Source organism: Meleagris gallopavo, chromosome Z, assembly GCF_905368555.1.
Source record: "Meleagris gallopavo chromosome Z, MGAL_WU_HG_1.1, whole genome shotgun sequence".
NCBI lineage: Eukaryota > Metazoa > Chordata > Aves > Galliformes > Phasianidae > Meleagris > Meleagris gallopavo.
This window is the reverse complement of record NC_139435.1, coordinates 54,720,064-54,929,403: the sequence shown is the minus strand read 5'-3', so window position 1 is coordinate 54,929,403 and position 209,340 is coordinate 54,720,064. Positions and strand designations below refer to the sequence as shown.

Below are 209,340 nucleotides of genomic sequence, written 5' to 3'. Positions count from 1 at the left end.
ATTACTCTGACACTGGAGAAGACCTGTGCTGCTATTCAGTAAAAAGATAGCTTGCTAGACTGCTGGCTGCCACATAACCTTGACAGTGTAAGTGAAGAAGGAAAGTCCCTGAGTTTGCAAAGTGTTTGAAACAAAAGCATAAAGGTATAGCTTATCCTGTCCTCAACATAATCACTGACATGCAGATATCTCCTCAGCCCACTCCTGTCTGACTTGTTTTTCTGTTAGAATGGCCTTCAGAACAGATTATACCTTTGGAAATTCTAAGGCCGCTCCAAACCTGGGATTGGGTTTTAGTACCCAGTGTTGTTTCTGGGGATTGCTGACTTTCCCCACAGCAGATGGAGCACTCATATGATACTCTGTACACTATGTATCATCTATTTACATCTCTTTTTACATTTGCAACAGATGGCTTGGCATCATTATTTTTTTTAAATTAAGAGAAAAGTTAGCACATTTTCTGGAGCCTATGGGGTTTACTTTTACAGCACCAGTGCTGAGGTTTTCAGCAAAAGGACCTCCCTCACCTTTCCCCTGACTTACATGAAGAGGTGTCACATTAAAGATGCAGGGACGGGGGATAATAATAAGAAAGCAAAAACTTGCAAGTGAGATAGGAGAAAACAGCGATGAATATGAAAAGACGAAAGTGAGACAGAACAGACCTATGGGCAATAATAGGAGGGCAGGAGAAGATGAGAAGCGGTAGTGCTGACAAATGCTGTGCTCAGAAGCTGGTCTGACTCATGTCCCACGAAAGCATGAGATTACTTTATAAATACAAAATTTAACAAAGCGTGAGTTCAACAGTTGGTTTCTTGTTCCTCTTTCAACATTCAGGGTGATATCATATTTTCTCTGGAAAAATAAGATTTGGGAAGGAGGAGGAGAGTTACTGTAAACCAGGACTTCCACACATTCATGTGACTCCCAGAGTTGGCAGTGTAAGCATGTTGCCAGCTAGGTTTGACCTAGAAGTGCTCTTGCTGTCAGAAGAAAGAAGAGGAGCTATATGTGATATATATATGAGCAGCCACAGTACTGAAATATCCAGCTTACATTTGTCTGGAAAGCAAAAGGGCTTTGAGAAGTTAGAGATGAAAATAATCACCGAAGTTGCCAGATACAAGCATCATCCTTGTGCACAAAGTTAAGCCTTGCACATGGTCATTGTGCAAGGCTGCTGCCATCTGTTGGATGGTGTTTAGGGCTTGGTGTGACTGGGCTGTCAGTGTGGAACATGAGAACTCTGTATGGACACAAGGGATTTAACCTGCATCCTTGCAGCAAAGGACCATGTCTGAGGGAAGGAAACTCTCCATGAGATAGCACACAATCTCATCAGTGTTGTAGTACTATGAGTAGACAAGTATCTGATCTGCCATGTGCCAATAGGCTACCAGAAATGACAACAGAATGCAGTTTTAGGTGAAAATTTTTTTGGTCATGACAATCCTCATGTGATATCTCTCATGCAAGGAGCATGTGGGGAATGCCAAGATGTGCAAGCAGAGCTCTGGGCGAAGGCTGCAAGACCTCTTGGTAGCCAATGGATAAGTGGTGCACTGTATTTATAAATAATTGTCACAGCTTGAGCCTATGCACCTGCTGGGTGAGATGCCTCTCTTTTACTAGACTGTTTTGACCCATGGACTTCATTGCAGTAAATCAGATGATGCTCCTACTGTTTCTTGCTTGGTGTTTCTTAGCAAGCAAACATGGTATGGTGGGTGGATGCAAAGCTGGTTTACATTTTTACGCTAGTTTTACTCCTCTGTAAATCCTACTCAGTAGTGACTAATCCACAAGTTGATTCCCCTTTCCCATTCGGATTATTTTATTTTCACTAGATTTTTGTATTTTAAAAAGTTTAACCATTTAGGATCTACCTATTATGATTTTTCGAGTACTATAAGGCTGGCTCTAAGGCACTACCCCAATGCTACTTGTATGTAAAGCAGTAAGTCCCAAGACTGATGTAGAAGCAAAGGCAATTGAAACAGTAAGACACAAAGCCCTCTGAAAGAAAAGAAAAATACTTGAAGGAGAATGCACAGAAAAAGCAAACTGCAAAAGAAACTATGGCGAATGCCTGCAAGAAGTCAGGCAAGTAACCAGGACTAGAGAAGCCTACCCATCCTGGCTCTGTTTGTGAATGTTCCTGTAATGACAGTGGCTGCTTGGGCCCTGCAGCCTCTGCTTACCAACTGTCATCTTTTCCAGGAAGTGCTACCAGGACTCATCACTCTGGATGGAAGCCAGGAGGACATAAGCAAGCCAAAGCTGTGCTAGTTTGTGAAGAGTTGTGTAACTAATTCCTGCTAGGCGTAGGTCAGTCCACAGCAGCTCAAAGAAAGGCAATAACTCCTCAGCATACTGTAAGCCATGCCCCAGGAACCTCAAAAAAGCCATATGACCTTCAGGAAGGTTGGAGAACTCTGCAGATCCATCGAAGAGCACAGAGTGAGAAGGCTCGCTCACCTAGTGGTAGGTAGATGTTTGGACTAGTGGTCTTAGGAACCTTTTCCAACATTAATGATTCTATGATTCTAACAACCTCACCAGCTCACAGAGATTCTGGGTCAGATCATACAGCTTAGCCCTAGGATCAGCTTGTCTCTCTGTCACAAGGTGAAGTGCCTGTGCAGCACTAAGGGTGCAGTAGGGCTCATCTTGCCTACTTGTAACTTCCCCCCATCTACTCACCAACATTGCTACCCAGGCTGCTGCTGCACGCTATCTTTGTTTCCTGACTGTCTCACTGTACTCTTGGGATCACCTCTGCTATGCTCTGGTCTCCCCAGCCTTTGCAAGGGAGCATACCATACCCAGGGCTATTCTTTCAGCCATTTTCTGGTGGGCTGGTGTTCTTCTGCCTCTTCTCTTCCTCCAAGGGGTAGGAATCTACTTGCCTCCTTCTCCTGCTCCTTGGCAATGAAACTCTTGTTGTGTAATCTCCTGGCTTGTGAGGAAGCATTTCAGCTATTCCCTATGTCCTTCTGCCCCCAAATCTACTGTGGCATCTGCAGTGTGAATCAGTGAGAGGCTCAGTGAGATATAAAGTGGAGCACAAGGCAAAACGGAAAAATGTCTGCTGCTTTGAGGCCCACATGCCTGTTTCTGCTGGTGATCTAACAAATAAACTTACTGATCACCTCTTTCTTCCAAGCAAGATGAAATGAATCAACAGCAAAGATCTGAATCTAGGAAAGGGTTTTCTTAGAAGTCAGAATGGGCAGTTCATGGGATTTCCAAATAAGTAGATTTGATGACACCATGTTGATATTCCTCGTGATTTTTAATCATGTCTTACATATTTTAGGTTTTCATTGTTGTTGTTGTTGATTTTTTTCCTTTTTTTCTGAGCCTCTTCTAGTTGCAATATGATTACTGAGTTCTCCTTCTTTTCTTCTCATACTGAGCTTTTTTTTTTTTTTTTTTTTTTTTTTTTTTTTTCTCCCCTTATGGGAGCTGTGAACAAAACCATGAGAACAAGAACCCTGGGGACTCAAAAAATACCAATGTGTAAATAAAGGTTAACACCGCAGAGATAATTTTCAAAGCAGTGCCTTGCTTTTCTTCAAGAAAAGACTTGCACTTGACAACCTCAATGACAGAGAAAACAAGTCTCTCCAGACACGATTGAAACTGTATGCAGTAGCTCCTCAGTACATGGGTTTTCTCCAGCCTCCCAGGTGCAAATAGAGCACTGGTAACTGCATGTCCACTATACTGCCATGCTTTTTCTGGTATTTTCTTCTCTTGCAGTAATCAAACCAGGGGCAATGCCAAGAAACCTAAACCAGAAACCTGCTGGTGGAAGAACCTGAAAAAGGTTTTTCATTCTTTCTGGTGGAAGACAGCAGATCAAGGATGCCCAGCTTCTTGAGCAAGGAGGATGAGGCTGTCCTGAACTGTCTTCTTCAAGTTGCTACGCTTGACTTTTTAACCAGGCACCTTCCTCACTTTCCTTACTGATGCATAGCCAACGAGTTGAGAGGTAGGCTGGACATTCAGGGGCAAGGTATTAAGGTGTGAGGTAGGAGTGATTAATCAAAACTTGCTTTGTAGTATTTACTGTGCACCAAAATAAAAAAGTGGGATGGGAAAGATGTAAAAACCAAAAGAGAAGAGAGAAGTGAGCCTAGAGCAACTTCAGGTTTGTATGTTGAACTCTGAAGACTGTAGGGGGAATAAAAATATCATCTCGACTTAAACTAGCTCAGCAATGAGGTACGTACTAATAGCTAGTTTGAGTCAGCTTGAATTATACAGGATCCCATGAGCTTCTGAGATGGGCCCAGACATGAAAGTAGCACAGCCCCTGGCAACCAGCTACCACAACGGTGAAAAAGGCAAGAAAGACACAAATGTGACCTTGCACTTTAAGAGAGTAAGATGTTTCCCAAGGGATGACAAGTCTCTCTCACAAAAATATGTTTTATCCATAGATGCTTGTGTTGTATACAATATGGCACAGGTTATTTTCTTGTTTTGCTATTTCCCTGTCTTTATATTAGGAGAAGAAAGTTTCCAGAATGAAGGCAGAAACAGGGAGGAGGGAGAAATATATTTTTGACTGTGAAGCACAACATATGCTAGTGTGAAGCTGAACAGCTTTCCATTTAGCATATTCTAGCCAATTTATTAGTAACACCTGATATACCCATGGTTCCTCATTAGTTACCTGCCAGCAATGAGCAACTGACTTAATACTGTGTTAATATTGTGTTATTGACTTCCCTCCCACCAATTACTCTGTTAGTCATGTATTCCTGGAAAATACTGGACAAACAATGTTTTTGTTTTGTTTTAAATCAAAATTGAATATTATTTTAAATAGTCATTAAGGTGTTTTGAAATAAGGTAAAGTCATATCGTTAACTCAGGGATTTTAAGCAAGACTCCTGGGCTGCACTGGTCAGGTCTGCTGGCTGATGCATATAGGTTAGTTAGAAACCCAAGACAAACTTGGTTAGATCAAGACTCAACTAGTCTCATCTCTAGTAAGGCCCAGCCTTGGAAACAGAGACGTCTTTTCATTCATCTACTCCTTTCCAAGGATGAAGAAACAGTACAGAAGACAGTTCTGCCAGAACTGTCCATTAGAAGCCTCTCATAAAGAGGTTCCACTATTGTCCCAGACATATCCTCGGTTGTCTTTATCAAGTTTTTTCTAATCTAAGCTTCACTTGCTACAATTCAAGCTCACTGTCACTTATCCCAATTATATCAGATGCACAGAGTAGCATTCCTTTCTAATGTATTTAAAGTCAGTTATTGTATCTTTATCAGTCTACATTCTAGACAAAATAGTCCCTCCAATGTTGCATTTTGTAGATTTTTTCATAATCCATGTGCCTTTTTTTCCTAGTATTAGAAGAAAAAAAGAGCTACAAGATATTTAGATGTCCTCATGGATGGCTGTTCAAGTAACAATTATCACAAAAGTAGATATTTTGAGAGCCCTTTTCCACCCAAAAGCGTAGCCTTAATAACCCCAAAGAGGTACAACAGAAATTCCTAAGATAAAATACAAAATTACCTAGGCATGAAGAAAATGCAGCTATGTTTATAGACTTCCAATGTAATACAGAACCGGGGCATACAAATGGTACAAATCCTTCTAAAACAACCATCTACCCGGCAACTTTCACGTCACTTGTGTACACCTAATCTTCCCAGTGCAAATATAGAGGCAGCAGACAAAAGGATGAGTTGTCCACTCCAAACTTTCAACCTTGTTTAATAGCATCATACTGGTATTTTTTTTCCGCCCACAAACCCGTGTTCCATAATCATAGAACTGTGTACCAAAGCAAGCTAAAAAATTTGCTTCAAAGTACACTCTCAGCAACACAGGAGGTTCCCTCTGAACACGAGGAAGCAATTCTGGGCTGCAACGGTGACTCAGCAGTGGTACAAGTTCCCCAGAGAGGCTGTGGAGCCTCCTCCTTGGAGGGACATGGGCCTGGGCAGTCTGCTCTGGGTGTTCAGATGGAGCAGTGGTTGGAACCAATGGACTCAGAGGTCCCTGCCAACCTTACTTTCTGTGATTCTGCAAGTTTAGAAGACCTTGGCCTAACTTGGCCCATCTCTTATCAGAATAGATATCTTCCCAATAGCCAGGAACCAATCATGAAATGAAGGTAAAGTAAAGGATTGCAGCACAGGCCATTCACATCCACTTCTTTGTGTCACACCAGCCTTTAAAATGAAAGAGACTAAGTCCTGCTTTCTTCAGTTAGCTCACTAATGAGACACTCCTCTTCTTACTTCACACTTTTGTTTGTGTGGAGAACTGACATCTGAACATGCTTAATAATTGTCTATACTTAGTTAGCATCCTGAAAGTTTAGGTCCTATGACACTGCCCTACTTATAAGTAGAGACTGAAGGATGAGAGGCTGGAGCAAAACCCATCCAGAGGGGATCAGGAGGACCTGAAGACATCAGCTGGATTGTTCAAGGAAAAAGACATTTAATGCAGCAATATAATTTTGGGACTAAGGCCTCTGAGATTGTAATTCCCATGATGGTAACAATAAAGCTGGAAAGAGTTAGAGCCCGTGGACAGGATGTCCAGACATAATATAATAATCAATCAAGACTGTAGCAGAGCTGTGAACAGGCTGGTGAAGGAGAAAAGGAGGAATAAAGACATTCACAGACAGAAAGCCAGTAAAATAAATCAAGAGAATCTCTTACTTTAATACCAATTTATTATCATTAAAATAACAAGAAGTAGGTTTAAATCTTTTTGTCTTAAAAATCTAGTGTAACACACAGGTCTCTGTTACAGTTCTACAAAACCTATTCCAAAATTGCATCCCCAAATAACACCACTCTGCCCTATCCTCCCAGGCATCAATGGTGCGAGTCACAAACAACATAGAAACGGACTGTGTTATGCAGCGCTTGTGATAAGGGTTAGCATTAGGCCTTGAGATGCTACAAGTTATTCGGTAAGAATTCTGAAACACAGATTTTCCTTTTTGTTAATATTGCTGAAATAATAAAATATTTCACAGATTTTGGTGAAGCCTTAAGAACCTTTGAAGAACTCTGGTTTCCCCCTTATTGCTTCTTTTCTACTAAAGCCTTTCTTCTCCTCCTAAGTGACATTAGCCCCATTCCACACAACAAAACTACAGCGATGTTTGCTCCCCTCAAAGCATCATGTATTTCTTTTCTGAAGCTAGTGCTCAGGTGCAGTGCTTACATTGAACATTACTACCAGAATAACTTGAAGTATATATGTAAGGAATATTAAATGGTTATGTATCTACCTCCAGCTTCTTGGGAGCTCTACAGCTTCAATTAAGCTGAATATGATAACAGCACACAAGACAGTGAACCTAGAACTAGTTCAGATTTGCCTGGAGGAGCAGCAACCATGCTGGTCAGCAGCAGCTTCACACTGCAACTGTTCAAAAAAAGAAAAGCCTGAGCAAGTCATAATACTGTTCACTGGTGTCTTGAAGAACCAGAGAGAAAAAAAAAAAAAAAGCACACATTGGTGAAAAGCCAGGATGATCCTAATTCTGTCAAATGTATACTGTGCTGAATTAAAGCTTACAATGTTACTCAACACTCAAAAGTAAGCAGAGGACTCCAAGTGAAATCATTCAGGCTTGCAGAAAAATGGTGAACAGAATACAGATAAACCTTATGTATCTGTGTGGATGTGGCTTGTACATGCTTTCAGGTACAAAAGGTCTGTTCTTCAGGAACAGATTCCTTAGGTTATTTCTCCATAAACTTCTTCACAGTATCATGTGGAATTAGGGAGCTCAATGAAAACAAATCACTAAGCAGTTTCACATGCATCTCTGTCCACACTAGATCTAGAGAGTCATGACAAAAAGTATAACCACAATCAAAGGATAAACACATGTGGGAGGCACTAGATTGACAGATTCTATGAACAGACTCCAGTTGTCCTACAGAAGCAGTTCACTTGACACTCTAGGTAGACTCACAAGCCAAACTCCAGAGGTGTTAAATTAACTTGATTAAAAATACTTTCTGGAGTTTGCACTCAGCTGGATCTCTTGGGGAAAAAACAACAACAACAAAAATACTGCCTATAGCAAAACTACAAAATCTTGCCTTATCTAACATTCTAAATAATTATCTTGCTTTACCTAAGTTCATGAGTATCCCACACATCTCTCCTCTTATACTTTGAAACCATTTCCTCTGCTGAAGAGTCTGTCCCCTTCTTCCTTACAGACCCTTTAGTTACTGAAAGGCCACTATATGGTCTACCTGGAGCCTTCTTTTCTTCATGTTGAACAGCCCCAGCTCTCTCAGCCTAGGTACTAGAAGCTGTGGAAAGGTGCCTACATGGGCAACACAGAGAAACTGTGAGAAGGTCCCTCTCATTTTAAGTCTCATAGAATAATATGTAAACATGCAAAGAATCACCTGTCTCATCACAGTCTTTCAAGTACTCAGGAAGTTAAAGTAAAATGACAATTATCTTTCCTAACTAATTATCTGTCCTAAGTTTTCTAACTAAAATTTACACAGATACAGAATGTTTTTGACCTTTCTAGTGGCATTCCCTTTCATAAATGAAAATATTTTCAAATGAATTCTGTAGCTCTGATAGCCTATACTGAAATTCAACAGAAAATAAAAAAACAAAACCAAACAAAAAACAGAACACCCTTCCGCCCCCCAAAAAATTAAAGCTAAAAAAACACCACCAACAACACCTCTCTACTACCCCCCTAAAAAAACAAAAAAAAAAAAAAACAAAAAAAAACAAAAAAAAAAAAAACAAAAAAAAAACCCAAACCTTTATGGATTGAATCATCAATAGCCCAGCCATTTTGAAAACATTTTCAGGACTTTTTTTTTTTGGTGGTCCCTACTCAAAGATCTTTTTCAAGTTAATTCAAAATACCCTCTACCCACATCAAAATCAATCAGTCAATCAAACAAGAAAATCCCAAGGGAAAAATTAAACGCCTCATATCTAAGTTGATTAATACTTGTGTTGAAAATATACAGTCTGGTAAAGTTCCATAGTGTAAACATCCAGCTGTGACTTCTATAATCACTGCCTAAAATCTGAGGGTTCTTTCTATTGCCTAAATGCTTAATGCAGCTAAAGGCATGCAAATGTCCTATGAAGATACACTGCACTGACCCAGAGCTGCATTAAAAAAACACCTTCAAGGTACATACCCACTAAATAAACAAGTTTCAGAAGAAAAGAAAAACATGCTCCCATTAAAAAACAGAGCACTAGCCAGTTCGGCATGTATAACATAGGTTTCTCCTTATAGGTGATATGGCGAATGCATTATTATAAAATATAAAAATAAAATTGTACAAATTGCATGTAACTGTACACAGTGCAGCTCAAGCAATACTGAGGTGTTCCCCTTGTTTCTGTGAAGCAAGTGGACAGTAGCAAAATGCAGAATGGTAATGGTACTGCGGTCATTTGATTTCTTCCACAGAGATACACAAAGCTACTTTTATTTAAAAGCCCACAACAGTGAGACATTGAACATATTGATAATTGTCCTGCAAGGAACTTTTCAATTTCTTTATGCATGTCTAAAGTTCCAAACATTTTTTTTTTTCCCTTTCAGTCCTTTACTAGAACCCCTTTTTTCACAAGTCACTTCAAAAGAGGTGTTTCTGCTTTGATCACATACAACTGTTCATCAGATATAAGCAGATGAAGGTAGTTCATTACATTATAAAACTGACCTCATCATTATGAAGCATATGTAATACAAAAGTTAAAGATTCCAGTTAAGCATCATCACACACTAACATTTCATATTTGTATAAGATGATTAACTAGAAGCTATGGAATTATAACTACTGAAACTGTACACAGGCACCTTGCTATCCCATACTCATGGTTCTCTTTTTGAAACATTCCATCTCTGTGTCTAGGTGACTTTCAGCCATTTCATCTATTCAGCCGCTGGGTTACCACTTCTCGGTACATGATGGAAATATATATCAGCAGAAGGAAAATGACAAAGAAATCATCCAAGAACCCCAGAATTCCAAAAAGAGCTTCAGGAAGAAAATCCAGAGGTGATGCCAAGTATAGGAAGGCTCCAAACAAACAGAGGAATATTCTGATGCGAAACATCCAGAAGAGGCCTCCAACAGAGAACATCTCCCTGAATGCATGCCGCAGCAGAGTGGGGAGATCCATAATTCTTTCCATAATCTATGAAGAAACAAACCAAGAATTAACACTTAGTCTTTTTTTTTTTTTTTTCAGTGTGAAGTTTCTATTACTGCATTACAGCTTAGGTATCTGTTCATTTGCAAAAACAATGACCAAGATTTAACTCAAGATTTAGCTCTAGATTTAACTTCGCTGGGTTATAAGTCACTGTTAGAATACTTATGCTTTCAAGCAACAGTCATAAACTATATTGCTCAGAGTAAAACATACATTTCATTTGTCACTAAGTGCACTATCTATTAAGAAGGGAAAGCAGTGGAGGAAAACAAACAACACAGAAACAAGAAATAGCAAACGAAGTTACTGAAGTTTTGATGAGAAGAGACAAAAATTACAGATTCCTAGGGGAAAAAAAAAGTAGTTAAAGTAGAAGAGATTGCATTTCTTCAGAAACATGACAACTTTCCTCATCATATATGGTGATTCTCAAAAGCTACCAGAGGATCAAACTTGCGTAAACTAAAGAACCTTTAAATTAATCCATCCCTGGATCGGTCCATTTTTATTTTTCACTATAGTTCTATCATCTTAAGTGAAAGAGAAAATAGGTATTTTTGCACTGAATCAATTTCTACTGCTATATACAGCTATGATATAAAATGGAGTTATTTCCAACACTGAAAAAGTTCTTAAGAAAGGGATGTTACATGTGGTTAAGGCAACACATCATGCATAATTAGAATCTAACCTGGGTTAGGGCCCCAGTGCAAACTTCCGGGATAACCCAGGACAGTTTATTGACTGGTAGATATACAGCCCCCAGAGAAGTCTGCTGAAGCCTGAAAATTACTTTCTATCTATTCTGGATCAAATGCATAGCTTTAGAACACAAACCAAAAATCACTGGTCTTTTTGGACTGCAATTTTTCCCTTAGCAACGTTACATTATTCCAACAGCTGCATCAAAAGTAATGCCTCCTTTTTATTACATTGACCCATGATGTCAGAGGCAGACATTGACATTATGGCAGCAGAGGGACACTCTGACACAATGTCATCTGACATGGCAGCTTGTATGAAGCAAAGCTGTGTCACTGAATTCCTCCATGCAGAAAAAAGGGCATCCACTGACATTCACCAACACTTGTGAAGGATTATGGAGACCAAATAGTGGGTGTGAGCACAGTGAGGCAGTGAGTGGTGCATTTCAGCAGTGGGTCACCTGAGCTGGTGCAGACTGTTCTGAGCACAGTACGCAGCCTCTTGTTCATTGCTGGTGGAAATGCACAGCTAATGGTGGTGACCGTGTTGAAAAATGCACAGCAATGTTTCATAGCTGAGAACATGCTCTATCAAATAATGTTACTGTGCTCTTTGTACCTACTGCAGTTTCCATGGAAGTAAATAGGAGCAATTACTTCCAGAGTAACTTACGTATATGCTGCCCAAGACAATTTCTCTTTACTCAGTGCAGCCCAGACAAGCCAAAAGGTTGGAAAACCACTACATATGTACATCCAATGAACAGCTGAAGACAAGGAGTATATCAAAGTTATTGGCACCCACATACATGCATTTCATTTCACGAGTCAAGACATGCACAGAGAAGACAGGTTGACTTTCTCGAGTCAAAAGTTGAGTTTCTCAAGTTCATAGAACTTCAACAATGTCTCTTAGCTATCTATTAAAAAAAAAAAAATTCTACTTCTTTCACTCAGAGGTCGAAATACACACTGTAATATAGCCTAGCGGGGAAAAAAAATAAAAATCAAAACAGCATACAGCTTGAAATCTGAAGAAAGGTACAGTAGAACTTCAGATTCTTCTGATCAATTTAAAGAGATTAATCAAGGGAGCATTTTTTCTTACACTCATTTATTTCATTAAGCATTTTTACTAGTTATTAAATCCTTTAAAAGTAAGGACTTAGATTTCAAGAAATAGGTTAACATAGGAAAAGGGAATCCTAGGCTTATTAGCAATTCTTGTTCACAACGGAAATAGAAGTTTCCACAAAGATATTACAAGTAACTATATTTCAAGCTTGTAGGCCTGTCTTAATTTAACTTAATTTATCTAACTTAATCACTCTATCCCTGGAGGCATTCAAGGCCAGGTTGGATGGAGCCCTGGGCAGCCTGATCTGGTGCATGTCCCAAATCAGGGGGACTGGTACTGGATGGACTCTAAGGTCTCTCTCAGTTCAAACTACTTTATGGTTCTGTGATTCTATTAACCATATAAGCATGGATTTCCTAAGGCATGAATGTCCAGCCTTTTGACTTTCCTGCACCACACTGAATGAAGAGGAATTGTCTCGGACCACATATAAAATGTATAATATAGTTATTGCATGTATGTAACAATGTTTTAACATACATTAATTATAATATTTTGAAATATATAGTTTTTATTCTCTTGTACTTTTATCTGTATTTTAGATTTTATCATAAAACACTTAACTTATTGTGTTACTTTCATGAAAAAAAAAAAAAGGTGGCTGCTAAATACATGATTCCATCAATTTACAAATAAGTATATATATGAATACACATATATGTGAATAAATGCAGGTATAATGACTGTCCTCTGTAAACCAGCCTTTAACATGCTTGGATTAGCAAACTGACACAAGGTGATTATTACTTTTACATTGCCCCCACGTGGTAAGAGCAGCAGAAACACTAATCAAATACAAGTTGCAAAACTAATTAAAAAAAAATCACAAGATATTACAAACTTTTTGTGAGTTTTTTGAGATGTTAAAAATTACAAGATTTGTCAGCACTGCATGAGTATTCTGGATATCTCTTCTGCAGTGAAAGTGTTAACATACCAATTTATTTTATGAAATAAAAGCCCAAGTTTAATAATTAAACAAGACAACTTATATGTCAGCTTAATAACAAGAAATGCGTGCCTTCACAGGCACACGTGTTGGTAGGTTGCAACAGTATCATCAGCAATTACTGCTTTTTTCTCCCTAGGCTGCACAATCACATGTAATGCACAATACATGTGGGCTTTAATTCGACTGAGTATGTGGGGCATGCAGGGGAGGCAGTTAACACTGCCCTGTGTCCAGCCCTGCACAGCATTCCGTTGTCACTTATGCAGTCCACACTCAAGCTATGCACAACAGACTCATGAAAAACACTGTCTACAATCACATAATAAATATCAAAATTCTATGATCTTGTGAGGCTGCATTACTAGCTGTCCAGTGTTGTATGCAACCTGCAAGTTGGATATGCCTGTTCTAAGAAAAACCTGCATAGTCTGTATATATCTCAAATAGAAAATTCAGTGGGGAAAAAAAAAGTTATCCAAATGCTGTTTATCATCTCCTGAAATTACTGACCTCCACCCAAATTTACCCCAAACTTACAGATCTGGGTTGTCCTGAGAATCTCCGATTGTAATCATTAACATCTTGTAATACTTGTGTTGCACCCTGCTGATCTTCACTGAAGAGTGGTAAAAACAACGTCACCTAGGCATAGCAGGAAGATTTTGGTACATGTTCAACCATCTCTTAAATGCAGATACTGAGAATTGCAATATATTACAGTATATCTTCAGTTAATTACGCAGAACAAACTTTGTGTTAGCTATTTCGTATCAAACTAAAATGAAGACTACTAATATTTACATGAATACAACTTTTATGTTTTGCCTATAACTCTTTAAAGAATATTAATGCATTTTTAAAAGACCCTTAAGAATGTGCATAAGAACCTTCCCTCTAAGAGTACTTTATTGTAGCATAAGTGGGATGGATGATTCAGAGAATAAAGTTAATTCCACAAATTAACGTAGTTTCATTTTTTTAAGTAAAAAATCAAGTAGAGCATCCACTGAGGCCATTCTCTGTCACCTTTAGAATCACTTTGCATTTCCACAAACAAGCAAAACTTTGTATTTCTCCCTGTGGACAATCGTACCAAAACCAAAGTGAATAACAAAAGACTGTAGTAAAAAGACAACAGCCTTCATATCTCTTGTGAGCACAGAGAATTCACTTTTGTTCTTGGACAAACTATCATGCAAACAAAAATATGAATGTGTTTACATCTCTCTTATTTTTCTGTTTAGGATATGAATATGTGTTTACGTCTCTCTTATTTTTCTGTTTAAGAGCTTCTGAAGAAGTAAGTCTTGTATTTGAAAACATGTTCAGCTGTAAAAACGTAGCTTATCATAGCAAACAGAAAATCTTTATACTTAAAATGATCTTCAAAAGTTCTCTGTACCCATCATTAGAAGTTTTGAAAACCAGCTTATGCTCTAATAACTAATAATTCCCAGCTCTGTGTTAAATCAAAAGGGGGAAAAAAGTAATGTTCAGAAGGAAGGTCTTCTTCCTTGAATCCATTACTTGGTTGTTGAGCATTTATTCATTTCATTACATTTCATGTCCAGATAAGTTTTAAAAAGAATGTTTCTTTAAGTGTTCTGATGTTATATTAAATCATGTATTTCAAAAGATTGGACTCCTAACAGCTTTTGAGAGTGTAATGCAAGGTATGGTCTTGTAGGAGATTTTAAATGCAGCAGTCACATTTGGAAAATAACAGCATAAGCAGAGCTACATTCCAATTCCAGCCCTGCTATAATCCTTCTGTGTGACTCATGTTGTGCATGTATACACTCCTCCATTCCTCATTTTAGTGATGCTTCACTTTTATTACCTTATGAGAGGGGTAAAAACGAATGCATAATCATGAAAGCAATCCCATCCAATGTATTTATTACTCAGAGGATGACTGAGGAGTATCTATCTACAGGGAGACATTAAAGAAAATAAACTCTTCAAAATATCTTAGTTTCAGCTTTTCCATCTTCTATACTTCTCTCTCTCCTCACGGGCTACACTCAAAACTCATTCATCCTCTAGGAATATCTATTTCTCTTTCCTTTATCTGTCTTCTTGTGGTCCTGCTAATACACCAAAACAAAGCAGGATATAATGCATGGGCAGTGCCACAAAGCAGGCTAGTAATTTCTAATGAATTATATAACTGTAGCGTTTCCATTATTAAAACATAAAGGTACTTTTGTTAAAACAGAATGATACTCAAAGATTGAGTGTTAGTGAACGGCAAGGACATATTTCAAACTAACAATGTAAGCAAATTGTGCAGGGAGTAAGTTAACATGTTTCCTCTACAAAGTTAAAACTAACAAAAACTAAAAGTAGGACCAAAATAAGAAATTGACAATTCTGTGTGTGTTTTGTTCGGCAGGGATAATAGGAAGGAAGAGGACACTTTTTAGAAACCAGTCGTATTTTAACTACTGGAAGTCTTTCAGACCAGCCAGGTCTCTCAGATACAAGTTCTGATTTAAGAAGTTGTTTAACATCCCAAACACAAAGCAGAGAAGAATCATAGCTAAAGTCTTATATTTTTCTGTATTTCTACACTCCTTTACAGAAAAATGTCTGGGTAACCAGCGTTGTTCACTGAAATTTGAGTTTTTCTTAGTTTGTATTTTTCTCACACTTCTTTTTTGCAAAAGCAAAAACTTTAAAAAACAATGCCCGCCATCTACAACTCACATATCCAGCAGCTCAAATATAAGTACATAAGTAATGCATTTCTTTGGTAAACTGCACTAGGTTGCTAAACCATAAGGCCCAGTATTACTTAAAATGTTACCGTTTGTCTGCAAATTGGACAACGGATGGCACCGAGCCATGATCCATATCTCCAGTATGCAATAATGCAGGAACCTGACAAACATAAATTACAGATATTGACACTTCTGAGTTAAAACATAACTGCATGAAATGATACATTAAGCATCAGCAAAATAACAAAGATGTATGATTTTCGATAGACTGTTCATTGAAGATACCAAGAATAATGCATTCAAATTCACCATTATTAATCAGAAAAATCCTGAACAGATTCAATATTATCATTAATTTTAACATTATTTTCTGAAAAAAACAGAAAATATCTTAACTATTAATTCAGAAAGCAAATAATTAAAACTGTTAAGAATTGAAAAGTCAGAAATGATAAAAATATCAAGACATATAAAATTCATCCTGAACACCTGGCTTTAATATCAAAGCTTTAATGGGTGAAAAAAAAATATGAAGATCTATTTTCTCTTACTGTTTTCCATATCTGTAATTTTTTTTCCTACAACCAAGCATTATATACACTTATACAATCAATGAATATACAGATGACATAGTATACCCAGGAGTTCAGCTGATGCAATTATCATACTAGAGTAGGAAAAAAGAACACTCACCCTGTCCTGGGCTTGCGAAATAGACTCCAGAGGAGCAGATCTCCAGGGAGATCCTTCCCCACTTGCAGTCAACTCTTAGATGGGTCTAGGAGAGGTGGAGCCAAGCTCCACCCCTTCCTGCAGCACAGGTGAATTGCCTTCACCTGTGCTCCCGTGGCTGATTCATTGCTCACCTCAGGTGATTAATCTGAGGTTCAGGCCCATACAACACTATAAAACTAGACAACTGCAGTGAAATAATTCTACTGGGAGAACTGAGGGAGTGGAAGCAAAATGCTACATAGAGCTTTTATATGTGTATTTCTCAGTTCAAACAATTGGGCATCAAAGACAGGCAAATATTTTAAGCTAGTGGTAATTCTACAGGACTTTTACAAAACAAACAAAATCCTCTGTGATGATAAGACCAAGCAGATTTTTTAAAATTTTTTTCTAAGCTAGTTTTTAAAATAGTACTTTTCCAAGTATATTTCAATCCCTGCTGTTTTTCAGTAGCAGGAAACAAACAATGCTCTTTGTCCACAATGCTTTTAAATGCATTTTCAATTCCAATAGCATAGAAAAAACTCCAGCATATTCTGGAAGTAATTATTTCTTAACATGCATTTTATGAACAACTTATATAAAAATTATTTTTAACACAGACATGAAGATAAGCAGTTAAGATACAGCAAAGCTTTCCTTTGGAGTGACAGTACTACTGCCAGAAGTTTCTGCTTCTCTTCTGGTTTTATCTTTGGGAGTCGGAGGTTTTCCAACTTACCACAGAAAAGATGCCCACAGTTTGTTTCTATGGGAAATGTTGCTTGTTGCAAACAGACTGGACAAGACATGTCTGTATAGAAGCGATGTCTGTCACCATTAGAAGCATTCTGCTGGGACAGAAGAGAAAAAGGAAATGCCAGAGATCCCATTTATTATATAATAATTCCACTGAACTTAAATTAAAAACAAAAAACAAAAACCTGGAAGTTGAATATTCAAATGCAAAACTAAGTAAAACGTTAACTAAATTTAAATAAAAAAATCAAACATGCATAAATGCAAAAACTGTTTCACTAAGCATGTTCTTCTGGTGACAAGCACATTATTTTCCACTTCACGTGTTTCATACATAAGAGCTTCAATCTGGTTAAAGATCAGAAAGGTAGAAGCCTTCAGGTCCTCCACACTAAGTAGAATACATTAGGCAAGGCATGGTGAAGCACTAACATCAACTCAGGTCCATGCTGTTTTTCTAATTAGCTTTGTCCCAAATCAGGCACTTGAATTGCACTGCTCCGCAATTTAGGGCTCTCAAACACTGACACCAGCTTGTGTTCATCACTGCTATGACTCGTTTCTTCCTCCCCAATTTGTTGTATGTTTCCTCTACTTAAATATGTATTCTTGTAAAAAAAATCTGTCACTATTTCAAGAATGATTAAAGTCTCTCCTGAACATTCTCTAATAAGTATGGCTTCTCTCATTCTAGGCTTGGGCCTCAGCATCTGCTAATAATGTGGCTACACATTAGCCTCTCATGTGCATGCCAGAATTGTGTGCAACCCCTGTTGCCTTGCTCTGGCTGCTGTACCATTGTTCTGTTACACAACTTATCCTTTTAAACATCTCAACATTGTCCTGTGGCAGCAAGTTGTTCTCCAGATCTCCTTTTCTTCACCACCAAATTCCCAGGAGCCCCGCAGGAAGCACACAACATAACCTAACATACTCCACCTTGTGGCAAAAGCTGATTTGAAAAAAGAACTAGTTACATCTTGTAATGACTTGACTTACCCATAAAAAAAAACCTACATCATCTCAATGTTTGATCACTTTTAAGGTTTCCTCTGTACAGTAAGTAAGGTTCAAAGAATCTTAAGACTAGCTTTTTCCAGAACCTTGGAGAGAAGCCTACACTACCCCAAACCAGATTGAGAATGATTCCAACGCTCAGCAAAGCACCTGCTCAGTTTGAAGCTGCTGCCGAAGAGCTCGTACTAGCTCTTGATTTTCTGGATGTATGTTCTGGTGTTCATTTCTGTGAAAGGAAATACAAGCAGTAAGAAACACAAACACTGTATACCAACACTGAAAAATGACTGAAAAAAATGACTCGAACAAAAGGGAAAAAAATAATTATTTCCTGCAATAAAGCACTTTAAAGGAAGTACAGAAATAATTAAGGAAAAAGGACAATTACTGTAGATTCCAAAGTAACTCTGGCCAGCAAACTGTACAGCAGCAAACTTTTCCTAATTTTCCATAATCACTAACAAACCCATATTAAAACTCAATTTTGATCTAAAAAATAAAATTATTCTATCAGCCTGCAAAAACAACAACAACAAAACAACAACAAAACAACAACAAAACAACAACAAAACAACAACAAAACAAACAAACAAAAAAACAAACAAGCTGCTTGAAAGATTTAATATTCACCATATAGAAAAAGCGTCTTGATTCCTCATTTTTGTACTGTAGGATTACTTGTAAGTTCCTTCTTTCCCCCTCTGCCCCCCCACTTACTACATAAGTTATCATGGACTGAAAAACCTGAACTACTTCAGGTTTGTCTGCTCCATGAAAAACGAATCCACATTTACCTAAGAAGGGTAGGCAAATTTGCTTTAGAATGTTGACTTTACGTAACTATCAGCAGATTGGATATAAAAAGAAATCTCTGCAGACTCTACTGGCAAGAAAACTACAAGTTAGAAACATCAAGATAAAGAGCAATCTGAGGGAAGACGCTCACTGAAGAAAGAAAGGTGGATATATTAAAATTCAAAAGCACAACAGGAATGGGATTGGAATTAGACATGGTGCTGACAACATTAAGAGGTGTTGAGTTACAATAAATACGAGTCAACAACATTGTTTTATTTATCCACATGGATTTAACTAGTAATACACTCTGCTCAGCACTGCAGAGGTCTCAGATGGGTTGTGTCTTCCATTTTGAGCAAAATGCATAAAAAGATGTAGGAAAGTTAGAGGAAGTTCAGTAGAGAATGATAAGATTGATACTGCTGACATTTGTAAAATGTTAGAGAAAAACAGAAGAAATGCAACCTTGTATGGGAGACTGTTTATGAAGAGAAGGCAAGATAAATCTTTCAATCTAATAGATATGAGTAATTATTTTCCACAGTTTTCTAAAGGTTGGTGGTAAACCATTTCAAACTACTAAGTGTACCAAATCAGACAAGATTACCTCAGGGTACTGTGACCCACGTCTCGCTAGAAGTTAAATTGAAAAATGTGTTATACTGATTCCAGGAGTGACCTAGGCAGCCTGATCCAGTGTCAGAGCTGAAGGTTGAACTGGTTGAATTTTCACAACTTTTTCTGAATCTGTTTATGCAAATTCCTCAGTGGCTCTAGGCCCATCTGCAATATTTCCTTCATTTGATGAAAGAAATCACAACACTGCATTACTGCTGTAACATTTTCTCCTTTATTCTTTCTTCAAAGAGGAATAGAAATAAAACCGTATTTTCAGTCTAGCAGTAATGTGATTATTTGCAGAAATTGTATTTATTTAGCAGTAATGCGAGTGAAAAATGAAAACTATATGAGATGCTTACACTTCACAAATCTGACTTTGTGGAAGTTATCTGTAATGCAAGTTATATGTTTAACAGTATTTTCCTCTTTGGACTCTACAAATTGGCATGTTTTGCACCTTTGTTTTGTCAAAAGTTTGACACATATTGAAATTCAAAGCAAACCACATGTAACTGGATAGTGTGAATTACTAGCCATTTCACCTCAATTCCCTCATAAACAACTAATTGCAAATTTGTTACCAATGTTACCTGAAAAAGACAAACTGAAGTTAACAGGGCATATCTTACATTTCATCTCGGTGCAAATAATTTACATACATGAATTCAGTCTGGTATTATGTACTATCTTCAACATGTGTGACTGTAGAGGCACAGAGGTAGAGCATCTGTTGCTTATGCATCAGATGCTTCAGTGGCAGAACACTGCACAATGTCCAGAAGGGAAGAGGCAGCGTTCAAGACACATCGCAATCATAGCTTCTGTTGTGCTGTTAGTGTAAGAAAATAAATTGGAATAAGACACAGTATGGTGCTATGTAACTACAGACATTTGCCAGCTAAATACAAGTCAGAAAGAAGTAAGATTAGAAGTAAACAATTTTCCTTGCTTCTGAGTTTTAGACCTCATAACTTGAGGAAAGAAATCTCATAACATGGCAAGATTGTACCATGTATTACAAAGGGCCCCACAAAACTATCACTACCAGGAGGAAGGCTGCCTATTTGTTCAGTGTGAGCTGTCATGCAGGGGAAGTGAGGGACAGAACATGTTCAGCTGGCACCATCGTTGTTTTTTTGTCATTATTGTTGTTTTTTCCTCCAAGGAAAAAGACTGTTGAAAGTACTAACCGCATTTTATATCAAACCTTAAGTACTCATTTGCAATGTGATGATCTCCACATATTTAAAAGATGATAGTAAAAATCTTGTTGCATTTCATCTAAATGAACAACTCTAAAACATACAAGGTCAACAAAAGTTCCTTACAGAAACAGACCTAAACATCTGCGACTTGGTATGTATGTTAGTAACTAAGTTTCAAATCCAAAAGCAAAGAGACTTTCAGCTCCTGCCCCAGTGTCATGCTTCCTTGAATTTTCCATTATAAAAAATGAGAGTAGCAATAGCCCCTAAAAATTCTTTCCATATTCAACTTTTGCCTCCCCCTAGATTTACTGGAACAGGCCCTTTTTGCAAGGGCATGTAGTGACAAAACAAAGGTGTAACTGCTTTAAAGTAAAAGAGGGAAGATTTTAGATGAATGTTGGGTAGAATTTCTTCATTCAGAGGGCAGTGAGGCCCTGGCACAGCTGCCCAGAGAAGCTGTGGTGCCCCATTCCTGGAGGCACTCAAGGATGGGGCCCTGGGTAGCTGAGCGGGTGGGGAGCAGCCCTGCCCATGGCAGGGGGTGGAACTGGATCATCTTTAAGGACCTTTCAAATCCAAAATATCCTATGACTCCACGCTGCTTGCTTTCCCTTCTCTAGTATTTTTTATTTAGTTTCTGCAACTATACTCACTCTCCTAAGCCTTCCTTCACATGTCTGTGCTCAGGACCTATTTCTATCCAACTTAACATTGGTAGCAAAGACAATGGGGGCAACGAACACAGAATAGGAAACAGAAAGATAACAGGGACAAATAAGAAAATCCTTCTTCTGTCTTCTGTCTCTCCTCCACTGCCAAATATTATTGTACTGCATGTACTGTTGGGATTTTATAATGCACAGATTTTGATGGAGACAACACAAAGAATTTCAGGGAAAAACACTGCTTAATACAGACAACATTCAAAGGCTACAGAAGGCAAAGCGCATATCTAAGAAGATGCTGACAAGACCTACAGCAGTCAGTTACATCATACAAAAATAAACTGTAGAATATGGGAACTTTTTGTACAAATTTGTTCACTATTCTAGAAAATAAACCAGCAGGTCATATACCGGGATCCACAGACAATCTGATACAGGTAGAAAGTAACAAATCCTCCCCCTCCTCCCTGCATAACCCTCCATCATCAAAGTATGATCTTCCTGAATACTAATCCTAAGTAAACTTCCATTGCTCTTGCCCACTGCTGACCAACCTTCTTTAGCTCACTTTCTTTTTTTATGTTCTTAACTTACCTTCCATTATAAATAGTAAACATTTTGGTTTTAAATATTAACTGAAAACTTCAAATTCAAGTCACGTCTGGTAAGAATAACATAAGGGATAACAACAGCACAAGAGAGGGAGGACTCCTGAGGGAAGAGAAGCATTGTTATGTCATTTAAATAACTGAAACAGCCTCAGCAGGAAAAACACATGGATGTGTGTTAATTTCTCTAAAGTTCCTGGTTGTGAACCGCAGCACTGCTCTGCATTTTAACTAAGCTTTTCAGTTCCTTGTGTCTTTCATGGCACACTCTCAAACATACCCTACCTTACCTATACTTTTCATATGGACAGGTCCTCCTTGGTAAGTTTCATAATGCCAATTTATCAAAATTCAGTTCTCTAAACTGTTAAAATTGCCTTTGTATTCATAACTCTATAGACATGCATTAAAAAAAACAGACTAAAATCAATAAAAAGCCAGTCTGAAGCTCAGATTTATTTTCCCAAAAACACACAGGCTAAAATGTTTGTTAGGTTGTAAGGAAAAACTCTGGAACTACAAGTAAGGTTTGATTACTTGACCTTTAAAGTTCTTTCATTCTGGACTTAGCTTTTTCTTTCACAGAAAGTGTATTAAAGTCCATTGTTTTCCAAATATTCTCATAAATAAATAAATCAGCCTATTTATTTATGAGAACTCAACTAGAATGCGTGTTGAAGGATTATATTCAACCTTAATTGTGGAGTCATAATTAATAAATCTCTACTTAGTAATGAAATACAACATACCAACCAGTTTGTGAATTTAGTTATTTTCAGTAATAAAGAATGATGAATAGAAATGTTAGACTTGAGTTTTGAGAAATTCATTATTTAATTCTAACTTTGAATTAAATTATGAACTCGACCGAGCAACTGGTTAAACAGAGTAAATGATCAAATAATCATTTCCTTCATGTCACAAAATAAGCGTTGTATATTTTTAAATTTGTTGAGGAAGTTAGAATTTGACAAACCCAAGCACGTTGATCAATTCCTATCAACATATTCTCACCTGAAAAGCGTATATATCAGAGCAGCAATGAAAGTGAAACTGAGCACAACTGCCACCAGTACCTGGTCACTTATTCCTTCTATAACTGAATCATTATCTAGCTTCAAACTCTGAACTTCTGCCTGGTGACTGTCCATCACAGCTCTAAAATGCAAAAAGAAATATATATGCATACTGAATATCTAGAGATACACATACGCATACACACGTACATTATTAAAAAGTTACAAGTAATATATATGCATGTATCTATTTCCACACAAATTCTTGAAGAAAATAATCAACTGCTGGTAAAAAACAGTAAAAAAAAAAAAAAAAAAAAAAAAAAAAAAAAAAAAAAGAAAAAAAGAAAAAGATAAAACATGCATTTTACCTAATAGAGCTTGCTGCAAAGGACTACAAAACATTTGTTTTGTACAGCAATAAGCAAGTCTTAATGACTGCATTGCAATCTAAAGACTTTTTTAAAAACATCACTGAAATACCTTACCTGTAAACCTTTACAAAATACATTAAGGACAGGACATCCTACTGCATTTGACATATTCTAACCACAACTTTTTTTATAAAAAATATGATTCTACATTATCAAGAATTTTTGCTATTACATAACACATGACTGCTGCTAAGGTAAGACAATGTAGTACAGTATTAAATGTCCAGCTGTATATGCATAAAATATCTGATGAATTCTGTATTTTATCTACCTCTTCTGCCTTACCTTCTTTCAGAGAGAAATATGGGGAAAGCTTGAAAACAAAAGGGTATTTTCAGTCTTCCCTGATCAGACTTGTTTGTTTTATATTCATTTTGCATATGCAAAAATCAGAATGACTTGCCAGCATTAAAATTCATTAACCTACAGCTGGAGAAACAAGCAACATAGAACAGCAACTTCTAAATCACTCCTGCTGCAACCAGGAATGAACTGCAGCTATGAATACTATGAAATCAGAAGAACGAAGCTAAGTCTGGGAATAGTAACAAAAAAATGTTGTATTTAAGCTGTGTCCTTACATAGTTGGAGTATTCCCATACAGAATTGACATAAAATCTCAGCATCAGTTTATGAGGTCAGGGAAGACTGGTATCATTTACTTCACTTTCTATTCCTGTGTGGGTGCCTTAAGCCTGCAAGCTTTTATTAGAGTATCACACTAGTTCACAGCTCATATGTCACTGTCAAATTTGAACCTTGCTGTCTAACAAATACCAGTACAAAAGACATTACCTAGCTCTGAATTAAGTGCAAAAATGAAAGAGAATACAAGTTATGGGGATTTTAGTGCACAACTGTAATATGCAATCCTGACAAAATTTCAACATGACAGTCTACAGCTAACATAAAATGTCATCTTTTCCGTAAGACGACTGCTTTTGCTCCCCAGATCTATTCTTGTACGAGTCGTGGAGCTTTCTCCGAGCTCTGTTACATTTGTGGGAACTACTCTGCAGCAGTAAGGCAAAGGAAACTAGTATATGCTAACATTACTGTAAAAGGGGTAAGTGGTATAATTAAGTACCATAAGAGCAGAGAGAACGAAGGGTAGATTCCTTTCATTGTTCTTTTATTTTTGGACTTCCACTGTGGAAAACAAAACGAAATAATGAAGCACATATAAAGTGAAATGGTAAGCTACATTTTCCTAACACGTGCCCCAGGCTGATCTGTGACACAGGCAGCTTCTCATACACAACTGTCACAGTGTAGCTACTGAAACACCAATTCACATTTGGAAAGAGTAGGTTTCTTTAAACACAGAATACCACAGACTCATGAAGAGGCATGTCTGAAGTAGGTCAATATTGATACAGATTTCATATATACTAATGAACAAAAGACCAAATATTTGTGGAAAGGTTTTACACAGAAACAACAAACTACACAAAGAGCTACAGCATGGTGCCGTATACTTTGTTACACAATTATATAGCTTTTGTTAAAGCTACAAGGCTAAGCTGCCGTGGAAATCCTCCAAGCCTGAATTCCTGGCATGGGTTTATGCCTCCCCAGCTCGACACTCCCAAACTGTACACTTTTTTCTCATCATCAGCCTTGAAATTTCTCCCTATTACAATACCTCATTCTGGGACATTCATTTTTCACAACTGCATCTCAGGGAGGGTGCTGCTATTTTCAGCTCCTATGTTGTCTCTCCTTAAGCACCACCATCTCTGCACTAACCTTAACTACGTCACGCTGTCATTCCTGGGTTGTCTCCTCCATGCACCTGCAGAAACAAACGGCGAGGAACTGGTCCACAGTCATAAAACAGCTCTGTCAGAACAGACCAGCGTGCTAACAATAACTGCATCCCATTGATTTCTAAGCAATTTTTCATAAATGCACACTGTGGCAGTGAGACACACAGATGCCTTCACAGCCTGGCTTTAATTGCCTGGGTGAGTATGCAAAAAAACAAAACAAAACAAAGACCCAACAATGGTCCCAAAGAGAACACTACTGAAATAAACTATTTGAAAATTGTCTGACTGAAGGAGAAAAGAATTTTCTGATCTCAAGTCCGCTTGTAACATTTTCCAACAAAATATACAGAACTGCAAGCTTGCAGTTTACTTTTCCTCAAGTGCAACCACAATAGCACACAAACAAATTCGTGGTGCTCTGAATGCTAATAGCCCTCCAACTGCTGCTATGGAATCTGGCCTTCCAGTGCAAGAGCCTAGCAGGAGCACGGTCTTTCAGCCAGCACAATAAACAGCTGAACAACCTTAGCTCCTAAGACTTCACATTAAGCGATGTAATGAAGTTGTCCTCAGTGACAACCAGCACTGACAAGGACTAAGTGTATCTCAGGGGAGACTTGTAGAACCAGACACTAGCAAAGATATCTAATCTCTCATAAAATATTATGCAGTAATAATTGGATGTCATACAAGAGAAACCTGATGCTACTTTTATAAAATCATTTCGTTCAACCTGTTTAACTTGATCCATCCAATTTGGATGATTATGCAAAAATAACTGTATTTTCTCAGTTTTTTCAGGTTGGCCTTGGAGACCACAGACATTAAATAATTTTAAAGTTGCTTATTTGTCACTGTAGATTTCTACTAATTTTTGTTTAACTATTACAAAGATGATGTCAAAGTTTTGATGCTGTGCTTCTTTCATACAGAAAATTAATTTTAGTCCATACTAGCTTGTTAAGAAAAGCTCCACAACAACGGAATGACTTCAGTTAAAGAAGCGAGTAGCAAGAAACAGATTAAATTCTAAGAATTAATCTTTGTTTAGATTAATGATTTTTTTTTTCTCTTTTTAACCATTCAGTAGAAAGGTGGCTTTCTGAAAAGAAAGCATAACCTCACCCTGCCTTCCAATTAAAGGAAAAAAAAAAAACGAACTCCCATCTAAATTGGAATTCATACCATCAACTTCAGAATGATAACAGCATAGGTTGCAAAGTTTAAAAAAACAACAAAAACTTCCAAGGTAGAAAAAGACAAGAACAACAAAAACACTTAATTTTCAGCTCATCTTCAAGCACTTGCACAAGGCAAACTAGGTCAACTACCCAGTAAGGAAAAAGGACAAGCAGTTACTCCTCCATTCCTTGGCCTCACTAAATAACAGCTGGACTTTGCAGTGATCAGATTTATGTGACCCAGGATTCTGTATGGCTAGAGAATGTAAATAACCTTAAACAGATTCAGCTGGTCACAGAACACTTCAAAGTAGAAGGGGATGGAATTTATGCTGGTAAGAAACATTTCATACTACTCACCTAAATGTATAACAGCTTTGCTTTTCCTGAGTTTTGCTAAGACAGATTACAGACAGAAAGCAAAACTGTTTTGTTTACACTTCCAATAGCAATCTTCCCACTTTATGGTTAAGTTAAGCAATAGAGACAACTTCATGTGAAAAAAAAAAAAAAAAAAAAGAGGACTGCAAGAGTAACATTACATTTATGGCAATCTTATTCTCATACTGATAATACTGAAATATGAGAGCATGAAGACCCCACACTGCTGTGGATACATCATTGTTTTCTTATGAGATTTTAGAAGTATTATTAAGATTTCTGATGTTCTGCATACAGCATAGTAAGAGCAATAGCCATGCCATAACTTGCATACAAACGAAAACCAACTTTGCCATATGTATTAAGTACTTGCTGCTAGCTACCCAAAGTCAGAATATCCCCACAGCTATCTATAAGATTTGAATTTTCCAAGTTCAGCAAGTATATCACCATATGCTTATATACTCTTGGAAAGATAAAGATCTTAGGATCCACCACCAAAGGAGGACATAAGCCTAGGGAATAAAGAGGCTCTCTTCACCTCAGAGAAGTAAACAGTAAGATAATATAGATGCAGTACTGCTGTGAAATACTGATTAGTAACCAAGAGCGACACAGACTTTGAGAGAAGGCTGCAATTTGCTCAGCATCTGAAAAATATTTTTGATAACAACGTCCTTTCAAGGATGGGCTGAGGGGCAACTGACTAAGAATAACCATTCTACTTCAGTTCAGTGCTACTTCTGTTGCAATACTGACAGCCACCGACAGTGCTCAAAATATGAAAAATTGAAAGATGAAGAGAGGGGAGGGGGCCAAAGCATATGTAGGAAATTATAATACATTTTGCCTGATGTCTTTTACTAGCAGAACCATTACTTCCTTTCCTGAAAGATGTTTCTCACTCTGGAGAGGCTATGAGTTCTCCAGGATAAATGAAATCCTAACCAGGAAAATACTACTGAGAAAGGCAGGCTTACAAAACTGTAGTATTCATAAGTACAGATTACTCTTGCTATTCAATTCTCATTTTTTTAAACAACTGAAAGACTTGTCCTCGAGTCCTAAGTTCTAAACTAAGTCCTCAGAAGCTTCCTCCAAGATAAAAGGAATGAGTATAAATTGGTTTTGTTTGTGACAGCAGGTTTTTCCTAAGTGCCTACTTTAGGTAACAGAAATCAACGTAAGTACACTAAAAAGGGGCACATTTATTCAGTAGCAGTCCCTCTACGGACACATATTCACCTACTTTGAAATACTTAAGACATGATTTGAGAGCTTTTGGTTACACTGAAGAGAACAACACATTCCCCAAAAAAGGGTAAATTATTAAATACTGAGCAATAACTGAGATCCTTCTTGTTGGAAGTTACCTATTTTCTACTTTGTGGTATTAGTGTGTCCTGATCACTTGTGAAGGACCAACAAAAAATACTTACAGGTGGGACCTGACACCACTGTTTGGTCCAGAATGGAAATTTTGCTAATGGATTCTACAGTTACTTCCCTTCACGCAGGATCGAAGGGTATGCCTAGAGTGCATTCAGAGACCTTAACAGTGGCATGCCTTCAGCATGTATGATGAGCAAGAGGGAATGTACAAGCAGCACTGAAGGCAATAACACACTGAAGGGGTGCTAAAGCTGGGCTTTGAGACAGCAGTGCAGGCATATACAACCTTTTAGCAGAGAAATGGGTAATGGCAGCGGTTATACTTAGAAAATGTCTTTTTTGAGAAAGCAGGATTTACTTCATTTTTGTAATTGAATTCTTGCATAAAGCACACAACAACCCCTAGTGCTATGTATCTCTGTCAGTTTTAATATCAGGAGGAAAGAAACCAAAGGGCGTGTGTAATATGGGGAATAAAAAAATAAAATAAAGCAGCATACAAATTGACAAGATACAACTGTGAGAATGTTAAAACAGACTTGGTAATATTTTACTAGGACTTCATGCAATCTGTTCATACAGTTTTATTATGAGTTATCAGCTATTTTGGAGTCAGAAATCAGAACAGCTGACGGAGCAAATTATAGCTGAATACATTCATGTGCACACACATTCACTGCAGAAGAGAAAAATAAAAATGTAAACAGTCATGCTAGATTTACTACGAAGCCATAATAGGGCAGGGCCATTTCAGCAGGGGATAACACTTCTTCGGTATAAAGATCTGCCTCACCAACATGCTTGCCTGACAGAGCAGTTCTCTGCAGGGCTAGAGGTCAGCAGCCTCTACATGACATTTCCCTAACTAAAAAAAAAAACAAAAAGAAAACAGGTACTCTGCTTCTCCTAATTATAGAATAGAATCATAGAATCCTCAGAGTTGGAAGGGACCTCTGAAGGCCATCTAGACCAACTCCCCTGCAATGAATAGGGAGACACCACAATTAGATCGGGTTGCCCAGGGCCTGATCCAACCTTGCCTTGAAAGTCTCCATAGATGAGGCATCAATAATAACACTAGGTAACCTGTTCCAAGTGCCTCATTACCCTCACTGGGAAAGATTTTTTCCTTACACCTAACCTAAATCTATCCTATTTGAGCTTGAAACCATTTCCCCTTGTTCTACCACCACAGACCACAGAAATAGTCTGTCCCCTTCTATCCTGTAGCTCCCCTTTAGATATTTAAAGGCCTCTATCAGGTCACCTCCCAGCCTTCTCTTCTCCAGGCTGAATGGAATCATGCTTTGCAAGTTAGAATCGCAAGATGCGACCTTCAGAAGCACATTCCACAGGGCAAAATACTCCGATGACTAAGTCTCATTTTTTTTGTCAGCCTGCAACTGTTGATGGCTTGAAGAAAAAGATAAAGGCAGTGATACGTGCAGTATTCCTGTTTGGGGTATCTGTCTGGATGGTATGTGGCCTGTGTAGAACAAGACCCAAAGGAGTTCTGAACTCCTCCATAATGCTTGAACAGATGGAGGTTCAAGGCTTATAAAGGAACAGGGCTATATAGACACGGAGTGCAGAATTGAAGTAATGTGCAGACGAAGCACTCCATTAACTTCAAAGTGACAGAGCAGCAGAACAGGCTGTGCATAGAGTCTTCTCTGGAGATATTCAAGACCCATCTGGACACTTTCATGCGCGTTCTGCTGCAGGGAACCTGCTCAAGCAGGGCGTTGGACTGGATGATCTCGAGAGGCCCCATCCACCCCTAAGACTGTGTGTGGGTGGGGCCATGCGAAAGGGCCTGTCAGCGCCTTCAGCTGGGTGACTTCTGGGCAGGCAGGCAGGGAGGTGAAGCAACATCACTTCAGTATAATAATGCTCAGTCAAATAGGGTAATACTCAAACTGAGACCAAAAGGGCTTTCCATTTCTTTACTTTCCAGGGGGAAAAAAAAAAAAAAAAAAAAGCCCAACAACTCCTTACAGTAGAAAGCAGTGCTACCGCACGCAAGCTCACACCTGCAGTGGACAGCAAGGCGAGAAGCCCCGCTGCGTGTCCTTCCACCGGCAAAGCCCGGCGCTTCTCGTTACCCCGACACGAAGAGGGAAGCGAACCGCGAACGCCGCGCGCCGCCGGCCACAGCCCCACCTCAGCCCGCCGCAGGCCGCGGCCCTCCGCCCCCGTCAGCGCCCAGCTGAGGGGCTGGGCTCCGCCGCCGGGTCCCGCTATCCGTTGCCGGGCCCCGCTCGGCCTTTGCCGCGTCCCGCCCGGCTGCGCGCGCCCAACCACCCGCCAGGGCCGGCACCCTCCAGGCGGCGGGGTCGCGCCGGCGGTACCTCAGCTCCGGGAGCGCCGCGCTGCCCGCCGGCCGCCGCCCCGCCCCCCGGCAGCAGCGTCGTGGTGCGACGAGGCGAGGCGAGAAGAGAGGAGAGGGGAGGAGAGGCGGGCGCAGGGCGCAGGCGCGGGCGGGCGGTGCCGCCCGGACGCTCTGACGTGTCCGCGCCGCGGCCCGGCCGGGACGGGACGGCGGGGGACGAGGGGCGGCAGGGAGTGAGCGCCGGCAGCACAGCGCCGGGCAGCGCCCCGATATGTTCAACGTGGAGAGCCTGGAGCGGGCCGAGCTGGGCGAGAGCCTCCTCACTTGGGTGAGTGCCCGACGCGCCCGAGCCTTGGGCCGCGGCTCCGGCCCCGGCCTCGACCGCCGCTTTCCTCCGCCGGCCGCGCCCCGGCCCGAGCGCTGCGGCCCCGCCTCCGTGCTCTGCCCCCGCACCGCGGTAACAAAGGAGCCGGCGCCCCGCAGTGCCGCCACCGGCACGGCGGAGGGAGCGGGGCCTGCGGCTGGCAGGTGCCCGGCTCCGTGCAGAGGAGCTCGGTGCGGAGCCCGACCCGCCCGCCCGGCCTACGGCTTTCTGTCCGCTTTTCTTCCCATATGCCTAAGCGATGCTTTAGCCCTAGTCACAGAAATTTGGGAGGTAACGAAATCCGAATTCTCTATAACGGACTTATCCTAAGGATTACCTTTTTCCGTGTGATTGTAAGGGATGTTGGCAGCTGCACGGAGTGTGGTTGTAGCACACCTACGATGCTGTATTTCTGTGGTTGGGAAGCAGTGGGGTCAGCGGGTTTCCTCCCTACACTGTCATGAGAATACCCTCTGTGTGAAGCTGTTAAAGGCGATGGTTGGAATCTGCCTTCTGTTTAGACTGTGTAGGGTCAGAGCTGAATGTGGCTATGATGGTGACAGGTTACTTGGGAAACAATAGGTTATGTTTCTCTAAAATTAAAGGAGCAGAGCAATGGAAGTACAGCTGTTAGAAGTGAGCAGGTGGCCTGGAAATGGCAGGAGGCTGAGGATTTGAGGAAGGGTGTATATGCAATACCTGGCTGCACCGATTGCTGCGGTCAGAGGTATCTCAGTTTTGGTTTCCTTCCTTTGCATCCTTGCCAGTCTTTGTAGCGGCAAGTTTTTGCAGCGGTTGGTCACGTCCTGCTTTTGGCTCCCCTTGCTCTCTTTCTCAGATGCTGGGAATGGAAGTCGTCTTGCTGGTAGGATTTAAGGAAGTAGACATGTGCGAGTCCCGGCAGAGAAGGACTCAGCACCAGGAGGATGAGGAAGGCCTTTTGGGGTCATGGGGGAAGATCTGTTCACATGTGTTGCCAGCATCTGTTTTCACTTGAGCTGTTGGATACACGCTTCTGGTTCTCTGTGGTCATAAAGCAGCCATGCCTCTGAGAAAAGCATAAGCTTAGATGCACACCTAGCAGGTGCCCACATTCCCAATGCCTTTGTAACTCCCCATACTTCCAGGTAACCAGCAGATGAGATCTTTACTTCTAAGAATGAGGCTGCTGTACCTAAACATGTGAGCTGCTGCAGGATTTTCTGTCAAATAGATTGGATTTTCTCTTGTTGGTCTACTAGGAGTAATGTGGAACGTTGGTCTTTCCCATTACCAAGTCATAGGCTGGCAAAATAGACTTGAGAAAATGCCAGCAAGAGAGAAGACAGAACATAGAGGAATAAGGCATTGGCTGCTTTCCTCCTCCCTACAATAATTCTTTCTACAGTCAAACATGATGTAAACACGTGTTTTTTGAAGGCCTGCCTTGTCAACACTTTCATGGGTTCAGATCCAGTGGAGGCTGGGTTACTCTTGATATAAATTAGAGTTCTTGTCTGCAAAGAGCAGGACAGCTGGGTATTTAACCCATCAGGCCGCTGAGCATCATAGAGATGTGTGTTCACTCCCTGCTAATGTGATGGGAAAGACAATCAGAAAAAAAACAACAATAAAACACAACTCATGAATTGATGTAAAGACCATTAAATGAGATAGAAAAGGAAGGAAAAATAATTTAACTGTGATGGAAGAATATACAGAAGAATGATGCACAATGCAGTTGCTCACCACTTGCCAACCAGGGTCACTCAGCCTGAGCAGTGGCTGCCCCTCAACCAACTCCTCTTGGTTTTATTGTTCAGCACAACACCATGTATTATGGGACATCCCTTTGGCCAGGGTGGGGCAGCTGTTCTGGTGGTGTTCCCTCCCAGCTCCTTGTTGCCCCCCTCCCAACCTCCTCGCTGGAGAGAAGCTGAAGTGTCCTTGACATAGTGTAAGCTCTGCTGTGCAGCAGCTCGAGTGTTGGTTGCTATTGACATTATTCTCATCTTAAATTTGGAGTACACTGTGTCCCAGACAAAGCTGGGACAGAAGTCTGCTGCACATCAGTAAAGCTAATGTTGATTTGTCTTGGATTATTCTAAAAACCAGTAGAACCAGCTAGCAATTTTTTCTTTGCTGTGTTTGAGGTTGCCAGTTAGCAATTCAGTTGTCTCAATCACCAAACTTCATTATTAACATAGAAAATTTTCAATTTCTTTAAAATGTTAAGCCATTTGTGGGGATTAGTAACTGTATAATAGCACTCAGTCATGTGGTCACGACATACTTGAGCAGTAGTTTGCATTTACGATCTTTGGCCATTAAACTGTGTACCTGTCCAGTGGAGTCTGTAGTAATGGTTTGTGCAGATCCCTTTATGTTTCCAACCTTTCCATCCCATTGAGCTAACCAAAAAGTCAGCTACTTATTTTTTGGTGAGCAGAAATATTAGTACATCCTTATGTTAAAAACATTAAAATTAGTGAATTTTCTGACTGAATAAATGCATGGGGTTTTGCATTATTTTTACTATTTCATTATTTCTGTGAGACTCTAGATTTGAAGCTGTCTCAGTTAAAAAAAAAAAAAAAAAAAAAAAACACCAACAACAACATAAAAAAAAAAAGTGAAGAAGAAAGGTGGCCTTAGTTTCTTCCAAAATATGGAACTTAAAAAAAAAAAAAAAAATTGTAGTAAAATTTTTTTTTAGTCCTCAGTGAAACTAGTTGTATGAACAAGTTGTTTGTTTGTTTGTTTGTTTGTTTTGCTTGGCTTTTCTCCCAAGTCCTATGATGATTCTCAGGAAACTGCTCATTTAGAAGGGAAAACAGAGTTGTCTTAATTACAGTTTGTGCATACCTCAGGTAGCCACTCTCTTCCATTGTGCCAGAGAAGGTGGCTGTTGTTAAGAACTGGTTTAACCTCCCCGATTGCTTGCTTCGCATTCATGCAGAGGTACTTGAACAGGTTTGTCTATGTTTTAAGTAGAGCAGATAAGGCTTTCCACAGATCTGAGAACTTGTTCAGCCAACACTACTGTTTGGTGGCTTAGGCACAGGTGAGCTGAAACTGCTCCTCCCTCTGCCAACTCATGATTTTAATAACTGAAAGTGTCCCTCAAGTCTTCCCCCATGCATGGCTGAGGTTCCTTGTCTGGTATCTTTAAGCTAGAACAAACTGCTTACCTGTGAATATGTTTTGTTCTTCACTATTTCACCCCCCCTCCTTTTACCTCTCCAAGAGCTTTGTGGTGCGGGTTCCTGAATAATTTTTGTGTGGGATGTTAAGCTGAGAGAGCTTTTGCTTCCTTTCATTTCAGCAGGTGATCATGATGATCTTCTGAGGCAGCCAGTGTAGAGTACCTAGAGTGAAGATGAGTGAAGGACTGGAGCCCCACTACTGACGTCTCAAAGCTGATATTTATACTTGAGTAGTGTTTGCAGGCTGCTGTAATTGCAGAACTGTTACCCTACCAAAAATCTCCCAGAAGCCTCTCCTGAGACTATTCTAGGCACTGTGGTATAGTTATCCATGCAGTACTACAGCCAACGCTGTTTAGAAAAACATGGCAGCGTGGTAAGCCTGCAATGAGTTTAAGATTGTTTCAGCATATCTAACACAAATTCACAACATTTTTTTTTCTCTTTAAAACTTGTGACTAGTTCACAGATGACTGTGTGGATTGTTTTGCTTTGTATTCAGTGCTAGGAATGCTTTTCACTCAGATGCATCACTGAGTCATGTCTTGAAACATGGAGAGTTGTCAAATATGTGTGTGGCAGTTGCAATGTAATGTGCCAGTATCTGAAATCATTGTGGTGTCTATGGGCTTTCTGGCATGTAATTTGATAAGTTTTCTTTTTTAACGTGGAAATAAGGTCTGATATTGGAAAGACTGCTTAGCTTTGGTGTAAAAACAGCACAGTTCCTCAAAGAGATCATTGCTATGAAGTTTTTTCCTTCATGTTGGTAGGTAACTTATTTTGCCATATGTTGCCTTCACCAAGTTGTCTGCTTGCTGTCTTGCCTGCTTTTGCTTTCTCTTCCAACCCTCGAGACCAAATATAGTTTTCCTGGTAAACATGTTAAAGCCTTATGATAACTGTGAATTTTGTAAATGCTGTACACTGTTCTGGCTTTCTCCAGTTGAAAAACATGTCTGGCCATTTATGTGGTGTCAATTCTCTGATCTTTCTCTGTTTTGGCTGGACAGTCTTCTCAGTACTGTGTATCTGTCTCCTGTGTGGTGCCTTATCTCCAGCTGGAAGCGTTTGCTTGTGCTAGTCTGAAAACTAGAGACTTTGTGAGCAAGTGCTGAAATAGAGATTTTTACTCTTCAAGAAGTCTGCTTGTAAACATTATTTGGGCTCCTCTTACAGAGAGGACCAGTGCTTCCAGAATTTGCTAGTAAAAATGTGTTTTCCATTCCTGTCCAATTGTCTCCTTTTTGAACTACGGTGTTCTTAATCCTTGTTCATTTGTGCTTTTAAGAACTCATCTGATTTCTTGTGGATGCAAAGATTGAAACTAGTTAAGCTTGTTTGAACTCTTTCAATCCTTAATCGCTGACCACAAAGTTTTAGGGTTTCATTTCCTTCTGATGATACTGTTGCATCAGCAATTCTTACCTGTTGAAGCAAAATCATCAAATTTCGGTAGTGACTGCTTGTACAGGTGATGACGGCAGATGAAGAAAGTCATTTGAATATTGTTTGGAGAGAAGAAAACACAGAGCTTGCCAGCATTTATGGAGCATAGGTGAAGGTGTCTGGCTCAGCTGCATCTGCTGCAACAGACCAGTAGATTAAGCCTTTGTTATTTTTAGTGGCCTCTAAGCAGGATGGCAGAGTTTGCTGTTCCACTCTTTTAGGCATAGTTATCTGAAAGGCTGATATTCTGAGCATCTCATGACTGTTTGGAGAGTTGGGGTATCTCATACCATTATTTGACAATAGAGATTTTTAATGTGTTGTTGGAGGATAAAACAGAGGCAGAACTTCTCTTAAAGTCTGTGAACAAGTGATTCAAGAATGATAATATACAAATAGAGTGATTAAAGATAATAAGGTGCATTTTATATGTATTCCTCATCTTTCCCCCTTTTTTATATTACAAATGTGTCGACACTGGGAAAAGGATGAGAACAGGATTTGTTAGTTTGGACAATACTCTTCATGTTTGCTTTTTTATTCTTTGTTAGTTTTTAGTATGTCATGGCCTTGTCCCAAATTTTTCTTTTTTTTTTTTTTTTTTTTTTTTTTTTTCAATTTGCTCCTTTCTGAAGAGGTGGTGAGGAGTGATCTCTGAAGAAAAAAAAGGCATTGCAATGTGATTCAGTACATGCTCTGTCTCAGTTCTGCCCATTCATTTTTCCATGTGGATTATGAGATGCTGCCAGGAGAAGAAGCAGGTTTGTCTGCTGAGAACCATGAACCTTAAGCAGTACGAAGGAAATGAGGAAATAACTGTTAATTTACTCATCTTAAGATGGGAGATGAGGGGACAATATTGTCCCCATCTGTTTGAGATAGTTAAATAGTTAATTGAAAAATATCTGAATTGTATTTTTGGCTCATTTGTCATTATTGTGGGATTTTTTTGAGGCTCTTGAACTGGAATATGAATATTGTGATGCTCTGTTCTTCCTGGACCATCACAAGTCTTTGTTACAATGCATTTGACATCAGTAGAGCAATTGCATGCACTTCTAATTGTGCAGTAGGGGAGGGAGAACAAAAAGGACACAAGACACTGTTTTGCTGCTGTCTACTCTTTTAGGTGAGTTAAGGACTCAGTACTGTGACAGTTCAGAAAGACTTTACTAAGTGAAGTTTTTCTCCTGCTTCAGAGACTTAACTAACTTAGGTTTTCTCCAGCTCCAAAGTTCAGTGTTGCTTAATCAGTTCAATATGCAAGTCCAAGTCTTTAATTGAAAATGAAATTAAAGAAAAGTTTGTTGACTACTAATGTTAGCATAAGGCTAAGGCAGGAACGTATCGCTGGAAGTGTGGAGAAGTGAGTGTCCTTTTTGTAGCCTGTGTTGCCCAGAGCCTGGCGTGTCCTGCCACCCAAGGAAGGGGAGTAGGGGATACCAACTTCCCCAGCCTACTGACAATGCTTCCCGCCTCAGAGTGCGTGCATGCGGTTTTCCCAGCTTACTGCCTTTGCTTGGTAATTTAATCATTCCTGTGACCTCCCCAGTGCTTCTCATTTAGGCTAATGAACAAGAGACAACGTGGAAAGGAAGAGAAGGTTTTGGTGGAAGGAAAAGCTCTCTGATGTCAGAGGGAGTGGTCTAGCCCCCCGACGCATTTGTACTGGCAGATGAAAGCAGTGAATGCAGGGCTGGAGCTGTTTGAATGAACTACCTTGAGACATAAAGGGTTGTGACTTTTCCACAGGGGTGTGCAGGAAATGGTTTTGGAGTGCTGTGTATAGTGGAGCAACTACTGCACAAATAAGTGCATTATAAATGGGGTTATAAAGCCCTGGAAATGGTATGGCTCTTTCAGACCTTTAGCTGCAAGCTTCTGTGCACTGCTTTCTTTTCTCTGTGGAAATGTTGTTGTCTGTTTTGAGCTACATCTCTTAGGATAGCTAAGTTAGGTACCTAAACTAGAGGTCAAGCGCACATCTGTACCATTCATGATGTACACTAGAAGATCTGGGAAATGAGGGTATTTTATTGATTCCAGAGCTGCAAAATGTTAAGTGAGCCTTCCTTCTATTCTGGAGTTGGATAAGACAATCCATTGCATGACCTTGGTTGCCATGGCAGCAAGGTATCCATAGTTTAATTTCAGGGTGGAATAAGTAGAGGTATGTTTTTGTTTAACTGCAGCAGAGGTTATGGATATTTTGTCAATTCTAGTGCCACTTCAGTGACTGGGAGGAAAACAAAAACAAACAGGATTTCTACAGTCCTCTGTGCTTTAGCTGATGTCATCATACAGACAGTACTAAAAGATGGCAGCCTGTTCCATCGTGTCTCTTGCTTTCTAAAATCATTTCTTAACTAGAATCATGAGACTTGGTCATCCTCTGACAAGATATGTTCGGCATAGATGAAGCCCAGAAAAATTCTTACTGAAATAAAATTCCTAGAAGTAGAGGAGGCTTGAACTGCATGATGCGCTAAATTTAGTGGTGTGCTACATCTGTGTTACTTTTTGTAGAAACTGTTAAAGCTGAAGTTTTAGATTGATGAAAACTTACTGCCATCTCCTTCCAAATCCCATTTTTTAGGTGATAAGTCTCTTGTATTTTTGTGGTCTTGTGAAGACAGTTTCTACACTGATCAGAAGATTTGTGCAGGTGATATTTCAGTCCAGCTTGGTGTTGTTGGCTTCATCTTCTGTGCCTCTGGAGGAGAATTCTTTATTCCACTGTCAATAGAGACAGCACTTTTCATCTAAATTATAGTTGCAAGAGGATGGACTTGTTGATTTTAAGTATTTTTTTTCCTGTATTTTGCGAAGCAACAAGGCTGTCGTCTGTGTTCATCAATCTTTTTTTTTTTTTTTTTTTAATTACATTTTTGCTTGGACTAGTAGAATGATAAGGTTTTTCTAACTGCTATCCAAGAAGTTAACAAACTTTGCTTTGCCTTACTTTATCATAGCAGGGATCAATTTGGGCATGTTTGCCTGGTGCTGTTCTGGTCTCTAGTTGTCTAGCAATCTTCATTTAAGGAGTTTTTCTCTTTTGTTCACTGAGCCCTGTTTGGCTTCTTATAGTTGACGTCTGCTTTCAGAGAACAGTTATATTTTCCTTCTCTGGCAAAAATGCACCCCTGTCATATGGTTCATACTGCCATATTGGCTTCCGTAAGTTAAGAGTACTGAAACTAACAAACTTCCTGTGTTTGGTTGGTAATGTTCCACTGCTGAAATCACATTAGTTGATCAACTCAATATACTGTGTAAGTTTTTACACTCTGCTCAGCAGAGGAAATTGTTCATCTACAGGCTGTGCCATTTGTATCTTCTTCCATGAGAAGCTGTTTTTAGTCTTAGGAGATGTTTGGTGCTTAATGGACTGCACGTGCCCTACAAATTAGAATGTGCTAGAGTCTTGCTGTAGCAGTTTTGCACTGACTAATAACTTGTATTTTGAGAAAAATAATATAAAGTATCAGTGGTAAGCATTACTTCTAAATCAAAAACAATTAAGTAGATGAAAACTCAAAAAAACTGTTGGTTTAGGCTTAACTATGTTAGGCCTTCATTTTATGTGTTGAATGTTATGTTTATTAGAATTGCTCTGTGGTATTGTTTTTTCATCACCAAGCTTATCTGTTCATTGTCTTCATCATACGTCCATGGGGAGTGACCCGTGGTGGGGTGGGAGGGCCAGGGGAGCCACTGCTGCACAAAGGGTGGAGGTGCCCCATGGCAGGGAGCTGTGTCGGAGCGCAGAGGGACTGGGCAGGAGTGACGCAGATGGAGCGCTATGAACTGAGCACAGTGCCCATTGCATATTCCATATTCCCATGTGCTGCCTGGGGGAGAAGATAGAAGGGAATGGCTGGGGGGAGGATGGTTTTAATTTGCTTTTAGTTCCCACAGCTCTGTTCTGTTATTAATTGAAAATAAATTATATCAACCTCCCTACACTGAGTGTTTGGCCTGTGATGGTAAATGCATGTCTTCCTGTCTTTATTTCAACCTGTTTGCCTGTACTTCATTGTATTATTTCCCCTGGCTCTTCCGAGCAGTGAGAGAGCATTGTGGTGGAGCTCAGCTTGCAATCTGTGTGAAGCACCACAGCCAGTAATATAAAAGCCTTGTCATTTCCTTATTCAGCTATTGGAGCGCCTAACAAAGTTGCAGAGTAACTCTTGAGATTTTAATGAGGAGAGTCTAGCGACCAAATAAAAACATTCCCAGATCTAAATCCCTGCTTGTTGTCTGAGAGCCTGAATCCTGTTTGTTTGCTGTATGTAGCCTACTGCTGTCTTGGAAAGCATGTAAAATAACTTCTGGCATGGTTATCCAAGGAGAAGATAGCAGTGCTGCCAGCCAGGTGGAGAAAAATGGATTCAGGAAGTGATGAAACCTTACTAAAGGTTCTGCTCTTTCAAGTATTCTTGCAAAAGACCTGTTGCAATTTGCATGCACTCCACTCAGACTAGTTCCTTCCTTTTGTTTTAGCTGCTTTTCTCATCTCAGCTGTGTGCTTTGTTTCATTTGTGATGATTTTACTGATGTTAGCCCTACAGAGCAGCCCGTTGTCATCTTGCTTAGCCAATTTGAAAAGTATAGTTAATGGACAAATAATTCTAAAGCATCATGAAGTCTTGGGAGGTACTCTACCCTTGACAGTAACTGTCTGGAGACTGTTACCTTTTGTTACCTTTATGCATAAGTTAGCCCAGTTACACAGTATTTTTATTACCTGAGATCCTCTAAAGAGTTTTTCGATATTACAAAGAGAAAGTAAATAATATTATGCAGTTGTGCCATGAGTAAAAAAACAAGCTGTGGATATAATCACTGCACAAAGAACAGAGCTTTCATACTTAATGTTGAGAAGGGAGATTTTTTTTGCTGGAGATTGTTTTTTTTGTCCTTTTTGTTTTTTTTGTGCCTGTCTTCCTTCAGCTTCATGGAATGCTAGATACTACGCCACAACCACATCCTAAACTTCAGCTAGTGTCTTTTGAGTACTGAATTTGTCCAGTTCTCATCTTCGTATTATGAATATTTTTTCATGAAGTGTATTTCTTCCTTCTTTCCCTAGTATCTGACAAATCCTCATTATTCATATAATGTAATTTAGAACTGTAATGCTGATTTGCCAAAGTCCTGAGTTCTTGCAGCAATTCAGTTCCCAGTAGTAGAGCCCTTTGCATTGAAACAATCACCTGCAATGCTATTTTTTTCTTAAGTTTCCTATAAAAATCGACTGCGTATGTTTATGGCCTCATATACTGGCGCTCTGAGTTAAAACTTGGACAGATTAATTAACATAAGCTTTTTCTGTGTCTCACGTGGAAATTGATGGAAAGCAGGAAGGGTTAGTGGGGCAGTGGCTGATTTTTTGTATGTTTTTCCCCATTTCCTCAGACTGCCCTGTCAGTTAGTGCATCCAGTTTGTTGTCAAGGTTTCATATAGCAGTTCAAGAAGCAGAAGAAAGGATCAATGAACTTAAACCTTTGGGGAACTGTATAGCAGACACTGAAGAAGCAGGAACACTTCCAGTGGGATGAGGCAGAAATCTTCCAGGCAGGAGATCATGATGCACAGGAAGGGCAGCATATGAGGGCAGGCCTTGCCGAAAAGCATTTCAGAGGCATGCAAAATAAACAAAAAACAAAACAAAACAAACAAACAAACAAAAACCCTGCTGTCTCTACAGTTGGACTGTGCTTCAGTATTGCCACATTCTTACCATTCTTCTCCTTTCTGGAAAATGAATTCTGCTTTTTCTTACTGGCTGTTCGTGGAATGACCTGAGAGTGAACTCACAGTTTAACATTGACATAATTTTTTAAATTTTATGTATTTGGGGTGGGAAGAGGAGAAATATGTTGTTTTCATGTGCCTGAAGGATATGAAAAAGATATCGTACTTTTTTTTGAAGAGCTGAATAAAAGCTGTTAAAAACATCTCAGTTGAAACGTATTTGTCTGCAAAGGAAAGGAACACAACGAACGGTATTTCTTACAAAGTTATGTATGCAAAGGAACAAGCTGTATAACTAATGGTAATTTTTCTCTGATCTGTCTCATCTAATAAAAATCACGGTTGTCTTCAGTGGTGGTCTTGCATGCATGAGCATGGAATAAGTAGTTCGCGTAGGTAATCTGACCCATTCTGGCCCTTACTGGCAGTTTTGATCTTTTCTTGCTTATAAAATATGAACGATGATGAAATTAGTTAGATTGTACCTTGTTTTTCTGTCACTTGAAAATAGCATAAGCAAATTCCCTGCCTGCCTCAATATAGTAGAGTCTGTTACTTACACTTCTATTTAGTCAAGGAGGTGTTTCATATATCAATATGCAAAATGAATTTAAAGACATTGGATTCCTTTGCAGTATGAGTAAAGACCTTAATTGTCAGTATTGTTTATTTGGAAATATCATTTTGCTTTGACTGTACTTGAAAAAAACAGAGGAGAGATTTTAGCTGATTTTTTTGTTTGTTTGGCTGTTGTGCAGCAGACAGCAATTAAAGCTTTGATAATTTAAAGGGATAATATGCAAAATTTGGAAGTTTTCATGTTTGTACTTTAAAATTTTAATGTTGTTACGTCTTGAACTTCAAGCATAAACATTGTTGATGCCATTGCAAACTTTTTTCATGAGAGAGAAATCATTTCATGTCTGAAGTGTTTCTGAATTGTCACAGTATTGCTTGATATTCCTTTGATAGTATTACCATAATACAGAGATTCTAGGTAAATAGAAGTTTCTGACAAAATAGCAATTTATTTTATAATCTGTTATGTGGTTTTCCATGTTTTTCCTTTTTTCTTTTTTTCTTCCCCCCCCCCCTTTTTTTTTTTTTTTTTTTTTGAGTGTCTGTTTCATCTATTATGGTACCCAGGTTCTGTGGTAAGAGAGGAATTTTTTCATAGTGTTTCAGACCCAGCTATAAGAAAATCTATTTTATCTAGGGCACAGAAATCACTTTTGTCTGTTATATACGCCACACAGTCATTTGTTTTGTTTTTGGACCATGTGCATCATAACTTTTCACAGATGGCTGTTTAGTGGCAGAGCTGAGAGCTCATCTTTTTTTGTCCTTTCACAAACACCACTGTTGCCTTTCCTAATCAAGCACTAGGTTTTGTTTCTTCTTGGGCAAATGGGAGAAAGGAACATTCACTTGAGGTGCTTGTTCTCAAAATTTTAAATGGTGGTGATGCTAGGGTGCTTATTTGACGTTACCAAATAACTGAGAATCTGGACATTGATATTTGAGAGCCTTTTCCACCTAAAAAAGAACCGACATGATTTTTTGTTTTGCAAATTGTAAGATACATACCTAGAGGATGTTTACTGGGAAATGGCTTACACTAGCATTAGTATTTTGGATTCCAGTAAAGCAGGAAAATCGTACATTATGTTCAGAAAAAACCAGTTGATATTATCTGATATTTATGTAGCCTGCAGTTGCAAGCTGTCTTGCAGGCTTTCTTATCTCTAGTTCATACACGTAATGATTCCTACTAAGAAAACTAATCTTCTCTGGAAGGAGAATAACAGCAGAGAGAGGTAGGCAAATATTCTCAAAATGTCATGTAGTCAAAAGTATTTTAGGAAAACTCATCCAAATCCCTTAAAACCAATGTTCATTATATTGTAAGTGATTGGATACCTTAGACCAGTTGAAAAGACTTTGCTGAAGCAGAAGGCTCTTTTCCACATCAAAAGAGAAATGAAAAAAGAGCTCTCCCTTGTGTTTTTGTGCTTTGCTGCTGTGTTGGTGGGGGGAGGGTTGCAGATAGCCTGAAGGCTGTAAGCATGAAAATGGAGTAGAAGAATAGAAGCCATACAGAAATTGTATGTATTGAGTGTTTTTTTCTATTTTTTTTTTTATAAGAGAGATTATTTTTACTCCTACATAATTCTTTTCTTCGAAGATGTTACACAGCATCCTCAGAAAATTAGGTTTGTGTCAGTGTTTTCAGAGCACAGTGTACAGAGAGAAAATTGTGACCTACCTCATTTCTTAGGCGTAGTAGTTCTGTCATCGAACTGCTGTGTCACATGGACCTCTTCTACAGTTCTGAGTAACAACACTGATGTATGTTAGTTTCCATCTGAGGACCAGAGTCTTGTCACAGTATAGACTTGTAATTAACATCTGTCACTTTGTTAACTAAGCACACCAAAATAACTAGAACACTGGTACTACATGGATCTGCTAGGGTTTAGCAGCACTATGCTTTGCTCCTATGTCTAATGTTAGAGAACAGTTAAGTCTTAGGATTGTGGGAAACTTGTGAAAGTTTTGTGTAATTAGAGTTAACTTCTAATACCAGAATTTCTTTTGTATGTTCACTGGGAGGGGTGTACCTAAACATACTTGAAGATATGCTCCAGAAATATTGAAGAGAGAAAAATTCCAAATAATATGCCAAAAAAAAATTTTGGCAAATGTGCTGTCGTCATTTGTGGTTAAACTTACAGTGTTTGTACTTCCAAAAACGAAGATACTAAGCTATGACAGTGGTTAATATCTTATTTTGCTATTAAATTTAAGCTTATTTCTTCTTAGCTCCTGCAAGAAACGTGTTAGTTTTATTCTGTTCCATTTGCTAGTAGGTAGCTTGTTTTATGTTAAAAAATTGATTTACATTGAAATGAAAGTATGTAACCTTTTTCATTCTCTCCCAGATCCAGACGTTTAATGTTGAGGCACCATGCCAGACTGTGGAAGATTTAACGAGTGGGGTTGTGATGGCCCAGGTTCTTCAAAAAATGTAAGAAATTATTTAATTATTTACATGCATACAGATTTATTATTTATGAATGTGTTTGATGTAAATGTATTTTGATTCAGACTTGGCTGGTATTCTTTAAAGGCATGACTAATTCTTCGTTTAGACAGTACTTTAACATGGGACATGACAAATATACTTATCCATAGCTTTCAAATAACTATCTTAAAGGCCAAAAAAAGGGAAGTTTTGTTTTAGGAAGTCGTGAAGGCATTTATTCAAGTATAATCTTACTGAAAAGTGAATTGGGTTATAACTGAGGTCCCAAGTTACTGGTAATGTTAAAGTTAGTTTCACATGATAAAATGCAGTGATAAATTGAAGTAAGCTGTTGGTTTGATTGTATCCAGAGATAATACATTCTTGAAAGTAAATGGGGGAATAGTAGATGTTGCACTAGGTAGCGGTTTTGTTTCCTTGAACTCGAAGGTCAAATAGGTTTGAAATGCGTTAATTCAAGCCTCAGTCTAATCGAGATTGGAGACTGCGAATAATCATCTGAAGTGTAGCTGGATGTGTAGTGGTAATCCAGTATTAGCCATTTTCACAGAAACACAACTTCTTCAAACTTGGCATTAGCAGCGAAATCTTGCTAATCTTAATGAAATTGTAATCAAACAGATGTAAGAGGAAAAATACTTAGTTGAGAATCAGGGAATGTTTACCCTTCTCTCTGTATTACCAGTACTGCTTCCCTCTCTGTCACAAGAAAAATTACTACACAGAAGAAGAAAGAGCAAGACAGCCAGTTCACAGAGCTCATTTGGAGAAATCTTGCATTGAAGTTGAATAGAAGCAAACTGGGCCATGTCACTGGAAACAGATGTCATTTTCAGTGAACGCCTGAAAACTTAACCTTCAGTATGAAAATCCCCCATCAAGATAATTGTGAAAAGACAAATTTATTGTCTAGATAATGAGACGCAAACCCTCTTAAACTCTGTCATTCTTACTCATTGAGAGTAGTAGACTACTGTTCTTAAAAAGTGTGTTCCTTGAAGTTTGGCTATCCTTTAGCATGGCTGCCCCTTATTTTAGATTCTTCAGTAATGCATAAAAATAAAGGGAAATAGGGAGAATTTTAACAATTTTAAGTGCTTCTGTAAAAATTAATTCATCCTTAAAAAATGGTTGAGAGTTCCTCCTCAGAGTTATCTGTGAGTGAATCAGAGAATCATAGGATCACCAAGGTTGGAAAAGAGCTCTAGTCCAACTGTTCATCTATTACCAATATTTCCTACTAAGCCATGTCCCTCAGTACAAAATCTAATTGTTTTTTGAACGTCTCCAGGCCTGACCACTCTTTCTGAGAAGTTTTTCCTAGCATTCATCCTTAATCTCCCCTGGTGCAACTTCAGGCCATTCCCTCTTGTCCTATTGCAAGTTACATGGAAGAAGAGGCTGACTTCCACCTCACCACAGCCTCCCTTCAGGCAGTTGTAGAGAGCAGTAATGTCTTCCGAGCCTCCTCCAAACTGAACAATCCCAGCTCCTCAGCTTCTTCTCATAAGGCTTGTGCTCCAGACCTCTCACAGCTTCACTGCCCTTCTCTGAACACACTCCAGCACCTCAATGTCTTTCTTGTAGTGAGAGGCCTAAAATTAAACACAGTATTCAAGGTATGCCATTACCAGAGCTGAGCACAGGGGCTGATCACTTCTATTTTCCTGCTGGCAACACTATTTTTGATACAAACCATGATGCTGTCAGCATTCTTGACCACCCAAGTGCACTCCTGGAGCACTCATGTTCAGCCAAGCGTTGACTGATACTGCCAGGTCTGTTTGCTCTACAGTCTTCCAGCCATCTGCCACAAGCTCATAGCATTGTCTGGGGTTGTTGTTGCCGAAGTGCAGGACCCAGCACTTGGTAAGCAAATGCAGTCATTGATGAACTCAAATTGAATGAGGCGGAGTTCTAATGAAATCCGAAAGGCGTTGGCCTTATCTGGTTGTCTGGATATACTTCCGTAGGAGAGTAAGGATGGCTTTGTTCTTGAAATTTTTAAGATTTACTTGAAAACTTTGAGTGTCTAACCTCTCTATTGGTTTTTTTTTTGTTGTTTGTTTGTTTGTTTAACCTGCACTTTAGTGGAAAGGGTGTCCATCGATACTTACAAGAACAGGCAATGTTCCAACAAGTTGAAGTTGGCACTAGTTTATGTTGAGGATGTTTCAGAGAATTAAAAAAAAAATAACAAACCATACCTTGTATCAGCTGTTGAGAAGGGGGCTTGATTCATGTTTTTCCTCAATACTTTTACCGAGGTAGTAGCCTGTGTTTGTAAGTAGAGACCATTCTGCAGAAATGTCAGCTCATATAGCAGAATTTTCTGCATAAATTTACTCTAAGAGGCTGCATGAAGAAGAGGGAATTACTCAGAGGGAGTAGCTCAGAAGCTATTCAAGAGCATAGTGTGCAGCATCATATGGCAGAACTGTGATTTATGTAAGCAAGCATGAGTGTTTTACTTACAGATTCTGACGTTAATAAACAGGTCTTGGTGAAAACAGTGAAAGACACTTTCTTTGTTTTTATTGTAAAACCTTTATGTTTGAATTTCACGTTAGAGTGTGAATGAAAGGAATTCTCCTGTGCTAATGGAGAAGAATTCATCTGTTTCCTACTGTCCACTGATATCCCCAGAAAAGCAAAATTTTCTTTTTATCCCATTCTGAAAACTGTTCAGTGTTCCTCTTCTTTTAGTATTTTGATTGTAGTCTGTGCGTTGTATGCCTCTTACTGAATTATTCATTTGTGATATTACACATTGCAGCATGCTGTGTATGTTTTGACACATGTGAAATACAAAAACCATGCTTTTATATGCTCTTTCTAGAGGGATCTTTTCAGTAAACAGATACTTCTTAAAGCAGTTTGCCGCACCACTGTTAAAGTGAGTAATAATCAGGTGTTATGCTCAGTGGGCTGGTTTTCTTGTCTTTCAAAGAATATTTCTGTCTCTGACATCTATGATTTCGAGAGATGGTTGCTTAAATAAAGGAAAATTTGCATACAAAATAAGTTGGATGTGGTAGAGCACTGCTACAAGTGGCATCACATGAAGTGGTAACACTATTGGCAACAGCATAAGTATCTTCTGCTCTAAAGAAAAGTCCCAATTACCTGCAGTGCTGTTGAGAGGGTAAGCAGCAATCAGTTGATACACAAATGCTTTTATAAATTTGGTAAGTTATCTAGTGCAGCAGATTCCCCAACTTTGGATATAGGTTCAAGAAACTTCTCTGTTCAAAGTGCTGAATACAAGCACATAATCTCAAAGAAACAGTGGTGCTCCAGTGAGTTTTCAGCTTCCTTGTTTAGTACAGTATATCTTCACACGGAACTGGTAGACTTTCTTATCTTGGCTGCTCAGTTCTCTGCTATAAATTTCTGTATTTGCTTGGGTGATGTTTTTTCAAACATTGTTGTAAGAAATGACAGCATCTTTCCCTATGATGTGACAAAGGGAGCTCGAGAGCTCCGAATATGATTGACTCATGATTACCAAAGTTTCAGCAGAGGAAGACTTGTTTGCAACTAAAGTGGTGAATGAGCTAGCAAAGCTTTGGGAAAAGTGTCTGGAAACCTTTTTATAAAAAAGTATTTCTAGAAATTTTAATGGGTACTTTTGGTTACAGATGGTTAATTTTATTGGTTCAATATGGAGAAAAGTACTGCTGTTAATGTTGATTCTGAACCATAACAGGAATTCTGAGGGCAGAACTAAAATTATAAAAACACACATGGAATAATTCTGAGGTGATGCATACATGAGAAAAGGGGTGATCATTCTAAATTTCCTTGATTGTTGGTGCCAACCTGGCAAAATGTTTTTGTACTATGCATCTGATTACTATGTAACATGGATTAAAATGAGGGAGTTGATGACACTGTTCTTACTGCTGTTGTGATATAGAATGGGTTGCTTACCAGGTTCTGGACTTTGGGTTCTCCATGAGAGTATCCATTAAAATTAAAAACCGAAGACATCTGTGGAAAACGGCTACCACACTTACTTCAGATGTAATTGCCAGGGATCTTCTCCAAGTTTGTCTGATGATTTAAGAGTGTAGGCAGCACAAAGCCTCATTAAGAAAGTAAGCACATTTGCATGTGTTACTTTAATTGCAGTAGTAACTGGCAATATTTTTTCATTTGCTGTTGATGTACAGACATCCAGAGCTGGAGGTGATAATAAAATATTGTGATTCTTCCTCTGTTATGTCCTTATTATTGAGGATGGAGTATGTAGCATTGTCCTGCTAGTCACTCAGTAGGATTCTGCTTGCAGACAATTCTTTATGCTTATAAAAGTAATTATTTACAGTTAAAATGGTAAATCAAGAATTTGATATATTCATGGCACTCTGGTGTTGAAGCAGCTGAAATTTGTGACCAACTATAATCAATAAAATAATGAGATATAGTCCTTAAGAAGGACCCAGTGATCCTTTTTTTTTTTTTTTTCTTTTTTTTTTTTTTTTGCTGGTGAGGCACAGATACCTGCTTTCTTACAGAGCTGGGTAAACATTTGTTAGCTGTTGGTCTCTGAGCACAGCCTGCTTGTGATTGGCAGAGTACTAATCCAAAATACATTAGAGTCCTTTTTGAACACCAGAGTTCCAGTCGAAGCAGTTCAAACAGGTCTGTGTGTTTTCAGCTCACAAGTTTTTTTCAAATGATCTTTTTGTAATTGGAAAATTAAGCAAATAAAGACCTTTTGCAAAGTGATAAGTTTATTTAATGTAAAACATGAACATGAACTTTTCTCATCTCTGGTTGATCCAGTATGTATTGAGTTAATTTCGTGCTTAGACTTACTGGTCTCTGAGGGCAGAGAGGTCATTCAAAAGGTATTTGGAAAATGTCTACTTCAAAACAGATGAAACTCTGGATAAGACATTGTTTTTTCTGTTTCATGCTTTTAGGTTTTGTTGTCTGTGCTAGAACTGTACTGTTTTCGAATAGGAGCAATTTGGAGTCATTGATTTAACTAGTAATTCCTTTCTTCCAGCTATACATTTGCAGATGGTATGTCAGAGGAAAAGATGTATGTCATGATCTTCACCAGAGTCTGTAAAAGAATGTAAAAATAATAGTTGAAATGTGTCAGTAAAGAAATGTTGCTGTTTATGATTTCTCTCCACTGGAGTATGTTGATGGAATATTTAAAGACCTTGGTACATTGTGAAGAAGACATTGTGTAGAAAATAGAATACAGAAGAGGTGATGAATCAGGAGCAAGATACGTCTTCAAACTGGGCCCTAATATAGTCACTGATACAGTTGCTGATCTGCTGCATATATGATCGTATGATCGCAGAGATGTTGTTTGAATGTCCAGGCTTGCCTTTTTTTTTTTTTTTTTTTTTCTCATGCCATCTTGCCCCTAAAAAGAAAAAATAAAAAAGGGTTCAGTGTAGAACCCTTTTATCTTTGAAGGATACAGCTGTAAATCTAATAGTACTTTGCAGCAAGTGCAGCATTGTAATTCCAGAAGTTAAAATACTTGCTGTGAGACTCTAATCTTGTTTACCACACTGACTCTTAAGTCTTATTCTTAAAAAAAAAAAAAAAAAAAAAAAAAAAAAAAGGAAAAGAAAAAGGGAAAAAAAAAAGTTTTCTTCCCTAGCTCTTTCATTTTTTTGTCTGAAATATGGGTTTTTCCTTACTAGGGGCAGGAGACTCCTATGAATTGCCTTGAACAAACAGCTAAGAGGAAGTGCCTGTAGGGAAGGAAGGAAATTTATGGAAATAAAAATATACTTTACAAGCAGTTGGCATTCTTCTTTTCTCTGTCTGTATCTTGATTACATTGTCAAGAGTGCAGACAGCAGAAAAACTGATTTAAAAAAAAAAAAAAAGGCATTCACAAAATTATTAGCCAAGGGTTACTGTGGAAAGAGATTTGCAAAAACTGATAGTATGTATTAAATTAAATAATAGAGAAGTGTATTCTTGATAGAAAAGACTTAACTCTGGAGGTGCTTTTAAACTGTTCAGTGTATGTGTAGAGCATACATTGTACATTCTCAGGCTTTCCATTTAGAAGGAGAGGATTTACAATCAGAATAGAGCTGTAGGAATCTGTAATATGTGAGAAATAAGTATTTTTGTACGCTTGAAGCAATGCAAACAAGCTCTACTCCAGTGCCAGCTGAGAAATAAGAGGAAGAACTTACAGATAGGGAGAACTGATGAAATGCACTCCAAGTCCAGCAGCTTCTTCCAAAGCATGACCTACTCATGGCACACAAATGGAGCTGTGCTGCGGAGCAGTAGGGGTGGTCTTTGTATAGGCCATATATAGAATGCACAGGTAGGCAGACATTTGGGTAACCTCAGTGTGCGATAGGAGCTTAATTGCTAAGGTATATTCCTAGTTTCTGGAACTGTTTTTAACAAATACTCTACTTTTTGTATTTCAGAGACCCAGTGTACTTTGATGAAAACTGGTTAAACAGGATCAAAACAGAAGTAGGAGATAACTGGAGGTTAAAGGTATTTTACTTATTTTGCTTCTCAAATCTGCATTTCAGTTCTTAATACAGTACTGTGTTTTAATAAAAGCATTTTTTTTTAGATTTAAGATGTTGCTTCATCATACGTTGAATTTAGGATGGCTTTTATTGTACTTATTTTTTTACGCTGATGTAGCTTTGCACAGTTGAGCGAAGAAAACATTTTGAATTTGTAAGTTTGTTTCAGTAATGTAAAAGAAAAAATATTAAAATAAACTTCATGCTTAAGTTAACATTTGAAAAACACAAAAATATGAAAGTTTTTTTTACTATTAAGTGTGAAAGTAACTTTTCTTTAAAAAAAAAAAAAAAAGCTCTGAGAAACAACTGCAGAAAATAGCAGACCGGTAATCGATTGATTTAAATAAAAATGAGAAAATGTTATTTTATTTTACTTTGCACAGCAACTGAATTTTAGGAGAGGAGATGATACTTTTGTGTGTGTGCGTGTGTATGTGTGTGTTGTTTTGTTTGTAAGTCAGTGTGCAGCGTTCCACAGCCTATTTGCTAGGTCATTTGTATTACTTGGTATTTGAGTCTTACAGTCAATAGAATTTACATTGGTGAAGCTTTGCAGTGTTTGGTATAAAACCTGAAAAACATAGTTTTATGTGTGGATATTAGTCTTGTTTCTGGCTGGATTTGTCCATAGAATAATGCATGTACCTTTCTGAGTTGCCATTTCTAGCCTGATTTCTTTCTGATTTTTTTTTTTTCCCTGTTAGATGGAGTTTGCCATAAATACTTTTCTTTTTTTCCTGGCTTCTCAAGAGCCCTTCTAAACATCTGGGAAAGGGCTGCAACTGTGAAATGCTCTAGCGCTTACAGGCTTATCAACATTGTTGGGCTGAACAGAGGGGAGAGGCACTGGCAAGAGCTGCCTGAGGAAGGGATGAAGAGTATTGCTGCATGTGTGTTGTCAGTAAACTTGTCAGTAAACTTGTCAGTGTGGTTCCTTCTGCCTGGCCAGTAATTTGCATGTCTGTACTCTAGAATGGTTTATCTAACAGGGTGTGGAACTGCAAGTGAACATCTGATAACAAGGTTTAACTCTTCCCTAACATCATTCTGTGGCTTTCTAAGGAATATTAAAATTTTGGCTGTGAAGTTTGGAGAAAAATGGTTTGAGAACCGCTCACTATAAGAGCATTTCAGTTGGTTTAAGATAGTGCAGCTTCTCTAACTCTTCGAGGGAGGCTGAGGAAGATTTTTTCTTAATCATCTACTAATGTAGCAGGTTCTAAATCTTAGCAGGTGTGAACATAGCAGAAAGACCAGGCAATCATTCAATCAAACTTTACTGTGTGACTGAAATCCGCGTAAACATCATCTCAAATTTCAGTTCATTGCTGATATCATTCCTTCTTGTTATTCATATTTCCGTGTAAATAAGAACTGAAGATTGATTATGCTTCTTCATTCAAATAAGAGTATACTACAGCTTTTTTTGCACAGGTTTTTCATATTCCATTTCCCCAACCATGAATAATATTAAATGTTATGAGTATTGTTTTAATTCCCAATTTTTAACCATAAAAGTAATGCCATATTTTGTCAGCTGTTCTTCTTTATATGTAAACAGTAGTTTAGTTCTTCAGCTGTTCATGTGTCAGTGACTCGTAGCCTTGCTCGCAGGAGCTTTTTTTAATCTGTAAACTCCTGCTGGTTTGTCACTAGTCTTTAAATGTAGACATCATGTTTTTGTGTGCTTCCTTAATGTAATTTACCTTAATATTTTAAGAAGCATATGAAAAATTCTTACTGGGTTAACTCAGTACCTTGCAAGTAGGGATAATGAGACAAAGTATATTCTTACTGCTAAGCATGGTTGCTCTCTGCTTCCAAAACTGCATGGTATAATAGTCATAGTATTATGCTCTCAGTATTATGAAGTGTATAAAGGAGCCAGTCTAGTAGAGGAAATAGGCTTAAAACAAAATGTGTGTGTAATTCTACATCATAAAACAGTGATAAGGTGGGCTGTATCATTCTGCATAAGGCTCTCCTATCCACTTTGAATAGAGGCATTAAGGAAATGATGTAGTCTAACTCTCAGATGGAGGTCCATCTATGTGAAATGTTAGAATTCTGGGGCTTGCAAAGTAGGCAGCAGTCAGCTAGCATTCTATGTATTATAGCTGACCGGATCTCTCTATCTACTGTGTTTATACAGAAGCAGCTTGTCCAATATTTGGGGTTAAAATTTCTGGGGAACAGCATGCATCAATGCAGTTCTGCAGTTTTGTTTTTTTTTTTTGTGTAACCAAAACCCCTTCCTGTTCTAACTGCAGTTTTATGTATTTGTTAAATATATATATATATATTATATATATATATATATATATATATATAATACTTTTTACTATATATATTTATATATATACTATATATATTTATATATATATTATATATATATTTATATATATATATTATATATATATATTATATATTATATATAATATATATTATATATAATATATATTATATATATATTTATATATTATATTTATATATATATTACTATATATATATATTATTATATAATAATATATATTATATATAATATATATATATATATATATATATATAATATAATAATATATTATATATATAATATATATATATATATATATATACTATATATATTTATATATATATTATATATATAATACTATATATATTATTATATATATATATATAAAGAGATATATATATATCTCTATAATATATATATATATATATATATAATATATTTATATATTAATATATATATATATAATAAAATAATATATATATATATTATTATATAATAATATATATATATATTAATATATATATATATTTATATATATAATATATATATATATATCTCTATAAGAGATATATATATATATATATATATATATATATATCTCTTTCCTGATATGTATCAGGAAAAGCTGAATGTTTTAGTATGGCTGGAGATGAAACTGTGTACGGATTAGTATTTCATACTGAAGAGGATACCATTTTGAAGACAAAACAGTATTCACTGAAACTACAGAACTGCATAGAATATAAATCTGTTGCAAAAAAAATTTTGCAGGAATGAAGAACCAAGAATAGTTCCGCTTCAAATAGTACAGAAATATCAGTAACAGAACAGAAATTTTAACCAGTAACTGTTTCATACATACGTGTCAGTTTTTTTTTTTTTTCTTTTTTGGTAATTACTGAATATATTATTTGACTGAACTGTAGGAAAACCTCCCCCTTTCCGTTCCCTGTGGGCCGTGCCTGCCTTGGAATAAGCAGAAAATACTTTGTTGTGCATGGTCTCTGACTTTGTCTTCCAGTCTTTTGCTTTAAGCATTCAGACTGCAGCATCAGTTTAAAATACAATTTTATCCATGTTTCCAGCAGTAAGCTGAATTTGACTTCTGAATAGCATGCTCAAATGATTTGCTAGATTTTCTGCAATGAGTACAGTTTGAATGCCTTGTATTCAATAGAATATTGCAAAATAGAATCATCAGTGAAATTCGAGTGCTGGGTGTTTAGTGCTGTAATCCAACTAACCTGATCTACAAGGTTTATCTTTGACTCCCTGCAGTAGTAGAATTATGGTTGTACTGAATTATTCCACAATACAAGCTAGGACAACTGGTATAGTTATGGAAGCTAGCTTTCTGTGTACAGTTGTCCTGATACTTTCATGTTCTCTGTAAGAAAGGGAGCACTTCTTCATGAGCAGCCTTTTTAGTTTTTTGTTGTGTTTCTATTTTTCTTCTGATAAAGATAGAATGTGCTGTCATGTCTGTCATATGAGTGTGCTTCTACGTGAAAAGAGTGGGGATTATAGACATACTTAAAAGACAGCTTTTATTTCTGTGGAAAAGATAATAAGCAAAAGATAATAAGCAATAAGATACATTTTTCTCTGTTCTTTCTTTCTATTCTTTTTTTCCCTCCCCCCTTAACTCAAGGATGTTCTTGTATCTGTTCTTGTGATTTCCTTTCTCACAAAACAGCAGGAGGGGGATAACCCATGATGCTAATTGCACAGTCTCTCTCTGGGCCCCACTTATAACAGAGAAGAGACAGAATGCAGTTTAAGGCAGAAACTTAATGTGGTGGAAACTATGCATACACTTTTTTTTTATATGCAACCAGGGAGTTTAGTCAGATTTCTGTAGCTGAATGATTAAGAATTCTCTTGCCACTGTAAGTCTGCCCTAGTAACACTTCTAGAGGTTATAAGGTTGTTGATTATAAACTATGTGAGGGGAAATTCCTCTGTGCATAATTATCCAGGAGAGATACTGTAGAACAGCATCTCAGAACACTGGGATTCCCATTTAGACACTTCGTACAGAAACGTACAAGGATAGATTAATTTACATGGAGTCTTCACTATAAACAGAATTTCAGACATATGTATGTTAAAAGGATAAATACAAACTTAGGAACAAGCTGTCAAAATACTAAAGAGTAAATGGGAGGTTAAATAACACCTGACTACTTTTTGTCAGTAATCACAAGCTGAACAGCATTTCCACTGTCCATACATTAGACTTTTCTTGTGTTGGTCAGCTATACTCCAAAGGAGAGAAATCTAGGCATATTATCCTTACAGACCTTCAATTTGGAATCAATGTGTAAGTTGGAGATCAGTAAAAATAATAATTTCATATGACAGGTGAGAAGAAAACCATTTCCACCATTACCCACCTCACAAACTTATGCCTTGCAGTGTCAGATTATGTGTTTTCTTTAGTAACCTTGAGGGAAATCATATCTGCTTTCATTCTAGTCAGTTTATCAGGTTAATACTGCAGAGTAAGGGTTGGTCTCATATAGCATATAATAACTATGTAATGCTGTACAACAGCCAACATGGCTGTCACTGACTGGTCAGTGATCACTGAACATGAGGAATGTCAACACAAATCTGCAGTGGATATTAGTGAAATCGGTTAGGTTGCTGATGGAACCAAATAGGGATCCCATGTGCTTGTGAGCTCATCTCCAAAGAATTGTAAGACACTTTATAGTGTCGATCTGTATTGGAAATAGTATCTGTTGTGTTCTGCTATTGCATGATTTAATAGTCTGTGTTAACGAGTTGTATTATTCTTCTTTGTCCTTAAGAAAAAAAAGAGGAAAAAAGAAAAACTTACAAACCATCACTTGCTAGAATTCTAGAATTAATAATCTTTAACGCTTTCCTTTGCTTTTCTCTGTTACATCTGCTGTGCATTTTCACTCATCTCTGTTTGAAATCTTTCTTGTAAGAGATTATGCTATGGCCTGGCAAGTGTTAAAGGATTGTCCGAGTTGAATCTCAAAACAGAAGGCGTTTGTGGTGGTTTGCTGCGATTCTCTGCCTCTGGCAGTAGGACCATCTAAGTGTATTCACTGCATACAAGTAAAATGAAATCAAAAGAGAGAACTCCCCTAGCAGTACTGAAGATCATTGTTAAGTTCAAGCCAGTCTATAAAGAAGCTCTTTTAGCTTTATAACTGTCTGATTGTCTGCCTGATACAAAGTTGATGTAGTTAACTCCTGAAAGCAAATTCTCTTGATACTCTTGATTGAATAAAGTGGGACCTCAAATACAATATTTTTTTCATTTTGTTTTCTTTTTCTGAAGATGCTGTCATATACAGTAGTATTCATGACAGATTTTGATCAATACTGATCTTGTTACATCATCACAGAATTAAGCTCTATGAAATAAATATAGAGGAAGATAAAATGTCTTAAGCTTAAAGCATTAATTCAAACAAAGCTCACAGGAAAAGGGGAAGGCAAGTATTTTCTAGGCTAGGACATTCCATTTTGTTTCTCATTTCTGGGATTATGTTCAAGTTCAAGGTTCCTCACAATGTTCTCTTCGGTAAACTGGACTTAAATTCTACAACATGGCCCTTGGGTTTCTGTGGCACTTTCTGCAGCAGACTCAGGTAAACTACATACTGGAAGATTTTAATGAATCAAGTTTGAAAATTATTATGCCAATCAGTGCCGTATTCATTATGGTGATTTGATATAAAAATTAAATGATTTGTATTTCTTTAAAATCTTAAATCTATTGTGGACTTTGGTTGTAATTGTTCATAGCCCTGGAGATCTGGCTATGATTTCTTTGGTGCTAGTAGATGTTTTGTGTTATCATGTGTAGCCTATTTCTTTCTCCATAGAAAATATGTTTTGTTTCAGTCATCTCATTTTGTCTAACTGTTGAATGTTGAAGTGTTGAGTTTGTCCCTAGACTTCAGTATCATGCCTCCAAACTGTGTTCCATAGTGTTTTCTCAGATTTTTTGGAAGGTAGATTCAATCCACTGACAGAACTTCTTTATTGGATATTTCCAGAATATATTCAAGAATATAGAAGTAATTGCAGTTGAGGTTTGATATGTTTTCATTTTTCTTCCTCCGTTACAGTCTCACAGTTTGGTACTATGGGTACTGTTGTCAGCAAGAGTAGTTTGTGAATCCTAATTCTTATGCTGCTCATGTCTAAGATAAGATGAATAGAATTGGGATGTGATTATTCAGTTCTTTAGCCACCGTCTCATTTCCGCTCAGTCTTTACAGAACCTGTTTGTAGACTTCCTATCATAGGAAATAATGCACTGCTTCTTTTAGTTGAATTTCTTGTTTATATAGTTGGACATTCTTGGAATCTATACAGATTACTTTCGAAAAATACGTATTTTTTTAAACATCACTTATGAGATCAATTGTCAGTTTTTATGGCTTTCTTCACAATCTCCAGTACTTGATCTAACTGGGTTTTTGCCAAAAAGAGAGTGAAAGCCTTCAATACTGGAGAAGTGTAGCATAGATTCTGTACAGCAAGAGATATTTAACTGATGCCATTGGTTTTGCAGATGGAACAGAAGCTATCTTTGTATGACTCTGGAGGCATTGCTGAGAAGTGTAAATTTTGCCTTGATACTGTAAGGCAGACATTTGATTGGAAGGAACTGCGTTCAAAGGAGAAACAAACACAAATTAAAGAACTGGAGGAATAATTAATGAGAACATTAATAAATTAGGCTTACATATGTTCTAAACAAAGGTATTGAGCAGTAACTGATACTCGTTTGGAAGGAGGGATTTACCTCTACATAAGTAGATCACGGAATACTTTAAGAAAAGAAAGAGGATTTTTTTTCAATTTACAGAAAAATATATATATATATTAAGATAACCAAGTATTCAAAAGAAGATTCATGCTTTAGAATCTAAAGACTAAGACTCTGTGTTATTTTTCCTAAACTTATATATGTTATATATATTCATAAAGATTTGTGTCAGTCTGATCACAAGAGAATACTGCGTAATTTCCTTAATTCTAACTTAAGACGTTTAGACAGAATTTTATCATGCAAAGAGATGATTGTACAATTCTTTTGCATGATTGTTCTGTGATTGCCTCTCATGATTCTGTCTCTGTGATTTGTTGTCTGCATTTATTGCATTTTCTTCTTCTTCTTGACAAATAGGTAAGCAACCTGAAAAAAATTTTAAAAGGGATATTGGATTACAACCATGAGGTAAGAACAGTTCAATGTAATTTTTGTGTTCTTTCTGTTACATACTTAATTTAGTTTGGTTAATGATAAACTATATTATGGATGCATTGAGTTCTGACTTTATCTTTCAAAATGTTTGATATACATTGTGTGTCATTGCCTCTCCTGTAACCCTGCTTTATCTGCCACCTTAAGAGCTTTCAGAGAAATCTGACTTGGAAATATTGTCATAAAACAGTAGATGTCTTTGACTCTTCCAATGTTGGTCTTAAAAAGTACTTCAGATATCTCTGTATCAGTTAGAGACTACCTCTTGTGGTTGTTTTTTTTTTTTTTTTTTTTCCTTGAGGAGGGAAAGGAAAGAATATTTGTAGTATCAGCTTGCATTACAGTTGTTAATGAAATATTTTAATCCTGAGATAGTGGAGTCAGCCCATTGTGTTCTTTATTAGCAAAGTCAGAATGAATTGCTTCTGAGAAGAAACAATAAAATATTTTTCAGTGGTGAATTTTCAGTTAAATTTTGCTTTTAGCTTCAGTGATATTTTAAAGCAAATTGTTCAATACAGACTGCAATGTAAAATCCCTAATTTATACATTCAAAAATAAAGAAAAATCCACTGTTAGCTATCTGTAAATACTTTGGTGAGGAAGGTATTAGTTAAAAAACATAAGTCTTTAAAAATTAACAGATTTTGAGAGAGAGAAGTTAGGTTGATAAGTTCATATACAGGCTCTAAATTAGTTTTGAAAAATTGGTTGTGTGATAAGATGACCTTTGCTGGCTGCCAGGTACCCACCAGGCTGCTCTTACTACTCCCCCTACCCAGAAGAGCAAGGGGAAAAAATACCATGAAAAAAGCTAATAGTTTGAGATAAGGAGGAGATCACTCAGCAATTACCATCACAGTCAAACAGGCTCATCTTGGCTAAAATTAGTGTGATTTATTACCAATTAGTAACAGTGTTGAGCGGTGAGAACGAAGAGGAAACCGAAAGTAATTTCTTCCTGTCTCCTCGCTTCCTGGGCTCTACTTCTGTCTCAGTTCTATGTTCCCCTGCCCTAACAGGCATAGAGGCATAGGAGTTGGAGTCGTGGTCAGTCCATGATGCTCTGCCCTATTACGAGCTTCTTCCTCCTCATGCTTTTCATCTGCTTCAGCCTGGTGTGCCTCTCACACCATGTGGACTCCTGTGAGCCACTGTTCTTCAAAATCTGCTACAGCATGGGTCCATTCCAGACAGTGCAGGTCTCAGGAAGCAAAGTGCTCACAGCAGATCACTTTAGGAAGAACGAAATAAGTTCTTTGTTACAGAAACTTAATATTACTATGTCAAAGTGATGTCAGTTTCTTTTTGTGTGATGGGAAGACAGGATGATTAAGTTCTTGAAAACTTTACTGCTTCATTAGGTCACCAACTTTTGACCTGATTTAGATTAAGTTCTCAAAGTAGGTTTGACACATTTGAAGGTTTGACTAGATTTTTTGTTTGCTTTTTTTCTGCCGATGCAATGTTGGTAGTGATACTGGAGACAATCTGGATTTTACAGTAAATCCTTTGTCTTCGTTAACCTGATTTCCTCCTCCTATCAGGCGCCTTCTCCACAGCGTACATCTTAACGTGAACATATATGAATTTTGTCTGATGTAAAGATTTGAAAACACAATATGTAAATTTTTAGAATAAAAAAAAATACCACAGCAAGCAGGACAGTCTTTCAATAGCTATTATGCTTTGCTCTCTTTGTCACTTATGGCATGGAAGAGCAAGAAGCCAAAGGTACTCATTTATGACTTGCATGCTTTGTGATGCCCCAGTAATTTTGCTGCAGGACTCTACTGCTCTCATACTGAAACTTTCATTCTCTTTGTAGAAGTCTTTTATACTTTTTTTTGAAAATAAGTGGAGGAAGGAGCTTTTTCCCCTCTTAAGATACTTATTTGAGATTTGGTTGTTATTTCATTGTTATTGCAGTATAACTTATCTCGTGTTTATTGCAAAATCCTCTATTTTTTATGCTTAGTTCCCATATTTCGTTATGGTGTTTGCTGATATGCTTTTTCCCTGCAGCATTTCTCAACAGCAATTATATTGTCATTAAGCAGAAAGCAGTTATATTATTATTGAATTTGGCATTGCATTTTAAAGAAATTCAGGGAATACTAATGAACACGTAAACACGTACCAGGCTTGAATCATTCAAATAATATCGTGTTTTACTTTGTTATTACATAGTCTAAATACAATGGTAATATTTTTGTGTTTGACGTGTTCATAGAATTCTTGTTTTCTCACTAGAATGACGTAAAGAAAGTATTTTGATACAATTCATACATTCTTTCCAGTATGCAGAGTTTTAGTTGTGCTGGTGCTCATGCTTTGAGAAAGCTGTTAAGAATAATAATTAAAAAAAAATAAAAAGAAAAATTAAAAAGAAGACTAGAAAAACCAAACAAAACAAGAACAAATTTAGCCACAGCAAATGCACAAGGCCTAGCTCTGGGAAACTTCCTAGTGGCTTGATTTCTTTGTATTCTTCATATAAATGTGTTAGGATTTTTTTTTTTTAAATATGTACCTTTACCTGCTTTTTTTTTTTTTTTTTTTCTTGAATGTTAGAGTCAGAGTGAGCATTCAGCAAACAAGAGACTGATTCCCCCCCATAGTCATTGTTTCTTTATTTCTCCCTGCTTAAGAAATGACAGTTTCTTTTTATCTGCAATTAATGTGTCAGAGGTGCATTTAATTCCACATTTCATATTCATATTTTCAGATGCCTGAAAGCTCTTTGAAATCTAGCAGAATTATTTAATTCCTTCTACTGACAATCATTAATGTAAATCCTTCTTAATTATAAATCAAATTACATTAATTATAAGTCACATGTTTTCTTTCTTATGTTTTTCAGAATGGTGGTTTTTTTTTTGTATTTCTGTGTGTGGGTTGTTTAATTATATGTTGTACTGCTACCTTGAATTCTTTTCCATTAAACCAGCTTTTTCAGCTCTAGGACTTGCTAAATATGGTTGAATTTACTGGAATTGTGGGACTGAGCGATCAAGTGTTTTATAGTCTCATATTTGTCATCCATCAGTGCTAGATACGTTTTGTATAAGTGAAACGTTTTAATTTCAGCTTTACAGTGGGATGAAATATGAGACTTGTGTGAAGCGTTTCATGCTAGCTAAAAAGCTAGATGTAATGGTGGATCATCTTTTGAGACTGCCTTTGTTACTTTCTTATCCAGAATAAACAAATCGTACTAAGTTTATAATGAATAGTTTATTATCAGTTGGCACAGGTTTGTGTTCTTCCAAATATTAGTAGTACCAAAGATTACAGATGGTTTAATACTCAAAGGTCTGTTATATAAGCTGGCATTACTCAATTTAGTTTATTTTAAGGGTGGATTGAAAACTACACTGAAGTGAGAAGTGAGCACTTCCTATTGATCCTGAATCATCTTTGTATGTTGAAGTTTATGCATATGTGTGTCTATTGATACAGATGTGTACTGGGTCTTTATACAGATTCTAGGGCAACAGATAAATGACTTCACCCTTCCTGATGTTAACCTGATTGGAGAGCATGCTGATGCTGCAGAGCTTGGAAGAATGCTTCAGCTTATTCTGGGATGCGCTGTGAATTGTGAACAGAAGCAAGGTACTAAGGTTTAAAAATGTTTGCTCCCAGACACTGAATGAAAAACCAGCTCATTGTGTAATCACTTAGGGGAAAATGATATTTCTTAGGCTGCCATTAGAGACAAGTTAATATTGTCAAAGATAACATTATTTTGTCTTTCAGATAACTTCTGTTTTGAGTTTCACTGGCTTTGCATTCTCAAACTGTGAAGCAGGTTTTGCTCTCCACCTACGTATTTTTCAAGTTTTATTTGTTGAGCTGAAAAGGAATTCCAAAACTGCAAATTCTTGATCCATCTCTGAAAGACAATTTTGATTCTCTTGTCTCTTGTGTTACCAGCTGTCTATCTCACCTGCACAGTTAAAACGGGGACCCATTCACTTTACTGCAGATGCTGCAGAGGATGTGGCGGACTGTGCAGGCAGTAGTTATTGCCTCAAGTCTCTTTCTCTAAACTTGCCATATATTTTGGTGCACTATGTATTTGTTATTTAACTACCCTAAATTACACTTAATTTAAGCCAGCGTAAGATAACAAAAAAACTATAGTTTATTCCTAACACTTAAAATGAGAAGCACAGAAACACGTGTATAAAATAGGTGGATAAATAAAATTATGCTTAAGTATTTACATCCAAGTTGCATAAAAATTTGCATCTTTGTGAATTAAGTCATTGCGGTTTCCTTTCTGCCAAAATGGCAGGTGGGCTTTCAGACCCCTTTGTCTTTTTATATGGTGGTGCATCTTAGCTTTCTGAACTGATTTACCTGTTTCAGTTTTCTGAGGTGTCTAAATCATTTTACTTTCTAATCTGAAATTGTTTTTATTGTTCTTTTGATGAAGAGAGAGTCTGGCTTTCTTATTAATTAAAATAGAGGTAATTTTCTTCAACAAATATATAAATAACTCTGTATTAGGCCGTCTGTCCTTTCTGTCTCATGTAGGATTCTCTTTCTTCCTTTTAGTGATTATTTGGCACACTCGAGTGAGATGTTTTATTACTGAGACGTTTTATTACTGAATTCTTTTGCTCTGTGAGACTGAACATTGGAAACACAGTATATAAAAATATCTGAGCAGTCTAGTTATATGTATTTTGTGTGAGGTTTGCCATCATGTAATTGATCACTTTGAGATACTGATCCCCAGTATCTCCCACTTCAGTGGATCATTGAAGAGTGTTTTTTTGAAGAAGAAGAATTGAGTTGAAAAATGTATTGTGTATAGATTATCATGTCTGATTGGAAGCAGTATCATACTGGGCAAGTCATAAATCACTTGACTTGGTCTAAACATCAGATGTCATTCTGCCACTGCCACATCTTGCAGAAGTACTTACCACGTAGCTCACGTGAACTTACAGTGGAGGGGGGAAGTGGTGGGGGGAATTTATTTGTGATATAACAAATAAAAACACAAACTAAGAATGGGTATGAAAATGACTTGAAATAAGGATGTAGAAAGGACACTAATCTTAATTTGCAGAAAAGGACAGGCTAAACAAGTACCCAGTGTTAAGAGAGACTGAATCGTGTAAAATACAAGAAGTAAAAATGTGGATGATAATTACATAGTTTATTTCATTGATGCAGTGTTCCAGTGAGCCTGGGCTTGTCTGACCAGATTTCCTGATAAAGTCTTATTTAATTTTTTTGTGGCAACACTTGAACAGTGTTTATGCATTTCAGTGTAATCTCTGGCATCTAGTCATTTTGTAGGGGGAATGCAACTTCCAACCTCATGTTTTGTATATAACATTCCAGAATGCTCTTTTTTTTCCAGAGTACATCCAGACCATAATGATGATGGAAGAATCGGTTCAACATATGGTCATGGCAGCAATTCAAGAGGTATGCTGGAGTGCCTACAGTGTATAAAAAGTTCAGCTTTTCAGTATATTAGAAAAGTATACTTTTTCAGTTAAAAAAAAAAAAACAAAAAAAACCAGTTATAAGTAAATGTAACAAATGCAGATTTTGCCATTTTACTTTGAAAAATATCTTCTTAATTTTTTATGAAAAAGTTATTTAAGTATGCTTTATGTCATAGAACTCTGCTTGAACGTCCCACTTTTCTTTAAATCTAGAAGATTGAAACTTCTAGATATTTTTGATCTTGGGTTCTCTTTCCTTTATCTTTCCTACCCCATGTCTCCTGAAGTGCACTAGATTTTATACGAGGAGCCAGTATTGTAAATTTTCTTAAAAATTTCTACTTTGTAGTTCTTTGCAGAACTCCATGAACTGTTAATGTTTTCTTTACTGGACAAGAAAAGAAAAATAAGTGTTTAGCTAAGTATTATTTTGTCAGATGTAGTATTATGGGTAGGTTAATGAAGGTATTTGTGCGGCAACTTTTTACATTCTGGCAAATGTTCTATAGTCTATCTTGTAAAAGTGCTGTTGGAAACTTGGTTTGTTTCTGAGACTGCAGTGGTTCTTCTGATCAAGCTGAAGAAGATTTCATAGTTACCTGTCACTGGTGAATTGCATTAGAGATATGTGCAGGCACATCAGAGAAGTAAAGTAAACCAGAGTATGACCACTGTTGCCATGAAGCTTTTGAGTGACTTGTAGTATGTCTGAAGTGCCTATCAGTCTTCGTACATGCAGGTTTACTGCATGGAAGGCCACTCAGAGAAGCAGGAATCTCGGTAATAGCTTTTTGTCCTGAGCATGAATGAGAGAAACAACATTCAACATTGAACTCTTGAGCTATTTTACTTTTCTTTAATGTCTGAAGAGAGGAAGAATGATCACTTGGCCTGTGAGAACTCCACCCTCAATTATTACTTCAACTAATGCTGCATCATTATAGTCTTCTTGTTGGCTGTTTGTGAACTCAAATATGTGTATGTATATATACATATATATATGGTGGGTGTATATATATATATCTCTGTATGTGTGATATATACGTAGATATATATATATCACACACAATTATGTATATATATATATATATATGTATAGTATTGCAGACAGTGTTTCTGAAATGCTGTCAAAAGAATCCTGTTGCAAAATCATCTTCTGGTCAGTGCTGCCAAGAGCAGGCAACTAGTTTGCTTGAATTTTGCAGGTTTTTTTTCTTTCCCCTAAATTGTGAGGTAATGTTTTCTGGATTTTCTCTTACCATCTTTTATTAAACATGGCTTTCAGCATCACTTTATCCTGCACTGCCTTAAAATAGAAAATACTCCTTCATCCTCCCTCCTTCTCTGAAAAATCTCCTGGATACTAACTTAATGTGATAAAATAGCTGGATCTGAAGCAGCCAATAGTTTTACCATTTGATGAGTAGGCATTGAACCTGTATGGCATTTATGGATTTTAATGCTGTCTTCCAAAAAATTAGCTGGTTAGAATGTAAGGTATTAAGAAGCAAGTGAGGAGGGTCTTTACCAGGGGAGGGTGCTTTACCAAGGAGGTCAGAAAATGTCCTCGAAAACAAGAATTTAGATCTAAGGAGACTTTTCATGGCTGCTTCTGCAGCCTTTGACTTTGGAGAAGTGATACTTCATTGTATTTAAGGAGTTTTTCTATTTCTTAGATTTACAACAGATCTAAGAATCTAAATGACTTGGACTAGGCAGTGTGTAGGAGAAACCAAAGTGAAGTGCCTAGGAGAGCAGCTATATATGCATAGCTGCAAAGTTGATATGTCATCTAATCCAAACATTTCAAAGTACTTGACAAGCAGTTGCTCTTTCTTCTATATTAGGTATCTAAAAAGACTTCTCTATTCTTTACTAATGTATTATGTAATTCATCTTTATGTATAAATGCCTTTTGATACTTCAGTGATTTTCATAAATGATCTTAGTCATGAAAACAATTTTGAAAAAAATACCTGCCATTCTGTGTTTTCTCATGGAAAAAAAAATACTGGGCTTAAATGGAAAAAATAGCATTTAAAATAGCATTTTATTATTTAATAGTATTTAAACTAGGTGGGGGGGGGGGAGAGAAGAAAGAAGTATTAATTGCTCTGCCAAGAACTTAAGTAGACTGTTCCTTTTCATTGTAGAGCGCTCCAGCTTGAGCAGGGATTGGAGCAGATGGACCCAGGGGCCCATGCCAAACTCAGACATACTGTGTTTTTTTTATTTATTTATTTTTTGTCTTTTTTGCTAAGATCTCTCATGTGTAGGAAGTCATAAGATAAATGGCAAAACCCACTGAAGAGTAGAGGCATTATGTCTATTGGCTACAGCTTACTTCCTTGACAGTAATCTGCAGAAAGCAGAAACATCAGGGTAGCCTCTAGTAAGTTGTACAGGCTATTGCATTGCTCCTGTGTTTGTTTTGGGAAGGGCTCATTAAACTGAAGTTCTGAGAAGGAAGTTGTACTGTGGTCAGAAATTACATGTTGAATGTCAGGGCATACTACTGTCCCTACTGACATTGTCTGGGACATGGAGGGAATGTGTTTGTGAACAGTGATGTTGGATCTGGAACGAGGTGAAGAGCATTTGATTAATCTTGACATTCCTATTAGTCATCTGAAAAAGCATTCAGACAGTAGCTAGAGAGATGATGTAATTAAACTATATATAACATCACTAAGAAGAGAGCCTCTGCGTGTGATATTGAAAAAGGTGTGTCTTCATTTTTCAGGAGAGCTCTGAGGCTAGGGATTTTCTAATTTCAGTTCTAGAGAGATTTTGTGAATTTTGTGGAGAGTTTCATGTCAGGGTAGATTATCATTGTAAATGCATCGACAAAATGGAAAGAATTAAGCAATTAGCGACAAATGTGGTCATGGTTGTCTGATGAATTTAAACATATAGCTGCATCTAAATCCCAAGTAAGGAGATAGAGAAAGGGAGAGAAATGTAAATGTATAAATGTTTGAGCAGCATAAATGTCAAACAGAGATTTGCTCTTGCACATGGTGGTATAAACAGAAAGGATGCGGGGAAAACACAAGCTCTGTGCTGTGTACCAGAGAAACTTTGCCAATGGAAACTAATGCAAAAGTTCTGGTTTCTGGCAGGAGTAAAGGAATAAAGGAAGCTCTTACTCTGGCAGGAACAGCTAGCTGGGCAGGAGGCCCTGAGAATATGGCAGGAAAGGACTCTTGTCCTGATTTTATTTGAATTCGGCTTCTTTCGTTTGTGACTTCCTTGAATGGTGCTTAGAAGTAGCAAAACAGATTGTGTGTGTCTACAGACATTTTTTTTCTTCAGTGCTTCCTTGTTAGTTACAATGCAGGTCTTACTGAGTTGATTACAGTTTCAGTGATAATAATTATAACCTTAATATGTTTTCTGCACTTGTGTGGGAAATGGTCTTGGGGCTACAGTTTGTGTTACATTTGAATTAACTTCTAACTACTTGTAAAGACTGTGACTGGGCTTAGAGAGAAATCTTCCTTTATTAACAGGTTTTTTTTTCTCTTTCACTAATGCATATCACTTAATTTAGAAGACTTCCCTCCCCTCATTTGTCATCATAAAAGCAATTTTATTTCTTGTTCCGAAGAATAGTATTTTTAGAATTTGTTTGTTTATATTACAAATTGCGTAAAACTTCAGAACTTAGCCCTAACTGTAGTTAACTAACTAAATAAATTCATATGAACTTCCAAATGATCAAAAAATGAAAACCGCTGGCAGTGAATATGTTGATAGGTACAATTATTCCAGTACATTTCAGAAAATGTTCTGCAGATGCATACCAGTTATGCATGCCAGTGTTATGCAGAGCATACCATAGGTTGCGTTATAGATAAAAGTGTACTTTAATAGAAGAAAAAGGACATGATGTAATATTTATTTTATATATCTTTAAATTCTACTGAGAATTTCAGTAATTATTTCTAGATGTCATATATAAAAATGAAGTAGAAAACTTCAGTGTTGTCAGAATGAAGCTCACAGAGGTTAAAATCATCTTAGTATTTCACTAAAGCTTAAGAGTAAATATTTGCTTTTTCTAATCCACTGTAATCTAATTGCAGTTGATGAGTAAAGAGTCTCCTGTCTCTGTTGGAAATGATGCTTACATTGACCTTGATCGGCAGGTATCTAAGATTAGATTTTTCTTCTCTTTCAATCTTAGCACGTCAGTGCCGAGTCATTTTAACTTACTAAGAAGTTTGTCTTTTTTATCTAATCATGAAAGGCCTTTGTGGGAAATTAACATAAGGAGTGAAAAATTAAGCTTCAGTATTTTGAATTATCTTGCTTTATAAATCAAATATTCTTATTTTGCAGAGAAAATTTAATTTCCAGTACAAATAAACCTGAAAAAGTAAAATACGATGTTCATGTCTGGAAAAGAAAGAAATAGAAAGCTCATCTAAAATGCATCATTTTTAGTAATAGATATCTGTATTTCCATAAAAATAAATAAATCAAACTAGTTTTCTTGTACCTGTCTTTCATGTTAACAGTGTTCATGTACAAACTTAGATGATTATGCAACTTTGAACATGAAATCCATCAAAAGGAATATATGAATATTTTGCACTGCTTGTAAGGTTCAGTGCCTTTTTCTCAGAAGAGATTTGGATTCTCCATCACTAAAGAGATTTTACCCTAGTTGTCCATTGCCTGTATTCCACCTTCCAATCCTTTGTCTATTTAAAAAGTAGATTTAAAAACTGAAATTATCCACTCCTTGTATCCGTAAAGAAAAGTGGTGTTGACAGTTTTTTCATGTACAGAGTTGAAAAGTTCCTCAGAGTTTTCAGATGCTATTCCTAGACTAAATGTGATTATTGTAATGCTCTCTTAAGTAAGTTTACTTCTGTCACGCAAATTAAACAGTGTTCACATCTGCTTCTTTGTTCCTTTATGAGAGCAAGATTGCCTTACCTTAAAAAAATGTAACAGGTTACCTTAAGTTAAAATAATTTTATAGTGATGTAGTTCAGAATTTTTCTACACAGTTTACAGAGAGTTATGAAACTAAAAATGTTTGTTGCTTATGGTAGCTGAAGAAAACTACAGAAGAATTGAATGAAGCACTGTCAACAAAAGAAGAAATTGCCCAAAGATGTCATGAGTTAGATATGCAGGTGAGTTTTCTGTTTTGTGCCCTTTTAATAATAATGGAGATAGAAATGTAATTTTTAAACTTCTTAAGACAAGTAGTCCTAGGAATTTTTAAAAGGGAAAAGAAAATTGCATTATAATTTTTTTGCACTGTGATTATTTTGCTTTACTTGTGTGAACAGAGTGAAATTCACTTTCCCTCACTTTGATACAGTATTGCCATTATTAAATGATTAATATACCAAAAACTTTTTTTTTTTTCCCCCTCAATTCAGATAGAAAGGAATTGAGCTGTGTGGCTTAGCACCTGAAGCAGAACTCCTAGAAGTAGTGCAGCTGTTGCAGTGGGTTCATGAAAGGCAGACTCTCACTGACCAACCTCATCTCCTTTTGTGACTGGGTCACCCACCTGGTGTATGAGGGAGAGGCTGTGAACGTAGTGTAGCCTACCTAGACTTCAGCACTTATGGCTTGGACACACACAGTCTCTGCTGGGTAAAGAGCTGGCTGGAGGGCTGGGCTCAGAGGTTGGTGGTGAATGGAGTTAAATCCAGCTGATAAGGTGGAGGTCAGCCTCTTTTCCCATGTAATTAGTGATAGAAAAAGAAGGAACGGCATCAAGTTGCTCCAAGTGAGGTTCAGATTGGATATTAGGAAACATTTCTTCTCAGAAAGAGTAGTGAGACATTAGAACAGGCTGCCCAGTCACATGGTGGAGTCACCTTCCTTGGAGGTGTTAAAGGAAAGGGTAGATATAGTACTTAGGGATGTGATTTTATGGGCAGTTTTGGTGGTAGGTATACATTTGGACTAGGTGATGGTAAAGATCTTTTCCAAACATTGATTCTGTGATTTGCATTTTAAATGCAAATTTATACTTGTCTACCAGCTGTATATGGGCTTAAATTGAGCCTTCCTGTCAGTTGTGCTCCAAGCACATGAAAGGGGTTAAGTGGGAGCCCAGGAAGGCACTGTCAGTGAAACCTTTGGAGTATAATTCAGCCTTTTGCCATGCTGTTCAGTAACTGTTAGAATTAATGAAGTTGTATTCCTTGAGTTGTATTCTGTGATTGATGCTGCTGTATTTAATAATGCAAACTCATACTGAAACATTTATTTCTGTCGAGGTTCATATTTCTTCTTTAGCCCTCTTCCTCAACATGCTGATTTTACACTGTTTAATAATATATGAACTCATGCTTCAGCTTCTATTTGCAGCTCTTTTGGTTCCTTCTGTACTGCTGCTTTTTTTCACAGAGCTTTTGGAAACCATGTCATCTTTAAGATTGTTTTCCAGGTTCACTAATTGCAGTTGCTTGCATTTAGTTGCTGGTCAAAAAAATTCTTGGAAGGATACAGGCATTCCTTGGATATCCATTATGGAATTGATAAACATTGTTTCCTTTGGAAGTCAGTTTCAAAAGTTGCTCTGAAGTGATTGTTTTACTTGTTTATGAAGTGTGCAGAATTGGGTATACTGTGGTAGCGAAGAGGGTTTTCTTTAGATACTTTGGAGAACTATAGTTAAGAATTACATTTTTGAATGGCAGATACTGCTGTTAATGCTGGCATATGCTATTTACATTACATAGCAATTGAATATCTATAACGTTACACTGTGATCTTACAAAATGTGATTTTTGAAACCTGCATGTTTATATTTATAAATTGTGTTATTACTTCATAATGCACGCAAAAAAAAAAAAAATCTGTAGAGTTGGATTGCTCCATTATTCTGTTTTTCTGTTATTCTGTGTAACTATTAAAACAGGTTGCAGCCCTTCAGGAGGAGAAGAGCAGCTTGCTTGCTGAGAACCAGATTTTGATGGAACGTTTAAATCAATCTGACTCTATTGAGGATCCCAACAGCCCTGCTGGTCGTAGGCACTTGCAACTGCAAACACAACTAGAACAACTCCAAGAGGAAACATTCAGGTAGGGAAATTACCTGTAACTTTTTTGTAGCCGACAACAGATGAAACTGTATGCCTCGTTTTCACTGAATTATTGGAGTTGGTGCTACTATGACAATTGTGAAGTTTTTGACATGCTTTTTAAGATTTATCTTTTCATACATTGTAGTATCAAAAGTTGCATATTAATGACGAAATACTGTCTGCACGTCTCCATTTTCCCTGTTAAGTTTTACACTGTTTGGGTGCAATCATTTCATCAATATTTCAGAATCAGTGGTGATGAAAGTTAGCATGCTTTCCTTTGTAAAAATCATTCTGATTCTATTATGTTGGCATAGAAATTCCTAGCTAAACGTTTACTGTGGGTGATAGTATTATGCAACAAAGTATGTCCTTCTCTTAAGTCTGAAAACAAAATATATCATAACTGAAAGATGAAGATTTTGAGCTATTGAGCTCAGCTCCTCTTTTGCATTTCCTCATTGGGTGGAAATATAGTTTCTCCTTAATTATCCTTCCTGATCCTTTCAGCTGTTGATTTCAGCCTCTCTAAGCCCATAATGCTGAGGAAAGGCAGTCTACTTCATTGTTGTCTTTTCATACTTATTGCTATACTTTCACTCTCCTTTGTGACTGAAACTGTAATATTTCTCTCCATTTTTTGTTTTCCATCCCTCTTTTCCTATTGCATTTTTCAAATACTTTTGCCAGTTGTAAAGTAACTTTCCTTTTTTGTCTATTTTGACATTTTCCGCTTGTCCTGCAAAGACTTTTTCCTGAGTGTTCAGATGCATCATCTCCCTCCAGTTCCCTGAAAAATAATTAACATTTCTCTTTTGTAGCAACTGATGTATGTTTTGTCATTTCTGTATGTCTGCCCTGTGAAGGTATAGTACTGTGGTACCTCTTTAGTGTAAACCCTTTAACTCTGCTTATTTGTATCTGTTCTCTGAAGTGTTATGTACCTGAGCCTTTTAACTATTTCTTATTTGTATTAAACAGATTTTCTCCCTTTATTCAATGTCTGCATTGCCATTTACTCTAGTTTCAGGTTTTGGAGGACTTTGTAAATCCTTTTTACTTGAAGCCTGTCTTCCAGTTCTTTACCTCCTCTCCCTTCTTTCTTAGTATGTGCTATCTTACGTCTGTGTTCTTTCTCCAGCTATATCCAACCAAACAGGAAGTATGTACAGGTTAACTGACGCGAAGTGTGGTCTGGTGGTATTACTCCAGTCTTAATTCTGTGTCCTTCGACAGTTGGGGCTATCAGAATTCCAGCCTTTGTTGTATTTGGCTTAGCTGGCCTACTAATCATATTTATCCTCTATTCTTACAGTTTCCTACTGAATTCCTTTAATTAACAAAGCACTTTTTTTTTTTTTTTTGCTTGTACTTCTTTTGGATTGTCTTCATTTTAATTTTGGATTATAATTAGGATAGTATTTTATGTTGCAACTTGTTGTCTGTTTCTACTCTTTCAAATGCAAAATTTCTCTTAGCTATACGCCTTGTTCACTGCCAGGTTAATGCAGCTTTGCCTATGTATACTGTAGGTGAGTAGTACACCCCTGAAACTTTATTCTATTTTATATGCTGGTCAAAATATAGGTAGCTAAATTACCTGATTCTTAAGAACAAGTTAAGCCATAAGAATAAATAAAAAACACCTCAGTAAGAGCTCTACAGCATATAGTACATCTGGCAACCAGGTCAGTGCTGTTGGAAGTGTATGGAACTGGAACAGCTAAATAAAATCCTAGGATAAAGTCATCATATTCAGACTCTGTACAGCTCAAGACGAAAAAGATTGGAAATTTCTGCTTGAAAATCCATTTCTGAAAAAGTACAGTGACAAAAAAAGTCAGATTGTGATCTCCTAATGGAAAGACAACCTTGTGATGTTCCAAATGGAAATACTGACATTGAATTAAAATCATCAGAACATTCAATGTGCTTCTGTCTTTTTCCAATAAACATGGCATTTGGGTGTGTATGTGATGTTGCACATTAGAGTGCTGTTTTCCTTTTCTGTGTATGTCATCTTAGAGAAGATGTATTCTTAGAGAGAAGATGGTGAAGAAAGATAACTGTGGGTCAAGCTAAGGAATTATTTTCTGTTTTACATTATTTCTACAGATTAGAAGCTGCCAAAGATGACTATAGAATACGCTGTGAAGAACTGGAGAAGGAAATTGCTGAATTGAGACAACAGACAGAAGAGCTTACTGCGTTGGCAGAGGAAGCTCAATCTCTGAAGGATGAGATAGATGTACTGAGGTACACAGACCACCAAAGTTTTGCTTAAACAAATGTTATCTGCTGATTAGGCACATAATGAATATTAGCAAATATAGGAATGTTATACTGTCTTATGGCTGTAACAAGTCAAGTACTGATCTCTGAGTACAGACTGTAATCTGCTTATTGTCCCCTTCATGATATGGTAGTCCTTTCCTGTGAAGGAGATAGACCTTTTGTGATATTGTGTTGTTTGTACTTTGGGTGGCACTTTGGGTCGTCATCCACATTGGAGAGATGTGGAGTTGACAGCTGAACCACCTGGTGGGTAAGAAGTTGGTTGAAAGGCTGCAGACAAAGGGTGGTGATCAACGGTTCTGTGTCCAGATGGAAGCTGGTAACGAGCAGTGTCCCCCCAGGGGTCTGTCTTGGGACTGTTGCTCTTTAACATTTTTATCAGTGACATTGACAATGGAATTGAGTGCACTCTCAGCAAGTTTGCTGATGACACCAAGCTGAGTGGTGCACTTCATATGGTGGAATGAAGGGATGCCATTCAGAGGAACCTCAGCAGACTTGAAAGATGGGCCCAAGTGAAGTTCAATACAGCAAAGTGCAAGGTTTTGCACTTGGGCTGGAGGAATCTCAGGCATCCATACAGACTAGAAGGAGCGGTCCTTGAGAGCAGCCCTGAAGAGAAGGACCTGGGGGTCCTGGTGGATGAAAAACTAAACATGAGCCAGCAGTGTGCTCTTGCAGCTTGGAAGGCCATTGGTATCTTTGCTCCACTGGAAGAGGGGTGGCCAGCAGGTACAGGGAGGTGATTGTCCCTCTCTACTCTGCCCTCGTGAGGCCCTACTGGAGTACTGCATCCAAGTCTGGGGCCCCCACTACAAGAAAGACAGAGAGCTGTGGAAGGGGGTCCAGAGGAGGACCACTAAGATGATCAGAGGGCTGGAGCACCTCTCCTGCAAAGACAGGCTGAGGGAGTTGGACTTCTTCAGCCTGGAGAAGAGAAGGCTTGGGGTGACCTCATTGCAGCCTTTCAGTACCTAAAAGGAGCCTACAAACAGGAGGGGAGTCAACTCTTTGGAAGGGTAGATAATAGCAGGACAAGGGGAAATGGTTTTAAGTTGAAGGAGGGAAGATTTGGGTTGGATGTCAGAGGGAAGTTCTTTACAGAGAGAGTGGTGGTGCTGGAACAGGCTGCCCAGAGAGGTTGTGGATGCCCTGTCCCTGGAGTAGTTCAAAGCCAGGTTGGATGGGGTCCTGGGCAGCCTGGTCTAGTACTAAATCAGGAGGTTGGTGACCCTGCCTGTGGCAAGGGGATTGGAGCTTCATGATCCTTGAGGTCCCTTCTAACCCAAGCTGTTCTATGATTCTGTATGATATTAACATGTGACAGCTGTTTTTACCACTGGATTTTAGCACCCATAGTTGTGATAACCAACTGTGCTGGGCGGTTTATAAAGTGGAACATTCCCCTTTGCTGTGGAATGCAATTCTTTAGCACTGTCTTCTTACTGCCGTCAGTTATTCAGATTGACTGCCACAAGGCTAACATGACTTACTACAATACTGACTTTTCTAATTCACTGGATTTATTTCAGCAGCATTTATCTTTATGTTCTCTGTCATTAATGTTCATTATGAGCCGATGGTACTGCACAGTTCCATACATTTTCAGTGTGGGAAGCACAGGTTCAAAAACAGAGTCTTGCTCCAGACAGAGTCTGTCCTTATTTAGGAGTTAAGAAGATTTTACTTGCCCCAATGTCTCATAAATTGATCACCAACATGGAATTCTCCAGATTTCTTAGGCAGCTGAATATGTAAATTAATTCTAAAATGAAGCTGGGATGGGTTAGGGAGCAGAGAAGGAAGGATCACTGTCTGCCTGGCGATGCATCAGGTTTTTCTAATTTCATTATGGGTACTGTTACCTGAATTTTGTCATCCTCTGAGACAGAAGGGTTCATTACATGGTGTTCAGCTGCTGGAGATGTTGGACTTTGGATGTGCCATAATGTCTGTCCTAGCTTCATAACTAGCAATAGTAACTTTAGACCTATTCTAAAATACAAATCTAACAGTTTTTAACAACTGTTGCCATTGCTGCTGAACTTCAGAATTGAATTGGGGTCATAATGTACAAGCTTTTACTCTGTGCTTGCAGCTGTTAATATCTGGGATTTTGTGCCGTACTGCTTTGGGTAATATTTGCTTTCTCAGCTTCCAACGTATTTTAACTTGTTCATTTCTTAACATGTGTACCATAGCCCTCAGGCAACTTCCAAGTAGCAACCATAATCCTGGCTCTCTCGTCAGTATATAGTTTACTTTTCTTTCTGTTAAGCCTGATCAAACTGCTGTAGTTTTCCCCTACTGATTCAGTGAAGATGATCATATCCTACTTTTTATAAACTTTTTGCCTTTAATCTTTCCACATTTAAACTCTTTGTTAGTGATCTGGGTAATAACGGACTTATTGCTCCCCGATGTCACTCCACCTTGTGAGTCACACTAAGCATCTTCATTCCTGAAATTATGTTGGTCTGCCAGAAGAAAGGTTTAAAAAAAAATAATTGATTTTTGCTTCAGCTAGTGTTCTGAAGTGTCCTTCCTCTATATTCAGGAATATCAGGATTACTGTATTGATCTGTACCAGTGGATGGACTCAGACTCCATTGTTTCTACCAACTCAGCTATTAGTGCAGCTTGCACATTTGGCTTCAGTGGGGAGCAGTTGGCCACACTGAATAAACATTAAATGTGTACTGTGACCTTCAAGATGGTACAGACTTGTGTTCAAATAATACTTTTAGAAAGACCTTCCATCAGCAGCTATTTGAATTAACAGATGGTAGAAAGAAATCAAGTTTAGAAGTGAAAATATAAGGTAGTGTGAGGATATGATCACTTTCTTGTGTTACTTGTGATGTCTTGGGATGTCTTCAACATGACTTCTAAACATGAAGGAAGCTTCGGGACATTTGATTTTCTTAGCTTTCAGAGTACAAAGTTGATACAAATCTTTCCTTCCAGGCATTCTTCTGATAAAGTAGCCAAGTTAGAAAGCCAAGTGGAATCTTATAAGAAGAAATTAGAAGACCTGGGTGATTTGCGTCGGCAAGTGAAACTCTTAGAAGAAAAGAATACAGTGTACATGCAAAATACTGTAAGCCTGGAAGAGGAGCTGAGGAAGGCCAATGCAGCACGCAGTCAGCTGGAGATGTATAAGAGACAGGTGAGAAAGTCATCATCAACACAACATTTCTCTGCATTTTTAAACACTTGTCGTGACACAGCTGATACCTGAAAGTAAAATACAAATGATGAACAAATACCTCTTTACTTGCTTTTTAGATACTGCCTTTCTTATCTGTTCCTGCAATTCATACATCTGTGTAAGATATGTTTGTTAGTATGCACATCTTCTTACTTTTCAAAAATCAATGGATGTGAGAATTATTTTTCTCAAACTCAGTAGTAAGGCTTGGGTTACAGTCTCTTCTTTAAGATAAAGTATATATTTAGAAATTATATACTTAGAAATTTACAGCAGTGAGGGATGTACCACAGCTGAGGTAAGTTAATCCCTTAGTATCCCTTTTTTCCTAGTTTGTCTGATATGTATGAAGTTTCTAGTTACATATAGGTCTAAAGAGAGAAGGATGTATACTGTCCTTGTTTATATGCACCCGTAAAGTACAGAATTTTTGATCAGCACACTCTTTGGATGAAGGACATCTGTTTTTATTGCTTAACAAGGCATTACATGATCCTGTTTCTGTAAAGAAGGAGGATGTGCTAATCTCTCTGCTCCTACATTGATATGACATAATTCTTGGATTGTTGTTTCAGGGTCAGACAGAGGCTGGCTTTTTAGAGTGTAGTGCCTGCTATGTATTTCTGCTTGATCTGATACTCCAGGTGGTCATGTTACCATGCTTAAATGTACATGCCAGCTTACAGCAGAATAAGGATGCAAAAGCAACCATGAATTACAAGCCCATGAATTACAATGTGTGGTCCGGAGACTTGAAAACTTTTTCTGCATGTTTGCTGTTAAGACAACACGCTTCAGCCCCTGTGGGCTAATTGTAAATACGGTTCAAATGATTCCATGACAAAAAAAGAACTTGGATGAGAAAAATACTGATGTAACAGTCAAAGGAGAAAGTAAATACAGAAAGCAGTAACAGTTCACACAGGAGTAGTATCAAGTTTACTAGCAGTAAATACTCCTTGCCTTTAACAGCTGAGTACACAAATATAAGTATCTTATGGGCTAGAGTGCTTGAAAGTAAGGGCGCTTGTGAGAGCTGAGCACCATTTAAACAGCACTTCTTCCAAGCTCAGGATCAGTGCATCCCTAAGAGTAGAAAACTGGGGAAGGGAAGCAGGAGACCTGTATTGAATGAGCAAGGAACTTATGGATAAGGTCAAAGGGAAGAAGAAGCTTTATGAAATGTGCTAATAGGGCCTGTCCTCTTGGGAGGAGTATAGGAGTGTTGTCAGGGTTTGCAGGGAAGCGATGAGGAAGGCTAAAGCTCACCAGGACCTGAAGCTGGCGAAGGAGATAAAGGATAATAGGAAGGGTTTTTTTGAGTGTGTTAACGGTAGAAGGAATATTAGGGATAATGTGGGTCTCCTGCTGAATGATGGACGTTTCGTGGTAACAGGGGATGCTGAGAAAGTGGAGATGCTGAACGCCTTCTTTGCTTCAGTTGTCACTTCAAAGACTCTCCCTCAGGACTCCTGGATGCTGGAGGGAAGAGAGAGAGTCCAGGAAATGGAGAGCTTCCCTTTGGTTGAGAAGGAAGCGTCTAGGTGGGGTCATTGTGCACAAATCCATGGGTCCTAATGGGATGCATCCACGTGTGCTGAGGGAGCTGTCAGAGGTGATTGCTGGGTAGATAGAGGGAAAGCAGTGGATGTTGTCTACGTTCAGCAAGGCTTTTGATACTGTCTCCCATGACATCCTGATGCTGAAGCTGAGGAAATGTGGGACAGATGAGTGGATGGTATGATGTATTGAGAACTGGCTGGCTGGCCAAGCCCAGAGGGTGGTGATCAGTGGTGCGGAGTCTGGTTGGAGACCTGTGACTAGCAGTGCTCCCCAGGGTTTTGTGCAAAATCTTCATTGACGACCCTGGTGAAGGGATAGTGTCCACCCTCACAAGTATGCCCACAATACAAAGCTGGGAGGAGTGACCTGTAGGCCACAGAAGGCTGTACTATCATTCAGAAGCTGGACAGGCTGGAGAGCTGGGCAGTGAGAAACCAGATGAGGTTTAACAAGAGCAAGTCTTGTACCTCTCTGGTCTTGTACTTAGGAAGGAGTAACAACTTGTATCAGGAGAGTGTGGGGGCAGACCTGCTGGAGAGGAGCTCAGTGAAGAAAGACCTAGGAGTCCAGGTGGACAATAGGATGGCCATGAGCAAGCAATGTGCCAAGAAGGCCAATGGGATCCTGGGATGCATGGAAAGGAGTGTGTCCAGCAGGTCAAGGCAGGTGATCCTCTCCCTCCTCTCTGCCCTGGTCAGGCCTCACCTGGAGTGCTATACACAGTTCTGGGCTCCCCGGTAAAAAAAAGATAGGGATCTCCTGGAAAGAGTCCAACGGAGGGCTTCAAAGATGATAAATGGCTTGGAGCATCTCCTCTGTGAAGGAAGGCTGGATGACCTGGGTCTGTTCAGCCTTGAGAAAGGAAAGCTGAGAGAGGATCTGATTAATGTTTGTAAGTATCATTAAATGTGGGAGACAAAGGGATATGGGCAATCTCTTTTCAGTGGTCTGTGGGGACAGAACAAGGGAAAATGGCCATACACTGGAACAGAGGAAACTCCCAATTCACCAATACGCAAAAGAACTTCTTCACGATGAGGCTGAAGGAGCACAGGAACAGGTTGTCCAGGGAGGTTTTGGAGTCTCCTTCCCTGCAGTAATTCAAGAGCTGCCTGGACACCCAGATGTGCAGCTTTCTGTATTGGGCCTGTTTTGGCAAGGGGGTTGGACTCGATCTCTGGAGGTCTCTTCCAGCCTTTACAATTCTGTGATTCTGTGATAACTGTGTAATCTTCGTGTCTGGATCTGATTGTACTTAACTGAGGTAAGGATTTTGGAAGGGGCAGTCCTGTCATCTGTTGTGCAAAAAGTACTGTTCCTTTTCTGTGCTCTGTGAGTGAGATTTCCCATATGAGATGCTGATAATTTGTAGAGAGCTGGTCCACTCTTTGAGACTGGAATAAACATCAGGTGCCTCATGTGGGAGGTGATAGTTTCTTTCACCTCATTACAGTGTCTCAAAGTGATCACAGAGCATGTATACTTTACATGTCCTGTTGAATTTTTTTTGGAACCTGACTATGAATTGTGAACTGTCATTTTATTATTTTCTGTGAATCTTAACTTTTGCTATAAAAATTAAGCCAGGTGTAAAGATCCAGATGTTACACGATTGAGCACTCGTTTGCTACTGTAGAGCAACATGTCTCCTCTGATGTGTGGAGGAATTCAACCCCAGTTAAGATGATGTCGCAGCAGACTTATTGGAGATATTTCTCTGGCTTAGAAAATTTGTGCTATGCAGGTGAAAGTTCAAACTGCTGTAGTGATTTGCAAGGAAATCTCATCTTACATATTAGTTTCCTTAAGGTGAGCTTGATGGTAGCATATTGCACTTGGAGATATAATAGCACTTATTTAGGAGGCTTTGTTCACTTTTCTGAAAGCAAGTGCAAGCATTTTCTAAGAAACTTTTTATTGCAGCATGAAGAATTCAAATGAGCAGATTCCATGATTACTTTTGTAATTTTGATTCAGCCCCTTTGTGCATATGTGTTCTGGTACATTTTTAACAGTATGTCCTGCTTTTCTTTGCAAGGTTACTGCTTTACTCATTCCACATGTCAGATAATGCTCAGTAAATGTGACGGCAATTCATTCTTTTTTTTTATTATTTTTATTTTTATTTTTTTTTATTTTTAAATCTTCTGCATTACCGTGCAGCTGTGTATCTTTCTGAAGACTCCCAAATCCTGATTTTGGGCAGTTTATTTCCTGCTGTGGTTTTCTGTATAACATTACCATAGCTTGAGTTATTGCAGACATTAATGTGTTTATTCCAATTCGGATAGGAATATATCTATTATACAGAGAGGGCAGAATCGTAGATAAAGGCCTCCATTCTTTTTGTATCCCCAGTGATGGAAGTTACATCTGAAAAATTAAGTACTTTCAAATCTGGCATTGTACATTTTTTTTCTGGTCTCAGAAATGGCAGATGTTGCTTATTATTTCATGTCTTCATTAAAAAGAAGAAAAAAAAAAAAGAACACAAAGCAAAAAAAAAAAAAAAAAACAACCCAGTATTTTTCATTTTAAGACAAAGACCATGCAGATTTTCAGGCCTGGTAGTTATTTTCTTATAGTTGTTCCCAGTGGAGGCAAAATGTAATTGGAACCGCTAGAAGTCTTATGTAGGCACAGCTATTGCTTTGCAATGACGAATTGTTAGTCACTTCCTCTATAATCTGAAACCAATGTGAAAGCCACCTTATGAACTGCTTCAGAAGAAGCTTTATGTCTTCAGCTGAATCATCATTCAGCTTATGTATTTGCAGCTAAGTCTTTATTCAGCTTACTTGCTTCTATGCTTTCTACATTATGAGTGTTATTAATGTTTGAGAATTAGCTTTTGTTAGTAAAGGTTGAGAACTTTGGAAAGGCAAAGCTTTGCTGATTTGCCTTCTGTTCACTGATTGTTCCTATGTGTTAAATAAACTACTAATCTGCAGTTGAAAGTATATACTTGACACTGTTAGACATGTATTTCATTCTGAAGTAAAGTGATTATGAGCCTCTGGCCAGATCTTTATATTAGTGTATTAAAAAACAATTAAGAAAATCTCAGGTTAAGAGACATTAGCTGACTACATAAACTGGCAGTTGAGTTCTGAGTAAGGCTTATCAACAATAGCAGATAATTTCATCAAAGGTTTTTTTCTTTCCTCTTGGCTTCTCAGAAAGCAGAAGGATTTCTGCACTGCTCCTGAGCAATTTTTAGAAGAACATAGCTTTTTTTTTTTTTTTTTTTTTTCCTATTAGCCATGGTTAGGCTTCCAGTCCTGTTTGTAGATATATTGAATGTATTTTACAGGTTTTGCTTCTTGTTTTTGTCATGAGACCTAATACTTGGATGCTGTTAGTTTTGTTGAAACACAGAGCAACAAGAAGTTTTTAGAAGTCCAGTAGATAAATATTTTGCTTGTTTTACAAAATAACTTGTGGTGCATGGTAATTGGCTACTTTTGTTTTATGTATTTTGTTTTAATACTAATATTTGCAGACAAATTATTGATTCTTGTTCTCACAGGCAGTTGAACTACAAAACAGGTTATCTGAAGAATCCAAGAAAGCTGATAAATTAGATTATGAATGCAAACGGCTGAAAGAAAAAGTAGACAGCCTCCAAAAAGAAAAAGATGTAAGTGCCAAGGTGGTGGGTTTTTGTTTTTTTTTTTTTTGGTAGTAGTGAAAGCAACTTTGTGTCCTTTGTAACAGAGAGATGTCATAATAAAAATAAGCCATTTACAGCAACATTTTTAAATTAGGAAGGCATTTTTTCACTTATAATTTCCTCATGTATGTTTTATAAAATCCTTTTTAAATCTAAGAACTATGCAGCATAGAATTAAATGACTAAAATCATATGCAACACTTATTAAAAATGAAGAGCCTTCACAGTTGAGATCTGAAATTGTTTCTTGCCCTTTCCTCATGAGAAGGTTAATAAACACTCAACGTAATTGTCATGTATTCTGAATGACTATTTAAAGTAGGTGTTTTTGCAGTATCTTCCTTATAACTGAACTCCTGTTTCATTCTTTTTTTCTTTTTTTTTTTTTTTTAAGATCTTTCTTTGAGATACCATCTACATGCTCCTGTTTACATAGTCACGAACACTGCAGCAAGAGGCTTAGGAGTCTTGTAGAAGGATGCTTCCATTGTTATAATCTTGCCTTTCATGATAGTTTGTTGACCTGTCTTGTAGTGTCAACATGGAACACACAGGACTGGTCTGTTCTGTTCCTCTCTGTCATTTACCACTAGTAATTCTGAGACCAGTTACTCTGTCCCCTCTTGCTAAGACCAGTCTTTCACATTTTTCTTGCATACTCTTGTTTTGCCCCAGTTTTTTTGTTTGTTTGTTTTTCCTAGGAATGCATTTGCAGTGCTTCTAAGCATGGCTGGCATTTTGAGTTAGAAATTTCTCAGGCTTGAACTATAAGTCCACTTATTCATCAGGAAAATTCTTTGTAGGCATTTCCTTTAATATATCATGTTGTCTGTTAAATCCTTTCAAGAAAGGCCAGTCCTTACTCTTAAACAGTATCTGTAAAGTAGTAAATCTTCACTTACTTTCAGTTCACAAGTCTTTGATTTCCATATTTTGTTAATTTTTTAACTACTCTGAACAGTTGACCTTTTCACTTCCATTTGCTCTTCAGCTCAGATTGGAATGCTTATAGTTACCATTTGTGCTTTGGCTTTCATCTCTGCTTCTTATTTAAAGTTTGTTTTTCCAATTTTGTTATGTTTAACAGTGATAAGATTGTGTTTGTGGCTTATCTGTTGCTTGATAGACCATTTTGTCTTGCACAAAGGATCTGAATTGCAGGTGACTGTTGTATAGTTTTCAGTTTTACTACCTGGCTAATAGCATATTCTTTTTACTTAGGTTGTTTTTCAGTACTTTCTTCTTTGATTGATACGCACCTTTGAGAGCTAGTTTGTAGTTGAAGATTCTCAACATTTGTATTAGTGATACACCACCGATGTTACCTACTCTTCCCAATTGTCATATCCGTATCACTAGCATTGCCCATCACAGATCAGAAGCCATGTGATGGTAATTTGTCAGTTATATTTTAGAGGCAGTTAGAAAAATCAGTTTTGTCCTTTTCTTTATATTCAGGCAAAGTGTGGTATGATGTTTGATATCGCTAGCTTTGCAGGTGAATTTCACTTCTGTGGCCTGTTATTTGAGAAGTAATATTATTTGATGAGTTGACTTTGTCTTCACTGTACAAATGAAGACTTTGAGCTTTGTCTGTTCATTGAAATATTCTAGCATTTGATTTGGCTTGATGTCTTCTGACTGCAACAGACTGCAGAATCTTTGCTTTCAGCAGCTGAATTTGAACGCTTCTCTGAGCAGCCATTTTTCTGTATTTGTACTAAAACCAGTTTTTTAACCTGTGAGACTCATGAAGTGGCTTGCTGTGTTAACAGAACGCACACTGTATCCGGGTTTTTTTGACAGTTGCACTAGAGTTTCCTGGATAGGATTCAGAAATACAAGAGAAGCCTCTGCCACACCTCATCAATATAGTCTTTGCCAAGGGTTTTCCAATTTATGAATTCATTTAGGCTGAAATATAAAATACATCAAACTGTTAACATGATCAGATTCAAGGAGTTATCAGTATACACACCTCTGTACCTACGCAAAGTTGAGGTTTGAGTTGGACCTTTTAGTCATGCTGGATATTTCTGATACTGGAGCAAACTACAACTTAGATCTTTAAATAGTTTCTGTTCTCTCCTTTCATTTTTCACTGTTGGCGTCTTTCAGGACTAAAACTTGGTGTTATCTGTAAATTCTCATTTTTGTCGAAAGCAGACTCCTGTCAGATGAGAGCGTATTTACATGATGCTACTTTAGAGCCCATTTATCCAGATCCCAAGATGAGCCTGTTCTGTTTTTCAGTTCTTTAGACTAAGTCTTAAGTCTTAGTCGTCTTACATACCTAAGATGCTGGCTGGTGAATGGCAGGGCCAGTTGACACAAATTAGGAAGGGGTTACGGAACTGCTGCTCACACTTTCACTGCTGAAAGAGAAACAGAACCAAGTTAATGAAGTTTGTGTTTTGTGTTGACTGTGTCTTTTATTTCACTCTTGGCTAAGTCTTGATTTCATGGTAAGGGAAATGTCTGCAGTGTCTTCTCACTTCACTTTCCCTTGGAACAAATCCCTGGTGAGGGGAAGAGGAAGATGTCTTACTGGTTTCTGTGCATACTGTTTACTACCTGGTACCAGAACTTTGTGTCACTAATAAAATGATGGTTATACCCTAATGTTTTTACTCCCCATAGCTCTGTTAGCAGAGCATCAAAAATAACACTGTTTGTGTGAAATACTTTAAATTTCTTCTTATTTTGTCATAAAATAGGCTGAGATGCCTTAATTTGAAAAGCAGTCTCTGATATCACATTCAGTTCTTTTGAAAGTGTTGATGCTATGCCTTTCATCAAATTGCATAGTTTAAAGATAGAATGGCAGTGCCAAAACTTATATTTATTCTCTTTGTAATTATTTAGAGATTAAGAACAGAAAGGGATTCTTTGAAAGAAACTATTGAAGAGCTCAGGTGTGTACAAGCACAGGAGGGTCAACTGACCACTACAGGTAACAAATATGGAGATTAAAAGCATCTTTTCTAAAGTTTGTGAGATTTATCTGAAGAGTCCTGATTGTGCTTTGTTTAGGAGAAAATAAATTTAGACTTCTTTGAAAGCATCAATGAGAAGCTGCTTTTGCTACTCATAATTTGCATAACTTCTGATTTCAGTTGATCAGAACTTTTAGTCTCCTCACTGTGGTAGTTCTAGGATGTATTTCTAAATTGTTTAGTCAGTCTGAAGAAAATTACTTAAGCTTTCTCAAGTATATATGGTATTTCTTCTGTTGCAATGTATTTGTTATGTTGCACAGCTTTTTGAATAAGCTCTTGAGAAGATGCATCACGAAATCTTCTTGACCAGATTGATTGTAGGCAGAAATAGCAGTTGTTTTTCAAATGAAATTGTGCTTGCCTGTCTTGCTGTAACTTGATTCTGTGTCATTTTCTGTTTTATAACATTACTCTAAAATTACGAACTTGTGGAACAAATTTACTTCTGTTTCTTTAAAAGAAAGTAACTGGTCTGCTTGCTAAATGTTTTACTTTTTCTGGCCCAGGATTGATGCCCCTAGGAAGACAAGAACCTTCAGACAGTTTAGCAGCAGAAATTGTTACTCCTGAAATAAAGTAAGCTAATACATGTGCTTTGTTATACTAACCATTATGATGTACCCATAAATGAGTGGTTTATTTCTTAATGAGTGCTGAAAAGCTTATGCAGTTAATGTTTTCTATCTCATTTTGAATTTCTGCGCAGCAAGAGCTTTTATGCTTAAGCCAAAGTTCATTTGACCTCTCTTCAGTTTTCGTATTGTGCTCCAAAAGAAGGAAAAACAACAAACTTCACCTCAAACTGTACTTTTCCTGCAGAGTTCATGTAACCGCAGCTTGTATGTGCTCTGACAGAATACCAGTACTTGCTGTTGTGAAAGTAAGAAATGACTAATACTTTGAAAGGAGCAGTAGATTTTGTAACCAATTTTATATCATAGTAAATGATTATGATTTATGAAAGAGCAAATCAGCCATGGCAGAGCTGAAAGTCATTATAGCTTAAAAGATTGAAAGTTATGTTATACCAGTAAGCCCATTCATTATCACTATAACCTGAAAATTAAGTTATTGAAAGACAGTCATGTCTCAGAAACCTGTTGACACTGTAGGCATTTAATTTTTTTCATCCCTACAAATACTGATACAGTTGTTAAAAATTGGAAAGTTCAACATGTGGTTAAAAGCAGTGATAAAGAAGTAACTTTTTACAAAGTTAATGATAGAATACAGTTGACTTCTATCTCTATTGATACTCCTTAAATTCAAGAGCATTTCTTTTAGTTTTATTCAGGAATTGAAAAATAGTGTTTTGTGGCAGTATTAGTGAAGTATGGAGTTACTGATTAAACCTACAAGACTGAACGATAGAAGATGGGAGCCATAAATGCTCTAAAGACCCAGGGACATTTCACCATCTCCTCACCTTAAACTGAAGATGAAATCTGGATTTTATGGAAGTATGCATCTGTGCAGACTGTTTACAGATCCTCAACTCAGCCTCCTTGCCTACCACTTAGAGGCAGTCGCAGTAGCTGTCTTAGTATTAGAACTTCCTGATCTGGAGGTTCTGGGCTGCTACTTCGGTAGGTAGAGAAGGAAGGCAGCCCACCCGTTCAGGCAGCAGCTACTGTTCTTATGTTCCCTGCATTATGACAGGACATGAATCTGTTTGCAAGCACCTTTCTTCATCTCATGGAGGAAACCAGTGGATTAGACGGGAAATGTTTGCAGTCTGAGGCTTGTCAGTTGCACTGGTGTGAATCGAGAAGAAACATGAGGAAAAGCAAACTCTGAAGTAGAATAGCTTCCTCAGGTTCTAGCGGTAGTTCATTTACAACTGAGATTACAACCTCCCTTGATGCTTGGCACTTAGTTCTAGATTTTCTGTATTCTACCTAATAAACATGTCCTGCTGATCTACTCTGAGATCTAATAGGGTCATTCAGGCAACTTTCTGTTGTGTTACTTTCAAAAATTATAGCTCTTTTAACTAGATTTTAATTTGGGGGCTTGAAGACATAATTGTGGTTTCATCCGTCTCCCTTAAATAGGTAAAGATAATCTTTATGCAATCTTTACACATCCTGTGGTTATCTGTTTACAACTCCTGTAAAATTGTGTTTCAAATTGTTTAGGGAAAAACTCATTCGTCTTCAGCATGAGAACAAGATCTTAAAGTTGAACCAGGAAGGTTCTGACAACGAAAAGATTGCCTTGTTGCAGAGCCTTCTTGATGATGCAAATTTACGGAAGAATGAATTGGAGACAGAGAACAGGTAAGAAGTCCTCTGCCCCCCAAGTTGCACTGATTTTTTTCAGACAGTGATGTACACTTTTGACACTTTTTGTCCAACACAAGATTCCCCAGCACAATAAAAGCATAGGCTTACTGTATTGAGTGAAATGCCGAAAGGATGTGATTGAAGTACTGCAGAACAAAAAGAATCTGAGAGATGGGGAGGCTGGAAAGAAGGCAAGCTCAGGGGGGATGTGATTAATGTTTAAAAAATATCTAGTGGAAGTGCCTAAAGGAAATGGAGCTAAAGTAGTGAGGCAGAAGAGGCAAGGGGCAAAATCTGAAACATGTGAAATTCTACGTAAATGTAAGAAAATCCTTCTTTCCGCGAGTGTTGCTTAACACCGCAATGTGATGCCCAGAAAGGTTGTCTCTATGCTTGGTAATACTCACAACAGAGCAGCACATGTTCTTGGATATAGATATCCATGGAGACAAACAAGATGCGTCTGAGGGTGCTAAAGTAATGCTAAGTAAAGCTGACCTTTACTTGTATGTGGCTGCTCTTTATTTAATCTTTGAAAGGTCTTGGTAGTTGATTGAAGTTTTTGAAGTTTGAGAAAAGGTCAATGCCCGCTCACCTTCAAAAAGATAAGAAAAAGGATCCAGGCGGACTGAAATGTATTCTTTTAGAATCTGCTTCCAGTCACATGAGGAACAGGGAAGGTCAGTGTGAATATTTCAGGCCTGACTAATGTGATTGTCTTCTACAATGAAATAAGTGGCTGCCTATGTGAAAGTGGCTTTGGCAAAGCCTTTGTCACAGTCTCTCATGGTATGTTTATATTCAGAATGGTGACGTATAGACTGAATGAGTGGTAAATTCAATTGTAGTGAATAGTAGTGCTAACAATAGTGTGGAAAAATTAGCTGATTGAAGCTAGTTGAGAAAAACGGTCCTTCACAAATCATTAGCACTTGCAAGACCACATTTGGATATAGCATGTAATTTTGGACATATCGGTATAGAAAAGACATGGACATACAGGAGTGCTGAGGTGAGGGACTCTGGAGCATGTCATGTGGGGTAAGACTGAGGACAGGGCTTGTTCAGCCTGAAGAAAAGACAACAGGGGAGATCATTCTCTGATATACATCTGCCTAATGGGAATGTGTAAAGAAGGCAGCTGGTTGACAGTGGAAGTACAAGAGGCAGTGGATACTATTTTGAGTACAAGAGATTCCTTCAGAAAGGAAAAAAATGTCCAAAAGATTTAGAAAAGAGGCACAAAGAAATTGTCTGACCTTCATCCTTAGTGGTATCCAGACCTCAACATTACAGTAGTCTGCTGTACTTGGACCTGCTTCAAGGAGGAAGTCAGATTTAAATAAACTCAGGAGGTCTTTACCAGCCTGCAGGTTGTTAGGGTTCTGTGACTGTGTAAAGGCAATAAGGTAGTTGTCCTCACACAGAAAGTCAAAAAGAGTTAGAAACTCTTGTTGTTTATATATGGAAATAATTTCTTATGACTTACATGAAACACTGACTTGGAAAAGTATCAAAATGTTCTGGGAGGCTGCCGACTCTGATCTCTGGAACTGTTGTAGTAAGTTCTGTTGTAAATTCTTAGTGAGTAAAATGCAGTATTATATCTCTTACGTAGGTCTGGAAACAGTAAACCCTGAAAGTCTCAGGCATCATCTTGAAACTTTTTGTTGTTTTCTGAGAAATAAAATTTTACCTATTTCATAGATTGGTAAATCAGAGACTTCTCGAAGTGCAATCCCAGGTTGAAGAACTACAAAAATCTTTGCAAGATCAAGATTCAAAAGCTGAAGATGTAAGTAGAAATCTGGGTCAAACTTATGTTCAAGTAGTTGTAGTGGTTTAAACATAGAACTTCTGGAGAAGTTTCTGCTTATTATTTAGTAAAGAATCAGACTGCTAGGAATTTCTTATTGTTTAGCATATTCTTTGTTATTGTCTTAACACTAAATTGTTCTTCTTTAAATAGAATATAAGACAAAGTAAGACATTTCTGTAGGAAAAAAATGCAAACATTCTATGCAGAGAAAATATCAAATATGTTTTATTTGATTAAATTTTATCTGTTCCAATACCAAAGAAAGCATTGCTTAAAATTATACAGTTAGAATAAAGTTTTGAGGGGAATTAAGGACGTATTAATTCTCCACATCTTAATAAAGTATCTGAAGTTATTTTTGTTTAAATTGTGGAATTTAAGGTGTTTCCTGCTGGTGGGTGCCCCATAATTTCTTTTGATGTATCAGCTAATGCAAGAAGCTGGGCAGGCCAAAACTGAAAATGGCGAATGATTGGTCACTTAACGCAATATAGCATTTTCTGTTTCCACACACAGAGTTACTTTTGTTTTAAATTTGAAAATACGCATCATGGCAGGTTAGCGTGAAGAACAACTTTCAGTTTTCCACTCAAAAAATGCTTTTGCCACCTCCTGTATTTGATACAAGAAGCTCTCTAACTTTCTTAAAACAGTGATTTGCAGGAGGACATATATATATGTTTATATGTATATACATATACAATGTGCACTCACAATACCAGTGTATTCCTCTGCTAATTGGCAACAAGTTGTAATGTGTTGCATTCTATTTTCGTGTTTTTGTTTTAACTGATTTATATTTAAAAATGACAGATCTTCTAGCTGCTTATTTTCATTTAAGAGTTTTTAATTTAGCTTTTTCCATTAATTTTTAGAATAAACTGCATGAATGTAAAGACCATAATCTTGTTCAATTGAGGTTATTTTCCGAAGTAATTTAGAATGTGTTTTAGAGCGTCTTTTTAAAATAGGTTCATACTATTTTATGATTCTGATATATTCTTTGCATTCTTGTTCATTTATTAAAATCTGATTTTTCAGGATGAACAAGAATATGAAAACATTATTCTCAGATACTGTGTATTGTAAAGAGTCCCTGTTTAATTGAATTCAGCATTATTTACTGCACTGGAATTCTGTTCCTTCATAAAGCTCTAATTTGGGCTGTAGTTTAGGGCATGTCTGCAGCTTGCTTACAGGACTGATTGCAGCCTGTGTAGGCATAATGTGAAGTGATTATGCTAGTAGTAAAACAGCACCATAGTACACTGTACTGTGTGTGTACCAGACAGGTGTTGCTAGGCAGAGCTGGAGTTGGTTATCAGTTAGCTGCTTTCCTTACTTCTGTGTAGGTCTGACCAAGCCAGTGGTGATAGATACACACTAAAACCTCTTGGCCTGTTTTGCTGAGCTTAGTATGTATGCCTTCACTTCTCTTAAAGAAGCAAAAGAGTACAGTCAGATCAGTTGAGGTTGCAAGAACATCTGAATCAATGGACACCTCTTCCAGTCTAACACAAAGCATAGCAAAGCTCAAAGTTAAACCCAGTGTCAAGGGTAATCAGGCTGTACTGGGACATCTTGAAGTTGTCTGTAAGAATCATTAAAAAATGATTCTTCAGATTCATGAGAACAGAGATAAGGAGGCACACAGCATGCAGTTCATTGTTTGACCAACTTTTTTTCTGATTTTTACTACTTCTCTGCAACAGTGCATTGAAATCCTTGCTTTTGCATATATAGCAGTGTAAATATGAACAACATTGAAAACTGAAGGTCCTGTTTGTATTCTTGTTATTGTTTTATGTTTTAATTTTGTGTTTTTTTTTTTTTTTTCTTTTAGTTTTGTTTGTTCTCAAAGCTGAAGTAAGTTTTAGGCTTGCGCAAGAAGCAGTAAAAGTGTTTTTCTAACCCAGACAAATGTCATTACTAAGATCCAGGTTGGGATGCTATTTGATTTTTATACTAAAGGGAAAGGGGATGTTAGGAACACATCAGTGTGGTTAGACCTGTAACGGGCACTGATGCAGCATGTTGGGGTTCATGAATAGTCCCTTATGGATAAATAGTCCCTTATGGGTACTGTCTTACTAGCCAGGGAATGGCCTCCTTACTCTGATCTTTCAGACTGCCATATTGAGACATCCATGGTGTGTCACAATAGCAGGTTTGATTTGTTGTCTTTCAGAACATGTACATGTGTAGGGCTGATCAACAAGTACTCCAAACAGCCTTGTCATTTGCATGCCTTATCACTCCTTTTCTTCCCACTTGTTCTCTCTTTTTCTGCCTACTGTAAATACAGTCCTAAATAAACAACTGACCTTTGAATACTTCCACTCCTCTAGACCAAGTTCCGCTAAATCTCTTAACAAATTGGGAATTTTTTCATACTGTTACATAGGCAATCTTGGCTTCATATGCTATTCTTAATACGCTTACTATGGCCTCCTGGCTTAGCTTCTCCCTGAAGGGTCCCCAGAACTCTGTTATCTGTTTAGTTTCTTGTGAAGTCAGCAGCTTTTCTTATTATTCCTACCTGTTTGTGAAATCCGGCCATCCTGGTGCTTTTCTCAGCTTCTGACATTGTTAGCTGTTGTATCAGGCAGTTTTCTTAAGTCATGTGCTGTAGTTTCTCTCATCCTATTTAGGTAGTTTAATCTCAAGCCAGATCACAGTCATCTGCCCGCAGCCTTAACATACACAGCAAAGCCAAATTTAGACCCCAGAAAGGAGAGAGAATTCTTTTCTTGGCCTGTATGCAATTAGGTATTCATAAATTTTCAATAAAAAGGCTTTATTTTTGTAGGTGTTCTAGATGCAAAAGCTCATAGCAATTAAATATTGGGGGAAATAACTTTTCTAAATCACTTATCAGTTGTTTCTTTTAGTGTTTTGCAATAGGAAATCATTAGCATAGGGAGAAAATAACTAGACTGCTAGTATAGATTTGTTGATTTTTAGCAGTTTTATTAAAGAAATATTTTTCTATTATGAACAAATGAAACACATGATGTTTATTATAAAGCTTTTTAAAGAATAGATGAAGCCTCAGCTTTTATTGAGATTTTAAGATACTGGCCTTTTTATGTGAGAACAGCAGTTACACCATTTCTTAGTAGCAGAGGATTTGGATATGTGACTTTGAAACTGACTGAGACTTAAAAAAAAAAACAACAAAAACAAATCATTGCCCGGTTTTAGATTAATTCATTTGAATTTATTTATTTTACTTAGAGAATGCATGTCTTTAGGTTGGTAAAGCTGCATGTTTTACCTTTTTATCCTTTTTTCCCTTCTTGTGTCTTGGGTAAATTACTCTGAATAACTCAGTTTGGCTTCTTTTAATGGCATGTGCTGTGAATTGTTAGCTTCTTGCTTGTAAGAACATTCAGTCTATCTGGATGGGAAGCAGGTTACTCCCTGCTGATTGGTGTCTATCAGTCTGTATCCAAATGTAATGTAAAGATCCTCAAAATGAAAGCTGAGATCATTTTTAATTTTCTTAGAAGCCAAATAGTCACTGCTGCCAAATTTTCCTTTTCTTGTCTAAACCAATGGGTAATGCTCCAAATGGTCAGATGTAAGTACCTTTCCAATTTAAATACTTTGTGATCAAGAAAGGTTTGTTGTTACTAAAGTGCTGGTGATTCAGTAGTTGTTGAGAGAACCAGAAAAAGCGTAGTGGTCAAAACCTGCAGATTCCTAGCTGCTCTAAATTTATGCCTCTGTAGTTAGTGGAGTCACATTGGCTTATTTTTGCATACTTCCCAATTTTACTATAGTGCAATAAGGAAATGCAACTTTGAAGTTGATTTACACATTGGAAGTTAAAAATCATAAAATGTGACACAGGAATGTGATCAAAGACAATATTTGGAAGTCTTTACCTGTAACAAACCTAACATTTGGGGATGATGCACACTGTAATTGTTCCTACTGGCTGGATGTCAAAACGTACTGAAAGATCACTGGTGGATAAACAGTGAAGTTTGCTGATGATGGTATTCTGGAGCAACTGTCACATGCTAGAGTTCCTCTTTGGTTGGTGTAGGATAAACACAAAACAAAATGGAGATTCTGATTTAATACTTTGCATTTGTCTTGTACTTGATCTGTGTGGGAAAAAAAGCACAATTCGTAATCACCCCAGGAAAACACATGCGTCTCTTCATGGTGGTTGTAGCCCAGTAGACTGCATATTTTCTCCTGTTATGTTGCTTGTATTAATTTTTTCTTACGTAACTTTACAAAAAGCAGTTGTTCTCCTTTAAAATTCTAGTTTGTTTATTTATAAATGTGCTTTTTATTTTTTTTTTAATTTTTTTAGTAGTGTGTTTTAGAAAATGTTACAGTATGAGACAGCTGATGAGAACGGAGGAGAAAAATGTGCATGCCTGAAAATATGCATAGCTTTAATTTTTCTGTTCATGTATACTTCCTAAATAGTTTCTTCTGTTGGCTGCTGTTTTGCTTTATACTAATGTCATCTCTGTTTCTTGGCATGGGCTTCTGCTCTAGGCTATTGTGAGTATGGCTTTCTATTTACTTAACACTACTTTCAGCTCATAGACATTTATTGAGTTTCATTTTTTTCGAAAAATACTCACTGTGTATAAAGTGAGTTTAAGGTTAAAATAAAATTTACTTTGAAGCTTTTATTGAAAGAGCTTATTGAAATGTGAATTAACCAGAAAGTGGAACACTGTAAGTTGTATGAATATTTTTTTACATGTCAGTAGAGATGAGAAACAGAAAAGTTGTAAAAATGTGTTGTTCTCTGGTCCAAGACACCATTCCTATTCCGTGGGAATAGGAATTTGGTTCAACTAACTTATTACACGTCTTCATTCACATTGCTTTGCGGTATTGCTAAGGCGACTCTTCTAGTGAATTTTGCTGCACTTTCTATTCCAGGTTAACTTATTAAGTCTAATTAAAACTGCTAAAGAGCATTGTCCTTTATGGATCTTGCTTGTACTGATCTAGTTCCTGGGGAAATATGAAGCATTCTAATTTCAGAGTAGTCACGCAGCTGTCAAGGAAAACTACCACAGAGGACAGGGTTACATTTGTGATCTAAATCTGAGTGAAGTAAAAAGGTGGATTTTGGTTAGAATGTCAAAATTGTATCTTAAAAATAATTTTGAAATTATGTTAAAGCACCACAATGTATTAAAGTAACACATGTAACTTTCCATTTTAGTCAGTTCTTCTGAAAAAGAAACTTGAAGAACATCTGTAAGTATTGTGTTAGTCTTATTTTGCTTTCCGTTTAGAATGTGTTTTCCATATGGCTGGGAAGGCAGACACTCATGAATAATGCATCTAAAAGATAAACAATTAAGAGAAACTGCTTTGCACAGGAGAGTTAGGGAATCTGCAATTTGGATATTTTCATTTAATAGAAAACCCTTGACAAAATAGTAGAAGCTGTAAGTGAACCATCATTTTGTGATAATTAGAACACATTGCCTAACATTGCGTCAGAAGAGTAAGTTCTGAGGGAAGCATTTTAATGTAAACAAAAATAATCTCTTCGCATGTTAATAGAGCATAAAGGAACGTTTTCGGAAGTGCTGTTATTTTGTTCTAATATTTCTACTTTCTAAAAGTGAAGAGATGCTCACTTTTTTTTTTGTTTGCTGAGTTGCTCACATAGTTTCTGTTGCTTTGGGATTCAGCCATTCTTTCATAGTGTGATCTTAGTTACGAATATTCATTTTAGGCATCAGTTGCACAATTTACTGTAAAATCTAAAGTAAGTTCCTAACTTTGGACTGAGAATGAAACTGCTTTTTCTCCATGTACTGTAATAATTTTCAGCTTATGTTACAAATATTTCCACGGTGACATTGATATACCTGCCTTTTGTCATTGTGTCCCATGGCAAAAATCAGTAATGCCATAAGAAATATATGGCTATTTGAGTTTTCTTTGCATCATTTAATGTTCATTCAATCACAGTAAGTACACTGGGAAAACAATGTATGCCTTTTTGATTTGTAACAGTGAGAAGCTCCATGAAGCTAATAATGAGCTACAGAAGAAACGAGCTATTATTGAGGATTTGGAACCAAGATGCAATAACAGTTGTGAGTTTACTGACATTCAGTCTATTTCTTTTATTTGTAAAGTATTTCATTTATGAGGTCTTTAATTAGAATGCCTGTAAAAAGTGCAGGTTAAACGAAATGTACATTTTAAGTGGCATTGATATTTGTTGTTAATTTCTTCAGAATTTGTGGTGGCCAGAAAAATGCTTATAATACTTGAAATGAAGGAGATGGTATGTCAAAGACCACTATGGTAATGACCACCGAAATAGCTACTCAGTATCCTAACTGTTGTTGAACCTCAGCTGCTGAGAACTGTCATATCTCCTAGCATCTCAGTTTTGAAGATCCCTAGGTTATTTTTACTGACAATACATATTCCTTCAGCATGTTATCAGATGACAGATTAGAATTGTGTTGTAATTTGAGAAAGCTTTTGGACAGTGGTCAACAAGAGTGTCGGTTTTATATCATATAGACAGATGGTTTCCAAACTCCTAGCATCTAGCTGTTAACGACTGATTTTTAGTACAGTCATGCTATTTATTTCTTGAGAAATATTACTGGAGCTAGGTTGTTGTTTTGAAGCTTACTCACTTTATAGAACAAGGCAAAGACTTGCGACCAATTTTAGTTTCTCTGGTATATGCAAAAATAATTCTAGTCGTGAAGAGATCCAGGAAGACTGAAATATAATTGTGGTATTCATTGCACGAATCCTCTATACATAAGGGAATTTTAATTGTGTTGAGCCAAAACTACAAAGTATGTTGTAAAATTCTGTCATAGCAAATGGTAGAACTCTTGGAATTGAAGATCAAGGACCAAAAGAGAAGATGATAAACTTATGATCCTGTCATACTTGATAAGCCTTAGTGTTAGGTATAAGAACAATTTACTGACTCTCTGACTTAGAAAAATCAAGACATGTTAATGCTTCTGTAGTTGCTTTTTAAAAATCTGTTTTTTTTCCTTCGGTCCCAATGAAATAAAAACACTTTTTCACACTTAGGATAAAAGTTTTATGAATTATTTCTTCAGGTTCTTTTAGGTGTCCTGGGTGTTTCCAAAAGGATTGGGTGTTATACAAGAGTCATACCACCATGAAAAATGAATTTTATAATTTTGGACATATCTAATTTGATTCCCTTATTGTTCAGTGAGGACTTTCAGCAGGACTTTGTCCTCTGGAATGCTGAAACGTGACCTGATCTTGTTACCAACTTAGTGTTTTCCAAATGCTTCGAGAGAAAGCTACAGGGTAAACATGAAAGAGCATTACAAAATAAGGCTGCAAAACAGATAGACTGTGAGTTGCCAGTTGTCTAATGTTGTCTTAGCCACACACCAGTGATATCTGCTGTTTGATAGAGAATGATGGAATTGGTCTTTTTCTATGAAGATGTGTAGTTTATACAAACTGTATGTGGCTCAGCATATTTTTTTTAATCAGCGTAGGAAAAGACTGTGCAGCGAAACTGTCCTTCTGGTCTGCACTGCTGTGGAAGAAATTAAATTGAGTACATTAATGTGGTAATTCTGATTATTTTTTTGTCCAGAGTGGCAATTGAATGTATCACACCTGTCAGTCATTAATCTCACATAGAATAGGTAAACTCAATTTTTATCTCAGTTACAATACCAAGATATTTCACAATCCATAATGTATTAAGAAATGAATTTTGTGAGTCTGCTAACTAATTGCAGTGATTTGATTCCCTTTCTCTTTATTTTTCATAATTTTTTAAAACAAAACTTGTGTATTTCAATTGCTTGAGATTATAGAAGAGTACACATTTGTTCTTTTCCTGAGCTGTTTAGTAATTCAAATTATGATATCTGTTGAATTACATTTCTTATGTATGCTTTTCTTAACTACAGTATGTTCTAGCTGTGCTTTAAATGTCTGTTTGAACTTGTGAAAGTAAACATAATGTAATTGTTGTTTTCCGATGTGTGTACCTCCTTACATAAAGCAATCAAAATTGAAGAATTACAAGAAGCTTTACGGAAGAAGGAGGAGGAAATGAAGCAAATGGAAGAGCGTTACAAAAAGTATTTGGAAAAGGCCAAAAGTGTAAGTATATTTGTTCTACATTAATGATTCCTGGCTGCACCACATGTCCAGTCTCTGGGAATAAAAAATAAAGAAGTTAACTGTATATACAGTGGTAAGAACAAGAAAAGAAATGGTGAGTTTCTTTACCATCTTACCATTATGGTGCACAATATTGATTTATTCTTCAGATTTTAATCTTCTTGTGTTCATTGCTGTCCCCTTTTGCTGCCTGTCTACAAGCCCCTTCTCCTGTCTCTATAAACATATATACCCATGGCAGCAAATTTCTGGAGTCACCCAGTGAAACCTGGCTTACTAAAGACAGCAAATGACAAGGAGAAGTGTGCTAAACCTTTTCTACTGTTGCGACAACCTATTTCTTTATCAAAATTCTTCATTACTTGTGTCTCTGAGTGACAGAACCATAGATTAGCTGAAGTCATGTCCATACTAGGAAGTGTGGTGAAATAGCTGCACTCTGTTTCACAGTCAGAGAACCACTTCCCTTGTTTCTTCTAACAAGGGAAGAAAGCTCTACGAGCAAAAATATTTTGAATTAGTATTTATGCTGGGACTTCTGGGGACTTCTGATGGTTTTCCTGAAAGCTATGCTTCTGTACACACAAATGTAGCTTACTCAGACTTCCTTTTTTTTTTTTTTTTTTCCTTATGCCTTATGTTTCTTACTCTTTCTCAGGGTATTCTTATGAAAGAGTCCTGACTTCCCCTTTCAGTAAGATTTATTTGTATGTACTGTGTTACTATGGGACGTTTTATCCAACAGTAGTATTAGTTATTTTAGTGAGGTTAGGTTTTTGTGATCTTCTTACCAACTTCTGCTATTCTTTTTTTTGTGTGTGAAAATAAATACAATCATAGCCTTCCACTACTGAAATTGTATCCATGTCCAATGCGTATTTTCTTAGAAATATAGAACGTTAAAGTACTGTTTTATTTCAACATCTATATATATTAACCTGAAATGGGTAGAAAAACAAATGATAAGTCTTTTTCCGTATATCCATGTTCTGTTACAAAGTTTTCAGTTTTTTTCTATTAAGGTGGTAGGAATCTAGATGTTATGCTGCATTTGTTCTTGGTTTAGCTCTGTGGTTCTTAGTACTCAGATGCTGCCTGTAATGAATGCCACATATGAGTATACCACGTATGAGTATATATGCACATTATCTTATTAATAAGTAAATGTCCATGGATATGTCACAGCATGCTTCTTGACATAACAAAGTTTTCTGTAAGCAGTGCCATCTGATGCCAGGTGGCATCTTTCCAGACTGAAGATATTTCTAAGCTGTAAAGGAGGAGCTGACAGGCCACAATTAGGTAGACAAGAGCTATAATGAGAAAAGACTTAGAAAAAAACTTTCCACCACTGTGGTCCAAGGTAGTGCAGTTAGTGAAAGGACCTGCATATGTGGGTCTGAGATCTTAACCTCTTAGGTGTCACTTTTTCCCATTAGTGGTTTCATTTTATGATCTTGTAGAAGAGGCTCCTGTTCGGGTGCGCTAACGTATGATGGCTGATGTTCAGAGCATCTGTCTTGCAATTCTTCAAGATTGTTTTGCAGGATTCAGCCTCTTAAAATTACACATTCCTCAGTTCCACGTTTTGGTGTGTCTTTTCTTAATATTGATGTGGTTTAAGTCACTTTTTTGTTTTCTGACCTGCCTTACATGGTTATAATTTTTTAGGTTTTTTTTTTTTTTTCATTCCATTGGATTGATTTTGCAGCATTTAATTAAGCACAAATTGGTCTTATCTTACAGGTCATCCGTACCTTAGATCCTAAGCAAAACCAAGGTGCAGCTCCTGAGATTCAGGCTCTGAAAAATCAGTTGCAGGAACGGGATAGAATGTTTCATTCACTGGAGGTATTAATCTTTACGTTTCCTTGTTGATGTGGATTTCCTTATTGTTTTCTAGATAAGGACTAATACTTTTATTATATATTTTTTAATTTATGATTTTGTTTGTTTTATAGAAAGAATATGAAAAAACAAAAAATCAAAGAGAAATGGAGGAGAAATTTATTGTTAGTGCCTGGTACAATATGGTAAGAAACTCCAAAACTTTAAAACATGGGTAGTTAGTGAAATGCCTCATTTATTTACATATTGTTGTTGTTTGAAAAGTGGTTTTCAACAGACAAGACATTTGTTTCTATGTTTCTTAATGTTTTAAAGTTTCTACTATGTAAGAGTTTGTTCCTCTGATAACACTAGGGTAAGCTGGAAGCCTCCAATTGCTGTCTTGTAGTTCTAGTCCTTCTGTATACTGACCTGCAGTGCCTGAATTTCTTACTTTGATTCTGCAGTGTTCAATCTTCTCATCATTTCTAATGAACAAGCAACTTCTTTAACCTTGGGTACAAATTTAATCCCAAGTGAAGGTGAATACAGGCCTGGCACTCCCTAAATTGTTCAAAGTATTAGGGAGCAGCTATGCAACTTTTGCTGGGTATTTATGCAGTGACATTTTTCACCTTTAACAAATGCTTTCCAGAAATCTCCTTGGTAGAACGTGGCTGCATTGAAGCTGCTGTTCTAATATGACCCAATTGACATCCATTTTTCATTCTTCTTCACCACAAAGTTCAAATTCCTCCTCGCTTTCAAAACAGTTTCCTTCTTGCTGTTCTGTGTTCTTGTTATGTTCATGAATAATAAGACGAAAATAGTACTTAAGCAAAGTGTTTGAATCCTTTGAATACTAAAGGGATTTTCAAATGACTAGTGTCCTTGACCAGATCTATTGCATTACTACCACTGTTGCACAGAATAAAGGGCTGAATAAAGAGATGTGTTCAGCAATTAGTCATGAGTGCCAAGATGAGTGTTTATGATTTTGTATGTGTCCTTTTTAATTAGCCTTTACTTCTGTACGCAACCCATCGCTTCTCTCATTTTCTCCTTACATTTGCTCCCACTGGAAACACACTTTCAAGATGTGTTCCTGCTGGTACAGAGATAAAAATAATTTCATTGTTTTCAGAAGCAAAGTACTTTTCTAGTTCAGCATACTAAGGGGGGTTGGGTGATGATGAGAAGCACTTCTGAAAAGGTTTGTCCAGTTACCACGTGCTTGTATGGAAAAGCATATTGTCAGATGTGGGGATCCAAGGGACCTGCATCTCAGCAATTTCCTCCAAATTTGGACAGTAATTGGAAAAAATATTGAGGACACTGTAAATGATCAGGAAGAATGTCTTTGTCATGCCCTTAAAAATGTAATGCTTTATGTTTGAAATTCAGAACAATTTAGTGTTGATGGAAATGATAAAATATAAATGAATAAAGTTGTCAAGTGTTGTGGTTTTATTCTGAAAAGTTTATTTTTGTCCACAGGGGATGACTCTGCATAAAAAAGCAGCAGAAGACAGGCTGGCAAGTACAGGCTCAGGACAGTCCTTCCTGGCTAGACAAAGGCAAGCCACAAGCACAAGGAGATCATACCCTGGTCATGTTCAACCAGCAACTGCAAGGTAGAGAAGGCCTAGCCCCTAGAAAGAAAATTGCCCTGTGATTCAGGCCACTTCTATTGCAAATTACAACATTCAAGGAAAAGCAACCAGCATTTTTTTCACTTTTTCCCTTGTTACCAATCTTATTTTACAGTTCAGGAAAGGATTTCGTTATGGTTTCTCATTGTTCCATAAAGCCCTTTGCTTATATTTTTGGGAGTCCATCTCTCTCTTTCTCTCTCTGCATTTTTCTGAATGTGCCAAAGTTTTGAAAACATCTAGCTATACAATAATGGAACCTTGTAAGTTTATATGAAGCCTGGTCTCTTACAGAAAGCCTCCTGTGGGTTGTTCAACAGTGTAGATTTCCTGTCGCAGTTGATATACTTGTGCCTATAAGAGTTGTCACACTTTACAAGACTGCCTTTGTTTAAAAGGAATTAGACCCCTAATAGTGTGCTAATCAGTTGCTTCAAAGAAGACGAAAACACGAAACAGAAATGCAAAATTAGTGTATAATATTATTGTAAAATGTTTGCATCTGAAAGGCTTATTGGCAACAAATATGACCTTTGCTTTTATTTTTTTTATTTTTAATCTCTTATATATAAAGTTTCCTCTTGTTCTTGCTGTTGAGAAGGGAAGCAGGATGATTTTTTTTTTTAAAAGCTTTTGTTTATCCACTAGTGTTATCTGTTTGCTGGCAGAACTGAATATTTTCAAATAGCTTGTCCCATTATTCTTGATCAGTTTATGCATAATACATAGTATTAAAAAACTGAAAAATATTTGAAGTGCTTTAATATGCTACTGCATCTTCCATTTTAAAAAAGGCATTTTTATTAAAATTTTACTGTTTTGGACTTGCAGTACATAATGGATCAAGGCCTAAGTTAATATTGTTGATGTTGCTGTATTTCAGTTGTCATCCCCTGCTAAGCAACTTGCTTTTAATATGTCGATTCAGGGTATAATTGTATCCGTTGCCTTACTAATGGTACCAGTGCCTTCAGGTGAGCATGTTGCTGACTTTGCTGAAAGCTGGCTGTGATTTGCTGCCTTCTTAGGATGAAGCTGGTTGAAAACATGTTACTCTCTATTACCTTCATATTATCAGTCAGGTGGATGGTGGCTCCTATGATTAATTTAGGCCCTGATCCTGCAGAGTTCTTCTTTTTCCTTGAGTGATTCTGTGCTTCGGCTATCCTTTTTTTTTTTTTTTTTTTTTTTCTTCAATGAATGGTCAGACACAAAAGGCCTGAGTATCAGCGGAAAGTTTCATGTAGTACATCTTATTTTAAACATTCGTAATTTAGAAACTGTTTGTACCCTAATGCTGCATGCAGTCTGGTTTCTGTATTTATTCTTTTAGCTTATTTTAATGCCCTTCCGAGTGAAGACATTTTTTCATAAATACCCATACTACAATTTATCAAGCATCTGAATAACTGTATTAATCACAAGATAGATGGGATGGGCAAAGCATCATTAAACAAGCACACCTGGATTAAAGGGCAAGGAACAGGTGAATGACACTTGTAGGTACTCTTTTATCCTCAAGTACAGCATTTGTTTTAATCTAGACTAAGAATGCTTTCAATATGTATCTGAAAAAGCTTCAGTTCTGATCTTTTTCTACAGTCATGCCAAAAGCACAGGCATTCTATTATCTGCATATAGATTTGTCTTCTGTGCTTCGCATTTGGAAAAAAAAATAATTTTCTAAAAATTTTATTAGTTCAACATAAGAAAAATCTGGGCTGTATTTGTAGGATACAGCTGAGACAGCAAAGGTATGTTCTTGTGTGCAGAGAAGTAATGACGTAAAGGCAGAACAATTTCTGTCCTTTTGTGTCTCTTACTGAGATGCCAGATCCTAGCAAGCCAAAAAAGTCATATGTTAATCATGAAATCATAGGTATTACCTACCAAAGTGACCACTGTTTGTATGATGTCTTTTACTGATCTTTTTTTGTGCAATCCATTACAGTCATTTGAAGAACTTTTTCTATCTTGAACTTTTTATTTGTCTCCTAAGTGAACGGCAGCAAAGTGAGTTTTTTGTTCTTGTTTGAGAGTGCAGCTTTTCATATCACCTAGAAGAAGAACAAAAAAATAGCTAGAATTCCATCTTTATTTTAATGTTATCAAACTGCCAAAGCAAACTTGTGAAAGAAAGAAACATCGTGACCTTAGTGGAAAGTATTATCTTATAAATTTGTCTAAAAATTTCTTTTGTTGTTGCTATTAATTAGATGCATGCCTAACATAACTTAAATGTAATCTGTGCACTAGAATAAAACTACTTGCTTTTATTATTTTAACTTCTATTTTACCACTTTGCCCCCAAAGTTCTGTTGACAGACAGATGCCTCTAATGGCTGGGAGATGGCAGAGCTTCTAACCAATATTTGTACTTTAGCTTTTAGTCACGGCTTCTTTCCTCTCTTCATGGATGCTGACTTATTTTTCTAATCTGTAGAAATCTCCTCTTTTTGACTTGGCTTTCCTTTTCCCATAAGATAATGTGTTGAAAATACACATGTATATTCAACAGAACTTGCATTAAGTATAAAAATATAAGAAATATATTACAATCCTACAGGTATACTTCTAAAGATAATCTTTCTATCCAATTCCATTTGTTGTTTAGTCTTTTAACGATCATCAGTGGGAATTCAATTCTTTGTTCTTTAGCATTTTCCTCTTATTGTTTATTGCATAATGAATCCTTGATCATTGAATGTGGATGGTTCTTAAGAAATATAGCTGGTTATGCAGCTTTGGAAGTAGTGTGCTATTAAAAAATAAGGGCTCAGAGTGTGACTTGAAGGAGAAATGCAGAAGAGCTTGCAGTGAATGCTGTCTGTTCTTTGTATCATCAGTGAAAGAATATAGCCAAAAAAAAAAAAATTAAAATGGAGTCATCTTGGTACAATATAAACTTCTAAGAAACTTCCAGGAAGATTTGTGTGGACGCAGACTATTGACATCAAAACTATACTGATAATTGTTAAATCATTATAGGCTGTCCTGATATATTCCAGAAGCAAACAAAAAAAAAAGTCCTGTCTAATTTCAAGGTGGTCTTAAAGAGAAAGAGTTCTCCAGGACAGTGGTAAAAGAGCTGAAGGATTCCTAAGAATACATTCCCAAGTACTGTGCTGAGGATATGACATAGTAGTCTTCTTGGTACATCTCAATTAAATACACAGAGATGTTCATTGTTTAGAGCTGAAGCATAGTTTCTCGTCTTAAACAATGTGTGTGCAGTTTGATTTCTACACTTCATTCATGTTCAGTTGTTAGCATAAATGAACAGACATTTAAAAAAAAAAAAAAAAAAGCATTCAAATTGCTCAGGTTTCTTACAGCATCTCTTAGCCACTTGAATTGTACCGTATTTTCCAAGTGCAGTAACAACTGGAGTAGTCTAATGTAAGGGTTGTGAGTCCCACCCACAGTGCAAGGGGAAATAAACTGTCAGAGCACACAGCTGTATATTTTATTTAAATGAAGCAAACACCATATTGGCTGCAAGGTGTTTTTCAGTATCTCTTTGGAAATAAGCAAGTGCTAATCTTGTGCCGTTCTGATGCTGGTAATAACAACTCTGCAAGTGCTTTATTGCTTTTTATTCGTGTAAGCAGCACCATCAGTTTTTTCATTGCATAGGAAGGAATTAACGTTGACAATTCCTACAGCTGCTTTATGATCATCTTAGTAGGAAGTGCTGTGTACAGGCTGTCAAGAAAATTTAAGAGGATTTGTCAATTTTAAAGTCCTTGATATTTTGACAGGTGCAAGTAGCTTTTGCTTTTCCTCAGTTCTCCACAGAATTAGGCTATCCACTTCATAGCTTCCTGGATGATTTTTAGTGCATTTAATTATCTTGATATGTTGATGTTTTCTGTAGATACGATAATTGGAAAATATTTTAATCTCACCACTTGATTTTCTTCTGGTTAGTGATTGACTGAAGACAGTCCTGAATGTGGCTATTTTTCTTTTTTCCTCTGATGAAACAAAAAGGTTACTGAGTTTTACTCATTTTTTAGAGATTTTTTTTCTTCCTGGACATTTTGTCATTTTGCAAGGATCGATGAGGGAGCTATTTTTGCACTCAAAGTCAGATCTATAATGCTGACTTCTTGTGGGTTTTTGCACATGTTTTAGGTAGAATGTGTGGACTCTTGTTTTGCAATAATACAACGTTGATAAGCTTTGACATCTCCAAAACAAGTTTAGCAAATTTTGCAGGCAGTTTCCTCACCTGTGTTGCACAAATAAATAGCTAAAAGAGGTTCCTTTGACAGGAAAGCTCTTAAGTGATGTTTTTTTCCACCTGGCAAAGCAACTAGTTGTACTTCAGGGGTATTGCCTGCAGAATAGTTTGAAAGCTAGATTGTGATTGATATGTGATCTCAGGAAATCTCATGCTTAGGAGGAAAACCTCTTCGGAAGTCCTTGCTTAGACCAACAGTATTAACTGATTCTGGCAATGTGATACACTTAGTGCTCTGTTAAAATGGAGAGGTGGATCATTATAAATGTAACAATTTGAATGTTGAAGATTGCTTAGGCATGAAATTTGATGAAGTTGTGAGCTACAGAAAACTGCATGCAGCCTGGACATGTCCCCTCCCAAGTAAGAGCAATCCAAATCTCTATTATATGGGCAAGGGTGTTGCTTTCCTACTTCGTACCTTTCATCGGGAGAAAGAAGTAGACTCACAATACCGTATGTGCTGGTATAGGAGCAAGAAATGGCAAGGGGTGAATTTTACTTGCAGTTGGAATGCCTTCAAGCCAGATCATTTATCTGAGGGCAGGCTGAAGGAAGTTCCCAAGCTGTATGTAGGATCCTAGCCGCATCACAGTCTGGTAACTTTGAAGGAATTGAGGAAACTATATGGCATGACTGATTTTGTTACTTTGTTCTTGTGATGTTTCTTCACTCTGGAAGCTCAGAAAAAGAGCAGTAGCCTGTTAATAGCTGTGCAGGCTGTAAGTAAAAGTAGGAGTTGATTTCCATGGTTTGAAGGTGGAGGTGGCAGATGCAAACAACTGTGAAGGACAAAAATCTGAAGAGCAAAATGTCTTTCGTAGTTTTGCTTTATGGTGGTAGATTAAAAGAAGTGGAGCCTGAGCCTTTGTAACTAGCTGTTCATTTTTCTAATTAATTCTGAATCATAGTTGATTTAAGTATTGGAGGCTTTCCTTTTTTAAGCTAGAAGCTGTGATTATCAAAAACAGCCACCTCAGACTTCTTTCATCTGGAATAGCAAATTCCTGCAGAGTTTCTCAGCTGACAATCTTATTGCAGTGTTTGGAGATTCTGATGACTTGTTCTGTGTTCTCTTGACTCTGCTTTAGTGAATTCACTGAAATATTTGGCTACAAAGATGTTTTTTAGAAGTTATCAGCTCATTAAATGAATTGATGCATGAACTCGCTGATGAATGTAGATTGAAAATGAATGAATGACTGTAGATAGAGAAGCCATAGAAAAGTTGACATATGAAATAGTCCCACAGTACATTGTGCCAACACTTGGCAGTATAGCCAAGGCAGATATCCAAACAAGTTATTCTGTTTGATATTTTACTGTGGGTCAGTAGGAGCTCATGGTAAATACTGTGATGGAAGTCCTTATCCAGCAGTTGTTAGTGAATGATTTTGCTATTGACTTCATTACAGACCATGTTCTGATCTTTGCTTTTAGACCTTATCAAAGGAATGGGATTGTCCTGAAGTAAATCCTGCATTAGTTGTTTTTGATGTCAAACCAAGGGTTTCTATGGGTTTGCTGTGTATATACAAGATCATTTGAAAACTGCTAGCTTATCCTTCATAGCACTGTGTGTTGATTTTAAACTGAAACCTGTTCCTTCTGTCAGATAAAATTTTCTTGTTGCTGTTGGATCTCAGATCATGAGCTGTATTTCATGAAAATTGTTGCTAGAAGAGGGAAATTTGGGACAGCATTGCTAGGACAGTTGGGACAGTGTTTCCTGTTTGGTGACTTTGTTCATTGCTTCACACTAGAGAGGTCCTTTACTATCAGATGATGTCAGAGTCTCACATTTCAGAATAAGCAAAATGGTTATTTTAATCTTCTCAAAAGCAAACATTTTTCAGCACTTTTAAGTGCTGATAACTGCTGTAGAGTGGCACAAATCTGAAATACTGCAAGAGCAAGGATTTCCATTGGTGTAAGGATTGTTCTCTGAACAAAATTGGAATCACTAAAGATTATCCCTAACCTCAAAAGATAAGAAAATCAACATGAAGGCCATTTGTTAGCTTGTTAACATGCTTGCATTGTAAGAGTGGTCATGAAAGAAAAGAAAATCCCAAATGGAGTAATGGAGAGAGAGTTATAGTTGTGATAAAACCATTAGACGTTTTGATTTGGATTTGAATAAAGCATCCCTTACGTAATACAGATTTTATAAAGCAAAGATTTTAGTTCTTAGTCATCAGAGGTGAGTAACAAGGAGAATAAACTTTTTTCTTGAGAGTAACAGTTGTTTTGAGAGAGATCTTAAAGTCTGTACGTAACAGTACCAGTAAAATCTTTGAATATAATAAAGATGACATTATAATGCCACACGTCTTGGAATTTATAGTCCACTTTGTATTCTGTAGCAATTATAAAAATGTGAAGTGGTGTTGACATGGCTCTGGAAGATGATATGATGAGTGGCTTGTTTAAAACGTCTAAAGGAAATAACATGGAGAAAATGTAGAAGGAATACGTGTGGGAAGAAAAAGAAACCTTAGTAGTAGTAACCAGTAAGTAACATTAAGAAATCTGCAGAAAGAGAAATCTAGGGGCAGTTAACTTAAAGTAGATGCTCATCAGAAATAATTGGGGAGAGTCTGGTGTTAGACCTCAAAGTAAAGGTGCTGTGTTGCTCTTCTTACTTTGGTGATTATATTACAAAATAGTGGTTACTAGCTCCTGTCCTTTCTGAGGCTGTAGCATGCTGGAATCATCCCAGTGAGTAAAAGAAACATGAGATTACAGAGAAGTTAAGGAGGTTGTAAAGTACTTATTGACTGCTTGTAATGAAGTACAGCTAATCAGTTCTCATGCTGAACATGGAGGGAAGTGTCCCTCTGAGAAATAATACACCAAGGTAATAGTGAGCTTTCGGTTATTTGTAACTAGAATATTTTGGACTGACAAGAAAATTAAAGTCACTCCTTTGCAAGACGGGTCATCTGCAAAATAATCTGACCTGGTCTGGAGACAGTGCAGAGGAAACAACAGGTTATGTTAAGGGAACGTACTATCATGTTTCACATTTGTCATCTTCTGGAGTATTGCTGCCTTCACAGGAGATTTTGCAAGTATTGATTCATCTTCAGAGGTACTCAAAGTCACAAAGAAATCAACAGGCAGTTATTTTAGAACAGCGTAAGAACTGCTTGTTTGAAAAGGGCATTCAAATGAATCGGGATTTGATACAGCCCTGAAAGAGAATATACTGCCCAAAGTTGATAAGACCTCTTTAGAAGTGCTAGTGTCCCAAAGAAAAACCTATCATATCACGTTTATGTACAATAGGACACCTGAAGCACTGCTAAACAGTAAGTCTGAACAGTGTACAGGAGGTGCTCCAAAAGTAATGCCTCCTGTTTTATGATGTTGGTCCACGACATCAGAGGTGAATGTTGGCAGTACAGCAGTAGAGGTGGATCCTTCCCCCCAGCATCTTGTTACATGTTGTTGCTGCGGGACTGATGGCAGCAGAGAAGCGCTCTGACACAATGGTGTCTGAATGCAAGAGTGTGGGTAAAACAGAGGTGTGTAGCTTAATTCCTTCATGTGGAAAAAATGGCACCCACTGACATTCATCCATACTTGGTGAATGATTATGGAGAACAACCAAAAAAAGACTGATTTGTAGCTGAGAATGTGCTCTATCAATTAGTATTATTGTACTCTTTCTATCTGTTGTCATTTCTGTGAAAATAAATAGGAGGCATTACTTTTGGAGTGACCCACATAATAGGTGAATTATAAAAAGTAGACTATACTGATCTATACATAGTACAGTAGATGTATTCTTATGTAGGATGGACTTTTCTTTTTCTATTGACTAACTACAGTAATATTAATTTAGTTAATCCTGAACTCTGTAACTTTCTGCACTCAGCCAGGCAGTGCAAAGCTAGCATAACTGCACATCTTAAGCAGACAGTAATCACTCCAATATACACTCAAGGTCTGAATGTGCTCTTTTAAAGCATTTTCTATTTTTGTTCCATTTGATTTCTGTATGTATTTTTCTGTTTGTTTTTCAACTACAGTGAGTGCTCTGGGTTGGTGGATGAGAAAGAAAAAAAAAAAAAAAAAAAAAAGAGATTTACAGGCTGCAGAACCTGTAGCTGAAGGGTGGGGTTGTTTTTTTTTTTTGTTGTTGTTGTTATTTTTCAGTAAGTCCTTGCATTTAGCTAATAAGTATTCCTCATTCTGGATTTTCCTGTCACAGGAACTGTCCTTAAACCATGCTTGATCCCGTACAGTTCTAGAGTGGAAGAAGTAAGGAAAGCAACAGTTTGCACAGCATGATTTCAGTTTGGTGGAGATACTTTTCTTTTTGTTATCGTCTCCATGAGTGAAAATGAGAAGGGGCAGTTAGTGCTGTGCCATGCTGTGTTACGGGGGGAATCTGAAAGCACTGTAGCCACGTTGGTAAAATGATCCCACCTCTCCAGTTCAGTTGCCGTGAGGAAGAGTTATCAGCAAAGATAGAGCAGTGTGGCAACCTATCTGGTTATTCTCCAGACTTAGCTTCATTTACACAGTACTGTGATGTGCCCTTAGTGCTGCTCAGTGGCACCTACTCTGTGTATTTTAACAAGAATCCTACCATATTCTTGTTATTAAAACCTGGTTTTGCATGCAGTTAATGGAACTTGCCAGGGTAGGATGGCACTGATACTGTTTTATCACTGTGCACAGGATTAGCTTTAAAAGTGTTCATTGGCATTCAGAGCTTGAAGGCTCAGGCAGAGCCATTCTGCCCCTGATTGTGTTTTAGTATATGACTGTGCACAGCATTGGACAGGCAACTTTCACTTTATATTGTGTTGTATTTTTTCAACTAGTTATAAGCAGCAAGAATGCTAGAAGAGCGTCCCTACTTTCCATAGCTGTGTTAGTTGAGAATGGTGCCCTGCAAGACTTTATGCAGATAGGTCTAAATTTTACTGAACTATGTCTAAATTTAGGCTTTGTTCGAAGCTATTTCGTCTCTCTTTCAAATTTTGACATATAATCTTCCTGTTAATTTAAGAGTTGCTCTGGCAGAGATGTTTACCCCATGAATTTGCACAACTGTAAGGAGAGGCAGCCTTACTGAGCTACTTTGCAAATGCCTGTTCTGTTCTCTGTTGTCTTTTTTTTTTTTTTTTTGTAATGATAATGTTATCTGCTTTTTAACTTTCTTCTTTATTCTTTTATTTGCAGTGATGTGGTTGCATGACCTGCAGCATTATTATAACAGGGACTGTTCAGTGCATGACTTGCTTTTCTGTCCAGACTGCATAACCAAAACTTAACCAGTTCTACACTTACGGGCATCTGATTTCAAAGGGAGATCTACTTGCAGAGAAGCTTGCCATCTTGGGGAGTGGCTTTCCCATTTTCCGCTTCCATTTACTCTTTCTCTTCACAAAAAGTCTCCTATGGGGCTAAAAGAGCGGAAATCCAGTATTCAGAACTCTACAGGAGGCGTTCTGCAAACTGACAGAGCACTGTCAGCTCTACATTTACTTCTGTCTGTCCATTTAATTCTGATTGATTAACAGCATTAACACACAGACTTCCTGCAACATTTGCATATTCTGAACTATAAAAATCTAGTCTTAACGAGTTCCTAAAAATGCCTTTTGGTGACTTTTAAAACTTCAAAGCACCTGCACCCTTAAAGGATATACCTTGAGTCTTTAAACAAATTAAAAATGAAGTCAAGGAGGAGCGGCTGCTTGGCCAGCTCATCTTCCTTAGGAAGCCGATTAAGGTTCGTCAGATAAACTCTGAGACAGGCAAACGGCTGTGCAGTCCTTTGTTCACAGACACTGCCTGCTTCCTTACTATGTATATACACAGTAGATTATGGCTGTTGTATTTTTCTCTATACATCTTAGCTGTGTTGTCTGTTTCTTTCAGAAACTTTTTATTTCCACTCTGTGTACAATTGTTAAACAATCCAAGGAAAGTACGTGAATGGGGATAAACATGAAAGCTGGCCACACTTTCAGTATTATGCAGATTGTCCTTGATAGTTTGTAATTTGGGTTGTTTATATTTTACTTGTACTATTCTTTTTCTCTCATTATTGCAGTCTTAGCTATTTCATTTCCAGTTGCACTAGTTTGGCTGTTTCTTTGTATTACGAAGTTTAGCTATAAGATTTTTGCAATATTTAGACAGTATAACTCAAAATGCTTCGTGCTGCCTTTATTAATTTTTAAAAGCTGCTTATTTAATATTTTTAAATATCTGCACATTTGTACTACTGTATCTTTGTTCTGTGCTGGATGCCCAGTACTGGCAAGATCCAGAAGGCAAGGGAGTACTGTCGTGGTGTAAGTTAGGGTGTTCGTTGTGTAGCAGTTAGCATGTAACAGGTCAGATGAGGCCATAGGGCCCTCCACATCTGAAAAGAATCCGAACGGAGAAAACCTTAAGTTTGTTCGGTTGAAGTCCAGTTCTTGAGAAACCCCATTCTTGCTCACTTGGATCTTAATCCTGCAAAAATATATGCATGAGCTTACTCCAGGAATAGTTTTGCTTATTTGGGCAGTAGTGTATCGGTGAGCCCTGTTTTCTACCTGAGCACCCCTATATTGGAGACATGGTGTGCCTGTCGGTCCCTGCAAGCACCTGGGGCCTTGAAAGGCTGTGCCCTCGCATTGGGACGCCAGAGGTGCTCGGCTCTCACAGACCCCTGTGCTGGGACACCTGAGGTGCTCGGCCCTCAGGCACTGTGCCTGCTGCAGCAGAGAGCTGGAGAACAGGCAGAGCCAGTCCCCGTGTCACCTCAGCAGGGTAGGGCAGGTTGGGCTGCAACAGGCCCTGCAGGAGTCGGAGGGCCAGCGTGAGGATCCCAGTGAGAAGCGTGTGCCGGGTTCCCTCCTGGACACCATGCCAGACACCATAGCAGACAGGGAGCCTGCGGCTGACAGCCCATCGGGACTCCCACATGGGGATATGTCTTTCCTGGTCCACCGGGACCTGGGCCAGTGACGTCTGATGTGACCTGCAGGACAGATCAGGACCGTGACGTGTCACACGTTCCTGCAGCAGTGCCAGCGGCACTTCCATCGGACTGAGCTTAGCAGAGCTAAAGGGTTTTCATCTCTCCAGGTCCTAGCCATCGATCCCTCGCTCTGTGTCAGGGCAAGCTTTATAGAAAAACCTCCTTTCTGTTGTGTGTGAGGCATAGTTTGTTTCCCATCGCCAGTGCAGCTTCAGCTGGGAGCACCCTTCTCCAGGCCGAGCTGGGTGCGGGGCCGGGGCGGCCCTGCGCAGGGTGTGCGGGGATAGCTGTTTGTCACACCTGCCTGCAAGGGCATCCCAAGCTGAAGCTGAGCTGTACCTCATTTCTCCACGTGGTCTGTGCAGTTAGAAACTACATATCAGTTGTTCTTGAGCCTGAAGACATTTATATGTAATTGTGTTTAGCTTGACAAAGCGTGTTTGAGTTCACTGAAGCGGCGGCAAAGTGCCACGTCTCTGTGTGACCTCCAGCATGTCTCTGGTGTACTAACTTCATTTACGCTGCGTAGAAACTCTTCTACTTCCTTCATAGCAGCTTGTTTGACAGTCCCAAATTAAGTGTTGACCAATTATCAAAGTAACTGTTTGTGAAGTTGACAGTGATATATTTTCTGTAAAGTAATGAATTTATAGAGTGTCAAAACATAAATTTCCCATTTCGGTTCATCTATGAGTTGTGTAACTACCAGATTGTCATGGTAGCAGTATTAATATACATATCTGTACATAGACAAAAAAATACTCTGTAATGGTCATTAGAATCAAAAGGTTTAATATTTTTTCCCAGTCAAATACACTAATGCTTTCAAGGTTACAGAAGAGTGTACAGTTGTTAAACAAGTTGTAAATAAAGGCTTATATAAAATAAAAGTGCTTGTTTTGCCTTTCTTTGGTACTGAATTACTGAAACTGAGGCCAACACACAGTTCATAATCAAGTTACTGGCTGGAGCCTGAATTGCTGTTTGCAGTAAGTGATGATGGGTGCTGGTAGCAGCCTTTATACTCAGTCACTGCTTAGCACAGGCCTCAGCAGAGTGGGAAGAATGCAGATAATGTCACTCTTGCCTTTGAAGAACACTTAAAGTCAGCCACTGCAAAACAAACTACCTGCATGCTTTGCTTCTGGAAAGACCAAAGCTGACCTGAGGATGTAACAGAACTTTGTCTTGCTAATGGAAGTTTAGCTCTAGAGATAACAAAGCATAAAGAAACCTCTCTGCTGGTATGGATGGGAACAATTATCCTTCTTTTCTGCATTAATAGGCAGCCTTGCTCTTTTGGGTGGGAAGGCTGAGGAGGAGGGATCAGGCAGGCAGTGTTGGATGCGAGTGAATATTGCTTATGAGAGGACAACAGCTAGTGAGAGATGGGGCCCATATGTGTGTCATGTGTGATGCTGGAGCTGAGAAGGATGTGCAGAGACCCTGAAGCCTCTTGCAATGGCAACAGGCTTGTCCTTGCATGGCAGCAAGGGAGAAACACCCCTGATGAGGGTTGGGGCAATGGGTGAAGGGCTGGCCACAGGAAAGAGGAGACAGGCCTACAGGCAGTGTGAGCTGGAGGCAGAGAGCAGTCAAGAGTCTCATTGTGGGCTGGGTTGTGCTGTATGTGACTGCTGTAGGGCTCCTTGGGGATGTAAAGGTCAAAGGCAGCCTTGGCTGTAGTGATCACCTTTTGGGGGTGAGGAGAGTGCACAGAAAGCTCACAGCCCAGGACCTGGCTTTTCAAGGAGTTGCTTGGTAAAGTTACGTGAGATGAAGCCTTAGAGGAATGAGGGGCATGAGAATGTTCGCTAATAATCAAGGATCATCTCCACTAAGAGCACTGCATCCCCAGGAGAAGGGGAAAAATGTCAGGAGATCTGCATGGATAAACAAGGACCACGTGGCCAGACTCAGACACAAAAAAGAAGTGCCCAAAGGGTGGAAGTAAGGACAGGTAAGATGGGAGAGCACAGAGCATCCAGGGCTGGAGTTAGGAAGGCTAAAACCCATTTGGAGTTGAATCTAGCAAGGGAAGGCAAGAAGAGCTTGTCACAGTACATCTGTGACAGAAGGTAAACTAAGGAAAACATGGGCCCACTGCTGAAGCAGAGCCTTCTAACACAGGGAAAAGGTTACTTTCTTCGCCTCAGTCTTTACCAGCAAGACTGATCCTGAGGAATCCTCAGTCCCAGAGGCCAGTCTGAAGGGCTGGAGCAAGGAAGATATATCTTTGCTGGAAGAGGATCAGGTCAGGGAACACAGAGCAAACTGAACCACGGGCACTGATGGGACGTACCTACTAGTGCTGAGGGAGCTGGCGGATGTGACTGCAAGACCACGGCAGATAATATTTGCTTGACCATGGCACCTGGCTGGGGGTGTAAGACCTTTAGTGAAAGCCTGAGCCAGCAGCTACAGTTTTCCTTTACGTTTCTCCTTCTGCATTTCCCCAACAGCCTTTGAGGACAGAACAGTTGGACTCAGCTGCACCTCCTATTTATGTGGGTGAAGCGAGGCTCAGATGGGCCAGGGTAAAGGACAGGAGAGAAAGTGATATACCTGTAAGTCATCAAGGAGGCTGCTCCTAGCTCACATCTTGAGGCCCAGGTGACAGTGGAGCTTTTTGTGGTGCTAGCAGGGCACACCTTTCACCTTTTCCCCTGCAGACAAACACCTCTACATGGAAAATGCCTGCACCTATGACATGCACTTTCTGCATCAAGTTAGTGTTCAGAAGTTGCTTAGAGCACAACTCCATGTCTACAGGAAAGGCCTCACAGAGCTGAGGAGGAGAGTGGAAGAAAGCCCAGCTCCTTGCCCAGAACACCTGAACCTGCCCAAAAACAGCCCACATCACCAGTCCCACGTCCCAGCCCCCAAGGGTCATGAAGGCAGGCAGTACTCTACTGGCAAAGTTAAAGAGGTGGATGGGAAGCTAAAACACATTTTCATTCTGTTTGTCACGTCATGTTGTACAAATGTTTTTCTTTGACGTTGTATTACACATCAAAATATATATATTTATTGAAGCAAGAAAAGCTCTTGATTAAAGCAGATCACAGGAGTCTAAAACACATCCTGATTAGCCAGTGAACACTCAGCTTGCTGACTTGCTTCCCTTGCACCATCAAATAAGCCTATGTATCTCAGCTGCTATTTTGGTAATGGAAACATGCAAACACACTCATTTGCAGTCTTGCTTGCTCCAGACCAACATCTGGCTGAACTGCTTCCTTGCCAGCAGTGTGAGGAATGCTGTGTGCCACTGCTCAAGCCACAGCTCAGCTGCTGATGGGCCCAGCAAGGCGCTGTTGCCCAGATGTGAAGCTGCACATTACGGAAGCATGTATTCATTCAAAAACCTTTGTGAACACTTCCACCAGTTTTATAGAATGATTCGGTCTGGAAGGGACCCCAAGGATCATCAGGTTCCAACCCCCCAGCTGCAGGCAGGGTTGCCAACCGCTAGATCAAGTACTAGGTCAGGTTGCCCAGGCCCCCATCCAGCCGGGCCTTAAAAACCTCCAGGGATGAGGCATCCACCTCTCTGGGCAGCCTGTTGCAGCACCTCACCATCCTGAGTGAAAACTTCCCTGACATCTGATCTAAATCTTACCTCTTTTAGTTTAAAACCATTCCTCTTTGTCCTATCACTATGAACCCATGTAAAAAAACTGATTTCCCTCATGTTTATAGATCTCTTTTTAAATACTGGAATGTTGCAGTGAGGTCTCCCCACAACCTTCTCCAGGCTGAACAAGACCAACTCCCTCAACCTGTCTTCAGAGGAGAGGTGTTGCAGCCTTCTGAGCATCTTCCTAACTTCCATATCTTTCCCATATTGGAGGCCCCAGACCTGGATGAAGTATTCCAAGTGGGGCCTCACAAAGGCAGAGAGGGACAATCCCCTCCCTCTTCTCTGATGCAGCCCCTCTGCTGATGCAGCCCGGGACACTGTTGGCTTTCTGGTCTGCAAGCACACATTGCTGGCTGATGTCAGTTTTAGACTCCCCCGCCCTTCTTGGCAGGGCTGCTCCCAATGAGCTCCCCTAGTTCATGCTCATCCCTGGGATTGCCTCAGCCCAAGTGCAGCACCTTGCACTTGGCCTTGTTTAATTACATCCGGGTCCCTCTGGATGGCATCCCTTTCTTCTATTGTGTCAACTGTATTGCATGTATCAGCATGGAGTCATCAGCAAACTTGCTGAGGGTGTACTCAATCCCACGCCATTGATAAAAACGCTGCAGTGCAATGGTCCCAAGACAGACTCCTGTGGAATCCACTCATCAACAGCCTCCACCTGAACACTGAGCTACTGACCACAGCACTCTGGCTGCAGCCTTCCAATCAAATGCTTCTTTTCTGCAATTTAGAAATAAGGAGTCTATGAATAATAGTGATGAATGAACACACACACGCAGGCTCCACTGAACTCCAAGCATGTTCCCTGGCCTGAGATGGCAGGAGCTGGTTGACTGTTTTCTTTTAATCCGCTGGTTATGGGTGATGCCTAGGCATCCCTTTAACTGCAAGTCACCATATGCGCTGCTTCTGAACACGGATGGCATTGGTTTACATCCCCTAAGTGGAGTCCAGAAATGATGCCAATGTTAAGAGTGGCCGCACAGATGCAGTCAGGGCTCACGCTGAGGAGAGTCTGCTCTACACATACTTTTTTCTTATGCAAAGTTGGATCCACCTACCTGCGGGGAGGTTGGGATTGCAGCCTTCTTCATCTGCCACAGGGTGTGAGTTGCTAACTGCATGCACATAAATTGCCCAGCACTTCTACATGAACTGACCTTGTACATAGCCACAGTTAAGGACAGCTTCAGAAAATTCTGGAGCAAAACTGTGCATAATACATCAACAACAAAGAAAATCAACCGAACAACAGTCTTGAAAATGCTTTATTGAACCGTGTGTCTTACTGTAATGTGCAGAAGATGTGGTTGTAAAGACTACAGCTTGAAAATCTTTTGAAAATCCTCAACAATCAATCAAAAAAAAAAAAAAAAAATTCCCTAGTTGGGGTAACCTTGGGGATAACCAGAGGCCTTAAGCAAAGTTTCCCTTGAAACATTTTCTGTTGCAGAGACTAAAAGAAAACAAAGCTAGTACTGCTCTAGGGGGAAACAAACAGGATTTGAGGATTTAAAAAAAAAAAAAAGATGAACTTAAAGTCAGTCTACGGGTTGCTTCTTTTGCTGCAGTTATTTTGGATTAGCATACACGTCACAGTTCCGCTGAGAACACCACCCGGCGTTCACGTCTGTAAGGTTACTCTAATGCTAGCAGTGCTGCAGAGATGGATGGACAGAGAAAGAGAGTGGGGGGAGGTGAGAAAGGCTGGGAAGACATCATTATGAGATAAGCCTATGGTTTCCTCGTTTTTTTTTTTTTTTTTTTTTTTAATATCTGAAGCTGTGTGCACTTCTGTTTTTATTATCTAACTTTACATTTAGAAAAACAGAACAAAACAAAAAAGGAAAGAAAGCCAAAACCAAACACTCTTTCTGTCCCTGCCATGGGGCTATTATAAACACGGATGCACAGAACACTGCACTTTTTGTTTAAACCAGGAAGGCTAGCAGTATAGGCATACAGGTGGCACAATTCCACTAAAAGGCTTTTAAAACTTTTTTTTTTTTTTTTTAAACACCAGCAAAAGTAACCAAAAGAAACAATAAATAGAAGGTGCTAAACTTAGCATTAATAATTTGTTTGCAATATATGGACAATCTGGGGATCCAAATCCTCAAGCTCTCCTGATACTACCAGGTCTCTGCAAACTATGAAGAGAATACATAAATAACTCAAAATATGATCGAGGCTGTGAAAGGCTTTTTAAACTAAGACAACGTGATCCAGGTTAACTTTTTTTTTTTTTTTTTAAACACAGTGAATATATGAATCACCTACACCTGAATAAAACATGTTTAACAATAAAAAAATTAACAACCACAAAAAACAAACTTTAAACAAAAGTGAACATCATTTGATTTCAGGGCAAACAAAAACCCTTTGCAGTAGCTTCCAGCAGTGGCCTTATTGTTCTGTCTCCTACAGATGCATAAAATGCAGTTCAACTCCACACTGATGCGACGGCCAACAGGGCAACATAGTGATCACATACAGCAAAATGCCACACCCTGGTCACGACAATACAACCCACTGCAGTTTCCATCCTGTGCAGGAACAGCACGTAAGATGTCATTCTGTCACATATTATTCAAAAGCTACTTTGTGGCTACTAGCTACACTAACCTTTTTGTTAGGTAACCTCTGAATAATGGGAAAGCTTTGGGTTTTATAGTTTTACTTCCTTGTATTTAAATTTTTAAATGACAAGGTCACTAAAACTCATGCACGCTGCAAAAAACGTCATGCAGTAGTTAAGGTAAACCATCCAAGCATTTTTTATTCATTAATATTCATAAATACACACAGCAGCTTCATTAGAGATTTTTCATTTTTTCCTCTTCAGTTTGAATGTGGAGTATTAGGAGAGCCTTTTGCATGTCAAGGTACAGGACACAGAGCCTTCTGCTCTGCACCGCAACCTACATTTACCTGCTAGAAGTAAAAATTAGTTAAGTGGAAATGATTATCATATATATCTTTTCTCTCTTTCTTTTTAATGTACACAACGTAACAAGAGTGACAGACCTGAAATTACAATCACCAAAACAAACCCAAGATAGTTGTTGTCCACTTTCATTGGCAAATACAGCACAGAGGACATTGTCTGCAAAGTGGGATGTCATCAAAGAGGAGGTGGAGGAGGCTCGTTTCCTTTATTACTCTCTTTTAAATTTAGGTTTTCTAAAGCAACATCTAGAGGCATAATATCTACACAGCCCATAGCACCAAAATCGGCAATTTCCGCCCTCTCATCCTCGTCTGAGGAGGAACTTTCTTCCTGCATCAAAGTGGACAGTAGAAGCTCTTGAACAAACAGGCTGCGGTCCGCCCGCTCGCTTTCCATTGACTGACGCTCTGCTTCTGACATCTTCGGATCATTCAACCTGTATGGCAGCAGGAAAAGGAGACAGGCAGGTGGTGAAAGCCTGTTTCTCTGATGACACTTCCGACGCGTGCGCTCAGAACCCTATCCCTCAGGACACTGTTGTTGGCCTTTCTCACACGCACAGCTCTGCACACCTCTGGCAAACAACCCCCTGCCCAGTCACTACAACAGCCTTCACCAGAACGAACCCTAAAGGTAAATATAAAACCATATGCAAAGGTCCCTGCTACGTAAGGGAGTCTTTTAGGGAAGGTTGATGGAATTTCCTACAGACCTGTTAGGGGCCAGGTCAATGTCTAAGTTTACATATGCAACAGAATGCATCACCCTGTGTGCACTACCTATGGATTCCCACCAGACAATACAATGTTCACAGTCCAAACAAAACAGAGTACGTTAAGAGATCTGATGAGGGATCTGGCAGAAGTCCCCTGTCTGAAGTAGCTTACACAGCTAAAACTCAAAACTAGCTGCCTTTTTAAGGCTTGCAGAAATCTATATTCACATCTAACTGCTTAAATACATTCACCTCTTAAATACATTCCTAGATGCAGAAAAAAAACACACAACACAGCTGTGAGTTTGTCTCTCCTTTCTGCAACCTTTAGGGCACTAAAGGCCATTTCTGCAGCCAGCTCCCAAAGTTGGCTTTCCAAAAGCAGAGTAATTCCCATCAGGTTGCTTATGAACTGCTACTCTTGGATATTAAATTACTACTAGAAATGCAGATTATGCAATTTCTAGTGAACATCTATATATGAACACCCAGTTATATGTAAATACAAGGGGAAAACCTCCAAGCACATTTCTTATAATCACAATATACAAAGTTTCACTGTAATAGTTTCACTGTACTCCGACTCTAGCAGGACAAAGAAAGAATGAAATGCTAAGAGACGTATACTGAAATAGAACAAGTTACCTTGTAAGAAGAAACTGGGAATTCTGGATAGTCTGCTGACTGTTTTCCGTGTTAGATGTGTTGGATGCTGTTGCAGATTGTGTAATAGTGGTGTTGACATTGATCGTGTTGGTGCGTCTAGTTGCATTGCGTGCAGTCTCCAGTTGTTGTCTCGCTGCTTGTGCATGTTGTCGTTCCAACTGCAGTTGCATCTGCAGCTGCTGTAACTGAGAAGCAGAAGGGCTAGAGGAATTGATCTGTCCTCCTGCAGAACGCCTCACGCCTGATAACTGAGATAAAAGCTCTGCCAGAGAAGAGAAAAGTTTCTGAGATGAAATATCTGAAGTGACTATTACACAACAGAATGAATACACCCTGAATTCCAGGGCATCAATTCATTTTTTTCCATCAATGGAAAAGAAGTGCGAATTATGTTAAAAATTCATGACACTCTTCTAGAAAGTCTTACTGTTCAATGTTCACAGCGTAAAGAAGATGCAGATTTGTTATAACAGGAGAGCCAATCTACAGAGAATGCCTGGCAAATGATGTCTTCTGCCACAATTCTCTGAAGCTCCACATCACAACGTAGCAACTGATTAGGAAAATACTTAATTTTGGCTTTTGTTAGTGATTTTATTTTCTTCTCAACAAAGATGCCCCAAAACACAGGTTTTACCATCTAGCAACCCAAAGGAAAGATATGCTCTGTAAAAGAAATACCAGGCCATTGCTTCTAATATTTAGTAGAAAACTGTTATGAAAACTTATTCAAGATCTTCCTCACAAAGCCACTGTCGGCTTCTGCCTGAACATAGGGAAGGGCCAGCCATTAAGGAGTACAACCATAAGTCTTCCCTTCAGCAGTGGGTTTATAGCAAATACCTGCTCTAAAAACCAGCTTTAAAACCTGCTTTAAAACCAGCAGTAAACCGCTACTCAGGGTGTCACTGCAGAATCCCTTAGGCGTTTCTTTGCTGTAACAAATGTAAAGGCAGAGGACGTGGGGGGCAATATTGTCAACCAGTAAGAGTTTTCCTTCCATTGCAATAATAAAAAACTACACTTTTAAGTAAGTTTTCATGGGAGGAAAACAGAAAAATGCAGTTATTTTCAATGTCAGAAACTCAGGATAGTCAAGTTTTGCTTTTCATTTTTGTTTCTAAAACAGCACTATCAATTCCACGTCTTTAATTCAATTATAATCACAAGACAGTATCACAAGGAGAAAAAAAAGATGTGAAAACGTAGCAGATGCTCTACGTTTCATTATTTTCAAACAGAAAATTTCTAGCTATCTTCTCAGTTCATCATTTCACTGAAGGAGAAGCCATATCAAACTATCAGACAAGAAATAGATTGATTTATTCTCACTTTAAGTTAAGCATAAGTGGACGTTTAATAGCTAGCTGTACTTGGAAGCAGGTGAGAGCTTAAGATAAAGGCCTTGGCAAGAGAAGACAACCCCAGCAGACGACAACTGAACCTTGAAAGCAAAAACACAGCACCAATCAAGAGAAGTTCAGAGGAATACCATTTCATCCAATATTTAACTTCCCTGTGCATGTGGCATTCCACAAGGAATGCCTGGTGAAGGTACTGACAAGCATCAGCAGACACTCTACTTTTATATGAACTGAACTACGAGGGCTGCACCAAAAGTAATGCCTCCTATTTTACTACTCAGTCCACAACGTCAGTGGGCAGATGGTGGCAATAAGCACTGACCACTAAACGGCAACGCTGACTAAGCCGAAGGCTGGAACATCCAGAGTCAGGTCAGAGAACAGACCACCTTTGTTTTGCAACACAAGAATGCCAGGCCCTAAAGCAGTTTGAGGACCACAGAGCACATTGCCAATCCTGGCCGGACTGCCCTACAGCACCCACCAAGTAGTCCAAGTTTGGCCCTTTTTCACTTCCATCTGTTAAGGCCAATGAAAGACTGACTGCGCAGGCAACGCTTTCTTAGCAACAACACTGTGACAGCAGCTGTGGAACAGTGGATCGTGTCCACTGGTGTAGATTTTTAATGAGCACAGCATGCAGGCTCCTGTTCACTGCTGGAACAAATGAACGGCTGATGTTGGTGGCTGTTGAAAATACTGCTCTGTAGCTGAGATTTGCTCTGTCAAATAGTGTTGATGTGCATTGCTTTTTGGGGCAACCTGAATATTGGTATCCATAACGTGCGCAGTCTTTTGAGCTCCACAGTCAATAACTTGTATATGCACATGAGGACCACCAGAAACCTGGGCTTTATTGCAGCCAGGATTGTTCCATGAATGCAGGGTGACTAGTGGAAGTAGGAGGAGTAGAGAGAGAAATTCACGGATAGTAGCTGTATTTAGCACAGCGTGCAGGCTCTTGTTCATGACTGAAATCATAGCTATCACATAGGTGACTATGTGAAAAAAAAAAAGTATTTTGTAGCTTATATTTTGCTCTATTAAATAGTGTTATTGTTCTCTTTAACTGTCATACTTTAATTAAATAATAACTATTTTCAGAGCGATATACATTCCAGGAGGTCTTCCACTCCTAGGCCACAGAATAATGATATACAAACATCCTCCCTTCTTGGACGATCTCTAGTTCTTCTCAGACCTTTCAGGAGCTCACAGAATCATACAACAGCCCGGAATGAAAGAGATCTCAATCACAAGGTACAAATTCTCATGAGGAAAGAGAGCCTAGACAAGATTATGTACCATCCTGTTTCCTCTCCCCTTGAAAACCTCAAATTAAGAGAGATTCAGCCACATCTGTGGGAACTGTTTCCAGTGACTGATGGTTCCCCCTGCAAAAATTTATTTTTTTCTTTGTATCAAGATTAAATCTCTCCTGATGCATCCTGTTCCTGCTGTATGCTGTTCTTACACATAGCTCCTTGAGAAGAGAGCCTCTGTCTTCTTTGTAGCTGCCCCTTAAGGACTGGAATACTGTGATAACATCTGCTCTGAGCCCTCCCTTCTCCAGGGAGTAGAGACCTAACTACTTTAGTCTTTCCTCATACAACAATTTTTCCGGCACTCTGTTTATCTTCATATCCTCCTCTGGATCCTCTCTCATCTGTCCGTTTCTTTTTTGAACTCTAGAGACCAGGAGTGTACCAAAGTATTCCAGGGGAGGCTTGACAAGTCCGTAGTGAGATGATCAAATCTCTCTCTCTGCTACTAATGCCCTGGCAAATGCAACTCAGGATTCAGCTTGCCATTCTTACTGCAGTGGTGCCCACGTTGATTGGTTCAGCTCTGTGCCCACCAGGACTCCAGGTCTCCTTCAGCAGGGCTATTCCCAGCCATGCAGATGCAAGACCGTACTAGGCTCTTTGGTCATGGTCATGCCATCCTAGATGCAGGATACAGTCCACCTCATCACCCACCCTGGTGTTTCAGCAAACATGCTGAGAGTGCATCATGCAGATGATTTATTAAAGTTGAATAGCATGCGGTTCAGTGCTGATCCCTAGGTGACCTCATTTATGAGAGGATATAGCCAGTAAAAGACATTGACCACCACATTCTGAGCATGAGCTCATTCAACTTTCCCTCTTTAGCCAGGATGCTCTTTCAGGTCACAGAAAGCCAGGAGAGTACCAGAGCCAGTAAAAGTAAGGCTAGGGGATTACATTTAAGCAGACACAGCTCCCCTTTCATGTGTAATGGTTAATTAAGCTGGACGGCTACTTCTGAAGAAGTCATAATCTTGAAGCAGAAGTTCCAGTTTACACATCTATGCCTACTCAGCAGCTGAAGGTAGATTACGGCAGTTCTGATGTTGCCTTGACACAGGCATCGTCAAAAGATCACAGTATAAAAATGCTCAGATTTCTATTAAGGAAAAAGCTATATCTGTTAGTTTAAGTTGTCTTTATCTATTTTTAATCCCTGTAAAAAATGTTTTATTTTCAAATTAAACATACACTGAACAACTTTTTCTAAAAATCCTAGACACGTCTTGATTTTCTGGCTTTAAAAGTGAGACGCTCTTCCTCCCGTCAGAGGATTTCTAAACTTGACCAAAAAGTGCTACAAATGCTTGTAACAGTACATTTGTGTAAGAATTTACAAGTACATCACAAAAAATAGCTATAATATTACAAAAAAAACACCAGACTTGCTAAAGCTTGAGTGCAATTTGAATGTGTTCTCAATGTCTGCTAATAATATTCATGTAATTTCACCTTCAGAGTCCACAGCTTGTACTAAAAGAAATTGAAACAGAAAATCTTGTCCATAAACACCTTTATCTTACAACAAATCAGGATGATATATACTAAAGTAGTCAATAGAAGCTGGACATGATCAAAGTTAAAAAATAAACAGTGCCTGTGAATAACAAGCTTTAGGAATACATCCTGCACTCTAGAATTAAAAGTACTGTCTACTACGGCAGTGACTTCAGCTTCAGAAGACCACAGGCCAGAAAACAGTTCAACTGCCCCTCACTACAGGAAAGACGTTGGGGCCCTGGAGCGTGTCCAGAGAAGGGCAATGAAACTGGTAAGGGGTCTGGAGTCTGGAGCTCAAGTCTTATGAGGAGCGGCTGAGGGAGCTGGGATTGTTTAGTCTGGAGAAGAGGAGGCTTAGGGGAGACCTCATTGCATCTACAACTTCCTGAAGGGAGGTTGGGGTGAAGAGGGGTTTGGCCTCTTCTCCCAGGCAACAAACAGGACCCGGGGAAATGGCTGCAAGTTGTACCAGAGGAGGTTTAGGTTAGACATGAGGAAAAACTTTTTCTCTCAGAGGGTGATCAGGCCCTGGAATGGCCTGCCCAGAGAGGTCGTGGAGTCGCCATCCCTGAAGTGTTCAAGAGGTGTCTGGACAAGGAGCTGTGAGATATGGTTTAGTAGCTTGTGGTAGCAGTGGTAGTGAGAAGATGGTTGGACTAGATGATCTTATAGGTCTTTTCCAACCCTTGTGATTCTATGATCCTACGATTCTAACACACAGCCAGTCACACCTGCATGTATCATGAGTCCAGTTTCAGCACAACAAAAAGCAAAGCAACCATTATCACATTGGATTTTGCTCCTTTGCATAAGGAGGGTAAAATCCACAGGTACAGCTCTTACCAGCTATAGGATCCATGGCTTCTCTATTGCTTGGAGAATACGAACTCTGAGAAGATGAAAGCCCTCCAGGGGAACTGCTAGTAAAGTGCATGTTTGATCTACGTGCACGAGGGCCCCCCAATCCCCGACCTGGGTGAAACATTCGACGTACATGCCGAACACCACTGGATTCATCATAATAAACAAGTTAAGAAAACAGAACTACATAGTATTGGTTATTAAATGACTAGAATATCTGCTGCATAAAACACTCTAGTGTACGCTGTTCCTACATGAAAGCTTCAACTTTAGAGCACAGCTGAGATGCGCTGTAGCTATGGTGCAAGCTGGACATACAGACATGCACTCAAGACAATCAGGGCTGTATACAGTAAATGCCTCACACTCTTCAGCTTTTTAATTTTTAAATTTTTTTAATTTTTAATAGATTGATTTTTTTTTTTTTAATCAAAGTTTTCTACCAATAATTTTCTAATTTTATATCTTATCACACCCTTTGCCAAACTTCTTAGACATGGGTTTTATTCCCCCTTCCTCATTCTTACATTAAATACTAAAAATAAAGACCTTACAGCCATTCCTACCAGAAGTAGATGGCAATTACTGCATTCCTTCCAATTCCTATACTTTAAACAACTTGATTCCAGAATTTTCAGTACTTCAGATCTTAAAATTTTGCATGTTTCCAGAACGTTCAGCACTTTTATCAAACCCCTTCACTTTACCTTTCTTTTTTTAGCCAAACAAATGCCATAAACTCTACGAATGACTCCTGTTATTTCCTCATTTCCCCTGCCTTGCCATCTCATGCTTAAGTTTCAAGTCATATTTTTATAGGCTCTCAAATTATAGCAAAAAATTATTTGAAGAATATTTTTGTCAGAAAGTTAATACGCATACTTCCAAAGCAGTCAAGAATTTCCTTCATTTTGAAAATCACTTGTACAATTAACTATTGAAAATGAAATAATGTACTTTGAATCTTACTGTTATTAAGATTTTAGCTTAGACCCCCTTGCTTGGCCAGAGCTACCACACTCAGCACTCAGGCTTCTCATGACTGTTGACAGTCCTGCTTCTATCCACAAAACTAGGAATGACTGTTCTTCTGCAGCTTTGCATTATTCATTACTCCTTTAGAGAAGCAATAAACACTCTAACTCCTTTACAATGATCCAACTACTGTGCAGCGATTAACACTCACATTTAGTCTGCCCTGACACTAAACCATGATAGACACTACCAAGCTGAAAGGTAATCAAACACAATCATTAACGAAATGCAGCCATCTCCATAAAATCCTTCTGTCAGTATTTTTTTTTCCTTTAAAATATTTTGAACAACAACAACAACAAAAAAAGATGTCGACAGAGCAGTATGCTTATTTGTTTAATGAGATAGCACAGAAAAAATTCAAAGAGAAAATTTTCTGTAGGTATTGAACATAACCTGCAGGTCATTTATTAAAAAAAATTAATCAATTAACCCTAGAAAGTGATCCCTTCAACAAGGACAAAAAGCAAATTTAAATACTTCAGCCATCAAATGTAATTAACCTGCATAATCTGCTACTAAGATAACTGAAAGACAGCCCTTTGTTTCCCATGTCATCTGAAAGTTTTCCTAGCCATTAAAGAAATGTCAGTAGGTAATACTATGGAAGTATCTTAAACACTATATTGATTGAAGCAGGTACACAGGCTTATAATCATTTGTAAAAAAACAGCTAAGCTCGAACCATCCTCAGATCACTGTCTTTGTGTCATAAATTGTTTCTACCACCTGGATACATAAAAAAGGTCTCAAAACTAATGATAAGGCAGGATAAACCACAGTATCAGTAGAAAGCAGTTTGGTATAAAAGTTCCTTAAATGTTACTGCTGCTTGGCTAAAAACCACTGTCAGTTCATTCATAATTTGAATAGTGTTTTTAAAACTAGAAAAATAACCTTTAAATTTTGCATACAGTTTTCCAGCAACTCAAGTTGCAGGGAAATGAGAGGTTTAGCCCCTTGAATATCAAAATCAAAACAAGTAATCATGACTATTCAATGAAGAAATCTAGACTCTGAATCATCTCAGGAAAGGATATTAAATCTCTAGGAGCTCTGTGTTCCAGTGTAAGATGAGCTGCAAAGTCATCTGTGACGTGATTAGGATCCCCTCCAGGTAATGCTGCACATATTGGACAAATCTGAAATGACAAAGAGGAAATACTTTATACAAAGTGAAACTCATGTTGCTACTAATAACAGCAAAAATAATTTTCAAGAAACCAGATTTTGCAGTGTTTTATAAATTAGTTTTTGTATGCTAATACAGTCACAGACAACAGAGTGATTACAAAGGCCTACCATACGCCTGCTTGTCATTCATCCCCGCAAAAGAACTGCAGGAAGCAAAATGAAACTACACAAGCATTTCCTCAAATATCAAACTGAGATATACCCAGGCAGTGCATAACTACAAGGTTTAGAAAAGAAAGACTGATCTCCATATTCCTACACAAAAGGATTTCAGCAGAAGATACCCATTTCCTTTGTTAGTTAATGAATGTTTCAGCTTAAAAACACAAAGATGAGCAGTACCATTAACCTTCTCCTAACTGTGACACCTTGAAATGCACCCTCCATTTTCAGTACCAGCAGTTTTGAAGATTGATCTTAAAGATTTACAGATTTCAGATTAAAAATATCTCCAGCCCAGAAAACCCTCCCCAAAGAACTAAATGTTTGTATTAACAGCTCCTGGATGGCTAAATACAGCTACTATCCGTGAATTTCTCTCTCTACTCCTCCTACTTCCACTAGTCACCCTGCATTCATGGAACAATCCTGGCTGCAATAAAGCCCAGGTTTCTGGTGGTCCTCATGTGCATATACAAGTTATTGACTGTGGAGCTCAAAAGACTGCGCACGTTATGGATACCAATATTCAGGTTGCCCCAAAAAGCAATGCACATCAACACTATTTGACAGAGCAAATCTCAGCTACAGAGCAGTATTTTCAACAGCCACCAACATCAGCCGTTCATTTGTTCCAGCAGTGAACAGGAGCCTGCATGCTGTGCTCATTAAAAATCTACACCAGTGGACACGATCCACTGTTCCACAGCTGCTGTCACAGTGTTGTTGCTAAGAAAGCGTTGCCTGCGCAGTCAGTCTTTCATTGGCCTTAACAGATGGAAGTGAAAAAGGGCCAAACTTGGACTACTTGGTGGGTGCTGTAGGGCAGTCCGGCCAGGATTGGCAATGTGCTCTGTGGTCCTCAAACTGCTTTAGGGCCTGGCATTCTTGTGTTGCAAAACAAAGGTGGTCTGTTCTCTGACCTGACTCTGGATGTTCCAGCCTTCGGCTTAGTCAGCGTTGCCGTTTAGTGGTCAGCGCTGATGGTTTGTTCCAGTTCCAGGAGCCCTCTGTTATATCCCCAACAACAGTGCGCATTGCTTTACCCACCGAGGGCTTCACCTTGAATGTTTTCTTTGATGAGAAACTCACATCACCGCTCTCTGGACTGCCATTTTGACTCGGGCCCACAGTGGTGACATCACATCTCATCACCAGTAATGACGTGATCCAGGAAACCTCCACCTTCAGCCTCCTATTGGTTCAGTAGGTCCTGACTTGTTCCTTCTGCTGCTGTATGACCAGCCATAGGACCCACCTGCTGCAGACTCTTTTTATGGTGTGACAGCAATTCTGAACATTTCTTGTCTTTTACATTGCTGTTGCCACTGCTGAAACACACCACTCACTGCCTCGCTGTGCTCACATCTACTCTTTGATCTTCATAAACGTTCACCAAGTGTCAGTTTATGTCAGCGGGTGCTGTTTCTTCCCACATGGAGGGAGGAACTCAATGAAACACCTTTTGCTTCATCGGCTCTTCCATGTCAGACACCATTCTGTCAGACTGCCCCTCTGCTGCCAACTCTCACATGGCAGCATCGTGTAGTGGAATACAGTTGGGAAGGTTCAACCTCTACTGCTGTACCACCATCTGCCCACTGACACTGTGGGTCAACATAATAAAATAGGAGGCTTTACTTTTGGAGCAGCCCTTGTGTAATACTACACACATCTGGCTTACTTATATGGAGGTGAGGATGATATCTTAACTACGTTCACTGCAAATTCTCCGCTGCTTTTGACAGTAGCTAACATCTTCAATGACACTTTAATTAAGCAGTCTCATGCAGAAACTTAGGCTTTTTAAACGGTTCTTGCTACTATATCTTTCCTCCTTCGTTTTCCACATTATGTATTTTTTCTTCAGAGAACCATTTCTGAGGTTTTCCATCACTACAGCTGCAACACAAGGAGACACACTTACGGAATATGAGGGAGGACAAAACTACTGGTACCACAGTGGGTCTGCTTAAGAGTTACTCATGTCAGATGTCAGAAAATAGCTTAACAGAAGCAGAATGAAATGTTTAAGATGGACTACAATTTCAAGATGAAAAAAAAGAAGAAACAAAAAGTACCTCTCTACTCAATTTTAACTCCTAAAAGCTCTCTAAGGGCTTTTAGCTGGATTAACAATTTTGCTTTTATCTATTAAATTTGATGCTAGCCACTGCACTTTTACCTGCCATAAACACACAATTTCAGAGGAAATTCACCATAAAATATACACTTCTAAAGTTACAAATAAGCTGCTTCGTCTTCAAACAAGAACACAGTTCAAATCAAAATGAACATCATCTTCAAGGTACTCTTTTTTTTTCAAGCTACCTACCAACATGGAAAAAGGGAATAATCATGAAAATAGAAATTAAAAAGCAATACAAAGTTCCTCACGTGTAATAGGATGAAGTCTTCACGAACAACAGATATTTCCCTGAAAAAAGGGACTCCTCAAAAAAACATCAGATAACAAAAAGTTCTGGAGAACAATGAAATGTTCAAGGGAACTTAGTATCCTAAACCTAATTCCAAACATGAAATTTTGTACAAGAACTCTCTCACTACAAAAATACACTAAAGCATTGTTAGATACAAACAGAAATTTAGTTAGGCATTAGCTTTGGCAAAACACCCACGTTACTATGAAGTCAGAAGCATCATTGACTAAGTGTGAAACAGCTGAAAATTGTTGCTAATAGAACTTGTTTAGTTTTCATTGCAGAAGAATACAAGTCAGGATAATGGGTTTAAAATTGCATTCTTAATGCATCTGGCTGTCTGTTTTTTTATTTTTTATTTTTAAATAAAGTCATGATATTGCTCTGAATGACGTCCAAAAGATGACTTTCAAATCCTATAGCAATTAGGAATTAATCCTAATATCCACTACCTTCTAGAAATGTTGTTCTACTATTACTACCTCCTTATTTACACGTAAGGCATAAAACTACGCTGATCTTACAGAAATCCTGTCACTAAATGGAAGACACCGAAATCTTCAAGAACGAAGCAGAAGATAATCTGAAAGGTTTCACTACTGCAATAAAAGCTCTAATCAGCAATATATTTATAACTTAGGCCTCCAAAGCTCATGGCATAAGCTTAGTTACTGCCTTGCTAAATGTGACAAATCTGATGAAGAGTAACATAAAGTAGAAAATCTATCTTTCTTCTGAAATGAGATTCTAATATGACATTCAACTGTTTCCAAAATCTTGAGTTTGCTTACAACACTAGCAGACTTCTAGCTGAATGCTGCATCATACTCAGTATGTTAGGCTGAACTGAAACCCAGCACCAACAGAACAATTACTCTGATATACATATTCCTTGGCACTTGCCTATAAAACTTATCCTTGCTCTTGGACTGGTAATTACCGAGACTTTATTTTTCACCAATACTGCCAATTTTTTTTTTTTTTTTTTTTTAAGCATGCAACCTTAGGGACCTTAGTCAATCTGAACCTTTCAACTTCTCCCACAGACATAAGTACAATTTTTTTGATTCAAGTACCCATCATTAAACTACTCTTCAAGAGAATACTGTCAAACTCATCCTGTTCACAAGTACCTAATATTGCTATATTTACCACTGCCAAATACTGAGCAAAATCATCCTCTTATCTTCAACAGTCCAAATACAAAAATGTTGAAATTCAACTTGTCAGAAATATTAACGGTGCTTTTTCCTCCTCCTCCAGTGGATCAGAATTCTTTGACTTATTCTTTTAGAAAGATAGGTAAGGAGTAAAGAGTGATCACAAGCAAAATAAAAAACAGTCCATCTCTGGATACTTGCCTAAAGATTTCAGGTACAGTCCACCTATCAACAGCAAGACCTACTGCAAGTACTAAAAGGTCAAGACATAAGCAAAAACAGTTGTCTGAATGCCCAGAATAACACAGTTTGATTATCTTTCCTTCATTAGTCATGTTGTCATCTTTCACTATCAAGCAACCAAGTAGCCTTACATTATCTGCACACTGAACTTTCAGAAGCAACTTGGCACAAACATACGCAATCATATTAAAGGATTGAAAGGATTACCTTCTATTATTATTTGAATCAAGACAAAAATTTTGTTTTTGCAGGCTGAATCACAAAAATCAAACGCCCATTTTAACACACAAAACTTTTTCAGAAATCAGCAGGGTAGCAGGCGTTTTAGGCTCACAAATTTAGGCTTTAAATACTGAATTCTAGAAGCTGCAGCTGCAAAGAAGGACATGCCAAATTAAAAAACCTAGAACGTGAATACTGTGTTACGAAAATACCACTGACATCAAGTGGTGCAAATCAGAACTGCAACACTAAGCCATGAAAGAAGTCACCCTAACGTGAATCTCCAATTGATGGTATATTTGAAAGGCGAAGCATTTAAGAAAAAAATCTATATTATTAAAATTCCAAGTGTATCAGTAAGGCAACTTATAATCTTGCAGTGTCGCTGACAGAAGTAAACTGTTTCACTTATCTTTTCAACAAAGATTAGAGCTTCAAAACTATCAAGATACCTTCCCTAGCACACCTTCATTCAAGATCCTTAACAGGCTTGAAAGAAAGGTTCATCTTCTTCAAAAGAATTCCGTGAAAAGTAAACAAATAACCAGAAGATCAGAACAGAGAACCCTATGAGTAATTCACAATGTTTTACAAATGAGTAATCCACTTCAAACAAACAAGTATTTTTAGGAATCTGTGAAAAAAGTCAACTGGACAAGAGTACTTTGGAAGTCATTCTGTTAGCCTTCTGAAAGGCAGTCAGGCAAGTAGGAACTAATACAACTAAACACCCAAAAAGGAACTTTAAAGAAGTGTGTTTTCAATGGTGTCAACTGTTCTACCAGTTAAGAGATGGAGAACACGTCCCTTCCCCTCCTGCTGCCTCAAGAACAAGTCACAGAAGAATTACAGCTTCTGCTGCATGCAGAATGTAATTACAGTAACAAAAGACTGCCACAGCTATGGTCTTACCCAACACTGTAAACTCACTTAGCAATTGCACGCTGGTTGAAAAAAGGAAGAACAGCCACAAGAATGCTTTAAATGTTGTCTTACAGCATAAGCTCCCAAACATAGCAACCTTTACATCAGACTAACAAAGCAGCAACTATAAAAGTAAAAAAGAAGCTCATTATTTGAGAATACTCCCCTCCCTCCCCAAAAAATCTGATATCATGAAGTGTGACTTCTTCAAAAGCGTTTAAAAGACTCATGCTTCAAGAAAGACTTTTTACCCATTTTCCTGAATATTCTTTTTAATTAATTTTCACCACAACTAAAAGAGTTCTGATGCTTCTTACCACTTCTGTTGATGTTTCCGCATGCTCAGAAGTAACGTGTTCTTGAAGAGTTGTTTCTGTATGACCCATTTTTCCACAATAAGGACAAGTGAAAGACTGTGGCTGCTCTACAGAGAAAGCTTCTCCACCATAGTACAAATCTGGAACACAGAGTGTTTAAACACAAGTTACTTCAAAGCATTACAGTCATTTACTTTGTTCATGTAACATTTCTTTATGTACTTGAGTGTAGTACCACTGACAACCTGGAATTTAACTGAAATTGCCATTTTTATTCTTCACAAAGGCCATATGCTGACATTCAAGACGCCTTCAATTACTGATGACAAAAAAGTCAGAATACAGTTCATTAGTTCATTGTCATTAGCAAACATACAATTTCCTAGTAGTCAGTCGAAGCAAAGAGTCCTGGCTGCTGCCGTTGCCAATTCTTCACTTTTCTATCACCCTTGCTGTCCTTGGTACAACATCACTATAGCATTCTTAAATCACAAGTCAAGATTTAAATTCAGAAGTCCTCTGATTCCATAATCAGTATTTGTGCCATAACTAAGCAATTGTTTATCATGCAAGAAAGAAATCTAACTGCTACATGCTGGTTTTAGTAGTATGGGTTGAAGTCAAGCACTGACGAAACCACGTACTTTTGAATGGCTAACTTAACAGCTCTTCATATCTATCAGGACAACGTAACAAATTATGCAATAAATAATGCTTTTCCTCTCTCTTTCTGTCAGAAGTTACATATTTTACAGGAAACATGAACAAACTTCACATCCACATCGAGATTAAAAAACACACCTTTCTTGAGCAATTTGTTTAAGATTTATTTACTAATATTTTCCTAGGATTCAATCATAAATAAGTGGAAGATATTTTCAGTGAATTATAAATATTGCTCTATAAATTTAAAAAAGGCTAAATCTGTAGAGCTAAAAGAACATGTCCTGCATCCCAAGATAATATCAATCTAATGTATTAGGAATATTTCCTTCTGGAAACAGAAGTTACCACTTCCCAAGGTTTATTTCATCTTCTGCTGATGGCCTGCTTTTAGGAAATGACGAGGAAGATAAGCATTTCTTTTTTTGTAGCCATACAGAATGCTGAAGCTAGAAATACATGTACCTACACAGTCTATTATATTAACAGACATTACCTAAATTACGAGGGCTAACACTCCAAAACCAACACAGGAAAATATGTATTAATAACACACCAGCACAGAGTTAAAGATAGCGAATGAACAAAGCTCTGCAGATAGAACACATCACAGAACAGAGGTTATGTTCAGTAAGTCTCTCTTTCCCTTGCTCTGAAAAAGGGCTTCCAGAGACTTTGAGAGCTGGAGAGTAAGAAATTAAAGATGCCTTTTCAACAGGTATGTTAAGTATACCAAGCAGATAGGCAGCTATACCAAAACATTTCCTAACGAACACACATTTTTTTAAGTGGCCGAACAAATTAAGCATCACAGTTTGATACCGTGCTAGACCTAGGTTAAGTTATTCTTAAGTACAAATGGAGAAACTTATGTCCAACTATCCAAAGCAAAAAGTTCCCTTCCTAAATGATGAATCAACCATGTTTACAGAATATGCAATAAAAAGTCACATGATAAGCAGTTTCAAGACTGAGGCGTGGTAGATAATGTTCTCTGGAATAATTCAGAGAATGAGGGGTGGAGTCCCCACTGCCACTCCAGTAAATAAATTTTATTGAGAACTCTTAAGAAATTTTCCCCTAGTGTCACATTCAGACTCCTATTCTGATGTTGCTAAAAACAAGAATGGAGGTATAAAAAAAATTGCCAATATGCTGCAGCTTAATCAAAGATAAAGGATTTCAATATACATCATTTCAAACAAAGAAAGAACAAGGTTTTTATAGAAAGTTCTGAAAAGTTGCTAAATTGCCTCTGGCTGCATCAAGTATATGCAAAGGGGAACAAATACACTTACAGAAAAATATATTCAAAAGGAAAAGATTCAAAGATGACTGTTGACTAAGATAAATACAAAAAGCTTCGGTTACAACTGATGAAAGAATCCTTCATAAAACTTTATTTGGACAAATTCTAAGTAGAGAGGCTGATTACACAAGTTGTCACTGTGTGTACTGATCTTAAGATAGTTATGAAGAATTCCAAATTTAACTCTATTTAATCTCTTCATATGAAAACACTATGCTGTTCTCTTAAAGTAATTCAGCAATAACTTCTGCAAAGAAATCCGTATACCTGTGTGAACAGCAAAAATGCCAAACACACACTCTAGAAACTAATGACTGCTCATTCAGTTGATCCTTTGATTTCCCTAAAGTATTAGGACCCTCATCATGATGATTAAATATTAACATAATGATTGGAAAATTGAGATTTTTTTCTGCAGCAAACACATACAGGAGCACCAAGGCTCTCTTCCTCTAAGGATCCTTCTTGGCCAAGGAGTCTTATTCCTGTAAATTTTCAAATACTGGCACCTTTTTATCGGTTTGGATGTAAGAAGACAACAACTAAAGATGGCAAGCTAACAAAAAGGAGCAAATATTATTGTTTAGAAGACTTATGTATCAAAGCAGCTTCCATATCTACAAAAAATTCCTTGACATTATTAGGTGGCCTAAAAGTCTCTACATATTTTCAAGTAAAGGACTAAACAACATGGAACCATTAACAATCTAAAGACAGTGGTAAATAGATTAGCATGCAGGTAAATATCTCTTTCTTACATAAGCTGTTAGCTCAGTACAGATGTCAAGACTCCCAGCATTATACACTCCCAACATTATACACTATGATGGAGAAGAGAGGTTTCACAAGTGCTGCCAAACTCTGTCTTTCTGGCTTTAGAGAATTTCAAGTGAGTCATTTATTAATTACAAAAAACCTAAAAAATTAAAAGTTTGAGTTCCTTTCAGCTTCCTGATTACGCTCTGTTATGTTCTCCCACATCTTTCCACATCCTTTTTATAAGTCATGTATAATATACATGCCAAACAAGTATGGCTTTCATCTGCAAGAAAATACTTCAAAAAGTACTTATAAGAAACAAAAGCAGTAACTGGCAAACATAACTTTTTTTTCCCTTCAGAAGTTCTTATCTGCATTTTTTTTCCTCCTTAACTTCAATCTCCTTCCACTGTTTACAAGCAAGCTTCTGCATTTTTTTAACCTAAAATACAGAATTTTTTTTTTTAAACTATAGCTAAAATTTATATGAAAACAGAATGATGATTAAGTGCTATTATGATTAGAAGCAGTCTGGGGATAAATGAGGAAATTGCTCTTCTAATGCAATAGGCCCATTACCAATTATCATTCCTTGTGGCCACAAAGAAATCTTTCAGATAATGCATTTTGATGGTTTCCAAGTACCTTTCTATAAAAAAGTCGAGGACAAAACTCTTCAAACTTCTCTGAACCTCTTCTCAGGAGAGCTAGAAAGGCAGGTAAGGCTGCTCAGTTAAAAAAAAAAAAAAAAAAAAAAACAACAAAACCAACAGATGAAATCATTCCTAAAGGAGAAGGTTTATACCCCTCTGCTGATCAGTTAGGGGAAGAACATGAAAAGAGTAAGAGGATTGAAATATTGTTTAAAAAGATGACAACCACAGTTAATGAAGGTAAGACTTCAAGCTCAACAAGTTTAAAAATTATAGCTCCTCTTGAAGAAAATTGATTTTATGTGAAAACTCAAGCAAAAAATGAGCAGCTCTGTGTTATCATCCATCTATAGTTACAGACCACTTGCATTTAACACAAATCTTTAACTAGTACACTCAGTAACTTGGCAGGAGGCTAGTAATGAAACAGAACTACAATAAGGTCCCTCAGATAAAATCTGACTTTGATATAGATGATGCAAGACTATGTTTCACAACAGCTTGTACTTGCTTTTAATATATTCCTTTACAAGGATACATGCTTTAATCTTAATTTTTTTATATGAACAACTTCATTTCAATTTGGTGTATACATATAAGTAAAAATATTGGTCTTAAATTGCAGTGTATTTACTTGAAATATTTTTTGACAGTGTATCAAGAAAATTAACAGAACATATTAAAAGTAATTAGACTGTTTCTGTACCATTCATTAAGCAATCATATTATTCAAAACATTAGTCTAAAAATTGCTGTTTGCTCTGTTTTGCTGCGTGTTTTCTGAACCAAACCAATCTAAAGCTCGTCTAATGCTTTGCTACAGACATGAAGAAAAAATTTTTAGGAACACTCTATACATCAAGGAAGGGACTTACACTATCTTAACAAATTCTGCTCAGCCTACTCTGAGCAGGCAGCGATTGACATGCTGCCAGGGCAGGTCTGGGAGCAGGCGCTCCGCCTTGGCAGAGGAGAGCTGGGCAGGGCCAGCCATGTACTGGGGAGCTGTGAGCAGGGCAGGGGCTCCATTCTATCTATGCAGGTCTCATCCAGGCTCTGTGTCCTATCTGTGGCCTCCTGGTGGAGGAAAGGTATCAAAAAACTAACATGAGCTCAGCAAAAGGCCATTATGTGAGGTCTGAAGCACTGCCCTGTGAGGAAAAGCAGCAAGCCAAGGCTAGTTTGGCCTGGAGCAGAGATAGCTTTGCGGCACTTGCTGTCTCCACACCAACAAAGATGGGACAAAGGGGACTAAACTAGATTGTTCTTCAATGTGGAACACTACTGAAGGACAACAGGTTATCAGAAAAATGTTTCCCCATCACCCAGCGGTGAAAGCAGTGGAACAAGTTATCAAAGAACAGAATCCATTAAATTGAGTTGTCAGGAAACTACAAACATCACAGAGTCCAAATGTCAGACTACTTTGGCAGAGTCAAAAACATATCACTGTGAACATCTTCCAAATGACTCTTATACAGAGAGGAACAGAACTAAGTTTATAGAAGAATCTAAGAAGTCTGTTCTAGTGTCAAACTATCAACAGTGTTTTCTTAATGTCTAATCTGAATCTTCTCTAACATAGCTTTGAATCATCTCCATCCTTGGAGGCAGAGGACTGGGCTAGGATCTGATTAAATTGGTCTGACCTCAGAGTCAACCCTGCTAACAGAATCGTGGAATAATAAAGTAGTTTGAGTGGGAAGGGACCTTAAGCCCATCCAGTCCCAAACCCATACGTGGGCTGGGCTGCCCCCCACCACCTCAGGCTGCACAGGGCCCGATCCAACCTGGCCCTGAGCACCCCCCAGGGATGGGCTTCTCTGGGCAGCCCATGCCACTGCCTCACCACCCTGAAAGATTTACCCTTAACACCTGATCTAAATCTCTCCTCTTCTAATTTAAAACTTTCTCCCTTGTCCTATCACTATTCACCCATATAAAAAGTTGATTTCCCACCTGCTTATTAGCTCCTTTTAAGTATGGGAAGGCTGCTATGAGGACACTCCACAGCCTTCTGTTCTCCAGACTGAACAAGCCCAGCTCCCACTCCGTTTTCACAGGAGATGTGCTCCAGTCTTCTTATAATCTTTGTAGTCTCTTATGGACCCATTCCAACAGCTCTATATCTTTCCTGAGCTGGGAACTCTGGGAATGCAGAACTCCAGATGGGGCCTCACAGAGGACAAAGTACACACGGACAATTCCCTTCCTCTTCCTGCTGCTGCCTCTCTTTTGATGCGCCCCAGAATCAAGTGGCCTTCCAGGCTGCAAGTGCACACTCTGGCTTATATCAAATTTTTCATCTACCAGGAAATCCAAATCTTTCTCAGCAGGGTGGCTTTCAATGAACTCTTCTCCCAGTCTATAGACTTCTTATACCAGAAGGTTGGACCAGAGACCCACATTAGTTCTTTCCAACCAAAATTAGCTCTGATTGATGCTATGACGAAATGATGCAGCCATAAAGCTTCACTAGTCATCCAGATTCCAATATTCTGGAAATCATAGATGCTGTTCTTCTCTACAGGTTGGAGGGATCTACTTCCAACTGGTAAGATCTCCACTCAGCTTGTTAGAACTCTCCCATTTATAACTACACTTGCTAGAAGAAAATGCTAACTGAAGCAAAACCTAAAAACACCTGATAATTCTTCCTTCCATGACCTAGGCTGCATCAGTAAGAATAGCAATCAAATCAAGGGTTGTTGATTATCCCACTTTACTAGGCACATGTTAGGTCGCAACAGATACAGAGGATCCAGCTTCACAATCTCCAAATCAAGACAGACAACAAAAATATTATGAAGTTTTGAACAGGGCAGTGGGAATGCATGCTTGCATGTGCATGTGTTCAGCAAAATGGATAGAGGGCTGGACATAAGAAAACATGGAAGGAATGAGGTTCATCAACCCCAGAGAAGACTCAAAGGATATCTAATCTCAGTCTTCCATGAAGGCTACACTGAAAGAAATGCCTCCTATTTTATTATGTTGGGCCATGACATCAAAGGCAGATGATGGTGGTACAGCAGCAGAGGTTGAACCTTACCAAATATCACCATTACATTTTGTCGCTGACGTAGATGGTAGCAGAGGGGCAGTCTGACATAGAAGTGAATATGAAGCAGAGTTACCTAACGGTATTTCCTCCATGTACAAAAATAGGCACCAGCTGACATTCATTCAGCTGACTTGATGAACATACATGAAGACCAACAATGGACATAAGCACAAAGAGGTGGTGGGTGGTGCATTTCAGAAGTGATTGCAGTAGGTTATCTCTACTGATGCGGATGTTTACAAGTGTGGCCTGCAGGCTCCTTTTCATTGCACGAATAACAGTGATGATTGTAATGAATGAGCACTTTATAGTTGAGAATTTGCTCGGAGAAGGGCAGTCTGACAGAATGGCATGTGACATGCAAATGCAGATGAAGGAAAGACATGTCACTGAATTCTTCCAGAAGGAAAAAAAGGCACTGACATTCATAAATGCCTGCTTAACATCTACAGAGACCAAACAATGGATATGAGCATAATGAGGCAGTAGGTGGTATGTTTTAGCAGCGGTGACAGCAGGTCATCTCCACTGCTGCAAATTTTTGTGAGTATGGCATGCAGGCCCTTGTTCATCACTAATTTTCATAGCTAATAGTGGTGACTATGTTGAAAAATAGTATTTTATGCTGAGAATGTCCTCTATTAAACAGTGTTATTGTGCTCTTTGTATCTGTTGTAGTTTCCATGGAAATAAATAGGAGGCATTACTTTTGGAGTGACCAGAAGGTAGTTCTAGAGGAAACAGTCACTCTCTTGACAGAGTAAGAGCCTGCAGGGATGAGATGCTTCAGGAGGAAGCTCCACATGGATAAAAGGGGAAAAACAAAACAAGAAGAAAATGCCCACCAACTTACAAAGTGAGCAGCAAGTGTTGGAAAAGGTTGTCTGGAAGTGGTAAAAATTCATATTAGGAAAACATTCTAGGCTTGGCGGGACAGGGCATTCAAGACCCCACTGCCAACAGAAGATTCCATCAGATGATATCTAGAGTCCCTTCCCAAAAAAACTTGACTCTTCCACAATTCTGTGACTTAGCAAAACATGTGTTTACTAGATAGATCTTGTTCTAGCAGTTGAAAACCACAGAAACCTCAAGGCTAATTCCAGTTAATCCAGTCAGAGCTCACATTGCACATTATTAAGGGTCTCCTCATTTAAAAAGCTCATTTTGCCCCAGATGCAGCCACAAAAGATGTCAAGGCCTTTGTGACATAAGCACCAGAAGTAGAAATTGAATAAATGTTTATACAGTACTATACAGTACTTTAATAAAAGTAATATAAAAGGATTCTGGTAGGGGTTTCTATTAACAATTTGTATTACCTTGCCTTTACAACAGTGTGGTTAACGTGGACACATGTATGGTAACACACATAAATCATAAAGCATTCTAACAGATTAAAATTCTTTTTCAGGAAAAAGAAAACCATGATATTCGCTCTGAACTTCTACATTGCCCTAATCAGTACCATCACTGCAATGACCAACAGTATCTGGCAAACCTGTTCTTAAAACACAAACCTACTGCAAGTTCTACTCTTTGACCTCTCACAAATACGTGAATTTATTTTATGCTTTAGAAGTGAAGCTTAATATGATATGTATTTTAAACTCTATCCACATTATGAGATTATTTTAACCTCCGTTTGTTAAAGAATGAAGCATCTTATTAACAGTGTCTCTGTAAAGACTGAAAAACCTCACCCACCTTCCAAATTAATACTATCCCATACTCCCAACTTCTGAAAGACAGATATGCCAATAGGATGGTTCAAGACAGGTTGCCAGAAATCGCCAGGCCTTCTTACTCATTTTCAGTGATCTTACATGTGCTCCTATACTAGTTTTAAGTCCCCAGGGAAGTAAAACAAAAAAACACAATGACAACTGAAGCTCACTGAGAACACCTGGAGAAATCCATCTTCTGGAATACACTTTGCAGCTTTATTACTGTGCCTACAAAGCCTCAAAATTTACCAGAAGGTAAACAATGTCATTTTCCTCTATAGTGAAGCAATCCCAGATATTTAGAATTGGTCTACATGATTAACCATCCACTGTAAGCCTGAACCTTGTTCACAGCTTTAAAAACAGTATACAAAAGTAAATTCTACAGTTGTCTGCATACAGGCTGTGGGAGCCCAACTTTCTGGCACCAAAAGTAATGCTTATTTATTTCCATGAAAACTACAACAGATGCAAAGAGTACAGTAACACAGTTTGATAGAGCACATTCTCAGCTACAAAATACTATTTTTCAACATGGTGACCACCATTAGCTATGAAGATGAGTGATGAACAAGAGCCTGTGTGCCACACTTGGAAAAATCTGCACCAGTGGAAGTGACCACTACTGAAACATACCTCCCACTCCTCACTGCGCTCACATCCACTGCGTGGCCTCCATCAGTGAACGTCAGTGAGTGCCACAGTTTCCACAAGGAAGAATTCAGTGACACAGCTTTGCTTCATTTGGACTTCCATGTCAGCTGCCATTCTGTCAGACTGCCCCCCTGCTGCCATCTGCCACATGGCAATAAGAAGTAATGGAATACTGGTGAGAAGGTTCAACCTCTAACTGCCGCATTTCCTGTACTTCATACTTGTAAACAGTTCCTCACAGACTTTGTAGAGTCAAAACACCATGACACAAATAAGGAGGGGCTGTGAAGTGACAGATATTTCTTTCTGGTAAGAGAGGTTTTTTGTTTGTTTTTTCTTTTTTAAACAGAAGTCTAGTGAAGAGTTCAATGTCTGATTACAACTCTAAATATTCCATTTCAAAATCTGGTAATTCATGTCAACTGAAAATAGAATTGTAAATATACCAAAAATTGATTTTTCCAGCAATCCTGACATCTGTTCTCAAAATCCTTTATGAAAACAGCTAACACAGCTCCATATTCTTCACTGTTCATGGGACTGTATTTTGGTAATGTATCAAAATGTACAAACTTATTTACCATAACGATGCTCAGAAATCAAGCCATGTAAAATTTCCAAAATTCATTTACTTGCTCTTACTATTTCAAGAGGTCATAGTAGCACAAACACTAAACGAAGGAAGAGTAGCCCTGAGAATCCCACTACATACCACTTCTCTGTAACCTTCTATTACTTTCCTGAATTCTTCACATTAGACACAAACAAAATACATTAAACCACAGGACACATTTGTTCATCAAGGACTTTCAAGACAGAACAACGCAAGCTGCAAGAAACAAAATCTATCTTCTAGACATTGTTACAGTTTCATGACAGGCAATTTTTTAAATTTTATTTTATTTTATTTTATTTAAGAGGCAAGTGTTTAGAAGGTTTCTTCACTGCAGTACATTCAAAGTTTTGGTATTTAATATTAACTTAAGGCTCTACAGCAAACAAGTTTCAGCCCTCTTTTCCCTGCGCATTATGAACATGTAGTGTTCATGGCAATGCTGTAATATTAGCCCATGTGTAAAACACAGTAATAGCAATTGCTGGAAGGCAAATCAGTCAGAACTGTACTTTTCTAATAGTGACCAGATCTCTAAATTAACATACAGTCACACAGAGACTTTTAACTAATTACTAGGACCAAAAAAAGTCTGAGAAAACACACAGTCTCATAAAAAGTCTGAGAAGCTAAAATAATTGCATGCATTTCTGATTAATTAATTAAATACTTTATTTTCCAAACCCTGAAATCCCAAGGCCTGGATTTCTGAAGTCAAGACAATGCAGTGTCAGGACAAGCAGAGACCTGAGAATTAGGAGAAAGCGAAAGTTGTTTTGAAAAAAGCAACTGTATATTCCCATATCCAGCTGTTCTATAATATTTGAATCAATGAAGAAATAGATTTTACTTCCATTATTATCAAAAACGTAAAGAAACCTACAATTCATAAAGCCTTAGCTTTGAAGTGATCCTATACAGTTTTTAAGAAATCATATTTGAAGAGCTCAACATGAAAAACCATACAGCTGGTTTAGCAAAAAAATATTAAAATATGAGCACTCTGGGTTTAGAATAAATATTTATCTCACATACCACATCACCAACATTTGAGAGTAGAGGTTTCATTCAGAAGTACCTCCTGAGTTTCAGCCTTGCTGTCACACATTCTTCTGCTTACTTGAGTTATATGTGACAAATGTGTTTTTAAATACTGGTGTGGTTTTGCTATCAGAAATAATTTTGCAATTAGTGGAACTTAAAACAAATCCCCAAATAATTACATATTACTTCCCATTCCTAGTCCTTTACATTCAGCACAGCCAGTCATTACTTTTCTGCACCAACAAACCCATATAAACGAGCAGAGAATAACATTTCTCTGGAATCTTAACAGGATTTCTCAGCTTCCACTCTGTGTTACTTGCAAGTAAAACACATTAAATTAGGAAGAATGCTCCACTTTTTGAATAGGAAGCCAGCAGTAGTCACTATTATCAAATATACTTTATAGTCTGAAAATCTGCTGGAGACTAAAACTAAGATATTTTACATGCAAGAATCTTGTTTTTTTTTTTTAGAAAACTTGAAGGTGCTCTTATTTTAAATGTGCTAGTAGAAGAAAAAGCATTTAAGTAAAGTAGAAACATGAAAAATCCATATTATGTTTACTAACACAATAGGGCAAGACATGATTTGACTTTCAAGTTACTGCTTACCAAAATCTACTCTTGTTAGTATGCACTGCATCGGGTGGTCAGTTGTATGCCTCGTTGTTGTTGCACCACTTTCATAACAAGTTGCACACAGATCGTAATCGTAGCAAATTAAGCACTTGAATCGTCGACCTCGAAAATTTCCTTTTAAACATGCATCACAGCTGACACCTGTAAACAAATAAAAGAATAGCAAACATTTTTTCATGAAGCAGATGTGTTTCAATTCTACTCAACCAAAAAAATAAAGTACTCATCTCTGAAAAATGTAGCTTACATCTACACATGTGAATTTTAACATATATTTGCATCCTGCTCTTGAAAACAAAGATCTTGAATTCTGGAAGTAAAGTAGGGACAAACGATAAGACACAGCTTCCTGCAGGCAGATTTATTTGATAGTAGGACTGGTATTTCAACCATTCACTTAGGAGTCTCACTCTTAAAGAACAGCACACTGGTTGACCAAGGGGGGGAAAAAAAAAAAACAAACAACACACCACTGACAAAAATCCATTACAGCCCATCTGCCTTTACTTTCACATATTCTAATACTTTCCTTCTTAAAAGCACCATAATCACTCCTGACATTTTGTGTAGGTTACAAAGCAAGGCCTTTTCCTACTTAAAGTAACAGAAAAGATGGGAGGTTTTCATTTGTTTGGTTGGTTTGTTTTTGTTTGAAGTTAGGCTACACCAGATGTCTACATCATACTTCCCTCTGGAGCTCAGTCTTCACAGTCTGAGGCAGTCATATTATCAGTGTCAGAGTAAGACTCATGGCTTCTAAGGTTTCTTTTTTTCTGTGGTTTTCAATCTGTTAAATTAAATTTAATCTGTAAATTAAAGGCCTCCACAAAAAAAAAAAAAAAAAAAAAAGATCAGTGCACACACTATGGGCAAAGTTCTCACGCACATCTCTTTTACCATCAGCTAAGATCTGCTACTTGTAGCTCTGAAGAAGAGACCACAGTGATGTTTTTCTAGTCTCCCACTTTTTTTTAATCTAGTTGATAGATGACAGGTGTTAATTACAAAAACAGCCTGCATCAGCTCATTAACTGTGCTTTTTTTTGTTGTTGTGTTAGTCTGTAACATGTGAACAAAAGCTTTAATACGTTCAGTACGTGAATGCAACAATCATGCTTTTTTTTTTATCTACTTGATCAAAACAATTCCAATTGCACTTCTTGATGAATAATAGACATTATTTTATTCTTTTTTTCCTTCAGTTTCTCCACTTACAGTACTACATTAAGGCACTACCTCATTTCCAGCACCTAAGCGCTGTGCATCAGTATGAATACTTGAAGCTATGTCTTCAGTTGCCTTACAGAGTATCCAGCTTGCGCGTAACTCAACATGAGTTTTTCAGAAGAAGCTGCTTCAACAATGTCTTTGTTAACAGCCAGAAACTATATTTTCAGAATGTCGCTGTTAACACTGCAAGCTTTATAATCTCTCCCCTTGACCCCCTTTTCTCCAAATTTCCTTCCATTAAAGAATGCAACAATCTATTATTTGCACACTGAGAGCAACCTCATTTCTGAGGACATCTGCTCATTAACTGTAAAATTTCAGTGTTTTACACTGTTTCCTTTTTCATATTCAGATCTACAAAATTTTATATATGCAGCATTCAAATTTTACCAATATACAAAACACTTAGCAGCTACTGACAAGCTCTGTGAGTCTTTGTTGCCTACTAGCTACTAAGTACCTATAGTAGTCCGTCAACAAGTTAGCACCATACAGAAATAAGCAGGTTAATTTAACACAGAGTCTGTGGCAAAAGCTAACAACTTTCCAAACGAGGTGTTAAACCATGATTTTCCAGTAAGTCATACTTTCCCCACTTTTTTGCCTCAAACTCAAAATAGTTGATTTATTGCAGATGTCAGCTTCTTTGCAACTGCCAAACTCCTCCTGTCACATGTTCTCTCAAACATCCAGATAGTTCCTATTTTAGGAAAAACGTGTTTTTTTGGTTTTTTTGGTTTTTTTTAATTTTTCCCTTACACTTTTTCTTCATAACAATACTTCATGTCATTCTGAAGTACAAGTCTCCCCCTTTCCTGCCCAAAATACTGTGTAATTATTAATTTTTCTATAGAAAAATTCTACCATAAATGTGAATCGCAGTATACTGTTTGTATTTAAAACAAGCAACGAGGTTTTCAAACAACAGACTCAATTTTGCCTCCTACAATCAATACTGTATTGGAAAGTACTGGACCTCAGCTGAACAGAAAAAAAAGACATTAGTGCTAACTGTAGCCATTGCTGATGAGGATAGATTGAAAGAACAATAAAGGTAAACAGAAAGCAGCATTCTATGTCTCTCATAGCTAGCAGTTTGACATCCAACTCTAAACTACCACATTCTCCCCTTCCAAAAGGGGTCTGATAGCACTGGATGTACCATGCCAGTTTTACACCTTTTTGTGCGGCAAAGAAAAACATTCCTAAAGGAAATAAGTAAAAAAAATCCACACAATCAAATTAAAGCCCTTAGAGTAGGAACAAAACCTGTGTTTAAATTCCTAGATCTCTCATTAGATTTTTATTTTATTTTAAAGATATTCCATCAGTTACTCTTTTTCTTCACTTTCCAAAACAGTTTCACCAAAACTCAGGTCTGTTGCAGTTTTTCCTGTTGCTCTTTGGAAGCTTTGACTGCCAAAAACTCACCCATCCATCTCAATTGCAATCCAGAAACTGAAATACTCAGCCCAATAATCTCCTCTGACCCTATTCTTTCTTCTGTAGTAAACACTTTCATTTCCTTATGAAAGCTCTGATAGTTTATCATTTTTCTTTACAACATCTTATTTACAACTGAAATTACCAAAGTTCCTTTCTCTGTAAAACCCCCGAACACTCAAAAATACTCCTGCTAACGTATCGTATCATATAGTTCACCATATACCTATGCTCTAACATTTCCCTGAATTAATCTTACACTGCAAATTCAGCAGGCATATTACTGGCTCAAGACTGTCAGATTAGAATGGATGCACACATATTAATCACAAGTTTAAAGAAAAAAATGCTACAGAAGGGTTCACCGTGTGTTTGCTTTTGTTTCTGACTTCACACTCAAAAGAAAAGTCAAAACAATGTGTGACAAAGGTTTAGACAGTCAGGATGCAATTCTGACTTGCATAAAATGCTAATAAAGACTTAGAAAAATCCTTGAATGAAATCTTCTTAACCTGGACTGAATTGCTATTCAATGAGAACTTTAGATTCAGCTTCTCTAACACAACCATTTGGAATGAGCAAGAAAGATTCCCTTTGAATTTTCAGTTAATTACCACAGATAATCATCTTGGCTTCCTCAAGTCTTCTACACTGCTGCTGGAACACAAGTACTCATACTCCATAACATCTATCACATACTATTAATGAAAAATTTCCTGCCCACTAATGAAGATTTGAAAGAAACACTGTTCCACAAGGGGGTAGCATTGCGCTAAAACTTAAAGAGGCTTGCTTCATTTTGCCTTTAATTCTGATGGCTTCTTCAGCAACACTCCATTGCAATGTATAGCTGCAACTACACATTTTGAGCGAAAACAACCTGGAAATGTGCGAAAATTTCACTAATACTGTTTTTCTCCTTTAATAAAAATTCTTAATTTTATGCCAAATTGTTTCTCATCTTCACCTAATCAGAGCCAATTACCTCAGGGACAATACTGTCACAAAACCATTTTATCCATTACATGCTGAGTAGTAACACATTCTGAAACAAACACTGTTCCCATTCATTCTGATGGCCAAAAAATCATTTTCTCTTATGCCAAAATATCGATATTGCTAGGAATTAATGAAAACCAAAGCAACCTTTCCTACATTTAACAGGGTGTCATTATGTAACAGAATAATGCTGAAGAGATCTGGGGATGCTGCGCATGTTGGGATTAGCTTGTTTTACAATCACAAGCAAAGCTGAAGTGTAGCATCAACTATTACTTTCTGAACACTGGAAACCAATGTTATTTACTGCCTTGGACAGACACTCATTTGTAACACAGCAAAGGGCTACACTCCTTCTCTTATTTGTCCTCCCCAGATACTATGGGCATTTAATATTATTCTTGTTGTCCACTAAACTGTTCCAGATAAAAACAATCGGAGAAACTGCCCATACAGAACACGCAACACTGTTTAGACCAACCAGGAGACCCCAGAAGTATCAATGACTTTATAGTCTAAATGCAACAATCTTAAAAACCATTGTAATATTGATAAGTGAAGCAACAGTGGCATTACCTGTTTCAGTACTTCACACAGGAAAGCACAGAAGCTGAGCTCCACTCACCACCCAACAAAGCAAGAACAGAACCTTGAGATTCTCCTCAAAAAATGAAAAAGAAACTGCATTTGCCAAGAGCATTTAAAAGGTAGCTTCACACACACTTAAAACCTAGTTTAGATACCAGAACCTTAAGACATCTCATCTGAAAGCAAATATGGCAAAAAAACTCAGAAAATTGGTCTTCAGTACACCTTCCTTTTGGAACACTAAGCCTGCTTCCTGCTCAGGATGGATAAGATTTTAATGAGGAAGAGGTAACTGTTGCTTAATAAAGAGTATATAAATTATCCCTTCAAAGGGGAGCTAAAATGTGGTCAATTTCAACAGACACTACTTGCAAAGCAGCAGTACGAAGGGAATCCCCACAGAATACACAGATTACATTTGAAATCTCTTCTAAGATGGAAAAGTTCAGGAGTATGTTGTCAGATGCACCACTTCTGCATTTCACTAACAACCTGTCTTTGAGAAGAATCTGAGCTCATTACTTAGACTTCTCAACACATCACCAAGGCAAAAGCTATGCATCATTAGGCGAAGCCTGAAGGAGAACTTAGAAATGGTTTATTTATTACGTTTGATTTATTTTTGCTTATGAAGAACATACAGCCAAAGGTTCCCCACACAGACATACTGGAACATGTTCCTGTCTCAAGCAACGTAAAATAGCAGTACTTCGGATGAGTCACTTAATTTTTGGAAATCTCTGAAAATATCATCCACCAATCATTATGAAACATTCAAAAAAAGAGGACCACTGAATTCTTTAAGCACCCAACATAAAGTTAGCCTGTTAGTGATTTCACCTCCAAAATGGAAATGCAGCTACTTAAGCACTACTTCTTACTTTACATGGAGCACTGAGGTTTGCCCTTCTTGAAGGGCTGACAGAACTACACTAGTACTCCAAAATTTCAAAATTTCACCAGACAAAGCTCAAGGCCTGTTATTTTCTCAACTATCTTTCAAAAATTCTAACCTCAATGCAATTGAAAAAGAAAATACAGCTGTGCTGTCTTTATGGCTCCAATCTGTGCACTGCATTTCACTTTTATGTTCTGAAGATTACAAGTAATAGCTCTTTTAACATGCACCTGATGGTTTTCAGTGTAAGATGTTCTTTCAGTGGGCTTGTTTTTATTAAGTTTTCTTGATAGTAACCACCTTGTTTGCAGTCTACATGCCACAAGTCATCCTCTGACCTTAACACAATAAACTCAACCCAGTTTGTTTCGTTGCTTCCAGGACTAAAGATAGGAATATAGAAGCCATTTGATAACATTGAAAATACTATGCCAACCATTCCTCATTTTAGTACCTATGTCTTAGTGCAGTAACTGCTGATAAATTTGAGAGGTTAATTTCTAGGAATATAAACTTTTGTTGTTTCTGTGGATACCTCACCAGAAGTTTAGCAAAGCCACAGAAGTCTGATTCTTACTTCATCTCACATAGTCTGTTTACTAAAACAGACTGTAAAAGCAAACATTGAGACCTACCACACTTAGCATACTCCATCACTCCTGCAACTCCAAGTACTGTACAGAGAATTCACACACTATATCCCTCCTTGAAGTACGGAAAATGCTCCACCCCCTCATATAGCCTGTGAGTAACAGACTCAATGCGCAGCAACATCTCCAAACAAATCTCATACAACTTTAGTTGCTAGGAGATTATGCAGATTTGCAGTTGGAAAGAAAGGGGAAGAAAGAAAGGAAATCAGGCCTATGTCAGACCAGAAGGTCAAGAAGGCCTTTGTTTTCTGAACAGCACTTCTCCTTCCTCTCTATGGTCTAGAGTGGAAAGAAGAGTCCCCTACATCTTGTCATTTCCCCATCCTTGACAAGTTTCATGAAGCTCACTTCCACTGCATCTGGGAATTGCCTAGAGCTGGTCCAAAGACAGTAGTGATGACCATGCAGCTTTCACCTTGTTCCTAATCCATGTAAGAAAGCTGCCAAAGGAAGTTTTTCTGTTAAGGCTATCATACTCTGCATTGTAGAACTTACACACAGAAAGTTAAGTCATTTAGTAATTGCCTCTTATTGATTCTCTAAGTGCCCAACATTATATAGGATTATATAGGTAGCAAATGCAGAAGCCCATAGCATCAGCTATCACCTATATGCCTTTACAATGAAACTGCCATTTTTTCCCCTTGGAGCTAGCTTATTGTTTCATCATGCCTTTAACTTCTTACAAAACAAGAACCTTAACATGACTTCCTCCACATATAGATCTACTTTCACTTCAGAAAAGTGCAGTAAGGCAATCAGGGAACAGTCACAGACTACAACTAGTAACTACAAACTAGTATTTGGCCAGGTAATTAAAATTAAGTCTTGTGTGTAAGGGATGAGAAAATTGTACTACTGAACTTCACAGTGCTTTGTCCTCATTTGAAATTTTCCAAATGTTCTAAGTCAGTCAACTTGTTCCTATCTCACAAAATGTTTTAATAATGCAATATTAAAACCAGACAAAGAACAAAGTAATAATCACAATCATATGCATTTCCTTAAAGCACCATAAAAAACACAACTTTGAAAGGGAGACCACCATATCTAAATGCAACAGTGAAGGCTGTTTTTCATAGAATCACCAGGGTTGGAAAAGACCTCTAAGATCATCCAGTCCAACTGTCCACCTATCACCAGTATTTTCCACTAGACAAACCACATTCTGCAGTGCAACATCTAAATATTTCTTGAACACCTCCAGGGACGAGGTGACTCCACCACCTCCCATTCCAGCACTTGACCATTCTTTCTGAGAAGTATTTCCTAACATCCAACCTGAATCTCCACTGGCACAACTTTAGGCCATTCCTTCTCATCCCATTGCAAGTTACATGGGAGAAGACTCCCACTTCACCACAACCTCCCTTTATGCAGTTGCAGAGAGCAATAAGGTCACCCCTGAGCCTCCTCCGCTCCAGACTAAAAAATCCCAGGTCCTTCAGCCATTCTCCATAAGGCCTGTGCTCCAGACCCCTCACAGCTTTGCTGCCCTTCTCTGAACATGCTCCAGGGCCTCAGTGTCTCTCTTGTAGTGAGGGGCCCAAAACAGAACACATCACTCAAGATGAGGCCTCACCAGTGCTGAATATGGAGTGACAATCACTTCCCCACTCCTGCTGGCTGCGCTATTTCTGATACAAGCCAGAATGCCACTGGCCTTCTTGGCCACCTGAGCACACCGCTGGCTCATGGTCAGTCAAGCATCAACCAATATCCCCCAGGTTTGCTTCCTCTGCACAGTCACTCTGCCACAAGCCTGTAGCATTGCCTACGATTGTTGCAGATAAAGCGTAGGACCCAGGACTCGATCTTGTTGAACTTCTATTACTCCTCAAATTACACTTGAAGAAATACAAATACTTCACTAGCATTTAGTATCTTAATTTAAAAAAAAATCTGATTTGGTTCTACTTTCAGGATTTAATACTCTCACGGGCAGGTTCTATGTACCTCTCACGTACCAATCATAGTGTCCAGTAGGTGGTATCACGCTACAACCAACACCAGGAGGTCCAAGAACAGTTTAGCCACCATTAAAGCACTAAAGCAAGCAAACAACAGGCAACATTTTAAAAGAGAAGCCTTGAAACACTGGTTTCACTAACTATCCTAGCTGAAACTGACTGAAAGGGGGAAGTTGCTTTCTTAGAACCACAGAGTACTACTAGCCAGCTAGTAAGATCTTGGCACACAACTTTTTTATTTTAAATATCACTTTTACCTAATAGAAAAACAATATGAATTTACTGAACATTGTCCAAAACAAATGATAAACCATATTAGTTCCATAGTTCACCTATCCTACTACAAAATCACTGCTGAAAAAGGCAATATAATACAAATAATTCTCCAAGATGAAATTTAACTATTACTCCTGTATTCTGCCCTGAAGTAAGCCAAAATATATTCTGCACAGGCGCGCACACACAACCTTAATCAGTTCTTGGCAACACCAATCATATATTCTCTCTCCTCAATGAGAGCAACAATGTCCTTTCTAAACATTTTACATACAACCCTGCAGATTCTTTTATCTCTTCATATACATCAGTAGGACACCATGCACATAAAGCTGAAATTCTCTACAGGCTGCTGAAGACCCTGAATTTATGAAGACAACATTTTACAAGAATCAATATGTTAGTCTATACTCCAAAGCAACAACATTCCTGACAAGCCAGGAGGAATCTGTCCCCATCCTCCTTAAAGAGATAACAACCACATTACTTACATTTTAGAGAAAAAAGACAGATAAAACACTGCAACTCCTGTACCGAAATGTGAAAAACAAGCATGGATGAATTTTAACAATCTTGTGGGAGTTCTGGGCAACTCCTTCTGGTAAGATGAGAAAGCAGCTGCAGGACATCAGTTAAAAACATTTTTAAATTAGTCCATCTTGTCTAAAGAATGCTTTATTTTGACTAGCAAAATATTACCGTGGAATCTATCTTGAAAGATCCTGCAGTAACATTTGCTATGGCCTCTAATTTTTGTTTTATTATTTTTACAAGTTACTGACAACACCACTAAAGACAAACCACTTTCTCAGAAACACGTTAGTAAAAAAAAAAAGCAAAAAGAATGACTGAAAAAAATCCTATTAAACAGTGACTGACACTTCAGGCTTTGTCTGCTTCATATCCTGATCAGGGACTTTATATATTGTCCTTTGAATTCACACACACAAAAAAAAACAGGTTACGGTTTTAACTCCTGGCCTCCTGCAGAACAAAGATGTCTTAACTAACACTACCATGAACTTCCAAACTTTTATATAACAGTAAGTGAAGTATCTTCACAGATGGAAGTATTACAATCAACACATCTAGACATTTAAAAACCAACAAAACTCTAACATGTCATGAAAACTAAATCACAGTCAAAGGTCTCAGAACGTACTTTACAGACCTTTAAAACAGAACTAAAAACTGCCATATACTCTGCAACGACTCATCAAGCAGATTTGGGCTTCTAATTGAATATTTCATACAATGCCTCAAGTCTGATCTTTCTACTAATAGAATTTGGCCCCCAAAACCCTCACAACATGAAAGCCTGCTACAGTACTGCAAATACATTAAAATTAAACAAATTTCATTTATTACAGCACAGAAAGTTTGTAATATGACAGCAAAGAAACTGGCACCAGTCACGATCTTATTTAACAATTCCATTAATCTGGGAAATGGCAAACAGCATGTGAATTCTATTAACAGAAAAATACTTAAACTGTGGAAAGCTGTAAACAGTGCCAGGGCAAGAAAATAACTAACAATATCGGGCTAAATCTTATACCTAGTAAAATCAGTGGCAAAGTTTCTCATTTAATAGAACAGGTCCAAGTTCCTGACTTGTTTTCTGGACTAAAGATAAATAGGTTAACAACATCAGCTGAAAAGGAATTAGTCTTGGAAGAACAACACCACACAATAATTGGTTCTACAGTGCAAGAAACGTGAAGAAAACTCTAAGGAGTAATAATACAGAAAAACTGGTACTTCTGCTGAGCCTTACCAGAACTACGCAGTCTTCACGTATTTTGATTAAGAAGAGAGAAGAGGAGGCTCAGGGGAGACCTCATTGCACTCTACAACTTCCTGAAGGGAGGCTGGAGTGAAGAGGGGTTTGGCCTCTTCTCCCAGGCAACAAACAGGACCCGGGGAAATGGCTGCAAGTTGTTCCAGAGGAGGTTTAGGTTAGACATGAGGAAAAACTTTTTCTCTCAGAGAGTGGTGAGGCCCTGGAATGGCCTGCCCAGAGAGGTTGTGGAGTCACTATCCCTGGCAGTGTTCAAGAGGCATCTGGATGAGGAGCTGTGAGATATGGTTTAGTAGCTTGTGGTAGCAGTGGTAATGAGAAGATGGTTGGACTAGATGATCTTATAGGTCTTTTCCAACCTTGTGATTCTATGATTCTAAATAAATTTTTCAGTTTTATTTTAACATTTTCAGATCAATCTAAAGCTCTGGTCCTTATTTCCTATTGCACTTTGCTCGATTTCTGCATGGAAAGGTAGTCTTTCACTGGATAAGCTGCTATCTCACATTCTCAAATGTTTATGAGAAGAATGCACACCCTCATACTTGTTCCTTGTTTAGTTAGTACCTTCTTGAAACACAAATATTTTTAAGACTGCTGTACTACACATGCTGGGTTCTCAATCGTGCTATGCGAACACATTTCATAAACACGCAGCTAGTTTTACCATGAAGATAACATAGCCTCGTAGCCCACAGAGGCTCAGCAAAGACGTTTGGGTACGAGCTTAAAACTCTCCATTTACCTTGGCAGCTTTCAAGGTGGTGTCACAGAGGAGCAGGGACAGAAAGAGACCCCTGGCCTGTTCAAGTCATCTATGGTACAGAACGCTGACACTCCCAGGGCAACTTCAAGCCTATTGCTACTTTAACAGGGTTTCTGAGCTCTCTGTGGATCATACAGGAAACAGTAAGCATTAACTGCTTTCCTTATAGAATCTGTACTAGAGCTGGCAGCTACTCACTGATGCATCACCCAGCTGAGCAGCTCAGCCCTTCATACCTACCGGCAATTTAACTTTTCTGGACAAAGGTTATGACACTTTACATAAAATACTGTCAACATAATATATGTTTTACTCATATGGATTTTTTTGTTTATTTGCAGTTTACACAGCAGAACTAAGCACAACAATTTAGAGTCAGTGGTACAAACAAATGAGAGACAATTTCTCTTGTGTATGGTTAGAGTTAGAAAACATATTAGAATTATTACAAGAAGAAAGCACAAGGATTCATAATTCTGTTAGTTATACACAGTCTCTTTAGTCTTCTTATATCCCAAGGTCTGCTTTGTCTTGAACATAGGTTATCAGATCCACTGAAAATATTTCCTTGGTATTTTCTCATTTCTGAGACATTCCTCAGAGTCCATGTAGCTTCTCTGGAGTTCCTGGATTAACACAAAGAGTCAGAGAATCATCATGGAAAAGACTTAAGATGATGAAGTCCAACCGTCCACCAACCACCAGTGTTGTCCACTGTACTGTACTCCTTAGTACCACATCTACATGGGTCATGAACACTTCCAGGAATGGTGATTCCACCGCCTCCCTGGGCAGCCTGTGCCACTGCATCACCAATCTTTCGGAGAAGTTTCTCCAAATAGCCAACCTTTCTCTTTCCTGGCACAACTTGAGGCCATTCCCTCTAGTCCTATTGCTAGTTACAACCCCCACCTTGCCACAATCTCTTTTCAGGCAGTTGTAGAAAACAGTAAGGTCTGAGCCTCCTCTTCACCAGACCGAAAAACCCCATTTCCCTCAGCTGTCCCACATAAGACTTGTGCTCCAGGTCCCTCACAGCTCCACTGCCCTTCTCTGGGCATGCTCCAGGGCCTCAATGTCTTTCTTGTAGTGAGAAGTCCAAAGCTGAATGCAGTACTTGAGCCGCAGCCTCACCAGTGCTGAATACAGGGGGATGATCACTACCCTGTTCCAGCTGGCTGCACTATTTCTGATACAAGGCAGGATGCCATTGGTCTTCTTGACTACCTTGGCACACTGCTGGCTCATGGTCAGCCGAGCACTGACCAACAACACCAGGTCCTTTTCATCTGAACAGTCTTCTAGCCACTCTGCCCCAAGTCTGTAATGCTGCATGGGGCTGTTGCAACCAAACTGCAGGATCCAGTACTTATTCAACTTCATTTCATGGACTTCAACCCATCCTTCTCGCCTCTCCAGATCCCTCTGAAGGGCCTTCCTACCACCATGCAGATCAATACTTCCTTCAATTTGGTGTCACCTGCAAACTTACTGAGAGTGCTCTCAGTTCCTTCATCCAGATCACCAAACCAAATCATCACTCGTGACCTGTTGCCACTTGTATTTAACCCCACTCACCATCACACTCTGGGCCCAGCCTTTCCACTAGCTCATTACACAGCAAAGAGTATATCTATCTGTCCAAGCCACAGGCAGCCAGCTTCTACAGGAGAATACTGTGAGAGCTGCACCACTGCCCCTTCTTCCTTCTGATCCCTTCTGAAGAGCTTACAGCAACATTCCAGTCATGGGAGCAATACCACTGTTTCAGCAACAGCAATTAAGTCACAGTTTGCCTGCCACACTATGGCTTCCAGCTCCTCCCGTTTGTTGCCCATGCTGTGTGCACTGGTGTAGATGCACTTCAGCTGAACCATTTCACTCACTCTAACCCTGGCACTGTTCCTCCAGGTTCATCTCTAGCAAGCCTTATTTTATCCCCTTCCCCTTCACACCTAGTTGAGGGGGCTTCAAACAAGCCCTGCCAGCTCCACTAGGGTTCCATTTCCCCCTTTGAGACAGGTGAGACCCATTTGCAGCCCTCAGGCCACGCAGCAAGTAAACAGTCCCATGGTCAAAAAAGCTAAAATTCCTGTGATGGCACCAGCCTCTCAGTCACATATATATCAGGTGGGTTTTCCTGGTCTTCTCAGTGTACCTTGCTGCCACTGAAGGAACAGAGGAAAATACCAACCGTACCCCTTCATCAACAAAAAGTCCCAGTGCCCTCAGGCTTCTCACAGTGAATTCACCACTGCCAGCCTGAACTATCAGTAAGGGGTAACAATCAGACAGACAAACATGACTAGGGAGTCTCCTAGGAATGGTCCCGACTCAGGCCTCAGAGAGGCAGCACACTTCCCTACAGGTACAGTCTGGCTGACATATGAGGCCTTCCATTCTCCTCAGAAGGGTGTCACCTATGACAACAATTCTTCTTTCCTTCTTGCCAGAAGCAGTCTTGAGGCATGGTGTCAGCCACTTCACCCTATACAACATCCTGGATGGACCTTCCATTGCATCCCCACTTTCCTCCCCCTCACATTTTAGAGCCTCAAACCTCCTACGCAGGGTCACCTGGGGCATGAAGGTAGGGACAGGGTTTGCCTGTGATACCAAGCTGTGTCCTGTGTCCATTCTACCCCGTCTCTTAGGTCTCCCCCCTCTACCAATGATGGAGAGCAGGGGGTCCACCACTGTTTGGGATGTATCACCCCTGTGCCTTACTTGCAGTTATGGCAGGGAGCTGATCCACCCATTTACCTCCTGCTCACATTCCCTGATGTTCCTTAACCTCTCCACCTCCTCCTCGAGTTCTACCACCATACCGAGCAGATCATCCCCCTGATCACACTTCAGATAGGTGGCATCCCTGCCACCCTTCACCAGCAGGGACAGACTCAGGCATTCACTGCAGCTGGAGTCTTCAATTTATACTTTTTTTTTTAATGTGACATTAAGAGTTTGCATCCTGCAGATGTTCTGTTTCTAAGTAAATTTCAGGCAGCAGCTTGGACACAAAAACATTACCTGTAGCAACCTCTGCCATTAAGTTTGATTGGGAACAGCCAATTATCCTGAAGACATTCTTCACTAATAAAGCTACTCTTCTACAGCAAAATCAAGCTATTTCCTGAGCTCCTCACAAAAGCCTTCCAGAATAAGGAACTCTGTCAGATCTCATCTGGCAATACAGAGGCCTTACGCCAAAACAATCTGGGGAAAGGTACTTTTCAGGTCATGGCATCTCTTTTTTTTGCAGTCGAAAGAGCAAATGGGGCCTTCACCTTTACATTAGGTTTTCCAAACCAAAGGGACAAGGTAGAAGAGTGCTGGAATGCTTATTTTACATCTTCCAGAATCAAGATACATTGCACAGGTTCCACTGCATCTTCTTAAACCTGCATGGTATAATCAGTAGACACACATCTACACAAAAGAAAAACTGGCCACTGTTTGCAGGTGGAACAACAGATTTGTCCATTTGCACAGCCAGAGGTCCAAACATACTTGCTAACATCTTTGTTTCATCTGAGCATACACAACAGCAGCAGACGGGTATGGAATTATACTGTATGAGCTATGTTATGTTCATCTATATTGGAAAGTTTATAATTGCAGCAACAGTCGTGCAATCGGTAGATTACTTCTGTACCTGCATTAAAGGGCATCCTAAGTTCTTTCCCCACCTTAATTCATTCTCTCTAAACCTGGCTTTAAATGGAAAAAGACTACTTGAAACATACAAAAAAATGATACTAACAATAACTTGGGTGCTGAAGATAATGGACTTATTTTTGGAAGGTAAGAAAGCAAAGTCCTAAGAAACTTTGCAAAACTGCAGTGGTAAACCTATGCTTGCCTAGTTGTGAGCTAAGTTCCACCATTATTCTCCCTTTTGAAGCTTTTCTTGCAGACCTGATTTCACTAGTGAACCACAAGCTGCTTCTCACTGTGTAAATTTTCCACTTGCAGAGGCAACCTCAGCTTGCATATTTATACACACATAACAAGAGTACACTTAACACCGTTTGTGTAAAGCACACCTCATCTTTACTGCCTGTATTAAAAGCACATGCAAATTGTTGCAATAAGTCATACATGTGCTTTGTTGAAGTGAAAATGAAATGATGGGACCCTGAGCACAGACAAACCCTTGCATTCAAACCACAGATTTCTCCAGAGCTGTTTTCCTTCTACTATAAAAGCAGGCCCAACCATCAAAGGTTTATGTAGTAAGATTTCCAGCAGTTTCAAACTTATTTCAGGTGAAAACTAATCTCTAACCATGCAGCTAATGCACACAAGTACTAGTGAGTTATGCCAAAAAAAATACAGTAACAATAAACCTCTCTTGCTATAATTATTTATCCAGAAGCAAAGACAAGTTAAAGGCAATCACACAAGTCCTTTCATGATTACACACTAACAGGATCTACTGCTGCTTGGGTGAGGACATTCAAAGCAGATACCCAGGGAATATCACAGCTTTAGCAGTTCACAGCACTACAATCCAAACATCCACCTCCACGATGCTTCCAAATAATTCTAATGCCACTGCAGGCACGTGCTCAGATGTTTGCTGCCAGGAGCTGCCATCGCATTCCTGCCACACTATCAAGCATCTGGAGAATAACTCAGTTGGTATGAGGAGGTACAGAATTTGTTTAGAAGTTGGTTTAGAATTGCAATATTAATATTGATGTTCTTAAACAGCTTTCTCCCATCTGTTTAATTACTTCATGCAAATTCCTTGACTGTTTATACATAAGGATTTCACCTCATCCTTTCAATTTCCTAGGGTAAGTACAGTCTAAAAAAAACTGTCCAACAGTAATATCATTTACCCAACAGTACTAGCTGCTTTATTATCAATAAGCTAAAAGAAATCAGATCTTATATACCACCCACACTTGCAACTGTTTTTAAAAGTTTTACACAATAACCCTCCTCAACAAGCAGTTTAAGAATGGTTCGGTGTTATCCAGGTAACTGAACAGCATTTTCACTTCTGAAACCAATTTGTTTCAGCTGAAAGCCTAAACACACATTTTTTTCTACAACAGGTTGAAGAACCTGCTGTCTTAAATTTTTTTTGGCAATGCTTATTTCCTTAGACTAGGGTTAGCTGTGTTAACAAGAAATACTAAAGCTCTGCTTTTTAAAGAGGCTTCCAGAGGCAGGCGTTAAACTTCAGCCACATTTGACTCCAACATGGGCCTACAGTTTCCCAGATCTTTCTGAAAAAATACCCCCTCTCTATGAAGAGAAGTAGGAGAGGGACAGAACAGCAAATGGAAGAAAGAACACCAACAAAGAAAAATGAAATTGAGGGATAGAGTTCAAAGACAAAAAAAGAAGGAAAATAAAGAAGAGAATTTATCCTACCAGAGACAGCACCTCTTGTCAGTCAAGACAAGAAACATTGCCTCCCAAAAAGAATCTGGCATCAGGACATAGCAGAAGTGATGGGGGAAGATCAAATCTGACCTGAGGTAAAAAAAAAAAAAAAAAAAAAAATGGAGTTATGATCCATATTTTTATTTTTAATTTTTAAACTCAGTTTGTTGTTTCATTCATATCTTGCAGGATGTTTAAAAGAAATTGATTATAAAAAAACAAGTCTTTCTTTAGCTGTGTTGCCATGATGATAATGGGATGACCCAAATCAAAAGTAGAGAAGTATTTTCATGAAAAATGTGAAATTCTGTTTGAAAAAAACAAAATTAAAAACAAATCCAGACTACCAAAGTGCATGTAGTAATAAATGAAAACAATGTATACCACTGAAATGTCCTCATGAGTAAAAAAAATCTGTAACAGACTTGCACCTATAAATCTCACAGAAATGGGCAACACCACCACTACTCCTAGTTTGAGTAGAGATGCCTTTGATAATGATGAACTCTCTACCTGATACTCAGCTGCAAATGGGAGAAAATTATTTCCCACATCCAGATTTCCTGTTTAACTGTAACAAAGCTTAAAGAGATTCTCTCAGGTCTTTCAGTTACAAGTGCGTACAACATTAAGATAGTCTCCTAGAAGTTCTCAATAAAGCTATCAGGATTTAAAAAAAAAACAAAAAACAAAAAACAACACATTCATGAAATTCACTGCAGGGAGAGAAATAGGTTGCAAAAACAAGAATTCTCATGTTTAGGCAAATTATACACTAAATATAATAAAAATCACATTTTAAGACCAAAAACACAAATTTCATGAAACAAATCCAGCCTGCCTCTAACATCCACACTACATCTTGAACAAATCTGGAAACATTCATAAACACATGTTTTGCCAAACACTTTGGAGGTTCCTGTGAGTTATACCCATACTTAAAAATTGAATTCCAAGTAAGAATGACTTCCAGCAGCAGAAATAACGCAAGCACCTCTGAAATATAGTTCTGAGACCAATGGATTAAGAGAAACTACATGAGACATGGAAAGGCATATTAAAGATAAAGGCATTTTGATGATGATGCCCTGCAATTTTAACTCAGGACAGACCCTACTCATCAGCTTAGCATGTGTCAGTAACATAAAAAAGTTTTTAAACAGCTCAAAATTGAAGCCTTGTTTTATATGTACTGTCCACCAATAAAGCTACAGAGCTTGCCTATGCTCTGCACTGAATTCAAAACAGTCCTACTTCATTGTGTAGAAGTTATTACAACAATGCTACGCAAAGATGAAGATATGGGTAACCACAAGAATAACAAATACAGAATGATGATAGGAGTAAGTTCAAACTAGATGCTCAGATGATGTTATTGAAAAGGTACAGGAACCAAAGAGATCATGAGGCTTGAGATACTCTGCTGCCACATTCAAACCTGAAACAGTCAAGAGACCTGCAGCATGATTCTTAATATCAAATCCAAAGTGTTAACTGCTTGATCTGAATATTTGGCAGACTCAACCTACTGGAATAGAACTCTTCTGTTTGTTTTACAACATGTACCAACTGTATGTATATACGAACACTTCAGTTTTCACCACCCTTTTGAATTAATGGAGTATCATCTTATCTTATTAGGAAACTGAGATTATGGACTCACAAAGAAAGGAGTTATCTGAGGTAAACACCTTTGCAATTTCTAACCATGCAAAAATTTAACCTCATGTATCTTCCATGTTGCTAACATCACCTTGAGCTTTGAGTATTAATCTGAGCTTGGCATGCACAAGCTGCAAACAGCGACATGCAATGCCAGTTCCATATAGGTGAGCAACATTCCTGTATCCAATCAAGCCTGTAAATCTCTCCTCCATTATGCTAAATCTTCCAAGAACAAAAAACTGAAAACTTACAACCTCGCTGATATTAAAATACAGATCAACCAACGATCTGAATCTGTAGGAAATGTAGTCTTACACAACTATCTTGCTCAGTGCACCATTCAGCAAAGAAACACCTAACTGTTATATCACTAAACGTTATAATCACTAGTCTGTCTGAGCCTTTGTTAACCACACACTTTTAAAAACTTGCACTGACGATAGTTTTTCTGATAGAGAAGTGCTTTCAGGAAAAAAGCAGAAAGATTTCAGTGTGGTACAAATACTGGATTAACTTTCACAGTACTTCAAAGTGGTACAATTCTTCCTCTGAAACTGATGGAAATCAAAAAACAAAGATTGAAACAGCAAGTCTACCAAATCTAGCTGCCCAATTTGAAATGCCAAAGGATCCATTTTCCAGAGCATTTGATTTTCTATACACATGCGTATTTCCAAAGCATATCACTTAAGTTCTTACAGTTGCAGCTGCAAATGTCCAAAGCTAGGTTCAGGCCTTCATGAAATTAAGACCAGGAGCTAACAGCTACCTGTGAATCATCTCCTAAGTGATCTGCCGTGCCTTCCACATGGACTGTGCAGCAGAGAAAGGAAGTTGGGTTGCTCCAGTTCCCACAGAATTCAACCATTCCCTCTGCCTGCACTGCCTCTACCTGCTCTCTCCCCACAGTTCCAGATGCAGAGCTATGCTCTAACATATAGCAGTCTCCTGCACACCCCAGAGGAGGATGGGGTAGCAAGTAGGGGTAACATGTGGCTCTAGCATGTCACTAAGCCTCACAGGTACTCAAAGAAGGTGGAGTTAGTGCTGACTGTGCAGCTGAATTCTGACACATTCCAACTCCTCAGGGCTCAACTGAGCACAGTTTTTCACAGGTGTTGCTGTGTCCAGCTGCTTCTTGAATGTGCTAACCTTTTTTGTATTAGTCATCGCTCATCGCTCAGTTTCTATAGTTTTTAACTGTAACTGAAGTAAGACCTGCACAACTGAGAGCAGTGATACAACCCCCCCTCAAAGTTGTTTAGTATTAAGGAGTGTAAACAGGCAAAGCACTTGAAAAACTTTCTTCTCATTTAAGATGCATGAATTCTGTTTGTCCAGCCCCATTCATGCAACTTGCATAGCTCTCTAAACCTTCTCTGAATCCCTCCCAGTCACCATCAGCACAAACGGAGTTATTTAGCCACTGTCTTCTCCCCACAAATCCACCTAGTGATGGTAGAACTATCACAGTTCTACACCAGTTTTTATTGCATAAGGTATAAGTCTGAGAGAAGTGGTCTGTCTTGCCACCTACTTTCAGAGGACCCTGTTCACATACTGCAGGACACCAGAATATTGCTTCACATGCAATACTCTTCACAAACTAATAGACAGAAACCATTTTTTTAAATGAAAACGTAGCTGCCTCAAAACTGAAGTACCACCATGCTGGCTAAAATATCACTAATGTACCCAGCTTTTTTTATTATTAAATGATTCAGTTTCATGCTGAATACAAGAAATAGTTTAATAATAAAGCAAATTACTGTGCAGCATTACTTTGCATCACATTTGCAGCTGTTTCCATTTAACATTAACTCACTTTGTGTTCTGAACATACTCTCTCTAGATAAATTACCACTTTATGTGGATTTTCAGATATTGGACTATACTTATAATTATGGCAAAATGTTAGTGCATATGGAATAGAACTAACACTATGAAAACTTTGATTTATGCAGTTAGAAAACACTTTCTCAGAGTAACATCTCAGAGAAGATTTAGAAAACACACTGTTTCATGGTACATGCAAAACCGTCAACTTAATCTTGATTTGTTTCCTACAGAACAGATCTAAATAACAGCAATATATGAAAGAATTTGTTGTTACTCTGTGTTCTGGAACAGCAAAACTCCATGTTTGGAGATGAAACCGCAGTATCAAAATGCATTAGAAGGCACTAATTACAACAGTCTCACACAAGCATTTCTTAATAAATGCAGTGCTTTATTGACTGGATTGTTTTGATTATTTTGTACAAAAGATGTGTAGTTCCATTACCTGAATTAAGAGTTTTGCATACAAAGGCACATTAATTTTGCATTTGGTGGCACTTACATAATTGACGCTACATGAAATATGAGAAGTTATCTATCAGCTGCTGTTTGCCTCGACAGAAATTTGTGGTATCCCTCTGCAGTTCAAGTACAATATAGTTATTGCATCATTTGGAGGGTCAGAAATCAGTCTGCAATGTTTTCCAAGACTTTATTATGGATAAAGTTTTACTAATGTGACCATACAGAAAACACCATTGGCTCAGACTCTTTCAACAGTACTGCTACAATACTGGAGTTAACACTACCTTGATATTGTTTTCAAATGGTTGGCTCATGTAGTTTTGTGCATCACAAATAAGGCACTTGACTCAAAGACATTCGTGTACACACACACACACACAAAAAAAAAAAAAACGTGACAGCACTGAAGTTCCACTTCCTTTTATATGAGGAGTTTGAAGCTAGTAGGCAATTCCAGAACTCCACTGGGCCTTACAGTCACTGTTCTCCCTTTATATGTTATTAACATCCAGGCCGTGCTCCATGTGGAACTGGGATTAACTGCAGAGCTCTGCTGGTTCATAAGAAATGCCGATGAATAGGCACCATCAAAAAAACCAAACAAACACATGACTTCTACTCTTGCTAGCGTTATGAAGCTTAAAGAATACATTCCCAAATGCAAATAAGAAACATGATGGAAGAGGGGCAGGGAGAAGAGGCACAGGGCATGCAAGGGAGAATAACATGGTTCAGAGACTCCCTTTGGCACCGCTGGGACAGGAAAACAGAATTTTGGACTTTTGGATGGCCAGTAATGCTACAGCAATCTTGTTTTCACCAAAAAAAGAGTGCAAAAGTCTTCTAATGATATCAATGGAAGTTACAGTTCTCTCCTTTCTCCTGTTCTGGCTGTTACGCACCACTGTACAAGAGAGCCATTACTCATGCATGTGTACAGAAAGTAGATTTACAACAAGCAAGGTATTTTCTGCTGTACGTTTCAGAATATAAAAATTCACCTGTCCATTGCTTGGTAGTGTAGCTAAAGATTACACCACCATACTCTCCTAAATGGAGGGGCTAACCCAGAAACACAATGAATCAATCCTGAAAAGGCAATGACATGAAATCCAAGACCTGGGAATGACCTCACGTTGCATTCTACAAAACCAAAGGCAGGGAATAGCTAGTTCCTTAAAACAAGTCACAGAACAAAGACGGTTTTAAAAAAATTAGAAATGAGCAGCTATAGCAAAAGGAGGATAAACACTAATTATTACACTTGCCAGTACTACCAGAAAGCCTCTAAAACACCAAAAGAACACTTAAGGAAAGAAGAACAATAATTGAAGTTATATTTATATCTATTTTCATCAAGTGGGGAAAAATGTGAGCCCAGAGCTCACTGGAGAGAAGGGAGCACAGAGGAAAGGGAGAAAAAAAATGCTCATCAAAATTGATTTAAAACAAACAAATCTTACTGCACTTCATAGATGATTACACCAACAAAAACAGGCAGGAAACTCTAGTGGCATGTAAGCATAGATGTCCATCGGATGCTTTGTGACCTATTTAAGAGTACCAAAATTCTGGCAGAGCAACTTCTCCAGCATTTACCCTTCTGGAGACATCCATTCTTAACAGACAACTGGTACAATGTTCTAAATTATGTCAGGCACAACCAATAAATCGAGTTTGTAACTCGAATGGGGCCCTTTTAGGGCAGAAACAGAAAAGGTGCGACTTACTAAAAATAAAAACTTGCTATCCAAAGTCAGCTCCTCCCAACTAAGTCACACTGGATCAAAAATTTCAGTTACCAATGGCATTATACAGACCTGAAGCAAGAATTACTTTTGTGCAAATATTTCACTTCAGGGGTTTCTGTATCTTTAATGGAATCAACTCTCAAAGCCTCTTTTCCTAGAAGTTGGAAAAGCATACTTCCAGTATTAACAGAAGCTATCTTAGCCCTACAACAGAAGTCAACAAAAACAAAACATGTGAAACAGAGAACCAGTGAGAAACTATTTCAGTTTTTCAAAAAGAAACATTGAAGAATCCCCTTCAGAAAGAAAATACTAAGCCTTGTTTACAAAATCACTCCCATCTAAACATCAACGTACAAGCACAGGAACACTACTCTTGCTGTAGCAACCAGAAACTGACACCCATTAGGCAAATGTACAATACAGACTTCATCAGAAATTTACCAATAAAGAAACTTGCAGATTTTCCTCTACTTCAACAGAAAAAGCTGCTCAGGACCGAAGGTATTTGCTTTTTAGCAAATACCACAACCTTTTTCTTTAAAAAAAGAAACAAACAACACATTCCACACACTTATCTTTGAAAAACACTACCAAACAACAGGATATCACTTTGATAGTTTTTACCTGTTCAATCTAGAAAAGTTTGTATCCTACTATTGTACTTCAAAGAGAGTATCATGGATGCAAGCACCATAGACAGATTTATGGAAGACGTTATCACAAACTCACTAAAAAACTTTGTAACCAATTCTCATTTCACTCATTTTTTTATCAGCTGAATTTTCAGCCACACACAAATCCAGCACCTTCATCTCCACCCTCTTGGGAAAAGATGTACTGCACACAGAAGAGAGGGAGCTGGGGAGGAGGAAGGGGAAGGGGAAAAAGGAGAAGATCTGGTGTTCACACAAAGTTTTCTCTAATCCAACTAAGTACGAGTTTGTGGATTTGGGCAAAATAGTCACTTGTTCACACGAGTAAGTGCTCCTGTTAGCAAAACACATGAAAGATAGTGAGATAGAAAATGTACACAGTGTTCTGTGGTTTGACAAGCTAGCAACATAATGCCAGCAACATTACCCACCGACACCAAGTTGTCCTACAGTGTTTTTGCCAAAATACGTTAGGAATAAATAGAGAGAAATGAGATAGGAGAGAAAATGGAGACGGGTGTTGGAGTAAGTTCCTAATATGGCAGAAAGTTACGCTTTCAGGTGACTAAGTGCAGCATAAAGAGCGTCTTCGTACTACCCCAATACCTTACCTGCAGACAGGAAGGCTGCAAAAATAACAACAGCAGCCAAGCGACTTTCTCCGACACCACGCTCCCTTTTACACAGCCCCCTTACCAGCTCTCGGCCCTCCCTCGCCCTGCTCGTTACGACTGACTCCCAGTAACTCTCGCACCACCCCGCCCGCAGCCGTAGCACGGCGGCACACGGGCAGCGCGCGGCACGCGATGACCTCCCGCACTCCCACAACACGCGCCGCTACCCCTGGCGGCGGACACGTCGGCAGGCCGCCCCGCGCCCCCCGCAGGCCCGCCCATCGCGGCCGGGCCCGCCGGGTCCAGGGGGGCCCTCGCGGCCGCCCGCCCTCGGACGCGGAGGAGCGGCCCCCCCCCCTCGTCGGGCCCCGCTCCCGCGGCCGGAGGGCCCCGCCGCAGGCCGCGCGGCTAGATGGCCCGTCACGGCCGCCTCCCTCCCATGACACTGCAGAGCGCGGCCCGGCCGCCGCCCTCCGCCGCCGGGGCCTCCTTCCGCCGCCGCCGGCTCCGCGGGCCCCCTCCCGGCGGCGGCGGCGCCATGATGGTCGGCCCGAGAGGGCGCCGCGCCAGGCCCCGGCGCCGGGCCGGGCCCCGCGCCCCCCGCGGCCTGCCGGTCCGCGCCGCTCACCTTCATGTCGGGACATCCTAGTTCGGAGGCGGCGGCCCAGGCCCGTCCCGGGGCTCCCGCGGGCTGCTTGGGCGCCGCTGCGGCCTGGCCCCCCGCCGCCACCCCCGCCGCCACCACCACCACAACCGCCGCTGCGCGCACGGAGCCCCGGTGCGAGGGAAACGGGCCGGGGGGGAGGGCTGAAAGGGGGCAAATATACAAGAGACGGCGAGGAGCCGGCCTCTCTCCCCTCCTCCTGCTCCTCCTCCTTCCCTCCTTCGCTTCGCGGGGGGCGGCTCCGGCGGCGGCGGCTTCCCGGGCGCCGTGACACGATGACTCCGGGCCCCGCCGGCTCCAGGCGCCGCCCCCTGCCCGCTCCCCTCCGCCCCGCCCGCTGCCGCAGCGACGGCGGCGGCGGGACCGCCCGCCTGCGCCGCGCTGGAGCGCTGCCGGCCCCTTCCTCCTGCTCCGGGAGGAAGAGGAAATGCTCCGCCGGGCCCTCCGGCACCGCCCAGCGCCGCCGAAGCGCGGGGTGGCGGCCTTGCTGCTTGAGCTGCCGGGAGCGCCGGCTGGGGCGGCCCCGGAGAAGAACGGCCGGAGCCGGAGGGAGCGCGAGCGCGGGTCGACCGAGGCCTTTTTAAAGGGAAAAGTAATAATAATAATAAAAGCCGGGACCACCGCGCATGCTCCGAGCAGGTTTTCCTATCGCTTATTGTTACTCGTTGAAGCAGTTTGGGGAACTCGCTGTTGGCTGGGAGACGCAAGGTCGTTCCCTTTCCACCCCTGAACCCCGTTCTTTGGTTCGAATTCTTTTTGTGGTCTTCTTCCACAGTGAGGCAGGACGAGCGTGCTTGCTAAAAGTGTACACTGGCTTGGCCAGGGACAGGCAGGCCGTGCTTGCTGAGTGTCAACAAAGTCCCGCTCCATTTTTCCATGCACGCAGAACTTTTTCTACTGTCATGTTTGCTATCAGTCCTTTCATGTAGTCTTTGGATGAGTAGAACGCACATGACCATGCTACTTCCTGGTTGAGATGTACATGGCATGTACCAAGCAACCTGCTGCCATGCTGCCTTTCTCACCATGATTTTTGCTCTTTTTTATACAGATTTCTTCCTGAACAACTCGTCTCCCTCTGTCTCTGTCGTACCTGCTTCCCTTTTCCTTCACATTTTCAGGTTTTACTCTGCTCTGGACTCTCCTCTGTCCAATACCTCCATTTTCACAGAATCATTAAGGTTGGAAAAGACCTCTAAAATCACCACACCCAACCGTCATCCCACCCCCACCATGCCCACCAACCACATCCATATGGTTCTTGAACACACGGTGACTCCTCCACCTCCCTGGACAGCCTGTGCCACTGCCTTACCGCTCTTTCTGATAAGTATTTCCTCATATCCAACCTGAACCTTCTCTGGTGCAATTTGAGGCCATTACCTCTCATCCCATCACTGTTACCTGGGAGAAAAGGCCGAGCCCCACCTCACCACAACCTCTTTTCAGGCATTTGTAAAGGGTGATAAGGTCTCCCTTAAGCCTCCTCCAGACAGAACAATCCCAGCTTCCTCAGCTGTTCCAGATCCTTCCCATCTTTGTTGGCCTCATAGAATCATAGAATCACAAGGTTGGAAAGGACCTACAAGATCATCTAGTCCAATCATCCTTCCATCACGACTGCTACCACAAGCTACTAAACCATATCTTTTAGCACCTCATCCAGACACCTCTTGAGCACTGCCAAGGATGGCAACTCCACCACCTCCCTGGGCAGGCCATCCCAGTGCCTGACCACTTTCTGGGAAAAAAAGTTTTTCGTGTGTCTAATCTGAACCTCCTCTGGTACAACTTGCTGCCATTTTCTCGGGTCCTGTTTGTTGCCTGGGAGAAGAGGCCAAACCCCTTCTCATTACAACCTCCCTTCAGAAAGTTGTAGAGTGCAGTGATGTCTCTCCTGAGCCTCCTCTTCTCCAGACTAAACATTCCCAGCTCCCTCAGTGCTCCTTGTAAGATTTGTGCTCTAGACCTCTCATGAGTTACGTTGCCCTTCTCTGGACTTGTTCCAGGGCCTCAATGTCTTGTATTGAGGGGCCTGAAACTGAACACAGTACTCAAGGTGCAGCCTGACCGGTGACTCACTCATTGTCCTCCCTGCTGCTTGCTCAGGGCTTTGCATCCCACTCCCTCCTCCTGCTGCACATTCACCTGTCTATGAAGAAATTCACAGTTCACCCCCCGTTTCTCTGCTGCACTCCCCATTGTACCACAGCCCACTTATGCCTGCCCTGGTTCTGCAACCTCTGTATGTTCACATCAGTGAGATACTTCAGCCTGTTCTGAGGCCCCCACAGGCCAGAAAAGCTGAAGTATCAGGCTGCGAGGCAAGGGTGAAGTGACTAGTAAGTGCTGAAAGGAAAAAGTGCGAGCCTCATGCCTTGTACCAACCCATGCCAGTCATGTGGTACCTCTGCTTTTCCCCTTCACATACGTACACATGGAGCAGGCTGCCCAGAGAGGCTGTGGGTGCCCCATCCCTGGAAGTAGTCAAGGCCAGTTGGATGGGGCCCTGGGCATTGTGATCTGGTGGAAAGGGGGTGGAACTATAGGAGTTTTAAGGTCCCTTCCAATCCAAACTATTCTATGATTCCATAATTCTCTGATATTCTGTCTGCTTCCACCTTTGCCTTACCTATCTGCAATGTGATAACTGCAGTGCATCCACTCTGCCTAAAACAATGCAGGCACTTTCATTAGGAGCAAATGATACCTCTGTGTGGAGAAACTGAGTACTGTTTTGTCCAAAGAGAGTGAAAACAAGGGGAGAGTCAGTGACATGGCAAAGTCTGCAAGTGAGACACAGCTGAAGAGAAATCTGCAAATGTCATGAATCTCACTAGGAGACTGAAAAGGGCACCTCCAAGCTTGAGCGGGAGATGAAACTGTGCCCATGTTGTCAGCATTCCAGAGCAACAATGGGGCAATGAGTCCTGTTTCTACTACTTTATTTTAGCACCAGCAGTTTTAAATGCAAGTGGCAATCATCTCACTCTGATGCAAAACACAGTCCACCAGCTGCTCTTGGTCAGTGCTGCTCTTCAATTCCTAGAAGAGCCCTGCAGCACACTTCCCCGAAAGATGCTAGCTCTAGTGGCTGGCAACAGCTTGTCAACTTGTGCCCAACTCTGAGCGCCACATTGCTGCTTGGTTTACGCTTGGTTTTATGCTTTTATTGGTAAGCTGTCCTTCAGCAGGAGGATCTCCCCTCCATTTATCTGCAAAATACAGACTGCAAAGTGGGCATTGCAGGACACTTGAAGGTTTTGGTTTAGTCTCAGTTTGAAGAGGGCTGACCAACCCATATGTCCACACTCCAGTTACAAGAAGTTGGGCTTTAATCGCATCGATGACCCTTGAGTGCATGTGGTCCAGTGTGTGGTAGGGACCCGCTCATCACACAACCTTTCTGAAACATTCATGTAGTCTGCTACAGAAAAGCAGAATTATTCATTGCAGATATGTAGCAATGTATAACTTGTATGTAGTAATTATTCACTGCTTGCTGCCTTAGCCTGCATCTATTCTAAATGAGGCAGGATGGTTAAAGCCTTGATACTCTTGGAATAGCATATGCAATAATATATTAAAATGCACTCTCCGGTATGTTTTAGCAGAGATTGTGCTGGTTATTTCTCTCCTCGACAAATGCAGCACACAAGAGTACAAGACACCCAGGCTCCCATGGGCAGGCACATAGCAGCTTCAGCTGTATGTAGGACATGGCCTAGCAGTCTGAATGTCCTGTACAAGGTTGTAATCTTAGCATTACCTTGTTTTGTGATGCCCTTGTTTTGAACAATAATTTTCCATAGAATGAGAAAGAAAGAGTTTGTTAAGGTTTAGGAAGTTCTTGTGTCTCTGAGGGAAGAGCCTGCCATAGTCAGGTTTCTCATTCTTTCTCTCATATGCAGCAGAATATTCCATAGGTGAACTTCGCTATTTTGGTGTGAGTTAAAAGTATCAACACATGTGTTTTCCTTTGGGTAAATGCAAGCAGAGAAATCAGAATTTACTTACCCAAGGTCATTCAAGGTCAGAGGCAGGCAAGGGATTGGAAACCCAGATCTGAGAACTAATTAGGCCATTGTGTAAGCTACAGTGTGAACAAGCAAAAAGTCATGAGTTTTCCTAACGTGGTTTTGTAATATGACAAAATTGATACCTGAAGGCAGCAGCATTCTGGGAAATAGGGAGGAGATGGCCATGTGCAGCTCCTTGCCTTTCTACTGCAAGAGAACCCAGGACCTGGAAAGCAGCAGGACAAGTGCAGGTACAGAACTGAATACTGACATTCCAGGGCAGAAATAAGTGATAAACTGTTACAGTAGAAAACACTTAGTCCATTAGCCTCATTGAAATCTTCCACCCCTTTGTGGGCTACTTAAAGCCCACTGAAGTGATGATTCCACTTATTTCAGTGCTATTCTCACCAGGCTACTACCATTTGTGTAAGCGGTCTCTGCATCACTTTGCTGGACTTGTTTTCTGTGAGGCTGAGTGTACCACTGTATGCAACACTAGCTCCTTATTGTCTGCATTGGTCTGCTCAAGGATTCCACTTCACATGTGGAGGCAAGAGGTTCCATCACTAGAATCATGTCTACGCCGATCAGTGGTTTTGATCATTCCAGTTGTCATAAGAGACTGTCATTGTGCACACATTCAAATGTTAGCCTTGTACACTGCTGCACATCAAGGTATCCCACTACTATTTCCTTCTAAGTGCTGCTGTTCTTCCTCCTCTTGCTGAGCAGTCATCCCACATTGTGCCAAGCTACCTACTGTCTGTGCTCAGACAAAGTCAAAAGACTTTTCAATCAGAGGAAAACAGTCTTGCTGCTTTCTAATTTATAAGGAAAGTCCTGAAAGAGCTTTGCATACCTGCTGTTTTGTTTTGAAGGAATGTCAGATGGCTTTGCTTGTTGATCTCATTTGAAACACAAGCATCCCACTGAAAGAGATTAGGGCTTGGTATTTTACCAAGGACATCCTTCCTCTGGGGAGATTATTTCATGTTGGTGATAAACTGAAATGAGCACCACTAAGTGTGCTTATCATCAGTTCAAACTTTAAGTAGAAACTCTGCTTTAGGGTGTTGGATATACAGTGCAGATGCTTACATGACTAAGCCTGTACTTTGCTAGCAGCTGCAGAAGCTGTTCCATCTCTCATGCGTGCCTCCAGGCATCAGTTTAATCTCTGCTGCCTTTCCTGACCAGTGGCCTCCCAGTACTCACTCATACCCTCAAATGGCTGCCTTTTCCCCAGTCCACATGTAACAGATGTTGTATGTTCCCAAGATCTCCAAGATCTCTTTGGGAGCCAGATTTGATATAATCAGATGCTGATATAAAGCTAAAAGAGCTTATAGAGCTTAAAGAAAGAGCTACCTCTTTCTCTACTATTTTTCTGGCTAAATTTTCACAAAGAATTTTAACAAACACTGAAAATTCATCAAATCATTCCATCCTCTTACCAAAATATTTCTAATCACACACCAATCCTGTGGTGTGTATTGTACTGGTGTGGTTCCAGCACTGTTCTTATAGGACCTAAAGTCACAATTTTGGAGAAATAGAAAGAGCCATTGAAAAATTTCTGCATCACAGCTTTATTCTCTGACAGAAGAGGACAAAGAAAAAAGAATGCATAATTTCTCAGAGTCGTTATTACTGTTGCTTTGCAGCTTACCATTGATCCAACCAATATTCATCTACTTGATAACCACAAATGTTACTGTTTTCACTCTGTTCCATGTAAATGAATCAGAAGGACAGTCTCAAGCACTGTTCCAGCAAGGAGGAGGTAACACGGATGTATCCTCTTTGCTTACAAAGCCCTGTTTCTGCAAGCAGGAGGAAGCAAATGAAACAATATCTCATATAGCTCATCATTACATAGTTTTTGAGCTGATTCTCAGATATATCCTATGCACATGTTTCTCAGGGCTGTGCCATAATGCTGCTTCTGGCTTTCCGTCAGGTTTTTATGGCAGCTTTATTTATTTATTTATTTTTCCTTTGCTCTTTTCTTCTCTCCTGTCCCCCACTTTTGTCAAAATACCACCCACACCTAGGCAAGTTCCCCAGGAGCTCAAATCTCTGATTGACCATCTCTGACCTTTTTGAGTGCTTCTCTGTGACGATTCTTGTGGTGGATGCTAATCTGACATTGGAGAGAAGCTGCTCCTTGAAAAGGAGTTAATCTTCAGATCTATGTATTTATTTTCCAGTAAAATTGAAGCCAATTGCTGCCTTATACCCAGACCACTCGACTTGCCTGCTGTGATCATCAGACAGGTGGGGATGCTGTGATGAAAAATTGCTGGGAAGCTATGCACTCCAGCTTACAAAACCAACAAGGCTGTGGGGATGCAGGAGGCCATCATGGCCAGGTTTTTCCATTTTCCATAAGAAAAAGAATCTTCTAGAAGTCACAGCAAAATATCATCACCTCCAAGACTACCCAGGCTAACCAGAGCCTAGCAAAGGACAGGAGACTGTAGTGTGCTTTGCAGGCTTGGAGTTTACAAACAGAGAGCACAAGATGATGGCAAAGTGACTGCTATGTTTGCTGAAACAGTGGCATCTCTGAATATACTGCATGTTTTCAAATGTAGGAAGACAGATAGAGCAGGTGTTTTCAAACACAGGAAGACATGGCTCCTGCTGTAAAGAGCCGCTGCTATACAGTGGCATTAGAAAGTTGGCAGCATGGGGTATAAAGCCCAAGGTTAAGGGCTCAAATTCTGGTCATGGATACTGAATAGCAACCCTGCAGTGGAATAGGTTATAGCCCATATTTCCCTTCCTTGTGTCTCCCTGTAAATTTTTGCTTGAGTAGTTCAGACACATGCAGAGCCTGTGTATTAGCAATTAGAAAAAATGTATTAGCAATTAGAAAAAAGAAATGAGAAAGTCAATACAGCCTAACTTTGTGGGAAAGCATTGCTCTTACTGCTAATGTGCAGAACTGCTAGGTGTGTGAGGCAGCTCTGTCTGGCTCTGCAGCAGGTTCCTCTACTGAAATCACCCACTCTAATATTTTTAGCTGTTATTAGTGATGCATGAGTAGTGATTTTGGGATGCTCCAGACCCAGTTGTCGCTCATCTTCTTCCTTCTGCAAGCATATGAGAAAATTTCAGCTCTGAGACACTAGTGGAAGACCACTAGTGACAAAGAGAACTTACTCAGCTCTTGGGCTTTGTCCAGCCATTTCTTCCTAATTAAAAATGAAATCTTACCTAAAATAAATTTTACTCATTCATTTGCCCTCCGAATGTCAGAAACCAACTAGTTTTCTATTCTCAGTGTAGAAGTTTTTCATTGTTCAGGTACAGAATGATCAATACTGACATTTGAAAACATGTTTTTAAAAATGGATGTTGGCAGTTTTCATTTGCCTGTTTAAAGTGCTGAACATTCTCTCCACTTATTGTAGCTTTCAGTAAAGCTCAGCCTCCATTGGCCAGATCTCTAAAAAGACTGGGCAAGGTGTTCGGCACCTGGTAGCAGAGAGCTGGCAAGGCACTGCAAAAGCTACAATGCTTGAGAGGCCTCCACACTGGCTGTGCACCTGGAATGCAGGTTGGTAACCATAGATTATTGTTTTTGCTCAATCTACTGTGGAGAAACTGTTGGTGTAAGAAGTAGGGCAACTGACAAATTCTTGCTGCACAAAGACAGGGTGTTCTCACTGTTCTCTACTAAAATCATGAACAAAACACACCTCCATAGGTTAGCTGTCCCTAGAGCAGGGACAGATGTATGTAAGTATTTTGGCTCAAAAAAGAGAAGGTTATCTGTCTACCTGTTTTGTGACAGGCTTTGGCAGAAGCTGGAGGAAAGAGGATGAACATTGTCAGTACAAACACATTCCTCTTCTCCTTTTCTTCTCCACTTTCCGAAGATCCTTGACAGCAGCCCAAGCACTTGTTGAGCTGTTCTTGAGTCTGCTGGAGAGATTATTTGCATGACAGACAGGAATGCACCAAGATCACAATAAAATTCTTGACTAAAAACAACACAGAGAAACCCAAAACCAAAAGAGTTCTGGACACAGCAAGACCACTTTGCCATTGCAAACTGATATGGCATCATTTCATAGAATCAAGGGATGGCTTGGGTTGAAAGTCACCTCAAAGATCATCAGATTCCAGCCCCTTACTTGCAGGCAAGGCTGCCAGTCACTAGATCAAGTGCTAGATCAGGTTGCCCAGCCCCCATACAATCTGTCCTAGAACACCTGCTGAGATGGGGCATCCACAACATCTTTGGGTGGCCTGTTCTGGCACCTCATCACCCTCTCAGTAAAAACTATCCCCTTACACCCCATCTAAACTTCTCTCCTTTAGCTTAATCTCATTAGCTTAATCTCAAAACCCCTCACTGCAGTTACAACTTACATAATTCAGTTTTGACAAACCAGAAGAGAAGAAAGAAGGGTGCCTGTGCTTTTCTTCACCAAAGTCCTTGTTCTTGCTTCCTGACACAGCAGAGACCTGTAACATCACACTCACTTTCTTCAACAACCCCAAGGCTCAGACTTGCAAGAAACAGAAGCAGATCCTCTTGACCCTCAGTTATTATTCACAAAAACAACTGGCAATACCCAACTCTCTCTCAGAGAGGGACTAAATAATCTTAGGATAACAGGACTGGTTCTAGTGCCCTAAAACTTACCAGCTTTTGGTGGTGCATGAATATGGGGCTCTGGCTGGAGGCAAATCTCTGAAAAGTGTAAACTGACCACAAAACCCATGCTATTGAAGAGAACAGTTTGGTCACCAGTTATTTTAGGACATCAGGGTCAACAGTGTCCAAATCTGGTATCAGCTGTCCACTGTCAGAGGCAGCAAGGTGATCCTCTACTTGATTGCAATTAACTAAAAATTGGTCTCCAATTAACACCACCAGTTTTTACTGAAGATAACCACGTAAACTTTGCCAGAGTACTTGTGCTTGAGTTCTCTGTTGCTGTGATGTATTGACTTACCAAGCAGCTGCTCTTCATGCTTAATTAGCGGGTGTAAAATTAGTTGGGTTGCATGGAGGAAGAGCTGCCCTAGTTAAAACCCTTCTGCCTGCAAGTAACCAGCATCCATGAACATAGGGTGAAATTCACACCGCCATCTAGCGATCGAATATCCACTTGCTGCGCTGTACACCAAAAGCGATAACCCAGAAAAATGAACAAAGATTTTAATTTCCTGAAGATAAAACCTTGCGTATGCTTATTCTCGTACATAAATGGCTTCCTGAACAACAGTGATGGGTGACACATGTGATGGACTGCAGAGAGCCTTAGCATGAAGGAGATTGCACAGGGTAACTTACATACAAGTCCAGATAACTTGAGATACCTACATCTGGTAAAACTCTTTCAGCTCTTCATATGAAGCATATGGACTCCTAAGAAAATGTGTGCAGCTTTTACATGCTATAGTAAAATGCTTTTGTTTTATTTGTTCCTTTGTTTCCAGAGCAGGTACAAGGAGGCACATAACATGCAGAAGTGTTCCTCTCCCAACAGCATAATTTCTGCTCCAAAAATAAGATCCTTGTTTTGTTTTGTATCTGAAGGGTGCATATTCTTAAGTCAACTGATGCATTAAGATAAAAGAATACTGAGAACAGAGAAGAGATGAATAGAGAATATGGCCAGATCAGTTTTAAACTGTAATTTCTGCCAGGAACAGACCATCCCTGTTTGAACATTCCAGCATTAGATAAGCTCTTGTGGAGACAAACAGGTGGTTGTCTACTTTATAGATTTCTACTCCCTTCTTCATAGTTTATATTCCCTGTTCAGCTGCCTTGAGTTGACTCCTATGCAGTGTGTACTAATCAAAATGTACACAGAGTACTTTGAAGTAGCAATGTTATTCATGAACAAAATTATACAGAGCAGCTCAAAACTGTCAGGGTTCTGAAAAGGACCTGTTACGAAGACAAAAGTAATGCAGATGTTACCTTCAAATGCTATTTGGTACTCTTTGTTCCCTTTGCTGTGTTGTACCAAAAGTCTGCCAGTAGAGCCCTACAGGGAGATAAATTATTTTCGCCTTGAAAATATTTAATAGAGATGATCACTTACAGGAAAGATTAAGTACTGCAGGATACACAACACCCTCGGACTGAAAGTGAAAAGCTGTACTTCCACATAAGCAGGATTGCCAAAACTCAGCCAAACACTCTCTTGCCAACTTTTACAAATCCATCTATGATGAGCAGAAGATATACTAGTGAAAGTTGTTGCCACCCCAAAACCCACAGAATAACCACAAACTAAACCAGACTCTCATGATGCAAGCCGCAAAGTCTTATCCCACAACATCAACATTTGCAGAAGGCACCAATGTTTAGAAAAGGGCATGGGCCCAGCTGAGGAACATTTTTCATTGTATTGCACCCACCATGCCATATCTGTGAGTACATCTGAGACGTGATCCAAGGTGATGATATTCTCTTTCCATTCACGTGCATGAGGCAGGAAAATTGCAGCTGCAGTGTCACTGCCTGTTTTGATTTGCACACAATTCCACCCGAGGTTCCAGTTACACGGATTTACAAGCAACAGTGGTACCAATACGGTTTTCCATTCAGACTACTACTGTGCAGGAGTAGAATTTTACACAACAGTCATGTCACTATATACAATTAATAACACTAAGTTTTACTGATAAGCCCTTAGGACACAGCAGTTCCATGCCTCCCCTGATCACGGCAGGCAGTAGCAGTGCCTATAGGTTAGCCACCTAACATTTTCCACTGCAGGCCCTGCTTTTGTTAACTTATATATTTTGTCAAGCTTCCATTTTAATGAAAAAATTCTGGCTTGGGCATTCTTAAATCTAAAGACTTGGTACCTGCAATTGCAAATTTGTTCGGCAGCATGTCATTTTCACAGCTTTGAGAACTCAGCATTATGGAGTGTGACTGGCTACTACAGAACCAAAGCAGTTCTTGAGAATAGTTTTGGAGCAGCCTTGCAATCTGAATAAGAGTAAACACAAAGATTTGAAAGGAAAAATGAAAATTTCTAATGTAATAACTTTACATTTTATTTGTTTTTAACTGAACTCTAGTCTCCATCAGGACTCTTAGCAGTTGCATAATTTGCTGCGTCCCATGTTTTATTTTGCTCTTGGGATAAATTTCTGGAGTGCCTATCTGTTGATTTTTCCTCTGATAAAGTCAGCTCTCGGAGAAGAGGTATTTTCTTTCCAAGTATTGTTATACTTGTGTAATTGGAATAAAACTGTTAAACTTGTCAGCAGATAATGACTCCTTGCTGAATACTTCTGGACATATTTTCCAGTATGAGAAGGCCCAAAGTTACGAAACCATAAAAGTCTAAGAGACTGGTCAGAGAATCCCCCTATACTTGACACAGAAGCACATAAGAGACGTAAGAGACTAAAGAGATCACAGCAGACTTCATCTTGCTTAGATGAATTATTTTCATTGAAATGGATGCTTGCTTTTGCAAAGAACCATCTGGCTTACTCCAATCAAACCATTATAAAAGATAGGGGAATGCAGTAGCATCATATGCAGAGGCAAAGCCACCACCCTGTTTCCTCATGATTGATGATGTTTATTCTATGTCTTCGTGAGCTTTCTTGATTTGTAATGGCAAATATCTTACTTTGCCCTGAAGACCTTGAAAATGCTCCTGGCAGAACAGTAATCCAGACTTACCGTAGTTCCAGTTTGGAACAATTTACCTGGCTAGAAATATATATGCTTTATTCTATGCTAGAAATTCAACTGTGGTTAGAAAATATATATAGATATAGGTAGATAGGTATAGCAAATAACAAGTTTCCAGAAGTTTGAAGCTTATGTCCATTCTAAACATCTAACATTCTAAACTCTACAAAAATGCCTACTTTACCACTGGGAAAGTGGCAAAAACATTGTAAGATATAGCTTATAAACATTAATTACATTACACATAATTAATTCTGTTCCCCGTGAATTGCTTTAAATCTGAAGAATACATAGGATTAATATATTTCAAACTTCTGAAATAATCTCCACTAACATCTAATTATTGCAACAGCTTTTAACATTTAGAATCAGGAAGACTGCTCATATTATGGAATAAATATTATTATTTATTTCTTCCCTCTACAATTGTTTGCATGAAAATATTTAAAACGAGACAAGCACTCTTTGCTAAGATTAAAGCTTACAACAGCTATTTACTGAAAATAGGATAGGTACAGCAGGCTTCTTGTACAGGTATTCACATCCCTCACAGTTCTGTATTGCAGGTAACATATCTTTCCTAAGTGTGAGGAAAATTATTTCTTGGCTGAATAAATGCATGGGAAAGACACAAAAAAGTCTATAGGAACAAGAAGATTGAGGAATGTAATGCAGATAGGTCCCCAATATATGTTTTTCTTCTCTTACAACTCAATGACAGTATTTGGCATAACCAGTTAATTATGATTATTTCTGATCTGTAATCAGAGAAATCTGAGGTCATAAAGGCTGAAAGCAAAACAAAACTTCACATTTTCAGTGGTCTGAACAGAACTCCAAGAAAAAACTAAGCAAATTTTACAGGATCTTCAAAGCATTCTTCTTGATTGTGCAGACAGGAATTCAAGCCTCCCTTGAAAACATCCAGTGCACTGAAAATTACTGTGATAAAAATACACCAGAGCCAAGACAAAAAACAAAAAAACAACCCCCCACCCCATACAAACAAACAAAAAACCCACCAACAAAAACCCATAGATTCCCATGTACATAAAGTGGACGTTCTATTTTTAATCTCAACTGGCATCTGAGAAGAACACACCATGAACATTCAAAGATGAAAAAAGAAATCACTAAGAATTTCAGATAAATGCTTTAACTGTTTTTATTACAAAATGACAGTTGGCATTAATTACATACAACAGTACATGCTGCCAGTGTTGCATAGCTGCTCTCACCTAAACAGCTTCAGCACCTACTTGTACTAATCTGAAGTAGGTTACTTTATATCCCCTATGTATAGAATTAATTGCAGTCATTTCTGCAGCATCTGACATGACTATTAGAAACAACAAGTAGATAAAAGTAGGTGTAAGAAATCGGTTTAGTGCTTTATAAATAGCAAGTATAGCTTTATGTATTTGTTGTTAGGAAATAAATCCTCTAGTTGGTACATTTAAATTATTATGCTCTAATTCATTTTTGCCAGATCTAGAGCTATTGCCAGTAGCAGAGGCAACTCAAGAAACTATGCAGCACTATGCAGTCCTCTTTTATTGCAGCAATACCTCTTTCACCAGGAGAATTCTACGACGCATTTTACAACAGCTGATGTCCCCTACTGAGTACTCTTCTACAACAGCTTGAGAGCTTAACATTATTTCTTCCAAGTTCAGTTATTGCTGTTTGTCTGTCACTGTGCTCTGTTCAGTGTTGGAGCTGTGCTTGTTCTTAAGGGACCTCCCAATGTATCTCCAGTATTCCTTTCGGATAGTGTCTTTTTCTTTAGCCAGGATTTCACACAGCTAAGAAAGAAAATTGAGACATTGTGGGGTTACACTGAAAACTGAAGCAATCTCTAATTGTCTTTATAAAATACAATGGCAATCCAGGTCAGTTGGTTTTATAAATAATTTTTGGCAACACAGTTTTTGTGTTTGTTTGTTCTTGGTTTTTAACAAATTTGTAGCAAGTGTCCAATGACAAATCCAAGTAGCAGGCAACCAGCTTGACAGTGCCCCAAAATCTCCAGTCCTACTTTAGCTACAGCTGCTTCCTCTGAGATTCCTTTCCACAGCTATTGCTTTTTTCTGCTCCAGACTATCCAGCCTACAGCATAATTCAGGGAATTTTTAATTCTCTGACAAACTTGGTTGTCTCTTGATGGAACAGTAGGTTCTAAACCCTTGATTAAAAGCAGTAGAGGAACATGAGATATCTCCTAATGAACTGACAGGAGATATGTTGTTGATAGTTATTAACTTAGCACACTGTCTTGTAAAGATTCTCACAGTAAGTCAGTATCACTCTCACACAACTTGTTAGAGGTCCTATACTGGTTCATGTTCTGATTTTTATTTTCGTCTGATTGGGCAATGGAGCATAAGTCAACCCTTCTCAAAGGACATGACGTATAAAATCTATACAGTAGGAGCCACAGCTCACAAATGTTCTTGCCAATTCCCTGTTTATACAAATGATGTTGTCGCTTAGTGAATCAGAGTACAGAAATAGCAGCTCCAAAGCCTAAATATATGCAAAACCCAAACTCAGTGAAATGTTATTAAATGGGAGGTACAACTACCCTTATTTAGACTGGTCCTGGAATACAGCAAAAGGATTTCTTGTTCTCTTGTTCTCTTTTGCTGAGAAAGAACAATGCTGGAACACAGAGACTACAGGCAAGAACTGTAACTACAGTTCTTATCAGAGTGAGTTTCTGCACACCTCATAGAGTGAAAAAAGTGTTCTTATAAAAATTGCACTGCAAGGATACCCCCAAAAACAAAGAACAGGGAGATAAAAAAAACACTGCTAGGAGTCCCTTATACCCAGCAGGAAGTGATGCCCAACTCTCCTTAGTGATGCTCCCAGTGTCTGTTGGCCTTTAAACTAATTCCATAAACTTTTTAAGAAATGATTAGGTACAAAAGGAGCTTGAGTATCCAATCAGATATAAGTACTCTGAGAACAAGGTTCCCTAACTTACAAAGAAAAATATGTTTAGCATTGGAAGCTTTGTTTATTCAAACTTATTCTGAAGATTATATTAGAAATCTTCCTTTATTACCTGGTGAAGAAAAATTACAGTGATTTGTTAACTGGCAAGTTACTATTTATAGGTAATTAAACAAGATGTTTATGATTACTTGGCTTTGATTTCCACCTCCTCATAGAGATGCTGTGCTTAACAAGTGACCTGTTCCATTTACAAAATCCAATCCCATTTGGTCTAAATATAAAACATGAGAACAATAGATGGCGTCCCTGAAAGCAAAACCAAATCCTCCTAACGTACCTCTAATGCCTTATTTAACGTTTCTTCCTTGTTTTCACACTGGTTTTCAAGCATATCTTCATATATGTCCACAAGAAAGGCAATCAGATAAGGTGAGCTGTGGCTGGGCTGTAAATTCAACAGTTGCTCTAGCAGATTTGGATACTTAGAAAGACCACGATCCTGCAGAATCCTGAAATATAAGTAAATAATCTTAAAATGTAACACTGGGAAATTTAATGAGAATTGGTTTGGTTATTACTCCTTTCTTTGATGATCAGTACAGGTGCAAACATAAGCAAGGCAGTAAGGAGGAAGTATAATTATAACGCAGCAATAGCATAGCTTCATGTTGTAGCACACAAGTAAAATTATGTTCAAGCAAACAGAAATTAGACTGAAAGCACGCTTGCCCCCCAGTGGATAACTCACCCTTTTAAATAATTCCAAGCACTCTCATTATGTGGTACAGCTGTGATCATTTCAAGAGTGTATCTGTGAGAAAAAGATAACAGCTCATGAAGGTAAGCACTAACAACTCTTTCAGAAATCACCTGCATATGTTCAGATATTCCTAAGTATATCCCTTCAGTCTGTATTTCAGAATCTTATTGTAGATTACCACAGTTGGTTCCCTGATCACAAATGTCTGGCAATATAATCATCACAGCTCTCGAGGAGGCAGATATTATAAGAACTGATTTAAATTCTGAAGCGTATCCATTAGGTGAGATTCATACAACGCTGAAGTAGCTCTCATAATTTTGAGTGTTAATCCTAAGAAACACTACTACCTACCATTGCTGTACAAAAAATGCTCAGCAAGTCTGAATTTAACTGACAAGGACTGGGGTAATAGAAATCCAGAGAGAGCTATGTTATCACTGGACGTGGTATCTGTTGAACATCTGTTATAAGGCTACGTCTAAGCATACCCCACAGAAAGGCACAGCCTAAGCTCTCAGCTCATCGTCTTCTGCTGCAGTTCTGTTGAAGAAGCTGTTAGATAACTCCACTAAAGCAAAGCAAGAACAAGCAGCTGCCACACAGTTGCAAAGTCACGTTGCATCTTCACAAAATAGCTTTGACCAACTGCTCTTCCCACAGCATCTCTAAGCATTCAGCTAATTTGCAGAGACAGCAGATACTGATAAACAGTCCTACATGCAGCACTACCAAAAAGGTATACCGGAGCCTTTCTCACCCTTCTGCAGTCAGCATCACAAGGACTGAGAGCATCCCAAGACATCAAGCATCCCAACCACTTTCTATAATAACACCTGCAAAGTCTTTAATCGACAGGCTGGTTCTTCAGATGATCTCCCACTACGATTATCTTGAATACAGCACCACCTTATTGTACCGTGTTCTATATCCACTAATACACAGACCAAAGGAAGCAGATCTAACTCGTATACAGAAAAAGCTGGAAGTATCCAATCCTCAATTATGGAAATTACTCCTACTCATTAATATACAAGAACATTACAAACTGGATATGAACTTCAACTTGCATCAGTATGCTAAGACAACCACAAAAGTTTGGTGGATGGGATCAACTATGAAGAGTATACCACCAGGCCTATTCAAAGCCATAGTCTTTCCTCTAAAGAATAGCTCCAAAAAATTCAGGACTTTTTTCATTGCTTCTTCACTTTAGACCGAATGTTCTCATAACCATCAACCCTGATTAGAAGCCTGAGATGTGAGAAACATGTAAGGAGGCTTCCCCTACCACCACATGCAATAGAAATGCCTGTGAACTCTCTTTTTTTCACTTACAAATGTACTGATCATGTAACTCTGTTTTTTTTTTTTTTTTTTTTTCCTGTTGCTAGCAGTATTAAATTCCTCACAAAAGGCAATTTTTCTCCCTGGAGTTCATATCCACGTTATCTTTAAATCACAGAGACTACAGAAACAACAGTTCAGTACAACACCAAAGAGCACCTCTTCTGCCAAGCTTCATAGTTCAACAATTTGCCTCCACAAAAAAGAGCAAGGTAGGAAGAGAACTCCATCAGAACAGCTTCTTGAGGATAAGGATTTCACACAGAAACACTTAATGCTTTGGAGTGAGAGGGACCTTAAAGATAACCAATATCCAACCCCCTTGTCGTGGGCAGGGCTGCCACCCAGCAGATCAGGCTGCACAGGGCCCAATACAGCCTGGTCTTGAACACCTTCAGAACTGGGACATCCACAGCTTCTGTGGACAGCCTGTGCCAGGGCCTCATTGCCCTCTGAAAAATTTCTGCCTCACATCTAACCTGAATCTTCTCTCTTTGAGTTTAGAACTGTTCCACTTCATCCTATCCCTATCAGACCACATTAGAAGTTGGTCTCCGTTCTGTTGAGAAACGCCCCTAGATACTAGAAGGCTGCAACAAAGTCTCCTTGGAGCCTTGTCTTGTCCAGGCTGTTTTATTACTGCTTAACAAGTCACTGGTATTGCAGACATCTAGATGCATTCCAAATAGAACTACAAAGCCCAAAGTAATCGAGGCCTGTCATAGTACTTCTTTGCTTGCATAACTGAGATGGCTTAATATGGGAATGAACAGCTTTACTAACTGGACTTCTCTGTCTAGAACTGCTGGATCATCATAGCCGGTGGTGTTGAAAATTACAAAATATCTTTGGTTCCAAACAGAGTTATTTCTCACATCTTCCCTTAGAAGCTGGTCTACATATTCCAGTTCACTGTCCCACAACTTGAACTCCTAAAGAAACAGAAGGAGGGAGAAAATCAATCAAAAGTTTTTGTTTTTAGAACACATTCTTCTTACGCATTAATGCTCTGTTAAATACAGAGACATTTACAAAAAAAATCAACACAAACTTCAAAGGAAAATAAGGGTGTACTGTGAACAAGCTATGTTATACAGTTACACTCAAGGGCATGAGTTAATCATTAAATTCACACACAGAAAAGGAAGCAAACAGTAGTAGGTCTCCTTCAGCTTGGCTTTTAAAAGGCTAGTTTGTATCTAAATTCTATCATTCAGTACAATGCAACTATTTTCTCTTTCCCCACAGTTTTAAGAAACAATACGCCAAGTGCCATGCAGGATGCATTTAAGATGTCAAACTCTACAACCTGAGTATAGGTTATGTAAAGCATAATCAGTTCTAGGTGCACTATACCTGAATAACCCACTGCCTGTGTTGCCAAGCATGGTAATTTTTGGCATCCTGGTTAAGAATGTCAGCTATGAACTCAAGCTCTTGGGATGGATCCTGCAGCCACTCCACCAACACTCGTCTGTGATGCCTGATGATAAGAAGAGAAAGTTGTTTGTAGGTTTTAGTCAAGAACTTGTGTGAGTAACTTGTGTATTAAAGCAGCATTTAACATCTGCTACTACTACAAAGTATCTGCACAAAAAGAAGTGCTATGTAAAAGAGACACGTGAACAAACATTACTTGTCTCCGAGAAATACAGGGTGCCAATTTACATAGTAACAAATTTTCTACAACAAATCCTGTAAGTATGAATTGGTCAATCATCTTGTTTCAGACAAGCTGTGTTTACCTGAAGTAACACATCCCCACTTCAACACTAATGTCAGAGTCTTCAGCTAACTAAATAAATAGTTCTTTTCTTGTCCTACATGCATTTCTCTACTAATAACAATGTGGTGCCATTGGCTCCCGTGACTGGAGCGTTGTAATGGAAGGATATAGGCTCTTTAGGAAAGACAGACTGAGAAGATGAGGAGTGGTGGGCCAATGACCAGCAGAAGTGCATGGAGCTCTGTCTGGTGACAGGTGACGTTCTGAGCCAACTCAGAATTCATGGATTGGGATGAAAGTGAGGACAGGGCTATGAGACAAAGGTGACATGGGGGTCTGCTACAGACCTCCTGACCAGGAAGAAGAAGCAAACAAGACCTGCACAGTTTGATCGGAGAAGCCTGATGTTCATAAGCTTTTGATCTCACTGGGAGAGTACAGTCAGCCCAGTATTCTTTGGAGGGACAACAATGCAATGAGGAAGTTGAGGAGGTTCCTAGAAAGCACTGAGTATAACTTCTTCCTCCAAGTCACAGGGGGACCAGCGAAGAGAAGAGTTGTGCAGGACCTCATTCTCACCACCATAGAGGGTTTTGCTGGGAACATAAAGGTCAAAGGCTGCCTTGGCTGCAGGGACCACAGAACGGTGGAGTTGAAGATCCTGGGGGTATTCAAGGGTCACCTCCTCCAGGTTCAGCCAACAAAGAATTAGGGCAAAAAGGTCAAGAAGCCTGCATACATCAGCAAGGAACTCCAGGCCAAATTCAAATGCAAGTATGAAACCTTGTGTTTGAAGGCTGGAAGCAAGGACTGAAACTAGTCAGAGATATCAGGGGCAACAACTGCCTCTGCAAGTATGTCAGCACCGGAAGGAAGACTAAGGAAAATGCAGGCCCTCTGCTGAAAGAGATATGAGACCTGGTTATATGGAAAAGTGAAAAGGCTGAGGTACTTCATCTGCCTTCTTTGCCTCAGTCTTTACCAGCAAGACTGACCTCAGGAACTCTCAGTCCCAGAGGCCAGTTTGAAGGGCTGCAGTGAGGAAGATGACCAGGTCAGGGAACACTTGAGCAAACTGGGCCGTGGGCTCTGATGGGATGTACCTACGAGTGCTGAGGGAGCTAGTGGATGTGACTGCAAGGCCATGCTAGATAACATTTGCTCACTGCAGCACCTGGAAGAGGTGTCCAAAGAGTAGAGGAAAGCAAATGTCATTCCCATCTTCAGGAAGGAGGACCTGGGGAACTACAGGCTGTTCAGCCTCAGCTTGGTGTCTAGAAAGGTGACGCAGGATCTAATTCTGGAAACCATTTCACAACACAATGAGGACAATAAAATCATTCCTACACAAAGACAATCATGGGACTGGAGCACCTCTCTAGGAGGAGAGGCTGAGACTCAGGACTCTCTAGCCTGCAGAAGAAAAGACTAGATGGGAATCTCAGCAGTGCCTATAAATATCTGAAGGGACTATGCAAAGGAGGCAGAGACATGGTCTTTTCAGAGGGGACCAGTGCCAGGGCAAGAGGCAGGGGGCACAAAGAGGAACACCAGGAAGCATTTCAGTGTTATGCAGGTGACTGATTACTGGTAAACTTGCCCAGAGAGGTTGTGGATTCTCCCCCTCCTTGGAGATATTCCAAAATTGCTTGCACACAGGGCAGCCTGCTCTGGGTATCCCTGCCTAAACAGGGCTTGGAGCAGATGGAACCGGGGGTCATCTTTGAGTTTGCAACTGCTGTTTGCTCAATTTCCATTCATTTTGGGGTAAATTCCAAGATCCAATATAAAAATAAAAAATACTTTTCATTCATCCTTTTCTTTGTCTTTTCATCAGTCATTGTTGTTCTGTCACATTTATTTTGGTAGTTTAAAAACTGAAATGAAAACGAGATCTTTTATCACCATCAAGTTTACAACAAATTGCTACAGAGCACATTGGCAGTGATAGTGATCCAACTTAATCTAACTTCTCTGCTGCCATCACTGCAGTACATGCAGAATCAGCTTAAGAAATTTTAGGATCAATGAACTTAACTTCTCCTAGACAACTGAAAAATCCAAACTACTTCAGAAGCTCTACAAACTGAAAAGAAAATATAGTTTTACCAGACTTGGTAGTTCTTTGGTTGATCTTCAATTATTGCTGTAATATATTTAAGCTCCTCATAGAGATCCTTTCCCAAGGACTGCAGGAGGACCCTCCGGAAGTGCCTGTACAAAAGTCAAGCATTCAAACATTGCAACAGACATTACTATGATTCATAAAGGAGCCTTTCTCCGCAGGTGTTCTAATAGCTACAGAACTAAAAAGAATGCAAGGAACTAAATGGCATATCCAGTTCTGTTAAAGGCCACTCGGGCAGGGAACAGTGCACAGCTGGTATGCGACTGGTTATGACATGTTATCTAAAACCAGAGCGATGATAAGTCTCAAGTCAATCTTTGTCTATCCACACTAGTCTCAACACTGCAGAAACTACATGGTTGTGCACTTAAAATAACGTAAGCTTTCCATTTTTATGTGAGTTAGTGGAACAAAAACATAACAAGAGTATTTGCTGGCATTCATGATTTAAAAAGCCTTCCTCTGAATATCAGAAATTCACTGCTTATTCATTATCTACTCAGAAACAGGACGGATCTTTCAAAACACAGTATTTCTATGTATGCTACTATCTAGCAGTCAGATGGTAACTACTGTGTTTTTACAAGTCTTCTTCAAGTCACCTGAAGACAGCTTCCTTACTTTGCCAAGGAAATACCACAGCTTAAAATTTGATAACTTACAAGATAAAGTTCTTTTTGTAGCTAGTTTTGTTTTTACTTGATAACATCCTCAAAACAAACTGAATGAAAACAACTAAATCAAAACTAGACAAGGAACATACTGAACATGGGCTACATTATTAGCTCAGTAAGAATCTACCACATTCCCCTGTGCAAACTCAACTAGTCATGCCCTGATTATACGAACAAAACTGTTAAGAGTCAGAAGTGGCTAGCAATTATCTGACAACAAAAATAATCTTGGGTAAAAAAAATCTAGGTAATCACTTACCAAACTGTATAGTTCGCAGCATTTAATTCAATGGCATCTGCTGTTAGCTTAAAAGCTCTTTCACTTCTCTCATCCTTCTGTAGAACAGCTCGGAAGTAATCATAGACATCTCGAACTAAAAAGATAACAGTATCTTATCCAAGGCTATGAGAAACTGGCTGATTAAGGGGTAAGGTTAATAACGATTTCAAGTTACTTCCTGTTTTGTGTACTTGAAATACACCTCCATAACACCAAATGGCTCTGCCAGTACTGTTTAACATGGCTAATGACATTAGTACACTGAAAAGCCACATAAATATCTTAATGTACTATCTCAATAATTCCTAAAACAACCAGAAAAGTATCTTGATACTTAGTCACACTGTTTTCTCAGATGTGGTAGTTTCACATACGCCTCTTAAACTAGAAATGTCTCACTATGACAACTATGCTATCTGCAATTTCTTTACGTGTATGAATTCAAAATCAAACCTGGGCTACTAACATCTGATATAAATATTCAACATCAGAAACATGCGGTGAAAACATCACATGCAGCTGCTGTAACACAAAAAATACTTATTTTTTCTCTACCAGGACAAGTACACTAGTAAATATATTACCTGAAGCATGAAGACGCTTTAACAGTACTAAGGGAAGATATAAACGTAATCAATTAAAATCTTCCCCGAATAAATGGTTTAAAACTTACATTTTTCACTATAGATGATCTGAACCACAGGATTTGGACCGTCATTTTGAGGAACGGGTTCAATGTCTGCCCATTCTTTCCTGTCCCTGTAAGCACACACATACATATTCTTAAACTTTCAATGCTTTTAAAGTACTACTTCTGACCGTGAAACACACGGATCTGTGTCCAGACCTCACCTTCCTCCTCCTCGTCCTCCTCATCAGCATACCTCCCCCACCCCCGCGCCTCCTCACGCCCGTACCGGAGAAGACACGGCCCAACCACTCGACGCTGCGCTGTCGCGGCCGTACCTGTACAGCACGTAACCTCCATCCTCCTCTTCTTCCTCCAGCAGCTGCCCAAAGCCGCTCTCCGGCTCCACGTCAGTACCACCCTCCGCTTCTAGCTCTGCCGGCGCCATTCCCTCCGACGCCATCGCGCCGTTCATCTGCCGCTTCCGGGGCCTGACGGAAGTGGGGAGAGAGCAGAGAGCAGAGCGGCGATGGCAACAGAAGAGCGCCACCTGGCGCTGCGGGGTGGTAGGGCCGCCTGTGCTCGGGTAGCTGTACGCTGTAACCTGAATAACAAGATGCGAAAGGCAGGGAAGGCACTACTCGTGCCCGAACCAAAACGCCCTGATCGCTTTCTGCGGGGCTGTTCTCCAGCCCCTCGCCCCCCGTTCGGTACACTGAGCCAGGGCTGCCCCATCCCAGTTGCAGAGCCCAGCATTGCTCTTCTTCACGCAGATGGTGACCGTCCTCGAATTTGTCCCAATTTGCTGCAAGGCCTTTCTACCCTCGAAGGAGTCAACGCTCCTCCTACTTTAGCGTCATCCACAAATTTACTCCACATAACTTCCAGATGTTTATTGGAATCAACAGTGAAAACACAGAAGAGAACGGGCCCTAAAATGGAGCCCTGTAGAACCTCACTGGTGTCAAGTAGGGCAACCGTCAGCCCATAGTCTTCCTTCACCCAGCACAGCCATGTTTTGCTTGTCACAAGACACTCTTATGGGCACCGTGGCCATGTAATGTCACAAGCCACCTCCCTGCCAACCGCTATTGATACGGGGACCCTGAGAACAGAACCCCAGTTGCTGACTGACTCGTGTCATGGAAGCACCTATCTGTGAGTGGGAGCTACGGAGAGAGCCTTCTCTCCCATTCTGGGCGCATTTGTGGAGGAGGTTGGATCCTCCTCCACCAAAGAAGCCTTGGTTTCTCAAGAGCAGCAGCGAGCCAGAGACAATGGATGTAGATCCTCCGGAGAGCAATGTTGAGCCTATGCAAGTGGATCCACCTTCATCAGGCCCGGGCAAGCAATATAACACCATACTTGCCTGGGGATGTCACTACATCCATTGGCAGTGCAGCAGGGGCTCTCAGTTTCCATCTCGGTGTTGAAGAGTCACCATCAGCCAGAGAGCCTCTGGGCCAGCTGCTGCTCTCTGTAACCCCTTCTTCCCTGTGCCCCATCCTCATCCTTCCCCAAGACCTCTCACCTCTTCCTTTCCAAGCTCTGAGGCCAAAGGAAGCACTGGGACTGCTGTCCTCTATGCTTCTGCACCGGGACAATAGGAGGAATTCAGTGGACGGCCCCAAGCTCCCTATGGCCTCCAGGCAAGTCCCGAGGAAGAGAGCAGGACTGGGGCTGTTGTTCTCTCAGCAGCTGCGTTGGAACCAGGAGGAATGCAGCAGATGGCCCCAAGCTCCCTGCGACTTCCAGGCAGCACCAGACAAGGTAGAGAAGCAGCTTTCCATTAGAGAAGTGGAAGGCTTTTGTTTGGTTGGGAAGAAGGGATGGCATTCAGCGCGAAGTTCCTTCCAGGTGCTCCCTGAGGACTTTTGTTTCAAAACCAGACAATAAACTATTGAAAAGAACAATGCAGAACAGTAATAATAATAAAAACCTAAAGTTCTTTTCCAAAGCAAAACCATTAAGTGCCTCTCTGTTTCTGGTACTTTAGAGTCTGCTCTGGGCCTCCTGGGTCCCCTCCGCTCTCCCCAGAGGGAACAACATGTGGGAAAAGTACACTGAGGCTCCTGAAAACACTGCAACAGCCACTGGAGTGGAAGGCGACAGATCTGCAGAGAGCAGGCCTGCAACATTACTGATGCTGAGGTACGGAGGTGCCCCCTTATTAGCAATTCTTCCTCCATGGTTGAAATGCACACAAGGTGTTGTCCCCTTCCAACCACTTTTGAGCTGAACTTCACAACAGTGTCTTGTAAGCAGCAGGTGAAGTGCAGGATCTGCACCTGGGATACCAGCTGAGGGATGAAAGGATAGAGCACAGCCCTGCCAGAAAGGAGCTGAGGATACTGGGGATGGCAGACAAACGTGTGCCAGCAACGTGCCCTTGCAGCCCAGAAGGCCAACCATATCCTGGGCTGCATCAAAAGCAGTGTCACAAGCAGGGCAAAGGAGGTGATCCTGCCCCTCTGCTCTATGCTGGTGAGGCCTCACTCAGAGTACTGCATTCAGATGTGAAGTCTTCGGCCCGGGAGGGACATGGACCTGTTGGAGTGTGCCCAGAGGAGGACTGCAGAAACAATGCAAGGATGGAACACCTCCCCTCTGAGGACTGGCTGAGGAGAGAAAGTTCCAGGGGAGAACTGAGTGCGGCCTTTGAGTATCTCAAGGGTGGCTATAGGAAAGGCTCTGCTCTCTCCATGGACAAAGGGCGCTTCAGTCACCGATGTTAGGAATTCTTGTTTATTAGCTCTGCTTTCTGAGCAATCATTTGTTTTTCAGCTGAGCTTCCTCCAGAATGAGCACAGGACAACCTGCCCCTGCCCCTGCCCCTGCCCCTGCCCCAGCCCCTGCCGTGGTTTATGCTGGCATCACCTTCTCTGTCTGCTTAACGTAGATTACAAGAGAGATCTTGCAAGAGGTGTGTGTTGCCTTGAGGCAGCGTGTCAGGACAAGAACCAAGAGCAAGAATCTCAGCTGCCAGCCGGGGGATGAAACTGGTGCAAGATTTTGCTGATTCAGGTGCTGGGCTGGCAGCATATGATGGCCACCTCGCTGCCCTCTGGATCATCTTCTGTCCTTTCAGTCTGAGTTGTGGACTGCTGGGGTTTGTGCACCGCTTCTAAGGATCTTCTAAGGGTGGTCGGTAACTGAGGAAAGCAAGTCTCCTGCCTGGAGGCTGAAATGGATTACAGAGAAGTCATCAGACCCTCTGATTTTATTCCTAGGGGAAAGGAGGAGTGAAGTGTATCATAGAAGAATGGAATGGCTTGGGTTGTTAGTACCCTTAAAGCCTACCCAGTCCCAACCCCCTGCCATGAGCAGCGCTGCCACCCACCAGATGAGACTGTGCAGAGACCCATCCAACCTGACCCTGAGTACCTCTGGGAATGGGGAACCCACAACTTCTCTGGGCAGCCCATGCCACCAATGTCTCACCTCCCTCTGAGTAAAAAATTCTTCCTGACGCCTAACAAATCTCCCCTCATTTAGTTCAAAGATATTCCTTCTCGTCCTATCACTATCAGACCACGTAGAAAGTTTCTTTCCTTCCAGCATATAAGCTCCCTTTAGGTACTGACAGGCCTCAGTGAGGTCTCACCTCAGCCTTCTCTTCTCCAGGCTGAACTAGGCCAGCTCCATCAGCATTTTTCATAGGAGAGATGCTAAAGCCATCTCAGCATCTTCATGGCCTCCTCTGGGCCTGCTCCAACAGCTACACATCTTGTGCTGAGGACAGCCTGTTACGCTGTTGCGTTCACATGCTTGTACACTTTCTCCTTCAGTGCTGCATCAAATAAGTTTGTGTATGACAACAAACAGGTCAGGTAGATCCATGTTATACACACATGTATGGTTGCAGGTATGCATAGGATACATAAACATGGGCTCTGCCCCGAGCCTAGACAAGCAGTATTTTTGAGCAAGTGCCTTTTACTTTAAACAGCAAATGCCAAAAACTGAAATAGGGAGAGAGAGGCTCGATTAGGGTAGACACCAGGCTAGCAGCTGTTTGGGTGCTGGTGGCCACGCACAGCATGCAGGGATGCCCTGGATGGATGGCAGCACCAGCTTGTCACAGGTACAGCTGTGTTTGTGCTCAGGATGTGTGCCTCAGCGTTGAGCTCGAGGGATGGGGACCATGCTGTTCTCCCTCTGTGAGACTGGTCAGGTCAGTAGGCACTCAAAGGCTTCCTAACTTCCATGATGCATTTGTTTTTCTGACAGCACTCTGGCTTGGCGTAGCGGGAGCCAAGTCCTCTTGAAGAGAGCTGCTAAAATAACATCAGTCTTGTAAAAACAAATATATACATATATAATATAAAACAAAAACAAAACATCAAAAAAGAACCCAGCCACAAAAAGCGCAGGTGTGCTAACAGCTATGAAATCGGCTGCAGGAGCAGACTTTCCTTTCTTTTTCCATCGCGGAGGGGTATGTCTCGCAGCGCAGGACGGACACGGAGCAGCGGCGCGCAGGGTCCTTTTGGAGCCTACGGGACCCCGAGAAAAGCCGAATTCCTTCTGGGAGGGCGGGGGGTAGGTGCTCAGTGATGGAGAGAAGGAAGGCGGAGGGCGGGGAAGGCACAGATCCGCACCGCCCTCCGCGGGGCCCCGCGCAGCGCTCGCCAGTAGCCGCCTCCGCTTCCCAGCGCGCCCCGAGCAGAGGCTCAAACTGAAAGTAAATTAAAAAAAAAAACAAAACGGAACAACCACACAAAACAAAGCAAACTCCAGCAAAGATCCGCAACAAAACAGCCCCCAACCCAACAGCACAGCGACGGGGTACCAGGCGGGTGAGTACAACAGTGGGCCGCCCGGGCGGAGGATGCTGGAGCCGAGGGCGCGGGGAGGCCGGAGCTGCAGCCTCCGGACAGCGATGCGGGACGCGACGGGACGGAACGGGAGGGGAGGGAGAGCTGGGGTGTCGAGCCCAGGGGCTGTCAGGAGGGGCGGCAGGAGTCCGGTGGGAAGGTTGAGAGGGTGTGGTGGAAAGTTTGGGAGGGCGTGCCGGGGGCTGCCGCGCTGCACAGGACGTCGGGAGGTGGGACGAGGTTTCCAGCGCTGCCCCTCAAGTCCCTCGGGATGGTTCGAGGTGCGGGAGCTGTGCGAGATCTGTGCCGCTGCGGCCAGGGCGTGAGCAGGTACAAGAGCCAAACCCCCTCTGCCTTAATCTGGGCTATCAGTATTTCCCCTTCCTAGAATCAAGAAGATTCCTTCGTTTGTAACTGGGCAGGTGGGGTGGGCTCTCTGTAAATCATCAGAGCCCTACTCCAATGCGGAGGTGGAGGTGAACGCTACTATTGACGCTGGAGTGCGTCAGGTGCGTGGCCGAGTGGATCTTCACCACCACAGCTGTCGGAGTGCAGCTCCTTCCCCTCCTTCCTTTTGCCTCAATTCGGCAGTAGCACAGGAAGCACTGAAAGAACAGGGCCCGGAAGATCCCACCTGATTTCAGAAGCACTGACCTGGCAGTGATGCTCTTTAGTCCCCTCACAGAATCTTTGAAAGCAGCGGTCCCATGCAGAGCTGAATTTCCCCAGCATGGCTTTATAGAAAAGGCTCCTTTGTTGGTTGGATGATGAGAGACAAACTCCTGTTACAGTGGAAGCAGAATCAGGACCAGCTTCTGTTTCTAGATGCCAGCCTCACAGGTGTGGGAGGTGGTGGGGAGCTGTGGGACCTATCTCTGTGAAGGAATTCTGGAGTTTTGAGAGTGAGGTTAGCATGCAGGGGAAGCTGGTACACACATGTGGAGAGAACACAGTCACATATGTCTTCTTGCAGAAGAAATGCCAGGGTTAAATTCCAGAAGGACATCACTGAAAGAGAAGTATAACAGTTTACTTTTTTAAAAAAGAGTGTTCTGCTTTCTGAGTATTCAGAATATCCAAATTTTCAAAATAGGATCCTATACCTTGAGTGAAAAGTCTTGACTTTATCCTGTGGGTTTTTTGTTGTTGTTGTTGTTGTTTGTTTGTTTTGTTTTGTTTTGCTTTAACCTGTAACTGGAATTTGTGCTTCTTCCAGTTGTCAGGAGCAGGAAATTTTACTCAGTAACATCCAACGTATGGTGAAATGATCTGTGAAAACTGAATAAAGAGTGTCACTGAAGGGGAATAGTCACTTGAGGACAGACAACCTAGCACAGATGTAGATTGCAGGGGAAGGGGAACTTGTTACACATTGACATGTCTGGATTTGGAGAGAGTTTATGTGCTGTGTAGTTATTTTCTCTGTGCACTTGGTGTGATATGCTGGGGAACAGAAGACCCAGAAGAATGTTATAGTGAGTCCCAAAGCCAGAAGTTGTATGTCTCCTCCAGCAGAATTTCCTGGGCTTGCCAAGGGGTGGGAGATCTTACATGGCTCGCCTGTTGAAAAACAGCACAGTTTGCCACCTGAAGCTCAGTAAAGCATGTTCACAGAGGGCAGAGCCAACAGCGTCTCTCTGCACTGCCTGCATGGTGAGGGAACATGTGAGGCTGCTCTGACAGGAGGCCAAGTCCAGTCTGAGCAGAGGCAGAGTGCAGTGTGCGCGAGTGCTGTTTGTGCAGACTGCTTTCTGATTTAACTAAGGGTTAACCAGGCTTGGAACAGTGTTTGGACTTCTGCAGAAAGCTGCAGGTAGACAGCAGGTTGGTCATCAAACTCTAGGAGCACTCATGATTGATGCTATACTCTTTTTCACCAGTAGTCCCTGTGAAGCAGAATAAAGATGGCATGGGACAGTGCAGCAAAGGCTGAAGGCTTCAGACACATTGGTCCTGCTGACGTCTCACTCTGACTACCTTTGGCATCCTGTGGGCCTGACAGTGCAACAATGGTCAGGATGAGAAGGAAGAGGCTGTGGGCATCTTGCATCTGCTTCGCAGCTTTCTTTTTCCTTGTGGTACTGCTCCAGGTACAGGGGCAAGGGCAGGGGGGAGTATATATATGGGCATATTCAAAATGTGACACAGTTCTGGAAGATGCGAGGGATCATTAAAAGCAACAAACATGTTGTGAGAGGAATGTTTGAAGACAATCTGTCAGCAGGATTGACCTGGTGATGACAGCTGACTCTAGAATTGACATTACGTAGGGAGCTCCTTGGCCCTTGGAGGAGTTCCTCAGAAGTGGTGCACCACGCCTCACCATAGTGCATTGCCTCCATCTAGCACTGCCTTCTCAGTTTTCTCAAGGCAGTGTGTTTAACCTGGTGAGACAGGGGGATATAGCTGGACCTATCTCAGGCTGATATGGCAGGCAGACCAGGATTTTGTGGGCTCTTGTAACCAGTGATCTGAGCAATCAGTAAGCAGGCCAGAGGCCTGACTTAGCATTGGCCATTCTTAACACTGGGAATTCAGTAGATGGTCAATAAAAAAAATGAATGAGGAGGCATATTGGAAGGGCTGCTCTTGCAAATGCCTCCTATTTTATAATGCTGTCCCCTGCCAGTGGCAGATGTTGGTGGTACAGCAGTAGAGACTGAAACTTCCCACGAATATCCCCTTACATTTTGCTGCTGTGCAACAGATGGCAGCAGAGGGACATTCTGACATAACAGCATCTAACACGGAAGTGTACATGAAGCAGTGATGTGTACGTACTTACAGGATTATTTGATTTATATTACTGCACTTACATCTTACCAGATTCCTAGACAAATAAGCCTTATCCCCAGCCAGCATCCTGTCTGCTTGCCAATGTGGGAGTGTTTTCTGTATTCTCTGTGCAGCTGCACTTTGCACAGTTGACTGTGTGTGTTGTCTCAGCATCCTGTGTTGCACAGAGCCTATTTAGTCTAGTTACAACCAGTGTATTTTACTAGACAGTAAGAGTGAATGACACAGCAAACAGTAAAATGAATGCATGCAGTAACACTATCAGGGAAGATAAATGTTTCCAACCAACTTAATATAAACAATACTTTCCTTCCTTCCAATATCCTCCTTCAGAGCCATCCAAAAAGTGGAAGTGCTGTGAGCCAAAGCTGTCTGGTGGGTCTGAGTTCCATTACTCTTGCAGTAATGTTCCTAGGGTGGCATTAAGCACTGCCTGTAGAGATGCACATGCAAAAAAGGCCATCCATATGGTAGCAGCAAGCTCTTGCTGAGGTTAAGGGCAGCTTTCGTGTATCCTGTGGGATCACCTCAGGACACTTGTACCATGGGGACTACCTGTAGAAAAGGGTGGTGATTTCACAAATACCAGAACTGCTGAAGCCTGATACTTCTCTCCCATGGCTGATGGCAGACACTGTTGGAGGCTTCTCCTATGAGTGGAGGGTTTTTAAGGCTCCTCATAGGTTTTTTGATTTATAAATGATGGTTTATGGCAAGTCTTTTACTTCTCTGCATACAGATTTTTTTTCTTCTTCCTAGCCATGAAGCTGTAGTTAAGTTTTCTTTAAGACTCATCTGCATCTGATATATTCAGTCACTGATTTAAAAATAAAGAAGCATGGGCACATGAAGACCTCGTTTTACAGATGATTTCTAGAAGAAACTTAGCTACTGTGTGGCTTATTTTGAGAAAAAAAAGCAGAATTTATGTTGTTCAATCGTGTGTGACATGGCCATATCTCAGTAGAGAAATTTATTTACTTCCCCTTCCTTACCTATTCAAATTGAAGCTCTCTCTCTATTCTGAAGTAAATCACCTGGACAGTGTTTCAGTGAAGTGTATTCACTTCTTTAGCTGATAAAAATTTTACAGAGGCCTACTTACTACTTGATGCTTGAACTCGAATGTGTCAAGCAAATGTTCTGGCTAACAGCAGTGATGCACTGTGATATGTTTGTTTTTTTCCCCTGAAGGTTATCACTGAACTGGGCAATTCAGAGAGTAAGACAGCAGCAGTCTTACACAGTGGCCCACTGAAGCCTGATGAGAGACATGCTTCCCAGCTTAAGAAGAAGGAACTTTACAGCAACTTCGGGATGGAGCCTGATACAGATCACTACCCCATCCTGCTCTGGTGGTCTCCTCTGACTGGAGAGACAGGGAGATTGGGGCAGTGTGGTGAGGATGTTTGTTTCTTTACTATTAACAAGAGCTACCAGCACAGTCAGATGACGAGAGCTTTTTTGTTCTATGGTAAGGAGCTGTTTCTTTCTAAGGGAGAAACTTTCCCTCCTATCATTTTCTCTTAGACATTAAATATTCTAGGTGGAAATCGCCGAGGAGAAGAAAGTTTACACAGCTCACTTTGTTAAATTTTGCCTGGTGCTGAATCCATTATCAGAGGTCCAGAGACCTTTGCAAAAGTACTCAGAAAAGTGATGATCCACAGGATGACTGTTCCCTTGTCTCATGCTGCTTTCCAGTCACACATGCTCCTTGTTTATGGCAGAAAAGATCATTTCCTGTAGTTGCCAAGTCATGAAAAGAGTCTGAGATCAGGCTGTTTTTTCCACTCTTCTAGCTTATCACCTCCAGCAGAAGTTCTGCAAGGCCTTTGTTGCACTTGTGCAAGTCTTTTGTCTTAAGATAATGCCCTCGCTGGTAACTGTGCAACTGCCTTGCCTCATGTGCCGAGATTGCCAGCAGACTGTAAAAGGAAAGTACTGAAAGAAATGTATTGATTCCACACAGGGAATGGCAGCTAGACCAGCCTGCTGAGCTCTTCTGGCTCTGCTGCCTCACTACTTCTCACTACTTGTACTGTAACAACAAAACACAGAAGAGGTATCTTTTGAAATTAGTCTTTATTTTCTTATTTTTCCTCATACTATTGCAGAGAAATATAATAACCTTAGGTGGAAAACTAACAACAAATAATTTTCTATAATTGGTAGATTCAGCTCCTTTGTCTGGAAACAAAACAAAACAAGAGTCCTGAATCTTCATTCATTAGTTCGGGACACAGGTGAGATGGGAATAGAGGGAAGGGGGGGCCTTTTATGGAATTGTTAACAGTAAACCCAGAAACTTCTCATCAGTGATCTTTTCAGAGCTTGAAGTAGGTCACCATTGTCTGCTGATAAAACAGTGGTCAGGCATGAAAGCAAATGAATAACAGCAAGGGAATGAGAAGCTGACCCAATTAAATACACGGAAAGCTAGGTCTGCATCACATGAAAGTTGTGAAGTCTGGTATTTCTGGTCTCTGCCAGCGATTTTGTTTGCCTACTTCAGCAGTAAAATTACAATTACTGTTCACTTATAGCAGTGATGATTTATTTTAACAGGACATGATTTACTTGCTGATTTTTAAAAGATTATTTTTATTGGACTAAAGACCTTTCTTGTAGTTTTTCTAATGATGCTCTCTTTGAACTGCATATAAAAGCGTCAACGTATTCAGAAGTGCTACTTGATTTTAGACTACAGTAAACACTCTCAATGTGCCAGAATCTGCAAAGAAAAGGTGTCGAAGGTGACAAATAATGCTGTGTCAACGCAGAAAAGCGTACCACCCCCCATTCCTTAGATGCAGTTAACTGTGGGCCTGCAAAAAGGGAGATTTTGGCATTCCAGAATTTCCAACTGAACAGCCTACTGAGTGAAAGAAACCTTAAACATCTGCATGCCCATGCTAAGATTAGATTAGGGCACAGCTTTACATTCCAAAGAAGCTCATTCATTCCCTCCTAACATTTGGTCAGTGAACTTGTCAAAAAATGAATGACAGAATGAAAAGAACATTATGCAAAATGGGGTTCAGATGTTTTTTACCAGAACTGCACTGCTAGTAACAGCTGCTTTTCTGCAGCTTGTCTCTACTTACTGTCCTGGCCTGGGAAACCTGTGGGTGTGGACGATGACTTTGTCAAATCTCTCTTCTGGAATCTGAGATGTGACAATCACTTGATGGGTTTTATCTTTATTTTGGGGAGGGTTTCCAAACCCTACTTTTTCAACATAGCATACTCACAGAGTTTTGCTTGCACCAATCACAGAATCACAGAATCACAGAATTGTAGGGGTTGGAAGGGACCTCTAGAGATCATCGAGACCAACCCCCCTGCCAAAGCAGGTTCCCTACACCAGGTCGCACAGGTAGGCGTCCAGGCGAGACTTGAATATCTCCAGAGATATTCCTCCTGAGAAGAACTATATCAGCAGAAGAGGAAGATGGCCAGCTTTTCTGTACTGGAGAGTTGGGTCCTTGGAATATGAATTGTGAGTGAAAGATGTCTCCAAAGATGTAGAACTCCTCCTGAGAGCATCTTTCATTTTTTTTTCTGCACTTTATCACTAAATCTAAGATTTCCTAGTAGTTGAAATTGCTTGTCATTACAATCTTGCTATGCTTTCTTTATCCCCTCATAGGCTTGTTCATTTCCTTTATTTCTCAAGGTGGGTAACATAATGATGTTATCTTCTCTTTAATGCTCAAAAGCTTTTTGTCTGCTTTCTGAATTGAGATTGGCTAAGTGTTATACTAGAATCAGTAATCTACAGTGAATTTTCCTTCTCTCTCACCATTGCAAGAGAAATAACTGTACATTTCATTATACACTGCTGCTTCTCTTCTGAGCTTCATAGAACAATGTGTTTCCAAGACCAGATAGGCTACATGAATAATTCTGTGAGAATTTGATTAATTCTAATTTTTCTTCTTTATTTCATCATTACAACATATGAAAAAAAACAGAGGAAATGAATATCTCTTTTTTTGGTGTGTGGCATAGCACTTCACCTTTTTAGTGTCTGCAGCTTGGGACCACCCTTCAGTGGAAAATAAAGTCACATACTTGGTGGCCTTAAAAAAAACAACTCCAAAACAAAAACCTGATGCTCTTTGAAAGGTCTTGCACTATAGGAGGTATTTATTTTCTTGGCACCTATTATCCACCTTCACTACTGTAGTGTGGTCTTCTGTTGATCTTATAAGGTCACTCTTGGAGTCATCTTAGCAGGCTTGCACAGTCACAGAGATCCTTGGACGTTTTTTTCCTTCTTATGTACTAGCTTTTAGAAGAGAAGTTTGGGTTAGATTTTTGTTAACTCATTTATTTATTTATTTATTATCATCAGTAGTTTGAGACCAAGTGTAGAGCAGAGAAGAAAAGCTCATGAGTGTGTTAGGGATAGTAGAGTGTCATCTATGAAGAAAGGGGATTTGTTTTGTCCTCAAAATCAGCTATTACCTTTGTTTTGGTTTACACTGCCTTGCTTGGCTGTACAGATTAAAACTTTTGGATGTCCAGTGCTGGTACTTCAGTCAAAGCCAGATACAATTTTAAGATTTTGAGGGTCTTTCTTGGCAGTGATTCATCAGCTTTGCATTTAACTTGAAATAAGGCTAGCTGTATGGATGTGCAACTGAAGGGAGGGGAAGGTTGAGATTCATGATTTGATATTTTGAATTCAGTTTTGCACAGACCAGTGAAGGCTGGTCTGAGAAAATGTTTTTCATGAGAAAACATTTTCATGAGAAAATGTTTCTAGGTTTGACTTGAAGCTTTCACCCTGAGTTGTTTCGGAGGTTTACTGTACTTACAGTAAGGTGCAAGCAGCTGCAGTGGTCTGCTTTTTGAATTTAGGCTTGATTCTTCCTCTAATTCTGACATTAGATTTAGTCTTCTGCCACACGTTGTTCCCTTATTTATCTGGTAGTCAGCTGTGAAATATCATCTGTTAGTTCTCTGTTTGATAAACCAAGTAGATTGTCTTCCAAAATCTATAATACAATGTCTTTCCAGCATGTCGGCTTATTTGTCCAATCTTTGTGCATAACCGTGTCCAATGTTTTAGCATCTTTTTTGTTATTTTGGTACTAGAGCTAAATTCATCCTTGTAGTGACCGTTTTCCTTTCATCTTAGATAGAAGCAATACTGTCTGTTCCCCTATTTACATAGACAGATAATTATTAAGCATCATATTAGTCTCCCTTCCGTGCAGTAAAATATGAAATTTTGCGTGGCTTTGAAATGAGAGGCTTTTAAATTAATATGACCTGAAAATAAATCACTTATAATGTTAACTACCAGTCCCTAGTCTCTAGATTCTGCTGCTGCCAAATTTTACTTCTATCTGTCATAACGCTCCTCTGTCATTGAATTAAACACTCTTATAATCTCGTAAATACAGTGTTTTAGGGCTGATATTAAATGAAAACTGGGTTTCTATGTACCGTCCTTCAGTGTGACATGATAGAAAAAGGCCAGACTAAACACCATTTGCTTTTGTCTAGGTACTGACCTCAGTATAGACAGCCTACCCCTTCCTCGAAAAGACCATCATGATTGGGCCATTTTCCATGAGGAGTCACCAAAAAACAACTACAAACTTTTCCATGAACCAGCTATCACCTTATTCAACCACACTGCAACTTTCAGCCGCCATTCTCACCTACCGCTGACCACTCAGTACCTTGAGAACGTAGAGGTCCTCAGGTCCTTGAGACATATGATCCCAGTGCAGGTGAAGAACAGCCTGAGGAAGCGGCTTGCACCACTTGTGTATGTGCAGTCTGACTGCAATGCACCTTCTGACCGGGACAGCTATGTACGTGAGTTGATGTGCCACATTGAAGTAGACTCTTACGGAGAATGTCTGCATAACAGAGACCTTCCTCAGTATCTCAGAAATCCATCTGCCATGAATGATGGGAACTTCTATAAAATACTGGCACAGTACAAGTTTATTCTTGCTTTTGAAAATGCTATCTGTGAAGATTATATCACTGAAAAACTCTGGCGGCCTCTGATGCTGGGAGTGGTACCTGTGTACTTTGGTTCTCCCAGCATCATAGACTGGCTTCCCAGCAACAAGAGTGCAATCTTGGTATCTAGTTTTTCACACCCTCGAGAGCTGGCCCACTATATCAAAACACTGGATCAAAATGACCGGGAGTATGAGGCCTACCTGGAATGGAAACTGAAAGGAGACATTTCAAATCCAAGGCTGCTTACAGCAATGAAGGAACGCAAATGGGGAGTGCAAGATATCACTCAGGACAATTACATTGACACATTTGAGTGCATGGTGTGTAACAGAGTGTGGGAAAACATCAGAAGAGAAGAAAAGGTACTTGTGACTTTAAAATGACGCTAGGTTCAGATTTCCCCTAGGAAATTTGATTATTAGTTTTCTGACTGATAATCACTGGTATTGTAGTGTCATTGAGTTGTATATCCTTATGTCAAAAAATGTTGGCAGAAGGTGTGAGTGCAGGGCCAGGACATGCTTTCATCGTTTTTAAAGCTGTTAATGAGCACAGTTATCAGAATAGATGAAAAAAACTTTCTGTGGCCAGTAATGCAGCTAGTTAACATCTGTAGTACCCTGCAGCTCTCCTATACTCATTAGGCCAAATACGTGGTGGTAACAATCTGAGCTGTATGGTAACTAGTCAGCTAGAAGAGAAGAGATGAAGAAGGCATGTGAAATTATTTGGATGAACTGAAAAGGGAAGTGTAAACGAGCAAACATTCCATTTAACAAGACTTTCCTATCTAATCTAGTGTAAATCTATGCAGATGTCCACTCTTTAAGCATGAAATACAAATATGAAAAGATATAAAATGGATGAAATGCAGAGATTTCTTTCCCATACTTTGGTAGCTCTTCAGTGAAGCAGACTATGAAGACTAGTCTGCTCTCCTGATCAAATTTATAGCTTTTTTAAAAATTCTCTTTCAAAAAAAAAAAAAAAAAATCTCATGAAGTGTGTGCGTATTTAAGATGAAAATTGATTATAATGATGAAAGTAGAGCTCCTTGTCTTTCAAGTTTGCTTAGCTGATGCTGCTTGTTTGCAACCAGATTCTATCTGAGAGTCTGGCTCTTGTCAGCCTAATTGCTCTTATTCTGGGCACCTCAGGGAGAGTTTCCACTCAGCCATCTGCAGGGGCATGGCTAGGGCCTGTGGTGGAAGGGTGAATGTCACGGACATGCTATAATAATTTACTAATGGCAGAGTTAATCTTCTTGTCTGCCAGGGTCCTTGAATAACCCATTCCTTTTATTTCTCTGCGTTGCCAGGGATGGCTGCCCCAGAGGTGGAGTGCTCAGGTTAAACATCTGAACTGCCCCAAACCTGAGGCTTTCCGGTTCTCCTCTTCAAATCCCAGCCAGACCTCTCTCCAAGAGATGTGGATAGCAAGTTTTGAGCAGTCTAAGAAGGAAGCTTGGGCGCTGAGGAAGCTGGTGGAAAGGAACAGGAATTTTACAGCTCAAGAATTTTGGATGCTTGTATTCAAAGAGTAAATGCAACAACTGTAAAACAAAGTGAACTCCTCAGAGAAAACTATGGATTTTATTTTATTTTATTTTGAAAGTTCCCTTATTGTATATAGGATTGGAAGTAGACATGGAAGACTGACTTTAGTATGTTCAGTGTTTAGTCTAAGGTGCTAAGCAGTAGAACCACGCTACTGGATGGCAGGTGTATGTATTTGTACTGTCATCAGCTCAGACATCTGAGCATTCTAGCACGAGTTCATCAGGATTCTTAGGGCCCAGTGTCAATCACATAGCTAGTGCCCGTGAAGCAAATGGATCACTCCCTGTCTTCAGATACATGCCTATTCATAGCCTCACAACTCCTTTCTTCCCCAGTCCAGGATCTTCATTTGCTGCACTGACATCCACAAGCTGAAGAACAGCTGACATCGTTACACTGGTACAGCTTGTGTGCTGCTTAGGATGTAGGGAAAAAATTGGGACTGTGTCCCTGGCTAGTTGTTTATTATCAATTTCCCTGGCATCAGCAGATTTGGCAGGGACTTGGTGGGCTTTGTGTCCTGACACTGAATGCCAATGTAAAGTGCATTAGTACTTGGCACAGGAAAGCACCATCTGTTAGTGTTCGGGGACAGATTGAATGAAAAACGTGCTGGCTCAGATTTACCCACTATCTTCTGCTAAAATAAGCAGAGCACACAAATGTCTCCACTCCACAGAAACAGGGCTAGCCTCAGTCTCACTTGACTTCTCGCCTTTCTGATGATGGACTAATTTTTGTGTAATGTATAAACATGGAATTGTGTGCTTGAAAGGTCAGGAATAAAACTGAGAGTCAGTTGGTGCTGAAAAGTCTTCAAAAACCTCAAGAAAACAAGCTTAAGCAAACTGCCCACCTGTTCTAGCATAGAAGACCCGAATAATATACGTTGCTCCAAAAGTAATGCCTCCTATTTATTTCCATGGAAACTACAACAGATACAAAGAGCCCAATAACACTATTTGATAAAGCAAATTCTCAGTTACAAAGCACTATTTTTCAGTGTACTCATCCCTATTAGCTATGCATTTTTGCCAGCAATGAATAAAAGCCTGCATGCTGTGCTCATAAAAAACTGCACCAGCGGAGGTGACCTAGTGTCACTGTTGCCACTGCTGAAACACACTGCCCAGCACCCCAGTGTGCTCACACCCATTGTTTGGTCTCCAGAAATGTTCACCAAGCATTGATGAATGTCAATGGGTGTCATTTTTCCACATGGAGGAATTAAATTCCATACCTTTGCTTCATCTGCATTTCCATGTCAGACGCCATTCACTCAGACTGCCCCTCCACTGCCATCTGTCACATGGGATATTGGTGGCAAGGTTCAACCTGTACTGCCATACCACCCACATCTGCCTCTGACATCATGGACCAACATCATAAAATAGGAGGCACAAGGAAAAAGCTTAGTGATACTGATTATCACTTTGTACAAGCTGTTGCAGCTTTCACCACATTCAATCTGTGGAGAAGTCCATTTCCACAAGAGCTGCACAATGGCAATGTCTCCCTCCAGTCATTCATATGAGGGAGAATCATTTTTATGATGACACTGTTATGAAGTTCTTCACATCACTGGAAATGCAGATTTTCACTTGTCTGATAGTTAAGAAAGATGTCGATAGTGTGCACACCAAGAAATCCAGCTGCTGGAAAAAGATCCTCTCCAAATAGTTAGTAAACTCTTAATTATTTTTCAATCTAGCAGAAGAAAACAGTTTTGTGGTCACAAATACAGCATTGGCCTTGGTTTGTATGACCTCATACTTCCTTTTGCATGAGCAACAATCCCACCGAAATCTCTCTTTTGGCATTTTAGCAATGTGGCACTCAGAATCTGCTGGATAGATCTAAAACTCTTTCTCCGCTGGCCTGCAATACAAATTATAGTAAGCTTTACAAATAAAGCAGACCTTCAGATAAGTGGTTTTAACAGTAGGCGTAGAAGCTTTCCTAAATCAGGATCTAGAACTGAATATAAATCCTTCAGCATTCTCAAAGGGAACTGCTGAATCCCAACCTGTCACCATCAATTTCTTTTTCTCCTCTATGGATGACACAGAACATCTGCAGCACAGGGGACTAACTTTTTTTTGGCATGATATTCTATGGTGCCAAAAATCTTAAGCCAGATTGTTTAAAGATCTCAACAGCTGCAAAAATGAAGACTTCTAATCTTTTTTAAAAACTGTTTCCCTGGTGGAACCCTTCTTCCCCTGAGCTTCCCAAGCCACTTGGTAGATAGATATGTCTAAAGATATGAGGCATATTTACCTCAGAGAGTCTGTGATACGTTGTTTTCTCTCATTTTACCTTGGTGGAGTAGGAGGGAAGGAAATAATAAATTTCTTGGTTTACAACTCACATTCTGAAATTCAGTGTGGACAGTAGCACAGGTTTCAAAAGAGGTAACATCCCTTCATCCACTACTCAACAAAGAAGAAAGGCAAGTTCCCAGAGTGATTGATTTAAGGTGCACTGTGATATGGGATAATTGTCACTCACTCACTCTCACAAGGTCCTCTCATGATGCATCTTTTCTAAAGGACAGAGTTCTTGGCTTCCACAGGCTAGTTCAGAGCAACCTAAAATTGGTTTCTTGGTTTTAAATCACCCTTAGGAGCCTTTTTTCCTATGCTGGGTGAAAGGAAGTTTTAGTGAGCAACATTCTGAGATATTTGGACATAATATGACAGTGATTTCTGCAAGTTAGTGAAGTGTACCCCTACTGCCCTGAAGAAGAATAAGCAGGATCTGTTGTCCACTTTCTGTCTCTTTCACTTTTTTTCTTTTTTTCTTTTTTAGCTGATTTGCTAGGCTTCCCTCTCTGGAGGGATTTGTAATTCTAACCGAAAGGAATCCCATTTGTTTGGCAGGCTTGTGTATATCCTGGATGGTACAGGCCTTTTTTTTTTTTTTTTTCATTTTCTTTTTCTTGAAGAAAAATGTAGTAAAACTGTTGCGAAAACCTCTGTTTTTCCAATAACTAGAGATGATACTGGACTAATAAACATGTATCTACCAACTTCTTGCACAGTGGCAACAAACTATCATGGTTTCCCCGGTTGTGGGATATGAGATGAAAAATGTTAGCTCCTACTAGGCTTGCATTTATTCCCAAAGCACCCACATCCATCAGCTTGCCCGAGAGTCAAGCAGGTTTCTGTCCTTTGTGCCTGCAGTATTCTTTGCATCTGAAAAACAAAAGCTCAGGACCAGGGTGCTCAGAAGATGGCTGTAGTCATGTTGGAGGTGCCCCTGGAGCAGGCCTGCCACAGGCCAAGGGGGCTGTGGGAGGCTGGGGAAAGTCTTGGAGATCATCTTTGGACATGGTCTTACTTCTTCCTTTTCCCAAGGGAAATCTGAATTGGAACATGGATGAGCATGACCAGGGCTCATTTTCACCTTTCTGCTGCTACCCTGGCCTCTCTACTTGTAACCTCCTCCTTTCACCAGCTCCCCCTGACATACCTGCTTCCTCATGCCTCCCATCATCTATTGCATCTGATTGTGCAGAGAAATGAAACACTGGGAGTTGCCTTTTTTGTTGTTGTTGTTTTCATTTTGTTTCTGTTTTTACTGTTTACATTTCACCATTTCTCTCCCACTATGGTCTTGTCCCTCCTCTCCTGTCCTCCACGGGGTTTGGTTCCCCATGCTGAAGGCCTGCTCTCACCTAGTGCAATGATAACCAGGTGTCAGGCTGCAGTGAAAGAGCTAAGGTAAGTCGTACAGAATATCCCAAGTCGGAAGGGACCCACAAGGATCACCCCTCCCTGTGAGGAGCTGCAGCACCATGAGGGCTCCCTTCAGCTTCTCTGCTCTGCACTGAGCACACCAAGGGACCACAGCCTCCAGTCCTGCACATCACAAATCTTCTTTCAGCTCTCTAAGAGTTGCTTCATCTCCTGAGCCTTCAGACTCCAAATTTCTTTCTTTCTCTGAGCTCTGACCACTCAACCAGTTTTTCACAGATCCTTTTTTTTCCTCTGCCTTCAAAATCCTTATTGTCATGATACCAGCCAGCATACTTGCTTTGTTTAATTTCCTTTACAAGGTTTTAGTTGGGGGGGGGAAGGGGGGGAGGGGATGGGGGTATTAGCACAGGTGGGAGCAGCTCATGTGAGATCACTGCATTAAGCATACAGTAGGAAGTATTTACCTCAGAGAATGAACAACTAGGAAAATAATTAGAGAAATGAAACATAAGGAGAACTTTGATGCATTCATTTCAGTGCAGGAACTCATTCCTATGTGGTTGTGGGTGCACAACTGTACATTGTGATCTTCAGCAGTCAAATCTGAATTTCCTCCCTCATTCAGCATTTTGTTGAAAAACAAAGCCAAACACTTGCTTCTGGCAGGCTTTAAAGAAAGCCAAGGATCTTGACACCAGTAGTGCACATTTGCAGTCTGTGATACTCTTCCTTCCTTCCTTCCTTCCTTCCTTCCTTCCTTCCTTCCTTCCTTCCTTCCTTCCTTCCTTCCTTCCTTCCTTCCTTCCTTCCTTCCTTCCTTCCTTCCTTCCTTCCTTCCTTCCTTCCTTCCATGTTTTTTTTTTTTTTTTTTGTCAGGAGCATGGTCTCAGCCTAACACAAAACACAATGTGGGTTG

The 209,340-nt window shown here is 39.4% G+C and overlaps 5 protein-coding genes across 23 annotated transcripts; 2 read left to right on the top strand and 3 right to left on the bottom strand.

The window, feature by feature from the left end:
- Positions 1 to 6,680: 6,680 nt before the first annotated feature.
- RNF170 (ring finger protein 170) lies at positions 6,681 to 30,801 on the bottom strand. Of its 13 annotated transcripts, none has more exons than XM_085213814.1 (9): positions 30,666 to 30,769; positions 25,338 to 25,383; positions 24,676 to 24,737; positions 23,153 to 23,296; positions 18,389 to 18,464; positions 17,205 to 17,316; positions 15,835 to 15,908; positions 13,563 to 13,667; positions 6,681 to 10,213 (listed from the first exon to the last, which is right to left on the bottom strand). In XM_085213814.1, the coding sequence occupies exons 4-9, from the start codon at positions 23,287 to 23,289 to the stop codon at positions 9,944 to 9,946; spliced, it is 774 nt and encodes a 257-aa protein (XP_085069940.1). In that variant the 5' UTR covers positions 23,290 to 23,296; positions 24,676 to 24,737; positions 25,338 to 25,383; positions 30,666 to 30,769; the 3' UTR covers positions 6,681 to 9,943. The 13 variants fall into 13 exon arrangements, with proteins under 13 accessions (XP_085069940.1, XP_085069935.1, XP_085069937.1 ...); XM_085213809.1 differs by having other exon boundaries at positions 30,348 to 30,715; XM_085213811.1 differs by having other exon boundaries at positions 30,478 to 30,715.
- A 36-nt stretch (positions 30,802 to 30,837) lies between these two features.
- On the top strand, positions 30,838 to 112,692 carry HOOK3 (hook microtubule tethering protein 3). 3 transcript variants are annotated; one of them, XM_085213803.1, is made up of 23 exons: positions 30,838 to 30,974; positions 44,345 to 44,430; positions 50,880 to 50,952; positions 58,469 to 58,519; positions 62,032 to 62,164; positions 63,930 to 63,997; positions 68,109 to 68,171; positions 69,087 to 69,170; positions 70,919 to 71,082; positions 73,200 to 73,340; positions 76,347 to 76,548; positions 81,683 to 81,793; positions 84,692 to 84,779; positions 85,332 to 85,401; positions 86,964 to 87,104; positions 88,818 to 88,905; positions 94,136 to 94,170; positions 94,942 to 95,024; positions 96,962 to 97,062; positions 98,830 to 98,934; positions 99,045 to 99,116; positions 100,408 to 100,544; positions 110,008 to 112,692. In XM_085213803.1, the coding sequence occupies exons 1-23, from the start codon at positions 30,918 to 30,920 to the stop codon at positions 110,021 to 110,023; spliced, it is 2,169 nt and encodes a 722-aa protein (XP_085069929.1). In that variant the 5' UTR covers positions 30,838 to 30,917; the 3' UTR covers positions 110,024 to 112,692. The 3 variants fall into 3 exon arrangements, with proteins under 3 accessions (XP_085069929.1, XP_085069930.1, XP_085069931.1); XM_085213805.1 differs by lacking the exon at positions 30,838 to 30,974 and adding an exon at positions 56,824 to 56,918 and having other exon boundaries at positions 44,369 to 44,430; XM_085213804.1 differs by lacking the exon at positions 110,008 to 112,692 and having other exon boundaries at positions 100,408 to 100,548.
- Positions 112,693 to 117,199: 4,507 nt separating this feature from the next.
- On the bottom strand, positions 117,200 to 167,731 carry KCMF1 (potassium channel modulatory factor 1). Of its 3 annotated transcripts, none has more exons than XM_085213806.1 (7): positions 167,300 to 167,731; positions 143,631 to 143,798; positions 132,531 to 132,670; positions 126,911 to 127,012; positions 124,818 to 124,995; positions 119,762 to 120,044; positions 117,200 to 118,837 (listed from the first exon to the last, which is right to left on the bottom strand). In XM_085213806.1, the coding sequence occupies exons 1-7, from the start codon at positions 167,313 to 167,315 to the stop codon at positions 118,576 to 118,578; spliced, it is 1,149 nt and encodes a 382-aa protein (XP_085069932.1). In that variant the 5' UTR covers positions 167,316 to 167,731; the 3' UTR covers positions 117,200 to 118,575. The 3 variants fall into 3 exon arrangements, with proteins under 3 accessions (XP_085069932.1, XP_085069933.1, XP_085069934.1); XM_085213807.1 differs by having other exon boundaries at positions 124,818 to 124,992; positions 167,300 to 167,729; XM_085213808.1 differs by lacking the exon at positions 167,300 to 167,731 and adding an exon at positions 147,906 to 147,925.
- A 12,459-nt stretch (positions 167,732 to 180,190) lies between these two features.
- On the bottom strand, positions 180,191 to 190,061 carry FNTA (farnesyltransferase, CAAX box, subunit alpha). The gene is made up of 9 exons (XM_010725970.3): positions 189,893 to 190,061; positions 189,600 to 189,685; positions 188,906 to 189,020; positions 187,954 to 188,058; positions 185,475 to 185,601; positions 184,902 to 185,050; positions 182,760 to 182,822; positions 182,349 to 182,520; positions 180,191 to 180,855 (listed from the first exon to the last, which is right to left on the bottom strand). The coding sequence occupies exons 1-9, from the start codon at positions 190,027 to 190,029 to the stop codon at positions 180,727 to 180,729; spliced, it is 1,083 nt and encodes a 360-aa protein (XP_010724272.3). The 5' UTR covers positions 190,030 to 190,061; the 3' UTR covers positions 180,191 to 180,726.
- A 4,099-nt stretch (positions 190,062 to 194,160) lies between these two features.
- Positions 194,161 to 207,090, top strand: POFUT3 (protein O-fucosyltransferase 3). 3 transcript variants are annotated; one of them, XM_085213498.1, is made up of 5 exons: positions 194,161 to 194,353; positions 196,252 to 196,461; positions 198,362 to 198,566; positions 202,688 to 203,523; positions 204,480 to 207,090. In XM_085213498.1, exons 2-5 carry the CDS (start codon positions 196,381 to 196,383, stop codon positions 204,702 to 204,704), a joined length of 1,347 nt encoding a protein of 448 aa, XP_085069624.1. In that variant the 5' UTR covers positions 194,161 to 194,353; positions 196,252 to 196,380; the 3' UTR covers positions 204,705 to 207,090. The 3 variants fall into 3 exon arrangements, with proteins under 3 accessions (XP_085069624.1, XP_085069623.1, XP_085069622.1); XM_085213497.1 differs by having other exon boundaries at positions 194,162 to 194,353; positions 196,255 to 196,461; positions 198,362 to 198,641; XM_085213496.1 differs by having other exon boundaries at positions 194,162 to 194,353; positions 198,362 to 198,641.
- The last annotated feature ends 2,250 nt before the right edge of the window (positions 207,091 to 209,340 follow it).

What these genes read in the sequence shown, in the direction of transcription:
- RNF170 (XM_085213821.1), bottom strand. Translation starts at nt 23,289, where the DNA reads ATGGACAGTCACCAGGCAGAAGTTCAGAGTTTGAAGCTAGATAATGAT. An exon ending in CTGATATATACGCTTTTCAG is followed by an intron (nt 18,465 to 23,152) that starts GTGAGAATATGT and finishes TTCCTTTCACAG; the next exon opens with AAATGAACACCAGAACATAC. An exon ending in GTCCAATTTGCAGACAAACG is followed by an intron (nt 13,668 to 15,834) that starts GTAACATTTTAA and finishes TGCTATGCCTAG; the next exon opens with GTGACGTTGTTTTTACCACT.
- HOOK3 (XM_085213803.1), top strand. Translation starts at nt 30,918, where the DNA reads ATGTTCAACGTGGAGAGCCTGGAGCGGGCCGAGCTGGGCGAGAGCCTC. An exon ending in AAGAAACTTGAAGAACATCT is followed by an intron (nt 94,171 to 94,941) that starts GTAAGTATTGTG and finishes GATTTGTAACAG; the next exon opens with TGAGAAGCTCCATGAAGCTA. An exon ending in GAATGTTTCATTCACTGGAG is followed by an intron (nt 98,935 to 99,044) that starts GTATTAATCTTT and finishes TTTGTTTTATAG; the next exon opens with AAAGAATATGAAAAAACAAA.
- KCMF1 (XM_085213806.1), bottom strand. An exon ending in ACTAACAAGAGTAGATTTTG is followed by an intron (nt 132,671 to 143,630) that starts GTAAGCAGTAAC and finishes TCTGTGTTCCAG; the next exon opens with ATTTGTACTATGGTGGAGAA. An exon ending in ACAGAGCTCCTAGAGATTTA is followed by an intron (nt 124,996 to 126,910) that starts ATATCCTTTCCT and finishes TAACTTGTTTAT; the next exon opens with TATGATGAATCCAGTGGTGT.
- FNTA (XM_010725970.3), bottom strand. Translation starts at nt 190,029, where the DNA reads ATGAACGGCGCGATGGCGTCGGAGGGAATGGCGCCGGCAGAGCTAGAA. An exon ending in GATCATCTATAGTGAAAAAT is followed by an intron (nt 189,021 to 189,599) that starts GTAAGTTTTAAA and finishes TTATCTTTTTAG; the next exon opens with TTCGAGATGTCTATGATTAC. An exon ending in CGTTAAATAAGGCATTAGAG is followed by an intron (nt 180,856 to 182,348) that starts GTACGTTAGGAG and finishes TTTCTTTCTTAG; the next exon opens with CTGTGTGAAATCCTGGCTAA.
- POFUT3 (XM_085213497.1), top strand. Translation starts at nt 196,381, where the DNA reads ATGGTCAGGATGAGAAGGAAGAGGCTGTGGGCATCTTGCATCTGCTTC. An exon ending in GAGAGCTTTTTTGTTCTATG is followed by an intron (nt 198,642 to 202,687) that starts GTAAGGAGCTGT and finishes GCTTTTGTCTAG; the next exon opens with GTACTGACCTCAGTATAGAC. An exon ending in ACATCAGAAGAGAAGAAAAG is followed by an intron (nt 203,524 to 204,479) that starts GTACTTGTGACT and finishes CTGCGTTGCCAG; the next exon opens with GGATGGCTGCCCCAGAGGTG.